This window comes from Taudactylus pleione, unplaced genomic scaffold (genome assembly GCF_031769625.1).
Source record: "Taudactylus pleione unplaced genomic scaffold, aTauple2 ptg000671l, whole genome shotgun sequence".
Lineage (NCBI taxonomy): Eukaryota > Metazoa > Chordata > Amphibia > Anura > Myobatrachidae > Taudactylus > Taudactylus pleione.
The window spans coordinates 6107886-6350000 of NW_028285073.1; the positions used below are offsets into that span (position 1 = coordinate 6107886).

Here is a 242115-nt window from a genome sequence, read left to right on the forward strand (position 1 = left end):
ATGAAAAGTAGTGCACCCACCCAGTGGGATACGGCCAGCAGAATCACAGTACTTGTTTACAAAGTGGGTTACGGCCCAAGGAGTCACAGTGCACAATCTTATTCACATTACACCGCACATAGTGCCCCTGATTCACATTACACAATAAAGTAGTGTCTCTTATTTATGTTACGATACACAGTAGTGCCCCTTTTACACAATGCCCAGAGTGGTGCCCCTTTTACACAATGCCCACAGTAGTAACCCTTACAGTAGTGCCGCTTTTACACATTGCCCACAGTAATGACCGTTTTAGACAATGCCCACAGTACTGATCCTTTTACACAAAGCCCACAGCAGTAATGCCCCTTATACAATGCCCACAGTAGTAGTGCCACTTATACAATGCCCACAGCAATAGTGTCCCTTACACAATGCCCCCAGTAGTGGTGCCCCCTATGCAGTCCCCTTAGTAGTAGTAGGGCCCCCTATGCAGTGCCCCCAGTAGTAGTATGCCCCCCATTAGCAGGCTCCCCCAGTAGTATGCCCCCAGAAGCAGGCCCCCAGTAGTATGCCCCCCAGTAATAGGCCCCCCATTAGCAGGCGCCCAGGAGTATGCCCCCAGTAGTATGCCCCCCAGTAGTAGGCCCCCCATTAGCAGGCCCCCAGTAGTATGCCCCCCACAGAAGTAGGCCCCTATACACACATAACAAAAAAAACCAAAACTTACCTGTATCCCCGCTCCAGCCGCCGTCCGCTCTGCTGCCACGCAACGAGGAGGGAGCCGGAAGACAGCTCCTGAGTGAGCTCCAGCCGGCTCCCTCCGTGCAGCAGCCAATGAGAGTCTGTGTGACTCTCACTGGCTGCTGTAACAAACACACAGCTGCCGCTGGCGGCTGTGTGTTTGTTCTGTGTAGGACAGACCACTATCACAGCGTTCTGCCCTACACTCGAGGAGCCCTCATGTCGAATTGTCTAGCGAGAATCCGACATCAGGCGGCCGCTGTTCGGCCCCGAATGGGGATCCGAGTCAGGTGGGGAACACCCGAACAGCGTTCGGGTGGACTCGGATCCCCTATGTTCGGAGCGGTTCAGATTCCACAGAATCCGAACCCCTCATCTCTAGTATTTAGTAATACTTACCCCTCCGAGGTCCAGCGAAGTCCAGGTCCTCGGCGAGGTTCTCCGCTGGGCTGCTGGCAGCCTAATGCTGCCAGCGACAGGGCTCCAGTGTTATGCGCATGTGCGACGGTCCCTCTATGCATGTGCATGACACGGAGACCCGGCAGTGCCTGGAAGGCTACGCTGAAGCCGGAAAGGCAGCGCCTGGTCTCCATTGCAGGCAATGGGGCCCACGTCGCTCTTGCCATCTAAAAGATGGCGAGAGCGATGCTGTACAAATCGCGGTAATCTAAGATTACTGCTGTATACTAAATACAGAAAGATGGTATAATCCCTTTAGCGAGCGCTAAAGGGGTTATTTTTTGTTAGTAAATGGGGCCCTATGTTTCTCTCTCCGTGTTTCGCTTGGTCATGCAGCATGGCAGATGACCACTGAGAAATATCATTACTTGCTTTAGGTTATATAAAACAATCTGATGGATTAGGGAAGCAGATTACAGGGTGTGTAATCACATTTCTCTATCTGTAGGCGCCTCTCAGTCAGTATAAAACAAAGCTTCATACACATGGGACCGGATGCATCAAGCATCACATTTTGGATGCAATGGATCCCGCCAATGATTACATGCATACCGGGGTTTAGTAACGCCATATGCATGTACATTTTAGCAATGGACAGCTCTGCCCATAAGAGCTGTCTTTTGCGGTGTGGGGACTTCCGTGTTTATGACCCAGAAGTCCCCTGGGAGCACATCTGTGCATGCATAGCCGTCACCCAGTCCATGCCTGAGCCACAGGGATCCTATTGGTTCCCTCTCAGGTAAAACGCTAATAAGATAGGCCTCTTTATAGCCACAACATCTTCAGAATGTGCTTGGTGCTTATGGTAATTGCGGTCAAACCTCCAAAAATTTAATTTTCAGAGGTCTGACCGCATTTCTCAGCATAGTGCATCCACAAAGTGAAACGTCTCCAACAACTGCCCAATGTCTCCTCATTCTGATAATTATGGTAAGAAGTAAACGAGACGTAACTGAGCAGGGAAAGCTCCAGACTCACTATGAGACAGGCTCAGGCTCTTATACTACCTTGGGGGTGATATTTGTGTTCTAGAACTGTTTAATGTTTTTATTTTCTTGTTCTGTTACCCAGCAGACATGTTTAACGCTCTTCACGGAGATCCACAGCAGAGATATCACACTGACATATAGAAAAAAAAGCAAGACACCAATGCAATATATGTCAGCTCTTGGGATCAGAGCATACTCTGGACCCTAACCCCTCAGGAGCACATGGAATGTAGAATATCTTGGACTTTAATATTTAATAATGGGATTTATACAAAACATTAAATGTTTATGAGCTTGTATTTTCATCAATAAAATATATACAAGACATGATATTGTCTGTGATCTAGATACTGGTGGGTGATGTCACCAGCATGAAATCATCACACAATAACCTCAGCAGCATTCTAAGGCCTGTTACAGTAACCTTCATACTGGTGATGGGTAGCAAGTGATGATCTGCCGACATACAGTACAGTAGCTGCCTGGAGTAACTGGACATCATGTTGGATGGAGACGATGTACTGTATATATCAGTAGTCAGCTCCTGCCTCATGATAATTACATTTAAAATGCTGAAAACGATCCCAGAAGGAATTCCTGTGGACCTTGTAATCGGGAATCCCCTCTTTTATTTTTCTTTGCTTTTTATTTCTTCATTTCAAAGTATTTGTGGAAGGATATAATTAAATGAATGGACTTTCTTCCACAGCAGCGTTACTTCCCATGCAAGGGGCAATAAATTACTTTCATTATTTTCCATTTTATAAATGAAAACACATTTACAGTGTCATTCATCAGACAGAGAACGGGATACACCAAGACACTCTTAGTAACTCCGGCATACATGAAGATTGAGATAGAGGAACTTCCGGGTTTATGACCCAGAAGTCCCCAGAATTACACGTACACTGCCGGGAGTGCTGGGAGGGATCCAAGCTGTGTGAGGCATGTACAAAGAGAGAAGTAGGGGGTACATTTAAAGCAATAATTTTTAGAAGTGAGTTTTAGAAGAGATGTTGCCCATAGCAACTACTCAGATTCTACTTAACATTTAACTAGCACCTTCTAGAAGATAATGGCTAGAATCAGGGCTACAACTGAGAGGGCTAAAGGTGCACGTGCACCGGAATGCAGGGGGTCAAAAAGGGCTGACTCGCGGTGGCTTGAGAGCTGCAGATTCAGAAAATGGCCATTCAAAAATGGCCACCGCCAAGGAGGAGACAGATGCTAGAGGTCCTTACTGGACCTCTAGTGTCTGTCTCCTCCTTGGCGGCGGCCATATTTGGATGGCCGTTTTCAGCAGATTCCATGCGGACTAGCCATTCGCATGGACTCTGCTGAACACGGCCATCCAAAAATGGCCGCCACCAAGGAGGAGACAGATGCTAGAGGTCCTACTGGACCTCTAGTGTCTGTTAGGCCAGCGCAATGCACACAGCGTTCCTGGAAGTGCCGGGAACGCTGGCGCTTCCGGGAGAAGATGCTGAAAGCTGCATCTTCTCCCGTGAAACCCCCTGGCAACGAGCATAAAACCCCATGGCAACGAGCATGAAACCCCCTGGCAATGAACATGAAACCCCCTGGCAACGAGCATGAAACCCCTGGCAACGAGCATGGAACCCTATGGCAATGAGCATGAAACCCCCCTGGCAATGAGCATGAAACACCATGGCAACGAGCATAAACCCCATGGCAACGAGCATGAAAGCCCCTGGCAATGAGCATGGAACCCCTGACAATGAGCAGGTAATTTTAAAGTAATTAGAAGCCTTACTGTGGGGCATAAAATGGTGTCAGGGATATATGTAAGTGGCACTTTGGTAATAGGCAATACAGTGTGTGGCATAATGTGTAATGGGTATTATGGTGTGTGGAATAACGTAAGTCACTATACAAGGGACGTCTGAGTAGCGCACTGCGTTATGGAGGAGCAAGGACAAAATCCAGGTACAGGAAGGGAGGGGGCGCAAAATTACCGCCTTGCACCGGGTGACAGATATCCTAGTTTCGGCCCTGGCTAGAATCTTATTGGTTGCTATGGGCAACATCTCTTCTAAAACTCACTTCTAAAAACTCTCACTTTAGTAAACTTACCCCCTAAGTATCCAAGCTACCTACACCTGCTAGTGCACAGAGCGCTAAAATGGCAAAGCATCAGTTTAATGTGGTAACTGGCAATAAACCAACGGAGGTCTTGCTAAACAATCAAGATAATAAGTAAAACTTTCAATGGATAAGGCTTTTAATAATTATTTTTGTAATTATGTTATGGTAAAATTGAATCTAGTTTGAATTGCTCTCCTGCTCCTGGCTTTGCTTATACTGAATGTTTTGCCATTAGTCACACATAAACAAAGGCAGCTGACCAGCTGTATTTCAAAACCAAAGGATGATAACCTTACTTGGGGCACAGATCAGTCGGTTGCGTCACTGAGGATTACATTTCGTAAAGAGAGTAGTAACCGTTCAAGTTGTTTGTTTACTTTGATCTAGGTATAAACATGTCAGAATAAGGAATAGCAGTGTACCGTGTAATCCTTTCATGGCATTACCAGAATGAAAGAATGTGACGCTTCCATCATAGTTGCCTTCTCTGCCGGTAAGTCTGGGAGGCTCAGGATTTTCGGGAAGTCCTCCCAGACTCCCTGGCGTGAAGGTCACCTTCCCATACATACAGTATGTGTCCTCATACACTATTGCCGCAGTTGCGTCAATTCAGCCTTTCTCGCAGCACCAGGTAGCGTGCAACTCCACTTGGACTGAGCATCTTTTTTGCTCTAATTTGGGTCATAGGGCAGTATACAGTTTGAGGCGAAAAGTCCGTTATCTGCAATAATTTATCGCCGATGACATCATTTTCGCCCGTTTCAATTATCCCCATATTCAATTTCAAAGACTTTTCACCAGTGCAAAAAGTATTTGTTAAAAAACGGGGATAACTTTTCTCCATTAATACATGGCGAAAAAAAAATGCAGAATTGGGGTTTAGGGGTGCAGGCTTAAAAAAAATAGCCTGCATCCCTGGGAATGTCCCCTAAAAGTAATGTGTGTGAAAAAATTTTTTAAAAGATAAATAAATCAGGACATCCCAAAAAATTAACTTTAATTTTGGGGGTGAAAAAATAAAATAGGGGACAAACTTCTAAAATAGTAAAATTGATTCCAGAGGGGTTCCCAAGTATGCGGCAGGTGTTTTCTTCATTGCGGGTGGTAGCGACAGGTGCTTTTTGAAGAACATTTTAGGGACTTAAAAATATGCTTGCACCCATTTTCATGTACCCCAAATTTGATGGGCATAGCTATTTTCCCCCCAAAAAAATTGCTAAATGCTATTCATCATCTGTTCTTCACAGGCGCATTTAAGCACCAGCTGCGCCTATTTAAAAACCCGAATTCCCTTCAGGTCAAATCGGAGGTGCCCATAGTGATCCCCCATGTCAGGATATCTTTAGGGGGGTGCCAGGATGTTTTCCCGAAAATTGACAGGACTTTTCGCCTGTTCCAGTTTTGCCGGGTCCCGTTTTCACCTCCTTATAAATTATTCCTAGTAAAATGGGAAGGACATGAGGTGCGATGATGCAATCAGAATGGCCCCCAGTGGTGGATTTACCAATAGGTATGTGCCAAGGGGCACCACTTGCTGGGGGCAGCACAGCTGGCATCCCTGCAAAAGAGTCCGGGTAGACTGTCGGCCTGATGGGACTGCCCAGAGGCCAGATGATTCCTTTTTTTTTGTCATTACAACTTAGATTTTTATTTTGCAACTGGCAGAAAGGAGGTGGTGAATTGCCGAGCGTTATGGTAGGGTCTGTCTTGGCTGTCATTGTTGCTGGCCTTGACATTTAAGGGACTGAGCTGGCAGTTACGTGATATGGGTGAGGGGGGGGGGGGGTCGGCCAATGTGAAGGAGGGGCACACAATATTGTGCCTAGGATGGCCTGAACCTTAAATCTGTCCCTGCCTGCCCCACTCCATGCACTGGTCACCCGCATTGACCAAGGAAGTACAGTACTCTCTGAGGAGGGATAACAAAAAAAGGGCAAAAAGTCTGACTCTACATTCTATTCTTCCCAATGTTTCCAAATTAGACAGTGGTGGATAAGCAGGGCTGTAAAGAGCAATGGCGGGCCCAGGTGATGGCATGGCCAAATGCTTTGGGCATGGCCATGGGTGCTAAAAAATAAATAAATCAATGAATAAAATTGTGTGCGCCGAGGAGGGGGGGGCAATTCTTCCCACTGCCCAGCTGGCCTGGTAAAACTACAGCCACATACAGTGAGTGTAATAAAGTAACCATTCAGCTCTATTCATAGACTATCCTATACAGTATATGAGATGCAAATACCCGAGTTTTAGGGTCAGTGCTGGACTGGGGCATGGAGTGCCCATTAGGAGAATGCAGTGGTAGGGGTCCATGTTTAAGGGGCATGGTCAGCATCACAGGGGGCACGGCCAGCCACCACAGAGGCTTGGCTAACTTTTAGAGAGTGCATGGTATGGGCCATGTTATAAATATGTATTGGAAATACTTATAGTGTATGCATGCTAATGTACCAGATTATACCATAGTCCTGGGAATGCATTATAATGTAACATGTATAAGCACACAATGGTGATCCTCTCTATAAATATCATATTAATACACTGCAGGGGAACTGAGGGGGGCAGATACTACTTACCCGGGCCCGAGTTGATTGGAGGGGTCCGGTTCAGTGACCACCCTCACTGCTCTGCCCACTACCACTGCCTGTGTCTGTAGAGCAGTGCAGCCACTTCGGCACATCGGGCAATGAGAGAGTGGAGGCTGCTGCTGTCTCCTCTCACTGCCTGGTGTACCACTGTGACAACGCTGCTATACAGAAGGAGCCAGTGATAGTGGGCAGAGAGAAGAAGTGACGGTGATCACCCTGACCACCCCCCTCCGCTGAAGTCGCTCCCCCCTGCGCTGAGAACGCGATGCCGCTTTGAGATGCTGTGGATAGTAGTCTGTTATGTTTTTTGGGGAGGGGGTGTGGTCACAACTCCCAAATTTGGCCACATCCCCCACCAGTACCCACGCCCGTCAGCGCTCATGACGGCCCTGATGAACTGTACATGTGATATGGGCGCCGGCATTGACCAGCCAGTGTCAAAAACTCAATCAGACCTGCATTAGGTCTAGTAAAGATGAAATACATGCCATTATTAATTAATTCAACTATTGGGATGACTTACAGTAATTGTAGGTTAGTCAATGAATGCAGAGCTACAATGTCATTCCAATAACTAGCAGGAACTGTGGGCCACATCAGTGCTGTACATAAACCCTGATTGTGAGAGACCTGCGCATGTGCGGGTTCTATACTGCGCATGTGTGCGTTTCCCTCTGCAAGATCACTTGCAGTTCCCCCAAGCTGTAGCATGATTGACATGCTGCGGCATTTGTGGGGGGTGTAGCGGGAGCGCAACCAGGACCATTCTGCAAATCGGGGGGTAACTCCTCCATGTTGGAAGTGTAGCCAGGCCAGGTCTTCAGATGCAGACTTCCTGGCCCCAGCTGAGCAGTTCTGCCAGTCATTCTGAGTAAGCTGAGGCAGCAGCGATGCCTTTACCGTACAACTCTGAATCACAGTGCCCCCTCAGGAGGTGTGCCCTCAAGCAGTGGGACCCACCAGGGATTTCCCCTGTACCCAGTGTTGTAATTGTCCCAAAATAAAACGGTATGTCATACCAACACTTCACTTCGGCACCCGGCGCTGGGATTATCACTATTCCAGTGCCATCTGTTTAAATTTTGCTCCAGCCAATATGGCCAATCAGGAACGACCGGGGGCATTTTGAATTTTGGCAGATGCATGGCCTCCACTAATTGGCTGTTGTTGCACCCGGCCGGCACCAAATTCAAAATGCCACTGGGGACCCTGAGAAGAAAGGAAGAGCTGCAGCGAAGCGAGTGCTGCGGGGAGAGGAGGGGAGGGGAGAGGTGAGCAATGCAGTGAGGGGAGGGGAGAAGAGTGCTGCGAGGGTGAGTGCTTAGGAGGGAAGGGGAGAGGCGAGTGCTGCAGTGAGGTGAGTGATTAGGAGGGGAGGGGAGAGGCGAGTGCTGCAGTGAGGTGAGTGGTTAGGAGGGGAGGGGAGAGGTGAGTGCTGTGGAAGTGAGTGCTTAGGAGGGGAGAGGTGAGTGCTGCAGTGAGGTGAGTGGTTAGGAGGGGAGAGGCAAGTGCTGCAGTGAGGTGAGTGGTGCGGGGAGGTGAGAGGAGAGGATGGAGCAGGGGCGTTTCTAGAGAGGAGGGGGCCTGTGTGCAGTCTCCGACACGGGCCCCCTCCTCTCGGCCCGGCAGCCAGCAGCGCACTGAGCTGTGTGCGGCCAGCACCAGAGTTATAGACTCTGGGCACTAGAGTGCGGCCAGTGTCTATAAACTATGCGCAGGTCACCGGGAAAATGGCCACGGTGGCCATTTTCCCATCGTTTACACATGCGCAGTACAGGGAAAATGGCCACATGTGTAAACGATGGGAAAATGGCCGCAGTGGCCATTTTCCAGTCATTTTTTCAGTGCCGGACCCTGCGCCGACGTGGGACTCTGGAGAGGTAAGTAATCCTATAGGTGCAGGGTGTGCGGTGTGGGGCCCCCCTGGACCCAGGGGCCCGTGTGCCCCGCACACCTTGCACCCATTATAGATACGCCCCTGGGATGGAGAATGGAAACATTTTATTTAATGCGTTTGCATTTTCTTACCCCTGTGCTGTTTGTACTCATCACATTCTAAATTCAATATCCCTGATAGTTTTTTAATGAATTACCTGCACAAATGACACAAATTACACTTTGTTTTTAGAAGAGTTGGAAAAACTGCTAATAATAATCATTTTCAGAATTAATTTTTTTCTTTTTCTAGTAAACTGTAACAAGAATGGCAAAAAAAAGTTCTACTAAAATCTCAAGAATGTGAACCAAAAGCAAACATGTTTCATGCTTCAGTATTAAACCTCCATTCCAAGAAGCAGGATTCTACGTGACCCTCACCACCCCCAAAAAAATATTTTTATTTTTTTGCAAAATTTTGCCATCACAATTTAAATGTTTCCTATATGTAGGAATAATATGGTAACCTAACAAGGCCTACCATCATTTCAACTATAAAACCAACTTCATTAAATGAGGGCATAATGTTTTCCATCAGGTGATCACCAGACAATAAGTACTAAAGGTCCTCACAATTTGTAAGAAGGAACCCTTCCCCCCATTCCTGAACTCCATGATATTCCTGTAGGGGTGTGATCTAACTTCGATGGGGGGGGGGGGGGGGGCAACTAGTTTGAAAGAATGAAGAAGGTAAAGTACTTTCATTTTTTCTGGCCTCCTTTGCTGTAGAAACGATTTGGGGCTCATCCTCTGCAGTTTTTAGTTATGTGAGCAGGAACGCCAAAGATGGGAGGACCGGGTGCTAATTAGTAATTACCCGGGCCAAGGCTTGTAGTTCGGGCCCGACGAGACCCCTGGTCCACCCCCCCATCAGCCACAGCAGTGAGCAGTGTGTCTCTCCAGCACATAGCAGCGTGTGGGTCCAGGGAGGCTGATGCCACTGATCAGCAGCAGCCCTCCTCTGACTGTGCAGGGAAGTGGTGGGGAGCGATTGCCTTCCCCTACCCCGGATCTGCCTGGCTGTGGGGCACATGGCTTCCCCCCCCCCCTCCCCAGCCATTATGGAGCTTGCAGTGCCACAAGTGACGTCTTTGTGTTTTTGTTTTTTAAAGGACGCATGGCCACACCTCTGGCGATTAGGTCATGCCCACCGAAAGTACCTGGACCTGGTGCCTCTCTCTATGGCCCTATGTGTGAGGAGGACTAGCCCCACTCATTCACCACAGAGAAGGGGTAAGTGTAGTAAGTGCGTTACACGCATGTATCTAAGCGGGAAATGTATTAAACCTTGGGGTAGATGTGAGAATTCTTGGAGAGAGATAAAGTGGAGAGATATAAAGTACCAACCAATCAGCTCCTAATTGTCACTTTACAGGCTGTGTTTGAAAAAATGACAGGAGCTGATTGGTTGGAACTTTATCTCTCTCTGCTTAAGCTCTATCCAAGCTTTGATAAATCCCCCCCATGTATCTAAAGCAGTGTCTGACATTTAGTTATTACTACAATATTTTGCCATGATTAGTCCCATCATAACACCATTTGCCAAATTCCATTTCTGTTCACTATAAAATTGAAACAGAAAACAATAAAGCTATATCTTAGATAGAGAGAAAGTGGCAAAGTTGCTCATAGCAACCTATCAGCTCCAAACTGTCATGTTTCAAATACAGCCTGTAAAATAGCAGTTAGAAGCTGATTGGCTGGTACTTTGGCCCAGATTTATCAACCAGTGATATTCTTGTTATCACTCGTCACTAATCTTAAATGGTGCTCCAACCAATCAGCTCCCAACTATCATGATAAATGATAGTTAGGACTTAGGAGATGATTGGAGCACCATTAGTAATGAGTTGATAAATCTAATCTAGGCCTTTATCTCTCTCCAAGCCTTGGTAAATCTCCCCCCAAAATATTGAAGTCATAGGGGTAAATTTACTAAAGTGAGAGTTTGTAAAAGTGAGTTTTAAAAGTGATGTTGCCCATAGCAACCAATCAGATTCTACCATAGTTGCCAACTTTCTGGCTGCTCCTTCCGAGAGGGAGCAGCCAGATTGGCAGGACGGGGGGTGACGAGGGAGGGGCCAGGCGGGAGATGGGCATTTATGGGTGTGGTGGGGGCGTGGCCACATGATCACGTCATTTTGGCCCCACCTCCACTACACAATGCCAATAATACAGGCATTGTGGAGCAGGGGGTGGGGCCAAAATGACGCAATTCAGTGTGAATCACTTATCCCCCTCCCCCACTGCGGGGTTTAATCATTGGGGTCGGGGGGATCGGCGGCTGCCGGGATGCTTGCCTGCCTTTCCGGGGGCCGGGAGGCTCCCAGCAAAATCGGGAAGGTAGGCAAGCCCGGATTCACATTTAACTAGCACCTTCTAGAAGATAATAGCTAGATTCTGATTGGTTGCTATGGGCAACATCACTTTTAAAACTCACTTCTAAAAACTCTAACTTTAGTAAATTTACTCCATAGTGGTTTGATGCTAATTATTTAAATTATTAGGATACTAATTATTTGAGCACCTCTGTCTGGAAGATGTCTGGTTAATTACCGTGAAAGGCTGGAATTTGAGATAGTGAGCAGAGAGTCAGCAGCTATATATATCCTTACTGTAACCTGAGCTGAGGATTCCTGAGGGAAGAGCAGATCGGAGTTTGTGAGTCTGAGTTAGCAGGTCAGACCCCAGCTGGATAGATCTGAGGCTATGAATTGGTTTGTAATCCTGATTGCTTACAATTTATTTTTGCAGAAAACAGTTAAATGGGATTAAAGAAGTGTGAGACCTAACCACAGCCAGCGGCTCTCGTCAAACAGGTGAGATCATGTGTGACCAGAACTAACCGAACACATTCCCAGAGTTACTGTACAGCATATTAGTAAAATAACTGAGATCACCAGTTCTTTATTGTCGGTCAGGTGCAATGTCGTTTGAGAAATATATCTAATTAATTTCCTTACTGTACATACTTTGCTGTTTTTGCCACATTTACTATCAATCCAATTGAAAATTATCATGTTGTAAACTCTAGTCACAAGTTGCTTATCCAACTTACTGTAATTAGAACGTTCCCCTTGCTCAGTACATAAGTGCAGTGGTCCTACTCTGTCTATTACTGGTGGTTTAATAGCTACTGCTAGTGCGGCCATCGCTGTCTAACAACTCTTCTAAGTTGCTGAGACAGTCCCAGGTTTGTAAAGATATGTCCCATGAAATGTTAATATTCATGTTATCCTGTGAGTTGGACAGAAATATCATTATCCGCGCTAAGGCGCATATTCACTAAAGCGCGGGCTTTTAGAAGTGAGTCGTTGACCATAACAACCACTCAGATTCTAGCTATTATCTTCTAGTAGGTGCTAGATAAATGGTAAGTAGAATCTGATTGGTTGCTATGGGCAAACTCCACTTGTAGAAAAAACTGCACTTTAGTAAATGTACCCCTAAGTGTTTGATAACTTAGTAAGTATTGAAGAGTATTAAAAAAAACAAAGATATCAACAGGTAGGAAACCTCGGTTTGGGACAGAGAGCCTGATTCAGTGATTGCCAAGAGATGCCTTACATAGACAGTTATGTGAGTGGACGGTCTAAATACTTTTGTCAGAATTCCGACAGCGTCAGGATCCCGGCTCCAGAATCCTGGCTGCCGGCATCCTGAATGTAAGTATCGGGGGTTAGGGGAGGGTCTGGCACTAGGGGGAGGGTTAGGGTTAGGCACTAAGGGGGGAAGGTTAGGCACTAAGGGGGGAAGATTAGGTTTAGTGTGCGGGGAGGGGGAGAGTTAGGTTTAGGCACTAAGGGGGGAGGGTTAGGTTTAGGGTGCGGGGAGGGGAAGTTACGTTTAGGCACTAGAGGAGGGAGGATTAGGTTCAGGCACTGGGGAGGGAGGGTTAGGCTTTGGGAGAGGGGTAAAGGTTATGTGTAGGGAACTTACCTTCCAGTGTCTGTATTGTGACTGTAAGGATGCTGCTGTCGGTATTCTGACGGCCGGCATCCCGATAGCTGGGATCCCATACCCAACCCCTAAGAACCACGTAGACAACACTGCATTAAATGATCTAGAGCAGTAGTCCCCTAACTTTCTTGAATCATAGAGTATCAGCCTTTGTTTCACAGCAGCCATAGGCCAAACATTTTGTTTTTGAGGAATTCAGCAAAATTTATTAAATTAAGTAAATTATGCTAACCTGTCTCCCTTAGGTTCAGTTATGTGGTGTTAGACAGAGTTAAGCTTCTGTGTGGCCACATATTTTATGACTGGCAGCCACCAGCACTTTAGCTATCACATTAACCATAAATACTTTGATTTGGTCCTCAACCACCAACCCGTGGCACCCCTGCAAGTACCCCACACACCCAGTTAGGGAACCACCGGTCTACAGTCCACGAACATAAGATTCCTGTAATTTATATAAAATGTTGCAATTGTCTAGGCATACAATATAATACATTGATACTCCAGAACTGAAGTTTTGGACACCACCATATCAGTGGAATGCGATTTAACAGAAAGATAATTCTAACTAGAGATGAGCGGTTCTGTTTTGACTCGGTTCTTTTCAACAAAGTAGCGCAAGTTCGGATTTATCTATTTGGCTATCCAAAACACACAAAAGCCGTATAGCCAATAAGATGGAGTTTTTAGACTCAGTAGGACCTGTCTGTCCAAATCGACGGGTAATGGGGGTTAGGGCCTTCCCATCTTTGTTAGATATTTTTCTGCAGCACAACTGAGCCACATTACATCATGGCATTCGGAAGAGGGGAGTAGGAAATGGGTAATACTTGAAAATGAACTGATGGGCACCCATTCGGCTAGTTCCCTTCCTTGGCTTCCCCCTAATCTGAGACCAGCCTCGGTTCAAGAAATTCCTTGTGTAAGAGCTGTCCTACAAGTTTGGGACAAACTAAAAAAAACACCTACAATTTGCACCATATCCATCCCCCCTGACTCCATTATGGCGCCATCCTCACTTCCCGTTGGGGTGCGTATACTCTTATATGCATCCTTGGATATTGGCTGGGTTAACTACATTTATGCATATTCTAGGCGATTTCGCTCCCCAAAATTTTGCAGACTGAAGTGAAAAATATGGTTTATCATCTAATTTTCAATTTGCATACTTACAAACTTGCAGTTTAATTCGCTCACTCAGCAAACCTCACAAACTGCGAGAACCTACCACATTCGAGTGCAAATGTATTCACAACCCTGGTTTCAAGGGTTCGATATCTATTTTGTATTCGTTGTTAGCCCCCTCATCTGTTGAATTTAAGGAACCATTTGAGCGGACCTGGGAATGAGACCTAGGGATTAGTTTGGAGGCCGACGACTGGGTAGATATTAGGCAATGGGTGGCTAAGTCCTCAAATAACACTAATATTAAGGAAAACTCCTTCAAAGTTTCTTCGCACTGGCACATGGTTCCTGTAAAACTACATCAGATTTTCCCATGGTCTTCGGACTTATGTTGGAGACAATGTGGCCAAACAGTTTCCTATCTACATGTATGGTGGGACTGCCCTGTGATATCCAAACTTTGGGATGAAGTCACATCTTTGGTGGTCAAGGTGCTCAGTGTTTTTCCCCCTGGAGACCCTCTACATATGCTTCTATGCAAACCCACTTTCTCTGAACCTCAGAACAAACTTTGTGGTCATATCTATAATGCTACCAAACTGTTGATCGAAACAAACTGAACCCCCGGCAATAACCTCATTATTAAAAAAAAATATGGTATTTGACTTCTATGGATATATCACTGCACTCCTTCACGATTCAGTGAATAAGTTTCATTGTACCTGGGGCCCTTGGTACTCTGCATTTCATAGACAGTTGCCCGGAATGGAGAGATTTTGATTTATCGTGAGTGATAAACTATACCGTAGTTTGCCCTTCTTTAATCCCCCCCCCCCTCTTTTTTCCTTTTATTCCTTTTTTTTGTTTGTTCTGTGTATTTTTGGAACAAATCAAACATTTGATTGATGTGGATGTTTGTGAAGTTTTATTTTTTGGATATGTTATTTGATATATTTGAATTGTTGATTATTCAAATAATTATTTTTTGTGTATGTTAATATTTGTGATGTATACATCTTTAAAAAACTATAAATAAAAAAAAGATGGAGTTTTTAGATCAAAACCGGTAAAACCGAACTGTTCATTTTTAGTTCTAACATGTACTTTGCAAAAGTAGTAGAAACCACATTTGGGTGTTAATCAAACAAATCACAATTACATTTGCCTTAAGAGAATGACTAAAGCTGGCCATACATGCTACAATTATCGGGGCGATCCGCCTGATATCCGCGGATCGCCCTGATAATTGTAGACAGTGCGGGCGACCGAGGGTTGCATTTTGCTTGGTCGGGCATGCCGGATTGTCCAGCATGCCCGTCCGATGCGATATTTATGGGGTAAACTTTCGGCCGCATCGGGCAGTGTATGCCCAGCAGCGGCCGACAGACAGATATTTCCTGTGTTCCTTCCCATGGAAGGAACAGGGAAATGTCTCCTCCCCCGGGGGCGGAGCGCACATGTCGGGCTAATACACTGTGAGTAATCTCGCAGTGTATGCCGTGGACATCTGCGGCTGGCAGGCTGCCAGATAAAATGTCTGTCGGTCTGACAGGAATTTTATCTGGACGTGTATGCCCAGCATTAGATTAGGAACGTGAGTGCCAGGCAAAAGCCTGTCTGGAGTAGTGTCAGGTGCAGCAGGTATTATGTCTCCGGGATTGTGAATCCCGGCGGTGATGACAATGTGTCAGTGTATACTGTACATGGACAATAAAGTTTCACAACATACTGTATAAGCAGGAGCGATAAACAGACTGACCACATGACCAGTGCTCGAGAAAACAAGGGGAACAAGGGAGGATAATCAGCAATTATTTTATTGTGACCAATTGCAAAACTTTATATACTGCATGGTACTGTAGGTCCTCCAACAATGGACCTAAAGGCCCCTACACACTACACAATATTTTTAACGATTTGGCCGATTACGACACATCGGAACAACAAATCGTTAATAATGTGTAGCGTGTATGCACTACATTGTATAGTGCGTTCTCCCGTGGGGTCGTCAGCCTCATTGCCTAATCTTATGTGCAGCATGTAAGATCAGGCGATGCGACTGATAATCCCATACAGCACTATGAGGGGGTGGCCGGCATATCAGGCGGCCAGGCACCGGATCTCCCAGTGTGTACGTGTGTGCAGTGATGTCAGCCCATCAGCGCTGGGATCGTGGGCGACATCGCTGGGCACACAATCGTTTAGTATGTACCCAGTTTAAGAACTGTATGGAATAGAATAATTCCTCCATGGTAATGCCCTTGTCATGGCTTTGCCAAAGTACAGACTAATAAAGTTACAAATATAAAATATATCAGTGCTTACTCCCACCCCCAGATATAAATTGATCTAACGATTGAATGGATTCTGTACACAAGGGATTAATCTACATTTAGCTCCCATGTCCATTTGCTCTGCTTCATCAGAGCTTGATGCTATTTGGGAAACTGTTGGTCTTGTCATTTAGCAAGGAGGTGTCAGCAGGCTGGGACTATGGTTAACTAGACTCTGTGGTTCTCAACTCAGATCTAGAGGGGGCAGACACAACTGTATTGCTCACAGGGACGGGGTAATTATGTTGGAAATTCTTCCACCTGCATATTTTCCCCTGTACTAAAAACACATAAAAAGTATATTGTTCATGTTTTTTATCTGCCTACATTTCTCTACATATTTCTACACTGTGAAGTCAGGCCTGTGACATACTGTATGCCAAACTTATATGTAACTCTTGGGAGACGATATAGTAGCAAACCACTGTCTCATATAATTCATATTGTATAGTAATGTTTGGTATGCAATGAATATATTGGTAATTGTATGCTTTGTTTATTGGCAGGGTTATTGTGCCTTTAGGGAGAAAATATACACTATGGCAGGAATAATAATGTCTGATTAAGAAGTGGTTTGTGAATATAATTCATAAATGATGTCATTAGGTTGGGATGTAGTCGGCATCCCGGCATGTGGGATGCCGACGGTCTGAATACAGGCGCCGAAATCCTGACAGATCGGGATCACGGCACCAGTGTCCCGACCGCCGGCATTTCGAAAGTAAGAATCGAGGTGTTAGGGGTAGGTTAGGGTGCAGGGTTAGGGTTAGGCATTACGGGGAAGGTTAGGGTTAGGCACCGGGTAGGGAGTGTTAGGATTAGGGTGCGGGGAGGTTAGGTTTAGGCACTAAGGGGGAGGTTAGGTTTAGGCACCAGGGAGGGGTTGTTAGGTTTAGGGTGAGGGGAGAGGGAGAGGGAGGTTAAGTTTAGGCACTAGTGGGGGAAGATAGAGTTAGGCACCGGGGAGGGTTGGTTAGGGTAGAGGTTAGGGTACGGGTTAGAAAAATACTCACCGTTACTTCCTATGGGTGTCAGGTTTCTGGCTGTCGTATTCTGACCAGCGGCATCCCGACAGCCGGGATTTCATACCCAACCCCATTAGGTGCTTTTAATTTCATTTGGGTTCTATACATTAGGGGCCTATACATTATCAATCTCCATTAAGTATCCAACGTGTTGCAAGTTGTGACGGTGGATACAAAGTACCAGGACAATTCAGCACTGCTCGAGTTGCACGATAGCATGCCCTATCACTGACACTTCTACAGAGCAGAAACCTTATATTGCCATGCATTGTAAGCGTGCATGCATGAAGTGAGGGCCTGATTCAGAGACGGATGCACTGCTGATATTTCCGCAGATTAAGCGATTGTTAGCCATTGCGATTGAATTGCGATTATGCTCACACAGAGGATTCACTTGCAAAGTGAGTGACAGGTAGTCAGTGTTTGGGGGAGGTGACAGGGGGTGGTTAGAGAAATGCAGGCGTGTCTGTAGCGTTTAAACACTGTGTTCTGGGCCCCATAAATTAGCCCCTGCGTCCTTGCTCCTAGCATAAGAGCCCTCTGCATGTCTGGAGACCCGATATATCTGCGTCTTCCTTATCTGTGTTCCATGTTTCCGGTTTTGTGTGTGTATTGGCGGATGTGAGATGCTGTCAGTGGACGTCTCTAAGAACTGGATGGAGGGCAGGGCCGTAACTAGATTTTTTGGTGCCCTGTGCCAGAAAGAGCATTGGTGCACTCCCTCATTTTTCAAAGGGACATAATGCACCCAAAAAAGGGCCATGGCTTAATGGGGAAGGGCCAGGGAAGAGATAGGGGAGGCCAGGAGATGCTGGGGATGAAATAAGAGGAAGCTACAAGCAAGAATGATAATAAACAGAAATTTGACAGGCCCAAACAGCACCCCTTGACCTGTGGTGCCCTGTGCGATGGCACCGGCCGCACTACCATCAGTGGCAAACGCAGGATTTCTAAAGGGGGGTTTCCAAATGCTTAATTTTACGAGTGTGGCCAGTCCATGAAGAGGGTATAATTAGCACTTATCCAGCTTTAATATGCATCATACAAAGTGTTTTGAACTTTTGAGTGTCATAACTCCAGCATACACAGGATCAGTGATCACACTAAGCCAATAAATACAGCAGTAGGACCATCCTGCCTGAGCTGAATGTTTTTGATTCAGATGTAGGCTCCATTCCAGTGAATGGGAGCAAATCCTGGAGTCTGGGGGAGAAGCAGCAGAAGAACCTAGCACTGCCCTGGACATATACTGTATGTACATATTGGTCTCGTTATGCACTGGATAGTGTATTATTAATTATGGTATTAATAATTAAGCCTATTGATGGTCTATAGCAGTGCACCCCTAACAGTACATGTTTTCTAGATCTCCTAGTTGATGCACAGGTGTATTTATTACTGGCTAACACATGTTAAAAGATCCACAGGTTGTGTTAATTATTTAATTTGTGATACTTAGAAGATCATGCAGCATTAGTAATATTCTACTATATTACTATTTCTATTGTAGTCATGTATGGGCTGGGATGGGGGGTTTCCAGGCAACCGGAAACCCCCCCCTGCGTTTGCCTATGACCATAGCTACGGCCCTGACGGAAACTATTGTTTTGACATGTGCAGTGTGCCTAGACTCCTTAATCCAGTGACGTGTGGTGAGATGAATGGCTGGGGAGGCACACATGGAGATGGAACTGAGTGCTGGGAGCCTGCCGCACCCCCTACATCACTATAACTCTCCCCTCACTACACTAAGTTTCAGTGCCCATTGATTCTCCTACCTGCATCACTGTGTTTTCTCTTGCTGCTGCTGACTGAGGTCTGATCTCTAAACACTGCAGTGCACTTTCTGGTTACATGACACATACAAGGTGTCCATCAGTGGACCCCTACCCAGAGGCATGCCTCTATTAGCTCTTTCTGTGCAGCTTACATCCTGTGGTGTGCCCCCCCTGCCATCCCCCACTCCTCCCTCCCCAGCTCTGCCAGCAGTGTCTGACTATACAGAAGCGAGGCTGAGCTGTTGCTGCCTCATTTCTTGTCTCCCTGCAGACCCAGGGAGCTCCACAAAGCTGGTGAGTGTTAACTATAAAAATTATTGCAATAAGCAAAGAAGATGTTTATAAGTTATAATTAACTTCTTTTTATTATTTTAATAATTTTTATATCAAATCTCAGGAGTGTGACAGGGGAGGCTCTGCGGGGGTTTCTAATTTATTCTGGGGGGAAGTCGGGAGGGTTGATGGCTTCCAGGAGGCTTGCCTGCCTTTCCGGGGGGCTGGGAGCGGCACCAGAAAATCGGGAGGGTAGGCAAGCCTGTTTTCTATTGAACGTACTTGTGAGTTAGTGTGATTGGTTATTGCTAATATATTACTAATTTCTAAAACATTTGTAAACAGAAATAACTGCAGTGTGTTTGTGCCGCTGCTCTGTTGGTTACTTAGTTTAGCCGGCCAGCCTTTGGCCTATGTTGGTGAACAATATTGTGAGCTGTGAAGAGGTCAAAATTGACTGGAAATTAATGTTATTGAGGTTAATAATACTATAGGAATAAAAAGGCCCAAATTATGTGATTTTAGTTGTTTTTATCAATTTTTTAAGAAAATACAGATCCAAAACCAAAACACGCAAGGGTGGTTTTGCAAAACCAAATCCAGCTCCAAAACCTCGAAGGAGATACAGATGCAAAACCAAAACACGGGGGTCGGCGCACATCTCTATGTACCTATTATATGCATTATACGGCTAGTAAAGAAAAGTCATATTCCAGCCGGGGAGGGAGCCGCAGCTGGAAACTTGTGAATGCAAACCATAGTTGCCTTCCTTGTGAATGCAGGCTCAGCGCATGTGGGCGGGTGAGGGGATGTCGACGGGCGAGGGTAGGTGGAGGTGGGCGGGTCTGGGGTGTGATGGTGCAATCACATCATTGTAGCCCCACCCCTGCTATGCAATGCTAAGATTACTGGCATTATGGAGCAGGGGCGGATCCACAATGATGCGATACAACGCAAATCGCGTCATCTGTGTTACCTAGTCTGGTGACACCCGATGCCCACTGTAAATCCCCCCCGCCCCAAATGGGGGTGTGACCTACCATAAATGGGGAGTGGCCTCGATGGAACTCCTGATGCGTCACTCCAGGGGCGTGCCCAGCACCCTCAGAGATTCTGGGCTGTCACCGGAGACTGCGCCTGACCTGTCGGCTCCTCCTCTGTGACTGGGACAGGAGTGCTGCGGGAGAATGTCACACTGCAGCACCCTGCTCCTGTCACTCAGGAGGAGCCGGCATTTTAGTGTCACCTCCTCCGAGGGTGACACCCGGGGCGGCCCGCACCCCCATAGTGTCGCCACTGCTCAGGTCATAAAGTTTTAGCTACAGCCCTGCTCTGTGGTTTTGCTGTCATGGTGTCTGACCTGCACAGTATGTACGTATGTAATATGCAGGGCCGTAGCTAGGGTAGTGCAGCCGGTGCCATCACACAGGGCACCACAGGTCAGGGGGCGCTGTTTGGCCCTGTCAAATTTCTGTTTATTATCATTCTTGCTTGTAGCTTTCGCTTATTTCATCCCCAGGATCTCCTGGCCTCTCCTATCTCTTCCCTAGCCCTTCCCCATGAGGCCATGGCCCTTTTTTGGGTGCATTATGTCACTTTGAAAAATGAGGGGGGGCGCCAATGCTCTTTCTGGCACAGGGCACCAAAAAGTCTAGTTACAGCTCTGGTAGTATGTATGTATGTATAAAACTACATTTTACTGTATCTTAAAGTGAGAATCTGGAAATAAATGACAGATGATCTTTTATGCAAAGTATTCTTATTATTATACATTATTAGTAAATGCGTCATCCCACTGCAACAACAAGTGTAGATGTTATGATATTAGGTATCAGCTTGCATGTGATTAGCAGAGGGATTGTGAAGGACTGGATGTCTCATGCAGGCTCAGTTTCCCCTGAATGCGCTGACTTTAGTGTGTGAGTATGGCACAGAAAATGCAGGCTGACAGATTTGGAGGTTGAGCTTAGTAACATTTGAGTCAAGTGTTTACTTAGAAACTTACTCTAATGTAAAATGCTGGAAATTGAATGCTGAAGATAAACTAGGTCTGTCAGAGACATTAGTGGCTTTTTACTTCTCCTACATAGGTATCCATAGCTTTTATCATAAGGTGTTATTGTTATATTGGGGCCTATTCATTAAAATACAATTTGATGGAGGTAATTAGGTTTAGAACTCGCATGGAGTTGTACCTAATTACTGGGGATATTCATCATTCCTCCTCTCCATAACTATCTATTCCGAAAAGCTGCCATTTTTCGGGAAATAGATACTATTCCCTACCTAGTCCTACCTTACTGCAGCTGGAATCAGTGCTGCGCATGCGCCGTTACATCCGTAAAAGCAGCGCATGCGCAGCACTGCCAACAGCAGCGGTAATTGTGTGTGTGTCCCAAACCCCCCTCCTCCCCTCACCTCCCCCCTGTCCCCCACTGACCTGGCCAATGCAGCCGCCTCAGGCTCCGTCTGCTGTGCTGACTCCGTGTTCTCCCGGCAGAGCACTGTAAAGTTTAGAAGAAAAAAAAACGGAGCAGACGGAGCCTGAGAAGCCACCAGAGTGACGGAGAGAGCCGAGGAGGACCTGCCCACGCTGACACATGTAAGCATCACCCACTATACGCCACCTCACAGTGGCGGATAGTAACCATCAAATTCCGATAATATATAATTTTCGGAATTTGATGAATAGCCTAATTTCCATATCCCCATACTAATGTACTAATGTATGGGGAGTGTGGAAATGAACGCAAGGGGACTTAACCAGGAGATATCAGTGATATCTCCTGTGTTAAGTGTCTTCATGAATACTAAAATAACAGTAATTAAGGTAAATGTCATTAAAAACGTTATTTTAGTGTTGGCCCATTATCTTATATCTTGCTTTTATATTAGTAGTCTGAGTTAAGGAATTACTGCATGCAGCTCATACTTACCTATTCTTCATGAATGGTCCCGTCTCCGGGAATGACGGCATTGTACCGGGGTGGGCATGGTCGCTGTACCACACCCCCTCCCGCAGGAGGTTACTACATGCTAGTGGTGGCAGGAAGGCAGGGCAGAGAGGTAGTAGTGAGAATGGAGGGGGTCAGCATGGTAGAGCAGATAGGTAATGGAGGGTATGGGGGGTAAGGAAGGCAGAGCAGAGAGGTATTAAATCGGTATAGAGGGGTCAATAGGGTAGTGCAGACAGGTAGTGGTCAGTATGGAAGGGTTAGGGGTAGTGCAGAGAGGTAACGGTGACAATGGAGGGGTAGTGATCAGTGGCATAGCCATGGGTGGGGCAGGAGGAGCGGTAAAACAGCACCTACTGTATGCCAAGTCGGCACTGGGGTCACTGAACACCGACTCCACAACAACAGCTGCGGTAGCTGTACCTGGCTCCCAGAAGCCTCGTGGATGTGATGACAATGTGACTCTGCTGGGAGCCGGGTACAGGTGCTGCAGCTGCCACTGGGGAGCCAGTGTTTGGAGGAGAAGGCCAAAGAGGAGAGCAGATAAGAATACCAGATCTGAGGTATATAAACTACTGCGGAGAGAAGAAGCTCAACAAAGAACATACAAGCAGGGAAGCACCATACAAAGTATATTTGGAAGGGAGCACAATACAGAGTATATAAGGGGGGGAGGGCACGATACTGAGAATATGAGGGGAAGAGCACTACATATACTAACCCAAACCAGTATAATATATATATTATTCGCCAAATTCGAAATGCCGCCACTGTCTCTCTATGCCTTGCTGGCTGCCAATCCGTAAAATGCAACCAGCTTGCAGCCCGGCGCCAATCCACAATGCTGCCACCCAAATCCTGATTCTCCATGCTGACTGGCGGGTTCCTGAGCGCAGTTCTTGATGACATCATATTTCAAAAATGCTTCAGGAACAGTGTTCCGGTCCGTTCCGCCTGAAAAATATCCCTGGTTATTTCTGTGGGTGATATATAGTGCCAGGCATTGGTGACGGGTATTCTGTGGGTGATATATAGTGCCAGGCATTGTTGACAGGTATTTCTGTGGGTGATATATAGTGCCAGGCATTGGTGACAGGTAAGGGGTATTTGTGGGAGATACAATGGGCCTGTTTCAGCAAGGACCACAATTGCAAGGCTGCAAGCAGGCACCCCCTGCTGCATTTGCGATCCCTGCACTGTGACGGTGGTCGCAGGCTGGGATCACCATCACGACCATCATTGGTCGATGGTCACGATGGTGGTTGGTGCCGGGCCTCAGGCCAGCTGAGTAAGCAGATCAATGCAGATCCTGGGCTAGTTACTCCCGGAAATCGGGGCGTACACACCCCCATTTTTGGGAACGGAGGCCGTTCCTACACTGTCCCTTAAATGGAAATCTGCAATCAGCAGTGAAATTGCGTTCACTGCTGAATCAGGCCCAATGTCAGGAAGTGATGGTGAGTAAGAGTCATTACAGTGGGAAAGGCATGGTGTCAGGACAGGTTGTGGGTGAGGGGTATTTCAACGGGTGAGACATGCCCCCCCCCCCCACCAAACAGTCCCAAAATGACAATCAATTTGCAAAGAAATTCTCACTGCCGGGAGGAGCACAGAGTAGGGATGGCCATCGATTGTTTGCTACCATCAATAGTCACAGATGTAGCACAATCCATAGCACAGATGTAGCACCATCCATGGCAGGACTGGATGTTGAGAAAACAGCGGTGCCAGCCCCATGGCAGAGGTCTGGTCATATGCTGGACTTCACCATCGATGGCTATATCATTGATGGGTTTCGACCGATGGTACAGCTGTCAATGGCACACAGTTGTTTCTCCATGTGCCTGGACAAAGGAGGTGAGACCTATCAGATTAATTAGGACTAACCTTGATGTGTTTGCCTTCTTGGGGTTACACAGCTTACTGCCTCAGTTTCTTCTTTTTAGAGATTCTCCCTCTGGCTTCTCCCACTGGTCTTGCTCCTACCTGATGTCTATGTTGGCAGAGGCAGTCCTTCTCTAAATCCCCCCTCCCTGATTTCAGTGATGACAGGGAGTGAAGTCAGACACCCCCCCCCCCCCCTTCATTTCCACAATGATGCAGAACGGTGACTGTTTCCTTGGTTACTGTCACTTCAATAATATGTGGACAGTTGGGCCCACCCCCTCACAGTAAAAGGAGGAGCTCTGAAGCACAGCGGACCACAGGTGATTACCCTGCCCCCATCCCAGCCAGTCAGACCCTGTACATGTGACGATTTTCTTCTATAGTGTCTAAGGATCCATTACATCCAGAACAAAGGGGGACCATATGAGTATCTTGACTAGGTCTCATGGGGTCTCTAACATCCCGAGCTCCTGTATCAGCCACACATTGGGGAAGATGTGCTTTATCAAGCAATGTGAAAAGTGGCTTTGAGGTAGCATTTCGAAAGTACATTCTATAACAGGGATGTAGTCAGGATGCTGGCAGTCGAAATGACGACTGACAAAATCCTGACAGTGAAAGCCCGGCATGGGACTAAAGATAGGCGTCTAAATATCGACGCTTATCAATAGCCCCACGCTGAAATCCCGATGCCCGGCATACCAAACGTAAGTAAGCCGGGCGTCGGGAGCTGTTAGCCGTGGGGGAGATGGTTAGGTGTAGGGACAACCCGGGGGGACTTAGAGTTAGGCACCCCCCGGGAGGGTTAGGTTAGGGAAAGGGGGGGTTAGGGTTAGGCACCACTAAGGGAGGGTTAGGGCACTTACTCTAGTCGGGATCTTCATCTGCCGGCCTTCCGGCATTGGGATTCCATCCGTTGGGCTCAGGCCGGCAGTATTACATACTGATTCCCTATAAAATGATAAGTAGAAGCTGATTGGTAGTTATGAGCAACTTATCCACTTCTCTACTCTACACTGCTGTATACATCTCCACCATTGTACCAGCTCAGTATGGGGACAGAATTCATCAAGCTCCGAAAATACTATATTTTCGGAGCTTGACTGTGGGAGCATTCGCCATCTTCACATGGCAAGTGCTCCCGCTACCCGCTGCTTCCCTATGGGAAGGAGTCCCAGGTCGCCAAAAGGGATCCTTTTGGAACCATCCACCCCTGTGCGGCTCCTTCCGGGGTTCTTGTGCACTTGCGTGTTCTATACGTCACACATGCGCACTTGTTTCACTGCTCCAAAAGGAGCAGTGAAAAAACTTATGGAGACAGATGATTTTCGGATCAGCTGTCTCCGTGTCGGAGCAATGATGAATGTATTGTCCCATTCATCTGGGTCCAAGCCAGGCTGGTGCACTTGTGTGTCAGAAGACTGTCAGTCATTAGAACCACTAAGGCTTTAATCCCTGCATTACTGGTGAGCAATTTTACTCAATGATTAGGTGCATGTGGCTGCTTCAGCACATTATAATGGGACATGAGTGCAGAGCGACAAAGAGACATAGGGCCGTATTCAATTAGAAGCGAAAAGTCAGTTTCGGCGATAATTTTTCACCGATGACATCATTTTCGCCGGTTTCAACTTATCCCCGCATTCAATTCCAAATACTTTTTGGCTAGGCGGAAAGTCAATGCAAAGGACCCGGTAAAAAAGTTTTGCCTATGAATAGCAGGCGGAAAAAAGTGCAAAATTGGGGTTTTGGGGTGCAAACGTAGGAAAACCACCCAGCACCCTTTGAACAGCCCCCCAAAGGTAAACTGTGTCAAAAAAATTTTAAACAATAATTAAGAACACCCCAAAAAAGTACTCTCATTTTGGGGACGAAAAAAACAAAAGTTGGGGTACAACGTTCAAAACTAGCGAAATAGACTCCAGGTGGGTCCCGAAGTATGCGGCAGGTGTTTTTATGATTGCAGGTGGATTTTTCAAGTTTTTTTTAAAATGTCACATTACCAACTTCAAAATATACTAGTGCCCATTTTCATGTACCCTAAATTTGATGGGACTAGTTATTTTTTTCAAAAAAACCTCCAACATGCTATTCTTCACCACTTTTTAAAACACGCAAAATTGCACCTATTGAGACCATTTAAAGTGGCCAAATACCTTCAGCAGGGCTATTCGGGGGTATCCAGAGTGATCCCCAATGTCAGTGCATCTTTTGGGGGGTGTCATGCTGATTTCCCCAAAACTGACCGAACTTTTCACCTATTTAAGTTTCGCCGGGTCCCGTTTTCGACGATTTGGAATTGAATACGGGGATAAGTGGGGACGAGCGCAATACTTTTTCGCACCCAAAACCAGCGATGACGGCGAAAAGTCCGGCAACACACTTTTCGTTTCTAATTGAACACGGGCCATATTCGTAGATATTGATGGGAAATTGATGACACTGGCAGGGGCTTATGCATGGTGTGGGTAGTATGGAAAATAAGTGAAGAATGAAGTAATAGATGCGATTTATAACAGCAGAAAGTGAATGCAGTAAGAGGAAACAGTGATGCTAAAGGTTCTACTTATTATACTGATACTTATTACCGGCATACTTACTGTAGTTTAGTATCACAGTGATACTTCCATATATGTCTCCTGTATTTAACATTACTTACCTGTTAGGCAAGGTCCAGCAGTAATTGTCTTCATTGGTGGTGTCCTCTGGCAAGAACCTGGCAGCCTACCGCTCCCAGCGACAGGTTGTTCACTTGGCCACCTGCGAATGCATACTGCGCTTCCACCTGTCAGGGAATTAGCAAAGCCCGGAAAGCTTTGCTGAAGCCGGAAAGGCTTTTGCTGGGTCTCTGTTGACGACATTGTGACCATACCGCTGACGCCATGATCTATAGATGACCTAAGCAGTACAGTGACAAGCAGCGGCAAGCTAAGCTTACTGCTGTATGCTAAATAGAGAACGGAGGACATTAGCACTTTAACGAGTACCAAAGAGTCTGTCTCTTAAGTGGAGCCCTAAGTAAGGAAATACATTTGAGGGTCACGGGACAGTACAAGCAGATATAGCAGGGAAGACTGCACAACATTCACCTATCCTCTGATATATGTAGTACAATTAACATTCACAAATAGCTGTGCAACATGGCAGAAGAACTAAAGACTCTGAGCAATAAAAATGTAAAGAGAATGGTTACTTTTGAGGTCTACGCCAGCCGGCCTCTCCAGTCTGTTTAGTGCTAAGAAATATTATTAGATAATGCCGACGGTACATAGTGATGGCTCGTGCACATTGCCAGCACTTTCATAATAGGGTTGAATGACCCCTGTTTGCAGTGCGGGTTAAACCAAGTTCATAGAGTAAAGCAGGGCACTCTGTGGCGAGTCTGTGTGTCCAAGCCTCTACAGGTATATGCGCTTTAACTTTTCAGTACAATTTCTCATTAGAAAGGGATCTACTGTAGGAGTCACTATTTCTGCTGACTTAAAGGCAGTTAAACAACATAAGAAAGCAAAGAGAAAGGCGTCAGATGCTCGGCAACATAGGGAGAGGAATCAGTAACAGAAAGAAAGAAGCAATAATAATGCTACTGCATATAGGTCATTGGTACGGCCTCATCTTAAATACTGTGGGGCTGATTCAGACCCGCTCGCAAGTGCCATGCGCTCACAAGCGGGTCGATGTTTGCCCCCTGCGCATGCACCGCCTCCGACGTGCGCATGCGCGAGAACCGGCCAGCGACGGGCGCTCCGTCGCTATGGGTCTCGCATCAAAATAGGGCGGTTGTCGATTGTGATTGACAGCTCGCCCCGTTTTGGAGGCGGGCAGGGGGGGTGGCTACACAAACGGAGGCATTCTCAAAGGAACGCCTGCCGTTTGTGGTAGGCACCACTGACATCATCAGTGATGTCAGTGGTGAGCTTCCTGCTCTATTTAGAGCAGGAAGCTCACTCAGGCTTGCGGGAATGAGACCCAACTACAAGGGTCTCGTCGCAAGCCCCGATCACCTGGCCGCTCGCAAAAGCTGTGGGTGGTCACCCACAGCTTAGCTAGCGGCCAGGAGGCCGGCTCCATTAAAAAAAAAAAAATGCCCTGATTCAGAGCGAGCGCTCTGAAAGAGCGTCCGGCTCTGAATCAGGGCCTGTGTTCAGTTCTGGAGGCCATATCTCCAGAAGGATATAAATACAATAAAGACTGTGCAACGAAGGGCAACTGAAATGGTGCATGGCTTACATTACAAAACTTATTGGGAAAGACTAAAGACTCTTTAATATGTATTTTGGAGCAGAGAAGGAAAAGGGGGAACATGAAAGAAACTTTTAAATATATCAAGGTATAGGAGGGAAACATTCTTTAAAGGAAGAGAAGTACTAGGACACAAGGACATGCACTGACATAGGAGAGAGGTATGTTCAAAGGAAATTTCAGGAAAAATTACTTCATGATAGTGAACCCACCCAAATTTTGGCGATCCGGGGCAATTCGAGCAAAGCTCGGATCTCAATTCCTGCCCCGGATCCCTCTCCCGAGGCAAAACCTTGCGATCTGCTGTCGAATCTCGAGGTTTTGCCTCGAGCGGCTATCTTTGAAAATCCCTTTGCCTTCAATGGGCAAAGCGCTGATTGGCTGACAGAGTCGTCTGTCACGGCTCCCAGCAGGGGCTGGCTGGCAACTTTTAGCCGGGGGGCAAATGCATGCAGGTGGCCCTGGCAGAGGAGTAGCGTGTAGCCAGGGTGCGTGCTTAGGCGCCCCCCCACTCAAGTGTTCCAGGGAGGAGGCAGGTCCATATGGAATTAATGTAAAGTAAAAATAAAGATATGGGGCAGCCCCTGTAGTGGTGCCCATATGCAGTACCCCCTGTGCCCCAGGAGAGGACCCCCTTATGCAGGCCACCAGTAGTGCCCTAGTAGTTATCCTCCTATGCAGTGCCCCTTAAATAGTGCCCCTAGTAGTGGTATCCCCTATGCAGTGCCCCCAGTAGTAGTCCCCCCCTTGTAGCTTGTAGTGCCCCCAGTAGTAGTCCCCCCCTTGTAGTGCCCCCACTAGTAATCCCCCTTGTAGTTCCCCCAGTAGTAGTCCCCCCTTGCAGTGCCCCCAGTAGTGCTCTCCCCCTTGTAGTGCCCCCAGTAGTAGTCCCCCCCTTGTTGTGCCCCCAGTAGTAATCCCCCCCTTGTTGTGCCCCCAGTAGTAATCCCCCTTGTTAGCCCCCAGTAGTAGTCCCCCCTTGTAATGCCCCCAGTAGTAGTCCCCCCCTTGTTGTGCCCCCAGTAGTAATCCCCCTTGTAGTGCCCCCCGTAGTAGTCCTCCCCCTTGTAATGCCCCCAGTAGTAATGCCCCTTGTAGTGCCCCCAGTAGTAGTCCTCCCCCTTGTAATGCCCCCAGTAGTAGTTCTCCCCCTTGTAGTGCCCCCAGTAGACAGACACGTAATTAATAAAAAAAAACAAAAAAAAAACACTTACCTGAAACCCCGCTCCTGGTCCCGTCGCTGCTATCAGCTCCTCCATCCGTCCTCCCGGGTCGCTTTGCATAATGGGAGAGACGTCATGACGTCATGTCGTCTCTCCCATTACCCACTGCGGGAGCCGGAAGATGGCTCCCGCACAGTGGTGTAACTAGGGTATTTGGAGCCCAGGGCAAATTTGAAAGGGAGCCCACCCGATGCGCGCGCGTCAAAAAATGGGCGTGGTCACTTAAAAATGGGGCGTGTCAACATGACACACCCCTTTATTTTCAAACTGAACATTCCTATCCATATGCACCTTAACCCCAGTAGTACCCCTTATACAGTACCCCCAGTATGCAGTTATAGTCCACTTATGCAGGCCCATAGTAGTGCCCCTTATACAGTATCCCCAGTAGTGGTCCCCCTTATACAGCCCCCAATTAGTTCCCCTTACTCGGTACCCCCAGTAGTGGCCCCCCCAAATGCAGTGCCCCATGTAGTGTTCCCCCTTATGCAGTGCCCCCAGTAGCAGTCCCCACAATGCAGTGCACCCAGTAGCGGTATCCCCTTATGCAGTGCCCTTTATATAGTGCCCCCAGCAGTAGTCCCCCCCAATGCAGTTTTCCCAGTAGTGATCCCCCTATCCAGTGCCCCCTGTAGTGGCCCTTCCTATTATTGCCCCCAGTAGTGGTCCCCCGAGTGCAGTGCCTCTAGTAGTAGGCCCCTTTTATAATGCCCCCAGTGGTAGTTCGACCCCAAGTAGTAGTCCCCAGTAGAGGTTCCCCCTCCCGATTAAGTGCCCCCAGTAGTAGCCCCCCCCAGTAGAGGTCCTCCCAATAGTGGCGCCCCCAGTAGTAGCCACCCCTCCCCCAGTAGAGGTCCCCCCAGTAGTAGCCACCCTCCACCCCCCTCCCCCGTTGTGCAGATAGGTTAAAAAAAAAAAATATATATATAAAAATATACTTACCTGAATCCACGCTGCTGCTCCTGCTCCTGTCCGCGACGCCGCTCCCACCCGCCAGTCCGCCCGGGCTGGCGCGCTCAGCATTATGGGACAGACGTCATGACGTCAGTCCCATTACCCACTGCAGGAGCCGGACGGAAGTCCAGCTCTTGCAGTGGGTGCTGCAGCAGTTAATGAGAGTCTATCTGACTCTCATTGGCTGCTGTTTAACACATGCATCGCCGCCAGCGCTGGCGGCGATGCGCGTGTTATGCACAGCCTGAGCCCGCCTCCTAGCGCTATTGGGCAAGCACTCAGGGGAAGGGAACGGGCTCAGGTGTGAAGCACAGGACCGGCGCTGGAAGCCTAGCGCCGGTCCTGTGTAAATGTGTAGCGCTGACTGCACTCATTGCGGTCGGCGCTACACTGGCTAACTAGGGTGGGCGGGCCGGTACCGTGGCCGGCGGCGCCCCCCCGCGCCGCTGGTCCAACGGCGCCCAGGGCACGCACCCCGCTCGCCCTGCCCTAGTTATGCCACTGCTCCCGCAGTGGGAGCAGCAGCAGCTAATGAGAGTCTGACAGACACTCATCAGCTGCTGAAACAAACACACATCTGCCGGCGACTGTGTGTTTGTCACTGTGTAGTGCTGACCGAACTCCGTCCGGTCAGTGCTACACGCGCGGTGCAGCTGTGTCACAGTGACACAGACTGCCCACATGGCACCCTGCCCCCCGGCCCAGCCCGCCACTGGCTTCCAGCCAATCAGCGTTAAGCCCATTGAATGCAGGTAGGTATGTTCAAAGGAAATTTGAGGATAAATTACTTCATGATAGTGAATAAGTGTAATAGCCTCCTGTCAGTGGTGGAAGAAGCTAAAGCTGGGTACACACGCAGATCGGGCTGACATATTGTCCACTTCGTTCAGTGTGTACCTACTATGCGCGACCATGTGCGCTCCTTGGGTTGACCATCGGGGTAGTTCCATCGGCCTACATGTAGGGACGATGAAACAACCCAGATGCCGACGCCGGCATAGTGGATGTAGCTGGTGCCCGATATATCGAGGGGTCGGTCACCGCATCGTACAGTGTTTACTGGCCACCTGATTTAGCAAGCGGTCAGACACCGCATCGCTGGTTACACACATCGGCAAGCATGCACCCAGCATAAGACAGTAGAGGGCAGACTAGATGGGCCAAGTGGTTCTTATCTGCCATCAAATTCTATGTTTTCTATGCAACATTTCCACAGATCCTCCCACAAGTTTTAATACATGCAGCATCTACTGTACATGAGCAATAACATCTCCCCAACAGCTTTATTTTGGAATGTCAGGAGGTGCAGCATGCAAGCTTCTAGTGCCAACATTATGTTGTCTTTTGTCAATGTCATAGTTGAAGTCCTGAGTTTGTGAGGGGAGATTATTAAAGCTTGGAGAGAGATAAAGTGGAGAAAGATAAAAGTACCAACCAATCAGCTTCCAACTGTAATTTTTCAAACCCAGCCTGTAAAGTGACAGAAGCTGATTGGTTAGTACTCTAAAGCATACTTGCCGACATTCAGCTCCCTCCTTCCGGGAGGGGGCTGAATGTCAGCTTACAACGGGGGGCGTGGCCGCACAGTAATGTTGTTGCGGGGGCATGGTCAGTACGGGCCGGGGGCGTGGCCGCGAGATCGCGTCATCGCGGCTCCGCCCCCTCTTCACAATGCCAGAGTCAACGGCATTGTAAAGCGGGGGGTGAGGCTAGGATGACGCGATTCAGCGCGAATCGCGTCACCGGGCCCCCCGCTGCGGGGGTTGTGCTAGTAACTCTGCGGGGGGTTAGGGAGGGATGGCGGCTTGCGGGAGGCTTGCCTGCCTTCCCGAGGGGCCGGGAGCGGCACCCGATAATCGGGAGGCTCCCGGCCAAATCGGGAGGGTAGGTAAGCCTGCTCTAAAGTACACAAATCTCTCTGCAAGCTTTGATAATCTCCCCCTGTATATGGACAGTCTGGGGTCACTTGTAGTTCTAGGTCAGGGGTCTGGGCCGGATTGATAATGGAGCTACAGATCCATGCCCCCTTTCAAAATAGGCCCATAGCTTCTGTTGTGTGTACACAGCATTTTATTCCTGCCACAGCAGCATCTAGTGTCCATGTGAGGCCCCTCCCCCAACCGCAACAGATCAAATACAAGCATATATTAAACAGATGTCGGTGCAGAGGAAGGCTTCATTAGCCATTAGTGCATAGTGGCTCGGCGCCCTGTGAACTTTGCTCACGGCGTGCAACGTACGTCACCCTGTCACTGGTCCATGCCCAGAAAGAAGCATCCCGGCCGTGAGGGCTGCCCAGCCGCAAACTGTCCTCCTGAGGTGTCAGAATGGGACTGTCGTTGTCCTGCTGGTTGCTGGCTGCTGCTGATCGGAGTCAGAGATCAGGGATCTTGCAATCTCACTCTGGTGTGCTAAAGGATGTCCAAAAATGCTTTACGGCTTTTGCCAAAAAAGAGGAAAACAGTAGCCGCAAGGAGGTCCGTAGAAAGAAGTAAAGTGATCACGGATACGTTCACTTTACTTCTTCCTGACCGCCAGGACAGGCTTTTATGAGAACTCTTGTCCCAACAATTAAAATGGATACATCTGAGCAGAACAAGAATCCCTATTGCTGTGATTTGCGGTGATTATGATTCTTAATTTTCAAGAGCAGACCACATATTTTTAAGATATAGAATTAGATATGATTTAGATATGCCCCTATAGTTATTAGTAAGGTCTCTCTTTTTTTTATATAGAGAAATTTCCCATTCATGACATCACTAAGTTACCCGTATGCTATTTAGTAGAGGGGTTACACATTTACATAATCATTAAGTGCCATTTTTTTTTGTCATAGTACAGTCATGTTAAAAAGTAGTGTTTCCCTTTGTTGATTTATAGACTATCACATTAAGCGAAGAACGGAATGAGATTGAGGTTTTGAAGGTAGGCACTAGTCACCCCCCTCGGCACAGTCCACACCACCTATGCAGACCACACCCCCACAACACTGGTCTCGCACTCCATATAACTAGTCAAACTCCCACGGCGCTGGTCACACCCTCTGCGGTGGCAAACAGTAGGCCCTTCGTAGATTTTAGCTCCAGGCCCATGTGGACCTTAATCTGGCACTGTCAGGTGTGTATAACCTGTAAGTTGTGACCCCATACGGGTCTTCTTAGTGTCAGATATTAGCCCTGTGGAAACTGGTTCTTTTAGGGTCCAAATTTAATGTCACACTGATGCTTAGGGGTAAATTTACTAAAGTGAGAGTTTTTAGAAGTGGAGATGTTGCCCATAGCAACCAATCAGATTCTACTTAACATTTATCTAGCACCTTCCAGAAGATAACAGCTAGAATTTGATTGGTTGCTATGGGCAACATCTCCACTTCCATAAACCCGCACCTTGGGCTTGCCTACCCTCCCTATTTGGCCGGGAGACTCCCGATTTTCGGGTGCCGCTCCTGGCCCCCCGGGAAGGCAGGCAAGCCTCCCGCAAGCCGCCATCCCTCCCTACCCCCCTGCAGAGTTACTAGGGAAACCCCCGCAGCGGGGAGGCCTGGTGACGCGATTCGCGCTGAATCGCGTCATCACGGCCCCGCCCCCCGCTTTACAATGCCGTTTACTGCAGCATTGTGATGAGGGGACGGAGCCGCGATGACGCGATCTCGCGGCCACACCCCCGGCCCGCACTGGCCACTCCCCTGCAACGGCGTTATCGTGTGGCCACGCCCCCCGCTGTAAGCTGACATTCAGCCCCCTCCCGGAAGGAGGGAGCTGAATGTCGGCAAGTATGCCGCACCTTAGTAAATATACCCCCTAGGGTCAGAAATGCAAATAAAAAAATAAAAAAAAGATCTGACCTAACCAAGCTTCATAATTTTTGGCTGGCTATTTCCATGTCCTTATGGGGGCTCATTTATCAAGTCCCTTTTCCCTTAAAAGCAGGCAGAAAGCAGGTTCTTTGGAGATGCAAATTGTGTAATTTTAGCCCCTTCCGTGATCCCGGTATTATATCCCCATCTTGCCCACTTTGCTAGGATTTAGGTGGGATGCAAGAGATTCACCCACTCTTACGGGGTCCTGGAGAACTATCCTGGAAAATCTGGAGTCTCCCACACCTTCTAGGAGAGTAGGTATGAGAATATCCTAACGCAAAAGATATCTCCTATGTTAGGTTGTTATAGCTAACGCTGCAGCCTGTAATCCTCATTATTCTCAATGGGCACTGCTTTCTGGCCAATTTACCCCTCTCTGAAAAGCTAAGCTTGGCCCAGTTAGCTAACGTCATCTTCAGAGAGCTTTTGGCGCCTTGTGCATAAGGAGGCACTACCGGAGGAAGAACACTTGACAATCCCCCACACCCCCAACAGTCTCAATGCTGGGGTAGTTTCATACATCACATTTCATGCTTGTATATGAATAGAGTATCTGCCGGAAGTAAAGTAACAGCAGTAGCTTTTCGCTGGGGCAGCCCCTACTGGAGCTGATGTCCTGGTTAAGACTTTTAATAAATTGGAATGAAAAGTCATTGATAGTTTATGGGACCTATTTGTGGAAAATGACTTATAGGCCCCTACGTACACTGTTTATTTTACAGCCCAGATGGCAGGACTCAGTGTACCATTACTGCCTGAAGCTTGAAAAGTCACATGAAAAATAGACTATGACGGTGACAGGTGTTTTTCAACCACACTGAATCCTCTCTTACAGACACCCACTTCTAAACCATCTCTACTTTAGTCACCTTATTAGTCCAACTGTATTTGCACCTTCCAATACTTACTTTATGTCAGTCTACTGATTCCCAATCCATATAATTTAATTATTCTGTTCATTGCTGACATAATACATCTGTAAGCAATAACGGTCAGAGAGCCTTTTCCTCCCATTACCTTCAGGAAATTAAAATGTAAGTTAAATCCTACTTGCCTAGTTTATTTTAGCGCCCTCTAGTAGATCCCGGAGGAGACATCCCACTCCAATGAGTCGGGGGCGGGGCACTACAAATTAGTCATTTTGGCCATGCCCCCACCATTTGAAGCCACAATTTGCAGCAGTTTGCAGCGGGTCTACTCATCATTGTGGCCCTTCCCCCTGCTGTTCAAAATCACTGTATATTGGTTGGGACTAGGATGACGCTTATTCACAACATCAACAACAGCTCTTATTAAAGCTTCATTGAGACCAAGGACAAAAGGGTAGATACACTGCAATGAGTAAAGAATGTATTCTTGGCTTTCCCAGATCTCTGGTTGTAATAGTGCCTCGGTTCTCTAACTAGGCCTTGCAGGGGTTAAAGTGGGACGAACTGCGTTCAGTCACTTCTATTTGGAGAGGGAACCAGTTTCGCCTCCTTCGACCCACCTCAGCCTGGTGCTGCAGGGAGGCTCCATTTGCAGTTTTTTTTTTACCAGCGGGAGCCCCGGCTCCCCAGGGCCGGTGCAAGGTTTCTTAGCACCCTAGGCCAGTGGTTCCCAAACTGTGTGCCGTAGCACCCTTGGGTGCCTTGGGACACTTGCAGGGGTGCCTCAAGTTGGTGGTCTAGCACCAAATCAAATTATTTATGGTCAATGTAATATAAATATGTGAACAAACAGAAGCGCAAACCTGTCCCCCACCACATAACTGAACCTAAGGATGACAGGTAAACACAATTTAATTTGTGACTTTACTACATTTTTTTTTCTGAATTTCTCAATAACAAACTTTTGGCTTAGGGGTGCCATGAAAACAATGCTGTTAATCTAGAGTGCCACGGTTCAAAAAAGTTTGGGAACCACTGCCCTAGGCATTTCTTCAGCCTTACGCCCCCCCCTGCCCCGACCCTTGATAGCTACACAAGCCCTTATACAGTGCCCCCAGTAGTGCCGGCAGTAGTGGTTCCCCCTATGCAGTGCCCCCAGTAGTGGTCCCCCCATGCAGAGCCCCCAATATAGTGCCCCTTATACAGTGCCCCCAGTAGTAGTTCCCCACCTATGCAGTGCCCCTTATATAGTGACCCCAGTAGCAACCCTCCCTATGCAGTGCCCCCAGTAGTGGCCCCCCTTTGCAGTGCTCCCAGTAGTAGTCTCAACCCCAGCAGTGCCCATAGTAGTAATCCCCCCAGTAGCAGCCCTCCCTATGCAGTGCCCCCAGTAGTAATCCCCTAGTAGCAGCCCTCCCCCAGCAGTGCCCCTAGTAGTAGTTCCCCCCAGCAGTAATCCCTCCTTATGCAGTGCCCCCAGTAGTGGTCCCACCAGTTTAGTGCCCCTAATAGTAGCGCCCCCCCAGCAGTAATCCTCCCCTATGTAGTCCACCCATCAGTGCCCCTAGTAGTACCCCCATCAGTGCCCACAGCAGTGCCCCTAGTAGTACCTGCAGCAGTGCCCCTAGTAGTACCCCCATTAGTGCCCCCAACAGTGCCCCTAGTAGTACCCCCAGCCCCAGCAGTGCCCCTAGTAGTACCCACAGCAGTGCCCCTAGTAGTACCCCCAGCAGTAGTCCGTCCATCCCCCCCCCACCGCCGCCGCTAGACACACACACACGAAAAAAAAAAAAAGACCTCCACTTACCTTCCCGGACCGGCCCGCTCTGCATGATGGGAGAGACGTATTGACGACTCTCCCATCAGCCACTGGGCGCAGCAGCCGATGAGAGTCTGTCTGACCCTCATCGGCTGCTAAAACAAACACACAGCTGCCGGCGCCGGCGCCGGCTAGATAAATGAGAAGTAGAATCTGATTGGTTGCTATGGGCAACATCACTTCTTAAATAGAACTCTCATCTTAGCAAATTTACCCCTAAGAGTCAATTCATATCTGTCCTGCCATGATACAAAATGGATTTAATTTTCAATTACAACTTTCTACTTTTACAATTCACAGTTCTTACACATTCAAGACTCTGGGTTATATCATCAATGGTTTATAGCATTTTCCCAGTTTATTTTCTTAGTGTTATGTAATTAATCTATTATTGGCATGGCGACTGTGTCCTCCGTCAATAAATGTTACTTTCTGCTGCTTTTGGATACCTCTTATTTGCCTTTATCCAGTTTAGTTATAGTAGTTTTACCATACTTGCCTACCATCCCGGTTTTCGCGGGAGGCTCACGATTTTTAGGGTAACCCCTCCGCTCTCCCGGAAGGGTAGGCACTTCTCCTGCATTCTGCCCACTTCCTAGTGAAGTGGGCAGAATGGGGAGAATTTCCGCGACGATCGCGGGTCCCCGTGTAGGGGGCGGGGCTAATGACACAATTCTCAGCGAATCGCATCATTTAGCCCCGCCCCTATTTAAATTTAAGCCAATTGCGTCAATTTACCGCAAATGGGGCGGGACTTAATGATGCAAACCATCAGGCCCCGCCCCCGTCACAGCCCACCTGCTTCTCTTACCAAGGCTTCTCCCGGGGAGGAGAAGCCAAAGTTAGGCAGCTATGAATTGTACGGTATTGTATATCCTTATTTCGCTTTATTTGTTAAGGGATCACAATTGTCACCAGTAAGCTTCCAAGAATCTGCTCAGGAAAGCACGTGACCGCCATTTGCTCATGCGCATGCACAGCTTTGCTGTCTGGTCGGCAGGGAAGTGGTTCAAAAGTTTTACTTTCCTTGCCGGCAGCGGATGGTTGGAAAGGCTTGCAGAATGTACCGACCTGCTGTTGCTAGGTGGCAATTCTATTCCCTAGATCAAATAATGTTTGCAGAACAAAGATTCCTGCAAACTACAGTGTGTCACTTTTGTGTGTTTCAAAGTTGTGCACATAAAAAAATGTGGTTCTCCATAAAAATACACCTGCAGGGTTGAAAAATAGCATGAGGCACAAAATGTAATAAAGTGTGATATTAGCCAAGGGTGGATCTAGGTGTCCGAGCGTCCCTGGCAAAGTAAAGGGCTGGCGTCCCTCCCCCTCCCTTATGCCCACAACACAAAGTGACCTGGGCCTAATGCCCAAATCACTTCTAAGGGCTCTGTGACCTGGACCTAATGTCCAGGGTTAATACAGGAGACCTGGACCTATCAGTGCAACAATCCTGAGGCCTGACTATCCCCACAGGCCTATTGCCTGACTAACGTGGTGGTTAAGGGAGGGGTTCATTATACACAGGCCTCACAGAGGGCCTACCTGTTATACTTGGAGAGGCTGTTGTGGGAAGCCTCGTTAGCTCTTTTGCTTCCCCAACTAGCGGCACTCCCCGATCCTCAGCTTCCCTCTGCCAATGCTGGGCATCTTCTTTCTTGACCGCAGTGTCTTGTGGCCTCTCCTGCTGCCACTAGAGCTCTTGACGCAACATCCGTCCTCTTCACCCACCAACGGTGGCGGCTGACTGCTCCACTTGCTGGCATCTGATGTGAAACGCCGTTAGTGGATGGAGCTATGATGCAAAGAGCCACGTTTGGCTCGCCGCTGCCACCCTTGATTGGCTGGCAGTCCGCGAGCCACAATTGGCTCACGGACGATGGGAATTTCAAACAGTCGCAGCTTTCTATTGGCCGACGATTCATGAGCACTTAAATCTGGAAATAGGACTTGAACCTGCACCATGAAAAGCGGGACTGTCCCTGCCGAAAGCAGGACAGTTGGGATGAATGCATTATCATAAAGTGGCAGATGCACCTGTGGGATAATGCAAAATGGCGGCCACGACTGTGACCGATTCGGAATCTGGCCCGAAATCTTGATTTTGCATGTAGGAACATGGAATACTTCCCATCAGATGGTATACAGATGTGTCCTCACTCCTCATACATCTAGCTTCAATACGCCATGCAGCACAAGATGCCTGAGCCTCAGTCGCACACAGATATACAAGTGTCACATATCAAATTAATCAGCGCAGTCTCTGGGTTGTCCTAGCCACATCGCATTGCCACAAACACATTTTCAGGGAAAAAAAAAGACTCAAAAAACATGCCCGGCGCTAGCAGCGTTGCGTGAGACCTTATGCGCCAAGATGGGCTGTTGGGCGTGACTGCAGCAATGATATATGAGGACACACCCCTTTATACCACGGCCCTCTAGGCGGCGTATAAATGTGCTAACACAAATAGGCAGTTGTATCCGTGCAGAAGTAGACGCGTGACACTGCAAAGCAGAATTTTCTTTTGCTTATTTGTAAATGTGCATTTTTGTGAAGTTCACTGGTCACTCACAGCGGTGATCAGGAAGTGAGAGCTAATACTGGTATACATATATTTTTTTTTATTTTATTCCACTAGCAAAATACCATAATTTTCCAAGGTAATCTGGCTTTTGTACACCAGCAAGTAACTTGAACAGGTGTTTTGCACTGATCCCCCCCAATTACCCCGCCTGCCACTTTCTGTGGATCCCCTGTTTGTATGTGGGACAGGCCTGTACTTGTTTGATTCAGCAAACACTAGGTAGAATTTAGTAAGTCACTGTTGTGCTTTCAGCTCTCTCAGTGAGCAGCATGAAGACTGTTTGTAATCAGGGTCATTCCCAAGGTAACCGGGACTCAACAGCCATGTGAGACACAGCGGCTCCCCTTACAGGAGTGAGGGAGAAAACAGACACAGGATAAATACACTGAGAGAGACACACACACAGAGGACGACTAAAATATGAGAGACACCAATACGATGCAGGGTAAGGGAGTACTTCTGCAACCCTGAAGATTTAAAGGAGAATTTATTCTTCAAAGAGCAACTAGATACACTTGTGACACAGAGGTAAACAACAGACACAAATCAACAAAATAGCCATAAGAAAAGTATATGAGTACCAGCAGACAAACCCCAAAGAGAACAAGACGACCGGTAAGTATAGAAGCAGCAAAGCCTGGAGATTGAGGGCTCAATAAAACTAGAACAGAACTGCGTTTGTGAAGAGAGAACGGAAAATGCAGAACAGCAGTTACAAGGAGTGACAAAAACAAAACGACATAGCAAAAGACCGGAATCAAGAGAAGAAAAAGAGATAACAAAGAAACACATATAGGCAACAAAACGGGGAGAAAAAAAAAAACAGGGACTGGAGAATTTTTCTTTTCCTGGAAAGAAATGTGACTATGGGACTGAAAAGGAGGCCCAGGATTGTGTGAGGGGAAGCAGTGAGTGTCTTTGTACTGTGGATGAAATATTTATCCTCTAATTGTATCCCTCTCACACTGGAAGCACTAGTCGCTGGTACTAAGGAACATAAACGCAGGAACATCGTACCTCAAAAGCTGTCCCTCTTTTGTAAGTACACCCCACTTTTTAACCCCAACCCCCCAGTTCCTCTTTCCTTTTAGAAAGTTCTGCTTCTAGGACAGGATTTTATGTACTAACATTTGTCAGCTTTTCAGTTTGCATCATTCTTGTCTGGCTCGTAAATTGCAATATTAGAGCATCAAGTCTGAATTTTTCAGTTTAAGTTCTTTATACTGTTTGCAGCTGCGTGAGTTTATTTGTTATGAATGCAGAGGTGCAAGACTTCAAGTTTCAGGATGGCAACAGCTGCCTGCAAAGGAAGCCAGGAACTGTAGCTCGCAGTCCTTGGGCTTGATTAAGATGTGGACGCAATGGTGATATTTATGCAGATTCAGCGATTCTTCGCCATTGCGCGAATGCGTGTAAGCCGCACTGTGCGTGCGCAGCGATTGAATTGCGATTACGCTCACACAGAGCATTTGCTCGCAAAGTGAGTGACAGGCAGTCAGCGTTTGGGGAGGTAATGAGGGGGGTGGTTAGAAAAACACAGGTGTGTCGGACCATTTAAACACCTGCAGCAGGAGAGCCCCCTGCGTGTCTATAGACCCGCTATGTCGGCAGCATCTCAGACTTACTCAGAAGGCTGATGGCCGCTGGATCTGCGTTCGATGTTTCCAGTTTTGAGTGGGAGCGCAGCATGCGAGATGCTTTCAGTGGGCGTCTCTAAGCACTGGGCGGCGAGTGACACATTAGACTATGTTCACTATTGCGAAGCCGTGAGAGATCGCAGCTGCGATGGCAGCACACTAGTTTTAGTGGTGAACATGCTGGATCCACAGTTGGTGAAATAATCTCACGATCGGTGAATACAAAAAAATTGCTTAAAAATAGATTTCTGACTAAATATACGACCTGCATAAAGGCAGCTATATATAAAAGTTGCAGTATAGTATCACATTTAGGGGCCTATTTATCATACGAAAAATGGTCATGAGGAAACACCAGTTTCCGCATACTTAAGCTACCGGGTCATTCATCATCAGGGGTCTCAGTGGCAAACGCAGGATTTTGAAAGGGGGGTTTCCAAATAATTGGTTACAGAACCAATGACAAATGTCTAACCAGAATAAGCCTGTACACGCAGCCCCCTCCCCTCCACCACAGTCCCCTTCCCTCCTCTATCTGTGCACATACAGCCCCCTCCCCTCCTCCACACAGCCCTCTTTCCCCCACCGCACAGACCCCTCCCCTCCTCAACACAGCCCCCTTCCCTCCTCGGTGTGAACACAGTTACGCACATCATGGCCCCGCATCACTCACCTGATCGCCTGCAGCGCTGAGCCGTGCACCCTCTCCATCTGGGTTCCTGGCGGTATAATGAATATGGTGCTGGCCACGCGGACTGACAGCCAATTAGGGGTGGCTACGTGGCCGCCCCTGATTGGCTGCCGGTCCGCGAGCTGTGTTTGGCTCGCGCAACCGGCGCCAGCGGCCAGATTTAAAGGGGACAGTTATATTGCCAGCTGCCGAAGTGAAGTGCACTTCGAGCACTGGTCAGCTACAATAAATCGGCGGCCAGGGGGGGTTTCTAGGTACTCGGAAACCTCACCTGCGTGCGCGGGTGGGTCTGAATGGGACCACCTGATATTCAGCAAACACCGAAAACAAAGTTTTCAGAGTTTCAGATGGCCCTTGTTCTCGTAGCCCCGCTCTTTCCTATGGGAACGCACGCATGCGCAGAAGCCGGCCACGGGGACAGATAAGTAACGAAGCTACTTCTGTAGCAGTGCTACGAATCGCGGAGCAGCTGTCCCCGCATCGGAGCACTTATAAATTGCTCCGGTGTTAAGCATCCCCCGCGGCGAGGAGGACACTAAAGTGTCAACGGGGGCCGTATGAATAAACCCCTTAAAAACAAAGCCAAGGAAACCAAAATGTTGTAAATATATTTTCTGCTATACCATTACTAACTAGGGATGTGCGCTGGACCATTTTTGCTGGGTTTAGATTTGGCTCTGATTCATCGTCCATCTTTGGATTTGGATTTTTTTTAAAAATTGCCGAAAAAAAGCTAAAATCACATAATTTTGGCTTTTTTTTGTTCCTAGAGTATTATTAACCTCAATAACATTAATTTCCAGTCATTTACAGTCAATTTAGACCACCTCACAGCTTACAATATTGTTTTCACTAGAGATGTGCGGGTCGGTTCTCCAGAAATCCGAATCTACCCGATTTTCGGGAATCCGGGTAAATCCGGGTGGCGGTTCTGATCTTTTTGCGGTTCGGATTGCATAAATGACATGATTTTAGCTGTTTTTAATATTTTTTATCTATATATTTTTTTTAAAATCCAGATCCAAAACCAAAACACTTGAGGGTGGTTTTGCAAAACCTAATCCAGATCCAAAACCAAAACATGGGGGTAGGTACACATCCCTATTTTCACCATTATTAGCCAAAGGCTGCAGTGAGCTGGCTGTTTACTAATCGACAGAGCATAGACACAGACACCGCAGTTTATAGCACATCTATGAAACATCGCCACACAGCAGTAGCAGAAATGAAAGATGCAAGATGGAATTGTCCTTGGACCCTTCCACCCACCCAGTGAGGTACGGGCAGCAAAGTCACAGTACTTGTATACACAGTGGGCTACGGCCCAAGGAGTCACAGTGCTTGTATACACAGTGGGGTACGGCCATCAGAGCCACAGTACTTGTTTGCACAGTGGGCTATGGCCCGTGAAGTCACAGTACTTGTATACAAAGAGGACTACTGCCCAAGGAGTCACGGTGCTTTAAATATATACAGAGGGCTACTGCCCAAGGAATTACAGTGCTTATATATACACAGAAGGCTAAGGCCCAAGGAGTCACAGTGCTTGTATACACAGAGGGCTACGGCCCAAGGAGTCACAGTGCTTGTATACACAGAGGGCTACGGCCCAAGGAGTCACAGCACTTGTATACGCAGTGGGCTATGGCCCAAGGAATCACAGTGCTTGTATACACAGTGGGCTACGGCCAACAGTCACAGTACTTGTATACACAGTGGGCTACGGCCAACAGAGTCACAGTACTTGTATACGCAATGGGCTACGGCCCAAGGAGCCACGGTGCCTGTATACACAGTGGGGTACAGCACCAAAAAATAAGGGTTTTTTTTTTTTTTTTTTACTTTTTAAACTTTTAACTTTCTTTTTACTTTTTTTGTTGTACACAGCCACTTGTGAGTCTCGACACAGCCACCTTAATTAGCAGAGTAGCACAGCATACATCAGCATGCAGTGTGCCCCCTATACACAGTCACTTTATCAGCACAGCCACTTGTGAGTCTCTGGACACAGCCACTTAATTAGCAGCGTATAGCGCAGCATACATCAGCATGCAGTGTGCCCCCTTACACAGTCACATTGCCAGCACAGCCACTTGTGAGTCTCTGTACACAGCCAGTTTCAGAAGACCAGTGCGCAGCGTGTGGAGTGTGGGAGTGAAATGGCGCAGAGTCCCGGTCTTGGCACCTTATGTAGAGGCGAACTCTCGCGAGAATCTGACGTCAGGAGGATGACGTTCGGCCTCGCAGTGGGATCCGAGTCAGACGGGAACACCCGAGCCGTGGCTCAAGTGGACTCAGATCCCCGCTGTTCGGAGCGGTTTGGATTCCACAGAATCTGAACCGCTCATCCCTATTACTAACATATGGCATGTGATATGAAAGCTTACTCTAGAATAGGGATGGGCAATTAGCGGCCCACCAGCTGTTGTAGAACTGCACATCCAAGCATACCTTGCAACAGTGTTGCTATTTGGCAATGGTAAAACTGCTGCAAGGCATGCTGGGATTTGTAGTTCAACAACAGCTTGAGGGCCACTTATTGCCCACCCCTGCAAGTCTAGAAGGATGAGGATTAACATTCAGTTTAGTGTGATGATGATGAGATGTTGGCTCCTTGACCTGGCAGGGATTGAAAAAAAAAAAAAAAACAGAAAAACTAGGGCCCTCATTCAGAGCCGTACGCTCTGAGCAGAGCGCACGCTCTGAATGAGGGCCGCCCTCCATAATTCTGGAGCGTCCTCCTGGACGCTCGTATAGCTGTGGGTCACCACCCACAGCCTATACGAGCGTGCAGTTTGATGGCCGCGATGGTCGTGACCATCGCGACCATCGAAACTGCGAGCCGGAGCCTGCGGTTGAGGTTTTGCAACCGCAAGGCCCGGAGTGATTTTGGCTCTATCAGAGCCAAAATCACTCCCACTGACATCACTAGTGATGTCAGTGGGCCGGCTTCTGACGGTAGGCGTTCCCTTGGGAACGCCCCCGTCAGGGAGGCACGCCCCCGGCACGCCCACCAAAGGGGGCGTGCTGTCAATCAACATCGACAGCACGCCCCCTTTGATCAGACACAACGAGCGAAGGACTTTCCTTCGCTCGTCGCGTCTGGCGCATGCGCATGACGGAGCTCCCGCCGTCGTGCGCATGCGCAGTGCACAACATCGACCCACTTGCGAGCGGACAGCCGCTTGCGAGTGGGTCTGAATCAGGCCCTAGGTCCCAACAGTAAAACTCTGTCTAAAGACACTTTCACAAATGTATTGCTACAATAAATATATCAGTATCTAAATATATATCGTTACAACAGTGCTTTCAAGTTCACAACTACCATAGCACCTATGGTAGTTATGCCTTTGAAAGCACTGTTGCACCTATAACTGGGCAGGGGTGGTATGCCTTACCTGTCCATGCTCTAGGTGTTTTTGGCATTACATTAGACTAGGAACCAGATATATGTACATTCACAGTATTTTGTACATACAACTGTATAGCCAAATGTTGGCTAAACAGCATTGCATGAATCAGTTCGCAACCTGTGCCTCAGCTGTTTTGCCATTGATAGTCAGAACATAGTGTTCTGACAGGTCAACCACCACAATATAAAGCCCTTAGCTCTTTCAGTCACGTAAAGAAAGCCTCAGAGTGATACGTAAAGAAATGTGAAACCTCAGTCAGAGCAGTAACTAAAGGCATAGTACACAGTGCTGTACATTAAGGGGACTATGACATGACACAAACTAGTGACGTGTCTATAATAGGTAAAGGGTGGGCGGTGGACAATTGCCCACACCGCACACCCTGCAACCATTTAGATTACTTAACTCTCCCGTGTCGGCACTGCACAAATCACCAGTTCAGCTGCCATATTTTAAGAGACTTACACGTGCGTGATACAGAAATGTGCAGTAGACTCTGGCACAGTGCTGAGGACAAGTGTTACTTAACCTTAGCATTGATAGAGTTAATAAGTTTATTAGGGGCACATTCATCATTAGTTAATGTAAGTGAAAATATTCATATTAACATTTGTAATATCCAGGTATTGTGATCAAGTATTTGTGTAAACTTCCGTCGCTAGTAGTGATAGAATTGACAGTGTCAGGGAGCAGCTGTCCCCGTATCGGAACATTATTGAATTGTTCTGGTATTTAAGTATAACACTATGAGTTGGATACTTAATTATTGTGGGCCAATCAACCCTCTTAAAGGAATATCCAATTAAGTGACAAACTTATTAACTTAAAAAAACATTGGCTTATGTAACAAGCAGTGAAAAGCGTGGAGTAGTGGACCAGTGGAGATGTTGCCCGTAGCAACCAATCAGCTCCTACCTATTATATTATAGACTGTACTTAATAAATGCTACTTCAAAGCTGATTGGTTGCTATGGGCAACTTCTCTACTTCTCCACGCTTGTCATTACTTGATTCATCAAACAAAGTGATGCTCAATGTACTGTATTTTAACTGAAACTGAGAAGATGTAGCCGAGGCTTGGTTTATTTTTCATTTGAGTTATTGGGCAGGATGTATGACGCATCATATTTGGGATGTGATGCATCCCGCCACCCTTCGCATGCACACCGGTGTTAGCAACGCCAGTATGCATGAAGAACATCGCAAAGGACCGCTCTCTGGGTAAGTGTGTTCCTTGGCGATGGAGGGACTTCCAGGACTATGACCCAAAAGCTCCACTAGCATCCTTCTGAGCATGAATGTGCCGCGGGCCACACCGATGAGAGCGGCGGTAAAGTGGGCGTGTGCTGCTACATCTGAGATGCGTGCCATAAACTTGACTTACATCCAAATGTAAATGAGCCCCAAAGCAGTTAGTAAGATCTACTGTGCTTGTTGATGTAAAACACAATACACGAGCAAGCCCTGAAAAGTATCAGTGTGTTTTCAAGTGGTTCCATAAAAGTGGGCAATAGCAACCTTATATGAAAATGCATGTAGCCATGGGAATCATTGTATCTTATAACCAATGCAGGAAAATCACAGTTGATCCTGTTTGAATGCATATATTTCTGATTTATTTTTCCCCCAAGTATATAACAGCTACATAATGGGGGTAAGGTGCAATCAGGGAGATTGCTGGACCTTCAGGAAGTCAGGGAGATTGCTACTATTTCAGGGAGTCTCCCCGACAATCAGGTAGAGTTGGCAAGTATGGCTGCGGGGGGTGCTGGGAGGCTTCTATAGGGTAACACCTATCAGGAGATGGCGTTACCCATAGGCTTCTATAGGGTAACACCAATCAGGAGAAGGCGTTACCAGGGCCGGATTAAGACCCACATGGGCCTGGAGCTGAAAATGTTCAAGGGCCTATACTGAGAAGGGGAAGAGCTGTGATAGGTGCTGTGTGGGTGTAGTCAGAGTAACCCTGGTTTATACACCCCCTAAACTATGAACCCAATGTCTCCCTAACTACATAGAAATAGAAAAATTGCATAATTTATTTTTTTTTGGAGGGGGGGGGGGGGGAGACTAAAAAAGTTATTTAAATACTTAAAACGCTTGGCCAGTTAGGCAGCTGGTAATCATGCTGTCATGTTGATGGGCCTATTTTTGTGTGAAGGCCTGGAGCTGTAGCTCCATCCGCCCCATTTTTAATCTGGCCCTGGGCGTTACCCATAGGCTTCTATAGGGTAACACCAATCAGGAGATGGCGTTACCCATAGGCTTCTATAGGGTAACACCAATCAGGAGATGGCGTTACCCATAGGCTTCTATAGGGTAACACTAATCAGGAGATGTGCAGGGGGCAAACATCAACCCGCTTGCGAGCGGTTCTGAATCAGGCCCCCGAGGCCCTGATTCAGAGCCACTCGCTATTTGCGAGGGATCGCTCTGTATCAGGGCGGGCCGTTTTTTTTTTTAACCCCGGCCTCCAGGCCGCTTGCTAAGCTGTGGGTGATTACCCACAGCTTTAGCGGGCGACCTGGCGATGGTCGCGATTATCGTGACCATCGGGCTTTCGACGAGACCCTTGTGGTAGGGTCTCGTCCATCGCAAGCCCCAGTGACCTTCCTGCTCTAATAGAGCAGGAAGTTCACTACTGACATCACTGGTGATGTCAGTAGGGCCGCCCACAAACGGCAGGTGTCTTAAGGGAATGGCTCCGTTTGTGCAGCCACCCCCCCAACCCGCCTAAAAAACGGCGCGAGCTGTCGATCAACATCAACAGCCACCCCGTCTTGTGAGCCCCGGAGCGAGTGATTTCTCGCTCACTCGGGGCTTGCGCGTGCGCACTGCCTGGCCATCGACCTGCTTGCAAGCGGGTCGGAATCAGGCCCTGATTGCACATACAGTATCAGTGTTACTATGTGAATGATTAGCAGTAACCATATTATTATTTGAGTTGAGCAGTTCTGCTGAAAATATGAACAGACGCGGACTTTGGGGTTTCGAGTTGAACAGACTCTTGGCTCTGGTCAGTTTGGGGGTTTTCAGTAGAACAGAGTGCCATCTCTGGTCAGTTTGGGGGTTTTCAGTAGAACAGAGTCCTGGCTCGGGTCTTCCTGCAAGTCAGATATTGGATATAAAAAAAGGATCTCCTATGTTTTTGATTGCATGTCAAGTCCCTCCTGTGTGATTTCAGGTGCCAAAACTGACTGGACATGAATGTTATTGACGTTAATAATACTATAGGAACAAAAACAGATACATGATTTTAGCTGTTTTTATACATTTTTTTTAAAGAAATCCAATACCAAAACACTTGAGGGTGGTTTTGCCAAAACCAAAACACAATGATGACTTACCAAAACCAAAAATATAGGGGTCTACACACATCTCTAATTATTATTAGTATTAGCATAAATGGGAGGGATTCAGAAACATTGAGCCAATCAGAGGCAATCATTATCAGTATACATTTGGCAACAGAGGCACGACTGCTTTGTGGTCAGCATGAAACTAATTTTACGTGAACAGGGCCTTGCTGTACTTTTCTTGCATGCTCCCTCCTACCCCATTGTCGTGGCCCTTAGGGCAAGTGGTTGTAAGCACAAAATGTATCTCAGATGACATAGCTATGGATGAGCAAGAATTTTTGGGGTGCATATGCAGTTATAATGAAAACAGAGCAATTTGCGGGGATAAAAGAGATGTGCACCTGTAAATTCTTTTTATCATAAAACAAAGCGTTATCATATTTGATTTCTGATAAGGTATTGAACAGCATCCAACCCTTATCTTACAGTCATGTCCATTTTGAAGAATATATAATTTTTTTTTATTTGTGAATGACACATTCATTTTCTCACTGTCACCCCCTAACAGAAAGATAATATTTTCTAAATATTCCTACTGTTGGTCAAAACATTTTATATAGTCCTAAGTTATCTCTGATCTGGACAATATAGCTGTAGTTTTATACTTTTGGGGTACTGTAAAATTAAATGCAAAATTTACATTCTTTTTTTTCAAATAGCTGTAGTACCCAGCGTTGCCTGGGTTTAAATTATATTTGTTTTAAGATTATTATGTAATGTCATCCAAATCCATTAAGTGGAAGGCCCAGAACAGGCTCCCTGGGTCACAGTTCTGGCCGCCGCACTCCACCGTGAGGTCCGACTGGGTCCCCAACCACTCCATTAGGCACTCCAGACCAATTTCCACCCCTCTGTGAAGTTTTCATCCAAAATCCATCCAGTGGAAGGCTCAGAACAGGCTCCCCGAGTTAAACTTCTACCCAGCATACACCAACGGGAGGTCTGACCAGGACCCTAACCCCCCTAAAATCTGGCCAAGATCCAAATAGACCACCTTGCGTTGGTTTCATCCCAATCGGTGCAGAGGTGTCTGATTGGAATTGGACAGCCAAACAAACAGACCAATTTTTTATATAAGATTCAGAATCTATCGACAGACAAAAGGTTGACAATGTATAGGTCGACACCAAATGGTCGACAGTGACAAATGATCCACACAAATATGGTCTACACATTTGTTTTTTGTATTTTAAGCCTAATCCTAAACCTAACCCTCGCCCATGTGCCTAACCCTAAACCTCCCCCAAATGACTAAACCTAACTGTAGCCTAAACCTAAACCTCCCACTAGTGCCTAAACCTAACTGTCCCCTCCAGCAACCTAACCCTAACTTTAAAAATGTTGAAAAACATAAAAATGAAATGTCAACTTTTTTTTGTGTGTGTCGACCATTGGCCTATCGACCTTTTGTACCTGTTTACCTACTGACTGTCAACCATCTGGTGTCGACCCTCCTTTCGGGTACATGTAACAGTGTATGCGCACAAAAAAGGGGCGTGACCATGCCTCATGGGAGTGGTCCTGTGACACATCTTGTCTCTCTGTATGCCTGCCGAAAAGAGGGCTTGTTGGCAGATCTGCTCAATCAGGCTTTCGAACTGAACCAGTCCATCGGCCTGCCCTGACCGGCACTGCAGTGTGCACAGGCTGATAATGGTCATCTGCGCTCATCTTCCAATTCCATTTACCAGCTTGCCAGATTTCTATTACAGTATTCTCTTTTTATAAAGTGCCTAGACGTTCCATTGTATAATACTGGAAGGTGGAAGCACACACAAATAATACTTCATGTCATACTTGCCTACTCTCCCGAAACATCCTGGAAACTGCCGAAAATCAGGTGGTGCACGCCGAGGAGTGGGCAAATCTCCCGGAGCCGGCTGTCACCTTCTCACTTACTGAGCGAAAGCGGTCAGTTCAGGCTGCCAATGATGCGATTCGCGCTCAATTGCATCTTTGTGGCCCCACTTCACAATGACGATAATCTCAGCATTGTGTAGCATGGAACAAGGCCAGTATAATTCAATCGGCAAATCACGACCACTGGCCCACCCACTTTCCCACGACACCCCCTTCCAACTGAGCCTATGTGGCTGCCCCCACTGGAGGAGGCAGCCAGGAAGTCGGCAAGCATTCTTCATTTCCTACTTTAATCTATTAATAATTCAGAATCTGTGGCACCAAATGTGAAAGTGTGTCTGGAGCTGAATACTTTTCATTGCATTGTACATCTGTTTCGTACAAATCAACATTATATTAGGAGCTACTTTCCAAGTATACCCTTTTATATCTCTCAATTTACTTTTGTCTCAAGTTATATATATTAGTGATGTGAATGAAGAAACTGATTTATTTTCCATTCAGTTGTGTTGGCCGATGTCTTGCAACCATCCCTCTTATGTGCTCTTTCTGTTTCTGTTCTTGCAGGCCAAACTGGGGTCTTCTCATCCGCCTGTTCATTTCCAGTATGTCCCATTCTTCATCTACCCTCAAGAGATATACAGACACTGGTTACTCTAAGAGTTATGGTGGACTCGGCTCCTACACGTCCAACCTTAGTTCCACCTATAGTGATCGCAATAAGCTGCCTTATAAGTCCAGTGTGAGCAGTTCATATTATACCAGTTCTTACCTGCGCTCTTTCCCAGATCTGGACCGAAGTATTCCCCGTCTAGATCCTCCTAGCAAAAGGAGTGACATCTTGGCACGCTCTCCCTCAAAATACACAACAAATCCAATTTACTCCTATGGCCACAACACCACTTACTCTACCTTGTCGACAATCCCTGTTACTTCTCTGTCACGTAAGAAGTCCTCTAGCCACACAGACCTGTCCCTTGGACTATCTGAACTACGTACCTCGGACACTTACTACCCTCACAGCCCAGCGCTGACGCGATCACGGCTGGAAGCAAATGCAACCTCACGGATTTCCCGGGCTTCCAACCACAGCGAGTTCAGCGATATCAGTGGAAAGAAGAGAGGATTGTCTACTGGCTATGGAAGTACTTCATTACCTGCTCCAGAGCCTCTCACATCACTTTCAAAGCCCACATCACGGTTTTCATACTCCTATGAGAAGAGTGAGGGATCCAGTGGTAAAGAGGAACCGGTAAGTGTTGTTATTTATGTCGTTTGCACATCTGTGTGATCTGAGCAAAGTAACAAATAAACTGCTGCCTTGTTGTACATTCACTGAATCAGAGTTTAGAGCATAAGCCCACGCAACCACATCTGTTCATGTTTAGTAAACAGCCAGTAGGGCAGTCTCCACAGTTTCCTGAACTGGTCTCAACAAATCCAAAACCTGTTGTATCATACCTTAAACCAAGTATCCTGTAATGATGTATATAGAACCATATATCATAAGAATGTATACTAGGAATAGGCAACTCTTTTTTTGAGTGACACCTGTGGGGTTATTCCCTCTACTACTGTGTACGCTGGGCTGCTCCCCCTACCCCCTCCTACTCAACCTCATTCCCATACAGAGGAAACTTTGTTGCGCTCTACCCACTCCAAACCAAAGACCCAAAGCGTGGCCTACATACCCAGCAAAGGCATAGAGGTGACCTGGACATTCTTGGACCTTACTTGGTAGATGATTGGTGGATCGTGGGGACACCTGGTTATTCACCCATTTCTTAAAAGCGAGATTTGTCTACTTTTTTCACACTAGTAGACTATTATACTTGATCTGAAGGCGCCGTGGAGGACTGCAGCCTGTATTTTAGGATAACCCTTGAAAGTGCCTGATTGTCTACTTTACATGGTAGACCAATATTTGGGTAATTAAGTATTATTACTGTTTGCTATATTTTGATTTGTTCGAAAATTACTACACTACGAGAATATTATTCGTATTTTTTTGAGGTGACTATTTCGGATATAAAGGATTAAGAAGATCCTGTTGGACAGATATACCCAGAGAGAATGGAACTGAGACTTCTGTTTGTATTGTTAGGAGCACCTCCTGGACACACTTAGTGATATTTGTATGTTGTACTTTGTTTTGAAGTGTTTGGTGACACTTTTTCTTACTAAGGAGCCTAAGGGGCAGCCAAGTGCGCACGTGTTATCTTCACACCCAATTTTTACATACCCAGCAAAGCCAGGGCCTCTGGTAAGTGAATCTTGCCACAGTTAGTCCTGCTCACATTTGAATAACAGTACAAAATTAAAGTATGAAGCTTTCTTCATCTCCAGACTACAAATTATCAACCTGACCTGAGCAAACAAAAGAAAGTACAGGGCAGCCACTAACATTTTTAGTAACCATCTATTATTTATGTAAATGTTTGTACATGTTGTAATGGTGGTGTCATCCGGAAACTTGTATGTCTTGTAATGGTGAACGTCTGGCACCCAAAGAGAAAATCGGTGCCTACCCCTTATGTATACAAAGCTGAGTCAAATCTGTAAATTGACATTTCTAATTTTCCAAGCAAAATTATGCGAATTAGGGTTCGAAGCGGGCTGCGAAGGGTGCGAGATGCAGTACCGTTGACGTCGGTTTACCGCCTCTGCAATGGCAACTCACACCCTTTGCGTGTAATTGGATTGACCCCTAAATGGTCGATGGTGCCCAAGTGCGCATGCGCACGACGGAGGGAGCTCCGTCGTGCGCATGCGCGAGACCCGGCGAGCGACGGGGAAGCCATCGCTCGGGGTCTCGCACCAAAGGGGGCGTGCTGTTGATGGTGATTGACAGCACGCCTCCTTTGGTGGGCGTGCCGGGGGCGTGGCTGCCCAGACGGAGGCATTCCCATGGAGACGCCTTCCGTATTGGTCCGGCCCCACTGACATCACTAGTGATGTCAGTGGGAGTGATTTTGGCTCTGATAGAGCCAAAATCACTCCAGGGCTTGCGGCAACGAGACCCTACCGCAAAGGTCTCGTCGCAAGCCCGATGGTCGCGATGGTCTTGACCATCGCGACCATCATCATGGACGCTCGCATAAGCTGTGGGTGGTAACCCACAGCTATGCGAGCGTCCAAGAGGCCGCTCCAATTTTAGGTAGGCCGGCCCTGATTCAGAGCGAGCCCTCTGGTCAGAGCGTCCAGCTCTGAATCAGGCCCTGAGATATTTCACAGCCAAATGACAATGTCATCCTTTGTGTTAAGGCCATCTTCCAATTGTTCCCTCCCAGACACAAATCATGTTTTATGCCCTTTGCAGGAGTAATTTAGAGAAGAAAATTACCTGACAGGGGCTCTTGAAGGCGTCAGAGGGAGGGGTACTGATACTTTATAAAAATTTCATTAAGCCCCTGATAGTCAATGAATGGTCTTCGAGAACCATCTTTCTTCATCACCGGCTTGGGACCTAGACTCTGATGAAGGCTCCCTCCAAGTTATTTTAAACATAGTTGGTCATGGCACTTGTCTCAGGCTGAGACAGCGGACTTTTGTGACTTTACACCTTTACACATCAGATGTTTCTTCCTTTGTACAAACCTATTCACATGTCAATTTTGCAGACATGTCTCTCAAAAAGTGGAGAGAAGCGCCACTTGATATAAGATGGGTGGATCATTTTGTTGCATTGGTACAAAACGGTGGCATTTTGTGTTGTTTAGTACATTTTGTAAATGAAAGAATATATGTGCTACTGTCTCATGATATATTAAGGATTATTTGGTCTCCTGGTATTTACCACAGACATGGGAAATAAGAAAATATGGGCTTCACTGCGGATGATCCACAGATCTGAGTCTTCTGATCTGCCCCTTCAAGTGGCCAGTTGGCCTTAAGCAGGAACTCTGAGTAGCTAAGGTGCCTTCCAGGAGTATGCTGGTACAGTATCATAATAGAAGCCAAGAGAAGAGACAGGATGAGGGTTGGAAATCAAGAGACATGGAGTGCAGTAACTGATCAGGAGACAGAATTGATGTCTGGAACAAGCCTATGACTAGAACACAGACATCTAGCACAAGGGAGCTGCAAAAATCTGGGTGTGATTAAACAAACTGGCTTTAAACCTGCTATGGTGAGATCAAGAATAAGCAGGAAAAGTGACCAGACAGTGATACAAAATTATCCGGCAATGATCATTTTGTTCTCCATTTATTTATATTCAAAACAAGTATTTTGCATTAATAACATAAGGGTAGTGATTTTAAAGATACACTTTGGTGGCAGTAGACCAAATGAGCGACTTAGCCTGCCTGCTGACCCACACTATCTAACGGAGCAGTGCAAAACAATTCTTGCTTTACAAGGATGTTGTTTTGCCTAGAAGACAACTACCTGCTAAAAAAAAAAAAAAGGGTACATCGAAAATCTATGGTTTGCTACCAATGGCCAATGTTTTGATGATAGAATTCCAAAGTTTCTCCACCATCGATGGCTAAGTTCCAATGGTGACATGCCAATGTTTTTTCTCCCTGTCCCTTAGCCCCAGTCCTCCTCTGATTGTCCCGCAGCTGTCAAGTGTCTGCACTTGTGTCACACATGGATGGCTCAAAAAATTTATGGTTTTACATGATTGATGGAAAGTTCAGATAGTGCCATCAATAATGGGCCATTCAATGTCCATCTCTACTTTTCCTGCACCCTTGTGAATAGCTCTAGGCATCCACCAATCAGTGTGTGGTTGGCACACCCTTTGTGGTGATTGGCCAGTGGCATCATCCATTCAACTTGCTAGACACCATACCCAGCAACGTGTGGCCACAGAGCAGCTATGTATTCGATACTTTCCAATCATTAAATAGTTTTATATACACTACTGTAACAGGCCAGGGAGTATCCTCTGCCTCACATATGCCAGCTCTGCCTATGATCTGCCTGGCTTCAAGAAGCCCATCACAAAATTGTACCTGACTCTTAATCTAGGTACACACTATCATTTTTTGATCATACCGATAATTGGGACAATATTTTGGCAAAATCAAGGTCCCAATATCTGTGCTACACACTACAATTTAAATGAAATACCTGGCGAATTTCACAGTGACTTTTCATATGTACGCTCACAAGGATGATGAGGTAATCAGGAAAAATCATAGAAAATATGGGCAGATTATCGAGAATGCACACACACTGCTCGATATCGGGAAATTCAGGCGGAGATTTTTGGATAATCAAAGGAATGCGTTTCTGGATGTTATCTAACCGTTTTATCGGTGAAACGCTAATACACACAATACAATAAGTTATTATTGGCAAATCGGCCCAATACATGCATAGTGTGTACATAGCTTTACCCCTAGGGCGTGGAGAGGAGGGGGAGCGGGCACTATTTACCCAGATCCGAACCTGTTAGAGGGGCCCGGCCTCTGCAGCCCATCCCCCACCCGTCGCCGCTGTTAACTTAAGTTCAGGCAGGGAGAGAGAGGACTAACTGCTGCTGTCACGTTGTGTGGTGGGCTAGGGAGTGAGGCTGCTGCAGCAGCAGTCAGTTCTCGCTCTCCCTGCGTTTATGTATGCGGGAGGGGGGATGGGTTGCGCTCTCACTTCCAGACACCTGCGCCCCCTGTGCGGCCAGCACATCCGTGAACATATTGATTTTTTTTTCTTGTAAGTAGGGGTCTGGCCACACCTCCACAGTTGACCACACCCCCTCCCTGTACTTGGGCCCGGCAGAGCTGTCAGCAGGCTGCCACTCCTTCCCAGCAGCTATTGTAAAATGGTGAGATTAAAGGGCCTACGTATCAAGCTGTTTTGTACATAAAATGATGCAGAAATTGCAGTTTCTGCATCATTTTATGTCTTGTACAGTAGTTATGTAGTAAGGCCCTGATTCAGAGCCGGACGCTCTGACCAGAGCGCTCGCTCTGAATCAGGGCCCTCCTCCATTAAAATGGAGCGTCCCCCTGGACGCTCGTATAGCTGTGGGTCACCACCCACAGCATATACGAGCGTGCAAAAAGATGGTCGCGATGGTCTTGACCATCGGACTTGCGAGGGAAACCCTGCGGTTGGGTTTCCCAGCCGCAAGGCCAGGAGTGATTTTGGCTCTATCAGAGCCAAAATCACTCCCACTGACATCACTAGTGATGTCAGTGGGGCCGGCTTCAGACGGTAGACGTTCCCATGGGAACGCCTCCGTCTGGCAGGCACGCCCCCGGCACGCCCACCAAAGGGGGCGTGCTGTCAATCAACATCAACAGCACGCCTCCTTTGGTGCGAGACCCGGAGCGATGGAAAGCCCATCGCTCGCCGGGTCTTGCGCATGCACACGACGGAGCTCCCTCCGTCGTGCGCATGCGCAGTGGGGAACATCGACCCACTTGCGAGCGTACTGTCGCTCGCGAGTGGGTCTGAATGACCCCCTAAAAGCACAATGCAGTAGATTTCACAGAAATCTCCAGCAAAGTGCTAATTAGCAATTCAGGTCTCAGTCTTCATTATTATCAATGGGGACTACGATCTTTCGATCTCTCTCTCGCAGCCTCCGGCCGGCTCTGGATGCTGGCGCTGTGCGCATGCGCAGTGTCAGCTTTCACAGGAGAAGTCTTTCATGTCTGTGAAAGACTTCTACTAAATATGCCGCGTATACCACTGTCCCTGCGAGTTTCCCTTTGTACATAGCAGTGATATTTTCAGTAAAAATGAAAACATCCCCTGGGAAATGGATCCTTAATAATCGCGGCAGTTTCACGATTATTAGAACTTGAAAGACCTTTAGGGGTTCATATACTATGGGTCCAATTTAACAATGAGCCATAACCGCTTTAGCATTCGCTTAAGGGGTTATGGCCCACAATTCAGTATATAACTTTGCATAAGACTTCCGTTAAAGGGGTACATTTACTAAAGTGCAGTTTTTTAGAAGTATAGATGTTGCCCATAGCAACCAATCAGATTCTACATATTTATCTAGCACCTTCTAGAAGATAATAGCTAGCATCTGATTGGTTGCTATGGGAAACATCTCCACTTCTAAAACCTCTCACTTTAGTAAATATACCCCTCAAAGTGCAGTCAGTAACATACGGTTCTGCATGGGACTGAGGCCCATTGTATCATTAACAAATTGTATATTTACTGTAAATGTATATCTGTATTTAGCTAAGCACTTGTTCTAAGCATTAATGGTCAACGAATATCACTTATACAGCCTGCATTAGACATTTTTTAATGTGTGGGAAATTTAATGTGTGGAGTTGTTGTAACTGGCTAAAATAACCTAGACAACACCTATCCTGACCTCAATTACTGCAAACCAGCCCCTGGTCCTAGGTACAGCTTTAGGTTTTTAGAGCTAGTGTCAGCAAATTCTGCATTACCATGTGTCCATGTTCCTTGTGTGTGAAGTCCTATACTGTACATGTGTCATACCTCTCATGCACGCAGAGCCTATGACAATCAGTGCAGAGCTCTCCCGTCTCACCCCTCCCACCCCATTCCTTTGACGTCCAGAGCTGTCACCTTCCAGCAGCTGCAGTCAGTCACTGGTCCAGCGGCTGCGGGTGGTAGTGTGTGTGTGTGAGTGCGGTCACAAGGGGCAGCGTGCCACTACCACCAGCAGCTGCAGGGGACACAAGGCTCTGCCATTACTCATAGCTTGCTGCTCTGCCTCTCTCACACCTGGACTCCACTATAACAGACTTCTACCAGGCAGTAACATCCTCAGAGCCCACACAGCACCAAGGAAGCCCCCGTCCTTCCCTGCACAGACTACTACAGCGACCTCTGCCCAGGTGCGGAAATGCGGTCCTCTTACACCTTTACCACGGCCGGCTGGGGCGCCCGCAGGGAGCTGCAGGTCCCCGGTGCAATGGTTCTATACAACCTGCTTGATTTCATGCTCCACAGGACCAAGGTAAGGACGTAGGAGAGGGATCCTTTCACCAGCTAGTTACTAAAATTCTAACCATTATAATATGCAGCCATGTGTACACACTACACAGTATTGGACCCCTCCATTCATTGTTATACCGATCTACTGCTGGGGTCAGCATTCTGCAGGTCCGATCACTGTATCTGGTAACATGATAAAGTTGTTGCTTTATGTGACATCACCATGCATTAAGTTTTTAGTCTTTATAAATATTGACTTAATAGTGGAATAACTGAAATAGAAGTATATATATATATATATATATATATATATATATATATATATATACACACACACACACACACACACATATATCATCACTACATCTCTCTGTAATGATTAGCATTACTGCCTCACAGCACTGGGTTCGTGGGTTCAATTCCCACTATGACCCTAACTGTGTGGAGTTTGTATATTCTCCCTCTGCTTGTGTGGGTTTCCTCCGGGTGCTCCGGATTCCTCCCACACTCCAAAAATATACTGCCAGGTTATTTGGCTCCTAACAAAAATTAACCCTAGTGTGTATGCCTGTGGTAGGGAATATAGAGTGTAAGCTCTGCTGGGGACAGGGACTGATTGATTGAATGGCCAGTTATTCTCTGTACAGTGCTGCGGAATATGGGTGCAATATAGAAATAACTGGTTATATATATATATATATATATATATATAAATAAAATCTCCCCCCCCAATTTATAGTTATACTGTGTTTTGTTCAATCTGTCTTGTTACAATTGTTGAATATTTATTTTCACAATACGTATACCTGAATGTACTATATGTATTATAGTATACATTAATAACATACTACTTATACTTCATTATTTAAGAATGAAGAGCAGTTGTGGAAGGATTTAAATATAGAAACAAAGTGCCGGCTATATATGTGCCAGTTAATTAGAGTTTACAAGTAATTGCAAAGTAATGTCCATATCTTGGCATTAATACAAGCAGCATTGTGTGGAAAGTCCGGTGCTTGTTACTAGACTGGAACTGGCAGAGTGAATGGGCAAGGTAAGAATGCAGCATTGTCATTGCCACCTTTTGGTCCTTCTTAGCGTTTGAACTGTGGACGGTGGCAGTGCTGTTCTTGCCAAGGCCGGTACACTCCAACTTCCAGCTGGGACGGTGGGAATTCTGCAAAGCCAGAATGAAAATCTTTTAACCCCCCAGAGTTCTAAGGAGTTTCATTTACTTTTTCAACAGCGCTCCCTTGTTTCTCCTGCCATAGACATCTAGAGAGCTTCTCATGTGCACGTGTCCTTACATGTGTGTAATTCTATATACTGTATAAGCAAAATATTACACCATCATTCAGAAATGACTGACAGATATTATATTATATTTTATTTACATAGCACAAACAAACTCAGCCCAATCTGTATGTTAGTTAGGGAGACAAACTGAACATGCTTTGATCACAGTTAGGGAACATTCTGTACACTGAGCCTGGGGGGGGGAGAGGACACCGCTCAATAGTGCTTACAGTAAATACTGTAGGTGTGCGGGAGCATATTTAGGTAAAGGCTTGGTCAGGGGCTGGTTGTAGAATCTGTGTTAAGTAGATAGGTTAAATATACTGAATGACAAGATATGCACTATCACCACTTACAAGTTAAATTGCTAGAAGATAGTAAATTCCTGAAATATTTCCTGTGATGTGACAAACCAGCTAGGTGTAGCCGTAACCTCCCCCTTCCCCCTCCTCCTCCTCTGTTCTTCATTTACAGGACATGGGTCGCTTGTTCTAAGATTTCCTAGAAGTTGAAATGTTTGTTCAACAGCATTTCGAATTGAAAGGCCTGAATTTGTCATATATACAGTATATATGTTTTTACTTTGTCCTCCATTATGAGGCGGAGAGCTGTTTCTGCTGTATTAGAGAGGTTGTGTTTATGTTAATGTATTTTGTAAGCACAATGAATTATTACAAAACATTAGTGTAAGTACATCGGTCTAATGCTGGGCATACACTATACAATTATCTGTCCAATCTGGCTGGTTGGAATGAAAACCTGGTAATGTATGGGAGCAAATTACAACAGAAATTTGCTCCCAAACACTAGAAAACGGACCAGATTTTCCTTCCCACCAGACAGATTTGGCAGATATCTGACAGATAATTGTAGAGTGTATGCCCAGCATTATTCGTAGCATAAACCGGGCTCAGATGATGCCTTTTCTGAGCCGTACGTATCTTGAGAGGTTTACTGGGTGAAAATTCGCTCTCTTTGTGTGCTGTCTCCATATTTTACCTTTTACTTATTGATTCCTTTCTTTTTATGAGTGTATGTTTTCTTGGCCATCTGCATAGAACTTGCACATACATAACGGATTGCTCAGTCTCTCTCTTCTTCTTTTTGTTTTCCAGGCTTCTAAAGTTGTGCAAGGTCTGGTTGGTCTGCGGAATCTCGGAAATACGGTAACAATATTTTATTTTGCCATAGTTCATGCACTATTTTCGATACGATGTATAAAATGAAATATAACAGTAAATTGTTTTGTTTTTTTATCTTAAAATAGGAACACTAATTGTGTATAATTTATATTTAAAAATAAATGTAAGTAGGGTGTACATTGGGCCTGATTCAGAGCCGGTCGCTCTGACAGAGCACTCGCTCTGAATCAGGGCCGGCCTTCTGTTTTTTTTAGAGCGGCCTCCTAGCCGCTCGCATAGCTGTGGGTGACCACCCACAGCTATAGCGAGCGGCCAGGAAGATGGTCGCGATGGTCAAGATTATCGCGACCATTGGGCTTGCGACGAGACCCTTGTGGTAGGGTCTCATTGCCGCAAGCCCCAGAGTGCTTTCGGCTCTAAGAGAGCCGAAAGCACTCCCACTGACATCACTTGTGATGTCAGTGGGGCCGGCCCCAGACGGTAGGCGTTCCCATGGCAACGCCTCCATCTGGGCAGCCACGCCCCCGGCCCGCCCACCAAAGGGGGCGTGCTGTCACTCAACATCAACAGCACGCCCCCTTTGGTACGAGACCCGGAGCGACTGTTTGCCCGTCGCTATCCGGGGCTTCGCGCATGCGCACGACGGAGCCGGCTCCGTCGTGCGTATGCGCACTGGTCCACCATCGACCTGCTTGCTAGCGCACAGCGCTCGCGAGCGGGTCTGAATCAGGCCCATTGTTTATTGTTGGAATAAATGTCCACAGTAAAATTGCAGTTTTTGGTGCATACACACGGTCAGATTTTCTGTCAGATTTGATCAATAACTATTTTAAAAAACCTTCAATCGTTCATATCTGACAGAAAATCTGACATGTGACCCTGGAGCGATGATCGATGCGCGTTCCCGATGGTCAGGTAACGATATCTGACATCTGATGTGTTTGCAGTCAGATTTGGTCGATTTCATTCATTGTAATACAGTCTAAATAGTTCAAATCGTTTGGAAAAATCGTTAAATTGTTCAATCATTCATCGATCATCGTTCATCTAACATATCTGACCGTGTGTATGCACCATAATAGGTTTCCGATTTGGCAGATGATTTGGCGATTTTGCTGTAGGATTGAACTTGGATATTTTTTTAAATGAAAGACTGAGCTCCATAGTGAATAGAGCACAGGTTCTCAAACTTGATCCTCAGGACCCCAAACAGTACATGTTTTCAGGTCTCCTCACAGAATCAAAAGTGAAATAATTAGCTCCACCTGTGGATCTTTTAAAATGTGTCAGAGATGTATGACTACATCTGTGCATCTGCTAGGTGACCTGGAAAATATGAACTATGTGGTGTCCTGAGGACCGAATTTGAGAACCTCTGGAATAGAGTAATCCTGCAGGCTCTTGTATAGGCGCACACTGATCAGGTGTGGTATGACTTAGGTCAACAGTCAATATGTAGGCATGTATTAAGGTCAATATTCAGAATGTTGACATTTAATATGTCGATACCAAAATATTGACGTGATTTTTTTGGTTATTATTTTATACTAACCTTGAACCTAACCCAGACAACCTAAGCCTAAACCTAACTAACAACCTAATTGCAAATGAAATGCAGCATGCCCCCATGAAGTATGACCACACCCACATGAGGCGTTATCACGCCCCTTTTCCTGTGGTCGCACATAGAGGGTTGTCAGGAGCCCCAGTCCTTCTCTGTACTGAGGACATCTGTAAAACATGCACTATTAGGGTCCTTGAGGGCTGGAGTTGGGAAACACTGGTCTATATATTCTGGTGATTAATATATGTATTCTAAACATGTTTTTAAGTGTTCGTTTGCATTTAATAATTTCAGCATTTCTTAAAGCTGCTGGGACTTCTCCATGCTCTAAGTCATTCTATTTTGTCTTTCTTTGTGTAACAGTGCTTCATGAACTCCATCCTCCAGTGTCTGAGTAATACTAAGGATCTTCGAGACTACTGTTTGCAAAATTCATATCAACGAGACTTAAATTCGAAGACCTGCAGTACTGCAATTATGAAAGGTAGGAGATACTTGATACATACAGTAGATCTTCTATACAAGCACATGATTCCAATGGATGCCTAGCCCTCTTATCATAACTCATTTTACCAGATTGAAAATTCTTATCTACAACTTTATTTTCAAATTGAGTATTCTTATATTATCAAAGCAACACTGTTACCAGGGATGTCCCTCTTGAGGGGAGTTGTTACCAGCAATCCCAAAATGTTGTGACCACGCCTCCTTCAGTGTGCCACTCAGCCTATAATGAGGGCCGCGGTGTTCTCAACAAGGTGTGGCCCCACCCACACACAAAGGGGCCACGTCCCCTAGGGCCTAGGCTTGATAGATCTCCTGGCAGACCTGACCAGTACTGAAGCAATTGGTATATTAGGAGCATAACATTTGTGTTATGTAAAGGGTATGCATACAGCATGTAGAAAATTATAAACATTGTCAGTAAAACAAACTGCATAAAAAGACTGACGCACTTACAGAAGTCTGGAATAAATGTAGTTTATTTGCAAACTTGGAGAGAGGTAAATTACAAACCAATCAAACACAGGGGCTCATTTATCAATGAGTTTTATCATACGCAATAAGTTTTATAACTCGTTGCGTATGATAATGGTGCTCCAGCCAATCAGCTGTTTGAAACAGATGACAGTTAGGAGCTGATTGGCTTGAGCACCATTTATCATACGCAACGAGTTTCAAAGCTCGTTGTGTATGATAAAACTCGTTGATAAATGGGCCCCGCAGTCTCTAAAATGACACACGCTGATTGGTAGGTGCTTTATCTCTCTCCAATGTTTGATACAACTCCCCCTTAGAGCTGCATATGATATAATGCACACACTTGCTGAAAGCACTCCTTAGGGGCTCAATGTTCACATAGACAGCATGACACTGCCTTTATTGGATTGAAATCTGAGGATTGTGGAGGTCATTGGAGTATTCTGTATCTATTGTCATGATTGTGGTACCAGCTTGAGATGACGCACACTTTGTGATGTGATGCATTATCCTGCAGAAAGAAGCCATTGGACAGTGGGTAGACTGTGGCCATAAAGAGATGTACATGGTCAACCGCAAGTAGGCTGTATGGCTGTATCAATTGGTATGAAGGAGCCTAATGTGTCCACCATTACCATCACACTACCACCAGTGTCCTAAACCATTGACACAAGGCAAGATGGATATATAGATTTATGTTGCTTACACCAGAGGATGTTTTTTCAATCTTTAACACTGCAGCCTCAGGGCCTGATTCAGCAAGGAACGCACAGGAGAGAACGCACGCACTTGCCCGGTGTTTCCGTACTGCGCATGCGAACGCATCGCACTGCGCGTGTACGAACTAGCCAGAGCGATCGGGTAAGCGTACGCAGACTACGCGCAACGTGTACGCAGACCCCTTCCGATACTGATTGACAGGAAGTTCCGTTTGTGGGTGGTGACGGGGGGTGGTCGGGCGAACGCAGGCGTTCCTGTGCGTTGGGATGCCAATTTAGGGGCGTCCATAATTAAACCAATCCGGCGACAGACGCGGTGATGAGACTGTGCACACAGGTAACTTACTGAAAGTTTTAAGCCGAATTTGGAGTTTTTTGAAGAAAAAAATTTTTGGCCAATTTTTAAGGTCCGGGGTTTACAGAATTTTTCATACGGGTAAATATATTTCTGGAGAGTTCTGTGTCAAAATTAAGCACCAAAATCAACTTCTGTCACCACAGCAAATGTTTTTTAATGTTTATTGAAAGTTTTTAGCCGAATTTGGGGATTTTTGAAGAAAAAATTTTTGGCTGATTTTTAAGGTCCGGGGCTTACAGAAATTTCCATATGGGTAAATTTATTTCTGGAGAGTTCTGTGTCAAAATTAAGCACCAAAATCAACTTCTGTCACCACAGCAAATGTTTTTTAAGGTTTACTGAAAGTTTTAAGCCGAATTTGGGGATTTTCGAATAAAAAAATTTTTGCCCGATTTTTAAGGTCCGGGGCTTACAGAATTTTTCATACGGGTAAATTTATTTCTGGAGAGTTCTGAGTCAAAATTAAGCACCAAAATCAACTTCTGTCACCGTAGCAAATCTTTTTTAAGGTTTACTGAAAGTTTTAAGCCGAATTTGGGGATTATTGAAGAAAAAAATTTTTGGCCAATTTTTAAGGTCCGGGGCTTGCAGAATTTTCCATATGGGTAAATGTATTTCTGGAGAGTTCTGTGTCAAAATTAAGCACCAAAATCAACTTCTGTCACCACAGCAAATGTTTTTTTAATGTTTATTGAAAGTTTTTAGCCGAATTTGGGGATTTTTGAAGAAAAAAAATTTTGGCTGATTTTTAAGGTCCGGGGCTTACAGAATTTTCCATACGGGTAAATTTATTTCTGGAGAGTTCTGTGTCAAAATTAAGCACCAAAATCAACTTCTGTCACCACAGCAAATGTTTTTTAAGGTTTACTGAAAGTTTTAAACCGAATTTGGGGATTTTTGAAGAAAAAAATTTTTGGCCGATTTTTAAGGTCCGGGGCTTACAGAATTTTTCATACGGGTAAATTTATTTCTGGAGAGTTCTGTGTCAAAATTAAGGCCCTCATTCAGAGCCGATCGTTAGCGGCAGTACGCTCGTTCCGAGCGATGTTTGCACATCTGCGCATGCGTACGGTTTTTAGTACGCATGCGCGAACCAGTCAGTGCGGCCAAAAATCGTTGGTACGCAATATAGCGAGTGCCTGCTATTTTGAATGACAGAATGAGGCGTATGTGGGTGGTAACAGGGGAAGGTGCTTGAAAATGGGGAGTGGAGATCCGAACGCAGGCGTGCTTAAAGGTCAAAACGGGCGTTTTATGGGTGTGTATATTTAAAACAGCAGCGTCATTGTTCACGTCACTGGGTTATTTTATAGCCAGAACTGCTCGCAAATTTGTGGTAGCAAACACCAACCACAAGAATAGCGAGCAGTTCATACGCTGGTCGATGTACTCGATTAATCTAATAAATAGCGGACATGACGTAGGATGCGAGCGGCCAGGGGGCGTTTTTAACAAATAAACGAGCGTATGTTTTGCTCGCTCGTTCAGACTTAGAGGTGTGAACAGACTACAATGTGCGTACGGATCATTTGAATAGCCACCCCTTGTTTTTAAACGAACGACCGCAAATAGCGAACGGCTCTGAATGAGGGCCTAAGCACCAAAATCAACTTCTGTGTATATTTGATAGCTTTGGTTTAATTCTTGTTATGCATCCCAACTAGTGCCGAATGTGAGTACAGACATTAAACCTGATACAAAAGTGACAAGAAGGCCCACATACTGTTAAACCATTAACACCTATAGCTGTATACACACATAACGATTTTTTGAACGATTATCGTTAACGATATTTATCGTTCAATTGTTGTAAAAATCGATCACTTTTTGAGTTAAAACGATGAGCGATTATCGTTCATGCGCGTTCATGTTCGTAGTTTAGTCAGACTGACCAACTGAACGATTTTCATTAAGGGAATATGCAAAAATCGTTCATTACACTTTCAAAAAATAGATAATCTGACAGAAAATCGTTCAGAAAATCGTTGATAACAAAATCGTTGATTGTGTATGCAGCTTATGTCATAGTCTCTGGACATACATCAGTTTAGGAAATGTAAGGCATAACAAGTATACTCGTATAACTTACAGGGTCCCACTCAATCCTTCAGTGAGAGCACTTCCTGCCAACCTAGATATCGATCACAAGCCACAGTGTAATACTGATGATCAAATATTTATTAAAAGTATCAGCTTTAAAATTAGCTGCACACAATTGTAAAAAAAATCAGGGTTATCTGAGCAGACGCTCCAAGGCATGAAACCGGTGAAGCCTGGTTTCCAAGAGGTCATCCACAAAAGAACACCTCATGGTACAGTAGCTCCAGTCACCTGCAAAGTCCTGTGACACACCTTACAACAGAGCAAGTTACTAACTGTAAACGTTAACAGTGGAGCTATTAAAATGGCATAGGGTATAAAGATTACCAGCAAGTAATAAAATGCTGTAAATCATTCATAGATTTTTGTGGCAATCTTTATGTTCATAGAGACAGTCTATAATAAGTTTTTCTACAGCCACTTAATGATTGCTGCTCATTGGGTATCCTTTGATTTACGATGACCTGCTATTTAGATAAGATTAACAAACTATGTAGACTGGAATAATATTTGGGAGATTTAGGACCATTATAAGAATTCCGGAGCCGCTTTCATCCAGAAGAAGAATGTTCATGGATTTAATGAGCCAGATTTGCTGATGCTAGTGCACATATAAGGAAATATCCTAAAGCTTTCATGTGAGTGAGGCAAATTGCAATATCCACTGGCACTGAAAGGGGACAGGTAACACCTAATGACAGTGTCAGTCTGTGACAGATTTTTTAAATGCGTTAGTTCTCATACCCACTGGATTTTTTTTAAACGCAGTTTTAAAGCTGGTTTCTAGGGTTACCATACCCATTGCTGTATTAGTAGAGGGCTTTTCCTAATTTCATACAGTAATATCAAAATGAGTAAAAATGGGAGTAAAAAGTGCAAGTAAAATGGCAACGAGGCTTTAAGCAGCTGCGGAAGGAGGAGGCAGTTTGGCCAGGAATGATGCCAGTGACGTCTCCAAAGGTGGGGCTACAGCGTAATCCAAAATTCAAATAAGGGAGCCACACCAACTCCCCTTCCAAATGCTGCCAAACATCGTCGGCTGGGACTCACTGGCAGTTGGTGTGACTCCTCTATTTGAATTTTGGACTGCGCTGTAGCCCTGCCTCTGGAGCCACCACTGAATGAATGCTGTAGAGCAGGGGTCTTCAACCTTGGCCCTCCAGCTGCTGTGGAACTACACATCCCAGCATGCACTGCTACCTTTTTTATATAACAGCATGCTAAACCTATGGCAATGCATGCTGGGATGTGTAGTTAAACAGCAGCTGGAGGGCCAAGGTTGAAGACCCCTGCTGTAGAGTAAGAAGGTGTGGGTCATTTTTACAGGATGTAGTTCATATCCCGGCAGTTGGGATGGTGGTGCTCCGAATGCTGGCGCCGGAACCCCAACACCAGTCAGAATCTTGGCGCCAGTGACTGCCGGCACCCAACGGTAAGTATTGGGGCTTGGGGGAGGGGGGTGGGTTAGGATTAGGGTTAGGCCCTAGGGGAGAATTAAAGTTAGACTGTGGGGGGGACGAAAGGCTTAGGCTGTAAGGAGGGAGGGTTAGGTTTATGGGTAGGTGTAGTGATAGGGTTAGGATACTTACCTGCAGGTGTCGGTATCCTATCCCTGTCGGGATTCTGACCGCCCGGAACCTGAGCGCCGGTATCCCGTACCCAACCCCATTTTTACATCTGTAAGCTCGTTACTTTCATAAAGTGATCTGAGAATCTTTCATTCCGATACCCGGTCTGCTCACTCTCCGGGCACTTCGCTCACTGACTGCAATGGAAATCCACCATATCTTAAATCGTTAATAGAACCAGAATCAAATATCACATATTTATTAATACTATAATTCAAACAACAGGTAAAATAATTAAAAAATACTAAATGAAAACACCAATCATAAATTGTAATTCAGGGTCCCTCTTACACCAAGGACCTGATTCAGAGCCGCTCGCTCGCGCTGTGCGTTCACAAGCGGCCCGATGCTTTGCACATGCGCACGCTTTGTTCTGCGCGTGTGCGAACTACACACTGCGATAGCAACCCTCACTCACCCAGCAAAGGCAGCCCAGGGTAATGAGTGATAGGAGAGGCCGTTTGTGGGTGGTAACAGAGGCAGGACACTAATAACAGGGGAGTGGAGATGCGATCGCAGGCGTGCCTGGGTGTTTCAACGCCATTTTAGAGGCGTGCATAATTAACAGGCAGCGTCATAGTACACGTCACTTTTTTTTACACTGATTTCCTCGCAATGCTTGCGGTAGGGTAAAGCTACCTCAAGCACTGCGTTCGCATCCGATGGTGCTCCATGTACCAATGTTTTAATACACTTCCTGGAGATGACGTGTTGCTGGTGGGTGGCTCTGCCTGTGCGATTGGGCGTACGCTCAGACAAAGTGGGCGCACGCTAAGACATGGTGGGCGTGCTTATGCCTTGGCGAGCGATCGCTTCCCATGGCGTCACTTTGACAAATTTGCATACGCATCTAGTGAGCGTACGCAGATAGCGAACAGGTCTGAATCAGGCCCCAAGCCCTAACCGAGCGAGCCTAAATTGCATGGCTGCTGAGTGTGAAGAAGACTCAGTGGATGCGGTATTAGGTGCACTTGTATATCAGCTCTCTAATATAAATATTAGGGGTGTGCACCGGCCACTTTTCGTGTTTTGTGTTTTGGTTTTGGATCTGGATCTTTCTTCGTGTTTTGGATCTGGATTGGTTTTGCCAAAACCACCCTTCCGTGTTTTGGGTTCTGGGTTTTGTGTTTTGGATCTGTATTTTTTTGAAAAAAAGCATAAAAACAGCTAAAATCACAGAATTTGTAGGTTTTTCTGCTCCTATGCTATTATTAACCTCAATAACCTTAATTTCCACTCATTTCCAGTCTATTCTGAACACCTCACACCTCACAATAGTGTTTTTATGTCCAAAAGGTTGCACCGAGGTAGCTGGATGACTATGCTAAGCGACACGAGTGGGCGGCACAAACACGTGACCCATCTAGGAGTGACACTGCAGTGGCAGGCAGGATGGCAGTTAGAAAAACTAGGCCCCAAACTGTACATAATGCAAAGAAAAAAAGAGGTGCAAGATGGAATTGTCCTTGGGCCCTCCCACCCACCCTTATGTTGTATAAACAGGACATGCACACTTTAACAAATCAATCATTTCAGCGCCAGGGTCTGCCACACAACTGTGGCTGAAATGATTGGTTCGTTTGGGCCCCCACAAAACAAGCTGGCAATTAATGTGTCCCTGCACAAACTGGCTCTACGGAGGCAAGATGTCATCCTCATCCTCCTCATCCACCGATTCCTCACCCTCTTCAGTGTGTACATCCTCATCCTCACAAAGTATTAACTCGTCCCCACTTGAATCCACCACCACAGGTCCCTCTGTACCTTCTGGAGGCTGGTCTCCCTGGAAGAGCTGATAATTCATTTTGATGAACATCATCTTCTCCACATTCTGTGGAAGCAACCTCCTACGCCTTTCGCTGACAAGGTTCCCGGCTGCACTAAACACTCTTTCGGAGTACACACTGGAGGGGGGGCAACTCAGGTAAAATAGAGCCAGTTTGTACAGGGGCCTCCAAATTGCCTCTTTTTCCTGCCAGTACAGGTATGGACTGTCTGACATGCCTACTTGGATGCTGTCACCGATGTAATCCTCCACCATTCTGTCAATGGTGACAGTATCATATGCAGTGACAGTAGACATGTCAGAAATTGTTGCCAGGTCCTTCAGTCCGGACCAGATGTCCAAACTTGGTCCTGCCTGCCCTGCATCACCGCCAGCGGGTTGCTTAGGATACCTAAGTTTTTTCCTGGCAGCCCCAGTTGCGGGAGAAAATGAAGAAGGAGCCGTTGACGTGTCACGTTCCGCTTCAGCTGACAGTGTGTTCACCAGCAGGTCTTTGCACCTCTGCAGGCTTGTGTCGGCCGGAAAGAGAGACACCACATAGGCTTTAAACCTAGGATCGAGCACGGTGGCCAAAATGTAGTGGTCTGATTTCAACAGATTGACCACCCTGGAATCCTGGCAAAGCGAATGAAGGGCTTCATCCACAAGTCCCACATGCCGAGCGGAATCGCTCCGTCTTAGCTCCTCCTTCACTTTCTCCAGCTGCTTCTGCAAAAGCCTGATGAGGGGAATGACCTGACTCAAGCTGGCAGTGTCTGAACTGACTTCACGTGTGGCAAGTTCGAAGGGCTGAAGAACCTTGCACAACACGGAAATCATTCTCCACTGCGCTTGAGTCAGGTGCATACCCCCTCCTTTGCCTATGTCATAGGTGGATGTATAGGCTTGTATGGCCTTTTGCTGCTCCTCCATCCTCTGAAGCATATAGAGGGTTGAGTTCCACCGCGTCACAACCTCTTGCTTCAGGTGATGGCGGGGCAGGTTCAAGAGTGTTTGCTGGCGCTCCAGTCTTCGGCACGCAGTCGCTGAATGGCGAAAGTGGCCAGAAATTTTTCGGGCCACCCAAAGCGTCTCCTGCACGCCCCTGTCGCTTTTCAGAAAATTCTGCACCACCAAGTTTATTGTGTGAGCAAAACATGGGACGTGCTGGAATTTGCCCAGATGTAATGCCCGCACAATATTGGTGGCGTTGTCAGATATCACAAATCCCCAGGAGAGTCTAAGTGGGGTAAGCCACTGGGCGATGATTTCCCTCAGTTTCTCTAAGAGGTTGTCGGCGGTGTGCCTCTTACTGAAACCGGTGATACACAGCGTAGCCTGCCTTGTAACGAGCTGGCGTTTCTGAGATGCTGCTACTGGTGACGCTGCTGCTGTTGCTGCGTAAGGTGATACATCTACCCAGTGGGCTGTCACAGTCATATAGTCCTTAGTCTGCCCTGTTCCACTTGTCCACATGTCCGTGGTTAAGTGGACATTGTGTACAACGGCATTTTTCAGGACACTGAGGACACTTTTTCTGACGTTTCTGTACAGTCTCGGTATCGCCTGCCTAGTGAAGTGGAATCTAGACGGGATTTGGAACCGGGGACACACTACCTCCATCAATTGTCTAAATCCCACTGCACTAATGGCGGATACCGGACGCACGTCTAACACCAACATAGCAGTCAAGGCCTCAGTTATACGTTTTGCTTCAGGATGACTGCTGTCGTACTTCATCCTCCTCGCTAAGGACTGTTGGAGGGTCAATTGTTTAGTAAAAGTAGTGGTGTTCCTACTTCCTCTCTGGGATGATGAACGACTCCCAGCAGCAGCAGCAACAGCAGCAGCGGCAGCAGTAGGCGTAGCAATGCAGGATCCTCCGGAGGAATCCCGGATAGGAGAGTCAGTCATGCCAGTGATATGGCCTGCAGGACTACTTCCGATCCTGACTAAGGAGGAAATTGACGAGGAGGGAGTTGACGGTGTGGTTTGCAGGCGCTTGGATACAACAGGACAACGGGATTTAGGTGTCCCTGGACTGCTTACGGTCTGAGCCAAAGTTTCTGAACTTGACAGTAACTTTTTATGAACGCGCTGCAGGTGCCGTATAAGGGAGGATGTTCCTAGGTGGTTGACGTCCCTACCCCTACTTATTTCACCTTTACATATGGTACATATGGCAAGACAGTTGTTGTCCGGATTTGGATAGAAATATTGCCAGACCAAAGAGGTGGAATGTTTGGTCTTCTGCCCAGGCATGACCGTGATGGGCTTTTTCATCCCACGGACAACAACTGTCTCCCCCGGAGCCTGATTTAAACAAACCACATCACCATCAGAATCCTCCTCGCCAACTTCCTCCTCAGCGCCAGCTACACCAGTATCCTCATCCTGTTGTACTTCAACAGTGACATCTTCAATTTGCATATCAGCAAGTGGACTGTGGGTGCTCCTTTCAGCACTTGCAGGGGGCGTGCAAATGGTGGAAAGAGCCACCTCTTCCCGTCCAGTGCTGGGAAGGTCAGGCATCGCAACCACCACCACACTTGGACTCTCTTTGGGGATTTGTGATATCTTCTTAGAAAGCACAGTTCTTCGCTGTGCTTTTGCCAGCTTAACTCTTTTGATTTTTTTAGTGGGAGGAGGGCTTCCATCGTCATGTGAAGCTGAACCACTAGTCATGAACATACTAGGGATCGACCTTAGCCGTTCCTTGCCACTCCGTGTCGTAAATGGCATATTGGCAAGTTTACGTTTCTCTTCAGCTGATTTAAATGTCTTTTTCAAGGTCATTTTCCTGAACTTTGCCATTTGGGATTGTATGTGCCCTCTACTATGACATTGGGCATCGGCCTTGGCAGACGACGTTGATGGCATGTTATCGTCTATGTCATGACTAGTGGCAGCAGCTTCAGCACTAGGAGGAAGTGGTTCTTGATCTTTCTCTATTTTATTTTTATCGGAGAAAGTTTGGTCCTCCATTTATGTTATATCGATTTGATATATACGTGCGGCTAAACACAGAAAATAAATTTTTTTTTGGTTCGGACTGGAGTGTACTTTGTGGGTTACAGCACCCTTTAACGGTCAAGCCAGCCGGCCCTTTACTTATGACACAGGCGCACTCTTGGCACTACTTTGTTGATGCACGTGCGGCTACTGCGCACACAATTCACAAACACAGAAAATAATTTTTTTTTGGTTTGGCTTTGGACTGGAGTGTACTTTCGGGGGTTACAGCACCCTTTAACGGTCAAGCCAGCCGGCCCTTTACTTATGACACAGGCGCACTCTTGGCACTACTTTGTTGATGCACGTGCGGCTACTGCGCACACAATTCACAAACACAGAAAATAATTTTTTTTTAGGTTTGGACTGGAGTGTACTTTCGGGGGTTACAGCACCCTTAACGGTCAAGCCAGCCGGCCCTTTACTTATGACACAGGCGCACGCTTGGCACTACTTTGTTGATGCACGTGCGGCTACTGCGCACACAATTCACAAACACAGAAAATAATTTTTTTTTGGTTTGGACTGGAGTGTACTTTCGGGGGTTACAGCACCCTTTAACGGTCAAGCCAGCCGGCCCTTTACTTATGACACAGGCGCACGCTTGGCACTACTTTGTTGATGCACGTGCGGCTACTGCGCACACAATTCACAAACACAGAAAATAATTTTTTTTTAGGTTTGGACTGGAGTGTACTTTCGGGGGTTACAGCACCCTTAACGGTCAAGCCAGCCGGCCCTTTACTTATGACACAGGCGCACGCTTGGCACTACTTTGTTGATGCACGTGCGGCTACTGCGCACACAATTCACAAACACAGAAAATAATTTTTTTTTTGGTTTGGACTGGAGTGTACTTTCGGGGGTTACAGCACCCTTAACGGTCAAGCCAGCCGGCCCTTTACTTATGACACAGGCGCACGCTTGGCACTACTTTGTTGATGCACGTGCGGCTACTGCGCACACAATTCACAAACACAGAAAATAATTTTTTTTTTGGTTTGGACTGGAGTGTACTTTCGGGGGTTACAGCACCCTTAACGGTCAAGCCAGCCGGCCCTTTACTTATGACACAGGCGAACGCTTGACACTACTTTGTTGATGCACGTGCGGCTACTGCGCACACAATTCACAAACACAGAAAATAATTTTTTTTTGGTTTGGACTGGAGTGTACTTTCAGGGGTTACAGCACCCTTTAACGGTCAAGCCAGCCGGCCCTTTACTTATGACACAGGCGCACGCTTGGCACTACTTTGTTGATGCACGTGCGGCTACTGCGCACACAATTCACAAACACAGAAAATAATTTTTTTTTGGTTTGGACTGGAGTGTACTTTCGGGGGTTACAGCACCCTTTAACGGTCAAGCCAGCCGGCCCTTTACTTATGACACAGGCGCACGCTTGGCACTACTTTGTTGATGCACGTGCGGCTACTGCGCACACAATTCACAAACACAGAAAATAATTTTTTTTTTGGTTTGGACTGGAGTGTACTTTCGGGGGTTACAGCACCCTTAACGGTCAAGCCAGCCGGCCCTTTACTTATGACACAGGCGCACGCTTGGCACTACTTTGTTGATGCACGTGCGGCTACTGCGCACACAATTCACAAACACAGAAAATAATTTTTTTTTTGGTTTGGACTGGAGTGTACTTTCGGGGGTTACAGCACCCTTAACGGTCAAGCCAGCCGGCCCTTTACTTATGACACAGGCGCACGCTTGGCACTACTTTGTTGATGCACGTGCGGCTACTGCGCACACAATTCACAAACACAGAAAATAATTTTTTTTTTGGTTTGGACTGGAGTGTACTTTCGGGGGTTACAGCACCCTTAACGGTCAAGCCAGCCGGCCCTTTACTTATGACACAGGCGCACTCTTGGCACTACTTTGTTGATGCACGTGCGGCTACTGCGCACACAATTCACAAACACAGAAAATAATTTTTTTTCGGTTAGGACTGGAGTGTACTTTCGGGGGTTACAGCACCCTTTAACGGTCAAGCCAGCCGGCCCTTTACTTATGACACAGGCGCACGCTTGGCACTACTTTGTTGATGCACGTGCGGCTACTGCGCACACAATTCACAAACACAGAAAATAATTTTTTTTTTGGTTTGGACTGGAGTGTACTTTCGGGGGTTACAGCACCCTTAACGGTCAAGCCAGCCGGCCCTTTACTTATGACACAGGCGCACGCTTGGCACTACTTTGTTGATGCACGTGCGGCTACTGCGCACACAATTCACAAACACAGAAAATAATTTTTTTTTTGGTTTGGACTGGAGTGTACTTTGGGGGTTACAGCACCCTTTAACGGTCAAGCCAGCCGGCCCTTTACTTATGACACAGGCGCACGCTTGGCACTACTTTGTTGATGCACGTGCGACTACTGCGCACACAATTCACAAACACAGAAAATAATATTTTTTTTGGTTTGGACTGGAGTGTACTTTCGGGGGTTACAGCACCCTTAACGGTCAAGCCAGCCGGCCCTTTACTTATGACACAGGCGCACGCTTGGCACTACTTTGTTGATGCACGTGCGGCTACTGCGCACACAGTTCACAAACACAGAAAATAATTTTTTTTTTGGTTTGGACTGGAGTGTACTTTCGGGGGTTACAGCACCCTTAACGGTCAAGCCAGCCGGCCCTTTACTTATGACACAGGCGCACGCTTGGCACTACTTTGTTGATGCACGTGCGGCTACTGCGCACACAATTCACAAACACAGAAAATAATTTTTTTTTTGGTTTGGACTGGAGTGTACTTTCGGGGGTTACAGCACCCTTAACGGTCAAGCCAGCCGGCCCTTTACTTATGACACAGGCGCACGCTTGGCACTACTTTGTTGATGCACGTGCGGCTACTGCGCACACAATTCACAAACACAGAAAATAATTTTTTTTTTGGTTTGGACTGGAGTGTACTTTCGGGGGTTACAGCACCCTTAACGGTCAAGCCAGCCGGCCCTTTACTTATGACACAGGCGCACTCTTGGCACTACTTTGTTGATGCACGTGCGGCTACTGCGCACACAATTCACAAACACAGAAAATAATTTTTTTTTGGTTAGGACTGGAGTGTACTTTCGGGGGTTACAGCACCCTTTAACGGTCAAGCCAGCCGGCCCTTTACTTATGACACAGGCGCACGCTTGGCACTACTTTGTTGATGCACGTGCGGCTACTGCGCACACAATTCACAAACACAGAAAATAATTTTTTTTTTGGTTTGGACTGGAGTGTACTTTCGGGGGTTACAGCACCCTTAACGGTCAAGCCAGCCGGCCCTTTACTTATGACACAGGCGCACGCTTGGCACTACTTTGTTGATGCACGTGCGGCTACTGCGCACACAATTCACAAACACAGAAAATAATTTTTTTTTTGGTTTGGACTGGAGTGTACTTTCGGGGGTTACAGCACCCTTAACGGTCAAGCCAGCCGGCCCTTTACTTATGACACAGGCGCACGCTTGGCACTACTTTGTTGATGCACGTGCGGCTACTGCGCACACAATTCACAAACACAGAAAATAATTTTTTTTTGGTTTGGACTGGAGTGTACTTTCGGGGGTTACAGCACCCTTAACGGTCAAGCCAGCCGGCCCTTTACTTATGACACAGGCGCGCGCTTGGCACTACTTTGTTGATGCACGTGCGGCTACTGCGCACACAATTCACAAACACAGAAAATATATTATTTTTTTAGCACTTGGGGGGAGCACCCCTGATGGACAGAGCACCCCCTGGACAACACTACAGCACTCCTTTAGGACTGGGACACTGCACAGGACTTTGGAGTGGACACAGCCCCTATGGAGAACTGACTGCACAACACAGTCCAGCCAGCCCCTATGGACTTTGAAGTAGTGGACACAGCCCCTATTAACAACAGCAGCACAGCACAACACAGCCAGCCCCTATGGACTTTGAAGTAGTGGACAACAGCAGCACTACACTACACTACACTACACAGCCCTAACTCCCACCCTCCCTCTTCACTGTCCACAGCCGAGTGAGAAAATGGCGCCGACGTGTGTACCTTATATAGGATCCAAAACCCGCGAGACTCGGAAGGCGGGAAGATGACGTTTTGCCTCGATTTCAGATCCGAGTCAGGCGGGAAAAGTCGAGCCTGACTCGGATCGGACTCGGATCGGGGGGGCTCGGATTTCAGAAATCCGAACCCGCTCACCCCTAATAAATATCTAATCAGCCCAAAAATGTGGCAGCAACTCAGTGCATGAAAACAAGCAGGTTCAGTTTCTATTCAGACCAAACAACAGCATGAGGAAAAAATGTGAACTAGATGGCTTTAATCTTGGAGTTATTGTTGGTAACAGACTGGGTGTTTGGCCACCATCCAGCATCCAGTGAGAGCAATTTTGTGGACAAAAACACCTGTTGATGATCGGCTGTTTGTTCTCTACCGTGCACGAAAAATAGCTTTGCCAGTAATGAAACAGACCATTACGAAATAGATTATTGCTGCTATTTTTGCAGTTGTATTCTCTCTCAGGAAAGCCGGTTCCTGGAAAGATCATGTCTGACAGATTGCCAAGCGCCTCCTTGGCGTCGCGGCATATGGCCTTGAGCAAAGCAGCTCTGTAGGACAGCCACCGGGTCCTCTGTCCATAACTTCACAAAATGTTGCCACCTCAATGTGTTTGTTTCCTAAAGCAGCTAGCTTTGGATGGAAAGTTCTGTGCACAGCTTTGTCTGATTCTACACAAGGAACAGCTTTGAAACGAACGGTACTACCCAATCTAACAGTGTCTCCAAAATGTTGTTGGTACTGTCCTATGCGTGTTCGTAAATAATCAAAATAAATGTAAAGTAAAAATATGTTACTGCTCTAAATAGCACTAAGGAAGGCCCCCCACATCATGGGCTCTCTAAATGTAAACCCTCCTCTTATAGAGGGGGGGGGGGGGGAGGAGGAGAGGTGAGCTTCAGAGCTTTGTTTTATTTTTGAGTGAGTGAGTACCCCAGCACAAGTCCTGTATATCCCAAGGTAGCAGTTCCCCTAAAACAAATCAGTCAAACGATGAACGATTATTGTTCATGCGCGTTTACGTTTGTAGTTTATAGTTCAGTCAGACTTGTCAACTCATCGATTTTCATTAAGTTAATATGCAAAAATCGTTTGTAGTTCATAAAAATCGTTCATTACATTTAAATAAACATAGTAAATGAACAACTTTATAGTAAACGATTTTAGTTCATTTTTTCAAGGTACAAAATCGTTTACTAAAATCGTTCATTAACTAAATCGTTGTGTGTGTATGCACCTTCTCACTTTAGTAAATATAACCCTATAGCTGCATATACACACAGCGATTTAGTTAATGAACGATTTTAGTAAACTATTTTCTCCCTTGAAAATATGAACTAAAATCGTTGACTAAAGTTATTCATTTACTATGTTCATTTAAATGTAATGAACGATTTTTTAGAACTACAAACGATTTTTGCATATTCCCTTACTGAAAATCGTTGAGTTGACAAGTCTGACTGAACTACAAACGTGAACGCGCATGAATGAAAATCGTTCATCGTTTGACTCAGAAAGTGAACGATTTTTACAAATGATTATCGTTAAACGATATCGTTTAACGGTAATCGTTCAAAAAATCGTTGTGTGTGTATGCACCTTTATACTCTACCCCGCTGTGTGAAGTTGTGATTTCCGGTATTACACAGCGGCTGGGAGAGGGCAAAGGTATAATAACACGCTACCCACCAACCCACCCTCCCGCATCCCCACCTTCCGAAAATCCCACTATGACATTAACTCCAACAATCTCTCAAAAAGACGGCATACAATGTCATGACTTGTAATCCTTGCCATTATTTGAGGTTGCTGTCATTCAGGGCTGTAATCAGCAGCGACTCCTACTTTGGATGAGGGGGGTTTCCGCTGCCTGTGCTGCGGGAGACAGTAGTCCAGGGCGGCTGGGTCCTGAAGCCCCTAGAAGAAGAAGCTGGGTAGGGCTGCACAGACTGGCAGTCCCAGAGGGCAAAAAACACCTCCCCTGGGACTGCCTGTCCTGTGTGTGATTGGCAGGTAGCACTTCCAATGGGAAGCCACTGCCAGTCACAGCGTAGTCACAGACTACAGCTGGCTCACTGAGGTGACGGATTTTACTGGCATGGTGAAGCCCTACAGCCCCTAGGTAAAATCCACCAATGGCTATAATACATTATTATTGTATTATTTTATTATCTGTAGACTTATGGTATTTTTTTATGCATTTTCATATTGTATTTACAAACAGATTTTATTTTAAATGTCTTTATGTTATTTTCTTTTTATCCTGTCAAACAATATTTTTCATTTGTGAATTTCTGGCTGTTTTCGTTGTGTTTATATTTTTGCTCATCCTGACATAACAGTCAGCTCTTCTCTCTTACTCACCCAGTTTGTCTGACTTTGTATGAGCGTTTGGCCCATCTGTAAGAGTGTGTATATAATGTATATTATAAAAACATGAATGTTGTGCAGAAACACCTATTTGAAGCAGTGATGTCAGAAGATTGTAATGACGTATGTAAAAAACTACAGTACATAGCTTAGATTATATACAATTTCTTCACCAGTTGTTGTACAGTACTGTCTGATGCACTCCATGTGTTACGTTGCGTCTGTTTTCAGTCTGAGTCATTGACTGTAGTAAACAGATGAGGACAAGCTGCTATTGTAAGAAATAAATGTAATTAGAACAATCTGTGGGAAGAGTCATAGGCACACCTAGAAAATACATGTAAGCACTGACATGCGTTGCTAGAGACATACACTGGGACAGATAATTGATTTCAAATAAAACCCAGACGACTCATCATTATTAATTTAGGGGGAGATGTACTAAGACTTGGCGATAAAGTGGAAAATGTGAAAAATGACAGTTAGGAGCTGATTGGTTGGTGCTTTATCACTCTCCAAGGCTTAGGTAATCTGCTGTAACAGCTATTATATACGCACCTTATCATGTGAAACACTGACTTTAAATGATGCAAATAAAAAAAAATGTACATTCACTGAACTGATTTTATTTTCTCTCCTTTATCCAGACAGAATTGTGCACCCAGTAATTTTCTTTCCCTTCCCTCTTTTGCCTAGAGTTTGCACATCTGCTCCAAGCAATATGGACAAGCTCAGCCAATGAGGTAGTGAGTCCTTCGGAATTTAAGACCCAGATTCAAAGATACGCTCCACGTTTCATGGGATACAAGTAAGAGGCACAGTTCATGATTCTTCTGGCTGGGACTAAATATACAAATGCTTATTGTGACAGTAGTGGTTACTGTATAAATTATCTGTCCAGCACTGCTAATAATGAATACTGTACATACAATTATCTGTAGTGCTAAAAAAAAAAATATCACACTTAGGGGCATATTCAATTAGCCGAGAAAAGTCCCGACATCACTGGTTTTCAATGCGATAAAGTATCACGCTCGTTCCCGCTTATCCCCGTAATCAATTACAAATCAGCGAAAACGGGAACCGGCGACACTAACATGCAAAAAGTACTGTCAGATTTGGGGAATTCAGCCTGGCACCACCCAAAAGATGCACTGACATTGGGGATCACTATAGATACCCCCGAATAGCCCTGCTGAAGGTATTTGGGGTATTTAAATGATCTCAATAGCTGCTAATTAGCATCTTTGCATATGTGGTGAAGAATAGCATTTAGCAGGGGTGTTTTGGCTGAAAATAAGTAGTCCCAGCAAATTTTGGGTACATGAAAATGGGTGCTAGTATATTTTAAAGTTGCTGAAGTGAAGTTTTAAAAAACTTAAAAAATCCACCTGCCGCCAGCACCTGCAAACTTAAATACACCTGAGGCATACTTGGGGGCCCCCTGGAGTCTATTTTGCTAGATTTTCAGTTTGTCTTCCAACTTTGGACTTTTTCACCCCCAAAATGAAAGTACTTTTTTGGGGTGATCTGAAGTATTTTTTAAACTTTTTTTTTTTTACGCAGTTTATCTTTGGGGGACTCCCAAGGGTGCAGGTTTTTTTTTTCAAAGTTTGTACCCCAAAACTCTAATTCTGCACTTTTTTTCGACACCTATTCATAGGCGAAACCTTTTCGCCGATTCCAATGCATTGACTTTCTGCACCGACGAAAAGTCTTCAGAATTGAATACGGGGATAAGTTTTCGCATGGCGAAATGACGTCATCCGCGATACTTTTACGCAGAAACGGCCTTTTCGCCCCTATTTGAATACGGCCCATAGTGTCTGATTCATAGGTGGATGCTAAATCCGCTGTGGCTGCATCATTGTACGCAGCTTTACTGATAAAATATGCTAATGCCGCAGCCGCTGGGATGTGTACAGAGACGCCCGCTGATGCCGTCTCTAATATGTAGCTTGCTTACAAAGTCACAGCATCGGTTACACCATGGAAGGTCGCAGTTGCCGGCTGCAACACACCCACAGAAAGCTTATGACACGCCTGCGTTTGGCCAGTCACCCCCCACGATACCTCCTATAAAAGCACGCTGACGGTCAATCACTCTGCATACAAATACAGACTGCGATTGCCATCTCTAAGCCATCGCGACACATGGCCAGTGCAACGCAACCAACTGGAGAATCGGGCCCAAAATCTTCATCAACAAAATGAAAAGTCAAAAATAAACAGATATCACAATAATAATAACCATTCCACGAATAAATGAAAATAGGATTAAAATAGCTCCATTCGGATCATATATTGTAGTTTATGTATCATCTTACTTTATCCTGAATTAATAATAGATACAATTAATAAAATTGGAGGAAATTGCCATAAGATTACTCACAGTAGTCCTTATTATTAGATTAAGGTCTTTCACTTTGTAGATGCACTTAACAAAAGTGTAATCAATCACAGCACATAAATGCTTCCCACAGGAATGCTTGTATAAGTGAAATGGTCCAAACATGCAGCATACAAAGTGGCGATGAGAACTGATCTCGCTGACTTCGGCACACTGCGCATGCGCCATAGAAAGAGATAGGTGACTGCGCATTTCCCAAATCAGACTTAAGCACACGGAGAGCGTTCGTTAGTGCCTACGGCTTGATCCGCTATTCGACAGACCACGCTGTCTTTGAAATGGGAATTTCTGGGTTGTAACCGGGAGGCGACCGTGCAATTGCAATGACCTGATCTGCTTCGGGGGAGTGCCGTTGGACTTCAGACAATGGGCCTGATTCAGAGCCGGACGCTCTGACCAGAGCGCTCGCTCTGAATCAGGGCCCTCCTACCTAAACTTGGAGCGGCCTCCTGGCCGCTCGCATAGCTGTGGGTGACCACCCACAGCATATGCGAGCGGCCAAAAAGATGGTCGCGATGGTCAAGACCATCGCGACCATCGGGCTTGCGACAAGACCCTGCGGTAGGGTCTTGGTGACTGCAAGCCCTGAGCCAAAATCACTCCCACTGACATCACTAGTGATGTCAGTGGGGCCGGACCCAGACGGTAGGGAACGCCTCCGTCTGACAGCCACGCCCCCGGCACGCCCACCAAAGGGGGCGTCCTGTCACTCACCATCGACAGCACGCCCCCTTTGGTGCGAGACCCGTAACGACGGCTACCCCGTCGTTATTCGGGTCTCGCGCATGCGCACGACGGAGCTCCCTCCGTCATGTGCATGTGCACTAGGGCACCATCGACCCGCTTGCGAGTGCTCAGCGCTCGCGAGCGGGTCTGAATCAGGCCCAGTGTTTGTTTGCAGTGAGTGGACAGAGTTTTAGGGGTATATTTACTAAAGCTTCTAAAACAGACAAGAGGTGGTGTTGCCCATAGCAACCAATCAGATTCTGTCTATCATTTTCTAGAATGCAATAGAGAAATGTTAGCTAGAATTTGATTGGTTGCTATAGGTAACACTACCACTTGTCTGTTTTAGAAGCTTTAGTAAATCTACCCCCTGATGTCTGTTTCGGACAGATCCTTTGTACCCAGCATGGGGCGAGATGGCTGCAGCTATAGATGTGAGGACAATGGGCGGGATAGGCCTCCACATGCAGCCGCATTGAGTATTAGTATACACAGGCGGATTCTTGTATTACTATAACGCAGTACGCAGGCAGCCACGTGAAAAAACGGCTGCGATGTCTCCAACTAAGAATTATCCTTAACATATTGATAAATCTCATAAGAAGAAGGATGATTTGCATTTCATAAATACATGTTACATGTTGAATCTAGGAACAAGCTACATTCAGAAACAGCCCTCACTAATTACAGCCTATGCCATAGTCACATATATTCTGGAAACTTTAAATTGAAAAGCACAAACACATAAATGACAAGTGTTTCTTAATAATAGTAATAACCACTAATCTGATTGCATAGTAAGAGTATTTTATATCATAAGTCTGTCTTACATAATTGCCCTTCTGAATAATTGCAAGCGCCCTGTTGTGTTGACATGCAGTTTAATAATTTACTTATTAATCGGAATCCATTTTAATGCCAATCAAGATAAATACAATTAAAGAAAGTAGCAGTGCTACAATATATATGTATCACTGAGTATACATAAATGGACATGAAAAAAGACAGTTTAATAAAATATTAAAATAAATATACAAACATATAACACTATTTAAAATGAGCAATAAACTTCTTCCAATAGACTATTTGAATTGGACGGTGCCTGTTCCTATATATGCTTCCGGATAATATATGCAAGATATTATCAATCTAAATTTGAGAAAAACGTTTTTTGTCCAGTAGATGTATAGTTACCAAGTCCTTACACCAGTAGAGGGATGGTCCTATTGTCATACAGTTCCATATGCTGCACTCAGAGCCCTCAGATGTCCATGGTGTGGATGGGTGTTTAAATCCAAAAGGGTGTACACAGATATTTCCAAAAAGAGGTCCAATTCTTTTTAGTTACCAGAAAGCTGGTCCAAGCTTCTTAGGTTGTCCAGTATAAGTCACAAGGTCACTGTTAACCTTTACGTGTGTTACAGAAACCATAATATCATATATGATTTGAGCAATCATATATTCAAGATAATCCACTTGTCAGCTATTTTTAACAAACAACTGAATATAAAGTGTGTATAGGTCTGCCTCCATCTTAAGGCCCCCATATGTCAGAGATTGATTGCAGCAATCGTGCAATTTGCAATCGATTGTGTATAAAAATCTTTCCCTTTTTCAATCGATTGTGGCAATTCTGTAATTTGCAATCGATTGAAAAAGGGAAAGATTTTTATACACAATCGATTGCAAATTGCACGATTGCTGCAATCAATCTCTGATGTATGGGGGCCTTTATAATAACACTGTTTTTAGAAATATGAGTTAATTAGATGGCTAATTGGAATCATGTGCAAATGAGCAACCAATTAGAGGGGTATAAGAAGACCCTCCTGAACATTAAAATTTCACCTTTGAAAAAGCTGCTATATATACAGCTGCTATATATACAGTGAAACGTGTCATTTGCCTTTACCTCTATCCAACAAGTGACCTTGTGACTTATACTGGACACCCTAACAAGCCTGGACCAGCTTTCCGGTAACTAAAAAGGTACTTCTGTACTTTACGGACTCATTGCAGAGAGAACCCAAGTGTCTTACACTCATTATTATTATCAATCATGGTAATGTCTAAATCACCTTCACGGAGAGGACCCTGATGTCATCAGCCAGTGTCCAGCGTCATTCCCTACCATCCAAGTGGGCATAGAGGGGGAATATAACCTTGTGGCGAGCCACTGAGCCTGAAGCCTGGCAAGCGCAGCGAGCCCGCGAGGGGACAACTTTCTTCTTTAGGTAGGGACAACTTTTGGTACACAACTTTCTTCTTTAGGTGGAGACAACTTTCGGTACCATTTAAAACATTCATTGGGTTCTCTCTGCAATGAGTCCGTAAAGTACACAAGTACCACTAAAAAGAATTGGACCTCTTTTTGGAAATATCTGTGTACACCCTTTTGGATTTAAACACCATCCACACCATGGACATCTGAGGGCTCTGAGTGCAGCATATGGAACTGTATGACAATAGGACCATCCCTCTACTGGTGTAAGGACTTGGTAACTATACATCTACTGGACAAAAAACGTTTTTCTCAAATTGAGATTGATAATATCTTGCATCTATTATCCGGAAGCATATATAGGAACAGGCACTGTCCATTCCAAATACAGGTTGAGTCTCCCATATCGAAATATTCAGAAATACGGAATATTCCAAAATACGGAATAATTTTGGCATGACTGAGATAATGAAACCTTTGATTTTTCATGGTTCAATGTACACAAACTTTGTCTAAGGCACAAATTATTAAAAATATTGTATAAAATCACCTTCAGGCTGTGTATAAGGTGAAACATACATAAAATATGTGTATGTGCACAAACTTTGCTTGAGCCACAAAATTATTGAAAATATTGTATAAAATGACCTGAAGGCTGTGTGTATAAGGTGTATACAACACATAAATGCATTCTGTGTGTATATTTGGGTCCTATTCCCAAGATATTTCATTATGGTATGAAAATATTCCAAAATACGGAATATTCTGTTATCCAAAATACCCCTGGTCCCAAGCATTTTGAATATGGAAGACTCAACCTGTAGTCTATTGGAACAGGTTTATTGCTCATTTTAAATAGTGTCATATGTTTTTTTATTTTAATGTCTTATTAAACTGTCTTTTTTCATGTCCATTTATGTATACACATTGACACATATATGTTGTAGTTCTGCTACTTTCTTTAATTGTATTTATGTTGATTAGGGCTTGACTACCTGCTTAGTCAAACAGACCATCCCAGAGCCTGTATTTACACCTAATTGGTTTCTAACTCTCTAATGCCAATCAAGACCTTGTTTGTAATCACTGCTGTTCTGTTGTTCCATGCCTCATATTTTACACATTTTTATCCTGACAATATATGCATTGGATATGCATTGTACTGTATATGCGTTGTATATGGATTGGATATGCATTGTGTATGCATTGTACTGTATATGCATTGTATATGGATTGGATATGCATTGTGTATGCATTGTACTGTATATGCGTTGTATATGGATTCGATATGCGTTGTACATGGATTGGATATGCATTGTATATGCGTTGTACTGTATATGCGTTGTACATAGATTGGATATGCATTGTATATGCGTTGTACTGTATATGCGTTGTACATAGATTGGATATGCATTGTACTGTATATGCGTTGTACATAGATTGGATATGCATTGTATATGCGTTGTACTGTATATGAGTTGTACATAGATTGGATATGCACTGTATATGCGTTGTACTGCATATGCGTTGCATATGGATTGGATATGCGTTGTACTGTATATGTTCTATATGGATTAGATATGCGTTGTACTGTATATGTGTTGTATATGGATTAGATATGCGTTGTACTGCATGTTGGATATGGATTGGATATGCGTTGTACTGTATATGTGTTGTATATGGATTAGATATGCGTTGTACTGTATATGTGTTGTATATGGATTAGATATGCGTTGTACTGTATATGTGTTGGATATGCGTTGTACTGTATGTTGGAATTGGATATGCGTTGTACTGTATATGTGTTGTATATGGATTAGATATGCGTTGTACTGTATGTTGGATATGGATTGGATATGCGTTGTACTGTATATGTGTTGTATATGGATTAGATATGCGTTGTACTGTATATGTGTTGTATATGGATTAGATATGCGTTGTACTGTATATGTGTTGGATATGCGTTGTACTGTATATGTGTTGTATATGGATTAGATATGCGTTGTACTGCATATGTGTTGGATATGCGTTGTACTGTATGTTGGATATGGATTGGATATGCGTTGTACTGTAGCGTTCCCGCTAGGCTGTTTTAGCGGGGCGCGGCGCCCTGCCCTCCTTCTGGAGGGCAAAAAGCACCCTGCCCTCCAGGAGGAGGGCAAAAAGCGCCCTGCCCTGACAGCCTGCGGGTGCCGTTCTCACCCGCGGGACGCAGTGTCCCGCAGGTGGACAAACATGCGGTGACCCGGTCACCGCCGGAGAATAGACGCCGGGCGCATGCGCCCGGCATCTATTCTCCCTTTCGGCAGCACTTGGGGGCTGCCCGGGATGTCCGTAAGCGCCGGGCACGTCCCCAAGTATGACGAAAAGGGACGCGTCTTATAGACACGCCCCCTTTTCATGGCCACACCCCCTTTTCGGGGGCGCGCGCACACAAGGTTGCCCTCTCTAGCTCCGGCGCCCTGCCTGCCGCCGGAGCTAGAGTGAACCCTAGTACTGTATATTTGTTGTATATGGATTGGATATGCGTTGTACTGTATATGTGTTGTATATGGATTGGATATGCGTTGTACTGTATATGTGTTGGATATGCGTTGTATGTGGATTAGATATGCGTTGTACATGTGTTGGATATGCGTTGTACTGTATATGTGTTGTATATGCGTTGTATATGGATTAGATATGCGTTGTACATGTGTTGGATATGCGTTGTACTGTATATGTGTTGTATATGGATTGGATATGCGTTGTACTGTATATGTGTTGTATATGGATTGGATATGCGTTGTACTGTATATGTGTTGGATATGCGTTGTACTGTATATGTGTTGGACATGCGTTGTGGTGCAGTTCTCATTCCAGTTCAGAGATGTAAACATTGTGGACTCAGGGCTTGATTCAGTCTTGTACAGTGGTCGAAGTGGAAAGTTTGAAGTGGGGTTATGGAAACATACTTTGTGCATGTGTCTAAGGCACGTGCAAAAAAAAAAAAAAAATGGGCGTGGCCACACATCACGAGGGGCATGACTATGTGTCGGGAAGGGTGTGGTCACTCAAATTGGGGAAGTGTCATGCATCCATCTCTCATTCCTTCCTTTCTTTCATCTCTCACCCTTTGCACCTCTCACTAGCTCCTTCCCTTTCTCGCCTCTGCACCTATCACTCCCTCCCCTCTCTTGTAACCTCCTGCATCTCTCATTCTCTGCTTCCTTTTCATATCCCCTGTACCTCTTACTCTGCACCTCTCAGTCCCTATAGACTGTCACTGAATGCTATAGACAGGTCAGACACTGTCCATAGATAGCACACATACCTCCCCAACAGTTTCGTATATCTGGAACTGTCCCACCCGAGGGCCGCAGTGTCCCGTGGTGGTGGTGGGGGGAGTTGGGAAAAGCACAAACCGCTGCATAGCATAGCGGGTGTTCAGGAGGAGAATATATGCCGTGCGCATGCGCAAGGCATCTGTTCTCTTGTGTACGGACTGCCTGGGGGCTGCCCAGCATCTCGGAGAGTGCTGGGCACGCCCCCAAAGTGACAAAGACGGGTGGAAGCCGCGAGTCTTCGCCCTGTTTTCAGTAGGCTCTTCCCCTTTTTCCAGAAGCCACGCCCCTTCTCGGTCACGCCCACCTTCGTCGCGCGTCCTGTCCCTCCCTCCTTCGGCGCGCGACCTGTCCCTCCTGCTTTCGGCACGCGACCTGTCCCTCCTTAGGAGATAATATATTGGGAGGTATGAGCACTTATGCACCATACTCATTTACCTGACTCACTGCAGCACGCCTGGAACAGCTGGAAGAGGAGGCATCTCACGGGCTGTACAGAGGCCATGTTTGCACAAACACATGTAAAGCCAGCAGCGCAGCGTTATTTTATCTTGCACAGGGCTGGCAGTGCCATTGTATACATGACAAGACAGCTCCAACTTCCCACGGCTGCTGCCAAATACACACCTGCTTTGGGCACACAGCCAATAGGCAGGCATACACACGTTGGCATGATGGACACTAGTATAGCAGTGCCACAAGACGATGGACATTTCTTAATGCTCCTAATCAGACAATCCCAGCTGTGCCAGTGCCTTTCAAACCAACAGTGTCTCTCCCACCAGTATCCGTAATCCCAAACCTAGTATGTGCTCCCCCTAGTGTGTGCGCCCCCTACTGTCACACAGACGGCTGCTAAAGCATCTCTTATGGACAATCTCAGCCTGGCCACCCTGGGAGCAAGGGCAGCATGCTGTACCCTGTAATGGTGCACTCCTGGGCATGTCCTGGCATCATGGCATACAGACTGACCTTGCGTCACCCTGGCAGATATGTGTGGCCCCAAGTGCCCTAAACTGTACCGGCCCAGGGGGCAGTATCCACCCTGCCCAGCCCATCCCTGCTGCCGGAGGACTCCGTTGCCAGGACCACTGAATGCTAGGGTATTCTATGCCCCTCTGCAAACTATGAAATTTGTGCCCTCCTACATCCTACGTCCTTTTGACATATCTTTTCACTATGTTTCATACGTTTAAATTTCCAAGAATGACAATTAGTGGATGGACGGGGAGATAGATGTTCAGGCTTTCCTTCACCACAAGGTTCTTAGGGGTATATTTACTACAGTGCAGGCTTTTAGAAGTGGAGATGTTGCCCATAGCAACCAGTCAGATTATACTTAACATTTATCTAGCACCTTAGATAAGATAATAGCTAGAATCTGGTTGCTGTGGGCAACAACTCCACTTCTAAAAACCCATACTTTAGTAAATATACCCCTTAGGGTCCTATGTACTGTATCAAGCTATTTTTTTTTTTTTTACATAAAATTATGCAGAAAACTGCAGTTTCTGCATAATTTTATGATTCGTTCCTATGCACTAATGGCACACTGCAGGAGAGTTCACAGAAATCTCTGGCAATGTGCTAATTAGCACTGCAGATCGCAGTCCCCATTATTATCAATGGGGACTGCGATCTGGACACACACACAATCTGGCGCTGGATCAATACACAGCTGAAGTTATTGAGCAGTTAAGAGATCTGACTGCTGCTCCAAACTCAGGATAGGATACACCTGCCTATCAGAAAAAATGAATAAACAGACAAAAAATAGATATTGAAGCGCTGTCTATAGAATATAATACAGTTTTATTCACAGAAATGAGGACAAAAACCAGACCCGATACACAATGTTAAATAAGTTAAAAATAGAAACTATTAAAAAGGACCCATTCAGACAATGATAATCAAAATGTCATTGGACACAATGTATAAACCTATATAGGAAAGCACAACTAGTTGGCAACACTGACTCTAAGGAAATATCATATCAGTCATGCACATGCAATTGAGGCACGAATATAAAAATTAGCAGTCCTTAAATTATGACACAGTGCAGTGATTAGAAGAATTATTCCAATGTCTATGTTCTTTGTTAGTTCTCAAAGATTAATTGATGATGCATGTTCGCTGAAATTAATAGTCCATTTAAATTAGATGGTACACAGAATAAGGTGCTTCCAGTCTACTAGCAATAGTCGACTAAAATGAGGCAAATAGCAGTTTTATATCTCCCTTTAATATAGACACCTTTAATATAGACTACGATCTGACACCTATGTACTATACTCCGAAAAGCATAGCTTTTCAGAATTTAGCCCCGGTAGTTAACACAATCTTCAGATGGTGTAAACTACTGTAAGCCTATGGAGGTTCCAGGTGCAGGAGAGAGATCTCTCGATCTCTCTCTCGCAGCACCCGGCCGGCCCCTGGGAAGCCTTTCATTTCTGTAAAAGACTTCTCCAATTTACCGAGGATATAACTCACAGAGACAGCGGTTACTGCAACCGCTGTCCCTGCGAGTTCCTCTTTGTACATAGCGAGGATATTGCACACTTCGAGCACTGGACTTGTATGCAAACCCGATGGTTTGTGCAAAAGCGTCCATCTCTTTATTAGGCCCTCAGATTTAAGATTTAAGGGTCTATTCATTATCGCTTACTTTCTACAAAAGTACAGTAGGTGAAAATGAACATTATCACCTACTTTTGTAGAGAATAAATATCGGGGACATTCATTATAAATTAAGTATCAGTCCTGAAAGGTAAGGAGCAGATATGTATGATATGGATATCATGGATATCTCCTGCTTACCTTTTAGTCCCGGTCTGGTCCTGCATCCCCATACAATAGTATGGGGACCGAAATTCATCAAGCATTGAAAATACAACATTTTCGGAACTTGACAGTCATAAAAGAGAAAGTACACATCTTTTAAATCTTTTTTGTTACATATCTGAACATAATTAATAATCATCTTGTAATTACCAAGTCCTAAAATGTGTTAAATCTAATCTCAATCAACAAATAGCTCATAGCCATAACATATATATATCTCCACGATTTATTCAACAAAAAAACAATGCAAGAGGAAGAAGTCAATGAGAAAAAGTAATGATAATTAAGTCCACTTCGTTAATTAAATCATTGGAAAGTTCTATTCTCTATCTATAAAAGCAGAAATTTGACCACTTGGTCTGGGGCAGGTGGCATGCCAATTGCTGTGGGACTACACATCCCATCACCCCCTGCCACAGTTTTTCTATTAGGACATGCTAAAACTGTGGCAGGGCATGTTGGGATGTCTAGTTCTATGGCAGCTGGAGTACCACACGTTACCTAACACTCCTGGTCTGGGATACTCATTTTCATATTAACACCATGGAAAAAACAAGGCATATGCAATGATCTCAGAGACAGAATTGTTTTTGCATATCCGTCTGGAAAGAATTATAAAGTAATTACCAAACAATTAGCAATCAATCGTTTTACATTTCCAATCTTCGCAAATGTGGGTGTCCCTGCAAATTCATCCAAATACAGATGAGTCCTCGCTTATCTTTGCCACCGATGTGGCAAACGTGCGCATACATCGTAGCATGCGATTTGCTGCATACGCCCCAGTAGGGAGGCAATCGGGAAGCCGACTGCCTAAATACCGGCAGCCGGCTTCCCGACTGTCTTATCCCGGCAAGGGTGAAATGCCAGGCGTCTACATGTAGACGCCCGCATTTCCCAGACGCCGGAAGACCGGCGCCCGGCATCACGATCGTAGTGATGCCGGGCGCTGCGGTGAGGGGGGGGGTTAGGTTTAGGGATCCCGGGGGGGATTTAGGGTTAGGCACCCCCCCGGGAGGGTTAGGGTTAGGCTATGGGAAGGGAGGGTTAGGGTTAGGCACCCCTGGGGGGGACTTAGGGTTAGACACCCCCCCGGGGGACTTAGGTTTAGGCAGCGGGGAAGGGGGTGGTTAGGGTTAGGCACTTAGAGGGGGGATTAGGGTTAGGCACTTGGGGGGGAAGTTAGGGTTAGGCACCCCTAAGGAGGGTTAGGGGGGTTAGGTTAGTGGATACTTATCCACGATCGGGATTTCCAGCGCTGTTGGGCTTCCGCTGCGTCGCACTCTGCTCCTGTCGGGCTGATGCTGACGGGAATCGAACCATGCGGCCGGCGGTATTTCATACCAATTCCCCACAGTACCCCAGGCAGCAGCAGCATTCGCACCGTGTGGGGTGTATCAAATCTTGGAGAGAGAGGAAGCTGTGCATAAATGTACTAAAGCAGTGTTTAATGAATAAAAAAACAATAAAATAAAATCGGAGGAGTAGATCATTGTTTTTATTGTCTGCAAGATTTTATGTGACTTTGTTAAATATTAACAAGTAAAACATGAACATTTCTTTATAGGGCTAAAACTTGTAAATGTAATAATATAATTAATTTAATTTTCCATTAAACCCAACTCTTTGATCCACTGATAACCAGCTGTGGACATTTTAATTTAGTAGACAAGTCTATTCCAATGATTTAAATTTAAAAAAAAAAATACAAAATTTAGTTATAATCTATTTTCCTTGGATTTTTGGATTTAACTATTGGCTTGTTTCCAGAAAATTGTTTGTAAAAACAGAACCAAAAAAATAAAAAAACTATAAATTGTACATATGTTTACTATTGATTCCTCTGCTGCATTTGCAAATTATATATTACTTTGTATAATTTGTATATTTATTATTTACTATTACTATTATTGCACTACTCTACCTAATATTGGGCCTGATTCAGAGTTGGGAATAGAGTAATATAGAGCAAGTAACCTGGACAAACCATGTTGCAATGAAAGGGGCGCAAATACATACATTGTTTTTGCATGTGGGTTAAATACTGGCAGCATTTGCATGTAGCCCACAAACAAGGCCACCGACAGCCGCGCCGAGTCCAGGTGACAGGGGGCGTGGCCTAAAAGAGGGAGGCGTGGCCACGCCCCCTTTGAAAAAAATAAAGGAATAAAAATTATTGGCGCTGCACGCTGGGGAGGAGGGCGCTGTGTACCCCTCAGCCTGGCACACAGGCTGAGGGGTACACATGGGTACAATGGGGGACGCGATCAGCGTGATTGCTCCCCCCATAGGCTTTAGCAGCCTCGAGCAGTCTCCCACTGCAGCCCAGCACACAGCAGCGTGTGCTGGGCTGCTGTGATGTAAGACGGAGGGGGAGCGGTGCCAGACCTGGGCCCCTCCAGCAAGCCTGGGCACTGGTAATTAGTACCTGCTCCCTCCCTTCCCCGCAGCCTAAACCTAAGTCTTCCAGGGGGGTGCCTAAATTTGACAGTTGGGAAGCCGGCGGTCAGCATTCCAACCATCGGCTTCCTGACTGCATCCCCCTAACCCTCCCCGTTAGTGCCTAACCCCGCTAGGCTGCCTAAACCTAAAAACGCGGCTAACGCTAACGGCGTCCCGAACTTGATCGATCTGGCGTCCTTCGGCGTTCTGGCATCGGGATTAAGATAGGAGTCGTGTTTCGATGCCTATCTTAAGTCCCATGTCAGGATTTTAGTGTAGGTATTGAGACCGGCGGCATCACAGCCACCGGTCTCATACCTACATCCTTGCATTGACAATGCATGAAAGAGAATGTATATAGCTAATGAGATTAATCATTGCAGTGACTATAGCAACAATTTGACAAATAGACCAAATGTATGTAAACACTTACTAATGCCTAATGTGTGTTGCTTTAGAGTAACATTACTTGGCACGTTTTTTGTCATTTTAGCATTCATAATATTATTATTGTTACAGTATATTATTATACCAACAATGTGTGATGTGCAAAGGCTAGACAGTTTTAACAATGGTGACCATTATATTAAAACTTGTCTTAAAGGAAATGCTTGGTAGAGCTGATCTTACTTAATTAATTAAGTTAATTAATTAAGACAATAATGCTTTTATTTAAAAATTTGGATTGGTGAACAAAAATATTATGGCCCTCATTCAGAGCCGGACGCAATTAGTGCTCGCTCGTCCTGAAAATAGGGGTGGCTATTCAAATGAACCGTTCGCTGTTTGCGGTCTGTTCACGCCTCTAGGTCTGAATGAGCGAACAAAACTTGCGGTCGTTTTTTGGGAAACTACTCCCCCTGGCCACTCGCATCCTACGTCATGTACGCTATTTATTAGATTAATCGAGTACATCGAACAGGATATGAACTGCTCGCTATTCTTGTGGTCATTTTTTTGCTACCACAATTTTGCGAGCAGTTCTGGCTATAAAATAACCCAGTGACGTGGTTAATGACGCTGCTTTTTTAATTATGCACACCCGTAAAACAACCGTTTTGACCTTTAAGCACGCCTGCGTTCTGATTTCCACTCCCCGTTTTCAAGCACCTTCCCCAGTTACCACCCACATACGCCTCATTCTGTCACTCAAATTAGCAGGCATCCTAAGGACGCTCCTGACGCCTCTGCTGTAAAGATTTTGGCTGCAGGGTGCCATTCTTGGCACCCTGCTAGTCAAATGAGGCTAGCATAAAAAAGCTCAGAGGGCCAGACCAAATGACTCCGGGGTCCTTATACGGCCCCCGGGCCTGAGGTTCCCCATCCCTGTGATAGATGACAAAGCAGTAAACTGTGGTAACCAAGGCGACAGTTTAGGCCCGTATTCAATTTGAGCCGAGCCGCGTTAACTTAATGCGGCCCGGACTTAACGCTGCCTTCGCCTGTTTTCCAGTATCGCGCGCGTGCCCGCGTGGGCGAGTCACACCACGTGGGAACTGTCAGTTGTCAGAGCCAATCAGCGGCCGCTCTACAGTCAGCGCGGCCGCTGATTGAATCTCGGGACTGCCAGCTCCGTGCATGTTCCGGCAGCTGGCATTCAGGAGCTATCAGTATGTGTGGCAACATTTTGTTCCCCGGATTTTTAGAAACCATCACTGGCTGGATTGGCTTTTGGGGGGGGACCTTATGTCATTTTTTTTGTAAATTTTTACAGGTAAAAAAAAATGGGAATTTTCGGCAAATATTCTAGGGACCCCCCTAAAGATATATGGGATCACTATGGGTACCCCCATTATTATCTCTTGAAGGAAGTCGGGGTTTGTAATAGCCGTGGCAGGTGCATAAATGCGGCTTGGAAGAAAGTGCTGCAGAAGAGCATTTACAATATTTTTTGGGGAAAAATAACTATGCCCATCAGGTTTGGGGTACTTGAAAATGGGGGTCAGCATATTTTAAAGTTGCTAAAGTGAGTTGAAAAAAATGCGAAAATCCCACCTGCCGCAAGCAGCTGCAATGAAAAAAACACTTGGGGCATACTTGGGGACCCCCCCAGAGTAAAGTTCACTAGTTTTTAACTTTGTGCCCAATTTTTTTTATTCACCCCCAAAATTAAAGTGATTTTTTTTGGGGTGTCCAAAAGTGTTTTTTACATTTTTTTTACACAGTTTACCTTTGGGGGACTATCTGAAGGCTAGACGGGGGGTCCCGCAATGTTGCACCCCAAAACCCCAATTCTGCACTTTTTAACGCCTGCTATTCATAGGCGATACTTTTTCGCCTATTACATTGCATAACTTTCCGCCTAGGGGTAAAGTCTTTCAAATTGACTACGGAGGAAAACTAAAACAGGCGATAATGACGTCATCGGCGGTAAATTACCGCAAATCCGGACTTAACGCCTCAAATTGAATACTGCCCTTAGTTTACTACACAAGGCTCTTGAAATAAGCCTGAATATGTACTCTGAAGCCAGTTTCTAAGAGCTCACTACTAAGAACTGAGGTTTTCATTTTGCTTTTATTTTTGTTTTTCAGTCAGCAAGATGCACAAGAGTTCCTGAGATTTCTTCTGGATGGATTACACAATGAAGTAAACAGGGTGACAGTCAGACCCAAATTCTCACACCAGGACCTGGACCATCTGATGTAAGTTGCACTGGAAGAGTGGAAATTACGGATTATCCATAGATTCACTTTTTTATTTATAACAGCCATAGGAACATGATATTATCTGGAGAAAAACACAACTGTGAATCTCTATATCATACTTGCCCACTCTCCCTGTACTGCTGGGAGACTCCTGCATTTGAGTAGAGTCTCCCGGCTCCCAGGAAGGTGGACAGCTCTCCGGCAACCTGCTGGCCGCCACAACTTCTTAGGTGAAACGAGTTATGTACCCCTGCCCACAGCAACTAAATGCAGGGAATCTCAGCTAAAAGTAATTGTGTAGTTACAATATCAATGCATAAAGGCGATGGATTTTGAGATGCAACACATTTTCATAAAAAAATTAAAAAACACAGATGTAAAATACGTTAACCAAAAAAATGCAGATGCGTGCATATAAAAGGTAGTGCAAATCACAAGACGATTGCAGAGCTGCACTGTTAACATATGTGCCATTTACGTTTGCATATATCAGATAAGCTTATAGCTTGTTTTTTAATACAGTACTTGTCAAAAGTCTGAGCACACCCCCTGAAATCGAAAAGAAGCTTGTTTATCGTACAATCTGCTACTTGTGTATGAATGAAGTATGATAAAAAAAAAAATAACAAAATATATTATTTCCGTACCGATGCAACCCAGAAAATTGATAGAAATGTGTAAAAAAATTAGTATACTATAATAATGCCCATGGAAGCGTGCCACCTATACAGTATACATAATGCCCATGGTAGCGTGCCACCTATACAGTATACATAATAAATGCCCACGGTGGCAGTACCACTTTATACACAATAATGCTACACACATGCAGTACACACACACCACCACATATTCAAATACACACACAGTACACACTACACACATAGTACATATACAGTACACACACCATTCATACAGTACAGTATACACACATTAATCGATGTGATAGGACGGTGGCCAGGCACTTGCAGGAATATGGCCTTAGTGGTAGGGTTGCGGTAAGAAAACCACTTCTGCGTGCTACAAATGTAGTAAAAAGGTACACATGGGCTAAGAAGCATAAGGATTGGACTGAGGAACAGTGGAAGAGGATGCTTTGGACCGACAAATCGAAATTTTTACTTTTTGGCTCGCATCGCCGGGCTTTTGTGCGTCGTCGTCCAGGTGAGCGCTTTCTCCCAGACTGTGTAGCGCCAACGGTTAAGCGTGGAGGAGGCAATGTGATGGTTTGGGGATGGTTCGCGGGCAACCAAGTTGGTGACTTAGTCAGAATCGATGGAATAATGGATCAAAAGATGTACCACAACATATTAGTGCGTCATGCGATTCCCTCCGGAAGGCGACTTGTGGGTCAGAACTTCGTTTTCCAACAAGATAACGATCCAAAACATACGTCCAAGTTGTGTACTTTTATGTGCAAAAGAAACAAGATGCTCCAGTCGTAACAAAAATGGAATGGACACCTCAATCACCAGATGTTTCACCCATCGAGCTTTTGTGGGAAGAACTAGTTTTCTTCAGGGTAGTCCGAAAACAGATGCCTACCAACACTGAGGGCCTCTGGGAGGCTCTTCAAAGCTGCTGGAGTCGAATGGATCGCCAAAAGCTGGAAAAATTAGTAAATAGGATGCCAAGAATATGCAAAGCGCTTATCAAAGCTAAGGGTCATCACTTCAATGAAAGCAGACTACCTAAAACTACCTAAATAACCTTGCCTAAAAGTCAAAACAATTATTTTTTTTTGTTTCCTTATTGTTCAAACAGTTGTTTATTTTGTAAACAAGCCAATAAATTAGGTTTTATTTAGTTACTGTGCAGGTTAAATTGAAAATTCCTTAAAATATACAGACTTTTGACATAGTAATATATAATTTGCAAATGCAGCATGTCACGGGTTTCGCGGTGTGGAGGTTTGCGGTCCTTACCAGCGAGGGCACTGTGGCGCTGTCCTTCTGTCGGGGGAGCTGGCATGTGGAGACTGGCATTGGCTGTACGCAGATGTCTGCCAGCATTGGGCCATCCTGGCAAGGAGAAGTCTAGCGGCATCTCTGCGTCACAGGCGTCTGGGCCTCCATGTTATCTGTGGCCATGTGACATAGCAGGCCAATCGTCTGTAGGTCACCTGCTCTCTCTGGCCTATCACGTTCTGCTACTGGGTACTTAAGGGTGTTTGGAGCTCCCTGTAGTTGCCAGTGCAGCGTGTTCACAGAGTAGCTGTGAAAGAGTTATCTGTGCTCCTGTAACCCAGACTTGTGCTCCGGTGCTTGCCCTAAGCTCCTTGTCAGCCCCTGGCTCCCTGCATAGCCTGCACTGCTCTGCCTTGCCTTGCTCTCTGCTGAGATCAGTCCTGCACCTTCCACCGGACCCACTCCTGCCTGAACCTGTCTCCTCAGTTAAACCCATCACAGCATTTCCGGATTCCCATTTCAGCCAAGCATCACAGCATTTCCGGATTCCCATTTCAGCCAAGCATCACAGCATTTCCGGATTTCCATTTTAGCCAAGCATCACAGCATTTCCGGATTTCCATTTCAGCCAGCATCACAGCATTACCGGATATCCCCTTCAGCCACTATTCAGCAATCCAGGATTATCCACTTCACTCTCACAGTCTATCTGGATTAATCTCTGTCACTGATCTGGACATTTGTTTACTCCCATTCACTACAGCTCCCTTCAGCCACATATAACAGTTTGTTTATTACTGGACTTTAGTTATCTTATTATTCATGTCTACAAACAGTCTCATTACACAACCCACCTTTCAGTTTGAACCTGTTCTGGTGTCTGCTCCTGTTTCCACAACAAACACAGACGCTGACACAGCAGAGGTATCAATAGTCAACATATGTACAATTTGTAGGTTTTTGTTTTATTTTTTGGTTCTGTTTTTGCAAACAATTTTCTGGAAACAAGCCAATAGTTATAAGTAAAAAAAAATTTCAGCACTTTATTCACCTTTCATCCCCCCGCTGTGCTTTGTATTTTTCCACATCAGTTTATGATTTTCCTTAGTGTATTGTATTATCACAAGAAAGTCAGCTTTTCAAAACAGACTAAATACATGGAGTTCTGCCAAGCTTGTCATTTCGCTTGCCTGCTAAACTCACACGCTGATGTGTTTTTCATTATGTAACTAATTACTAATTATTATTTTAATTACTCATGGCATGTCCTTACTGTTTTTTCATTCTGCTAAGCAAACACACAGATATTGCATCACACTTCAGAAAGATTTGTGAACATTATCTTGATAATAAAATGTATTTGCTTTATATATACTTAATGCTTATTAAATAGAGATTATTTTGTTGTAATCAGTGATACCAAAATTACACGTCTGCTCAATGTTTACAGGGTTAGGGTTAGGCTGCACGGGGGAGGGATAGGTTTAGGCTGCGGGAGGGGGGGGAGAGATTTAGGCTGCGGGGGGAGGGTTAGCTTTAGGCTGCGGGGAGGGTGGGTTAGGTTTAGGGGTAGGGCACTTGCGTATTTCAGCCGAGTCGTGATGCAGGCGTTGGGATTCTCAGCACTGGGTACCCAACCCCTGAAGACTAAAGATGCCCACTGCCGGCATTGCATATCTGAGTGCCAAGACACAGCATCGGATCGCCAGTGGATGGTCATTGGCCATCTGAGTAAGCCTAAGTTTACTCCGAATAGCCGCCGGAACTCTTCTAACGGCGCCAGGAAATCTGCATCAAAAGACGAAGACCCTGGCTTCGGTACACTTACAAAACGGGAGTCACATGTTGCCAGGCCCTCACAACCCCCAAACGGCTGCAGCACGTCAATCTTGCTGTAACTTAGGGTCCACTGCTCTGCACATGCGCGGTGCGGATCCTGCGAATGCTCAGAGCTGTAGCAAAGGATGTATTCTGGTTTCCGTAACACTTGCTGAAGATGCAGTAAGGCAGTGGGGACACCACTTTGTATTGGGTTGGACTGTATAAAACTCTACCCCTTCTGGGGCAAAGTAATTACCACCACCAAGCTTATTTGGAAGGAAGATCTATGCAATTGCCCAAGCTCCTGGCTGGACTTTAAAGACCCAACTCAACACTGTTCGTTATGCTCTGCAGCAGTGTAGCGCCCCCTAGATGCACGAGCGTTTCTCCGACTGTATTGCTTCTCACATTTTCTCCTATGGTTCTGTTGCTCTCAACCTTCCCAAGTTGTTATTACTTGCAGTATCACCTCCCCTCCCCTATTTGTGTGATACCTGAAGTTTCATTCTCTTTAAATTACACTTACTGGATCCTGGCACCTACTATGTAGCTACTGACTACATCTTCCAGGCATTATTGTTTTGATGTTGCTATGAAATTGTTACAATTCCTGTCTGTGTTTTCAGTACTTAAATAAAGATTGCAAAGAAAATAAAACAATGTTCCCCAAATCATTACAGTAATAAAACATTAAATATGGTCTGACTCACTTGCAACATTACTATTTCTAAAAATATTCTACAAGAGTCCTTTAAAAGCACCTTCAAAGGTCTCTTATATAGCATATTATTCTAGTGTGTATATGCTACAAAACACCATTCCTTATGTTTTTGCCGTCTTAGTAATCTTTATTAATTTATTTTTCTTATTATCTCTCTTATTATTAGTGACACAGAGAAAGGCAAGCAAATGTGGAGGAGGTATTTGGAAAGGGAAGACAGTAGAATTGTTGGTAAGGTGATTTTTGTTTAACTTTACTTAAATGTGCATGTCAGCCACCATGGAGTAGAATTAAACTAATTTGTTTCTAGGTATAGCAGCATTGTTTTTTAAAGGTGTTTTTGGGAGGAGCCTTTGCAAAATATTATTCACTAAAGGGACTCTACCTGCAGCTCCGCAGCCTCGCTCTGCACCCTGCAGCTCTGTCCCACCTTGCCACCGTTCTGTCCGCTATGCAGTCGGGAAGCCGGCAGACGTGATCCCGACGGCCGGCTTCATGACTGCTTTATCCCGGCGAGGATTAAACAGGATTAAACTAAATCTAGACGCCTGTCATTTTACCGACGCCGGGAGACCGGCGCCCGGCATCCCGATCGAAGTGATGCCAGGCGCAGAGTGCGGACAGCCGCGGGAGGGGGTTAGGTTTAGGGCTTAGTGTTAGGCACCCCCCCGGGGGACTTAGGTGTAGGCGGCAGGAAAGGGGGGATTAGGTTTAGGCACTTAGAGGGGGGATTAGGGTTAGGCACTGGGGGGTAAGGTTAGGGTTAGGCACCCCTAAGGAGGGTTAGGGGGGGGGGTTAGGTTAGTAAATACTTACCTGGGGACGATCGGGATTTTCAACCATGTCGGGCAGCCGCTGTCGGGATTTGAACCGCCGGATTCCTTCTGTCCCAGCCCCTCTTGGTTTTCATACAACTTCCTGAAAATACTGTACAAAACAAAATAATTTGACAAAAACAGACCTACTGCAAACAAGTGAATGCACAGTCAGAGGAGTCTGTTCAGTTGTATGAAACGTACAATTGCGTAAAAAGATTTGAAATGTTGATGGCTACCATGTGCCGTTCTGAAACAGCACATTGCGACCATCATGTTGAATTGCAGCCACTGTTTTTTTTTTCATATAAAGAAATATCAATTGGGGCATAAATAAGAATGTTAAGACCGTCAGTGTTTATTTACAGCAATAACTGTCCGTCACTTAGGCAGCGATCACTGTACTGTATGGCTGACAGCACTGTCTGTCCCTCGCACGGCATGTCTCTAAGTCCTGTATCAGGAGGTACTGTAACCACAGGGTTAGTCGTGCTGAGATAAAAGCCTCTCCGTCTTTTAGGAAAGCCCCCAATCACCTCTCCTTTGGCAGTATGTAATTACAAGTCCTAACATATGCTTAACTGTATGCAACATCTAAGGCTATGCTTTTAAATGTAAACATGCTTTACCAAGTATTGTGCATAATAATTGAGGATGGTATGTCTTATGGACATTCCCATGCTAACAGGGGGAAGGAGAGAAAGGTGTCAGGGACGCGTTAAGGGTGGGGAGAGACCGCTCAACCTGGCATTTGCCATGTACAGTATACTAATATAGAATGATTGTAAAGAGAATACAGTTGTGAGACATATTACCGGAACCAGAATGGTAAACAAGAGTAAATAATTGCAGCTATCTGCCTCTACTGCGGGTACACACAGATACGGTCACTTACAGTGTATAAATATATATACATGAAAATGAATAGCACTCTGTAAAATGTGAGTTCTTTTTAATGTTCCATAGACTTGCCACCAATATCTTTACTGTTTCTTCTCTCAGAGCTGTTTGTTGGCCAGTTGAAGAGTTCCCTCACCTGCACGGAATGCGGATACTGTTCCACGGTGTTTGACCCGTTCTGGGACTTGTCATTACCCATCGCTAAGGTACTATTCTAGCATTGATTCAATTGCATATTGACCAAATATGTTTATTAAGAAGAACTGAACCAAGCTTACATAAGCAACTGAGTACAGTGGGACTCATATTAAGGGTGTTATCTGCTTTTAAGCAACATCTGATAATCAGTAACGATCCCCACTGGTTGATATTGGCCTTGAAATATTATGGTTACTTTAATACAGCATCTGTCTTAAACCGTGGAGGGCGACTGCCGATCCTTCGGCAGACGGATCGTGCTGTCACTATCCGCAATTGTGCGGTCACCGCAGCCGCGCGATATGCCGGCTCCCCCCTCCTTCATCTGAATGGAATCGTACATCGCATCCCAGATCAGATGAACATGCAAGAAGACCTGGGGAATGCGATTTATGATCCCGCGGGAGCAAGCAGCACGATATCAGGTACGATATCGTGCCCATACATGGCACCATATAGCACCTATATCGTGCCGATCCATTGTGCCGTATATGGGGGCCTTTAGCCTTTTAGTAGTGATAAACTTTGGCCTATGATATAGATTGTTGCAGCTGTCCCACAGCCAATCAATGCAGCTGATTTGAGTTATGCAATGGCTGTGCCATGCCTGGGGCAGTATCTCTCTGCAGCATTTCACTGCAAAATAATCTTTATGCTGGAATACGGGCCAGAGTGGGAGTTGGGTGCAGGTAGTGATAGAGGTCCTGATTTTAGATGGATGCTAATGCAGGCTCGATTGCAGCCGCTCTTTTAATAGCGGTTGCTGAAATATGCAAATGAGGACTTCAGCCCTTTTCTGCTTCCTTGTGCGATGGAGTGTGGTCTGTGCAATCTCGATGGAGGTTGTAATCACTTCAACATCGATGCAACATCGGTCCCACCATTGACATTTGCGGCAGCCTAGGGTCTACTCTAGCTGCTCTCCTCTAATCCAACTAAACATGGCCTCTGAAGCTTTGGATTTGTGATTGAGAATGCAGCAACATTCCCAGACACGCACATGTTACTGATTCTGCACACAATTATGAATGACACTGGACACTTGGGTTTGCACGTGCGTAATAAGGGTATCCAGACATTTTGCTCATGCTCAACTGTGTACAACATTGGCATTGGGTCCATCTCTGAGTTCTTAGCTACTATGGCTGGGGGAATCATGGGGGGAGATGTATCAAGTCTTCTAAAAAGTAGACCACAGCAACCAACCAGCTTCTACTGCATCTATAAATGGACAGGGTGTGTGCTAGCTAGGAGGCGCTGTTCAACACAATTTTATGATGCTGAAAAGCCATATGGGGTACCAGACCTCAAATACCAATAACATTACAAAGAAGGAAAGGATAATGTAATAGCATGCAGAATAATCCCAGGATAACAGTTCATTCTGTATTAATCCATTAACAATCAGATTCTCATAACTACAACGCATTGCCATAAATACCATTTTATTTTCCGTCACAGCATTGGGAAATGAGGTGTGTGCAGAACAAGCCCCGTTTGGGATTTTGTATATTTAGGAGGTGGTGACTCCCTTGTTTTTGGCCCAGCACGCCATCCATCTGTCCATAGCTGTTTTTAAATCAGATCAACATGGTTCTTATCAGTATAACTGTATATTGCAAATATATTGAGGTACTGTTTTTAGTACAGACTTGATTGCTTGCGGACAAATAGATGTTATTCATATTATATTCTGATAAAAATATATTTATTCCAAAATGTCACCAAAAGAAACCCGTTTCTGTCCCAAAACTAGAAATACAAGATAAAGTCACTTGAAAAAAAAAAAAAAAGTTATTCCCAATGAACCCAACTCTTCAAAAAAAAAAAAATATATATATTAGTTTGGTCTAGCCATGTATGGTCAGTAAGTGGTGTTAGCATAGTTAAAGTAAAGGGCAGCTGTATATTGTTTGGGCCTTAAATAGCTACAGGTATGTCCTGATACCCCTAGCTGCACCGTGCGTATTTTTCAAGTCTTTTCCACCTAATACTGCGTCTTGGACACAATCAGATGTAAAAAAAACACTATGCAAGACTGCACTGATTCATTTGATATGCGACTAATGGCGGCTCCAGAGCAGTCCAAAATTCAAATAGGTGAACCACAGCAACTGTGAGTCCTGGTCAGCTATGTTTGGCAGCGTTTGGGGTGGCAGTTGGTGTGGCTCCCTTATTTGAATTTTGGACTGCGCTGCAACCTCACCTCTGGAGCCGCCACTGTATGCGACTCTTACATCTGTCTGCTACAGTCTTAATTTGTATACTAACGGAACTTGTTGTGGCATTGTAGCACTTCATATACAGATTCAGACTAAAGCCGCATACACACAGAACGATATTATGAACGATATGAACAATAACGATATCCTTATCATTCATACCGTTCAATATCGTTCCGTGTGTATGCAAGACATTGTTAACGATGCACACTCTCGCAGATTGTTAATGATATCTTTCATCGGCCATACTTGAAGGCCAATCTGATGATATCGTCAGATCCTGCAAGTTCAGGGATGCAGCCGGTGACGTCACTGAACAATATCTTTCAGTGTGTATGCTCAATGTCGGGAACGGCATTGAGCACGGCAGGTGATGGGAACCACACTGAACTATATCGCTCATAGTAAATATACCACCATGTCTCAATATGCCATACGGTGCAAGACGCACGCACTGTTACAGCCACGGACAGTGTCAGTGGCTGTAACAGTGTAACACAGCATTTCATATGCAGATATGCAGCATGCCTATGTTCTGTATGCGACTGCGGGTGTATCTGCATACGAAATGCTACGTTACACTGTTACAGCCGCTGACACTGTAACGTAGCGTTTCGCATGCAGATACACCCGCAGTCGCATACAGAACATAGGCATGTTGCATATCATTTTAATCAGCAGAAGCCGCTTGTGCTAAATATTGAAGGTAAAAAGTTGCACAAAAAGATGCTCGGCACTACCGAGTCACACAGAGCTCCCGCGTTGTGTAGCGCACGAAGGATAGATGCATGTGGACACACCTGTACTTGCCTACTTTCCCTTAACTTCCTGGATACTCTGAAGACAAGTCTCCTACAATCCCCCCACCCACTTCCAGTCCAGGCAGCTCGATGATGCGATTCACACAGATTTGTGTTATCATGGTCCCACTCCTGCTTTACAGTGACGGGAATCTCAGCTTTGTATAGTGCGGAGCAGGACCACAATGACACAATCACCACCTCATGCCCACCGCATTGGCCCCTTGGCTGCACCACGACCCCAGCATTGCCCACCAGAGGGGGCAGCCGAAATATTGTCAGTATGTTGTAGTATCATCTATTATTTATACATATATAAAAAAAATAAATAAATACATTGACATAAATATGATGCACAAATGACCTTGCTTTGAAATGATGTACTTCATGTGCCTCTCTTTTATACAGAAGAGCATTCCCGAGGTCTCACTAATGGACTGCATTCGTCTTTTCACCAAAGAAGATGTTTTAGAAGGGGATGAAAAGCCAGTAAGTGTCATTGGTAATAGCCCTTACATTTAGGATTGCTGTGACAACACAACCAAGGCATCTAAATGTGATGTTTATGTAGTTCATTAACTGTCTCTTAGTTGGTAAATGTAGTGAAACTAATCCCCAGTTAATTATGTTAAAATAAATGTAACAGGAGTCTGAATTCTGGTACAATAACAAATCCAAAGTAGATTTTCAGTGACAAAACCAAGAACTGTCACCATTTACTTGAAACTCTTATAAACTAATGTGATGATTTTATTTTATCTCCTCTTTGGTTTTGCTAGTAGCTAATATGTGCAAAAGGAGGAAACATTAATGTGCTGGCATGGAACATCCAAATGACAGTCAGGGTATACTCAGGGGCGTTTCTAGAGAGGAGGGGGCCCGTGTGCAGTCTCCGACACGGACCCCCTCATCTCCGCCCAGCATCGCACTGAGCTGTGCGCGCCCAGCGCCGGAGTTATAGACTATGGGCACTAGAGTGTGCCCAGAGTCTATAGTGTATGCACAGGTCACCGGGAAAATGGCCGCGGTGGCCATTTTCCCTGTACTGTAGTCCCAGCACTCCCCGCAGCATGCACAGAATGATGCCAGTGGGACGTCTGGATCATAAATCCGGAAGTTCCTCTCTCGCAAAGCACAGCTCTTATCGTTAGAGCTGTCCTTTGCATTTTTCTTGAGCCATTACAGCGTAAGTAATGCCATCATTCATGCAATGAGTGGCGGGATGCATCACATGCAAATTGCGATGCGTCTTGCATCCCGCCCTGTATGCGTTACAATTCTAGTCCCATTAATAATCTCTGCTTTCTAGTGTCACATTGAACATCCTGTGAAAGAATGTTCTTCTAGGCCTGGATCACTGAGGACTAGGGTCAGTGTGGCACCTTGGAACAGCTCCCAGAAAACAAAGCTCTGCCTAGTCATGCACATCCAGCGGAAAATCTGAAGTTTCCCACATCAGGACAGTCTATTTTATTTTTTTAAATATAAGTGCTCAGCTTAGTTTTCTTCATGTTTTAAGTGAATTATGAGTGAGAATAACAGCCCTGTCTTCATCTCATGTCAGTGAGTTTAAAGGTTTTTTTTGTCACATTGCTCATTGTGCACTTAGAAATGTTCTTTTTCTGCAGAAAGGCAATTAAGAGTAAAACCTATTCAACAAACTTTTGTAGGGACAAAAGGGCTGTACACCCTTTGGATGATTGGGAGCTCCCTCCTAAACGTACCTTTCCCACCTATTTATCTCTCCTTTGTGCTTTTTGGTGCAACAGTCATCGCATTCATGTACTTAGGGCCTGACTCAAAATTGCACTGCTGAACGCACCGTGGAGGTAGGGTTAGGTTTAAGGTGCGGGGAGGGGGCGGTTAGGTTTAAGCACCGGGGAGGGAGGGTTAGGTTTAAGGTGCGGGGAGGGGGAGGTTAGGTTTAGGCACCGGGGAGGGAGGGTTAGGTTTAAGGTGCGGGGAGGGGGAGGTTAGGTTTAGGCACTGGGGAGGGGGAGGTTAGGTTTAGGCACTAGGGAGGAGAGGTTAGGTTTAGGCACCGGGAAGGGAGTGTTAGGTTTAGGCACTAGGGAGAGGGAGGTTAGGGTTAGGCACCAGAGAGGAAGAATTAGGGGTAGGGGTAAGGGTTATACTTACCTTTCTCCTTATGGGTGTTGGTATGCTGACCAGCGGCATCCCAATCGCCAGGATCTCATACCCAACACCCGAATCAGGCCCCTAGTCTGTATTTAGCAAGATTCACCCCATGTCTGCCAACTCCTCCCTTCTTGGCCCATAAATCCAATTATTTAAAACTGGGTGCATTTCAGCAAAATAAGGCATGTGACCAGTGGCACGTCTATAATGGGTGCAAGGTGTACGGTGCACATGGACCTTTGTGTCTAATGACACCCATATTAGACTGTGTGCTGAGGGTGATACATTAGGAAAGATGTTGCAGGAGATCCCAATGACTCTGTCAGATCCTTTGCAATCTCCTGTGCATTGTCATCAAAGATATCACAGGAGAGATGGCCACTGGCGTGTCTAAAAACACAGTAGGACACCATTTTCAGACAGCCATGGGGCTGATGCAACTGATGGTGCGACTGAAATGACAAATATAAATATAATATGCATTACACAGTGTACATCACTATAAGCATCTAGTGTAAAGCTTTGCTGGCTTTTATAGTGTCCGTTAAGAACAAATGTATTTAATTGTAATAAATACATAACTGCATATTTTCTTTATAATAACAAATATACCCTTTATCTTTGATAGACCTGCTGTAGGTGTAAAGCTCGCAGAAGATGTACCAAGAAGTTCACTATCCAGAAATTCCCCAAAATTCTTGTACTTCGTATCCTTTCCAATGAAAACTGGTTTTATTTCGCTCGTACACCAATGATTCCTGTCTGTTTACATCCTCCAACCAGTCAAATGTCTTTTCACTTTGTAATATCTTCTGCCATGCTCCATATAACCCTATGCTCCATAGGAGCTTATTTTTCATTACCAGACACCACACTCTTAATGGGCCGGCTGGAGCACCCATAATTAAGTATCTAAAGAGCTGCGAGCTGTGGTGGTGGACTTATTTACCTGAGCAATTCAGTATTTCTTCGGTGCGGGGACAGTCTCGCTGACAAGCAGCTGTCCCCGTGATACCTAACACTGCTACCGAAGTAGCAGTGGTACTTGCCCCTCCTGAGCCGGGCCATCTGCACATACGTGACCTGAGATCAGGCATACGCGTGGCCGCAGGGCACAAGTTTGGAGGCGGAGGGATACGCTGGGGTGCCTCTTCACAAACCTGGACCTCCTTTCCCTTAGGAAGGAGTGGAGCTCTGGAAATCAACACCATCTGAAGAATATGGTTTGCTGAATACTAGGCAGACCCATTTGGGTTCCTACTAATGAATGGACCCGTTACAAAAAACTAGCGCTGGCATGTGTAACGGGCCAATTAGTAATAATGAATAGGCCCCTAAGCCACACGTTGTACTCTACAGTTTTCTCTGTCTTCATTTTTGCATGTTTTCAGGTTGGTGAAGCTTCAGGATTTCTTCCTTGACTCTGTCCCTCCTTAGATCTGAAAAGGTTCTCTGAAGCTCGCATAAGAAGCAGTAAGCTTTCCACATTTGTGAATTTCCCTCTTAAAGACTTGGACTTGCGTGAATTCTCGTCAGAACCAAGTCGTAAGTGACTTTGTGCTGTACACTTCTCAGAATGAATGGTCTGCGTTAATAGCAATATAATTTCCTCAATAGAACTGAAATCTACCACTTCCCAGCAGACCATACTAGTGTGTTGCACCCATGGCAGCTAAATTGATTGGAATGTTCACGTTACTTGTTCTGTCTCCTTGCAGCTCATGCAACATATAATCTATATGCTGTATCCAATCACTCGGGGACTACCATGGGGGGACACTACACAGCATACTGCAAGAACCCTAGCAATGGAGAGTGGTATACTTATAACGACTCAAGGTAATGATACAGGTGTAAAAGTCACTCCTGTTTTTCTTTCCCTTCCTAGGGACCTTTATATTGGCAACCCTTCAAGCTATTATTTTTTCTATTTCTATTATTTATAGTTTCAGGAATGTCCAACCAGACAGGAGATGTCAATCTGTATAGTGTAATATTTCATCTTGAAATATACCAAATTCCATACTTTGATAACATACACAACTCCAGATACTGTACCTGGTGAATGTATTGGTCTCATGCCCTTTTAAGTGACAATATATTGAGGTTTCCATTTTTTGTCCAGTACTTAATATAATTTCATTTTATAACAGGTAACAGCAGAATAACATCTCCAGGTGTTTAATATATTGTTCTGGGCTCTGTTTTTTTCTACTGAGTAACTTTATAAGTCTTATAAAAACTTTATTTAAATTCTATCTTTAAAGTAACACTTGCTAAACATATACACTTGCACTGCTGGCACAGAGCTAAATATCACTATTCATTCGTATGGCCAGTTGTAGGAATCTATGCGACCACAGTGCCCCTATTCATATGCTTGTTTAAATAGCTGTCATTATTATCAATGTGCACTAGGGCCCTCATTCAGAGCCGTTCGCTATTTGCGTTCGTTCGTTCAAAAACAAGGGGTGGCTATGCAAATGATCCGTTCGCACATTGCAGTCTGTTCACACCTCTAAGTCTGAACGAGCGAGCAAAACATACGCTCTTTTATTTCTTAAAAACGCCCCCTGGCCCCTCGCACCATACGTCATGTCCGCTATTTATTAGATTAATCGAGTACATCGAACAGGATATGAACTGCTCGCTATTCTTGTGGTTGGTTTTTTCAACCGCTATTTTGCGAGCAGTTCTGAGTTAAAAAAAACCAAGTGACGTGGTCATTGATGCTGCTATATTAATTATGCACACCCATAAAACGCCCGTTTTGACCTTTAAGCACGCCTGCGAACGGATCTCCACTCCCCGTTTTCAAGCACCTTCCCCTGTTACCACCCACATACGCCTCATTCTGTCACTCAAAATAGCAGGCACTCGCTATATTGCGTACAAACGATTTTCGCCCGCACTGACTGGTCCACGCATGCGTACTAAAAACCGTACGCATGCGCAGATGTGCGAACATCGCTCGGAACGAGCGTACTGCCGCTAGCGAGTGGCTCTGAATGAGGGCCTAGGTGCAAGAGATCCGTCTGAAGTCAGGCAGGTCCCTGCATACTGAGGACCTGATTCAGCAAGGATCGCAATTGCAAAGCTGCACGCAGGTAGCAATACTCGGGAATCTGCGATCAGCAATGAACTTGCGTGCACTGCTGAATCTTGCCCTGACTCCTCTATATAACCTGCCATTCTGATTACACTCTCACTGAACTTATGTGAAAATCTGGTTGTCGCCTAGTTAACACTCATTCAGTCGCAAGTGGAGAGGTGACCGAGATGCTTATGCCTCCTAATCTACTATTAATGCGCACGCTTGTCTATGGAGCATGCAAAAATAACTTAGGGAGTGATCCAGCATCGATCGGAATTGCAAAGCTGCACTCAGCCAACTTTGCAATTTCCGTCCTTGCTAATATGCAAATGCAGCAGGGGGTGTATGACACCGAGGTCGCAGGCTGGGATCCCCATCATGACCATCGATGGTCGCGATGGTGGGATGTCACCGGGCTGACAGCCAGCTGAGTAACCCTCAGTTTACTCAGGCTGGCTAGCTTGAGAGGCCAGGACACTGTGTCCTTTAACGCCACTCCCGGAAAACTGGGCTGACACACCCCCTTTTCCGGGAACAATGGCTGGCCCCACTCCCCTCAGCAGAGGCATCAAAGGGGCTGCATGCGACTATGTGGGACCCATTCTGCACACATGCAGATTCCCGATAATCAGCCCCTTAGATACAACTCTGCAAGATCCCCACAATCAGCAGATCTGTGAATACAATATATTGCTCATGTTATTATCATAAGCTCTGTGAACTCTTTTTTTTCTCACCAACCTTCACATTTCTTTCATAATACGCTATTAACACGTCTTCTCTCTTCATTACCAGAGTAACAGCAATGTCTTCCAGCCAGGTCAAGAGCAGTGACGCTTATGTTTTATTCTACGAGCTGTCAGGACCCTCCTCTAGAATGTAGACTGAAAACTCATTATAGGAGAGCCGAGCCTCCTAAGCACCTGTGAAACCTCCAGTGAGACTTGCATGAACCTACACGTATGCTGCAGTTACCTAACAAGATTATTTTGTTGGAATAAGAAGTACCAGCATTTCATAGAGTCACAAGTTGCCTTACCAGTTCAGCCAAAGGACACGACGATTAGGGCTTAAACTTGATCAGTGTGCCAGTGCAAGGGTATCACATCAGGAAATATTCAAGAATTGGCTATGCAATAACATATATATTCCCTAAGTTGTCTTTGACAGCATAGTGCTGCTGGTTTTGCACATTAGTATTGCACAAGATACCTTGTTGCTGGTGGCGTTACTATTTGAGTGTCGTTTGGAAGAGAATCACTGACAGTATTTCTTTTAAAGATGTTAATCATTCTCAGGAAAGAGTCTCAAACTGTAGGTTCTTATATTGAACAAACCTTTCTATAAAAGTGAGACATACGCACTAGTTTTATTGGGAACTGTCTACGTTAGAGATTTTGCTCAATCATTAAATGGTGACTCACCCGTAGAGAAAGTCCCTTTCAAGATCAGATGTGTGTTAGTCGTTGGAGCATATTAGCGCAAAATACCTTCAGCTATGTCCACTCACCACTGTAAAGAATAAAGCTTATTTGTAGTGATGTGTGTTTAATATATCCAATGTAACTCCATTAGAGCCCTTAGCACAGGGATCTATTATTAATATAATATATAGTAAGTTTTCCTTGATAATGTGTGGAGTGGGAATATTAATCTCTCAGAATTTCAATCCAAAATTGGAAACACCGATGGTTTGGAGCTGTGGGGCCATAAGATTGAAATCATCTATTACACGGTTCTATTTTTAACTGCTTGAGAGGTGTGTGGTGCTCACAACAGTAGGTAGGAAGTGATGGTGAAGGAGATAATAGGCTTATTATGCAAGTTTGGGAAGCTGAACTGTATACAGTACTACTTATACCCCCATTCTTCATATCGAATGTATTAGGGCTGGTTCTGAGTGGCACACAACATGACTGCAGTTGCGGGCAGCCGTGGACCTGGCCATTTGTGCCCGTGCTAAAAGATCTCACTTGCTCAGAATCAGCCCCATTGTGTGTAAATGAAGGATGAGGCGCATCTCTATCCTCTACCCTTTCCCTTAAGCGTGCTGCACATGTTGGCCATCAGTTTGGACCAAAGTGGTATGTCATTGCAGCATTTGTGGCCAATCCAAAAATTATTCTGAACAATCAGAATACAATCAAATTTGATTGGTTAAGTGCAAAGTCTGCTCAGCCAATGATCCCCACCACTATGTATTTTGGATCATAGGCCAACCAGGAAATGTCTTCCGTTTTATCCAGTCATTTGGCAACCAGTCTGACCAGGTCTATCAGCCCATGGTGGTAGCAGCTTTTGGTATTTGCACATGAGGTGATTAATCCCACTGGTGTTCTGTTCTATTTGAATGCTTCAGGAAGTGAAAGTGCAGAGACTACTACGACAAGGAAATTCATCCCTTTGAAGAAACGCGCTAGTTTGCACACATTGCATTATAAGGGAGAAGAAATTCCCGTGTTTCCCCATCCGTTTGGTAAAAGTTACTGTGTCCATTTCAGTTACCTGCACTTTGTAGGCACAATGTGCTGTGATTTAGGAGTACACGTATATTTGCTATATACAGGGTCCTCTAAATCGTAGTTACATTGGCAATGTATGGGCTCGGGGGTCCCGAGATGTACCGTTCCAGAACGCAAGGTACGGCACATCACATCTAAGTAAATTTACCCCATTGTTTGAATGCAAATGCATTTCTTCTCAGGGATCAATGTTTCCCCCTTTATGTCTTCTGCTTCTACACAATATGTACACAAAAGTTATGGGGAGATTTATCATAGCTTGGAGAGATATAAAGTACCAACTAAAGTGACAGTGACATCCTGTAAAGTGACAGAAGCTGATTGGTTGGTACTTTATCTCTCTCCGCCTTATCTCCAAGCTTTGATAAATCTTCCCCTGGGCCTGATTCAGAGTTAGGAGTAAGAGCAAAAAAGAGGAGCAATTTGCAATTTGGTGAAACCATGTTGCACTGCAGGTGGGCAGATGTAAACTGTGCAGAAATTTATAGTCGGGATTGACGTCCCCCAGATTAATTTTAAATTTCAGTGTAAGAACACAGTTGCCCAGTTTCTGTTCACTATAACCAAAAGCAGGCAGTATTTCCCATGCATGCAAAAAAATAAACACATTTGCACCCCTTGCATTGCAACATGGTTTATTCCAGGAGCAAATTGCTCCTTCTTCTGTTCTTGCTCCTTACTCTGAAACAAGCCCAATATGCACAACCTGAGCTTACACATACCTGTACTCAGTGCATCCAATTGTTTGTTTTAATTTATTTTTTTCTCCAATGTACAGTAACAACTATGTTACACTTGATTTATCTATATCCAATTGTATTTGCACTGGAAAAATCTCTGGAGTGCCTGTATAGTATAGAGTAGTGCATGTTGTGCAGAGTCATGTATGTATGATATGTAAGCATGCGAGTTGTGCATGTACTGTAGTGTTTAATTTTACTGTTAACAAGGTGGTGAACTGGAATCACACCTGCTGCACACCTCTTAGACAGTGAATATTTTGGGGTCATACCACAGACCCCTCTCAGGCCACACTGAGCTGGTGCTTACCATGTAAGTGTGTAGAATTTGTAACAAGAGTTTTGCTGTAATCCTAAGGACCCTATGTGTTCTATGCAAATGTAAATATCCTAATTATACTCTGTATTACAAACATGACTGACTCCTGTGCTTTGTTATATGATACACACGATTCTTATACATCGCCAATGAATAATAATCACTCCATAAATGGTGAGCTCTGATGATATCACTTGTAATCAGTGAGTTCTGAAGTCACTTTAAATGCAATTAATTGGCTCAAACATTACAATAGCTAATTTTTGTATGACCAAAACCCTTTAATAATACTCCTTTATGTTTGTATGTACTAAGAGGGAAGTAGTTGCTATGTCAATCTTACTCTCAACAGTTAATATAGATGTGTACAAATATAGTGATCCTCAAATTGCGCCAAATAGCCCTACTTTGTGACTTAGCAGTGCCAAAGCACTAATCCTAAGTACCTAGTACTCTAAGGGCCTGATTCACTACCGATTGGGATGCGGTTAAATCCCGATAACCGGGATGCCGTCTGCCGGAACCCCAATCACCGAGATAACACCTGTGCTGAAATCCCGACATGACTCAGGATGCCAGCGCCGGGATCCCAGCAGATGGCATCCCGATCGTAAGGACACCTGGGAAATGTAAGTACCACCCGCGGGTGGTGTGGGGGGGGGGAGTTTGGTTTAGGCAGCCGGGGGGACATAGGGTTAGGCTGTGGGAGGAGGAAGGTTAGGCTTCAGGCAGGGGGGGGGGGATAGGTTCAGGCACCACGGGGGGGGGTTAAGGTTAGGTGCGGGGTAGGGAGGGTTAGTATAAGGGTGCAGGGAAAGAGGGTTAAGGGGTAAATAGGACAGGGAAACATTACTTATTGTTCCCCTTTCGGGATTTGAACCACCGGGTTGCCGCTGTCAGTGTACTGACAGCCGGCATCCCGTCCATCGGGATTTCATACCCATTCCCCCAATACAACACCAGGTTTAAGTAGAGCATGGTACGTGCCAATAGAATGGACAGGCACGTGACTAGAAAGATCGGAGTCTGGTTGGGTGAAGATAGATGATCATTGTCAATATATCGGCGCCCATGTAGCACAACCACAGGAACCGACGCTGAGAGCAGTGCAATCAGACATGCCATCAAGAACACTGCAGATGGCCTGGACATGCATGGATGGCACCAAGAAGGCCCAGCTGGATGAGGTAATGGGGACTCTGTTTTCTCTCCCAGTTACCGGTCACTCTGTCTTCTCTCCCATTTTCCGGTCATGTCTAACAGGAAATAATTACACTTCGAAATCTGAAGATGCCTCATCTGTAACTGCAGGAATAAAACATAATTCTGAGTTGTAAAGTGGACAGTCTTGCAGAGCCACAAGTTTACATGCCTATGAAATTGCTCACCAGTTTGAGCTAAGGCCATGATACAATACATAGCAGAGCTAACAGCTTGCTCCATGGCCCCTGGTATTAGGCAATGCTGCCTTTCCTGATACTCCTTTCACTTAAGCTGCTTCCATACAAACACATTTCCTCTGGGGTCAACAGAACCCTTTGCCAATGCTAGTAGATCAGCTGGTTTAGGCACAAGGCTTGGCTAAGTCCGGTAGAGTCTGATTAAGGTATCATCTCCAGAGAGGATTCTGGAAATTTCCACTCTGATCAAGTTTCACAAATTATTTTGAATGCAAAACATGCCTGGTGCTTGGTAAATATACTCCTTAGACTCTTACTGTATTTGTTGCATAAACCAATATGTTTGTACCAGTTATTGGCTTATGGTTGTTCAAAACCTGGAATCGAGCAGGGAAACTTGATGCCTTGACAAAACTCCACATCTAAATGCACATTGACTTTCATTGTGTGCTATACTCTCTTTCTTGATCTAGCCATTACTATTTTGAACTGATTTATCTATTAATAGGGCCAGTGTGTTTTAATGTGGATTACAAGCCAAACTGGGGACCACTTTACAATAAGTGCTTTAAAGATAGCAAAAAATCAATAGCAACCCCAGATGATAATCCCATTGATCTGTTAAAGAACCAGAAGGTAAGAAACGTTTGATAATTACCATAGCTTCTACTTTTGTAGTGTGTAATGCTAAAGTCTTATTTTGCGCACCTGGGGCCTGATTCAGACCCACTCGCGAGCGGCTGTCCGCTCGCAAGTGGGTCGATGTTCTGCACTGAGCATGCGCACGAAGGAGGGAGCTCCGTCGTGCGCATGCGCCAGACGCGACGAGCGAAGGACTTTCCTTCGCTCGTTGTGTCTGATCAAAGGGGGCGTGCTGTCGATGTTGATTGACAGCACGCCCCCTTTGGTGGGCGTGCCGGGGGTGTGCCTCCCTGACGGGGGCGTTCCTAAGGGAACGCCTACTGTCAGAAGCCGGCCCACTGACATCACTAGTGATGTCAGTGGGAGTGATTTTGGCTCTGATAGAGCCAAAATCACTCCGGGCCTTGCGGTTGAAAACCTCAACCGCAGGCTCGGCTCGCAGTTTCGATGGTCGCGATGGTCAAGACCATCGCGGCCATCAAACTGCATGCTCGTATAGGCTGTGGGTGGTGACCCACAGCTATACGAGCGTCCAGGAGGACGCTCCATAGTTATGGAGGACGGCCCTCATTCAGAGCGTGCGCTCTGCTCAGAGCGTACGGCTCTTAATGAGGGCCCTGGTTTCATTTTTATCAGATATTTTACTATCACATCCTGGGCTGAAGCCAAATCAACAGCTGGGCTTAACATTAGGATGTTTTCTAAATAAAATGTTATAGGTAAAATATTCAAAGGTCCTCTTTGGTGTTGTTCTGATGGCAGGTAACACAAGGGATAAGGCCACAGGCCATTACAAACCAGTCTAATGGATGAATTTGTTTCTCATACTTCCATTGCATCTTCCAACTTTCCCATTAGGCTGTGGGTGATAAAGGTATTTAGTTGTTTAAACCCCTAAAAAAAAAAAATCACACATTTTCTTAAACATGAATCCATATTTTCTTTAATAAATTGCGGAATCCTATTCAAATATATACAAATTCATATATCAATTTCTTAGCTGTTATGCTAGCAGTCAGTGTGGCTATGTTATAGACCTTTATCGATCCAAATCAACACATACAATACATTTCCAAAACCTACTGTAACATTTTCACCCTGGAAAGTTAGTTAAAGGAAGTCAGTCAATCTATCCACCTGGAAGAGATGAGAAGATTCTGTGTGCACTGTACCATGACCGTCTTGCCTACATGGGTCAATCTGTGTTATAGTTCAACTAAGTCAAGAAGAAGGACCTAGGTGCAACTGGTTTTCCATCTTTACTGTGCCACAATCCTTGGCCATCAGTGTCATATCCCCCATTCTTCCATCTACAAAACTGTTAAGAACAACCTGATTGCAGCATTACTACATGATTTTAATTTACAAAATTAAATCAGCATATGGAAAAGGTATTATTGTCAAATCAAAAATACAGCTTGTGACAGAGTCCTTCTTTCACTCAGCACTTGTTTCAGCAATGCCATATGGGACTTACAAAAACAAAAACTTTGTTTATATTTATTTTTGTGTTATCAATGTACAGATACACCCAGTTACATTATGGCTGATCGCACCACAAACATGTGCATGGATCGTGCCATGCAATTCCCCATGCCTGCATATGCTATGGTACACTATGGTGCGCACTGCAATTGCCCCATGTATTCCTATGGAGAAGCAGGCACGTACGCTGTGCGCATATCTGTTCGCGGGCACGTGTCTTGCACTATGCAATTTGCCGTGCAAGCAGCAAGGATATAGCTGGGTATATCTGTAGTGTAGCAAAGGAAAAAAAACTGTTAGGTTGGTGCACTTAGCTGATACAAAGGCAGCTTTGATAGCAAAAACAGGTAGTTTCATTAGAAAATCAATGTTTACACAGTTTTAGTATGTCAGATATGTAGCAGGTATTTAAAACTAACAGAAATATTTGTGATTAAAATAACAGCAAGAACAGCAGATAGGATTCGATAAATGCTGGTGTAAACATAACAGATAACTTGATGTTGAAGGTAAATACTGGCAATAGATGGATTATGATGAAACACTTTAGTGAATGCCTTAAGCAATAATATATACTATGTGAAATTAGAGATGTGACAGTCTACTGCAATTAGGACTCAACTCCACAATACAATGTGCAGATATCTCAAAGCATGAAATGTGATGACTGAGACACATATAGGAACAGACATTCCCTCCCCTCCCCCAATTAGGGATGGATATGAACCATTAATGTTTATTTTCCCTTTGCAAACATTGATGTTCTGAGGGCTATGTTATTTGTTGTTTAGCATTAATGGTGGAAGGACGTTTTCCTACCATCTATGATTTTGGACCAATGAGGAAAATAACTTACTGCTGTGTTCTTATTGACCCTCTGTCTCTCATAGCATGGATACATTTATTGATAAATTAAACAATAATACTTAAGAGAAAACAGTATGTCCATTCTCCTGCAATGTAACCAGCACTAGTGCTCAAAGCCTAGGCCTGTAGTGACAAAATAGAGGTAAAAATCCTTGTTGACCCCCAAAAATGCACTGGATACTAATATCCTGGGCTTGGGATACCATAGCAAGGAGATGCATTGAGTCCTACAAACCCAGCCTCTTTAGCATGGAGCTGAATTCTCTAAGGAAAAACAGCCCTATGCTGACAGCACTAAAATTATTTTCAAACCAGAGGCAGGTGTGCATGAATTAATAATCATAGTAAAAAATAGATTTAATTTGTTTTTCTTGCTGGTGAACTACTGGCCCCAGCAAGCCCTGTCATGCCCAGGTGTAATAGCTGCCAGGGAAAAATATTTGGGAGCCCTGCCAGATGAGAATATATCTGATTTAATAAATATACATGATATTCCTAAAACACATAAAATACTGCTCTAAATAGAGCAAAAACATGCATATAACAATGTATCATAAAACATAAGTTACAGCCCAGTGAAAACTAGCAATCAGATGGCAGATAACAAGTTTTACAGAAAAAAAGGAACAATATATAACCTTGTATCCACAGCAGTTTTGAATAGATTTCATAACAGCATCATGAAATGACCCACATTGTTAAACACAATTTTTATCTTTTAATATAGTCTCTGGGTAATGATAATGTGTGTATAGTATCAGTATCAGTGCACTCAGTCACTCCGTAGTGAATGTGAAGAGTCTGACTGGACACAAAAAAGATCTGTCGCTGGTTACGTTGAGATTCAACCCCCTGGATTTAAATGTGGGGGATTCAAATAGTCTAGTATGCAGCAACTGTGTACCACTAATAGCAAATAGTAGAAGTCCTTACTGCAGTGTACCTCCTGTGCCAGGGCCTGGGACCAGAAGCCTACCAGTAAAAAAAGACAAATTAAAACAAATCACATACACTATAGACAAAGCATTTAATTTAAATAAATATTCCCAGCTATTTTCCCTCTTTGTTCCCATTTATTACTCACTCAGATCTAGTGAAGACCTATCTTCTATCCAAGTAGAATCCACATCCTGTCTTGGCAAATTAATAACAGCACATAAAGCACAATGCTAATCTTGCTTCCAAATGGAAGTTGCAAGGCAAAGTGGCAACTTCTCAGTTGTAATTGTTTACAGTCAGAGAGGCTTTGTCTGATTGGTTAGAGCAGGGAAAAATACTTTCTGATTGGTTAGGACCAGCAAGACCCCCATGTGGGTGAAGATTGAGGGTAAGCCACTTTTTTGGGGGTGGGGGAGCCATTTTCCAGGAGAATTTTACCCTGTGCTGAACAGGCTGGGGTTGCTGGACATCATGGCAGGGAGACTGCAAGTCCCCTGCATATGCAACTTTGAGGAACTAGGGGTGATTAAGAGTTATATACATCTCAACTTCTGGCTCTGACGGTGTAACTGAATGGCATTTGCACATAGAATAAGTGTTCCATCAGCATATTGTGGGTGTGTAAATGAAATTGGGGGCTATTCAAAAGTGAGTGTATGCAGAAATACATCTTATTTCAGATAACACTTTTGCACCAAGGATAGGGCTGGTGCAAGTGCACCGCAGGGCTGGGGGTGCTGTTTGGGCCTGTATATTTTCTGTTTATAATCATTCTCACTTGTAGCTTTCTTCTTTTATCCCTGGCATCTCCTGGCTGCCCCTATCTCCCTCCCTGGCTGACTTCCACTCCATCTGGCCACCTCCCCAAGCACCTTCAGTCACATCCTCTTTTATTTACACACACATTTCAAAATACTGTCATACATGGGACTCAAACCCATTACCTCTCACTTGGCAGTCAGACACCTTACACATTGAGCTATCTGCCCCACAATTTATGATGGCAGCCCATGAGGCTGCCTTCAAAAATTGTAGAAATTTTTTGTTGCCTTTTATGTCCCTATTTAAAAATAAAGAGGGGGGACACCAATGCTCTTTCTGGCCCAGGGCACTAAACAGTCTAGTTACGGCTCTGATGAAGGCTACTTTCACCAGCCAATGCATAGTGGCAGTACAGCCAACTCTGAATACAGATGGTAAGTCACACTTATTTCAGAGAATGCAATATAGCCAAATTATGTGAAAATCTGAATCAGCCCTATATTTATAGGTTGTGATGACCTCTGGTGGTTGTTTGGTAGGATGCAAGATTTCAGTGAATTAGAAATACATTGCATTCTAATTTATGAGTAACATTCCTAATTATGCTACAAAATAATTGGAATATTATTTAGTCCTATTTCTTTGACTATATATGGTATAAAATAAAAGCTCAAAAAACACTTTGTGGTTTATTATGTGCTTGATTATTGGGCAATATGTAAGTTGTAAATGAAAAAATAAACTACCATTTGTGGTAGAAAAAGCAGCAATTTCCAGTGTCACCATGTTTTCAGTTGTTTTGGACACTGGATTTAAAGCGCCAATATGAAATACAACATTATGCATATTTTGTATTTAACATTATTGACGTTTAAATCCAGCGTCCAAAACCACCAAAGAAAAACAGGTTTAAAATTAACTGTTTAGTATATTTGGAATAGGTATGAAGTCCTGGTGGCTGAATATCTGATGCCCGAAGCCCAGAATGCCGAAAGGGGTGGTAAGTATGCCAACCCTACTATTCTCCCCCTCTAACCCTCCCTTAGTAGTAAACCCTTTCCCGCACCCTAAACCTAACCCTCCCAGGGGGTGCCTAGCCCTAACCTTCTCCTGGGGATGCCAAAGCCTAACCCTTCCCGGGGGATAGCCTAACTCTAATCTCCCCCTTACAGGACCCCGCTTACCTTCATTCGGGATGCCAGCTGTCAGGATTTTGTCGTCGGGCTAAAGATAGGCATCAGGCTTTTGACGCCTATCTTTAGTCCGGGACGGGATTCTGATGGCCGGCATCATAGCCACCTGTAAATTAACTACATCCCAGTAAATTTACATCTAAATGTTTAAATATGGCACACATGGTATATTATGTATAGGCATATTATTTATTGACTGTGGGGACCTCTAGTGGTTGTTTGTTAGGATGTAAGATTTCAATACATTACAAATACAGTGCATCCCAATGTATGATGAACACATACTGTATTCCTATTTCCTAAGTATGATCGTTTATTTAAACACAACACCACAAAATTTCTGAACCTCCATACACAGTGGGGTGGTAGTACAGTTCCAAAATAAAAAAAGTGAATACAGGATACATTATAAACAAATATAAATGTGTCCTCATACCCCTGACCTCAATACACCATGTATCACGAGTAAGTGTCCAGCGACTTGGCTTGCATCTTTTTCATGTCTTTATTGCCAGAAAATGTGTCTTAGTTGCAAACAGATGCAGCAAACCACTTCACAAGACTGCACTGATTAATTTGATAAGCAGTACATATATATCGGTCACTAAATCTGAACGGACTTTGATATGCGACACTTGTAAATCTTTTTATCGTCAAAGTAATTAGTACAGTCTCGTGAGCGGTCAAAAAATAAATTTGGCGCAACCAGAGTTAGACGGGACCTGGAACGCTGGGAAGGGCTGCAGCAATAGTGTATGAGGACACATCTGTAGCTACAAATCATACAAACTGAGACATTCATGAGAGCAGGGAAGATACATGGACACAAATAAGCAAAACAACAATTTCATGTATGCAATTAGCTGAACAAATCACATAGCATACCAAAGTAATTCAGTATTAGACATGACATGAACCAACGAGGATGGAGAGTGGACAGACATAAGCAGAGGTAGGGCCTGCCCGTAAGATCTTACATTCTAGAGGCAAAGGGTGATGAGAGACAAGAGGAGCTAAAGGGACATTGAAGTGGGTGGATTTTGGGGGTGTAACTATAGTGGGTACGAGGGGTGTAGTTGCTATGGAGCCCAGAGGCTTAGGGTCCATTGGACCTGCCTCTCCTGCACCAACCTCACATTAACTCTGCTGGATTAAGGGGACACAAGGGGCATGTACTCTGGCGGCCCCTTTCCCAGAGGGTCCCCCACTGCCAATCAGATAATGGATCTGCAGCCACTGTCAGACTTTGCAGTAATGGTGTTGTACTGTTTAGTCCTCACTGTGCCAATGGCCAGCCAATGAGTAGTTAAAGCTCAGTGTTCAAACACTGAGGGAAGAAGAGCTTGTTACAGCAGCCAGCTACAGGTTTATTCAGAAAGACTACACAAAAACAAAATAATCGTTTATAGGCTTTGGAATCTTTCCCTGCCCAACATCACCTGCCTAAATTAAAATGGCATTCCAGTTTACAACAGACAGGACTGGAAATTATAATGGCTATTCATCCTTCCACATCCAATTGGTGAGATACTGTAGACTACCATCTCATAAGAGATTATACTAATCTATTTTGCACATGTAGCAGGATCTGGTGAAGGCCAGGGTGGCCTGCAGCATGGGTAGGCAAATGCTTCAAGCAGGATGGTGGGCCTGAATCCTGAGGGATTTAGGCCCCACCATCCCATGCGGTGAGATCTAGGAGCTGTTGGTCCAGACGCGGTGGTTTCTCATTGCCACCCCACGAGTACAATAGTGGGCCTAAATCTGAAAGGGATTCAGGCCCCACCAAACACAGCAGTGCTTTATTGAAAAAATTATTGCTTGCTGTGGCCGCATCTTTGTCAGGCCCTCTCGCGTTGGCTTATATTATTTAGTGTGAGGTGAAGCGGCTCAGTTCATCAGCAGAGAGCAGTAAAGAGCTCCCAAAGACCACGGTAGACAGAAAAGATGCTAGTAAAGGTGCAAAAGATGATGGAACCCCTGGGATAATAGTGGTTCATTTAAAAATTAGATTACTTAGGCCTCCGCTATGACGCCCAGCCGAAAGAAGGGTCCTGATGAAGCAGTAGCCCATGTAAAAAATCTTGCACAGGCAACTGCTCTCCAGGTGAAGGCCAACACCACAACACTGGAAGTCCTGAGGCGGGGAGGATTGGCCTGCCTCAGATTAACACTACATGGAAAGCCCTGATTGGACCAGGATTGATTCAGCTGAAGTTGATGGAACTTGTAGGATCCCATTGTGGGGCTTTTACTTATTATCATAAATTGCATTTTCATTGTTGCATACTAGGTCCATGGCTATGGCAGGCATTAGGTTCAACCCCCATTGACCATTCCCACCAATAGTTGGGCCTTAGGTCTGAGTTACCTTGGGCACTAGGCCTGATTGTCATTGTAGGGCACAAGGTCTGTGGCCACTGTTGGCTTTAGGCACAACCACCAGCCCCTGATAGTCAGACACTAAGCCTGTGCTACTGGTGGGTCTAGTTATTGTAATATAAACAAGTGGCTGCTTAGATCAACTTATTGGTCTTTCATAGGTGCATGGAAAGGGAGGGGTTTAATCTAGACAAGAAAGAAAGCTGGGGGATCATTTTTGCTTTTTTTGCCCTAGTTATTGTTTAGGCCCCATTAATAGGTGGGCACTAGGCCTAAGCCACCTGTTAGGCCCCAGTTTTGTGTAGGACCTCATTAAAGGTAGGCTACTTGTAGGGTACCTGCTTCTGTTATTGTATTGTTTTGTGACTGTCATTTGTTTATATAGTATCAGCATGTTAGTGATATGTTAGTACACTACACCCAACCTAAGGTTATCGTTGTTGGTTCACAGAGTTAGTTGGTATTGTATGGCCCTGATATTTATGTTGTAGTCAGGCTGCTGAGGGTGGCACACATTTAGAAGAAAAGTGCAGTGTTGTACAGTCATGTTGGTGGACTGACTCTGTGATTATTTGCAGGTACTTAGGTCGTGACTAACCATCGATCAAGCTGATCAGAGTAGCCTCATTGAGAGTAATGTGTGCTACGTTTGTCACTACCCCTTTACCTTCATCAGGCAATTTGACTAGTGGTATCCTAGCGCTTGGCACTGGGTGTAGCTTAGACTGAAGCAAAAAGTGCCAATGATGACCTTCCACTGAATCCAGTGGAGGTCATCCAGACTTAGTTCATCTGCCTTCCTTTGCAGGGTCCGAAGATTGGAATTTCCTCTCCTGCACCATATCGGCATCTGGCCTGCATTCCAAGACCATCACTACATTTGTGTCCTGAAGGTGAGAGCTAGTGGAGCAAGGTAAGTGCCTGACTACACCGATATGGCAGCAGACTTTCCCCACAGTCCTAGCACCTCTCACACAAATACCTCTTCCTTTAGAAATTAGTGCTGTGTAACACATGCCTTATCACAGTGTTGGCTAACCTTGACACTCCAGCTGTTATGGAACTACATAACTCAGCATGCACTGCTACAGTTTTGCTATTAGGGCATGCTAAAACTGTGGCAGGGCATGCTGGGATATATAGTTCCACAACAGCTGGAGTGTCAAGGTTAGCCAACACTGCCTTATCAGGATATGCTACCAAGGTTACAATGGATGTTGCACATATGTTCACCGGTCTCATTACTTATGAACAATACACTTCACTGGCTTGTTGATTACAATTTTGACTTACATATTCATTGGGTGTAATGCGATATGCAATTATGTTTTTACATTGCATTCAATGATTATAAAAACTGATTAAACTATTTCTGGTTTCCTATAGTTTTTAAATGATTGTGCAGTCTAATTCTTTGCTTTTGTTGTTGTCCATATGCTGTGGATATTTGTAAATATCTTGGACGGCTGCTGCTATTACATTTCACAGTGTGTATTGCTGATCAGTTTCTGTTAAGCACAACAGCCATTTTTTGTTGTTATCTGTGGCATAATATGAATGATTACATGCGGCATAATTTTAACTGGGGGCATTGTGGAGTATAATGTAAATTAATGGCACTACAGTATGGCATAAATTGAACTGGATGTACTAGAATGTGGCCTAATCTGAACTGGGGCACGACAATGTGGCATAATGTGAATGTGGTAGTACAATGTGGCACACTATGTACTGGGGCATGGTGTAGCATAAGGTGAACTAGGGCACTACTATAGGGCATAATATGACCAAGGACACTACTGTGGGGTATAATATGAACAATGACACCACTATGTGGCATAAAATGAACAACTGCTGTGGAGAGGGTTGTCTCTTTCAAAGAAGTGTGGGCAAGCCGTGCAATCGCACAGGATGCACAACCCCTGTGATTTCACAGTTTGCAACTCCACAGTGTACTGCGGCCGAGTCCCAGGTCCAGTCCCGGAGAGAGGAAAGCTAGTCCGCAAGCCTGCCCACTTCTCTGCCCGATGCATGCCCTCTTTATCGCCGGGCCGCAGTCTGCTCACCCTTCAATGAAGTTTGTGGGGTTTTTTTTTACCAGGTGAAGCGTGTGATGTCATGGCATCACACCGCGCCACCGCTGAAAGAGGAACCATGCTGAAGGCTAGTGAGAGGGAGAAGGGGGGCAGGCTGGGGACACAGAAAGGGGCTGGCTGGTGACATAGAAGGGGGGCTGGCTGACTGGCTGGGGACACAGAAGGGGGACTAGCTGGCTGGCTGGGGATACATAAGGGGGACTGGCTGGCTGGGAACATAGAAGGGGGGCTGGCTGAGGACACGGTTGGTTCCCCTTCATCCTAAGGACCTGGACATGATGTGTAGTGAGGGTGGAAGTGCAGTTACATGCCCTCACAGCGCTGTTATCTTGTGTCAGCTGGAGTATCTGACCCATGATAGTGTAAATTTGTCTGCTCGCCATGCTTCGGCTCGGTAGCATGCTTTGCTCACCACAGGTTTATATTCCCCCTCTATGCCCATGTGGATAGTAACAAATAATGTTAGGGTCCATTTGGGGAAAAGCATCTAGATGCTTCCCTGGGGACACAGAAGGGGGGCTGGCTGTGGACATAGAAGGGGGGCTGGTAACACAGAAAGGGCAATGTGTTTTTTTCTGTGGGGAACAATGTTATTTCCTCTGTGGGGAAGCAATGTTATTTTTCTTCTGTGGGGGGGCAATGTTATTTTTCTTCTGTGGGGGGGCAATGTTATTTCTTCTGTGGGGAAGCAATGTTATTTCTTCTGTGGGGAGCAATGTTATTTCTTCTGTGGGGAGCAATGTGTTTTTTTCTTGTAGGGGGATGTACTGATGGTGTGCCTTGGAAATTTTTCACAGGAAAAAAGCAGTTGGTTTTGCTTTCCCTAATCCTATGGTTATGTTAACATAATTTATTCATAAGGAAGCCTTTTCATTTGAGGCCACACCCCTTATGATGAGACCAAGCCCTTGTTCTGTGAGACCACGCCCCACAAATGGGTTTTATTTTTTTATGTTTGTTTGAAGTGGGTGGGGCATTTTGACTGTTCACACTGGGAACCCCAGCCCCTAGAAATGGCCCTGAGTGGGGTCCCCTACAAAATGTTGCTATGGGGCTCACAAAGTTCTAGTTACGCCTCTGGTGGGATAATAACACTGCATTCTAATGTAGGAGGTACACAACCCTAATTATGGGGCAACTAATATTGCATATTATTTATAGTTATAGTATATGTACTGTCAAGAAATACCAATAATACACCATTTATGTTTTTTAATGCCTAATTATGGCTCAGCATATATGTTATAAATGAAATGCAAAACAAAACCACCATTTGTGGTGGACTATATGTCTAAAAAAATAAAGGGAAGACTAAAATAACACATCCTAGATCTGAATGAATGAAATATTCTTATTAAATACTTTGTTCTTTACATAGTTGAATGTGCTGACACCAAAATCACACAAAAATTATGATTGGAAATCAAATTTATTAACCCATGGAGGTCTGGTTTTGGAGCCACACTCAAAATTAAAGTGGAAAAACACACTACAGGCTGCTCCAACTTTGATGTAATGTCCTTAAAACAAGTCAAACTGAGGCTCAGTAGTGTGCGTGGCCTCCACGTGCCTGTATGACCTCCCTACAACGCCTGGGCATGCTCCTGATGAGGTGGCGGATGGACTCCTGAGAGATCTCCTCCCAGACCCGGACTAAAGCATCTGCCAACTCCTGGACAGTCTGTGGTGCAACATGGCGTTGGTGGATGGAGTGAGACATGACGTCCCAAATGTGCTCAATTGGATTCAGGTCTGGGGAACGGGCAGGCCAGTCCATATCATCAATGCCTTTGTCTTGCAGGAACTGCTCACACACTCGAGCCACATGAGGTCTAGCATTGTCTTGCATTAAGAGGAACCCAGGGCCAACCGCACCAGCATATGGTCTCACAAGGGGTCTGAGGATCTCATCTCGGTACCTAATCGCAGTCAGGCTACCTCTAGCGGTGACAGTCACAGCAAACCTTCTTGCCGCAGCTCCCATGGATGTGCCATCCTGGATGAGTTGCACTACCTGAGCCACTTGTGTGGGTTGTAGACTCTGTCTCATGCTACCACTAGAGTGATAGCACCGCCAACATTCAAAAGTGACCAAAACATCAGCCAAAAAGCATAGGAACTGAGAAGTGGTCTGTGGTCACCACCTGCAGAACCACTCCTTTATTGGGGGTGTCTTGCTAATTGCCTATAATTTCCACCTGTTGTCTATTACATTTGCACAACAGCATGTGAAATTGATTGTCCATCAATGTTGCTTCCTAAGTGGACAGTTTGATTTCACAGAAGTGTGAATGACTTGGAGTTACATTGTGTTGTTTAAGTGTTCCCTGTATTTTTTTGAGCATAAAATCATATATGAAATATTATGTTTGTTAATATTTTTCAATGTAAATGCTTTAGGCCCCTTGATCAAAAGTATCAGAGAGGCACCAAGAAAGGTATGTAGCTCACCTCACAGCAAACTCAATCCATATATCTAAATACAAACTGCAGCAACTTTAAAATACTATTGAAGTTGGAGATACTAGTTTTATTGAAAACGTGCAACATACACACTTGTGAAATAACTATACAAAACTTTAAACCCCAAATCCCATTAGAAAGAGTCCATTATTCATAAAACATATTGCAAAAGTCAGTGGTTCCCAAACTTTCTTGAATGATGGCGCTCTGGAGTATCAGCATTTTTTTCATGGCACGCCAAGGCCAAAAGTTTCTTATTGAGAAATTTACCAAAAATTATTTAATTAAGCAAATTGTGTTTACTTGATATTCTTAAGCTGGCCACACACTAGACCAACTTACATCCAACCAGCCAACTTGTTGATTGGTTGGAATGAAAATCTGGTAATGTATGGGAGTAAATGATGATCAGCAATTTGCTCCTAAATGCCAGAAAACAGATGAAAATGGTCGTTCAGACAAGTTTGTTAAATGTTTGATCTAAACTATTTGTTCAAACAACAGTTTTGGTCCATTTTCCAGCGTTTGGGAGCAAATTGCTGATTGTATTCCTTACCAGATTTTCATTCCAACCAAACAACTAGTTGGCTGGTTGGACAGATAATCTTTAGATGTGTGGCCAGCTTTAGGCTCAGTTATGTGGATGAGGACAGTGTGGTGCTCGGTTTGTCCACATATTTTATGATTGGCGGCCATCAGCTCTGGTTTTTCCTATTACGTTGACCATAAATATTTTGATTTGGTTCTAAACCACCAACCTGAGGCTCCCTTGCAAGTATCCCGCGGCACCCAGTTTGGGAACCGCTGGCATAAGTCACTGACAATATAATAGTATAACATAAATTAGTTAGTCATCAAAAAAAAAATGAAAACATCACCAAATGAGGGGAATATAAAATTAGATCTATACATAACATTTGCAATTCTGCATAGAAAAAAAGAACAAATATAAGAAAAAAAAATAATTTTTATGTTAACAAAATGCTTCTCCCTAAACTAACTCACTATATAGATGAACTAACCAGGGTTATTAGACATATGTAAAGCACTTAACCATCAAAAAGGACAATGAAGAAAAATCTATAAAAGTTTAGATGGATAGCTCCTAGACTTCAGACAACACACTAAGCTTTAAGCCATAACCTGGCCCAACTTGCAGCATCCACCTATTGACTCTCCATATGCCCGATTTTTCACATTCCATGATACATAGTTTCCCCTGCCACCACCTCACAAAGGAGGACTTTCCAGCTCTCTACTTTAGGAGATGTTTGTCCCAGGCGGTTATGGTATTCAAGATAGATAGTAAAAAGGCTAACAGTGAGCCTGATTCAGTAAGGACCGCAAATGCGATTGCAGCTGCAAATTTGCAAGAAACGCAGCGGCGAAAATATGCTAATGCTTGCCAAAGCTCAGCGAGGATAAAGACGTCCACTGCTGCTTTCTCATATCCGTCCAATGTCGGTCTTCGGTGTAAACATTGGTACCAATGACGCACATCTCACAGGTATGCAGCATTTACACCAAGTCTGACCAGCTGCAGACACTGCAAGTCTCTTAGCATGCATTGGGCTCAAGCTGCCTATGCAATCGCAGTGGCTTATTTATGTGTGCCCAAGCAACAGCGTTTAAACGGACAGGCATGCCTGCGTTTTCCCGGTCACTCCCCCATCACAACGCTGAAAGCCTGTCACCCAATCTGCGATGGACTCCTCTGTGCATCCGTAGTTGCAGTGCAATCGCAACCCACGCGCAGTGCGGCTTATACACATGCGCAATGGTTAACAATCGCTAGGTCTGTGTACGTAGCTGCATTTGTGATCCTTACTGAATCAGGCCCAGTGTCTAGATGTTGGACAGTCAATAGGTCAACAGGGACAAAAGGTCGACGTGGAAGAAGGTTGACAGGTACAAATGGTAGACAAGGTCAAAAGGTTGACACAAAAATGGTCTACTTCAAGTTCTATAACTTGCTCTTTGGTTACCATATGATAAAAAGTATGACCTTCTCACCATATGACGGTCACAAGAGACCTTTAGAAGCGGCCTTGTCTCCACTCACATTTGACTTTGGAGAAGTCTACAAGTCGACCTACCCTAGACCTTTGCAAAAGTAACAAAACAACCTCAAGCTTGCTAAAAAAAACAAAACAAAAACAAAAGGCCATTTAATGTGCTCATCCAGACAACATAGATGTCAAGTTAATGGTAGAAAATCTATTTGGTTGAGGAGCTATCATTAAGAGCGAAAAGAAGCAGAACCTGAACGTAACTACAGTATTCTTTGTTTGTCACCAAGCTTCCTAACAGAGGGACCCTTTGTTCTTACTCCATGACACCATACTTTATATTTATCACTACTCTCTACCCATTCACCTCAGGACACTATAGCCCCAGGCAGTGGCATAACTAGGGTATATGGAGCCCAGGGCAAATAGAAAAGTAAAGCCCACCCCCCATGCGGCGAAAAAATGGGCGTGGCCACAAGGGGCTTGGCCACTTACAAATGGGGCATGTCAACATGACACACACTTCTATCTCATCACTCTGAAAATTCCTTTCCATTCTATAAGCACCTTAATGCAGTGCCCCTTATACAGTCCCCCTGTGCAGTGCCCCTTATACAGTCCCCCTGTGCAGTGCCCCCAGTAGTGCCCCTTATACAGTCCCCCTGTGCAGTGCCCCCAGTAGTGTTCCCCCTTATGCAGGCCCCCAGTAGTGCCCCTTATACAGTACCCCCAGTATGCAATGTCCCCAGTAGTGATCCCTCTTATGCAGGCCTCAGTAGTGTCCCTTATACAGTACCCCCGCTAGTGGTCCCCCTTATACAGCCCCCCATTAGTTCCCCTTATACAGTGCCCTCAGTAGTGGTCCCCCATATGCAGGCCCCCAGTAGTGCCCCTTATACAGTGCCCCCAGTAGTGGTCTCCCTTATGTGGGCCCCCCAGTAGTGGTCTCCCTTATGCGGGCCCCCCAGTAGTGGTCTCCCTTATGCAGTGCCCCATGTAGTTGTCCCCCCTATGCAGTGCACCCAGTAGCGGTGGTTCCCCTATGCTGTACCCCCAGTAGTGCCCCTTTTACAGTGCCCCCAGTAATGGTCCCCTCTATCCAGTGCCCCATATGCAGGCTCCCAGTAGTGATCCCCCTATTCAGTGCCCCTAGTGGTGGTCCTCCCTATTCAGTGCCCCCAGTAGTCCCCCCCATGCATTGCCCCCAGTAGTAGCCCCCTCCCCAGTAGTGCCAACAGTAGTGGTCCCCCCCCAATGCAGTGCCCCAGTAGTAGTGCCCCCCCAGTAGTGGTCCACCCTGATACAGTGCCCCCAGTAGTAGTCCCCAGTAGAGGGTCCACCCCTAATAGACAAACACACAAGTAAAAGAAAAAAAATACCACTTACCTAAATCCCCACTCCAGCTCTTGCTCCTGCCGCTGTCTGCACCACCGCAGTCCTCCCGGGCTGGTGCGCTCTGTATTATGGGAGAGATGTCATGTCATTTTTCCCATTACCCACTGCAGGAGCTGAAAGATGGAGCTCATGAGTAAGCTCCAGACCGGCAGCAGCAGCCAATGAGAGTCTGTCTGATTCTCATTGGCTGCTGATTAATACACACATTGCTGCCGCGCTGGCAGCGATGTATGTGTAAATGCACTAGCCTGAGCCCGCCTCCCACCCTTCACCTGGTGCTATTGGGCTTTTATTTTTCCTGGTGCTTTTTGTAGACACCATCCCTACCCTGCACTACATCTTGTTGATCCTCCTCTTTTATTGGAAAAGAAAGGCACCTATTCCTAAGCATTGTGTATGATTCCTATCAAGTTTTATTCTGCTTTCTATTCTTATTTTTCACTACAGCCCATTCTGTCGATACATCATTAGAAGAGCCCAAAGTCTGAGCTGCGGCCTTTTTGTTAGAACGTCTAAAGGTACCATCCCCCTAGTTTGTTTTCCCATCTGTTTAATATCAAAGACATTTTTAATAACTTCCAGTCAATGGAACAAATGTGCATGATTGATAGGACCGGCAGCCAATTACTAGGGATGAGGGGCGGGACCAATAATGCTTAAATGTAAATTCACAATGTTATTAATCTTTTCAATGCTTTTATTCACATTGTTGTTACAAGTGTTTTCTTAAAGGAGGTGAAAGCAATATTCACTCTACCTTTTAATTTACTGTGATATTGTTTTATTCAGTATTTCATTGACAATTCCTGTCACTGATTATTTGAGTGGCAGGACTGGTCAATTATGGTTTAAAAAGCAAGCTTTTGTACCTACTCTTTACCTTGACAAAGACCACAAGTTGGTTGAAACATGGTGGTGGAGGTTCTGCTACCAGAGCTGAGATCAAGGGTGGTTGGTGTACCCGGGTTGTTACCATTTACTTACCTATACTTGTATACAGACTTTTTGCCTCACACTAATTGGTAGGAATCCTTTTTACACATTCTGTGTTTTTATGACATTCTATGATCTTATTTGCATTTTTTCACACATTAAAAAGATATAGACTTTATACCCTAATTTCTCTTTGTTTTATATACATAGTGATTGGGAGTGAATCACCCTAAAAGACAAAGAGGGGTATTCAATATGGGAGCGAAAACATCGTTTTTGCGTTAATATCGGAGGTATGATGTCATTATCGCAGGTTTTACTTTTACACCGTATTCAATTTCAAAGACTTATCGCAGTTTTGAAAAGTCTTTGATAAAAAACGGGAATAACTTTTCACCATTGAATAGGTGTCGAAAAAAAGTGCAGAATTGGGGTTTAGGGTGCAGGCTTAAAAAAAATAGCCTGCACCCCTGGGAATGACATTTAAAAAAGAACTGTGTCAAAAAAAGTTTAAAAAAAAAATAGGGACACCCCAAAAAGTTAGTTTAAAAATTGGGGTGAAAAGAAAAAAAAAGGGGAAAAAACTGTTTAACAATAGGGAAATAGGTTCAGGGCTATTCTACAAGGATGCGGCAGGTGTTTTCTAGAATAGAATTATAGCGGCAGGTGCACAAATGCAGAATTTTTAAAAACTTACTTTAGGGACTTAAAAATATGTTAGTACCCATTTTCATGTACCCCAAATTTGATGGGACCACTTAAAAAAACGAAAAAAATAACCTAAGTGCTCTTCTGCAACACTTCTTCAATGTCGGGAAAAAAACACCTGCTGCGGCTATTTACATCCCCGACTTTCATTTAAAGGCTAAAACGGGGGTACCCATAGTGATCCTCCATGTTTTTACAACTTTAAGGGGGTCTTACAATTATTTTAAGGAAAAATTCGTAACTTTACGCAAATCCAACTTCGGAGTTTCCAGTTTTCGTTAATTTTATATTGAATACGGGGATAAGCGGGAGCGCGCACCAAACTTTAACGCAGGTAAAAACTCCGATATGAAACGTTAACTTCGGCAGTGAAGATAACGTTTCATTTTGAATACCCCTCAAAGTCTAGATAGGACTAATTTATTCAGGGCTGAAATTTTATATATTGGCATAAGGATTATATTAGAAGATTTTTTTTTTTGGTAGATTTGTGTCGTTTATGTTCCTGTGGACACTAATACCCCTTTTCCACTGCTGCTATAACCCAGGTTATTGATGGGTCTTCCCGGGTAGTGGCTCAGTAGAAAAATAACCTGGGCTAAGTGACCTGGGAATCCAACCCAGGTAGCTACCAGGGTTGGACCTGGGATGGACCTGGGTAATGATGCAGTGTAAACGGATTATCTGACATGGGTCATGCCTAAAATTAGTTGATTGGTGGCTGTGGAACAGTCACCTCCTACTTTTTATGACCTCACAAGTTTAGCAGGGCAGACCCGGGTTCAGTGTGAACGGGGCTGACCCAGGAATAACCCGGATCAAAGATGCAGTGTAAACGGGGTCTGGCCTGGGTTCAAACCATGTCTGAAAACCCAGGTCCTACCCGGGTTTTTAGTGGAAAAAATGGGTATAACTGTGTATATATATTGTATAATTGATAGTCTATTTGGAAACTTGATCTTTGGACATTGTTGGATTGATTTTTAATCAGAAGAATTTAAGAAATGTCTATATGAGTCATATCTCCGCACTGTTATATAATAAAGGGATGATACCCTAACCCAAAAAGTTAGCACTTAATGGCAGCACAATTTTTGGTTACATAGCCCTGTCCCTGAAACAATGAACATTTTACCTGTGAGCAATTTTAAAGAGGTGCCAGAAAGACCAACATTGATGGCACAAACAGGGTTGTCATAGGGAGAAGTATTGGATATGGTTGCAATCAGTGTAGGCTAATAATGGACTATGCATGCTCCTGCCTAAAACCTGCCACAGTTGCATGACCACTGATCAAGCTGCCTCACCCGGACATGGAGTTCTGGGTCCAGCACTTTGCTCAGAGGAGTTTCTAGAAAGAATATTGATCTTTAAATTGTCCTATTTGGTAAACTCAAATTCCTTATACAGTACCTAATTCAAGGGCTCTTAGATCTTTCCAAATAATACACACTTTGACCAAAAAGCCTGAAATCTACTAAAGTGACAAAGCTAACACCAAAATCAAGGAGCCCACATGCATTGAAGTCAGTTGCAACACACCCTAATGAGAAAAACAGATTAAGAAAATCAACCCTTCAGGGATAATTATTGGTACTTAACCATCACCATTGTACAACATTCTTCTCTTCGGAGGCATACCACCCATCACCGATTGCACCGTACATTTTTTTAAAATTGAACCAGAGGCCTGTATGATCTTCACCTCCATTCCCAACAGAAATTCCTTCTCTGGCACCAGTAAACCCCCATTATCCGCTTACCCAACTACTGGTAAAACCACAGGTGTCCCCTCTTATGCACATGCTTCTTTGGACAAATAATTCACCGCACTTTTTGAGACCAGCTGCCATTTTGACCGCAGGCATGCTGATCAACATTTGAGTCCTCCTAATCCAACAGGTTCCTATCCACAACTATCTATATTAATTCCACATCCAGAACACTCAAACTGTCAGATACTGGTAGAGTGACCATAGGACCCTGCAGCATCCATTACAGATGTCAGCAAGTTCTGACCAATGCAGGCACATGCTTGCACTCAGATGAGACTGCTTCTCTTTGGATCTTCTACAGCACTCTGGTGGAGGCTCAGGATGTACAGGGGTTCTGGAGCGTCCAAAGAACGCTCTTGATGGAGTTGCAGCAATGTCACTGGCTGTAGGGTGCCATTCCAGGTACCCTGATTGCCAGATACAGGGACTGTGGGGCAGTTTTAGTGCCACCCACAGACATAATAAACAGTAGAGCACATGTTTATGTCCCTTTTTTATAGGCCTCACAATCAACCTTATTCCAGTTGGCTGTCATATCATCTGTCAAGGGGCAACTAACTTTTTTGGCAGTTATGATGTCATTTTTTTCAGCAGCTTTCCAAACACTTGATAAATCCAGTGTGTTGTACGGTTTCCATGTAAAAAAAATAAAATAAAAAAAATTGGACATCAATGTGTTTAGTGACATCTTCTAAACTGGTTGTTTTGGATCTTAGTAAATAGCCAGTTTTGCAGGCGATGTACTGTTCTGATTTTTCCAATTATCAACCATTCCAGAAGCAAAATATAAAATACTGTATGTTCACATCAACATTTCACAAGTGACAAGATAAAACCAGTTTGTTTTAAAACAGGAACCTGGTAATTACTTTTGCATGTCTCTGAGCTCATAATTAAACCCTAGTGTATAACCATTCAACAAAGCAATTAAAATAATATATTCAATCATTTGTTTGTGGCTAAAAATATTTGGAGTTGAAATATTATAAAAGAAAAATCCAGATAGTGTCAGAAAGAAAATACACTAAAGAGACAGCATTCTAAGCATGCAGTGTATGGTATACTGGATTATTATCTTCATCAGGTCGGTGTTACCTTTTCATTCATTAAAGTTGACCTGCCAGACTGTTTTGAAAGAACATTAATAGAACAGGATATTAAAAACTGAATAGTAATCAACAGCTTTTGACGCACACATCATTAACATCCTTGGCAAACACTTCTACAGTGAGCAGTCAGGGGTGGGGGAACATTAAGGGACTAGTGCCGTGCAGTAGGAAGAAGCAAAGTTCTAGGTCAGTTATGGGAAAAGGGGTCCGGCAGGGGTGGGCAATAAGCGGTCCTCCAGTTGTTGTTGAACTGCACATCCCAGCATGCCAAGCAATGGTTTTAGCATGACCAAAAAGCAAAACTTTGGCAGGGCATGCTGGGATGTGTAGTTCTGCCCTCTCTTATGACCTAGGGCTACATGTGGCCATCCGAGCCTTCTGCTGTGGCCCTCAAAATCTTTTAAAAACTGCTAAAATCTTGTAATTTCTGCAATCCAAAACCCGAAATCCAGATTTAAAATACGAATTCCTAACCATGGAAAAATCAGAACCGCGTCTCTGATCTGTCCGGATCTCCTCAGGAGATCAGAACGGTGACTCGGATCTGACCGGATTAACGAAATTTGGGTGGATTCGGATTTCTGGAGAATCGAACCACACATCTCTATTTACTATATTACTCCTATTTCATATTTTAAAGTTCATAAAAAAAACTTTACCTACAGTATGATAAGTAAATGTGTGGCACAACCTGAAACACAAGTTATGAATAATTGCCTTATACCCTGAGTACAGATCACACCCTCAGCATAGTGAAAAGTCCAATCATCAGGTTCCTAGTTACTGAGAGTGACAGCTATTAAAGCTACAGGTTCCAGATGGAGTTATGTAAAAGAAACAATGTCACTCTGGGACACAGAGCATCAATGTTAATTAATTAATGTTTGAAATGGAGAATCATTAAATTGTATAAACATGGCAACCATAACATCCCTTCACTAGTAGAGTGTGTCCAAATATACACAGCATACAGATAGGGTATAAATTGCCACAATAATCTATAGAAGAACGGGATGCGGTTAACATCACCACTGGGGGGAGGTTAGGGTTAGGCACCACTAAAGGAGGGTTAGAGGAGAGGTTTATGGTACTTACGAGCCTTAGTCGGGATTTTCACTGTTCGGGCTTCCGGCGTCAGTATTTGGTCCGCCGGTAATAGGTCCGGCGGCATTCCATACTGATTCCAGGAGAACTCATTCTTTAAGATATAGGCAAACTCAATGAGTTGCATCTATTATGTATGTGCCTGGTCATGCTCAATCTCATATTTTTGGCCCATCCTGAATCTGATAAGATCTAGGGGAACATTTACGCACTCATCCGTGTGCTTAAGCAGGGAATTTAAAAAACAGTAATAAAAGCAAGACACAGATTTCAATAGTATTGCAGTTTTAACAAATCCTGCTTAAACACGCAGAGAAACAGCGGCTTTTGCAAGCAGCAGCTTAATAAATTACTCTTTAGAGTCCACCTATAAACAAAACAAAGCAATCAGCCTGGTAAGACACCAACGAAACATTTAAAAGTAAAACACAAAAATATATAATATATTGAATAATAAAAATTAGACATGACTGTAAAATAGATATATGAACTAAAAGGTGAAGTCCATCTACAAACAAGAAAAAAAGCAATCAGCCTGGTAAGTCACCAACGAAACATTTCATATTAAAGACCAAGCCCGGCAATCCAACCAACAACAACAGTACCAGGTGCCCTCCTAGAGGGTCGGCACCCTCAAAACAGCAGAGAAAGAGAGTCGGCACGCAGAAGCTGAACTTTAAATGGTGAACCCTATATTAGGGTATTTAATATGCCAACGTTCCGGGGAATGTTGCCCTGAGGAAGGGGATTGGTTCCCCGAAACATTGGCATGTTAAATACCCTAATATAGGGTTCACCATTTAAAGTTCAGCCTCCGAGTGCCGCCTTTTTTTTTTTTTTTATATAATATAGATATATTAACTAAAGGTGAAATGTAAAGAGAATAGAGATAAGCAAACTCACCAGGGTTCAATTTACAGTACTCAATTCTTCTTTTTTTTTCTTTTAGGAACTAACCATTATTCTTCATGGACCCATGAAAACTGCACTTTCTGACCCGCTTGTTTTATTCCTTTCTTATATTATGAATATCTAAGTGCATTGTGCACGACTTAATTGCTCAGTTATGTGAACCACCAATATTCACATGAAATCTGAATAAACATGGTATGCTTACTCTCGCAGCTCAATGTATAAACAGCAGAAATAATGTATATAATGAACTGGAAAAACTGCACTGTGCCAACAGCATTTACTCTTGTGGGACTTTCAGACATTCCCAGCTTTCAAATTGCACTTTTTGTGATGTTTTTCAGTATTTATGTTATCACAATTCTGGGGAATATGTCCATTATTTTTGTTTACCGGCGCAGTTCAAATCTTCATACTCCTATGTACTTCTTCCTTGCCAACTTTTCCTTCCTAGATATGTGTTACATTTCCACCACAGTACCCAATATGCTGACACATTTTCTTTCACAGCATAAAACAATCTCTTTCTATGGTTGCGTCTTCCAGCTGTACTTTCTTTTGTTGTTGGGCAGCACAGAGTGCTACATTTTGACGGCCATGGCATACGACCGTTATAACGCTATATGTCACCCACTCCTATACACAATTATTATGAATAAAGTATCTTGCACAAACTATATCATTGCGTCATGGTTTATTGGTATAATTAACTCTTCGATACACACAGCGCTAACATTCACTTTACCTTTCTGTGGTTCCAATAGGATCAATTATTTCTTTTGTGATATCCCTCCCTTACTTAATTTGACATTCATTGACACCTGGATCAATGAGCTTGCCACTTTTGTCATTGGTGGCTTGGTTACTATGGGCTCATTTGCGTTGACCATGATCTCGTATGCAAAGATTGTCTCAGCTATGCTGAAAATCCATTCCAACTCTGGACAGAAGAAAGCAGTTTCCACCTGTGTGTCTCATTTCATTGTGGTAGCGATATTCTATGGCTCTGGAATCTTTATATACTTAAAACCCAGATCAAATTATATAATGGACCAAGACAGATTGGTTGCTATTATGTACACGGTTATTGCACCTCTATTAAACCCTTTTATATACAGTCTCAGGAACAGTGATATAAAGATCGCCATCAGAAAGATAGTTTATAGGACATTGGCAGCTCAAAAGTAGGGATGACCATCAGTGGGTTAACCATCAATTGTCAGGAATGGTTTGATTGGTGGTTAACCTCAATGACATGAAGCCATCAGTGGTTTGCACCTATCGATGGCCGACCCTCCTGCAGGGAAAGACAGGCGGTGGGCCAAACAGGGAAGGTTGCAAGGCTTATTTGGCTGCCAGGGTTTGGGCTAAGCTCTGATCCCTGAAGGAAAAAAATAAAAATAAAAACATTGCCTCCTTCCCTGCCGTCGGTGGTGAAAAACCATCAGATCTCTGCCATAGATGGCAAAACCATAGACCATGGGTTTCAAACTATTAATGGTTGTTAACCATCAATTGTTAATGGCCATCCCTACTCGAAAGCACTAAATGCTATAGTTTTTGGTGTCTCAATTTATTTTTGTAAATCTAATCTAATTTTCCTTTTCTTTTATAAAACACAAAGATCTATTCACCTACTAGTACTGATAATAATTCACATTAAACTCTCTCTGACCAGTGTTTAAAATCTGGAGGAATGAAAAAAATACATTTTTTTTTGTGTCATTTTTTTGCAACTTTGCCTTCAATAGATCTTATATTTTACCACTCTTTGGGGGAGTTGTATTAAACCTCCTAAAGAGAACAAAGCGAGAAGTTTCCCAGCTATCATACTAGCTATCATTCATTAGATTGTATAAAATGAAAGGTAGAATCTGATTGGTTGGTAATGGGCACTTCTCCACTTTCCTCATTAGAAGGTTTGATTCCTCTACCTCCAAATTCCAATTTTTTTCTATTACTGAAATAAAATTAAATCCCTATTTGTCAACATTCAAATTATTATTAAAGTAGTCACAATTTTTATAAAAGTATAATTTAACTATATACTGTATGTTGCAGCAGTTTCCGCTCACTGTCCGATCTGCCACTGCACTGCTATACTGACGTGGTCAGTGGTAGAGGTTAGAGAGAAGTGTTACAGGTGGGGGTGCTGTGCATAGTAGTTTGTTAAGTTTTTTTGGGGAGAGGGCGTGGCCATGCCTCTCGGAATTGACTATCTCTGCCAGTACCCAGGTCTATCGGAGCACTCGACGGCAATGCATATACAATATAGGTTATATATATATATATATATATATATATATATATATATATATAGATCCAAAATACCGGCACTCCTAAATAAACTGCAACTACTCCGGTGCCTTTCCAAAGAATTCCACATACAGATATGTAAAGACGGCACTCATGAGACTGGACAGCTACAAATAATGACCATGACGACTAGTGTCATGGTCATTATTTGTAGCTGTCCAGTCTCATGAGTGCCGTCTTTACATATCTGTATATATATATATATATATATATATATATATATATGTACATATGACATTGGTTCATACCTATTAATCATACAACAGTTAATTTTATTCTTACTCAAAACTGAAGTGGTGTCCTAATGAGGGAGAGTTTAATAAGTTGAAGGGTATTCAATTTTATTCATCCAAAACTATTATTTCACTTTATGCAAATGGACAGGTTGGAACTTATAATAAAAATATAAGGAACAAATCTCAGAGTATACACTATCAGAATAATTTGAAGGAAACAAAATACAACAAATGTATGGATAGTTCTAGGAATCAGAATACACAGACCCAACCAGTGGTGGATCCTACCTAGGGGCTGCGAAGCTGCAGCACCCCCAGTAAAATCCACCACTTCAGTGAGCCAGTGCAGTCCATGACTGCACTGGCTTCAGTGTGACTGGAAGTGGCTTCCCATTGGAAGCACCATCTGCCAGTCACGTAAGAGACAGGCAGACAGGGGGAGGAGTCTCCTCCCCCTGGGACCACCAGTCCGGGCTGCGATCAGCAGAGAGCAGCTTCCAGTTGAAGCCGCTCCTCTGCCTTTCGGGCAGCCCTACAGGGCTTTTCGGGGCTGCAACCAATGCAGCCCCGAGAAGCTGGTGTTAAGCATGCACAGTGCCACCGCTTGTTTTAAGCATGCGCTGGTCCTGACGCCTACCAAAATCAATGAGCATGCGCCGGGACCCAGGCCAGCAGCAGCGGCAGCCCCCCTCAGGTAAGAGGGCAGGAGCCACTGCTGGACCCAACCACAATGGAGATGGCAGGAACAAAGATCAGAGAGAAATAATATGAATATGGATAGTATCCTTCATCAAAATAGATTTCAGGTGCTATATCGGAATCAAGTAATACAATGTAATGGGGTAAAACTGAGGCTAAATTTGGGGGTCTTGAGATCCAGAAAATATTCTAATAATTCACCAAATAAAGAGGCACATGGAGGTTAAACGTCATGTGACTCACATAATGAAGGTGAATTATTAGCTAGAGAAGTTAATGCTTCTGTTTTAGGGGGGTGGGGACTATCAATCAAAAGAATTTACTAACAGAGGTCACCACAAAATGTGGACATTAAAAACTTTCGTAACCCAAGATTTAGAGGACTAATGACTAATCTAAGAACCCTCAAGGGTGGAATTTAAGTTAAGATTATTAAATAAATGAAATTTACACCAGCTTCAAAACCAAACTTCAAAAGTATTTCTACATCCATATAGGTCATAGTTTGAGAACCTAGGTCCTCAGGACCCCAAACAGGTCATGTTTCCCATGTCACCTAGCAGGTCCACAGCTGTATTCATTACTCATTGACACATTTTAAAAGATCCACAGGTGGAGTAATTAGTTCACTTGTGATTCTGTGAGGAGACCTGGAAAACATGCACTGTTTGGGGTCCTGAGAACCGAGTTTGAGAACCTTTGATATACTGTAAGTTAATTAGAATTCCAGGATAATAATGTATTAAAATACTTTAAAAAGGAAGATGAGTATATTATCTATGATGTCATTGAAACCTTTGCCCCAAATGCATTTAGAAACAAATCAGAGATCTAACCCTTCCAATGCTTTGGCCCACTGGTAAGGAGTATTTTTTTTTTAAATTCACAATGGAGGATTTTAAGGCATTATGCGCTAAAGCAGACAAGGACCCTTAAAAGATAATGTGACACATAGTGAGTGACTGGCACTGAAGAGGTTAAGGGACTGATTCAGAGATAGACACTTTCGCAAACTGACCTACCTCAAGTGATTGTTTTGTGGATGTAAGTATGTAAATGAACTTTGGCATATTTTTGTTATCTGGAAAGTGATCGCACATGCTTGAACATGTCCAGACCCCCAAACCTAAGTCCATGCGTATTCACAACTAACCCCAAAAACATTTGCAGATTCAATCATTTGTGCTACCAAAATGCTTCCCATGATGTAGCTGATCTACTGTCAACATACATCGGGAGGTCACTGACATTTGCAGCATAGTAAAGCTGGGCATACACGGCCAGATAAAATGTCTGTCAGACAGACAGACACATTTTATCTGGCAGCCTGCCAGCCGCAGATGTCCGCTGCATACACTTTGAGATTTCTTTCACAGTGTATTAGCCGACATCTGCGCTCTGCCCCCAGTGGAGGAGACATTTCCCTGTTCCTTCCATGGGAAGGAACACAGGAAATGTCTGTTTGTTGGCCGCGGCTGGGCATACACTGCCCGATGCGGCCGACAGTTTACCGGTAAAATATCGCATCAGATGGGTATGCTGGACAATCCGGCATGCCCGACCGAGCATATTTAACCCTTGGTCGCCCCCCATACGCTACAATTATTGGGGCGATCTGCAGATAACAGGCGGATCGCCCCGATAATTGTAGCGTGTATGGCCAGCTTAAGTGTGCTTTGTTTAATTAACAATTTCATTCAACCAATTAAGGCACTTAACATGTCAAGAAAGCAATCGGTATCTACACATCCATGTACTTAACTTAATCAGTGTGTTATGGCTCATTACAATCATTTCTTACACAAAACCATTTGATAGATATATATAGATATATATCCCTATCTAGATCCAACAAGCGGCACTCAGGGATTGAAAAAAAACAGTAGACAACATTCTTCGTGTCAACGTTTCAATGTTTGTAAAACATTTTCATCAGGAACATTGAATGTTGAACGTTGATACTAAAGTTGTTGTCTGCAGTTTTTTTCAATCCGAGTGCCGCTTGTTGGATCGATCGCCACCTATTGAGTTCCTTATGGAATTATTGGAACTTGCATTGACTTGCAACTATTTCAGATACGGTGACCGATACTACCTCCAAACGTCCGGAACAGCGATGGGAAGTAACATCACACTGGCATATGCGAACATCTACATGGATGCCTTTGAGAGGAATTACGTGTTCCCGGCGTTTGGAGGTGGTATCGGCTTTTACCGTAGGTTTATAGATGACATTTTACTCATTTGGAGGGGTTCCGAGGAGTCGCTCCAGGGTATGTTAGATCATTTGAATAATCCGATTAAGTTGACGATGACATACGATAGTACATGTATAAATTTTTTGGATGTATCCATATACACCACTGATTTGGGCTATGGCTACACCCTTTATAGAAAGCCGACTGACCGCAACACCTTTTTAGATTTTAAAAGCCATCACCCTGAGTCCTTAAAACGCAATCTACCAGTCTCTCAGTTTCTACGTGTCCTTCGAAACAATTCTGACCTTGAGACAGCTGGATCCCAGCTTGGGGAAATGCAAGAAAGATTCCTCCGCAGAGGTTATAATTTAAAAACCACAGAAAATTGCCTTTCAAAGGCAAGAAAGATCTTCTTAGAAGGCAATCCAAAGAAACATAAGACAGAAAGGGCTAATCCTTTTGTTATATCCACGACATTTGACACAGCAGGACCATTCATCAACAAAGCGGCACATGAACATTGGCATATAGTGACAAGCGATCCAATTTTAAAAGGACGACTACCTGACAAACCTCTAATGAGTTACAAACGGGGTCGTAACCTTAAAGATATACTTATGCGACCAGACATGATCATGCCACAGAATACATCCACTTGGCTTAATGTAACTAAACTAGGATGTTACAGATGTGTGAACTGTACCATATGCAGAAGCATGATGGCTGGACAATTTTTCCATCATCCCCACACAGGACGAAAAATTCAAATACGACATTGAGTTACATGTACATCTGACCATGTTGTTTATATCCTGATATGCCCATGCTCATTATATTATGTGGGTAAGACCATCCACCCATTTCGCGAGAGGATGGCTAACCACAGATCCTCCATCAGGAATGCATTAACCATTGGATCCTCGGATAAACCCGTTGCTCGCCATTTTCAGGAGGCACAACATGCCCTAGCCTCGCTGAAATGTATGATCATAGATTGGCTGCCCCCCCCGAGACGCGGAGGTGATCGTGCCAGGATGCTCCTACGTAAAGAAACACTGTGGACACACAAATTGGATACCATCTACCCAAGAGGACTTAATGAGGCAATACATTTGGGTATATTTTTAGATTGACCCAACAAATATTAAATCCAGGGGTGCACCACCTATAACAATATACATCTTTTCATTTTTTTCATTTTTTTATTTATTTTTGGTCAGTATGGCAAATAAATAGAGGCTTGTTGTGGCATAGCCTCTTGGACAGGTTTATGAAATTTTGATAAGTTGAGAGGTCTCTATGTATTTTATTATGCATTAGTACTTTTGGTCAGCGAATAGTTAACAGCTTGCTATAGCTTGCTAACTCCTTCCCCCTATTTGTTTACCCTCCTCTGATAGAGATTTGAGGATTATCTATTTTCTACCATTCAGCTATTGACCCTAGAGACTGAAATCCTCTACAAGTTTTAACAGTATGACATGCACGGGGGTTGCTTAGCAACCGTCATGTGATCCCACAGCTCGCTGTGATTGAGAACAGAGCGGTTATGATGATACGTAAGCGTGCGTTCCAATAGATAGGAAGTAGGAAGCTAGTGACACGCACGCGGACGGTTTCCATTATACTCCCAGAACAGCGGGGAGGATGGATCCATTGCATAGAAACCACTGAATTCAAACTAGGTAAGGAGTTACTCCTTTACTCACACAGGAGCCTGCAACATAGATACTTGTATAATGTGTATTGTAGAGTCAGATACTGATGCATATCCTAATAGGTACACACCCACCGCAGGTGGGTTGATTTAGCAATCAGTAAGGAGGGTACATAAGGGATGTTAGTTGCTTGTATTGTTATCTTGACAAAGGTCCACGATTGGGACCGAAACGTTGATCCTGTATTTACTTTTAAATGTTGGAATAAAGGACTTTTTTAGAAGACTGGTGAGTGCACCCCTTTCTTTAAAGGTTATACAAAGGACCTGCAGGTCCCTTTTGGGCAGCTACCCCAGCACTCTTGGACTACAAAAACGTGAGTGTGGACATACTTTGACTATATATATATATATATATATATATATATATATATATATAATTCATTGGTCTGTTTGTATGGTTATGCATTCGGACACCCTTGTACCAGTTGGTATGAAACCAACACAAGGTGGTATCGGCCAGGTTTTAGGGGGTTTATCCAGTACCAAGTGAAAGACACCAATGTAAATATTTGCTTAATCAAAATAAGAACATGACACAGTGCAACCCATGTGCAGACATCTATCCATATAAAAACCATCATCTAGCCTAAAACCCTTGTGATGAAAAGCATCAGGACATAGTGGCAGCAACCTAATAGCGGACTCAACATCAATCTTGCCCTTAGAGCTCTTCTACAGACAGCTGGGGTCTGCTGTAAGTTCAGAAATCAGATTTAAAAACCAAATCTCATAAACAGGTCAAAATTACATGATATTAGCTGTTTTTTTTTAAATCAATTTTAAAGAAATTCAAAAGCAAAACCGAATCCGAACCAAAATAAAAGAGGTTCAGGGTGGTTTTGCCAAAGCCATAACACAGTGGGTACATCTCTAGCATACAGTATATCAAAGATGTAGATTCTAATAAGTAACAATTATTAAAGTAGGTGCTTACAATTATGGAAAGATAATATCCCTAAATTGCAATTCCTAAGACAATGTTTTTTGGATGTTTATTATGTGATAAAAGTATGTCATTATTTAATGGAGGTGAATTCTTGTTTGAGAGCACCTATGTAATCTAATATTTTAATAAATTGTATATAATTTACTAGACAGCACCTCTATAAGTTTTCTCTTTTTAGATTCCACACATACAATAAAAGACTTTCCAGGTTCTTGATTGGAGACTGCAGTCTCCAATTCTATATTTGTTTGATTTCACTTTTTTCTTAAAAAAATATATATATATATATATATATATATATACATACATATACACACACATATATACACACACACACTAGCTGAAGTACCTAGCATTGCCTGGATTTGAAGCTTCAAGTTATTAAGTTTTATTATGTGATGTCGCCCATATCAATCCAGTGGAAGGTCCAGAATAGGCTCCCCGGGTCAAAGTTCTGCCCAGAGTACACTGAATCTGAAACCACTGTGAGTTTACAGCCATTGGGAGCTCTTTTAGGTATAGGAATCCAATCCCAGTGGGTGATAAGATCCAGAGACACAGGAGGCTGCACCCTCGGAGAAAAGGTTCTAAAGATCATCCAAGGGGTAGAATGGGGACAGCAAGGACATAATCTTCAATTTATCCCAGCATACCTTAATATCAAAATAAAGTATTTGGCAACTCAAAGATATAAATATTCAGTCTACTCAGAGAAAACTTAAGTGAGAAGGATCTCAAAATGTTAGTTGACAAATATAATGAGTCTCATTTGACCGCAGAGCAGGAAGCAAAATATTTTATTAATGGCAATCCTTTGATACCTGTTTTCTATGTATTCCCCAAAATACATAAGGACATTAACAATCCTCTGGCAAATCTATCCAATTGCATTGACCACTTCAACCAAATGAGGTCAACATTCAATCCTATCGTAAAGATATTATGGACATGATTAATTGAAATGGATCAAATGGAAGGATGGATATATTACTAGACCTGTACCAGAATTAAATAAACTCAGAAAAGAGAAATTAACCTGGTCAGTTGCTTTCAGAATATTATAGGACAAAACATATCCCCAGAGGGTTCAGAATTAATAATATCCCCATGATAAGACATAGCAACCCTAGTTTCTGCAGCAATTGTTCTTTGGACCTTATACTCCTTGCCATTGTGAAGGTGTGGATAGAATTGAAAAAGGTAAGAGCCTTTTTCAAAGACTTCACACCAACTTTGGTGACTTACAAATCAGAACCCTGGTTAGACAGACTACAGGTACAAATTCATGCATACAAAACAGGAAAAACAACGGAAAGTGGAACAGAACTACCACCACACATTGTATATATGGCTTTCAGTTGATAGTCCCACCAGACAGGGCAATTATAATCCATGTTTCAGAAGACAACAGAGAGCTTAGGTACATATAGGCTGTGAGTTTACAGCCATTTGGAGCTCTTTTAGGCATAGGAACCCAATCGGTGATAAGAACCAGAGACACAGGAGGCTGCACCCACTGAGGAAAGGTTCAAAAGATCACCCAAGGGGTACAACGGGGACAGCAAGGAGATAATCTTCAATTTATCCCAGCATACCTTAATATCAGTTGAACGCTTACTGTTTTCAAAAGGTCTGAGCTTCATACCCACCTGCAAATTTAACGCCTTTGAAGGTTCAATTGACCACTATAAAATAGGCCGAGAGAGGAGACTTCGGGAATACTTTGACAATAGACAGGTGATTATGGCCAACAAAAGAGTGATATTTTTAAAGAAACCAGAACACTTTGACCCCCCTGCATCCACGAACACCTGTGTCAAGATTTTCCTGAGACTGGTTGATTTGGATGTACAAAAGGGCAATACAATTAGTACAAAATGGTTTGACAATCTTACCACAGTGGAGAGACATGCACTATCACCTCTTCACTTACATCGCTAGCAATCAAAACAGCTGATAAAGGGGGATCCATAGTACTTCAAGAAACACAATCGTATGACCTTGAAATTAGTAGACAACCAGCTGACAGCAAGAACTACTTGAAATTGCATTCACCCCCATGACTAAGATAAAACAAAATAATTGCCCAAGTTATTTCCTTTGTTAGACAGTGTAACACCCCAATTGGCCAATAAATTGCCATTCCACTTGATGATGATATAGAGGGGGTTAGATAGTCTATACTCAGAGGCCTGTCACACTCTGCTCTAACTTAGCTTGCCATTTGCCACAGGTCAGGATTGCTGCCTGACCTTGTTTGAGAACCTTGCACTGACATCATGCACTATGTCAGCTGATAGCATTCTTCTAGTGGAAGTGCTCTTGCCTCAGCTGACCTCAGCAGCCTATCAGGGACTTGCAGCATATTCTTACCCCTGTTGGAACCACTGGTGCCAGAGCAATGAGTTGCTTCCTCATGTTACCTGCTATTGTGTGGTTCCTTTGTGCTGTAAGCCTTTACTGTTATCTGGCCCCATATCTGCTGTTGCGGTATCCTCCTGATTCCTGTGACCTGTACTGCTGAATTCCAGTTAGAGGAATATCAAGTCTTTCCAGAGCACTCACTCAGCAAACATCTCAGTTGCTACCTAATTATCCAGCTGCACTGATTATAAGATTCCTGGATGAATTTATACTCTCAGCCTGCTGTAGTCAGCTCCAGCAAGTCTGTTCATTCCAAGTGCTGCAGTCACCTCCAGCATGACTGTAAGCAAGCTGTTTGTGTACAAGTGCCAGTTTCTACAGCAAGCTCTTACTAGGACTCATCCAGCTTAATACTGTATTGCCAGTTCTCTGTATCTGTTTCCTACAGATATCACCTGCAGGCAAGTATTGTATTTAGTACCAGCTATGCTAGTTCCTGTCTGCAAACTCTGTTCCCAGTTCAGTTCAATGCTACAGAACAATAACCTATCTCATTAACTATTGCTGGCTAGAATTACCTGCTCCTTCACACCACTGTACCTTGCAAAACCCAGCATCCAGTTATTCCAGCTCCAGCCAGGTTTTGCCCATTCCGGTTTCAGTCTGGTTCAAGTATTCTCACCAATCTTGAGTGTATACCAGCTCCTGTACTGGGAACCCAGGGAGAGGGCCGTGACCTGCGTATTGGGCACAGCGAAGTCCATACCTCCTTGCGGGGGTCCCTGGTGAGCACCACCAATACGTTAGGTTCCGTGCCTCTGCACTGGGTTAAACCAACTCCCAGTACAGGTAAGTCCATATTTCATCCAAGATTTGTGACAGATTGTGAGTGTTTGCTCTGGCCCCCCCAAAAAATATGGACACTGCTGGTCAGACCCAAGTGGCAGACCCCACTCTGGATCTTATGAATGTGTTGAAGAGATTCGAGATGACAAGCAGTTATGCTACAATTTTTGACTGATTGTTACACCATGGCTTTTCAGACTCAGTTAACCCCTGCATACCTCCACTCTCTTCTGAATAATTTGCTTGTAATCTGCCACTAAATAACTCAGTTAAAGGGACCACTTCTCACAATCAAACCACAGACCTCCCAGTCACCAAATACATTGAATCCTGCATGACTTGGAATATTTCAGCAGATGTTTGAGCCACTGCAAAAGCTATTAACCAATATCCAGTTTTTACCGGAATTCCTTGAAAATGCTTCTGACCCTGATAACACCTCAACTTAGTTCTTAAGGCTCCTAAATTAGCAAACCTCTTAATTTCAGTATACTGAGGTCTCTTCCTCTGTACCAAAAAAGGAGAAGTATCATCGTTTTCCGTGGCCCAAGTTGTCAGAAGCTGAACATCAGTGGCGCAAGGAATTTCAACTGTGTCTTTTCTGTGGGAGTTCTGATCATTTCATGAAAGACTGTTCTCTCTGCAAATCAAGAATTGGTGACATGTCTCAGTGTCACAGCATTACTGCCAATGAACCAACTTGATTGTCACCTTCAGTTTCCATCACTCTGGATAGGGGTTCTAAGGAAGTTGCCCAAAAGGAACTCCAGTTCAAGACTAGGGTCCTGTGATAAGAGCACCCTATTCCATGTTTGCAAATCATCTGAGAGTGTTCATATCTCCCAAAGTCAGTGAGAAGTCTGTTCCTGCAGCCTCAGGAGTATCATCCTATGTTCAGACCCCAGCAGGGGTGTCTGATGTTCCACCTGTAAGCAAGATATCCGATATTCCAACCCCAATTGGAGTATCCAATGTTCTAGCTGCAGGAGAGGGATTCAATGTTCCAGCCCCAGCAATGGTATCCGATACTTCAACTCCAACAAGGGTATACAATGCTCAGAATCAAGAATGAGTATCCGATGTTCAGACTCCAGCAGGGGTGTCCAATGTTCCAACCCCAATAGGGGTATCCAATGTTCCAGCTGCAAGAGAGGGATTCAGTGTTCCAGCCCCAGTAGGAGTGTCTGATGATTCAACTCCAACAAGGGTATCCGATGGTTCAGTCCCAGCAGGGGCATCCATTGTTTCACTCTCAAGAGAGGTGTTCAACTTTTTAACCCCAGGAAGGGTGTCCATTGTTCTAGTCCCAGCAGTGGTATCTAATGCTTTAATCACAGCAGGGATATCTGATGTTTCAGTCTGAAGAGAAGTTTCTGATGTGCCAGCTCCAGGAGGGTCATCTTACTTTGTAACCCCAGGAGGATCATCTGATTTTACAGCACCAGGAAAAAAATTTGAGTTGCCAGCCCCAGAGGAGGGGTCTCCAGTGCCTCAGCCCCAGAGGAGGGGTCTCCAGTGCCTCAGCCCCAGAGGAGGGGTCTCCAGTGCCTCAGCCCCAGAGGAGGGGTCTCCAGTGCCTCAGCCCCAGAGGAGGGGTCTCCAGTGCCTCAGCCCCAGAGGAGGGGTCTCCAGTGCCTCAGCCCCAGAGGGGGGTCTCCAGTGCCTCAGCCCCAGAGGGGGGGTCTCCAGAGCCAAGATCCCAGGAGGGATTCACAGTGCCATGGATCAGACATGGATTCCTGTTTGCCACTTGTCAAGAGTATCACCATGTGGACTACTAGTATGGTCCAGGACCAGAAGGGGTCATCTAAACTTCCTGTTCCATCCAGTTCCAGTGTATCCGGTCTTATCCGGTTTTGACCTCTACAATTCCTGTCAGTTTAAGTGTATCCAATCCTAATCCAGTTCTATCTATTCAGCCAAGTGAGAGCCCTCCATCTCCTGGTTCCAAAAAGGACTTCGTGTTCTCACAGACCAATATAATACCTACTGCAGTGGGCCCTTCACCTGATTCTCTGTTAAGAAATCTGGTAGATGTTTGACCATTTGTTTATTTCGATGGAGATCTAACTCAATTTTCTGCAATGGTGGATCAATATCTCACTATTATGTGGGTGTACTTGTCTGTCTTCCTTATACAGTGATTTTTCCCAGTATTCTGATACTCAGATTTCAGCAGTTACTCAGTCCACTGGCCCTCCAGAACTTATAATATGTATTGGATCATCCACCTCATGTTATTACAGTGAACCTCTGGAATGTTCCCACCCAAAGAAATAGAATTTGATTCTGACACTAGACTTGGATTCTGATTTTGATCCTGTAGTGGACGAAGCACCATTCTCTGGAGGCCCTATGTTCTGTAAAGAAATTTTAGTTGAACCGGATATTCCGTCTCTTCTGGGTGGATCAAGACGTTCCCAAAGGGGAAAGAAGAACCGTCAAAAGCATTAATTGCTACCATGTTTTCTACTTCTCCAATGAAGAGTTGTATTAGTCTTCAGAGAGCTCTTCAAATTTTTATTTTCTTCAAGTCTTAGGGTGTCCGAACGCCAGTGTCACGCTCTGCTCTAATTGTGTGACTTACCTTGCCATTTGCCGCAGGTCAGGATTTCTGCCTGACCTTGTTTGAGAACTTTGCACTGACATCATGCAGTATATAAGCTGATAGCATTCTTCCAGTGGGAATGTTCCTGCTTCAGCTGACCTTAGCAGCCTATCAGGAACTTGCATTATATTCATAGCCCCTATGAGAACTCCCACTGGTGCCAGAGCAATGAGTTGCTTCCTTGTGCTACCTGCTATTGTGTTGCTCCTTTGTGCAGTAATCCTATACTGTTATCTGGCCCCATATCTTGCTGTATCCTCCTGATTCCTGTACTTTTGAATTCAAGTTAGAGGAATACCAAGTCTTTCCAGAGCACTCACTCAGCAATCATTTCAGTTGCTACCTAATTATCCAGCTGCACTGATTATAAGATTCCTGGGTGAACTTATAGTTTCAGCCTGCTTTAGTCATCTCCAGCAAGTCTGTTCATTCCAAGTGCTGCAGTCACCTCCAGCATGACTGTAAGCAAGCTGTTTGTGTACAAGTGCCAGTTTCTGCAGCAAGCTCTTACTAGGACTCATCCAGCTTAATACTGTATTGCTAGTTCTCTGTGTCTTCGTTTCCTACAGCTATCACCTGCAAGCAAGTATTGTATTTAATATCAGCTATGCTAGTTCCTGTCTGCAAACTCTGTTCCCAGTTCAGTTCAATGCTACAGAACAATAACCTATCTCAATAACTGTTCCTGGCTAGAATTACCTGCTCCTTCACACCACTGTACCTTGAAATACCCAGCATCCAGTTATTCCAGCTCCAGCCAGGTTTTGCCCATTCCGGTTTCAGTCTGGTTCAAGTATTCTCACCAATCTTGAGTGTATATCAGCTCCTGTACTGAAAACCCAGGCAGAGGGCTGCGACCTGCGTATTGGGCACAGCGAAGTCCATACCTCCTTGCGGGGGTCCCTGGCGAGCACCAGCAATACATTAGATTCTGCACCTCTGCACTGGTTTAAGCCAACTCCCAGTACAGGTAAGTCCATATTTCATCCAAGATTTGTGACAGATTGTGACAAGGCCCTTATACTAGACTAGCCTGCTGATTGAATTTATTTTAACCTTACTAAGAAAAGTGTTGGAACCTAGGGCCTGATTCAGAGACGGTCGCTCTGATAGAGCGCTCGCTCTGAATCAGGGCGGTTTTTTTTTTTTTATGGAGAGGCCTCCTGGCTGCTCGCATAGCTGTGGGTGACCACCCACAGCTATTGTGAGCAGCCAAGATGATGGTCGCAATGGTCTCGACCATCGGGCTTGCGACAAGACTCTAGTGGTAGGGTCTTGTTCATCACTAGCCCCACAGCCAGAAGCTCTCCACTGACATCACTTGTGATGTCAGTGGGGCCACCCCCAAACGGCAAGCATTTCCTCAGGAATGCCTCTGTTTGGGCAGCCACTCCCCCGGCCCACCCACCAAATGGGGCGAGCTGTCACTCAACATTGACAGCTTGCCCCCTTTGGTGCGAGACCCGGAGCGACAGATTGCCCATCGCTAGCCGGGTCTCACACATGCGCATGACGGAGCCGGCTCCATCGTGCGCATGCACTGTGGGCCACCATCGACCCGGTTGCGAGTGGTCAGTGCTTGCGACTGGGTCTGAATCAGGCCCTTAGTAATTCTGGTATGAGAAATGGCTATTACATGCAAGTTGTAGGGACAGTAATGGGTTCCAACATGTCACCATCTTATGCCAACCTTTTCATGCATTGGTAAAAATGGGATAATATATTGGTTCCATTTGTCAAAGACAATCTATCACAAAATATAAATAGATGTGGTCTTTACTGTTTGGAATAAAACAAGGCAAACATTAAATGGGAAGGTGAGTACCTTGAACCAACTTGATAGTCCAATTTGCGTCAAAGCTGATACAATGAGAATGAACGTCCTTGATGTTCAAGAGGGGCACACTAATTGCACATACACTTTTCTGTAGACGAGTGGTGTCAAACTCGGGCCATCTAGCTGCAGTGGAACTACACATCCCAGCATGCACTGCTACAGTTTTGCTCTTAGGGCATGTTAAACTGTGGCAGGGCATGCTGGGATGTGTAGTTCCACTGCAACTGTATGGTCTGAGTTTGGCACCACTTCAGCAGACCAACGTATTGTAATACACTACTCTTCTCAATAGGTCTTCTCTCTGATTCACCCAAAACCAATTTACAATTTTTTTTATTTTTTAATTCCTCTTGGTGTTGAGGATTAATTCTGAACTTGCACTGGGGGAACAATAGCTTTTAGAAAGACACGCTTTCTCCAAAATGGGTATACCACTAAGACCCATATTTAATTCGCCGGGAAAATTTTGACATTTCTTGCCCTGCATAGTTTTTTGTATTTTTTCTGCTTCAAAAGAAACCTTGTACTATACAAATGCACTTGTTTTTGTTGTGTGAGGAAAATTAGTACAATCATGCATTTTACATGCACTTTCAAAGTGGAAAGTATAGGGCATAGCTATACAAATGACCTTGCGTCCAAAATCTCGCACTCAAAAACCTTGCTCTTTTCTTCACGCTAGCCTTTTTTTTTACCTGGACAGTGTACAACACCCTCCAACCCCCACAAAAGCAAGTAGGACAGTACAATACCACCCTCTATTTAAAAAAAATACAATGGGACATTCCAAAGAGTTTTTCAGGAGTGCCTTATAGAAGTGTTTATTTTCTCACTGGAATTTAACAGGAGCAGGTCTGGTTCACCCACCACTCATGTATATTTCACATATTTTCAGTTTCTAACATCTGAATCCAGAGATGGATGCATTTGGAGGTGTTTTATGGTTGTGCCTGATTGATGAGCTTATGGAGGAAGGTGATAGTGGAGTGACCCTACAAGCACCTAACAGCGATAGGTGGGATTCTCATATTGGCAAGGACTGTGAGTATAATCTGGTCGGAAAGACTCCTTTTGGGATCACATACATGAGGCACAGCCAGTGGAGTGCGTTCCAAATCCCTGACTACATTCAGAGCAGAGACCTCTCTCACAGCAGGTGCCTTGAAAGTTTTACATCATTCTACTCATGTGCATACACAGTGACTTTGATACAAGTTCTTTATTACACTGAGTTGACATTGCCAAATAAGCGAATACATTAAGGATCAACATATTGCAAACGGAATTATGCTACTCCGGAATTCACAATGTTATAGTGCATATTGACTTTTTAATATTTGTGTCGACACAGTTTAGCAAGTTTAAACTATATTAATTGAGGTCAGTAGTAATTACTATACTGCTTCATATTGTTTTTTACTTCTATATGCGTAAATGTTTTAATAATTGTCTGATTATATTAAATTATTTTCAATATATCTATAGTGTTTTGAGTCCATTTCTGCCATTATAAGGTTTGATAAGCGCAATCACTTTTTTGGTTTTATTTTATATATAAATTTATTTTATTTTTGGATATTCTGAGCAAATTTCTGTACTACACCCACTGGCATCAGGCAGATAATTTTCTGGATGTAGATATGACATTAACCCCCAAAAATATGTTTAACAGGTGATGCTGGTTATGGATCCGACCTTCACTGCTAATGCCACTGTTTAATCCACTATCTCCTGCTGAGAAAAGGTTTCAGTCCACACACATTGCAACAAGGGGAGTCATTGAATGTACCTTTGGTGTACTTAAGAGCTGATTTTGGTGCTTTGACCATTCGGGGGGAGAGGGGGGAGGGTGTGTTATTATATTCCTGCCTCAACAGGGCATGGATATGCTTTATAGAGGGTCACCATCCAACAAAGGTCTGCTCACAGAAGGGCTTGTTGATTATTGGCATCAAGTGTAATACACACAGTGCAGAGGTCAATCAGAAAACACTGGCTGATCATAGACTGATACAACCTTCAGTAACTTGGCCCATAACCCCCCACTGCTCAGCATACACAGGTGGCCTAACCTTAAAGATCTTCACTTTAGACTCAACATACAGCTTATGAAGGCATGCTATAAATGCCTGGGGAGAACCACATGTAGGGCACTCATCACAAGGACATTTTTCATGCATCCACAAAGTGGAACACAAATATATTTGTATCACAGACTGGCATGCCAACTTGAAAACATTATTTATTTTCTGAACTGCCTATTTAGACTCATGTACATAAAAAAACAGTCAGAATGTTTTGTGAGCACATGATCCAACACCACATATGGTGGCATATACCAATGAGTATATTGGGCAAACCAGTTAGCAGCTCAGTCCTGAAAGCAGGACATCAATTTTCACATCTTAGATGCATGATTAATTCTGGATCCCACACCCAAGGAAGGATGCCAATCGTGGGCTGCTGCTATTGAAAATAGAGGTGTGGTGGATCCAAGGTCTCAACATCATGTCCCCAAAGGGCTAAATAGCTCAATCATCTAAACATTTTTTTGTATAGTGAATCCATCTTATTGAGATGGTCAACCACCCAGATGGTCCATTCCCTGCACTTGCCTAGCCATTTGATCTACTGTATTATAAGTAGGACATGCTTTTACAGATGTTCTGATGTGCCATGATATCCTCCCATAATTCTTTATTAGGTACACATTAAGTATTTTCACACATTTATTTTTCTTCTTTTTTATTTTCCATTAATTTGTCACTTATTCAGGATTATTGCTTAAGGGTGAAATCTCTAGGAGTACTGGTTAATTCCAGTTTTGTAGGAACTAGTATACTAGCCTTTGAATACAATGTCCTAGTTTACATATTTAAAGGCTACTTCAGTAGTGATCGATGTATTTAGTATGTCAAGAAATATGTTTGAAATCTATATTTTGTTGTTCTGTTATGGTTTAGTGTTTATGGTCTTTGTGGGCCCTCTGATCTGTCCAGTCTGTATAGCATAAAGGCCAGAGGCACCAGCACATGTCAACAGCATTAATGGTTGGCTACATTTTTATGATAAATTTACCTACCCTCTTGGTTTTATCTGTGTGATGATTAATTATCTCTCTATATGTTCATGTCTCTGGTTTATGTGTTCCACGGTGGAACACAAACCTGAAGTAATAGTACCATATTACTCTAATATTATAATTGAGAGTGGAGTAGTGATTAACATACACTGCACAGCACCTCCAATTCATACCTGTGACCGTGGCAGATAATGGCACAGCAGTTCATGTAGGACACACATTTACACATGCTGCACAATGCTTTTGGTTGGTGTGGAACACAAACCAGAAGTGCCATTATTCTAGGACTGTAGCTGATTGTGGTACAGCTGTTTGTATGGGGACATATAGGATACACAGTTTCCTCGCACTGTGCATCACTTCCGGTTTTTCTTCTTCTGTGGAACACAAACCAGAAGTGCCATCTCCTGAGACCGTGTGATGTCTTTAGGTACTAACATTGTAAACCTGTGGCAAACAGATACAGGTATTGTTCAGTTTATAGTATGTAAGGTTGTACCCCATGGGGAACTAGTATTTTGATTCAATTCAGCAGATATGACGCCACTTCCCTTGGCATCTCACATGTAATTTGTTGTTGCTGATTATGACTTAATTAAGTGGATGTTGTACATGCTGAGAGTATGTTGCTGTTCTTTACCTGTAGTAGAGGTGAGTACTGACAGAGACCTGTGGGTAAATTTACTAAAGTGAGAGATTTTAGAAGTGAGTTTTAGAAGAGATGTTGCCCATAGCTACCAATCAGATTCTAGCTATCTTATAGAAGATGCTAGTTAAATGTTAAATAGAATCTGATTGGTTGCTATGGGCAACATCTCTCCTAAAACTCACTTCTAGAAACTCACTTTAGTAAATTTTAGAGATGGGCAGAACCGGACCCGCCCAAACTTCGGGGATCTGATGCGCCCCTCGGATCTCTCCTCCTACCCTGGAACCCTAATTGAGGCAAAACCTCGTAATCCTCAGTCAGATCTCAAGGTTTTGCCTTGAGCAGCCATTTTTAAAAATCCCTTTGCCTTCAATTGGCATAACGCTGATTGGCTGACAGAGCTGTCTGTCACAGCTCTCAGCCAATCAGCATTATGTCCATTGAATGCAGGGAAAATTGAAGATGGCACTGGTTCCCATTGCCGGCACACCTGCTGCCGGCACCCCCACTGCTGACACCACCGGCAGCCCCATGCTGTCGACACCCTGCATTGAGAACACCAATGCACTGCCGACATAGTCAGCAAACCTGCACTGAGGAGTCTGCCAGCACTCCCACACTGCCATTCCATGTACTGAGAACACCATCAGCAACCTCCTGCACTGCCGACACAGCCAGCAAAAATGCACTAAAGACACCGCTGGCACCCCTGCACTGAGGACACTACCAGCACTCCCACACTGCCATTCCATGTACTGAGGAAATCATCAACAACCCCTTGCACTGTCGACACAGCCAGCAAACCTTCACTAAAGACAGCGCTGGCACCCCTGCACTGAGGACACTACCAGCACTCCCACACTGCCATTCCATGTACTGAGGAAATCATCAGCAACCCCCTGCACTGTCAACACAGCCAGCAAACCTGCACTAAAGACACCGCTGGCACCCCTGCACTGAGGACACTACCAGCACTCCCACACTGCCATTCCATGTACTGAGGACACTACCAGCACTCCCACACTGCCATTCCATGTACTGAGGACACTACCAGCACTCCCACACTGCCATTCCATGTACTGAGGACACTACCAGCACTCCCACACTGCCATTCCATGTACTGAGGACATCAGCAGCAACCCCCAGCACTGTCGACACAGCCAGCAAACCTGCACTAAAGACACCGCTGGCACCCCTGCACTGAGGACACTACCAGCACTCCCACACTGCCATTCCATGTACTGAGGACACTACCAGCACTCCCACACTGCCATTCCATGTACTGAGGACACTACCAGCACTCCCACACTGCCATTCCATGTACTGAGGACATCAGCAGCAACCCCCAGCACTGTCGACACAGCCAGCAAACCTGCACTAAAGACGCCGTTGGCACCCCCGCACTGCCGGTACCCTTCACTGAGGACACTGCCAGCACCGCAGCACTGCCATTCCATGTACTGAGGACACAGTCAGCAACCCCCGCACTACCAACACAGCCAACAAACCTGCACTGAAGACACCTCTGGCACCCCTGCCCTGCTGACACCACTGGTATCCTGCACTGAGGGTACTGCTAGCACCGCAGTGCTGCCATCCCATGTACTGAGGACACCGTCATCTACCCCGCTCTGCCGACACTGCTTTCACAGCAAGTGCACTATTGGTGTATCCAACCCATACTGTATCAGTGTTGGAATTGGAAGCTGAACTGCCACATGTTAGTGCCGCCCACTGTGTGTCGCTTAGCTTAGTCAGCCAGCTAGCTGGATGCAACCTTTTGGCCTTAACTAGATGGAAAAAATAATATTGTGAGGTGGTCAAAATTGATTGGAAATGACTGGAAATAAAATGCTATTGAGGTCAATAATACTGTAGGAACAAAAACAAGCCCATTTTATGTGATTTTGCTGTTTTTATGATTTTCAAAGAAAAAAATCTAGATCCAAAACCGAAAAACAAAACCCGGAGGTGAGGTTTTGGCAAAACCAATCCAGATCCAAAACCAAAACACGGGGATCGGTGCACATCTCTAGTAAATTTACCCTCTGGGATCAAATAGAAATGTCGACGGAAATACAGTAGAAATGATTTATTTGTAAGCAATAAACTCTACCTTGATGGAAATCCCTGGTGAGAGCAGTTTGATTTTTTACTTTGGAAAGAAATCAGACATAATTTATGATCAGTTACTATAAAAAGAGAAATAATGTTTGGATGCTGTGCAATATTTTTTAAAGTCAATGTGCATCATAATATAACTAGCTTCATTAATAAAGGAATTAAAGTTATTTTAGTACACATTTTTTTGCTGGTATAAATATATATATATTTTAAACAACATATTGGGATGCCACTTGGAAATATGAACTTATTATTTGTCCCCAAATATGCAAATAAGTACAGTTCATGGGGCTTTGGGGGAGGAGAGTGTCTATGTAACAATAATATACACTGCAACAATGTCATTGATTGGTATAGATATATTGACAACATTCTTTTTATCTAGTGTGGTGATGGAAAGAGACTTAAGGAATGTTGGACTTGTCTTAATAATAATATTTATAATATGATAATAGTATTTACATACAGTATAAACCAATATATCAGGAAACAATGATTGCAATAGGGATCTAAACATGACAAGGGTGTAATTATGCCCTTGAATGGGAATAAATGACCTTATATTATTATTGATAATAAATGCTCCTAATAGCAGTAAAGTGGAAAATTAGAGATTACCTGTTATACTGGTCTGCATGTGTATGTCACTGCAGTGAATGATGGACAAGTATAACTTGTAGACAAACAATACAGACATAACAGACAGATATGGTATCTGTCCTTGTGGCACAATATCTCTAGGTTTATACCCTAATAATCTCAGACTGCCAAAATATATGTAAAGGATAGTGTTATACCTTCAGTGGCAGTAGAATAACCAAGTTAACTTGTAGTCATGCTTTTGCAATGGAATAATCAGTGTGCTCTGTTATATTGAGTACTTTCCTATAGTATTGAACCATTGGTGTCACTAGTAGAGCCATTAGAAGGCAATATAACCCTCAGTAGTCCATTCCAGCATAGGGAGGGGCAAAAAGATTTTTATTTAATCCTACATCATTGCTGGGTATGTAGTCAAGAAGCCGGTGGTCGAAATGCCGACCACCGGCTTCCAGACTGTGAAATTCCAGCATGGGATTAATGATAGGCATCTAAATACTGACACCTATCATCAGCCGCACACTGAAATCCCGAAGCCCAGCATACCGAATGTAGGTAAGCTGGGCGCCGGGACCTGTTAGCCGCAGGGGAGAGTTAGGTTTAGGGACTACTGGGGGGATTTAGGATTAGGCACCCCCCCAGGAGGGTTAGGATTAGGCTAGGGGAAGGAGGGGTTAGGGTCAGGCACCCCCGGGGAGAGGTTAGGGTTAGGCACCCTTTAGGAATTATTTGTTACTAGAAGCAGGTAGTGGACATGAACATTTCAAAGGCATGTGCTGTTTTAATATTTCAGATAATTATAATCCCATTGAGAAGAAAATTAAACAGTTACAAGACATACAAGAAAGCATGCACCAATATCAAGGCTGGGATGCTTTCGGATGGATAGGAAAAGGTATAACTAATTGGTTTATGCAAATATTGCATTTCGTCATGATGGGTCTGTTAACAATTGCTATAGTATACACACATTATATATATATATATATATATATATATATATATATATATATATATATATATATATATATTAGGGATGTGCAGGCTCGGTTCTACTCGGTTCCGTTCGTTTTTTTTTACCGAATCTTATTGGCTATCCAAAGCTCGTGACAGCTGAAACCCAATAAGATTCGGGGAAAAAAAACCGAACGGAACCGAGTAGAACCGAGCCTGCACATCCCATATTATATATATATATATATATATATATATATAGTGTTTTCCCACAATGATACATGGATCCAAGAACGTGTATACCCCAAAACCGGGGTCCTCAACTACCTATCTCATGACCCACAAAGCCTGTTCTGTATGTACCCACAATATAAACTCTGTTTATACATATTACTTTCCCCCCAATATTTTCTGCTTAAATATTTGCATGCACACAAACCAGCTGCTGAAATATATATGGTAACAAGGCTTGTGCCTCAATCCAATGAAAGACTGAAGAACCTCTTTACTGTCGCAATTCTCCAGGTTTTCACTAACTCTGGTGGGGGTGGTGAGCTCCACACCATTACAAATAGTCCTGCGTGACGAAACCAGAGCATATACTATTTCCTTATATCCTTTTCCTATCTCACTTAGAAATATATTTAGAACTGTGTAATTAGCACCATTTTGATTTAAGTATTTTAGGTGTTAATTGGCATTAGCAAGTGGTGGAATTGTTGATGTTAAATAAAAATGGAGTCTGTATGGCCTGTATTAAAGAAATTATTACGGTTTTATTCTAATAAGTGTGCTTGAAGCTTTTACAGTAATTCGGATGGATATGGGTTAAAATGTCTTTTATAATCAGAAAATAAGTCATAAAACTGTCTTTTACTGTGGATTACGTGATATATGAAGTTGGACGCCTATCAGACTGTGGCGTGATACATTTGAGCCTATTTTCATGTTCGCTTGAAGAGATAAACCCAACCTTTTGAGAAGACTTAATCTAAGATATCATGATGACCAGAGCATAAGATGTCAAATATCACAGACTCATCATCTGATATTAATTACTCATTCACTAAGAAACCCAACCCTGTTACATGCATTATTGTATATTGTCACAACCCTTTCTCTATACATCAACCAATCAAATATCTCGATTGTAATATACATGTTAAAACCCTCTTGTTAATGATTTTGTAATTTATGCAACTATTGTGTATAAAAACTAGGGATGTGCAGGCTCGGATAGGTTCGAGTTTGCACGTGGAGTTCGGATTTTTCCCTCCAAAAAAACGGAACTCAGAACGAGGCAAAACGTCATCTTGCATGGACGAACATCATCATTCCTGGACAAAAGACCAGGAATGATGATGTTCGTCCATGTAAGATGACGTTTTGCCTCGTTCTGAGTTCCGTTTTTTTGGAGGGAAAAATCCGAACTCCACGTGCAAACTCGAACCTATCCGAGCCTGCACATCCCTAATAAAAACCCATCTTCTCTGGTACATTGCCAGAGGGATCTGCTGATACTCCATGTGCTAACGTCCACGTTACTCTGCGCAGAATAGTGGAGGTATCGCTTTAATAAAACCTATATCTGTTTTATCACAAACTGACGGTCTAAGAATTCTTCCTTATCAAGGGTTATGGGGGGGAAGAGGGTTAGGATACTTACGAGGCACCATCAGGATCTTCATCTGCCGGAATTCCGGCATCGGTATTTCATCCATCGGGCTTCGGTCCAGTGGTATGTCATACCAATTCCCATTGCTGTAAGTATGAGCTAGTATACAACATTCTAACATTTTCCATTGATCAGTGTCTTCATAAATACATTTCCATTATACATAAAGTAATCTTCCTATCTAAAAAGGACGAGTCCATCATTTTTTAAATGAAATTATTAGTACAAATATATTGTACCTGTGACAAATACTACTCCTTCTCCTTGGACAAACAGGGGTTACTATACAATTTGTAATGTGATCAAAGTACCTGGTTTTATCTGTTCTAATGTAACTGCGATTCAGCGTGTATAATTAGCCAAAGGGGCCTCATAAAGAGCGATTTGCTTGACTATCAATTATTCCCTAATTTTAGGTTGAGTGAGGCAATGCTATTTTATGACTGAGTAAGGTGAATATGGTGGGCTAGTACAATAAGTAATTTTATGTAGAATCGAAAAGAAGTAAAAAAAAAATGCTCAAAGTTAAAACTGAAATCTGGTCGTAAATTAGCATTGAGCAAGTGATGTGATCTCAAATGCGTTCAACTGTATGGCTTTATTTCACAGAATGAAAGAAATGAAGTGTCGTCTGTGTGAATATCAATATAAACATTTTGAGAACATTTTAAAGTTGTTCATTTGTTTGTAACTAAAAAGCAATCCATGAAAATTAATTTCTGAGACTATATAGTATGCAAGTTGCTTTGTCCCAAAACACACACTTATAAATTCCCATATGTTTAATCTTCCTTTTCCCTTAGTGTAATGCAGAGAAACACACACAATTATTTATACATAATTATATTCAAAGCTTGATTACTATAAAGAAAAAACAACACTTTAGGGAATCAAGCCGAGTGAGACTATAAACATAAATACACCAAATGGGTAATGTAGTGTCATTATAATACATTATGTATGCCATTTATATAGGTCTATGCACAGCATGTTTGTGTCTAATGTAAGAGTATTACTTTTGGCAAAACCCCATTTACATTTTTATAGTTTCTATCTTCATATTTCTGATCAGGATACGATTCAAGAAATTTATAGGGAAAAATCAACAACAAACTACTTTGCTGCAACCAGCTAGTTTTCAACTAAAACCTCGGAAAACTCTACCGTAAGTTATTCTCCCCACACAATGTATTTTTATATAATGTTAATGTAGATATCACCAGAAGATAATCAAGCACATCAGGGTGGACACAAATGAAACTTTTGTAATAATAGGTGATTGGTTCATGTGAAATATTGAATACTTCAAGTGCATTAATATATACGAGGGTAATCCAGAAAATAAAAACTGTTTCCGCATTCCAGTTGCGCAGAACATTCACCCTTCCCAATTCATGGTCGGGCAGTCTCCCTAACCAGTTTTCTAAGTGCTCTGTGAGTGGTGTGCGGTTATGGTTGTTTCTGGTGATGTTGCAAATTGCTAAAAAGAACCCTAGGATGCAAAATACCTGCTGAAATGTATTAATAATTAAAGTAGGTGTATGGTGTTTTGAGAAAGTGGTGTGAAATGCTCAATAATGGATGAACAAACGTGCATGACAAAGATCGATCGGGATGCCTATCACTTGGCACAGTTTTGGGTGGGAGATTTCCGATCATCCACCCTTTTTTAACTTCTTTACTAAGCTCAAAGAGTTGCTGGATGGAAAATGTTTTGAAAGTGATAAGTTGAAGCGTGCAGTCAACAACTGGTTCAATGGACTGGAGGCAGCTGAGTGCAACTAGGGAATTTTAAAGCTGGTGGACAGATACGTATGATAAATGCTTAAATGAAGGCGGTGATAATCCAAAGAAAAAGACAAAAGGTGTTTCAAAAAAAACAATTAACAAAATATTGTTTTATCTAATGTTTTTGCAGGCAAATGGACTTTACTTTTTAGATTACCCTCTTATTTTACAGTGTTGACTCCAAATTTGGATTTTATTTAGTTTTTAAATCCTTTGTAATTGCTACTTTATCAAAAAAAGACAATATTATATTTATTGGTAAGCTAATTTTTCTTAATCTATCAGCAATTCTAACAGTTAACAGTTTTATTACAGCTTTAGCATATTTGATTTAGAATATTTTAGTTATTGTTAAATTATATGATTACTAGAACATAAGAGGCTATTTTAAAGTTATGACAAAAGGTAAGTAATAGCGAAAGGCTTTGTCAGTCTTTTTCCTGTAAATATCCAGATATATATATGTCTACAACATAATTGCCAACTGGATTTTCATGGCATCATTAAAGATTTGCAATTAAACTCAGTAACCATCACTCACCTGCTGCATCTTTTTTTTTAAACAAAAAGCAAAACATGAATAATGTGTTAGAAGATGAATTTGGATTACCATATTTCTTTTTTGCCCACAAAAATCTAAATTTTGTGCCTATCTTCAACTATTAATAATATTAGTGGGTTTGGTTACCCCTTTACACAAAATGTTAAAATACAGCAAGACTGTGAAGACATAAATGTGTAAAATTTATTTTCAATAATATATATTTAATTACATATTACACTTATTCTAAAACCAAAATAACTAGGTACAAAATAATATACAGTAATAGTTGAATTGTGTCACATTTATGCACCTCCTAATTGAGTAAAACTGTATGATTGTATTACTGAATAAACAGCGTAAAGATGAACATCAGCGATTGTGACATCCACCAATAGTAGTACAAATAATAAATAGGATGCTATTTTTTTTTTTAAATAATAAAATGTATTAATTGCTAATATTTATTTTAATGTTAGTACTCTAGTAATCAGTCATATTAGCACATAAAACAGTTAATAAAATCAAAATATCTGTTTAAAGAAATGTTATGTAATGGAAATCATCAATGAAAAAACACTTTAAAGTAACTTGTATCCAAAAGTAAATTGAGGACACACTGCGCATGATAGTTGAACTTATTGAAGATCAAAATCAGAACAGTATTAAGTCTAGTTCATATAATAAAGTGTACCCAGTAGGAGGCTAGAGAGATGATAAACCAGTCACAAAGCACTCCTTGTCATACAGAATCCATTTAATATAGGGTAACTCACACCATCCCGTGGCTCTATCAGAGTATTAGGAAAGTCTTTTGCTGGACTTGTATAATTTCACAAGCTGTCACCAGAGTATATGGTAGTATGACCGAAGTCCACACAGCTACAGAACTCAGTCAAGATAAACCAGGTGTGATAATATTGCCATGTTTAAGGTGGCTACCTGCTTGTAGTATGATGGCAATGCGTAATTAATCTGTCCAGCAGCCTCATTTAGCTCATAAGTGCCTGTAGCGACACATGCTGCAGGAACCGCTATAGATACATGCAGCAGTACTCCCACCGCAACCGTTGGTTAGGGCAAGCTGCAGGAGCCACTATAGATACGTGCAGCAGTACTCCCACCGCAACCGTTGGTTAGGGCAAGCTGCAGGAGCCACTATAGATACATGCAGCAGTACTCCCACCGCAACCGTTGGTTAGGGCAAGCTGCAGGAGCCACTATAGATACGTGCAGCAGTACTCCCACCGCAACCGTTGGTTAGGGCAAGCTGCAGGAGCCACTATAGATACGTGCAGCAGTACTCCCACCGCAACCGTTGGTTAGGGCAAGCTGCAGGAGCCACTATAGATACGTGCAGCAGTACTCACACTGCAAACGCTGCTTAGGACAAGCTGCTGGAGCTGCCCTTGTTGAAAGCAGCTGTGAACTTAAGGTGCATATTCACGGGACGATTTTCTCCCCGAACGTGTGTCCCCGGCAGTGGCAGGGGTGTGCTCAGTGTTGTTAACAACACTGAGCACAACACTGAACAAAATCAATGACTATTTTATTCAGTGCCGGGCTCCCTCCCTCATCCCCGAACATGTCCAACATGACAATATCATCAGGTTGGACAGGAAGTTCGGATGATGAACGAAAACTACAAACTACAAATGGGAGCGCGCATTTGTAGTTTTCATTCATCGTTTTACCTCAGAAACTGAACGATTTTTTGAACGATACGTAACGACAAATCGTTTAAAAAAATCGTTCCGTGTGTATGCACCATTAGTTTGCGTGTCAATAGAAACAAGCTGTAGGAGCTGCTGGTGAAAGACACAACTGTGGTCTTACAATACCAATTGCTAGAATCTCTGTATGGGTCTCAGTCACCATGCAGTATTAATGTGCAGAGTCCAGTTAAATACCCTCATTTACTAGTTTTCTAACAAGGGCCTAGAAATGTGCTTAGTCTTGTTTTGCAAAAAGTTTACTCAGACAACCAATGTGCATTGAAATCCCAAAACAGACATGATCTCTGTGTCCAGTATCTAATCTACTTCTTTCTCTACAGAACTAAGAGACACAATGAGCAGTGAAAACCAGACACTAATCACGGACTTTATTTTAGTGGGACTTTCTGTGGACCCAAAAATGAAATTTTTACTATTTATCGTCTTTTTAGTCATGTATATCATCACCTTAGGTGGAAATCTGTCCATAATTCTTGCATACAAATTCAGCCGAAATCTTCACAATCCTATGTATTTCTTTCTTACCAACTTATCCGTTTTAGAAATCTTCTACATTACCTCTACCACTCCGAAACTTCTGTCAAGCTTTGTGTCCAAGCAAACATCGATATCATTCTATGGCTGTGCAGCACAGTTGTACTGTGTCTTACTGTTGGCTGGAACAGAGTTCTATATTCTGGCAGCCATGTCTTACGATCGGTACAATGCCATATGTCATCCGCTGCTATATACTGCTGTTATGAACAAAAGGACCTGCATTCAGCTTATTACCGGTTCCTGGATCATCAGTGCAGTGAATGCTTTATTACACACATCATTGACTTTCACAGTGCCTTTCTGTGGATCACGCAAAATTAATAGCTTCTTTTGTGATGTACCTGTTTTACTGAAGCTGGCATGCAAAGACACATGGATCAATGAGCTGATTGTGTTCATCTTCGGCGGTGGTATGACTGTTGTATCACTGATATTAACAGTGATATCTTACCTTAAGATCATAATGACAATACTAAACATTCACTCTACAACCGGGAGGAAGAAAGCCTTTTCTACTTGTACCTCTCACTTAATAGTTGTTACTATATTTTATGGTTCTGTCTTTTTTATGTATTTGAGGCCCAGGTCAAGTTATGGGAAAGATGAGGACAAATTGGACTCTATTATGTATACAATTATTGCCCCACTGTTAAATCCTTTCATTTACAGTCTCAGAAATAAGGACGTTAAACTTGCTATGCAGAAAATAGTGCACCAGCTATTAGCACCCATGAAGAGAGTCAAGTTTTGAAGGCGTGATATACTTATCATATTTAATCATGTATACTGGATAGAATGCTGGGCCTGATTCAGACCCAGTCGCTAGATGCGGACGCTCGCTCCCAGCGTATGCAAATTCAGCTAAGTGTTGTCAAGGCAGGCGATCGCACGGCAAGGCATAAGCACGCCCACTATGTCTTGGCATGTGATCACTTTGTGTATGCAGATGCCAACCAGCCTATCTTTAGCCGTCCACTAGCGCACGTCATCTCCAGGAAGTGTACGCAACCATCGGTACATCGGGTTCCATCAGAAGTGATCGCAGCGCTTGCAGTTGTCTGTACCCTACCACAAGCACTTCTGTGTATAATTCAACCAGGTGACGTGTACTATGACGCTGCCTGTTAATTATGCACACCTCTGACACTCCCCCGTTTCCAGTGGCCTGCCCCTGTTACCACCCACAAACTGCTTGGACCTGTCACTCATTCAGCTGGGCTCTCTCTGCTGGGTGAGCGATTGCTTTCTGATCGCTCGGACTAGTTTGTGCATGCGCACTGCGGTGCGTATGCATGCGCACTTTGCAAAACATTGCTCGCTCCGAGCGATCGCATGCTAGCGAACAGGTCTGAATCAGGCCCTCTGTCTTTTGTTATGAGAAAATATCTGATTTTTATGTGAGACTCCATGAATCAATTAATTCTTCAAAAATAATTGTATATTATGCCCTCATAACCATAAAGCCAAAACTGACGATCAATAAGCATGTGACCATATATTAATTATGTATTCCAATTAGATGTTGTCCTGCTGGTAACGCTTCATGTTTCTGTGCAATTTAAATTTAAAAAAAGTTAATTTCACACAAAATGTCCCATAACAACATGATTTGTAAGTAATTGTACTTATGTTTAGTGCAACCTTTCTGGTTTAAATAACGTACTTACTAAATATATATTTGAGTCTATTTATAGCCTTAATAATCCACTTCTATAGAGTGAGTTTGAAAAGACACTACAGTTGTCTGGGCTTTTACAATATTTTCTAAAACAGACCTTGGAAGAGTTATGGTGCATACAGATGGTACAACTTTCAAGAACAATATGAATGATATCGTTCATATAGTTATCATCCATAACGTTCACTTTTTTGCAGTCACCAACTTGACAACGACCAACGCATGGACGATAAAAATATCTTTCATTACCATGCATACTGACCAACTTGGACGATATAGTCAACTTTGCCTGTTCAGAGATCTGGCAGGATGACTTCACTGAAAGATATCTTAGAAAGATCTTTCAAGTTGTTGGTGGTGCAGATCGTACCCGTGTGTATGCACCATTACTATGATATTTTACTTTATAAAGAGTTATGAGTATGGAGTGGCTGATACTAAAAACTGCTGTTTCTCCCTATAAGCAGCAGAGTAAATATATGCTCTTAAATAATCTTGCTATCGATTGGTGGATAACATTTGTAAAAAATTTTTCCCCCTCTATGTTCAATTTTCTTACATTTTATAAATTGCAGTTATATTTTTTATTATAATGATTATGAGATATGAGGATGATGAGATTATTCTCATGGCAGTGACAAAGGCAGGATGAGGCAGTGGAATTACATGAAACAGATGACATCACTTGTGGAGGTGTTATTGAAGGGTTCCTTAATGCTACAAGTATTTGTAATAATAGCCACAATGAATAGGAACTATTGGATACATTTAATAGACAATCAGCGAATCATAATCATATAATTTTAAATGTTCCTTAGATTTTGACAGAAAATGTGTGGATTTCTGTGGTCATTGGAGAAGTAATTGTTGTGAAACTGAATTAACTGCATGAGCAGAATTGATTTTTTTTTTTATTTAATAAATCAATGTGTTCATTTGTTTTTCCTAATGAAGATGGCAAATGGTCGCTAAATAATAACAAACTAGCATAGCACTCGAGATACTGATCTTCATTTCTATAGCTGAGCAAATCTTCTACAGTTCAGGGTATCGAATATCGAGCAGATTGTTTCCATTTTAAAAATGTTGTATTACTGGTTCTAACAGATACATATTGCTTGGAATGGTATGAAAAATCAAAGATTAAAACATATAGATACGGTAGATAGATATGAGAGAGAGAGGAGATAGATATAGATGAGATAGATAGATAGATAGATAGATATAGGGCAATGGGTGTGAAATTCCAGCCAGCTGAATCCTGATGAGTAAACATCCTGACAGGGGCAGGTAAGTACCTTATTCCTCCCTTCTTCCCCCCTAACCTCTCTGGGGGGTGCCTTATCCTAACCTCCCCTTCCGGCACCCTAAACCTAACCCTCCCGGGGGGTGCCTTACCCTAACCTCCTTCCGGTGGTGCCTAACCCTAACTCCACCTCCCCGTAGCCTAACCCTAACCCTCCCTGGGGGTTCCTAACCCTAATTTCCTCTCGAGGGACCCTAAACCTAACCCCCCCATCCCCGTGCTAACACTGATACTTACCCGGATCCTTTGTACGGGACTCCAGTGGTCAGGATACCGATGCTGGTATCCTGATCCCCTTCGGGATAGCGGGCATCAGCGTGCGGTGGGATTCCGGTGCTGGTATATCAGCGGCCAGCATCCCATCTGCCAGCATATTAACTACATCCATATATAGGATAGATAGAAGATAAAAAAGATATGAGATAGGACAGATATAGGATAGATAAGATGATATAGGATATACGTATATGGGATAGATAAATATAAGATGAATAGAGGATAAATATATATAGGATAGATATAGGACAGAAATATAGTATAGAGATGGGATAGAAATGGGATAGATATAAGATAGATAGATATAGGATACATAGATATAGGATAGATATGGGATAGATAGATATAGGTAGAATAAATAGAGATGGGATAGAAATGGGATAGACATAGGATAGATATATATGAGATAGATAGATATGATATACATAGATAGATATGAGATAGATAAAGGATTTATAGATACAAGTTATAAATATGACAGATATATAGATATAGATAAGTCCTTCTATCCTACCCTGTGAACCATCCCTTACATTCTCTACATTTGAGATTCATGCTATACGCCTCTTCCAACCAGTACACCTGCGAGTAGTTGTCATTTACCGTCCCCCTGGCCCTCCCTCCAAATTCCTTGCCAAATTTATTTCCTGGCTCCCTCACTTTCTCTCCCCTGACCTTCCTTCCATTATACTAAGAGACTTCAATATTCCAATAGATATCCCCAGAGAATCCTCTGCCTCCAAACTCCTCACCCTCACATCTTCATTTGGTCTCTCCCAATGGGCCTCCTCACCCTCCCATGTGATTGGGCATTCGCTTGACCTGGTCTTCACTCACTTTTGTGACATTTCTAATTCCCTCTCTCTGACCAACACCTTCTCTTTTAACCTATCCCTCTCTCCTTCCCCTCCTCTACCTCCTAAGGCCACCATCACTAAGCGTAACATTGAGGCTATTGACACCATTTATTTTTTCCCCCTGCTTGATTAATCTCTCTCCCCTATCCTCTCTATCTCCTGCCCTGAACAAGCTTCGCTTACTTCTGCTCTGGCAATCACTTCTCTTGCAGAACCACACCTTAACCCTGGCATTCCAAATGCATCATATACCTGCAAAAGTGTTCATGAGTGACGGTGGAAAAGATCACGCTCTATGGCAGATTTTCTCCATTTCAAATTTATGCTCTCATCCTACAGTGCTGCCCTTTCCCTCTCTAAACAGTCATATTTCAAGAACCTCATCTCCTCTCAGTACTCAAATCCGCAGGGTCTCTTCACCACCTTCAATTTCCTCTTCTGCTCACCCCCTCCTTGCCTCTCCCCCTTGTTCTCTGCCCCTGACTTTGCTACCTACTTTACATATAAAATTGATTCCATACATCAGGACATCATATCCCTCCAGTCCCCCAGCTCTCCACCTCCTCCTTTCCTGGATCACCCCTCCCCATCCATTTTACCAACTCCTGTATCTGGAGAGGAAGTCATGGCCTTCATCCTGCCCCCCCTTCCACCTCCCCCTTGACCCTATCTCTTCACATTTCCTCTACTATCTCTCTCTTTGTGCCTGTTCCCATCTTGCCCACCTCCTCAATCTCTCCCTCTCATCTGGCACTGTCCCTTATGCATTCAAACATGCCCTTGTCTTCCTCATTCTTAAAAAACCTACCCTTGATCCTAACCCCTCTCTCCTCCAAGCTCCTTAACCCTTTTCAGTCTGGCTTCCATTCTAACCACTCCACTGAAACTGCCCTCACAAAAGTCAGGAATGATTTACTTGCTGGGCCACTACTCTCTGCTCATTCTCCTTGATCTCTCTGCTGCTTACAACACTGTGGACCACCCTCTACTGCTGCAATCCTTCACTCCTTTGGTCTACGTGACACTGCCCTTTCCTGGCTATACTCCTACTTCTCTGACCTATCCTTCTCTGTCTCCTCTCATGACTGCTCTTCTCCCCAAAGCCTCTTACAGTAAGTGTTCCCCAAGGTTCTGTTATTGACCTCTCCTTTTCTCCCTCTATATGTCCTCTCTAGGTGAACTCATCAGCTCTTTTGGCCTCCATTATCATCTCTATGCTAATGATACTCAGATCTACCTTTCCTCCCCTGACCTTTCCCACGCTCTCCTCACTTGTATCTCCAACTGTCTCTCTGCTATCTCTTCCTGGATGTCCCAGCAATTTCTTAAACTTAATATGTCTAAGACTGAGATGATCACTTTCCCTCCCTCCAACATAACCGCACTTCCCACCATTTCTTTATCAATTGATGGCTCAACTATCCCTAGCGCCAAAGTGAGCTGTCTTGGAGTTATTCTGGACTCCTCTCTCTCCTTCAAACCACATATCCAGAACCTCTCTCAGGACCTCATTCAGAGTTGGTCATAGCGGCCGCACGGTCGTATGGGCTACAGCCGCAAAATCCGATCGTACGGCTGTTCGATCATAAACAAAGTGACGCCCAGTCGTTAGCACTGCACCTCCTCTAGCTACCGACTGATCTGATCGAACAAACGAGACAGTCGTAGTCAGTCGCTGCCAGTCGCTGTATGCAAATTATGTTGTGATGGTTGCGGCCGTATGTGTTGTAGTGATGATCACATGTCATGTTTACATGGACTATCAATCAGCTTGTTGTCAATTAGCTAATTAAGAGTGTTTAACTCTTGCTGTTCTTTTTAATCATTTTTTTTCATGTGTCAATAAACTTAGTTTTTTTGTTTGTGTTTTCCCCGTTCTCATTTTTTTTAAACAATTGCCAAAACAAAGTAATGTTTATTATCTGTGAATGTACTGTTGCTAATTGTGTTTACTTTAATAATGCATGTGCATTTTGCGTTAGGATCATTTGCACTCTTATGTTTGCAATTGCACACTGCGTGTTTTATCCAATCAAATCTGACCTTCGGGTCACATGATTAAAGGATTGGCCAATAGTGTTTTTTTTAAGGAAACTGAGTAAATATTTTAGCCAATCATCATAATTTTACCCCATGTATATTTCATGTTTTCTGTAATATCGGCCATTGCCATCATGAGAGCCGCGGCCTTTACCCATCGGGAATTGATGATTTTGGTCAATATTATGGATAGGCGGCTTACGAACGCCCAGCCTCCAATTTCCAACCCCATAAAGCGTGCGGCCTATGCAGAGGTGAGGAGAGCCCTTCGCAGTGCGGGATTTAGGTGCAATATAGCGCAACTCGAGAGGCGGTGGTTGGATTTGCGCCGCCGGTCACCAGTCCTTTTGGCAAACTTGCGGGCATGATTACGCAGACGTAAATATGCATTTGTATAAATGTTATAATTAGTGGACTTTTAAAAATGTCTGTTCCTTTTTCAATTCTTTTATTAAATGTAAACAAACCCTCCTGTATGTTGTCCCTATTGTCCTGAATGTGTAAAGTGTACTTGTATTGTGTAGCCGAAAGTGAAAACTAAACTTAGAGTTTTTTAATATCTTTAAATTTTAGAAACACAGCAGAGACAGAGAAGGGCCCGCAGATTTGGACGCAATGCAGGTCCTAACCTGCAGCCCTCCCCTTCACCTTCCCCATCTGCTCAACCCATCCCTCCCTCCCCACCACCATACTCCCCCAGTAACCCTCCCTCCCTCCCTCTTCCAAAACTCCCATAGTATTCCTCCCTCCCCTGCCCACTCATCCCAAATCTCCACTCCCGTGCCCGAGTCCTCATCCCAAATTTCCCCTCCCTTTGATTTTTGCCACTCCATTTCCCCTCCCACCATTCCCCCAACTCCAACTTACTCCCCATCTGTATCTCCAGCACCATCTCCCGCACCATCTCCATCAGGTGCTTTGTTGCAACGCTCTGATGGTATGTGTTTTTTAATCTTATTTTTTTTTTTTTGAGTGTTGTTGTTATCCATGTTTTTTTAAACTTTTTGGGCTGTGAGTTTGTTTTCTTTTTTACAGTATGGGTGTCATAATCATTGCGCAGTAATGCTGTTATTCAATATTTTGTGATTATGTTTTGTGCCTGGGCCCTTTTTTTTGGGGGGGAGCCCAAAAATGTATGCCTTTTGGGGATTCCAAAATGCTTTTTATTTGGTGTAAAAACTGATGACATTTGGATTAGTATTTTAGATTTAAATAAAACATGTCACAGAACTTGGGAAGGTGATAGGAACCAGACTAACATGGTTAATGTTGTGTACACTGTGTTTAAAATGTACTAAGATGTAACTTCATTAGGAAAAGTGATGTTTGCCATAGCAAACAAACACATTGTATTTTTGAATTATCAAGAACATTCTAGAAGTGAATATGTGCAGTGTGTTTTAAGGATATGGCCATCATGACTTAAGAATACACCTCCCAGTTGTTTTTTAAACATCCTAGGGGTTTTTTGGTTATGCCACATAGTTAGGGTTTCCAATTGTTTTTACACCATAAAAGTTTCTACATATTAATAATGTTGTGTGGAGGAATCTTTTGAACACACCCTAACATCATTGTGTTTTCCCACTTTTTGGGACATTGAATAATGTTTAATGTTCAAATGTTGGACATTTTTTAGATGTTTTTAACCTACAAATACATTTTTCTGTCCACAGATCTAACCAACATCATGGTGGAAATTCGTGAAGAGCTCACGCGAACAAGTGGACATTTGTTGGAGGCCTACTGCTGTCTTACAGTGGATTGTGGGGAGGCTTGAGCGATTTTAGTTTTTATTTTCCTCTTTGTACATTTTAAATTTGTGCTTATTCCAGTAAAGTTTTTGTTTGAAAAACATTTGTCGTCTTTTTTTTATAAAAAATTTAATTATGTAATTCTGCATTTCAAATAGTTTGTGAACAAAGCTGGGTGCCTTTCCATAGTGCAACTAATTAAAAAATGTTTATGTAAACCTTAAGAACATATGCAGTAATGTTTTTTTTTTTTGTGGGGTTGCCCTACATTATCCACCTCAAAATGGCTTTCCAAAAACATTTACACCAAACCTTTTTTTTTTGGAAAAACATTTATTAAATAACAAACATGTTGCCAATATGCTTTTTAATCGTAAAAAGCATTTCATCACAGAATCACACATAAATGTCCTCAGGGTTTTCCAAATTAAAATATCTTGCTTAGTCAGACATAAACAACAATAGGCAAAAACAAACATAATATTTCTTTTTTAACAGACAAATTAATAAAATAAAAGGCAAATTAACTAAACATGTTGTGGTATATCCGGGCAAATTTTGTTAGTTGTCCAAAAACAGTACAGGGTATTGCCAATGGGTTCCATTAGTTTTGCAAAGTGTTGTAATTTTTGTGGAAGAAAAAAAAATCAAAAATTAGGTACACCTTAAAATACATTTGCTCTAAGTGTAAAATTCAAAATAAATGTAATAATTATTACCTAAAAAATCTGGAAACAACAGAATCGTGTCTGGCCCCCCCCCGACAGCCTCACAACACCTTCCTCTGGGGGGCCTTCCTCTGGCAAGGCATCCTCTGGCTGCATGGGTACTCGACTCCTTATTGCAATGTTGTGTAAAATCCCACACAGGACCACAATGCGAGAAGCCATATTCGGCTAGTACATGAGTGCACCACCAGAGTGATGGAGACACCAGAACTGGCCCTTTAAAAGGCCGATACAGGGCTCCACCACCTGCCTGGTGGCAGTAAACGCGGCATTATATTGAGTTTGTGGCCCTGGTGTGGGAGTCAAATAAGGAGTCAGCAGTCAGGGCGTGCAAGGATATCCACTGTCACCTGATGGAAATGGGACACCAAAAGAGACATAAATTGACCATGAAAACATGTTTACACTATTACTATAGCTACATCCTGGATTTATACTTACCAAGAAGCCACGCATCACCAGCTTGCAGTGTGCTTAATTTTGGCCAAATCCCTGAATGCTGGATCATGTACACATCATGGCTGCAGCCTGGAAATTTGGCATTCAGGTAGAGGATCTGGAGGGAGGTATCACACATAGCACCATTACATTTAGCGAATGGAAATGTTTACAGTTCCTATATATTTGTTCCCTGCATGCAGGGGGCTGAAGTGCTATGTGAGTGCCATCCCCTAACCCCTATGACGTGTGGAAAGCCTGCAATCTCAAAAAACTTCTCCTTTACCACATCAAGGGCTTCCGTATCCAAAGGCATACAAATAAAATGTGCTATATGATTGAAGAATGCATCTAGCACACGCCTCAGGATCCGTGAAAATGAGGCTGGGAGAGGCCACCCACCAGCCCCACAGTGGTTTGGAAGGACCCTGAAGTGCAGAAATGTAACACCACCAAAACCTATGTAAGTGGTGTGATTGCTGTAGGAATGTGAATCTGACTTTCTAGATCATTCTTTATTATTGAAAGAGTGTCTAGGATAATATTTGGAGGCAGGCGATAAGTGGTTACAAACACATCATCAGGCATTCCAAAAAGGGTGACACGTGTTCTATATATCTTGGCCCTTGCACGCCTCCTATGCCTACACCCAGGAGGAGGCTGAGGGAGGTTGGTGGGGGCAACATGGCCACTATTAGCTGGCCCACATCGCTCTGTAAAGTTCACAAAAAAAAGGGTTTTTGAGAATGAATTTTCAATATTTTACACAAAATACTTACCTTAGTAATAATGGTGCATATTCTTACAGGGTCAGGCAGTGCCATCTTCAGGAACCCCTACAGGTGTATTGTGTGTACGGGTTTTCTTATTAGGGAAGAAAAAGAAAATATATTTTAAAAACACCACTATTACTACTATTATTGTTAAAACAATCCTTAACTTTGAAATTGGCCAATATTAAAATTTGAAAACTTAATGTTTTATCAATAAAAAACATAAATGCATTTTTAAAATGTAAAAAAAATCTGCAAAAAACACTTCATTATTAAATAAAACAAACTTTTAGGTTTGTAAAAATAGATACTTACCTGAATCAAGTACAAACTGGACTGTTAAACACCTTAAAAACTAAAAAAACAACATGACAAAAATTGTTTGAATAATGTCCTTTTTTGTTTTATATACCAAAAAAAAACCTTGCAGTAGGCTGGCGCACTTACTGGAGACTTCAAATAACGTTGTAATTTTGCTCCTCCAAAAACATGGCCACCCAAACACACAAAGTAACCGGGTTTGGGAAATGTATGGACAAAACAAAATTAAAATTATAACCACACCCCAAAAAAAAACACACCCAAAAAAAACAAACCCACCACCCAACCCAAAATTTAAAAAAAAACCACACAAGCACCACTGAAACAACTCCAAACAATGTAAACACTAGTAATCCCTTCCTGCAACACAAATCACTCCAGCTACAACTCGCAAGTAAGGGAACATTTGGCTTTGCCTTAAATAAGGGGAAAAAAAACACAATGATTGAATCATGCAGGCAGGGTGTGCATTGTACTTAGGCAAATAGGGATGCATGGGTAACCAATCCAGGGATGCACTCACATCTAGTCCAACCCACGCAGTAATTACAGAATGCAGGCAAGGTGTGCATTGTACTTAGGCAAATAGGGATGCACGGGTAACCAATCCAGGGATGCGCTCACATCTATAAAAAAGTCTTCACAAGCACTATTCTTCATGCTCTCTCACATGTTTGGATAATGTCAAGTGAGGAGCATGGTGGACAGAAGCCAACTGAGGCAGGTAAGTGTGAAACACATTTTGTTAAAAACACAAGAACAGTTAATATTTCCAAAAAAAAAATATTTTTTATTTTATCTAATTTTACAAATATTGTAGGTGCTGGGAATCCAATACCACCATTAGAGGAGGAGGAGGAGGCGGGGCCAAGCAGGCCAAGGCCAAGAAACCCTCCATTTTCAAGCATAGAGCTTGAGACATTGGTGAGCATGACAATGGTTAACCTTGTCCGTGCCCCAAGAAATATGGGGGCTGGATCCAAAGACAGGATTTGGTAGGAGATATCCAGGGCTGTTAATGCTGTGGGGACAACCCACGGAACCATGAAAGTCGTGAAAAAACGGTAAGAAAATGATATTGTGAGTGTACTGAAGTCAAAAGCGAGATCTTGTTTTAAAAAACTAACCCTTAAAAAATGCAAAATCACATTGTCAGATGGACTGATTTCAAGTACCAGTTGAAGAGGAAGCTACGAAGTAGGGTGGACCATGCTGCGGGGACAGGTGGTGGTCCCATCCATGAGGAGCTGACCTTGACTAGGTTGGAGATGTTGGCTCACAGATGTGTGACGGAAGAGGAGATAGCCAGCGTGTCCACTATGGACACTGACATGGCCAACTTCAATGCTCCACATGTGCAAGAATGTAAATATTTTTAGGACTCAAAAAAGTATAAAGCTAAAACGTGTATGCGTTTTTTTGTTTCCAAAAATACAAATTATTTTTTTCTTTTTTTTTCCAGACTCAGTGGAGGTAGTGCCTGCTCCTGAGGTCAGGTCTGGGTCCAGCACAGATGGAGACTCTGCAGGAGAGGATCCAAGTACTCCATCTGGGGACCCTGTGGAGTCTACTCCAGGGCAACCATCGGACCGAGCAGTGCCTCTCCTCACCAGGTTGGTCTCCCAAACAGATGTGTTCTTCTGAGGATGGAGACCACTCTGGTGAGGGTGGCGGTGGCCCTGGAGACCATTGCTGGGGCCATAGACTGTTGGGCCAATACCTAGGAGCAGGCAAACCCACCTGCCATGATGGAGCGAGACTCCGTTCCTCCCAGGACCACCACCTCTGGCAGCCCTCCTGTCCGTCCTCTTCATTCAACAAATGCACGCTGCCTCTCATGCCAACGGATTACTTCCTCCCACTCCCACCTCCAAGATTTTGCCTGCACTGCTCCCCACCTTTGGAACTCTCTCCCTCTTCCCATCAGACTCTCTATCTCTCTACAATCCTTCAAACAGGCTCTCAAGACCCACTACGTCATCAAAGCCTTCAAGCTCTCATTCTAACTTGCTGCTACATGATCCTTCATCCCTGTCTACCACATCTGTGTCACATTTGTTTGTCTGCCCCTCCCCTTTAGAATGTATGCTCACACGAGCAGGGCACTCTACTCTCTTGTGCTTCTGCTTATTTTACTTTAATGTACTTATTACTCTCCACTAGGGCACCTAACACTTGGTTGCTTATGCTCTGTTACTCATCTGGGTGTTATGGTCACTAATGTAGCAATGTATATTATCCTTGTCCTCGTCCTCTATTGTAATGTACTGTAAGTCACTGGTCAACCTGTTTATATACTTTGTAAGGCACTGTGGAACACTTGTGGCACCATATAAATACATAATAATAAAAATAATAATAATAATAATTATTAATAATAGATATGAGATAAATAGCTATGGATAGACAGACAGATGAATAAATACAACAAGATAGGATGTGGCATTCCACATATTAGAAACCTATACCAGGGTGCAGAGAGATCACCAAATGAGCTCATCACAAAGTAGCAGCATCAACAGAGACACTCCATGCATTTACACAATTATCCAGTTAGCAGTCCACAACCAAGTTATTCCAACATTTTTGTCGGGGATAAATAGAAATATCAAATAGCTTACCTTTATAGAACATAAACACCATGTGCAGATCAATGTTCCATTCTGGCTTCCAGATACACGAATGATGACGCATGTTGGGCGTCAGGGGGCCGGTCCATTACTAATTACCACTAATTCCTGAAAATCATAACAAGAATATGGTAGACTATGAATATTGTTGGCTTCTTGCATGTAATATGGTATTGATTTTTACTGCCATCTTGTGGTTGTGGATCTAATTGCACTTGGCGGATTCTCTATCTTTTTGCATTAGCCACTACAGGGATTCCTGGGTAGTGCCAGAAGGCATGCGTAGCACTTGTAGTGACATCACCAGAACCCGACTGGTGGCAAATGGGGCATGGCAGCTGTCTAATCACCGGGGGATCTCCTTTCTGCTATAAAGGTAAGAACGATGCACTGTATATCTTTGTCCTGACTAAATTTTTAAATAAAATGAAACGTTGACCACATGGAGATACCATTTGGTGTTAATGCACCATTAGTACCATTTCTGCAAGTCCTGTGAGTGACACTGAATTTGTTCCTGTTTGTATTCCACCTGGTCTGGAGGCACCTGGGCAAAATGACCTAAAGCACAACTGAGTGCCAGCTTACTCTTGATGTTAAAATATATATATATATACACATATATATATATACACATATATATACACACAAATATATATATTATATATAATACAAGATGGTACTGTACAAGCGCTAAACCTCAAGTGGATGTCTGTGTCAGTTAATGTTCCTTTGTAAATTAGTCTACAATCCCGTTCTCATGGTGGCAGCTCCAGAAAAACCATTGTTGTGAAGTTCCAAAGATTTATGAAATAAAAAGGGTGAGAACAAGCGCCATATAGTATAGTAAATCTTATAAATACAGTATAATGTTTAATAAATAAAGTGCGTACCGTGTGCACCTATTTACATAGGCATATAATTAGTATATTTTACTATATCCAGAGATTTTTCTATCCCATGCAGTTTGCAGAATTGATAGCTCCAGTAATCATATTAGGGAGGGAGAGAAGAGCACGCTCATAGTGTAGTATTGTAAATGTATTTAATTATACACAACACATACACACATAAGAAATGGATAATTACATAAAAAAATTTTCAAATGAGCTTATCTGAAAACATCAGCTGGTAGTAAGTAGCGGAGGTCACCGCTTCCTCAACGCGTTTCATCTCTAAGGCAATAATAGCAGGACCTCCTGATGAAGTACTGCAAAATACAACAGATTACATCAGAGAAATTGACAATTAATTGTCAGACACAGAAGTTTACCATGATACATGAAGACCCTACATCTAAATACAAAAAAGAACTTCAATATATCTTGGCAAAGGCAGTTTCTGTTCATCTGATACCATCTACTGTCCAAACAGCCTTGTCTATCAAACACCCCATAAAACCACTACTCTATACCATCTCAAAAGTCCATAAGGATAGCAGGTGTCCTCCAGGTTGGCCAATTCGGCCCGAGGATCCATATACCACCCCGTGTCGTGGTATACAGGGACAGTTAAGGTGATGCGCTACCTCCATTGTTTTGGCCTCACTGCTAGGTGCGGCATCCATTGGCGGCATACCAGCCGTTTACAGACTAACGAACTCTCCAAACAAATATCTCATGAGCTATAAACATTAAAACATTTTAATCTAAGTGATTTTTTTATTTTTGTTTTTAATCATCCTTGTGTTCCAAACATTGGTTTTAAACTTTATTTAAATGCTCCCATTCTACACATAATCAAATATACATCACTGACTATACAAAGAGGTGAATAAGATAGTGTTGCAGAGCCTACATTTTAGCAAATACACCAGTTATTAACAATTTATATATCCAGTATTGATACAAAATTATTGTTACCAATATCCCAAGTGTTTCTAGTGCTCCTACTTTACCTTTAAATCATTTATAAATTACTCAGCACACACAGGTGCTACTGTTAAAAGATATATGGTGATGTAGAGCACATATTCTCAACAACACACTAGCTACCATATAACAATTTACATATCTAGCATTATTATTCATTAGCGCTCGTATCTGATATATCAATTCCAATATTTACTTTACTGAGCTGCTTAAACATTCACAAGCGCAGAATATTTTTATTTTTCTCACTAATTCTTGAGCATTGTTTATTCTGCACCATAGACGTCAATAACCTGTATACGTGCAGCTTCCATGACGCAGGTTTGAGTGCTGTCAAAACACTCATTACAAACAGCCCCCTGTACAATGGCCCAAATGTGGATTTATTCATCCAGTTCCTTGAATTGACTAATTGACTTAAACGTAATTAATTTTTTTCAATGGTATTACCTTCAATGAAAAGGATATGCCATGGGTTCATCCATGGCACCCTCTTTCACCAACATTTTCATGTTGGAAGTTGAACAAAGGCTGTTTTCTCAGGATGAACTTAAAACGTGTTTTACTATATACTTGTTTCATAGACTCTCTCTTGTTGATATGGTCTGGATCACAACACATGTTGGAATCTTTACTAGAAATGCACAACACCGCCCCATCACCTGTGAAGTTGACTTTTTGTATGGATCTCCATCAAGTTAATTTTCTAGATGTATGTATCCAAATTTCTAATGGCAAAATTATAACTTCATTATTCTCTAAACCTACCAATAGAAATATTCTGTTACTCGCCTCAATTCAACATTCCTTTGCCATTAAATAAAGGCTTGCCTTTCTCGCAAATATTGCGAGTTTGCAGCATTACGAGTGACCTCACAAAAGTCAAAGGAGAACTTAATAAAATGGTAGAAAAGTTTGCGTGAGGATACATTCCAGATTTGTTACTTCAAGCCAAACACAAGGCTTTGAAACTTAATAGAGAGACTTTGTTGAATAATTCAGTTAAGAAGAAGTGTACAGATACCGTTATCCTAAGAGTTGTTTAAAAAAAAATCCTGACTCAGGGTGTGCTGAATTAAACATGTTTTTTTTAAACATGATATCCAGATCTCCCTGGTTTAGCAAAGCAAAGGCATGAGCAAGGTTTTTTTTTTTTTTTAGCCAAAATGTAAAAACCAGAGGATTACATTACAGACACCTGTATCATCCTTGTTACAATAGCAGAGACACTGCGTAAACTGTAGCCTGACACTCAAATTGTCAGCCATCTTCTACATTTAAACAGATATAGCAGAAACCATGTTGATTACCAAATACACACACAAACTCACACAAACCAACACACACCTAATAACTTCAACAGTTTTGCTTGTTTCAAACACAGTATTGAAATTAGGACTTTAAACTTCTTTGCAGCCATTTTTAAATAAAAAAAATGGCTGCAAACCTTAATATGAAACAAATTCAAATCATTTAAAATCATTACATTTAACAAACACACACACACACACAACACAAAGCATACACCACACAATGCATATACAACGCATTACTTACTTTGGCGGTTGCCCGCATGCAGTTGCTCCAGGAGGACTGGGGTCCACCTCCAAAGATCTGACCACCTCCGTTCAAGGTGGACCACCGTCCGGTGGAATCCAATGCAGTGAAGACTCCTTCGCACCTCCGCGTATGCCCACATTTTTATGCGGTTAGGCACAGGTGTCTGTCCATTACATCCGCGAGGAAGTGTAACTCACGCCTGCAAAAGCTGGAGGATCTCATGATGGCAATGACAAATATTACAGTGTGCAAACTTTATATCAACTATGGTGCACACGGATTGGTTGGCCATTCAAAAATGGAGAAACACAGGACATTTGTTGATTTAATACATCTATAACACCACAACACCTATCATACATCATATGTGACACTTCATTCCACAGCTAGGAAGGATATGCCTGTGTGGATAGTAGTATACTCACAACACTCCGCAGCTGCTTGTGAAAGTGTTCAAAATTTTGAGGACTGCTTTTAAAGGTGTGTTGGTCGCTTGTGCATTGCGTAGTGCACTGTGTGGGAGTGGCGCACAGTAGCAGGCACATACGCATATTGCTATAACTAGCAATGCCAGGATTTTTAAAATTTGCAGTCATGGATTCTGAGGAGGCCAGTGTAGAGAACTGCATGATTGACATACATGATTTTCTGGATGAATTTGGCTTGGGAATAGCATCAGAAATTGAAGTTGTGGACACTTTCAGATGTGGTTGAGAAAAGTGTGCCTGAGCCCACACAAGATCATCCTCCTCCAGCACCTACAAACACATCACCTCCAAATGGGGCTGGGCCATTAGATGGAACGATACAAGGTCAAGATATTCCTTTTCAGGCTACAGATACCTTCATCCAGGTGGCACTAACCAGATTCACTTTTGGACATAAGATTCCAGTTAGTTTTCGGAAAAAAATTTGGATGAAATCTGCCAAGATCATCAATCGGAAGTACTCCACTCATTTGGATGCATCTTTTCTGCGTAAAAAGTAAGTTGTTAATATAATTTACGATCTTAGGGAAACTGTCTACGAAATGTTTTTTTTTGTTTTGTAAAGATAAAACAAAGTTGTTAGCCAAATGGTCAATATATATTTTTTTCTCTCATAACAAGATGATGTTTTGGTTATAAAATAATTGAAGCTAAATTTTTCAAAAGGTGGGGTGACCTTTGCAGCTGACTGAAGACAAAGCTGAATTTGCGGAGAAAACACTTTAATGGGCCAGGGGGTCCCCTCCCTGACATCTTGGCTTTGACCCAAAGGCAACATCAAATTTTGGGGGCCTTAGATTGGCGGTTAGTGTTGGAGGCCAAAATAGACCATTAGGAGCCTCCACAATATGACCCACATGCTGAGTCTGGTAATTATTTGCATACACCTGTCTCTGTGTCTATTTTTGAATTACTTTGTAAAGATAATTATTTCTTCTCCCATTTTTTAGGAACTGACATGGCTGAAAGCCTGCAGATGGATGGAGTGACGGCACAACCTCCATCAATTGTGCCTCCCCCATCCTCCACTGCCACCCTTACCCAAGTCCTGGATGGGCTTAGGGTGGCAGTATTAAGGCAAACAGCAGCCATTGAGGCTGTCCAGGCCAGCATGTTGGAGCAAAACTCCTTTCTAAGGTCCACAAACCAAGATGTCAGGGAGATCAAAGAACATCTGACTGGCCCAATAGAAGGTGAGGTTTACCAGTGCCCTGCTGTGGCTGGACCGAGCTCCCAGCAGGGTCCATGACGGTCCACCCAGATTCATAAATTCAGCTTTCCGGAGTTGGCTGAAAAGAAAAACAAAACCAAATGATTATCTTGGATTTATTGCACACAGAATTTTCGGAGTGTTTATATCCAAAAATGTAATCTGGTTAGTGGCCCTGGAAGCCCCACAAGGAATATCTTGATATTGTATTGTGCCATGTGATGGGTCTGCCACATTTTGAGGTGATGTGTTTGTAGGAGATGGAAGAGGCACATCTGGTGCCGGCACAGGCACACTTTCCTCATCCACATCTGTGTGTCCACATCTTCATTTTCTGATGGGAATCCTAAACCAAATTCATGCAGAAAATCATGTCATTTTAATTATATAAATTGTTTGAATTTTTGTTAAAATCTTATTTTCAATAATGAATTTATAAAAAATGTTAATGAAAACATTTTGGGTTTTTGAAATTAAAAAAACAAGTAAAAAAACAAATAAAATATTTAATTTTCCATTAAAAAATGTTTTTTGTACCTTGGTACAACAAATCCAGCCCTGGCCTGCCACATAATTGCTAATAAGGCATGTATTTACTCTGAAATGGCATGCTGGGATGTGCAGTTCCACAACGAAAAAAACTATTTCACTTTAATTACAACAAACCAAAAAAAACAAGTATTTGTGAACTACAAAAATATAGGGACAATGTTTTGTGAAGTAAAAGTTTTTTGGGATTGGTATCTTTCTTAATATCCAAATTACAAACAAAAAGAGTAAAACAAAAACAACAAAAAAATTAAAATTTACTCATCCACTTTGCTATTATACAATACAATGAGTAACACTTGCAACTCTATTAATTGACTGCATACATCGGGCAGAGGAAGAAACCATCAGCTGCACACACAGTGCTTGTGGTAGACCCTGGGCTACCACAAGCACTGCGAGTGCTTCAATCGAAATAGATGCGAAATGACATATAAAATGACGTGGCCTTTAAATTATGCACGCCCATAAAACTCAGTTTTGGTGGTCAGACACGCCTGCATTTGCAGCACCACTCCCCCAGTCACAAGCACCTTCCCCTGTTATCACCCACAAACAACACTGTCACTCAAAGCAGCGGCAAGTCTGTGTACTACGAGCGCACGATTCCCCATCGCTGAAGCTGGCTTGCGCAAGTGCACTGCAAATTATACGCATGCGCACTAAACAAAAATCGCCCGTCACCGAGCGATCGCGCCTTAGCGACCAGGTCTGAATCAGGGCCTAAATTTTAAGAAGTTCATCCTACATATGGAATTTATTAGAGTAAGAGACTTTTTGTATGTACCTTTATATATGATTGCGCTAAGGTGGTAACTATATTGGTGTATTAGCTTTGAGAGAAGCTTGCTCACTAAAGTGAAGCTTGAATTCTTAAGTGAATTGTGAGATTGAATTAGAAGCAGGTGAGTTATTATACACAAACAGTAACACATTTCTGATACCACTAACATCTGAGACAATGTTTTGCCAAGTGCAGTGCAGGGGATGTAATGCATTTGTTTTGCAGGAAAAATTCTGGAGACTCAGCTGCTGCCCAATCTGTAAGCAATTTTCTCACTAATGGCCAAACTGCATGCTGACATATGTAGGATGTCTGTATCCTTGAGGCCACAACTGCCTCAGAGAGCCCCCAGAAGACATACTGCCTAGACTACTGTGTGCTTTGAAAGGCAGAGATTTCCAGAGGGACACAGACACCTCTCACAAGCTGTGACACTGCAAAACTCATTTGCTGCTCTTGCAGGGCTGGAAGGTACAGCTAATATAGGCAATACAGAACAGTAAGATATGGGGTCTTCAACTGACTATAGAAAAAGGAATAGGAATAGAAAAATGACATCTTCAAAAAGGACTACACTTCTTTTGGGAGATTCCATTATTAGAGGAGTACATCTGGGAAACACTGCTGAAGTAGAGAGACAAGCAAGGTGTTTACCTGGAACCACAGCTCCAAGGGATAAAGAGCACATGGTGAGAATTGCGAAGGCAGCAAGAAAAGATGGGAGAGGTGAATGTCATTGTCCACCTAGGGGCAACTGACCTGGCCAATGCTGAAGTCATGGCAGTAAAAGATGAATTCAGGAAGTTAGGGACTGCACTAAAGCAGGTGGCAACCACTGTAACTTTTTCAAAAGTATTGCCAGTACACAGAGGGAGAGAGAACACAGAGGGAGAGATAACACAGAGGGAGAGATAGAAATCATTGCATCAGAAACTTCAATGTTTGGTTACAGATGTAGTGTTATGAGGAGGGATTTGGATTGACAGTCCATAGCCACGCCATCTGGCAAGATATAAGCTTATACAAATATGATGACCTGCACCCAACTTCAAAAGGAACTAAAATACTGAGTGAACAATTTAAATAGTTCTTGGTGAAACATTCAAACTAGAAGAGGGGGACAGTAAACCAAACAAGAAAAAAGAAATCTGCTCCCCCAACCAAGAGGTATTATTCCTGCTGACAAATGGAACTGGAAGCATATCCACAGCAACAGAAGAAAATTCAGAACAAAACCAAATAAACATAGGTATAGAAATGAGCATACCTAGGAACAGGAGAGATAAGCAGACAAATAAAACTCAAAGAGCAATGTGTGCAAATGCTAGGAGCTTAGGAAATAAAATCCCCGAACTAAATGCAATAATGACAAGGGATGATCTGGATATTGTGGCTATTACGGAGTCATGGTGCAAGAAAAATCATGACTGGGACATGGCTATACAAGGATATACTTTATTTAGGAAGGACAGAATGGGAAGAATAGGAGGAGGAGTAGCAATGTATGTCAAGGAAAGCATAAATACTACGTTAATACATTGTTTTGAAGAAAAAAAAACACAGTCCCTTTGGGTGACTATAGAAACAGGAGAAAGTGATTCTTCATATTGGGGTGATCTACAGACCACCAGGTCAGGAAGAGGAACTGGACAATAAACTATTGCAGGACATCACTAAAATGACATTAAAAGGAGAGGTTATAATCATGGGAGATTTTAATTTACCTGATATAAACTGGGAGGTGTCTGTGGCAAGATCCACTAGAAGTAGGGACATCCTGAATTCATTGCACAGAGCCTCCCTCCAGCAATTGGTGAGGGAGCCCACTCGAAAAGACGCAATATTAGACTTAATACTTACAAATGGAGACAGAATATCTGATGTAAAAGTGGGTGAAAACCTGGGATCTAGTGATCATCAAGCAGTATGGTTCAGAATAAAGACAGATACTGACTCACTCCATACAAAAACAAAAGGTGTTAGAATTTAGGAAGGCTGATTTTGCACGAATGGGAAGATGTGTAAGCGAATATTTGGCAGAGTGGAGGAACTTGAAAGGAGTGCAGGAGAAGTGGGAGCATTTAAAAAGTGCAATATTAAAGGCAACAGACCTTTGTATCAAAAGGGTTAAGAAAACCACAAGGAAAAGGAAGCCAGTGTGGTTTAGGAAAGAGGTAGCAAGTATTGTGAAAGCAAAAAAGATGGCATTTAGGAAATACAAGCAGACGCAAAATAATGAGGACAAAGGGGTGTATCTTGTAAAACAGAAGTAGGCTAAGAAAGTTATCAGATGTGCAAAGGAAAAAGCTAAGTAGAAAATAGCACAGTCACTGGGTAAAGGGGGCAAAACTTTTTTTTAAGTATGTAAGCGAAATGAGAAAAAGGTGGAACAAAAAGACTAAAGACAGAAAGAGGGAGTCTTGTTGAGGGAGACAATGTAATAGCTGATCATCTTAATTATTTTTGTTCAGTATTCACTACTGAAAAAGAGGGCAAGGGGCCACAGTTAAGTTGCAGGTGTAATCAGAAAAATTAGGTAGGAACAAGCACATTTACAGAGAAGATACTAACAGAACTCTCAAAACTGAAAGTGGATAAATCAATGGGGCCAGATGGGATACATCCAAGGATACTAAATGAGCTTAAAGGGGTGCTGGTAACACCATTAACAAAATTATTTAACCAGTCACTAGCTACTGGAGTAATTCCAGAGGACTGGAAAAGAGCAAATGTTGTCCCACTGCACAAAAGTTGAAGCAAGGAAGAGGCAAGCAACTACCGACCAGTGAGCCTTACATCAGTAGTAGAGAAATTGATGGAAACACTCTTAAAAGAAAGAGCCGTAGATTATCTCAAAACTAGCAATTTGCAGGACCTCAAATAGCATGGGTTTACTGGGGGAGATCATGTCAAACAAATCTTAAAAGGGGGAGGCCATAGATATAGCTTATCTAGACTTTAGTAAGGCTTTTAACACTGTTCCACATCTCAGACTGTTAAACTGGAAAGTATGGGATTGGATACATAGATAGTTGAATGGATAATATCATGGCTGCAGGATAGGAAACAGAGTTTTAGTAAACGGATTGCAGTCTCAAGAGGGAAATGTTACCAGTGGAGTACCTCAGGGATCTGTACTTGGACCAGTGCTTTTTAATATCTTTGTTTGTGACATTGCAAATGGTATTGAAGGGAAAATATGCCTTTTTGCAAATGACGCAGAGGTATGCAACAGGGTAGACACACCAGGAGGGGTAAAACAAATGATTGATGATCTAGGTAGACTAGAGGAATGGTCAAGAATGTGGCAACTACAGTTTAATGCCAAAAAATGCAAGATCATGCACTTTGGTCTCAAAAATCCAAAGGCTAAATATAGTATTAATGGCACTATACTGGAAACTACTGAAAAGGAAAGGGATCTAGGAGTCACTATATCAGGTGACTTAAAGCAAGCAAACATTGTAACAAAGCAATGAGGAAGGCAAGTCAGATGTTTGGTTACATAGGGAGAGGAATTAGTAGTAGAAAGAAAGAAGTGATAATACCACTGTATAGGTCATTAGTACGTCCTCAATTCGAATACTGTGTTCAGTTCTGGAGGCCATAGCTACAGAAGGATATTAATACATTAGAGACTGTACAAAAAAGGGCAACTAAAATGGTGCAAGGTCTACACCACAAAACGTACCAGGAAAGACTAAAAGATCTTAATATGTACAGTTTGGAGCAGAGAAGGGAAAGGGGGGACATGATAGAAACGTTCAAATCTATAAAGGGTTTTAACAAGGTAAAGAAAGGAAATATTCTTCAAAGAAAGAAGTATTAGAACAAGAGGACATGTTCTGAAACTGGTGAATGATAGGGTCAGGGGTAATTTGAGGAAAAATTACTTCACAGAAAGGGTAGTGGACAAGTGGAATAGCCTCCCATCAGAGGTGGTAAAGGCTAAGACAGTAGAGCAATTTAAACATGCATGGGATAGACATAAGGATATACTTCAGAAGAAGTAATGATCAATAAGGGTTGTGGTAACAATATGTTTTAAAATGGGGTAGACTATATGGGCCCAGTGGTTCTAATCTGCTATCAAATTCTATGTTCCTATGTAAAGTCGAAGGTGGTAAGGGGCATTGTCAGTACCTGGGATGGTATTTGCTTAACCACATATTGGAGACTCTGAATACCAGCAAAGTCTAATTTCCACCTAGTGTTGTGGACTTTTCAGAGCTAGGTGTGGTGTCACGATTACTTGTCTGGTTGTCCTGTTAATGTGTGGTTGGTACCTGAATACTTGTGGATGTGTAGCAGAGAGATGTATGCATGGGTGGCCTGGTGTGGTTAACCGTGTGACATCGATCTCACACAATGGGGACCGTCAGGAGATGCTTCCTCCAGCAGTTCAAATGTAGACTGACTGTGGTGCATCAATCCTTCTTGTCTGTTACATCCATGTACATTGCTGGCATGGTGTGATGAGGCACCATTCCCCAATCCTGGGGTTTTGCGGGTTGATTTCTGCTGGGTGTTGGTATAGGTGGTGCTCTGCATTGCACCCAACACTAACCTGAACACATATGAAACCTACCTAGACATACACAAGTTCATCCACAAACTAACCCTCAAAAAATGTTTCCACAAAAAAACACTTCCAAAACACTAACCCACCATGACATACATACAGTTTACAAACACACAGACCTATGACCCCCATCACAGTTCTATCCCAGTTACATGACAGGTAACCACATAAATACATTCGCCAGCTTAGTTGAAAGAGACCCCTAGACTCAATCCACACCAGAACAATTTAAACAAAGATGAATGCGAAGCACTTAAAGACCTATAGAACAATCACATCATCATTATAAAACCCGCGTACAAAGGCGGAGGTATCATCCTGAACAAAAAAACTACCTGACAGAAGCCCATAGGCTACTTGATGACCAAACCACATACCTTATACTTAACAAAGATCCAACATCAGATTTCAAAACAGAACTACAAAAATTACTTAAAGATGGATTACAGAAGGGCATACTCAACACACGAATACACATTCCTGAACAAAAAACATCCGGTGATTCCAGTCTTCTACTATCTACTGAAGATCCACAAAAATAACCAACATCCCCCAGGAAGACATATTAAGCAGTTGGTACCATATTATGTCCTGTAGTCTGCTTAATATATCTGTTTCCTTGAGGTATGATCTGAGTTTTCACGTAGGGTTGTAGGAATTGGTCGATCTATTCTGATAGATTTGAGGTGAGTTAATTTATGCTGGGGATAATGGGTCTTCCTGTGGGATGTTGGTTATTTCGGTCACCATCCAAACTGGCTGAACACCATAACACTAGGCCAAGGAGCAACTGCTCCAACATTGAGGATTTCCAAACACTATACTCCAAAACCAATTCCTAAAAAAAAACAATATGACCAGCAACGTGTCTTAGATGCATTTGATAAAATGCTTAATACAGATAGACAACCACTACTACAGTACACTGAAAGATCAGACAACAAAATATCAAAACATCTACTTCATAACACAATACAACACACAAGCCCAGCAAATGCACAAGATCATACAAAAACACCAGCTCATTTTTCTACAGGAAGAGACCCTCAGCGACATATTACCACCAAAACCCAAGATTGTCTTTCGGAAAGTACCCGACAAAAAATAAATGAGTTCATATCCATATCCCGACCAAGAAACAAGCTACAAACCACAATAGATGGCCACCACCCACACAATGGCTTCTTCCATTGTGGTATATGTATACTATGCATAACAACATCAGCACCACAATGCCTACACTCACCATAACATCCACATTCAATGGCAAACTCATCAACATAAAACACAATCTCCTACCACTCAGAAGGAGCTCTCTATTAGAGTGCCCCTATCAAAAACAGTACATAGGCTGGATGATCAGACCTCTCAAAGTGCGAATCGGGAAACATAAGGTAAGGATCTTCTGAACACCCACTCTCACTACACTACAAAGAAAACCACAACTGTGATCCTGCCTCGCTGAAATTCACAGGCATAAAACAAATCAAAGCCAACTGGAGAGGGGGGCGGACTACATCAGGTTGATAAATAAAGAAGAGTTGAAATTAATTGAAATGGTTGCACGTGAATCAACAAAGGAGCAGTGCCAAGCGTGTGCCTCTGTCCCATAAGTAAAGGGCCGGCTGGCTCATCTCTTAAAGGGTGGTGGAACCCCCAAAGTGCACTCCAAAGAAATATAAAATTCTTCTTTTCTGTGTTTGTGTGCACCTAAAGCAGACTAGACGACTTTATCCCTGTCCAACCTGTAAACGATTTTAGGTCGCATAATTCCGGAGATATGTAGAGCCATATTTATGGTTTTGAAGGCTGAGTATTTTAAGGTAATCACATTTTATACTGTTCATATATTAAGTGACCCAGGAACCCATTACCCCCCTCTCCCCCCGAAATGTGTATGTGCAGGACTCCTAGTATACACTTGCAGGTCCCCGCAGTCTGCCCTAATCTGTCACACATCATGTGCTGCAGGATCCCAGTATCCTCCCCCTGAAATGTGTATGTGCAGAAATTTAGTGTATAAAACACACTTCACATACCCTTTTTTAATAACCTGTTTTAATTTGGAATAATGTGTTTAAATGTCTGAGTTTTTTAATTTTATTTTTAATATTATTTCGTTTTAATTTCCATCTACCGTGGAGGAATGGCAAACAATTGCTCAGGAATTTGAAGATAAGTGGAACTTTCCAAATTGTGGTGGTTCAATTGATGGGAAACATGTGCGCATTGTCCCACCAGCTAATAGTGGCTCACTCTACTATAACTATAAATGTTATTTTAGCCTTGTGTTGATGGCCATTGTGAACGCCAACTATGAATTTATTTTTATAGATGTGGGTAAAAATGGCCGTTCATCTGATGGTGGATCATTCAAGGACACAGAATTCTACCATAGTATGATCTCTGGAGCCTTCAATTTACCACCTGTTTCACAATGCAAGCATCAATTGAACTATGCGTTTGTAGTAGCTGATGCGGCCTTTGCCTTACAGGAGAATGTAATGAAGCCCTATCCCCAAAGAGGTTTAACCAAAGAGCGGCGTATCTTTAACTATCGCCTTTCAAGGGCTAGGCGTACTGGTATCATGTGCAGCAGGTTTAGAATTTTCTATACTCCAATTAATCTACAAATTACAAAAATCGAAGGGGTAATAATGGCCTGCTGTGCTCTACACAACTTTTTATAGTGTAAAGCAACATTGCAAACACACTACCTCTGTTTTGGAGTGGCCTGAACAAATGGTGCACAATGAACTCTTGCCATCAGTATCCCGATCCTGAGTCCCTATGGTTGCGTCAGGGCGTGCAAAATCATGGAGGAATACCTCCATTTCTTCAATGGTGTGGGTGCCGTGGAACAGCAAGAAAATTACATCTAATTGTTTTTTATATCCATACATAATTTAAAAAAATAAAATAAAAGATTTTTCATGCACTTAGTGTTGTATACTTATTTGAAATAAAATTTCTAAAATGACATTAGATTATTTACAAAAATGTTCTCAATTTGAAGTTGGTTATGCTTTTAGATAGCATTCCTTCTAGGTTGTTTTAGCAGAGAACCGTGCTCTGCCCTCCATAAGCGCTGCTGACACATACATTGGTTAATGAAAAACACTCCCACAACCCACCGTTTATTCTACATGAAAGCACCATCAATAAAGAAAGACACAAGACCAGAGTATTAAACTTTGTAAAATGTATAAATATAAAAAATAAAAAGAATATCTGTTCAAGATTCATTGAATATTACCAGACCAATGAGTGCCTCCTCAGTAGGGACTACCCAAAAATGTGAAGCTTCTGGCACTGAAATAAATCATAATATACAGTCGGGAGCTAAACAGTGATGTCAACATAAGCAGGGTGAAGACCAAGAAATAGGGTTCAAAAACAGTGTCCATGAGAGCACAAGAAGTATGCAGAAATCAAAACATTCGGAAAACAGCTGCAAATGAAGTACATTGACCAAAGTTAAGGCACTATGTACATGCTCAAGTTCAACCTTGACAAAGAGCCAAAGAAAAAGTAGTGACAAATTTCTGAACCACTAAAAAAACCATTAATTGAAAAAAAACTAATAATTCCAATACTCCTCATCATCGGCCTCCAGCGTGGCATGTGCACTCACCCATGATGAGCGTACATCACTGCTGGATGTGCTGGGAATGGTAACTGGTGTCTGTGGGCTGCCCGACGCATGATAGGTGAGGGGATGTGACGGAGGAGGAATTGGCATTAGTTGGGACGCCGATCTATGAGGTGGGATAGGTAAATTGTCAGAAGACAATGGGATGGGCTGCGACATAATATATAACCCTATATTACTATGCTCTTGAAGTTTACCTTCTTGAGCTAGTGTCATAGCGCTATATATTATGCGCTTGAAATGTCCCAAGCTGGTCTTTAGCCATGCTGTCCATTTCATTGCCGATGTGAGCACCAAAAGTTGGATTTGGACCGGGGGGGTGCATGTAAAACCTCCTCCACGTGACGCAAAAATCTGTCACTTCTTGACGGGCCAGAGGATGGAGTCTTGGAAGCCATCCTCCACTTCTTGGCGGGTGCTGCCGCTGATGGCCTCTCTATTCTTGACTCCATAGCCTCTGTGGTCTCGCTGGTTGAAGGGACAGGATTCACATCCAGGACTTCCTCCTTGTAAAAATGAGAAACAAAAATTAAAAGTATTTAGATTTTAACAAAATAAACATACATATAGTGGCTTACACGTGTTTTTTATTTTTTTAAAAAAGGTCAGCATTTGGAGTATCACCATCCCGTCCATCCAAGAGTAAAATAATACACTATGGCCCTGATTCAGAGCCGGACGCTCTGACAGAGTGCTCGCTCTGAATCAGGGCCGTCCTTCACTTTTATAGCATGGGTGACCACCCACAGCTATAGCGAGCTGCCAGGAAGATGGTCGCGATGGTCTTGACCTTGATCATCGGGCTTGCGATGAGACCCTTGTGGTAGGGTCTCATTGCCGCAAGCTCTGGAGTGCTTTCAGCTCTATCAGAGCTTAGAGCACTCCCACTGACATCACTTGTGATGTCAGTGGGGCCGGCCCCAGATGGTTCCATGGGAACGCCTCCGTCTGGGCAGCCATGCCCCCGACATGCCCACAAAAGGGGGTCACTCACCATCGACAGCACGCCCCCTTTGTAGCGAGACCCATAGCGACGGCTTGCCTGTCGCTATCCGGGTCTCGTGCATGCACACGACAGAGCAGGGTCTGTCATGCGCATGTGCACTGGGACAACATCGACCCCCTTGCGAGCGCTCAGCGCTTGCGAGCGGGTCTGAATTAGGCCCTATGTCCAATACAAAATACAATAGTTTAATTGCATACCTGGTCCTGCCCCTCCACATTCTCCATGAGGGTCTCTTCTACCTCGGGTACTAGCGAAGACTACACCAGTTTCTTTGGCTCTTGGTCAAGGACAAATTTGAGCAGGTCATAGTACCATAACTTTGGCTTTATGACTTCATCTGCACTTGCTCTCGAATATTTTGAATCTTCACACTTCTTGCGCTCCTTCAGGAACACTATTCTCAAACCCTGGATCTTGGTCTTCACAAAGTCTATGCCAACATCACTGTCATACTCCCTACTGAATACCATCAATTGCTTCAGTGCCTTAAGCTTCACATAACAGTTGGAGTAGTCCCTATCTGAGTGCTTCCAGAGGCAGTCATTGGACTGGTACATTTCAATGAACCCAGAGACAAAAGCTCTGGATTGAGGCCCTCATTCAGAGCTGCTCGTAAGCGGCCGTACGCTCGTAGCGGTCCGATGTTGTCAAACCACGCATGCGTCGGTGTAACAGTGCACAAGTGCGTACGGCTGATTGCCATAATTTTTTCAGTCGTTCGAATAGCAAACAGGAAGTGACATGTCAAATGTGATTGACAGAACTGTCCGTTTTGGGGCGGTGACGGGGGTGGAGATGGGAAAACGCAGGCGTGGCGAGGCTTTTTTTGGGCGTTCATAAATTATCTGATTTGAACGGCCAATGTGAACGGAAAAAGTGTTTCGTCACTGTCTGATCAAGTTTCCATTCAAACTGCTCGCTCAGCTTGTGGTCTGGTATTCTCTACCACAATGACGATGGTCTCTTCGTTCCTCCCGTGGCTCATCAATGGTCTCCTGATTTATCAATTGAGGCCTCATAAACAATCACTTTTGAATTGCAAAAATGCTTGTAAGGTGTATAGCAAATAGCCTTTTTTTATTAGCCAAAAACCATACGCAGGTGAACTACTCAGCTGATAATTTCTGGGTTATACAATCAATTAACTTACAAATGTCTTTTAAATTTGCATTTTTTTCTTTTTTTGTTTTGTTTTGTTTATGCCAACAATATTGTAGGCATGTTGGTTTTTTTCCTTTTTTTTTTTAGGAGCCAACAAAACAATCATCCTTTTTTTTTTTAGATAAGTGTTAATTAAAACTCCTACATGGTTTTTAACCCTTGCTTTTTAAAAAAAAAATAATGTTTACATTTCCATTGTATTGTTTGTAATTTTGTTAGTGGGATTACCTTTTAACCAGTTTTGGAATGAATTAACAATAGATTTTTTAAGATTTTCAAATTATTTTTATTCACAATATTTTTTTAGTGTGTTTTTTCATAAATAAAATATGGATAACTATATAAAAAAAAATGTTTTTAGAAATGCACAAAGTGGCATTTTCAAACCACAAACAAAATTTAAAAACAATTCACAAGAAAGGAGAGGGAGGTTTTGGCCATTAAGGAATATGGGGCAAACACAGAAGGAATGTGGGAAATTTAGCCAGTGTTGTCATCGCCTTTTGGCCCTTTTGGCTGGGGTATGGAGGGAGCCTGAACGGGTCTGGGAGGTCCTTCGGCTGGCCTGTCCAGAGGCAGATGTTGGGGCCTCTTTACTAGGCATAGGGCTAGGCACATTTGGAGGGATGGCTGTTGTTGTGCCAGAGGTGGAGGATCCTGATGTTCCGGCAGGAAGGGAGGCCGGCTCCAACATTTGCTGGCGAACGAGCTGCTCCAGGGCATTTGCAATCCGGATGTTGGCCCCAGTATTTGCCTCCAGGGCCTGAGCAATGGTCACGTTGGCCGCAGCACTTTGCTCCATGGCCTCCCCCACCCATAGCAGATTGGCATCCAGCTTCACCAGAATCTCAGTGTGCTGATCCGTTTTAATATTGAGATCAGTGAGGAGAGCCACTGCCTGCGAGGGGGATTGCCCTGGACTGTCTTCCACAGGGTCCCCAGCTGGATCTACTGGTTCCTCCCGTGCAGAGCCAGCAGAAGTTCTGCGGCCAAAGCTCCCCTCTGGAGCAGACTCGTCCGCCTGTGTGTCTGTGAAAAAAAAGAGAAAACAGTAACATTATAATCTAGATATTGTCCAAAACACATTTCTGAGTTATTAACATTACTACATTTACCTGAGGCAACATGAAGAGCCGCAAAGTCTGGCATGTCGGTATCCATGTTGGACAAGCCAAACACCTCCTCATCCTGCACACACCCGTGCCAGCTCTTCCAAATCTGTGAGCTCCAGTGACACAGGGGTGGGACCCCCACCTGTCCCCCCTGCATGCCTAGCCCTATCAGCCAGTTTTTGCTTCAGCCGATATTCGAAATCGCTCCATTTGTGGGTTAAAAAGTTGGCATTATTCCTGCAGTATTTGGACCTGTAAACACTTTTTATTAAAATGTAGTTTGTACGTACCGGTGTTTGACGTACCGGGTTGCTCGTTCAAACTCACCAACCCTATTGACAGCACTGGCTATGTCATCCCACATTTTCCATTTCTGGCTTGCACCCATATTCCTTACTGCCTGGGGCAGGGTGTCAACGCACATTTGGACCAAAACCTCCATCTATCTTCTTGTGAATTGTGGCTGGCGTTTTTTTTTGTTGGCTTTTCTTGGCCTGCTAGGGCCAGCAGCCTCTTCCATTACATCCTCAACACCTTTTTGGAAATTGGAAATAAAATTTTCAATGTAAAATGTACCTAAAATGTTGTTTCCCAAAAATCCTTTAGGGCCAAAAAGACAAATACTTACCTGGCGCCTCTTGGCCAGTGCTTTGCTGCTCTGTAGCCATTTTAGAGTTTCAGGGCTCACTACAGCAGACCGATTGGGGTTTTCAGTGACGTTTTTATACATGCGTCAGCATTATTCGGCCGCATCATTGATTGTGCGCTCCTATTGTCCGTCCGTAATTTGAGCGGGAAAATAGAGACTATTTATGGCTTGGTGTGACTCGAGTCGAGGTGGCGGGTGATGAATGTTGGAGGTTTGACGGAGGAGGTGTTTGTTTGCGGATTTGGGATTTCGGAGTTTGGATTTTTCTAGTGTGATCTTTTTTTTTTGTTTTCTTACTTAATTTTTTTACGTTCGCTTTTTTTTTTATTGTTTACCTTTTTATTTTTGAGTTTTTGAGTAAGTCTTTTTCCAAACCACCGTAAACAATAATAGTAAATAGTAAAAAAATGTTAGTACTTATGTTTTGGTTTTTTTGTTTACAGTTATTTAGGCCTTGCCCCCTTGATGTTTTTGGACTTTGGGTTATTTGTCTGTTTTTGGTAAGTGTTTTTAGTTTCATGAAGTTACAATTTCGATGTGTTGGTCTTCGCCTATGTTTCGCTAAGTATTTTTTTTTTGGGTTGTAGGACCAATCATGTCTTCCCACTAAATATAGCATACTCTTTTGCGAAATAATGTTTGAGTTGTTTTTATTTTAAACTGAACGTACTATTTAGTGCACTAATGTCTCCTGATTGAACTGTAAAAGTAGCGTAATATTTAACGAACTCATGTGTCTTGTTTTAACTGTAAAAAATGCGTATTATTTAGTGCACTAATGTGGTTTTATTATTTCAGTGTAAAATCATGTTTTACCACTAAATGTAGTGTGTGTTTTTCCGAACTAATGTGTGCTCCCTTCTCTTTTTTTAAGCCTAAAAAATGTGTTCACAATCCAAGTTTTCCCAATAATAACTAAATATATTTTCTACTTTTGAAATGTAGGTTGTTCTACTCATGACAAGACCCCGGCCTGTAAGCATCTTTGGATTTCTTAAAAAAGATAAGTATATTTTTCTTTTCAAAATTTTCGAAAATAACTACCTGGCTTACCATTTCAGGTTGATGTTGGTCGTATTATCTTGGCCATGGTTCCAGAACCCGACCAACCTCAACTTCAACCCAGGCGTAGGCCTCGTAGGCATGCAAGGCCCCAGATATATAGAACACGTGTCACCCTTTTTGGAATGCCAGATGATGAGGTATTAAGATGATACCGTCTTCCTCCACAAATCATCCTAGACACTCTCTCATTAATAGACAGTGATCTTGAACGGCAAATTGTCAGTCCTACAGCAATACCACCACTTACGCAATTAATGTCGGTGTTACATTTCTGTGCCTCAGGATCCTTTCAAACCACGGTGGGAATAGTTGCCGGAATCTCCCAATCCTCCTTTTCAAGGATCCTGAGGGCAGTGATGGAGGCCATTTTTAAACACCTCCATCATTTTATTCAAATGCCAGTGGATATGGGTTCCCTTAGTGTGGTGAAGGCCAATTTTTACCAAATAGTTGGCTTCCCACAAATCATAGGGGTTGTGGATGGCACTCACATACCACTTCAGCCTCCAGCAAGGCTGGAGGCTATTTTTAGGAACCGCAAACACTTTCATTCACTGAATGTAATGGTGGTATGTGATGCCTCCCTCCAGATCCTGTCCCTGAATGCCAAATTCCCCAGGAGTGCACATGATTCCTTCGTCATCCGGCAATCAGGGATTTGGCACAAATTAGACAACCTACAAGCTGGTGATGGGTGGCTTCTGGGTAAGTTGACACCTTCCGTGGCAACCAATGCAAAGCTTGTTACACAATGGTCCTGATGTTTGTTTTTGTTTTCACACAGAAGACAGTGGTTACCCTTGCATGCCCTGGCTGCTCACTCCTTATTTGGCTCCCACACCAGGGCCACAAAGTGAGTATAATTCCGCACTTACAGCAACCAGGCAGGTGGTGGAGCACTGTATCAGCCTTTTAAAAGGCCGATTCAGATGCCTCTACCGCTCTGGTGGCGAGCTCATGTATTTGCCGGATATGGTTTCGAAAATTGTGGTCCTGTGTGGCATATTTCACAACATCGCCATAAGGAGTGGTGTCCCAATGCAGCCAGAGGATGACTTGCCTGAGGATGCCCCCCCCCGAGATTGGTCGGAGGTCAGTAGGGGGGGAGGGCATACGCGATGATGTGGTGGCCAGATATTTTAGGTAATTATTGTAAAACATTTAGTTAATTGACACAATGTAGACATGTAAGATTGTAATGGCCAATTTTAATTTTTTTTTTTTGTCTTTCATTCCCTAAAATTACCCGAAAAAACGATGCCTACTACCTGATCCCCAAAATTGTCTTCATGTGGCCACATTGGATCTAACTTCGGGAAAAATTATTTCTTCGCCTCATTTGTGGATTCATGTTGGCCTGCTATTTCTTCAAACAGTTCTTGAGTTTTTTTTTTGTTTGTTTTTGGGTGTTGGTTGTTTTTTGGCGTGTGTTTGCACTGTGTGAATTGTTTGTCACAATTCACTTTCTGTTTATTATTTGTGTGTATTAAAATTTTGTTTTACGTTAAAAAGACTTTTCCTTGGTAAATTACAAGCACGGGTAACCTGGCCCAAAAAAGGCAAACTTTCTTAATGGCTAATCCTGTAATGTGTTAAATTGTTAAGTATTTTAACATGCTTTGTGGCTAAAAACAAACCACAAAGGTATTATGGTGAAACAGTATGTTTTCTAAACTAGGCCTAAGCAGGTTTGAATTAATATGGGAATTCTCCAAACCTATTGGTATTGTAAGGTGTTTAATGTGCCAGCTTACATACTTACTGGCGCTTTCTACAATCTGATTTTCCTAACTATAAAAAACATGCTCCAATAGTCGACTTATGGAAGGTTAAACAATCTAATATTTTCAGACACGGAATGAGACTTTTGAAAACAAAAAAATACTTTATTGATGACAAAATTTTTAGGGGGGTAAAAAAAACAACTAAATTAATTGCGCAGGACCGCCAACATGTGGTCAAGGACCACAAGCATGCCAATTACATGGCCCCGCAATGTCTGCAAGCCTGCCTGCATTTCTTGCAGTCGCCTCTGGTCCCCTGTGGGGAAAAAAAATGTGTGTATTAATAAAATGACACCTTAAATTATATGTTAGCAAACAAGTTATAAATCAGACTCTACTTTTTAAAAAAAAAAAAATTTTGTCCCTAAAAAAATTAATGGCAAATGCAAAGATGGTATAAATACAAACTATAAATATTACACATAAAAAGCAAACCAAAAAAATGGCGAAGTACACCAAAAAAAGATATTTGTTGGTACCGTAAACTAGAAAGACACAAGTATGAGTGTTTGGACATGTGTGATATGTGTCAGGGGAAAACATCCTAGACATTGTTTAGGAAAAATATATAACCAAAACATTAGAAATACTTAACAATTTGGAAAAAGGACAACATCAACCAAAAACACAAAAATGCAAAAACAACCATAGTTTAAAAGGGAAACATACCGGTCATCGAGATGCCTGCTCGTTGAGCCCCGACATCCTCCTCCTCTGAGGTGGGCCAGTGCTGGTCAATTGGTGGAGGGGATATCTGGCTCAGTGTGGAGGGGGATGAAAAGAGGGGGGGTGGAGGGGGATGAAAAGAGAGGGGGGTTGGAGGGGAGGGGGATGAAAAGAGAGGGGGGGTGGAGGGGAGGGGGATGAAAAGAGGGGGGGGTGGAGGGGAGGGGGATGAAAAGAGAGGGGGGGTGGAGGGGAGGGAGAATTTGGAGGGATGGGCAAAATTGGAGAGGGAGGGGCCTCAGGTACTGGCCGGTCTGGGGTGGAGGGGGAATATGGGGAAGGTTGGGGAGAGGAGGTTTGGCTGGGAGTGGGGGATAGGGTACGAGGGCGACGTCAGTTTCAGACTCGACGTTGGAGTCTGCGCTCAGCCCCTAAATGATGGATGAAAAAGGTTTAGCTTATTTTTGTTTTTTGGGGTTTGGGTACAAATTTACAACACTAAAAATGTTATAAAATTATAAAAACGGAAAACATGCACACGCTGGTATGTCCTAAATCAACAAACAGGGCTAGACTGGAAACATGCACATGCTGGTTTGTCATAAATCAACAAACAGTGCTAGACTGGAAACATGCACACGCAGGTAGGGCCGCAAAAAAAGCAAAAAAAAACAAAAACAAACACTTTCACTGATCTGCAACCACAAACATGCCAGCAGGCGTGGCGTGCGGCAGCGCAGATCCGACCACCTGCCCTCCAATTGGCCGATATTTCGGCGATAGCCGAAGGAGTGCAGGTGCCGGCGCACCTCCGCGTATGCCATACGTTTGCGGAGGTTGGTGATGGGGGGAGGCTGGCTAGTGATCCTCTGGTCCATGACCTCGGTGAGGACCATGAGCTCCCGCCTACTAAACGCGGAGGCTCTCATGATGGCAATGATTTTTTTTACACACAACAGTTTTAATAAAGGCCCTAAAAAAATTTGATTGGCAAATGTACTTTGAAAATTAACAGAACGCATTTAATTGGTTATTGTATGAATCATGTGACCTACAGCCTCACAAATATAATGTGAGTTATGATAGGCTTGATGCAGTGACATGCGTAAGCTAATTTAAATAAACAAATTAAAGTACTAAAATATGCCTATAAAAAACAACGGAAAACAATAGTATTATTCCTAAAAACATGTAATTTGTAAAAAAAAAAAAACATTGGTGAAACCGTACGTATTCTGCGGTACAAATAACACACACTGTCAATAAACTTTATTCTTGTCAAAGAAAAAAAAAAAAAGGATTGAAAACATGTGAATAGCAATTAAGGTAATTAATATATTGATTGCCATGAAACGATGAAAGTATGTTTGCTGAATGAAATAGCAGGCAATCGAAAACTGACAGGGCCACTTCCGGAATTGACTTGTGTGAGCGTTCCCTGCAACCAAAGAGGAGACGGACGGTCGCTATTTTGAACGTTCGCTAGCTAGAGGAGAGGTTGGGAGACTATGGGGCGGAAGATTAGCTGCGAACGAAAATACGAGCGAGCGCTTTAATTTCCATTTTCCCGCTCGTATGCCGTACGAGTGTACGGCCACTTGCGTCCGGCTCTGAATCAGGCCCTGAGTTACAGTCATATCTGCAAGTGAGAAAAAAAATATAAAAAAAATCAAACAAACACAAAAACACCCCCCAAGTTTCCCTTATAGAACAACCCCAGTAGTCCTCCCTTATGCAGCACCCCCACAGTATGGGCCTTATGCAGCAACCCCACAGTTTGGGCCTTTATGCAGCACCCCCACAGTATGGGCCTTTATGCAGCACCCCCACAGTATACCCCTTATGCAGCACCCCCACAGTATGCCCCTTATGCAGCACCCCCACAGTATGCCCCTTATGCAGCACCCCCACAGTATGCCCCTTATGAAGCACCCCCACAGTATGCCCCTTATGCAGCACCCCCACAGTATGCCCCTTATGCAGCACCCCCACAGTATGCCCCTTATGCAGCACCCCCTGGAGCTCTTTAAAGCTGCACCCCCCCAAAGTCCCTTGATGCAGCACCCTCCAAGTGCCACACCGCGATTGTGTGCAGCCTCTTGTACCCCTTCCCAGTGGCAGTCCCCAGGGAGTGCTACATTGATGGTCAGTGATTTTCAATTAAATACTTAACGATGGTTACATGTGATCCGCGTGGTCCTCCAAATACTGCTGCTTCACACGCTCCGTCAGGGCAGAATCAACAAAATGGAGGTTTGGGAGTATATCAGGGAGTGGTTCATCGTTTGATTGTTCAGCATAAACGATGTGTAAGTGATGTGTAAGTGATATGAAAGCGATCAAGAAAAATTGACCTGCATGTTCAGTCGATGGAGGAGACTATCAAACGATCAGCGGGAGCGCACATCGTACATTAGAAACAATTTCTGCATGATTTTTAAACAATTTTTAAACAATTAAACAATATTGTTATTCAATCGCCTGCTAAAATCGTCTAGTGGATGCCCCCCATTAGCCGCACGTATATATGAATGTAACATAAATGGAGGACCAAACTTTGGCCCTCATTCAGAGCCGCTCACTATTTGCGGTCATTCGTTCTAAAACAAGGGGTGGCTATTCAAATGAACCGTTCACTAATTGCGGTCTGTTCACGCCTCTAAGTCTGAACGAGCGAGCAAAACTTGTGGTTGTAATTTTGAAAAATACGCCCCCTGGCCGCTCGCATCCTTCGTCATGTCCGCTATTTATTAGATTAATCAAGTACATCGACCAGCGTATGAACTGCTCGCTATTCTTGTGGCTGTTTTTTTCAACCGCTATTTTGCGAGCAGTTCGGAGTAAAAAAATACAGAGTGACGTGGTCAATGACGCTGCTGTATTAATTATGCACTCCCTTAAAACGCCCGTTTTGACCTTTAAGCACGCCTGCAGTCTAATTCCACACCCCCGTTTTCAAGCACCTTCCCCTGTTACCACCCACATACGCCTTACTCTGTCACTCAAAATAGCAGGCATTCGCTATATAGCGAACAAACGATTTTCGGCCGCACTGACTGGTTCGCGCATGCGTACTAAAAACCGTACGCATGCGCAGATGTGCGAACATCGCTCGTAACAAGCGTACTGCCGCTTACGAGTGGCTCTGAATGAGGGCCTTTGTCGCCTAAAAATTATCAGATCCCAGAACCGCCCACACAACCTTCATAGTTTCCATATCTAATTACATCCCCTTTTACAGTCCACACACAACCTCACACATAGTCTCTCTCTCACATCCTCATGACATTTGGCCGACATTCCTATGTGACTGGATCATGCAGCCAACCAAGAAACTGTGCATTGTGGCTGGACCAAGATGCAATATATAGCACCTATCCTTGTGTATCAATGCCTATTTCCCTATAGATTGTAAGCTTGCTAGCAGGGCCTTCCTACCTATATATCTGTCTGTTATTACCCAGTTTTGTTCTATCAATGTTAACAATTGTAAAGCGCAACGGAATATGCTGCGCTATATAAGAAACTGTTAATAAATAAATAAATAAAAATAAATAGACAGACGATAAAATGCCATCACCTTCGTCTGCCAAGGTCGATGCCCAATGTCATAGTAAAGGGCATATAAAATCCCAAATGACAAAGTTCAGGAAAATGGCCTTAAAAAAACATTTAAATCATCTGAGGAGAAACGTAAACTTGCCAATATGCCATTTACGACACGGAGTGGCAAGGAACGGCTAAGGTCTTTCCCTATGTTCATGACTAGTGGTTCAGCTTCACGTGACGATGGAAGCCCTCCTCCCACTACAGAAATCAAATGAGTTAAGCTGGCAAAAGCACAGCGAAGAACTGTGCATTCTAAGAAGATATCACAAATCCCCAAGGAGCGTCCAAGTGTGGTGGCGGTTACGATGCCTGACCTTCCCAGCACTGGACAGGAAGAGATGGCTCTTTCCACCATTTGCACGCCCCCTGCAAGTGCTGAAAGGAGCACCCACAGTCCACTTGCTGATATGCAAATTGAAGATGTCACTGTTGAAGTAAAACAGGATGAGGATACTGGTGTAGCTGGCGCTGAGGAGGAAGTTGGCGATGTATAAGTTTACACATAAGGGTGTTTACGTTGGTTACACAGCAACAGGAGGCGCCGACCAGTGACGTCACACCCCTGCAACCGCCATTTCTGGATCCGGTGGCAGTGATGAACAGGAGGTCGGACCCCACGAAGTATTTAATGGTGAGTGTATTTCTGTTATTTTTTATGTATATGGAATCTCTTGCACTTGACAAAAGCACTGAAATAAATAGTGCTGAAATGTTGCTCAATATGACAACTTGATTGTATCATTTCCTGGTGGAGGGATGAGTGCCGCTATTCTCTATAGCTACAGGACCCAGAGTTTTTTCCAGTAACCCAGCAGGCACCCCCAATTACTTACCTTGCCAAGTGGAGAGAGTGTCGGTATTGTGACTTTTGTATTTCTAGTGCTGGTGATCCAGCACCTGGACAAGGCACCTCTGTGGATTTTACAAATATACATTCTACATAGTTTTACTATGTTCCTGTTTTTTTAAAAGAATAGGTATTTTGAACTGCACAGATTCTAAGCAAAGATTTATACCATCTATACTGAATGTATTTAACTATTATGCCAAATACAGCACCTGAAGATAATGAAGGTTTGTCCTAAAGAGTAACTCTTACACCTGGAGAAGTCTTCAGCTTCTCGGAAACGGAGGCTGAGGCAATACTTTTCACTGAAGATATTGATGATCATCTAGGGACAAAGAATATGCAGGATATCTATAATGACCTATATAGGTTGAAGAAACGTGAACTTGATTTTTTCTTTCATGGTTAGACTTTATCTAACTACTATAAGGATAAAAAAATCTCTAGAGGATTTAGAATACGTAATTCACCAACAATAGATCGATATAATATTGAATTCGGGAAGAAATGGACCTCTATATTGAACAAATGTTCCTTCGATTTACTTTTTAGTCATTGAGGAATCAAAGAGAAAACTCAATATTGCTAAGACTAAAATTGCGTCATTCGAAACAATACATCTGGATATGCTAAAAAATTACACTTCTGCGGATTGGCTGACTAAACTGAAAGGCGAGATAGAAAAATATCGAAATGACCTGGTGAAATTCAAGTGAGAAAAACGCATACCAGTTGACCAAGATTATGAACAACAAAAGGTATATGGGTGGCTAAGGGGAGCACCTCAAAGAGAATTGAGACCAACTTATAGAGGTACCTACAGAAACCGACATATAGATACATCATGGGATACTGGTACATTGTATAGTGATAGCGACAGCCATGTAACTCCAAGTACCTCTGGTAAATACCCTTTAGGGGTAAAAACAAGGGCTCAGGTTTCAAGCCCAAAAGAAGATATACGCTCCGGGGCAAACAAAACACAAGGAAGGGGGCAGGGATAAAGAAAGTCTCCACTCCAATGCAAAGCTTAATCTTCAATCTATCATCTCAACAGTTAACCATGGCAGAGAGATTACAGTATTACAAAAAGGCTTATCATTTGTCCCTACTGTCCTCTTTCATGAGGTCCGATGGAAAATAGAATCCTTCACATTCAATCATACTGTAGTTTAAAACTTAAAGAACACTTTGGGGAAACTACTGACCAACATAGAGAGATTACTGTACCACCACAACTATTGGCTATACATCCAAGATCCTTGTTTGACCCCATTAGTAACAACAGCTCCATTAAGACAGTTAGCAGAATGCTGGATCAAGCAGTACTACACCAACCAAATATTGAAAGACTGCATTATTGGAATTTACCTAGAGAAGAATACTTAGCATTTAAAAAAATTGAGTACTTATGAGGACATCACTATAAGACAAGCTGACAAGGGTGGATCAATCGTTATCTAGGACATTGAGGACTATAGGAGAGAAATACAGAGACAACTATGTGTCCTGAAAACATACAAAAAACTCCTACAAGACCCAATACAAGAATATAAAAAAGAACTGGATACTTTTTTTAAAAAAATCTGCCTATGATAATCATATTATCAATGAAAAAATATACAAATGTCTTGTGGTACCATATCCAATTAAGCCTCTTTTGTATTCTGTACCTAAGATTCACAAGGATGTGCAGAATACCCCTGGCAGACCTATTATCTCTGCCAGGGGGTCCCTGTATCAATTTATTTCCATCTTTTTAGATTCACATCTTCAACCTTGTGTCCAGAAAAAAATGACGTATCTAAAAGATACTAACAGTCTGCTGACATCTCTGAGGGAACTCATGGAAATCCCAGAGAATTGCCTATTATGTACAGTAGATGTCTGCAATTTATATACCTGCATACCCCACCAGATGGGATTATTGGCCACAAAAATGTTGCTTACTAATAACCCTTGGTACACTGGCCCAGATCTAGAATTTTTTCTCACTGTTGGAATATGTACTAACCCGTAACTATTTCTTCTTTGTTGGAGGATATTATTTGCAGGTATCTGGCTATGCGATGGGGTCGAGAATGTGGCCCAATCGGACGCCAATACCTTCATGTTCATGATTGAACAAGATGTATTTTTTATGGATATCAATGTCTCTAAGAATATTTTGAAATTTTTTTAGGTACATAGATGACCTGTTAATCCTGTGGACAGGCATGGAGGATGAATTTAGTGAAGTTATCAGAACACATAACAGCACCGACAGTTCGGTAAAATTCACCTATCAGGTAGATAAGGAACAAGTGAACTTCTTGGATGTCACCATTACCAAGAAAGGTAATATATTGGAATCATCATTATATTCCAAACCTACAGACCAAAACAACCTACTCCTTGCTAGCAGTGCACATCCTGAGTCATTAAAAGCTGGCCTACCATATTCCCAATTCCTCCAAGTATTACATATTACCTCTAATTATGAGGAAGCAATGAGACAGATTGCTACCATGATAAAGAAATTTGAAGAGTGAGGGTATACGAAGACCTTATTGCTTAAACAAAAACAGAAAGCTTTATCCATTACCACAGGAACTATATAGATCTAAGCCTAAAAATTCCAGAGGCAAAACACACACTTGGGTTAATACTTACGACCACATGAGCACACATACTAATCATAGTGCCAAAAAATTATGGCCAGTGATTATTTCTAACCCTGAGTTGACCTCACTACATCAGACAAAATTAATGCCATGTTACCATAGGGGTAAAAATATCAGAGACTTCGTAGTAAGGACAGATATTTCTAATATAGGTAAACATGAAAATGTCTCATTTTTGGGCAAACCCAAGATGGGATGTTACGAATGCCTGAATTGCCTGACGTGTAGCTCCCTACCAACAAGGGACCTATTTTTGCCACCCACTTACAGGCGAAAAAATAAAAATACATCATTACCTCACATGGTCTAGTAAATTCATTATCTACATGATAACTTGCCCGTGTGCTCGCCATTACATCAGTAAAATGGAGCGCCAGTTCAAAGAGCGAATGATGCTCCATAGATCGGCAATAAGTACTGCCATAACAAGGGGCAGTAGTGAACAACCTGTAGCACGATATTTCCTACAAGCCAAACAATGTGGCTACAATTAGATACCAGATCATCGATCATGTCCCTCCCAGTACAAGGGGTGGGAAGAGGGGAAAAAAAATTACTCCAGCTGGAATCAAAATGGATAAACAGACTAGGAACCCTGGCTCCACAGGGTCTCAATGAAATACTGGGTCTACATTGCTTTTTGTAGTACAGTGTTTGTTATAGTCCAGTGTTGTTAGAATCACGGTATATTTGCTAATATTAATAGAATGTTTAGGTTGTACATACATGTTCTTTGGTCATACATGATAACAATTAGGAATGTGTACACCTATGTATAACAATGATTGCTTTAAAATGTAACCTTTGAATCATGCATCAGCTAATATCTATCCTGCACTAGTATAGTAGCACTAGTGACTTGTCTCACTGATGCTGCAAATTGTATGTTGCGTTATGTCATTAGATGTTTGTGTTAGTCTATTATATGTCTGACATATATGTTTACAAATACAGGTGTTTACGCTGGTTACCCAGCAACAGGAGGAGCCGACCACTGATGTCACCACCCCACGACCGCCACTTCCAGATCCGGTGGCGGTGATGAACAGGAGGTTGGACCCCATTAGTTATTTAATGGGGAGTGTATTTCTGTTATTTTTTATGTATATGGAATCTCTTGCGCCTGACGAAAGTGCTGAAATAAATCGCGCTGAAACATTGCTCTGAAACATAGCTCAATATGACAGCTTGATTGTATAATTTCCTGGTGGAGGGGTGAGCACTCTCTCTCTCCTGATTAATGTCAGCAGAGGCAGATCTCTTTAAAATACAGACCGTTGCAGTTTCCCTGTTTGTGAAATTTGCAGTATTTACTAATAAAGTTATTACAAGTTCTCAACTTGGCAAACATAATGCAGGTATGTCTATCAGATGTACGACATCTACTGTATTTATTTTATCAATATTTTAACACCGGCTCGTTAAAATAGGTCTATATAAAGAAAATATATACATAGGTGTATATAAAGAAAAAAATGCATGTGTTAAATTTGTTTTGTCACGCTCTGGACACTTAAAATCCACCTTTTTACTTCTCCGGTGCCTGTCCAGGCTAGCGCTGAGGTCCACTTGCGCTGTGTATCACTCCCGGATAGCACAGAGGTCCACTCATGCTGCATACTGTGTGTCTCCCGGCTGGTGCTGAGGTCTACTCCTGCCCTGTCTGCTCAGTGTCCTGTCACTGAGCATGGAGATGGTTCTCCACAGTCACTTGCTCACAGCGTGCCTCCCCAAGCATAATGGTATACAAACTGCACACCAGAATTCCCTCCAGAACAACAGTTTGGGCTCAGCCATGTTTGGACGGTCACCTTACTCTCCTCCTCCACTTAGAGTGCTGCTCCAAGACCAGCTGATTGTAGCATCCAATCCCTGGGGATCCTCCCCTATAAATTCCATTTCCTGACTGGCCGTAGTTGCCAGTATGTCATCGCTTCTTGCTGAAGTTAAAGCTCGGTGCTGAGCTCTCTCGTACTCTGTAACTGAATGGTTCCAGTCCATTATATCCAGTTCCTAAATCTGGTAAACAAGTTTCCTATACCATCTTGCACACCAGTCTGGTTTTTACCACTGAGACTTGTTCTTACAGCAACCATTGGTTCCAGCCGATAACTCCAATCATCGGTCTCATCTGATGCTAACAACATCAGACTTCTCAATTAAGTTCTTCAATTTCTCAACATTGGTCCCAACTGATCAAGTTCATCAATTCTTCAACATCAGATTCAAATCCATCAAGTTCTTCAAATCATTAACGGTCTCAAACTGATCCAGCTCTCAATCCAGCATCATCTTTCTCAATTAGATTATACTCCTTCATTTTCACCTCCAGTTCTGATCCCAACCTGCTGTTTAATAGAAACATTCTATTTCTGTCCCCGCCTTCGGGCCCATCATCCAGGGCCGGATTAGCGGGGGGGGGGCAACAGGGGGCGATCGTCCCTGGGCCCCCACATGTTAATGGCCCCCCCACACCCATCGGGGTTAAAGTGGACCAGAGGAGATGGAACCAGTTCCGCCTCCTCTGGCCAGCCTAACCCCGGTGCCGCAGGGAGGCTCCATTTGCCAGGCGCACACTGTAACCAGCAGGCGCCCGGCTCCCTCCCCGCAGCGGCACCCGAAGTTGGAGGCTTGAGCTCATGTGAGCTCTAGCTTCTGGCTCACGCAGTGCACCATGGGAGAGAAGTCATGATGTCTCTCCCATAGTGCAGAGGAGCAGCCGAGTGTATTGCAGCGGATGCGGGGCTTAGCTTAAGGTAAGTATGAGCTTTATTTTTATTTATTTTTAGTGCAAGCGGCCTACTGGGGGGCATTACTGGCGGTGGGGCAGTACTGGGGGGGTGCATTACTACTGGGGCATTACTCGGGGAGGAGAGAGACATTACTACTGGGGGCATTACTCAGGGGGAGGCATTATTAAAGGGGAGGGGGCATTACTCGGAGGGGGAGGCATTAATTGGGGCATTACTATTGGGGGCTCTACTAGAGAGGGAGCATTAGTATTGGCACTAATAGAGGGGCATTACTACAGATTGCTCTACTACAGGGGGAGTGACTACTGGGGGCACAACTACATGGGTGGTACTACTGGGGGATTTATACAGGGGGCATTACTACTAGGGCATTACTATTGGGCATATGCCCAATTACTACTGAGGGGCATTACTATTTGGGGCACAACTACAGGGGTATTACTACAGGGGGCATTTATGCAGAGGGCATTACTACAGGGGGCACTACTAATGGGAGTATTGCATTTGGGCACTCCTACTGGGTGCACTGCATACAGGGCACTACCACGGTGGGCACTGACACTACTGAGGGCTCTGCATAAGGTTCCTGTTGCGCATACCCCCAGTTTGTCACATTTAATAGGGGCCACCACGTTTGTTGCCCAGGGACCCCCACAGACCTTAATCCGGTCCTGCCATCATCCACTGCAATACTTCTATCTCCTCACATCATTACATGAGGAAGTTCTGGATCTAGCCACCCAAGTTCTTTCATGCATCTTTGATCTCTCCTTTAGCCTCCCATGCCTGTTTGTACCAAAATCAAGCCTCAGGCATGACATGTTTGAAGTGTTTCAATAATATAAACAATTTCATTCATAATGTATTTTATTTGTTTAAAAACAGTAAAGTAACAACATATTGAATTAACATTAAAAACAAAAAATGTGTATAATATAAGAATATGCATATTAGATTAAGTGTGAAAAAAAAGGTTTAAAAATTATACGGCCATTAAATCCATTCAAATTATATCTTGTTTTAACATTCAACAAACCGGAAAGACTGAGGTTTCCGTTGATGATCTGCTTATTTGTCTTTCGCAAAATGAACAGTAATATCAACCACTAAACCATAAGTGATCATGCATTATCAACGTTGTCTATATGTTTATTTTTTAAATGTAAAGCGAGTGATCATATGCTGTTCGTTGTCTTCATAATTCTCATTTAATTATTTTATCAAATTAATTTTCACATATTTAACCGTACACAGGTTGTGTAAACAGCGAGGTCAAAATGAATGCAACAGAGTTGAATGGAGAAGACTACTCTTACACATTCGTACAGGATATTGTAACATTCCAGAATCCTTATCAGTCATACGCTGATTTACCAAGATCGCAAAACAGCTGTAAGTTTATTAATGATCGTGTGCTGACTATGATTTTATCTTTTTAAAATAAATTAAAAAACATAGGCACTTGTAATTCGCAGATAGTCCAACAATTCAATATGGCAAATCAGACATTGAAATACTTGTGACATACCAATCCAGCCACCACAGATGCAGGAACCAGAACCAGTTCAAACACATTTTATACAAAGTAAGTTAATTAAACGCTATACTGTAGGTTTGTTAGATGTATTTAAAAAAATTACTTTTCCACAGCACAAAACATAAATCATAACTGTGTTTCTAACTTATTTTTTTAAATTACAGCATTCAGGTCATCTGATGCAGCGACTTGAGGACAAAGCGTCGGAAAAGCCCATGAGCCAGACAAACGAGAGTAGCACACTTGTGCAGTGTCCAACCAATGATGACGTAGAGAACCAACAAGCATCATCATCACCTCTGAGCAGTCATTATAGTCTAGATAATACTATGCCAATTATTATGGATCAACTATATTGTAAAATCAAACCAAACAAATTAAAGGTATGTCACTCACAACATGTTGGGTGAATGATCTAAGGGCCTCATTCAGACCCACTCGCAAGCGGCTGTCCGCTTGCAAGTGGGTCGATGGTGTGCACTGCGCATGCGCACGACCTTCGCTCATTGTGTCTGATCAATGTTGATTGACAGCAAGCCCCCTTTGGTGGGCGTGCCGGGGGCGTGCCTGCCAGACGGAGGCGTTCCCAAGGGAACGCCTACCGTCAGAAGCCGGCCCCACTGACATCACTAGTGATGTCAGTGGGAGTGATTTTGGCTCTGATGGAGCCAAAATCACTCCAGGGCTTGTGGACGAAAAACCTGACCACAGGCTTCTGGTCGCACTGGCGTTGGTTGCGATGGTCAAGACCATCGCGACCATCATCCTGCACGCTCGTATGTGCTGTGGGTGGTGACCCACAGCTATACGAGCATCCAGGAGGACGGCCCTCATTCAGAGCGAGCGCTCTGCTTAGAGCGTCCTGCTCTGAATGAGGGCCTAAGTTCTAACCAATATGCAGATTGTCTAAAGAGAAAGCCATCCTATTTAAATGGTGTCGGACCTAAAAGAACAGGTTGATGCCATTACAAGATGTATCAAATCTCTATAACAATGCCTCTGACAACGGCTCTGAAACACGCAGGTTGATGAAAAAAAACAGCTGGTACTAGTGTTAAAAGAGTTAGGGGTAAATTTACTAAAGTGAGTTTTTAGAAGTGAGTTTTAAAAGTGATGTTGCCCATAGGAACCAATCAGATTCTACTTAACATTTAACTAGCACCTTCTAGAAGATAATAGCTAGAATCTGATTGGTTGCTATGGACAACATCACTTTTAAAACTCACTTCTAAAAACTCACTTTAGTAAATTTACCCCTTAGTGTCTGCAAAAGTTAATAGAGCTTGGAGACTCTCAAAAAGAAAGGTTGGTAACAAGGTTACACACAAGACCGACAACGCAATTATCACACAGATTAGCAAATGCTGAGGAAGACATGAACTTTCAAGAATTTTACATACACAAGGCACACACTATGCACAAGACGTTTCAGACAGGCCGAACAACCAGGGAAAGGTGGAGATGGGGAAATGCGGTTCTACCATGATGGATGAGATTGTTGCAGAACCATCAGACATAGTGGACGGGTGACAAAGCACAGCAGACAAAGCCACCGGTACAGAACTTGCAGTTAGAGCAGCAAAATTATAATATCATGCGCTGATACGCATGCTATGGCAAGATATCAGTTGCATGCAACAAATACAGTATCAAAAAACATGAAAGCATCATTGAGATAATGCACAGTGGCAATAGCGAACTGCATGTTCTTAAAAAAGTTTTATTAAACAATATGCTGGGGCCTCACTGAAATAGTGATCAAACTGAGGAAACATGGACATTCATACAGGAAAATTTATACGCTAAAAAAAAGAAATAGCTAGTTAAGATTGGGTGTGGTCTGGACCGGGTTGTAATGAGAAGTTTGTAAAAAAAAAAAAAATCAGACATTTAAAAGTAAAACAGGCTATAAGTATGTTACTTTGGTGTCAGTAGGAGGGTGCGGGCTGCACCTGGGTGTCACTTCAAGGGGGTGACACCAAAAAAAGCCACACTCACACCTGCACCCCATCCACTGAGACGTCTGTGTCCGCACCCCTCCTTCCCTGTCACCAAGCGCCATGGCAAAATCATGGCTGCAGCCCCTTCGATTCATTGAACTGGAGTCTGGAAAGACTCACCGACAATCAAGCCCACACTGGCTCTGCACGCTGCTGCCGGGGGTCCGTACATACCCCTGTAGGCTCTGGCTGCCGGCCGTGGTGACATCATGCATGCCAGCTCTGCTTGTCATTCTGGGAGGGAGAAGTGGGAGGAGACTGTTTCAGCTGCCTGCCAGTTTGTATTGAAAGTTAGTAATAGTATGTATTTACAGACTTGTTTGCCATATATATTATACTGTCTGTCTTTTAATAGGATATATATTTTTTTCTGAAGTAAAAGTGAATTGTACTGAAATTACCATTTCTAACAAATAGTTAATTTCAATATTAATCTAGTATCATTTCAGAAATAATATATTTGACCAATGCTTTGTGCACCCTAGATGGTGTTACCAGCCTGACATTGCTGGCGATTGTGACCGTGCATCGCCAAGTGCATACACACTTGCCGATGCAGGAGAGCAATGCGGGATGCCATGCTGCAGTCAGCAACATGTCAACGCTAGCGATATTTTCTGGTCGTTGCTGCATACACACTGCCCGATATACCGGATCAGACGACATATCGTCCAGTGTGTACCCAGCCTAAGTCAATATAATGATTAGATTTTTTTTTACCTCAATTAGGGGAGTGCGAGTCTGCAAACGCTTTTGTCATGAAATGCGCATGGTTTGCATTAATGTATATACCTAAGAAATGCGGGATCCAATTAAAAATGCCAAATTGTGGTGCTTGCGGAAAGGGTTTGCAAATTTTCTACAAAATGTGACCTGCGAGAAGTTTATTAAAAAGTGGGGAAACTTTGATAGCAAAATCATATATAAAGTGAATGGGCAAAATGAAATTACTGGACACTTAAAAAAATTTACAAATCAGCCATGTGACACCTTTTAAGTAATTAACTGTAAAAAACTTACAAATGTCATTCTTATGAAAGAATTAAGTGAAAAATGTCAACAAAAAAAGTAGAAATAAAAAGGTTGTTTTTGGGTAATTCGAGGCGGCTTTTATTTTTTAAATGATGATCAGAAGCAATTATTGTTTGTAGAAAGAAATACTTTAATTGAATTTGGGGAGCATAATCTAATGAAAAAGTTGATTTTGAGACCATTATTTTTTATAACTCCAAAAATTGTAAAATGTAATTAGACACAAGTAAGCTAATTGAAAACTTCCAAATTCCCAAACTAGTCACTGGGGGAGGGTTTTCTTTGGCAAAGGGTACTGAAGCAAGTCCCGACACTTTTACCTTAGAATAAAGATTTCCCTACCTTACAACCTCAGTAGGGTGCATGCAAAATAACCATGAAATTCTACTGAAAGGCGTAAGGCGAGCTTTGAATTGGATTGCAAATGCAATTCGCAGGGCAAATTTTCTGTGGAAACAGCTTAAACAAGCCAACTTGTACCTAATTGGATTGACCCCAATGTTATCTTGGAGAGTAAGTTAACGGCTAACCCATTTGAAACCTTTTTAATTAAGCAACAGCTTAGAAAGCAGAGATTTGATTGATATTTTACAATATACTTGTAGAAGAAAGAAAGATCCCTAAAAATTTAAGTTCAGACCCCCTTTTCCATTTTAATAGAATATCAGCTATGACAAGGTGCATGTAGCACCACTTTAAGTCTGTGTTCTTCTAAATCGGCTAAATCATTAAGTTATAAATAGAACAGATTTTTGTACAACCTCTCCTTGTGTAACACCAGCAATAACCTCAAATATTACTCAGCTGGTCTTATAGAATTTTTAGCTACCAATGTCGATGTCATGCACACATGATGCTAGATGCTTCCATTGGGAAAGCCGACAGATCTCTCGCAAAACAATAAAGGTTCAAAGGGCTGTTACGGGGTGTATAGCTGGAGTTCATATATATATATATATATATATATATATATATATATATATATATCACACTATTCCGTCAAACAAAAAATTGACAGGTGCCCCACCCACTCCACACCTACAAAACACCCATAACTCCTCCCATAACATGCCCCTTACACTCTCCTCTTTTACGCCCCTTTTTTGTATAAATTTTATATTAATTTGACATCAACTTCATATAAATGTAGTAAGCTGCATATTCAACAGGATCAAATAACCAGCAACAAATTAACTACTTAAGAATCTGTACAAGTTGTTTATTTCCACATCAATATAGATTACCATCCTTTCAAATGATAATTTTCATAAAATAAGCTGTATTTAAAACAGACACTGAAAAAATAAAATTTTTATTCATTTGTTAGTAAGCTGCATATTCAGCAGACTTATTGAAGGATTATGCATTCAATGTTTTAAACACAAAAATAAGTTTAGCCATATCATAAATAGTATTAAAATGCAAGTCATAGAATGTAAGTAGATAGAGAACACTTTTTCATCAAACTTAATTTGACAGGTACCACGCCCACAACCCCTCCCTTAACTCCACCCCCTGTCACTCCCACTTTTCCTCCCCCTTTTGATATCGCTTCATATACAATTTATATGACTTAATATAAATTTTACGTGGCGCGATATCTTTTTGATAGGGTTTTGTTATATAAATTGAAATCAAATGTATATAAATGCGATAGGATTTGATATAAAATGATATTGGGTTCAATGCTTAAACAGGCAGTATTGTTGTTAAACCTTCGTGATAGCTATAAAAGTAAATACATCTTTATTTAGCAGGCCACTATGCCTACGAACAAAATATTAGAAAGAAAATGATAAATGCATAACTGCAATAGGGACATTTTAATAACCCTTAGATGGTGCAGAAGCAGCACCTCTAAATGATTAATATTGAAATAATGTTAAAATGCTTGTTCTATTTCACCTGTGCTTTGGGGTTGTAAATTCTCACACATGGCATTGCAATGTGAGAAACAGGAATCAGGATCTTTCATTCATACATAGCCATTCATTTCATAGAGCTATTGTTTGAGCGCCCATTCACAGGCACACACAACAAAGTGCTTTAGGTGTACCATCTGCCTAAGGTCAGATGGTTGATTGTCACAAAGGTCACGGGGTAATGACTATAGAAGGGAATTTTCCCAACGTTGAGAGTTTAGACCATGGGTTTCTGATTTGGTACATACATTTAAGAATTAAAAAAACAGTGCAGAATACCTACAGATGTCAAAAAGGTTAATGGCTTTGTATCGATTAGGAGTACCAGCTGCCTAAGGTCAGATGGGTAATTGTCAGAAAGGTCATGGGAATGCCTATGGAAGGAAGTTTTCATACAAATGTTATTGCATTGTGAGATGTGGGAATCTGAATTGGTATATACATTTAAGAATTAAAAAACAGCACAGAATACCTACAGAAATATAGATGTTTTACAGGCCTTCATATACAGCTATAACACGTATCATAGAACGATTAAGCGTATGCCGTATGATGCAATCGCCTCTAACGCATTCGCTGATTTAAGACGATGTACAGCGAATACTTTAAAACAAATAAAATACAACATCATCTAGCCGCCAGTGCACACGTACGTGTCTCCAAATATAAGGATTTATTTCAGAAAACCTACGAACAGAATTATTCTGAGGAAATATTCGTCATACAATCTGTGCATACACTAAATCAGGCATGTCCAGACATGATGAATAAAAGTTTAAATCAGCCCGCTGTTAAATGCAGGAATCATGCATCAGGCATGATTAAGTTGAAATAGAGCGTTGTTAGGCTGTCTTTAATCTCAATTGCATCATCCAAATATATATATAAATTAACATAATTCAGATTGGTAAAATATTGCGCGTGTGTTTTTAAACTAGACATGTCTATGTCTAATATACCGCAATTAAATCAATGAATAAATATAAATATATATATATATATATATATATATATATTGTGATAGGATCACTGGTAAAGTGGTCTGTGGCAGGTACATTTGTCCCAGATTCCTGTCTTTTGTGTTTTAAACCCCCAGGAGAAAGTCTGCTGTGTAGCAGGCTTGAGTTTCGGCTTTTTGAAAAGCCGGTTTAGGACCTGGGGGTTGTGGGTGAGAGGAGAGGGAGGGCTCAAACCCACGGCCACTCCAGGTTTTGGTTCTCGCAGCCTGGTAACAGGCTTGTTAGTTTTCCACCTGAGAGTGGCCAATATAAGCCTAGTGTGTTGAGGGCTGATTGTCTCACCTGGGAGAGCAGACAGGGAGTTTGCTCAGAGACACTTGGATACCTAACTGTGAGTGTGGTGCTGTGCTTTTGTTGCTGGCGAGGGCATTAGGCCCTGCCAGGTTCTGGTAGTGAGGGAACTACCTGTGAAGTTAGTGCCCCGACAGGGCTAGGATTTATATTTATGTTTTCTTTATGTTTCTGACATTGTACAATAAAGACTGGTGCCGACCAGCTTGTACTTGCATCCAGACTGGTGTGCTGCTTCCCTGCTGCTGTGTGTGTGTAAGGAAGGAGTCCTCTACCCAGGAGAGGGACCCCCTAACCTAACTGTGTCACAATACACATACACACACACACACACACACACACCTATATCAGCAATCAGGCGATTAAGTTTGTAAAACTATAGCATGTTTAGACTCAAATGGTAGTAAATTCTCCGGGCATTATAAAGACCTAAACATTTTTAGTATATCATTATCCATAGAAATTTTATTTAGATTTTTTAATATTTCAGTTAAAATTTGAACTGCCATAAGTAAACTCCCCCCTTTTACCAAGATAACCATGCCCATAGAGGAGGCGCTTCATACATTTTTCCTTTAAAAGAGCAGCTGTTTGACTGCTGAAATTCACATCTGTTTTGAAGACTGAGACAGAGCAAGCTTATACAGGCATATGTAAGTATATATGTATTTTTAAAAGTTATTTTTATATTTTGTGTAGAAAATTAGCATATTTTTGTGTTTCATAAAATGTTTCAATTGTTCTTAAAAGTTGTTATATATATCGGTAATTGTAATATATGCGGGTATATACATTTATTAGATTATTAGGGTTGTGATACAATTTTTTTTTTTTTTAAAGTCATAGTTGTGATTATAACGGTTACTGCTATTTTTGTGTTTCATAACAAGCGGGTTATAAATATATATATATATGCGTGGTAATTCCTAATCTAACAGCATCTCTTGGTAATGCATGTGTCAACAAATGTAAATATGCATGTGATTCATTTTAAAGCATGTTGTGTAATTATGATGATTAGCGGGTGTTGACCTTGTGTAATTAAAATAATTGTGGAGCATTGCGGCTCTGCGGCTTATAGAAGTTAAACCGCATAACCGTTTTTTTGTTCATACAAACATTACCTTCTTTTATTTGTGTCTTTATTACATAAATAAAGCTATATATATATATATATATACACACACATATATACACACACACATATATATATATATATATACATACATACATATATATACATACATACATACATATATATACACATACATACACTGAGCATGAAGTCGCGGCACTCAGGGTACTTGAAAAAAGGTTTACTGTGACATCTCCATAGTGCAACGTTTCTGTGCCAACAACCGGCACTGTTGGCTAAAGAACACTGGAAATCATCTTACCTTAAACAGCACCCGTGCAACATGCAGACGCCCATGCCGGAAGCGGGAACGCTCACCCGGACCGGCGGTGCTTGAGAGTGACATCATCACTCACAACATCATGTGTCCATCACCTAGGTGATGCAACCAAACAAAACTAAATAAATCTAACTGGAATGCCACTGATATGCCGTGAGTAACTGCTTGGTAAAATACAAAGTACCTAGCAAGACACATAAATAAATAAACATAACAATTGAAATACAACGCACACAGTGCATATTGACTATCAAATAAATATTCAATTGGCATACGGAAATAAAAAATAAAAATAAAAAACATATAGGTATAAATACATACAAACAAAGCCGATATTAATAGGAAAAAATTATATCAATACTATCAAGATAAATATCTGGATACTAGAAGCTGATAATCACATAAAATATTGCAAGCCAAGATTCTCATTTAGACCCCTGGGAACAAGGGTCCCTAAACGAAATATCCAACGACTTTCCATTTGGAGAAGTTTCAGACTACGATCACCGCCTCTCAAAGACTGAGGGACGTGATCGATCATACGATACCGTAATGTAGAAAGTGGATGAGGAACTTGACCAAAATGTCGTGCCACTGGCTGCTCACTGTCATCATTCAAGAGAGCTGCTCGAATGGCGGATCTGTGAGCAGCCATACGTTCCTTACAGGAACGTTCGGTTTTACCAATATATGAAAGCCCACAAGGGCAAATAATCTGGTAAATAATAAACTTGGAATTACAAGTAAGTCTAAAATTAATAGAATATTTTTTACCGGACTGGGGATGGTAAAAAGTATCGCAAGGAATTAAAAAACCGCAAGTAGTGCACGTACATTTGATACAATCTTTTTTGCCAGTCAAAAAATGGCTAGGTTTTTTAGACTAAGGATTGTGGACATTAGGTTTAACCAAAAAATCTCTAAGGTTACGCCCTCTCTTGTAACTGGCCATCAATCTAGTATCGGCTAGTGTATAAGGTCAGTAGCAGACTGAACCATAGACCAAAATTGTCTAGAAGTTTGATTAATAGAAGGGCTGGCAGTATTAAATTTAGTTACCCATGGTAAAATATTAGTATTAGAAGGTTTGTAACGTTGTTTTTTCAATAAATTCTCTCGGTTGATTCCAAGGACTTTAGCCTTGGTCTCATAGAGAAGTTTCTCATCATACCCCCTTTCCAAAAATTTCTTAATCATAGATTCCATTTGTATATCGGCAAGGTTAGGATCAGAAGTGATGCTTCTAATACGTAAAAGTTGCAAAAATGGTAAACCTCTCTTGAGTGGGTAAGGATGAAAACTTGACATATGCAGCAAATTGTTGCGATCAGTAGGTTTGGTGTACAAAGTAGTATCAATCTTACCCCGATCAAGAGTGATCTGTACATCGAGAAAGTTAACAGTGGTGGCACTAATGGTATATGTAAATTTTACTGGATGGTTCAAAGAATTATGATTATCAATAAGTAGTTTAAAGGCTGATTCACTGCCACGCCAAAAAATAAGCAAATCGTCGATATATCGTCTATAAAAGACAATGTTGTCAGAAACACAACTGTCTGAAAAAAAGACTTGATTTTCGACATCAAACATGTATGTGTTGGCGTATGATGGGGCCACACTGGACCCCATCGCACAGCCAACACATTGCAGATAGAAATTACCATCAAAAATAAAAAAATTATTACGTAAAACCAATGAGAATAAATCAATAACCAAATCGATGTTCGGCCCACTGTATATAGAGTTATCAGTTAGAAGACGCATCATAGCTAATAACCCCTGGTCATGGGGTATCACAGTGTATAAGCTGGTAATGTCAACACTGCAAAGCAGGATCTCTTCTGTAAAAACTGGTAATTCCTTTAGCGAATTGAGTAAAGACATCGTGTCCAAAAGGTAGAACTGATTTTGCTGGATGCAAGGTTGACAAAGAGTATCCAAATAAGTAGCCAATGGTTGAAAGAGAGATTTGGTAGCAGCAATGATAGGATGTCCAGGCGGCTTATTAAGAGTCTTATGCACTTTAGGGATAATGTATAATATAGGTGCAATGGGGTATGCAGGGATTAATGCGGACATTAACTCAGAAGATATCAATCCTTCATTCACAGCCCAAAGTAAAATTTCTTGCAACTGTTTTTTAAATGCACCAGTCGGATCCCCTTGTAATTTTCTATATGTAACAGTATCGCTTAACTGCCTTTGAATTTCAGTAATGTAGTCAGTCGTGTTAAGGATGACCAATGCACCACCCTTATCGGCCGGTCTGAACACCAAATCAGAATTTTTGGAAAGCTTATTCAGGGCACACCATTCACTCACTGTGAAATTACTGCTTGAAGGTGGTATATCAAAGCATGATGCAGTCTGTTGGTCCAGGAACCGCATAAAAGTTTTAATAGTTGGATTACTTGACGGGGGGGGGGGGTCAAAATTTGACCTAGGTTGTAACCGCAGCAAGGCAGGAGGTATATCAGTGTGAGAATTGGCTTTAGTAGTGTTTTTTGAAAAAAATTCTCTTAATTTGAGTTGCCTATTGAGACGATATTTGTCGACTTGCCACTCAAGTTTGGTTTATTTGTTGGCACAAAAGATAAGCCTTTGGACAATATACGGACCTCTAAGGGTGATAGTTCATAGTCTGACAAATTGAAGACTAAACATTCCACCCCCGCGGCGGCCGACCACCTTTCCCTTTTCCTCTGCCTTTTGCATTGTTGCCCACGTCTCGTATATCTGCGACTCCTCCTCCTGTAAATTTTGCCCTCGTAACCACACTTCCTGTACCTATCATGATTTTTGGCTGCTGAAGAGTTTCCAAATCGCTAGCTGAGGAAGAAAATTCATACGAGGACTCAGGGTCTCTGTCTCTTTGTAATCTCCTACGAAAAAATGGTTGCCTTGTATCATGTTGACGAGCTCTGTCAGTCCATTTATATACCCGAAAGTTGTCATAGTCTGCATCAACTTTGGCTCTTTTGTCTTTTTTAAATTTAATCAGATCTCTTTTATACACTTGTAACTGGTTGTGCAATTTATCGTACCAATTGACTGATGTATCGTTATCCAAAATGGGTTTATATATCAATTCCAATGCACTAATTTTCTCCCTCATTGCATTCATTTCTCTAGTACTTTGCTCAAAGATGAGAAGAATTAGATCCATGGAACACTTATTGAGTATTCCAACCCATTTCTTACAAGAATTAGGATCATTGCGCCCTATCGTAGGGCAATTTCTGACTCTCAAGCCACGTGGAATTTTCTTATCTCTATAATAGTCACTAAGCGAAATGCAATGAACGTGAAAATCGATCTTCACAACTAAAAGCTTCACTTTGTTCGGCCAAGCTTTGCTTATGTAGAATATTATCTGCCTCAGGTTCAGAAAATCCAAAGGAGTCACCAATTTCATACATAGTTTCAGAAAATCCACTGATCCCAGATATTTGACTAGGAGTAGCCATATTGAAAAATTTCTTTTTACCCAAAATAGCACCGCAGGTTTAAACACAAAAAAAGAGACAAAATACACTACTTAAAAAAACAAAATCAAAAACATCCAAAGTCCAAGGATATACCATAAAGAAAAAATCAAAAAATAAAGGAACGTTCGGTTTTACCAATATATGAAAGCCCACAAGGGCAAGCGCCACCGGTCCGGGTGAGCGTTCCCGCTTCCGGCATGGGCGTCTGCATGTTGCACGGGTGCTATTTAAGGTAAGATGATTTCCAGTGTTCTTTAGCCTGAGGACAGTGCCGGTTGTTGGCACAGAAACGTTGCACTATTGAGATGTGACAGTAAACCTTTTTTCAAGTACCGAGTGCCGCGACTTCATGCTCAGTACCTATCCATTTCTCGCAGGCACCTGGCCAAGCCATCTCACTCCAGGAAGAGCCGGACTTATGGTGACTATATATATATATATATATATATATATATATATATATATATATATATATGGATATGTTGGTGATACTTATATTGCGTGAATTATACGTTGGAATTTCATGAATCAAATGTTCCACTCATGCTGTACAGCTAACATTGGGATGGAATTAGAAATTTTCAAAGATAGGCGGTGTATTACTTATGACTTGAGTGGCATCTTGTGGCCTTTTTTGGTATTGCACTTATTACCAGTGATTGGTATACATGTCATGATGTATGTACATGTTAGTTTTGATTATGGTGTGTAATTTAAACATATATATTTATATATTATAAATTGTATCATAGCATAATTTTAAGCTAGTGTTTTCTTTTGGTATTGCAAGTATTAGAGTAATGCCTCGTTGTCATATATATGTGTGATTTTGTTTAAAATGTGTGAATTAGCAGTTAGAATGTCATTATATTAGCTGACATGACTTGCTTTTAGTGTGGTTTATTTATATTTATTTATTTTCTATTTATTTATATGTTGGCATTGTTCAATATTAATTTGCATGCATGTTAGCTGTCTCTAATTAAATAATATATATATATATGGTGGCGCTTTTATGTTTGTACATTGTTTTATTAGCGAACGATTTCTTTTGCTAATGGTGAATTAACATTTTATGGCATTTAAAATAGATTGTCACAATTACAGGGTGCTGTGTTTTAGCATAATTAAAATAAAATGTACACAACTTTTTGTGATTCATAAGCATTTTGTAAATATGGTGTTTAGCAAATATGGTATAAACATGTGTAATTAAATACACATTTTGAATATGTCTTTCAGCATAACGGTTATTCCAAGGCACACCCTTAGAAAAAATAATAATGGAGGTATGTACAACACAGTTTTATCATGTAAAAATATGCGCTAATGGTAAAAAAATTAATAAATAAACAATTTGCATATTAATATAATATTCTGTCAACAAACCAGAACATCTGAGATATCTGACAATGATATGATCACGTGCCTTTCGCAAGATGAGGAAGATCATGTATATCGGCCTCTAACCCGTAAGTGATCATATATTGCTTAACGAGCCTACATAAAGTTATTTATTTATATAAAATGTTAAAGCCTGTGAATATGCTTTCAGCGGTTGCCACATAATTTAAATTTATTTTACAAATGTTTATTCGTGCATAATTAATCAGAATTAATATTACGCAGGAACGGCCAGTCAAGACCTGAGAAGTGCCGACCCATACGGTGCAGAATACGCATTTGGGGATGATATTGGAATGTTCCAGAATCCTTACATGGGGTATGCATCGTCGCCACAGTCACAGATCAGCTGTAAGTATCCATGGGTATTTTAACGACAATACAAATCGCCTGTAAGTAGATCATGCGATATGTTTTTAAATTATGCATCTGTATTCCACATACAGTCCTACCATACCATGTGGGCAATCAGCCATTGAAAATCTTATACGCGCTGCACCAGCGCATTCACCACAGGCGCCGGCGTCAGAACTGCCCTGAGAGCATTCTAACGAGAGTAAGTTAGTTAATCAACGCTATACGTTCTTTACATGCATCTAAAATGATCATTTTTCCACAGAGCAAAATGTATATCACCGCTGCACATCTAGCTGCTTTTTTTAAAAGTTTAGCATTCGATGTAGATGCACTATATAATATGGATCCGGTGGATTATTGCTGCGCAATAACGGATGATGAACCACCTGGAGAACCAGAGTCCTGTACAACAGTGGATGGAATAACAGCGCCGCAATTGTCCAATGCTGACAAAGAGAATCAATGCACACCGGCGCCACTGAACAGCCATTATCGTCTAGCCGGTTCTACACTGTTGATAATGAACCATCTATACAATAAAATCAAACCAAACAAGTGGGTAAGAGGTATGCCACACACTACGCATTGGGTGAAAAACGATTAAAGAGGAGACTGAGTTATACTGACGAAATAGCCCCTAAAAGAGGGCGATTGATGCCGTTGCAAAGTGTACCAGAATGTTGTAATGGTGGTAAGAAATACAGGATCACAGGTCAGGATGATAATGATGATGAACAGACACCATGTCTTACAGTTAATGCCGGCGCAGATAGCGCAAAGGTTAAGAGGGTGAACAGGCGTGATGAACTAGTGCCCTGCGCCAGCATTAACACTACCGCAGAGGTCAGCAATATCACCTCAAAAAGAAAGAGCAGGCATACAAAGAATCATAAAGCTATAATATTGCAATCTGCACGGGTCTGTCCTATTACAATATCAGACACCCAATCTGAAACAATTAATATCCCAGACACACAGGTAGAGACCATTTTGATACATGATGATGATGATGATCTGATTCAAGATGCCCAGGTGTTCTGGGCTTCAGATGTAGAATCGATAGACATGCATGAGGAAGGTGGTGTTTCAGGTGCCCCGAGCATCGGGGTTGGTGTGTCTGTGAATGAGCAGACGTCTGCAGCACTGGATGATGCTGTTGCAGGGACATCAGGCAACGGTGGTAGACATCATCCAGCACCGCAGAACACGCTGGATGAAGCTGTCGCAGGGCCATCGGGCGTAGGATCAACAGGTGCGAGTGTTGGCAGACAACCCACTACAGGTACACCAGCGATGACAGAAGGCGTGAGTAAACTATCAAAATTAAAATATCACGCTTTGTTAGGCATGATTTTCAGTGAACTCACATGCGTGAAACACATAGCGGAGGGGCTGTTAATGCGACACGCTGAAATAATGCGCAGCAGACAACGTGACCAGTGCTTGCTTTATGATTTTATTAACCGTTATATGGGCAGCGTAACAGAACAGGGTAGACTAGGTAGGGAAACTAATGCATTCATACAGGCCCATGCATTCGGTAAAAAAAGAAATTACTAATTATGACAGGTCGTGGATTGAACCGCTATGCAGCACATAGAGCGCAGCATTGTATAAAAATACATACAGATGTTTAAAAGTAAAGCGCGCTATTCAGACTTTAATAAATGCAAGACAGAAACAGCTTAGACTAGGATGGTATGGCATGTTTAGATTTAGTGGCCAGAATGACAACGCAGTGTCATGCCGCATAGATTGACGATCATCACAGATGGACTATGCCGTAGCATCACCCGTACCTGTCGGTCCAGAATCTCCTGGTAATAACGAGGAGACGCACCCTGTGTTTTTAGAATCCATCGACAGATACGAATGAAACCACCCCAATTTCAGGGCATCTGAAATCCACCACCATTTCCGGTTTGTGAATTTGGATAGGGTTACATCATTTGTAGATGCTATGAGGGCAATACACGACGCAATACAGACCATGCTCGACAGCTACATGGTTAATGTCGACCCTAATGACCGTGTGCAGTTAAGGTTGGAGGGTGGAAACTTTCATAATGCAATTTATTCACATCGCAGGCCGCACGATACATTAGATGCTGTCAGTTTTTTTAATCAGATAACAAACACGCTGCAAAGTAATTCTGAGGTTTTAATTGATAGAGTTGAAATTTGTGATCTGTTTTCAAGAATCGCGTAGGCGGTGCCCTGACGGGCCAACGCCTGCGGAGAATACCACACAGTCTTATTATTGAGAAACGCAGGCGTTTGTTATATGATTTCAATAACAGCGGTAACAATTTGTGTCTGGCGGCTAGTCTCTGCAAACTTCTGAACAATGATAATTCCACGGATATTGTTATACACGGTCGTGCTCTTGAGCTTCATAAAGCTTTGAATCTGCCCCTTGATAAGCCGATCAGCTTTAGCGACGTTGCTTGTTTTGAAAATCACTTAAAAGCAACAATTAAGATACTGTACTACAGTAGAGGGGATTGGCATTATTATTTTACAGACAGTCAATACAAAGACAACATACTGTTTATCTTATGGCACGACGACCATTACTACGGTATATTAGACATAAAAGTGTTTGTGGGTGCCCGATTCTTCTGCAAGTTTTGCCACACAGCGTACCACCACAAAAATAATCACGACTCCTCTTCTTTTGTAAGGCCTGTCTCAGACAGGCGTGTGTTGATACAGGAAAAGTGGCGCTAAGACGCCCTGTGTGTAGGGTGTTTTGCAGGTCAACTGATTGTTTAGAAGAGCACAAGGCTCTAGCGTTGTCTTCCAAAACACCGTGTCTTGAAAAATTGTATTGCGACCACTGCGGTTTGTATACCACCCCCGGTCACAAGTGTCGGGGAATGACATGTCCAGTTTGCAAGGTATGCGTTGGCAGTTTTGCTGGTCATTTGTGTTATATCCAAAACATTAATCCTGTGGATCCTACAAAAAAAATATTTCTTTATGATTTTGAATGTATGTAGGAGACGGGTGTACACATACCAAATTACTGTTATGCATTAGCACTAGGGGGTGAACAATCCTGGGAGTTTCAGGGTGTTGCTTGTATCGAAGACTTTGTAAAAACATTCATGAGACCAAAATTTGAGGGGTACACATTCATAGCCCATAATGCCGGTCGTTATGATGGGTACTTTGTAATGCGCCAACTGATTAAGGAGAAATTTAAAATCGATGAGCTGGCGCAAGGTGGTAAACTGATGTGCATTAAGGTTCTTGATTTAAAGATAAGATTTATCGATTTTTTGCCCTTGCGCCTCAGTCGTTTACCAAAAGCGATGGGATTTGAGGGCTCAAGAGGCCATTTCCCACATTTTTTCTTAACACCGCCGCTAACCAAAATTATATAGGCGCCATGCCGGATATTCAGTATTTCAGCATACAATATATGATGGAATCAGAGTTAGCTGAATTCAAAGAGTGGTATGAGAAATACAAGCATATGCCATTTAACTTCCAGGATGAACTTAAACGCTATTGCAAGCAGGATGTGGTAATACTACAGAGGGCTTGTAAGACCTTCCAAGATGCCGTTTTAGCAATGACGTCAGAGGACATAATTTTATATAAAAAAGGGTCCCGTCATTGTTAAGAGGCACGTTGACCCATTTCAACTTATCACATTAGCGTCAGTATGTATGGCCATGTACCGATGTAAATTTTTAAAGGAAAACACGCTGGCGCTTGTACCGGGCGATAACTATCATAAGACTCAGATGCGCTACTCAACACCGGCCATACAGTGGTTAATGTACATAGCGCATACAGAGGGCATAGACATTAGACACGCGTTACAAGGGGGTGAGAAGAAAGTTGGTAGATACTACCTGGACGGATACGCCGTTATCAATGGTGTACAAATGGCGTTTGAGTTCCAAGGTTGTTTTTATCACAGATGTAGCGCTTGTTACAACCCCGATGATGAAAACAAAGTGACTCAAACGACCAACGGCCAGTTGAGTCACAAGACGCAGGTGAGAATGAACTTTCTTAAACTGTGCGGGTTTCACGTGCGTGTTATTTGGGAATGCGAGTGGAAAAAAATGTTACAAGAGGATGTGTGTCTACAGGCATTTTTTTAAGGACAGGGATTTGCCCGAACCCTTGGACCCAAGCGCTGTGCTTTACGGCGGACGTACAAACGCCATAAAGCTGTATCACCAAACGCAACAGGACGAGCGCATACACTACTATGATTTTACCAGTCTGTACCCATTTGTCAACAAAACCAAATCATATACTGTAAAACATCCCAGGATCATTTATAAAGATTTTGGTGATATCACAACATATTTTGGCATCGCCAAAGTAAAAGTGTACCCTCCGCGTGGGCTTTTCTTTCCGGTTCTACCTGTTAAAATGCTCGGTAAACTAATGTTTCCCTTATGTCGAACATGCTGCAAGTCTGGGCAGGCAGAGACGTGTGAACATAATGATGAGGGACGAGCCCTCGTCGGTACGTGGTGTACCGTAGAGTTAAACTTAGCCATTGACAAGGGTTACAAAGTGTGTAAAATCTATGAGGTGTGGCATTTTGATAACCAATCCAATGATTTGTTTTCAGGGTACATTAATTTACATCTCAGGGACAAACAAGAGGCGTCCGGTTATCCCGAATGGTGTACAGACTGAGAAACGCCAAGCCTATTTAGATGCCTATCAAAAAAATGAAGGGGTGTCTTTACGGCCGGATCATATTCATATTAATCCGGCCAAGCGTCAGTTGTCAAAACTCTCTCTTAATAGCCTTTGGGGTAAATTTGCGCAAAGGTGTAACTTACCCAACACCGCAATTGTCTCAGACCCCAACAAACTTTTTGAATACGTGTTTTTGCCCCACTATGAGGTGTCTTCTTTAGACTTCATAGATGACGACGCGGTGATGGTGAATTGGAAATACGCCAAAGATCATTACACCAGCTCACGTATTTGTAATATTTTTATAGCTGCAATAACAACGGTGTATGCCCGTATTGAACTGTACAAACTGCTGGATAGGTTGCAAGAGCGCTGTCTTTACCACAATACAGACTCTGTCAGCAGGCCCGGTGATTGGAAACCGGCAATTGGGTGATTATCTAGGCGAACTGACTAGCAAAATCCCGGCTGGTGGGCATATAACAGAGTTTGTCTCAGTGTGACCCAAGTCATACGGATATCGTTTAAATAACTTAAAGACTAGTTTAAAAGTTAAAGGAATCACTCTTAATGTTGATAATGCGCAACATGTCAACTTTGACAGCCTGAAAGACCTGGTCTTAGATTATCCTTTAAACCCCGAAGGCAACGACCAGAAAAAAATTGTGATTCGCCAGCCCCATATAGTGTGTTTTAAAAAGTATTGGCAGATTGAAACGCGAGTGCTGCAGAAAATGCAAAAGTGCGTTTACACTAAACGGAAGCTTACAGATAACTTTTTTAAGATGGATATCAGGCTGCAACACCCCTTTTCATGTATTTTAGCAGGCCCCTCCAACTCGGGTAAAAGTTATTTTGTGAAAATGCTGCTGCATAATTCCGCTACGCACATCTCGCATGTTCCCGATAATATTGTTTGGTTTTACACTTGCTGGCAGTCAAAGTACGATCATCTTCTGTGCGATTACCCCGGTATGCATTTTATAGAGGGGCTACCTGAGACTTTTAACGATAACCAACTTTTCCCTCCCGATAAGGTTAATTCAGCAGTGGTTGATGATCTGATGGAGTCGGCTAGTAATAATTCGGAGATTGAGAAAGCTTTCACAAAGTATGTACACCATAGATATCTCAGTATCATGTACCTTGTGCAAAATGTGTTTTGTCAGGGTAAAAAGAGCAGAACTATACAGTTAAATACAAAATATATGGTTCTTTTCAAAAATCCTAGGGATAAATTGCAAGTGACAACGCTGGCTAGGCAGATGTATCCAGGTAAATCGATGTTCTTTTTAGAGGCTTTTGAAGATGCGACCAGAGCTCCTTATGAGTGTTTACTGGTTGATTCAAGAAACAACACGCTTGATGAGTACCGTTTACGAAGCGGGTTATTCCCGCCGCATACACCGGTAGCGTACATCTTTAAAAAGCATGCTTCTAAAAAGCTGTAATTCTTCAACTTTAGTCATTTGCCATAGCGACACCATCAGCGAGCATGTCGGCGCGCTTACGGCGTAATTGGGTGCTTTTAAAAGCGTTAATAAAGGCGCCACCGACTCAAAGAAATGCTATTTTATCCACGGCTTCAATCGATTTGGTGACGGCCATTTGTGAGATTGCGCTCAACATGCTAAAAGGTAATATACCATTGTCACGACGACAGTTGAATTACCTTATAAAATCGCTATGTAATAAGAAATGCACCATTGGCAAAAAGAAGCGATTGGTGAAACAGTCCGGCGGATTTATTGGGTCGCTGCTTGGATTTGCTATACCATTAATAATGGGGCTTCGGACTAATTGTTGATGGAATACGTTTAGAAGATGTATCTGGTGCCTCAGCAGCAGATAGAGCGCTTGCGCAACAAACCGGGTAACGATGATATACGTAAAACAGCTGCACAAGGCATAGATGCAGAGATCATAAACATACTACAGAGTAATAATTTATCGGAGTATGATAAGGCTAAGCATTACACATCCACGTTGCAGAAATATCTGGTGTTGAGTAAGCAGTCTGATAGAGAGATGTCAACTTTAACTCTCTTAACGCCCGAAACACCAACTGTTCCTCAAACGACTAACTCTGACCAGGTAACCAGTTCTGACACCGTTTATCAAGAAGTTTTGGACGGTGTTAATGAACGGTATAGGAAAAACAGCAAGATACTTTTAAATAAAATGGCTGGGTCTAAACACATCACAAACTGAAACGCTAAAGGCGAGTTTCTATATAAAGGTAACGCTGTACAGGGCTCCAACATGCTGGATTTAATTAGAAGCGTCACGCAAATCCACAGCGTGTCGTGCCGTAAAAAGCCGAATGGTTGGGCCGAGGTTATGCAGGCCATGGCGGAATTAAATATACCGTCCACCGTGGCCGGCAACGCGTCAAATAGGCTGCAGCTAGACCGTTTAAAGGCAGAAACATATACCATTGGTGATGGGTATTTACCAACCACACCGTCGCTACAAGCGCATAAGAAAAGACGTTTAAATGTTTTAAGCACCCCCGGATTAACAACGACACACGGTCACTTGATGCCTAGAAAAAGATCTTTAGAAATGTTTAAGGATGCCCCGTGGCTGAGTCTATAATCTGTTTGTATTGTATTGTAATAAACTTTAAAAATTGTTTGTTTATCATTGTACATAATTGCTTCAAACATCATTCTGATTACAACTGCTATGATAATAAAAATGACTATGTATCTGTAAATATACTTTTATGTTACAATAAAATATGTTTATGATTTAGAACGGATTGTTTTGTTCTTTGTTTCTAATTGCTGTTTATGGAAGAACACGCAACAACATAATGTTTAAAACTGTTGTTTATTATAGTTATGAAGCATTGTACATAAATTGTTTCAAACGCAGGGTAGATTACAAGTTACACATTTCTGTATACATTTATCCGTATAGCTGCTCAAACAATGCCTTTTCGGCAGCCGCCTTACAAACATTGCAACTACACGGTCATTACATTTTGTATCATTACTAAATCGGGACAGAATTTCCTCATATTTGTAATTTTTACACATTAAAAATATAAAGTAAACACAATATTGACCGCATACAGAGCTTGAAAAGCCTTGTAACCGGCGGTTTTGGTGACAAATGCTTTTTGAATTAAAATGTAAAAACTTTATGATATTCTTTGGAAAAATAACGCTGTCCGGCGCGAGTTCGTAAGAATCAAAGAAATAACAAAGTCCCGCTTCATTAAAATAAACGGCCAACCAGTGTTAGTCGGGCTGACCGCTACTATGCGTGTTGATTACAAATGCGCAGGGGTAATGCACCAGTTTATCAGTAGGCAACATATCGCACGCATAGGTTCCTTTAAAATAACGGTGCTTGGTTCCGTGTAGAGAATACAATTTATCTGTAGTGTGTTCATCTTCTCTTTTTTTACCACGTAATGATATTCATTAAAAGATTCGATAAAATATTGAAATAGTTTCTTTCACTTATAGGTAATCATACAGCACATCACGCCTTTGATTAATCTCAATGATATTATCAAATAAAGCAAAAATGATCACGTTGACTGTACAATCCAACGCTTCCGCAAAGCGGAAATCGGCACGTTGATTGCCCATCCTTATCAGGGAAAGGTGCTCTCCACACTCCTGCACCGGCGACAGATCAAAAGCAAATAGCGTGTAGCCGTTGAGGTACTCTTCGCGGTCGACGAGTATTCTGGCGTCAGATTTCTGCTTATTTGTGATCTGTATGAGCGACATATACTCTCTTACAGCATTACCGTGTTCAAAGTCTGGTTGAAATGGTTTTGCCGGGTGCGGCATTCCATCCAGATAAAGGGATGCAAAGTTCACATTTTTATGTTCAAAACAAAGGGGGTTCCGATTAAGGGCTCCTGAAAATGCTTCATTGCCCACAAACCCGACTATGACCGTTTGCGGCACTTGACCTAAAAATAGATTTTCTAGATTAAACACTCTGCTGCCTGCAGGTATGCTGTAGATTTTCATTCCGATGCGGTCAATCACGTATTTCGTGTTGCCGCTTAGCAGCACCTGCGCGTGCCCAATGCGCACGGCTGGTGAGACCTGCACTCTTTTCACAAAAAGGAACGCTGCGACGATCTGTATTTTAAAGGCATCTGCTTCAGCAGACATTAAGCAGAATGAGTCTTTGTTTCTGGTGAGTTTAATCTTCAGGTCAACGGCGTTTAAAATTAGTTTATGCTGGTGGAAAAGGTCGCAGCGAAGCGGCCCTAGCAATTCAACCGTGCGACACTGCGCGGTCGCTCCTGCTCGTTTTCTGAAACCAGTGTTAATGCCGTCCAGAACCCTGTTGTTATGTTCTCCAGCCACATCTTTATAAAATAATCCTGTGGTGTGCTTTGTTGACATAGCATCGGAACTATAATTCAATATAGTCTCAATGTACGCGCGGTAAGCGTAAAGATTGTTGGATTGTGATATGAGTGTCGCCCAAAATAACATCCACTTGGCTGAATAATGTCGCTATGGAGTAATTAATAAGGGCCCCTTGGGCTATCGCCGTGTTATCAGTTCGTTTGATCTTGCTCGTCACGTACAGCAGGGGGTTGTTCAGATCGTAGTAGTGAAAATACCAAGGGAAAGGGGGATGGGGGATTTTAGATGAGCACAGGATAATATAATAATAGCAATGTATATTATTGTTATAATATGATTAGAAAGATCCACAATCATCAAAATCAAAACCCTATGGTCAGTAGGGGCCTGAAAAAATAACAGAGTGGAGGTGCTCCCCGGAGAGTACACATCATTGGGAAACAAGAAAAAAGAAGAAAAAACTCTCTAATTGGGGTCACTCTTGAATATGAATGAATAACTAATTAATAAGTAACATTTAATAGGTATGCATTAAAAATGGCTGCCACATTACGGTAAGTATAATAGTAGCAATATACAAGAACAAGACAAAATGAGACATGAAACATGAAACATGAAAAATTGAAATATATAAAAAGCAGGGTGAAAATATTTCTCAGCGGGGTGATGTCAGAGAAAAAAGGATTACTAGTGTAATCTCATATAACATTCTCTGAGTTAGCCCACTACAATATAAGTCCAATGACTGAGTTGTGACAAATAATTATAATGTGTCTTAAAAAGAAATTTAGTAGGTTAAATAACTTCAAGCAGCATCAACACAACGTTTAATAAACAAAAACTCCACATGCAAATATCACCAAGAAGCTCCTACTATATAAGTGAAATAAACACAATATAAATGATATGTCTCAGAAGTAGAAAACAGTATGCATCATGTTGATTGTTGTAGAGAGCTTTCAATGTACATATTCCAAAGGTAGCACGGCATATCTATGAATCAAGGAGAGTGTATAATATATGGAGATCTGTATTCCAAAAAATTGATGTAACAAACTCCCACCGTACTAGTAAATGAGGTAGACAGACCTAGAAAAATCAGTCTATCACACACATCAAATATGCACAGGAGAATGAACAAATGAGTTAAGTGCACATATAAGCATCAGATATTATAAGGTATACTGTTATCTGCAGGTACCACTGAAAATAGATTTTTAGAAAAAATCAAGTGAAGAGATTAAAGAAGTTATTCCCTATCAACAGTGTCAAGGCAGTAGCTGCTGCAAGTCATTGTGATACTCAGAGAATGACATGTGAGCATACTGTCAGGCTCACCCAAGGGTGTGAATAAGTGAATTGAGCATCTGCTGTTAGGGCTGATATGAAAAAGGAACCTGGTATATAGAATAGTGCAGGAACCTATTCAAATCAGGATGTAATGAGAGTGCTCATAGATAGCAGGTAATCTGGTTTAAAGTAGGGATGTGCAGGCTCGGATAGGTTCGAGTTTGCACGTGGAGTTCGGATTTTTCCCTCCAAAAAAACGGAACTCAGAACGAGGCAAAACGTCATCTTACATGGACGAACATCATCATTCCTTGTCTTTTGTCCAGGAATGATGATGTTCGTCCATGTAAGATGACGTTTTGCCTCGTTCTGAGTTCCGTTTTTTTGGAGGGAAAAATCCGAACTCCACGTGCAAACTCGAACCTATCCGAGCCTGCACATCCCTAGTTTAAAGATAGAAAATCAGACAGAGAGTAATAAAGGCCACAGTATAATATCGTCACCAGTACTGCTGCTAGTCACATTTCCCAACGGAAGTGGTGAGTAGTGAGAAGCACGGAGTCGTATACTCTGGTATGAAGAAAGTTAGATGAAGACTGCACTGCGACTCACACAGGGTAAGTAATGCTCTGTGTGCCCGTGGGGGTAGTGCAGAGCCAGTCACCTACACATGTAGCCGAGTAGGCACGTGCGTCTAGGAGTGAGAGAAGAGCGGTACCTGTATACCCATATGGAGGGCGGTAGGTGGTGGGCTGGGTGTGCCAAATCGGGAGTCTGTCCGTGTGTTGAACTGTGTGGTCCCGCCTGTACACAGCGGGGAAACACCGATCTGAGACGCGCGTTTCACGAGCTGCTTCCTCAGTCTGACTGAGGAATCAGCTCGTGAAACGCGCGTCTCAGATCGGTGTTTCCCCACTGTGTACAGGCGGGACCACACGGACAGACTCCCGATTTGGCACACCCAGCCCACCACCTACCACCCTCCATATGGATATACAGGTACCGCTCTTCTCTCTCTCCTAGACGCACATGCCTACTCGGCTACATGTGTAGGTGACTGGCTCTGCACTACCCCCACGGGCACACAGAGCATTACTTACCCTGTGTGAGTCGCAGTGCAGTCTTCATCTAACTTTCTTCATACCAGAGTATACGACTCCATGCTTCTCACTACTCACCACTTCCGTTGGGAAATGTGACTAGCAGCAGTACTGGTGACGATATTATACTGTGGCCTTTATTATTCTCTGTCTGATTTTCTATCTTTAAACCAGATTACCTGCTATCTATGAGCACTCTCATTACAGCCTGATTTGAATAGGTTCCTGCACTATTCTATATACCAGGTTCCTTTTTCATATCAGCCCTAACAGCAGATGCTCAATTCACTTATTCACACCCTTGGGTGAGCCTGACAGTACGCTCACATGTCATTCTCTGAGTATCACAATGACTTGCCGCAGCTACTGCCTCGACACCGTTGATAGGGAATAACTTCTTTAATCTCTTCACTTGATTTTTTCTAAAAATCTATTTTCAGTGGTACCTGCAGATAACAGTATACCTTATAATATCTGATGCTTATATGTGCACTTAACTCATTTGTCCATTCTCCTGTGCATATTTGATGTGTGTGATAGACTGATTTTTCTAGGTCTGTCTACCTCATTTACTAGTACGGTGGGAGTTTGTTAGATCAATCTTTTGGAATACAGATCTCCATATATTATACATTCTCCTTGATTCATAGATATGCCGTGCTACCTTTGGAATATGTACATTGAAAGCTCTCTACAACAATCAACATGATGCATACTGTTTTCTACGTCTGAGACATATCATTTATATTGTGTTTATTATTATTATTATTATTATTATCCTTTATTTATATGGCGCCACAAAGGTTCCGCAGCGCCTTACACAGTACATAAATGAGCACACAAGAAAAACAGTTAATAGTAATACAAAACAATGCAGGACAAGGACAAGGTTATAAACTCAGCTGCAAAACACAAGCAGCAGGACATGAGCAACCAGGTGGTAGGTGCCATTGTAGGGAGTTAGGAGTAAATTATACTATAAGTAGGGGGAGGAGAAGCACGTGAGGATGAGGGCCCTGCTCGTGAGAGCTTACATTCTAAAGGGGAAGGGCAGACAGACAGGGGCGACACAGAGGGGTAGATAGTGAAGAAGGAGCATGGAGCAGTGGGTTAGGATATGTGCTGCGGAATGTGTGTGTATAAGACGACCTGATGTTATGTAAAAATTAAGTCCTTCATACATCTATCTCTATGATAGAAAATAGATTGTTTGTGTTATTTACATGAGAGATGTACAAAGTAAAGTAGAAGCACTTTAATTTGTGTGTTACATTTTAGCATCTATATACAGCCTGACAAGAAATGCAGCTATTATGGGACTGTCCCGCCATCCTAATACAGTAGTGACTACTTTAGTTCCAGCTGCTGGGTGCTATGCCATGCTCCTGTGAGTGGGTGCATCTCACATGCTAGACCCACTCACAAATGGGTGCAGCCATACATGATGTGGTCCCACAGGATGTTGCAGTACCCGGGCCCAGAATTTCTCTTGGCAGCCCTGGAGGTGACAGACAGAACGAGGAGGGAATGGGGCTTAGTAGTGGGGTAACAAGACCATGGAGGGAGGTGGTTGAGAGTGGAGGTATAGGAGAAGTGGGGGAAAGAAGCAGAGGGTTGGAAGCAGACTGATGAGAGAAAAAAAGGAAGAACAGCAAGTGGAGGAAACAGGAGGGGGAAGAGAGGGACGGATAAAGTAGAGGATTATGTGGACATAGAATATGGGGGTTGTGTGAAGTAAGGGTGTTCATGCTGTGGACAAGGTAATAGGTTTATTTCACTTATATAGTAGGAGCTTCTTGGTGATATTTGCATGTGGAGTTTTTGTTTATTAAACGTTGTGTTGATGCTGCTTGAGGTTATTTAACCTACTAAATTTCTTTTTAAGACACATTATAATTATTTGTCACAACTCAGTCATTGGACTTATATTGTAGTGGGCTAACTCAGAGAATGTTATATGAGATTACACTAGTAATCCTTTTTTCTCTGACATCACCCCGCTGAGAAATATTTTCACATATTTCAATTTTTCATGTTTCATGTCTCGTTTTGTTTTGTTCTTGTATATTGCTACTATTATACTTACCGTAATGTGGCAGCCATTTTTAATGCATACCTATTAAATGTTACTTATTAATTAGTTATTCATTCATATTCAAGAGTGACCCCAATTAGAGAGTTTTTTCTTCTTTTTTCTTGTTTCCCAGATCGTAGTAGTGTTTGCCGCTGGCCGCTATATAAAATTCAAGCAGCGCTGTGTTGGATAACGCCGCTAAAGGCTGAACTTCGACGTATAGACTTTTCTCTACGCTAGTTTGTGTCGGCAGCATATCAAAAAGATCCAGCTCTGATTTTGCGCATTCTACGGACTCGGTGTGTATGAAAGACATGTTGTTTAAAAAATATCACTAGCACCGCACTTCGGTTCTCTCTTCTTCTTCTTTAAGCTGCGGCGTCTCCTGCTTTTATTTAATAAAGGGATGCTCCAAGGTGGAAATGCTAATCGTGCGCTTCCGTTTTCTTTTAGACACGCCTTTACTTGTATATATTATTCCTGAACCATCTTGTTTGGATTGGTTCACCTCGTGTATTTTATTCACCACCGCTGTTGTGGCGTGTCCAATAACGTCTTTCGCGATATTGCGCGCTGCGGTCTTCACGTGCGGTTTAGCTAACTCTAGACCTCTCCGGAAAAGGCTTCGAAAAATACCGCCTAAACCGCAGCCGTACATGTAAGCGCTGCCGTGAAAACCGGGTAAACCATTACCGGCTTGCGCTTTATAATATTGCGCGTACAGTGCCGGATCGCCATAATTTTTACAGCGACCATTCTGCCCGGTTAATAAAAATCATTTTTGCGTCGTCTAAAGTGTAGTTTTACGATCGCTTTCCCAAACTTGAATGCTATGTTCTCATTCTGGTCGTTTTTATCTCTACGGTAATCGTGTCAAAATGCGCTTTGCACAAAGGTACATAATATGGCTTCTCGTATCGAATTGTGACCATTTCGTTGTTACGACCCTTAATTTCAACAGTCCGTAGCAACGGTACATAACTATCACCGACCCTCTGGTGTTTGATAATGTCTGTGTACACGTACAACGTATATTGTCCCCCGTTGATGTCAGCGCACGGTTTTAAAAACCTAATTTTAGGCTGTAATCCCAGTATTCTCTCCATTTTAACACCGGCTGTGATCTGTTACATCGGCTTAATGTCGAAGGATACGGCGCGTTCGAGGGGGTCGTACCATAATTTTAACCCTCCATCCAGCTTATGATGCTCAATTTCAGCGTTGAATGCTTTGACCAGCGCCTCGATTGTTTCATAAAAACTGGGTTTAATGCACACCCTCGTGACAGCCGTGTTCAGTCCATCCCACCTTGTTATTTTCACCACACAATCGCGTATATCGATTGTATTCCACGTGTGCGGGTATTGTATTTC

At 43.2% G+C, this 242115-nt stretch overlaps 3 protein-coding genes across 8 annotated transcripts; all 3 read left to right on the forward strand.

Moving 5' to 3' along the window:
• The first annotated feature begins 11439 nt into the window (after nt 1–11439).
• Nucleotides 11440–114435, forward strand: USP2 (ubiquitin specific peptidase 2). Of its 6 annotated transcripts, none has more exons than XM_088455824.1 (14): nt 11440–11458; nt 11552–11616; nt 51211–51895; nt 60942–60992; nt 62896–63016; nt 80227–80338; nt 96028–96138; nt 100757–100821; nt 102408–102511; nt 105934–106014; nt 108293–108371; nt 109102–109209; nt 109383–109503; nt 111554–114435. In XM_088455824.1, exons 3-14 carry the CDS (start codon nt 51251–51253, stop codon nt 111639–111641), a joined length of 1686 nt encoding a protein of 561 aa, XP_088311950.1. In that variant the 5' UTR covers nt 11440–11458; nt 11552–11616; nt 51211–51250; the 3' UTR covers nt 111642–114435. The 6 variants fall into 6 exon arrangements, with proteins under 6 accessions (XP_088311950.1, XP_088311949.1, XP_088311948.1 ...); XM_088455823.1 differs by having other exon boundaries at nt 11444–11476; XM_088455822.1 differs by lacking the exon at nt 11440–11458 and having other exon boundaries at nt 11465–11616.
• Nucleotides 114436–138759: 24324 nt separating this feature from the next.
• Nucleotides 138760–139701, forward strand: LOC148478210 (olfactory receptor 5V1-like). Its single transcript, XM_088455796.1, has one exon. The coding sequence runs from the start codon at nt 138760–138762 to the stop codon at nt 139699–139701; it is 942 nt and encodes a 313-aa protein (XP_088311922.1).
• A 28068-nt stretch (nt 139702–167769) lies between these two features.
• On the forward strand, nt 167770–168723 carry LOC148478211 (olfactory receptor 5AP2-like). The gene has a single exon (XM_088455797.1). The coding sequence runs from the start codon at nt 167770–167772 to the stop codon at nt 168721–168723; it is 954 nt and encodes a 317-aa protein (XP_088311923.1).
• The last annotated feature ends 73392 nt before the right edge of the window (nt 168724–242115 follow it).

Bases quoted from the DNA above. Each gene is read 5' to 3' on its own strand.
- LOC148478211 (XM_088455797.1), top strand. From the start codon at position 167,770: ATGAGCAGTGAAAACCAGACACTAATCACGGACTTTATTTTAGTGGGA.
- LOC148478210 (XM_088455796.1), top strand. From the start codon at position 138,760: ATGAACTGGAAAAACTGCACTGTGCCAACAGCATTTACTCTTGTGGGA.
- USP2 (XM_088455824.1), top strand. From the start codon at position 51,251: ATGTCCCATTCTTCATCTACCCTCAAGAGATATACAGACACTGGTTAC. The intron at 80,339-96,027 runs GTAAGAGGCACA...TTTGTTTTTCAG, and splicing joins CCACGTTTCATGGGATACAA to TCAGCAAGATGCACAAGAGT. The intron at 106,015-108,292 runs GTAAGTGTCATT...TATCTTTGATAG, and splicing joins TAGAAGGGGATGAAAAGCCA to ACCTGCTGTAGGTGTAAAGC.